Below are 287,067 nucleotides of genomic sequence, written 5' to 3'. Positions count from 1 at the left end.
AAAGAAGAAAAACATGGGGGAGATCTATTCACACCCAAGAAACTGAGGGACGTTTCCTTTTTCTTTAGCCAAACCCTCTCATTGCTGCCATCTTTTGGCTTAGTGTTGTGGAATAGGGAAAAATATGTTGGAAGGACCCAGGGAAGGGTTTTTTGTTTTCCTTCTTTTTCTTTTTCTTCTTCTTCTTCAAAAAAAGAAAGAAAGAAAGAAAGAAAGCACAAACAGGTTGCGGCCTGGTTTTGCCATTTTCAAGATGGCTGCATTTCCTGTTCTGGGTTCAAAATACATTCAGAGTAGGGTGACCATATTTGGGAAACCAAAAAAGAGGACACCTAGTGTGTGGGAGGGGAAGCAGCTTTCTGAGTCCTGCAGAAAGTACGTTATTCCCCCGCCACCTTAAAGAACCCGATTGGAGTGGAGGAGGGGAAAGGATTTCATTCTGCACCACCACCATCCACTCCAATTGGGGCCTTTTCTATAATGTCCACAAATGACCCACTTTCCCCTTTAAGACCTCAATTGGAGCTCGGGGTGGGGGAATGATGTGCCTCAAGAAAGCATGTCACTCCCTCCTGCCATGCTAATGGCAGCCTTAAAGGGGAAGGTGTGTCATTCCAGGACATTATTGAAAATTATAGAAAATCCCCCCTGACACCATGGAAAGAACAAAAACCAGGACAAATCTGAGGAAATCCTGACAGTTATCACCCTAATTCAGAGTGAAAGCCATTTCCTGGTCACAACTGATTATGACATTTTTATTTCTTGTAAACATGATCGCTCTCTATTTCCACTCCCACCCCTGATTCTCTCTCTCTCTCTCTCTCTCTCACACACACACACACACACAGACACACACCTCTGCAAGCTGGAAAAAAAACCTTCTGCTAGAAGGGAGAGCAGATATGCTTTCTTAGTATTTTATTATATGATTGATTGATTGATTATATTTATATCCTGCCTTTTTTCCTGCAAGGGACCCAACACAGCTTACATAATCATCATCCTCTCAATTTTTATTCCCAAAACAACCCTGTGAGGTAGGTTAGGCTGAGAGCCAGTGACTGGCCCAAAATCACCAAGTAAGCCTCCATAGCTGAATGGAGACATGAACCCAAATCTCTGAAGTTCCAGTCCAACACAGGGATGACCTTTTCAGGATCAGGCCCAGTCTCCCAGGTGTGCATCCCATATTAAACTCAGGCCGTAGCTAGACCTAAGGTTTATCCCAGGATCATCCTGGGTTCGTCCCTGCCTGAGCGCTGGATGCCCTGTGTGGCACTTAGAGGAACAGGTTTGACCCCAGGACAATCCTGGGATAAACTTTAGGTCTAGCTATGGCCTCAAAGCCAGAAGAAGAAGAAGAGCCAAGACAGAAGTAGGGGAGGAAATTATCCAAGACTCTCCAGGAGTCAAGGAGGAATCTTCCTATGAGCTTATTGGACAGGGAGTCCAGGCTCAGAGATCATCCTTCCCACCTCTGGGAACTCAGTCTTTGTTGGAGGGGGAGGGAACATTGGAATTGTCAGATCCCAGAGTCTGCCTCAGGATCAAGTGGGCAGAGTTTAGAAGAGGTAGAAAGCAATCTGCTAGGTTAGCCACTCGCCAGAAGTTACAACTTGAAGACCGTCCGGAAGGAGGGGTTCATTAAAAGCCTGTTGGGCACAGTGGGAAACCCTCCATTTAGTTGATAGGCAAACTGTCTTTCTTTTGTTAGTCTGATTAAGCTTAGAGGATAGCTCCTAGCATTCACACTCCCTTTCGGTGTGAGGAGATGTCTATTTTCTGAATAAAGCTTTGTGGATTGCACAGTAGACTTCTTTATTGTCTCACGTCTCAGTGGAAGGGCTTGGAATCATTACAGACCTATAGTGCAGGTAGAAATCTACATCTGAGTTATTTTCATTTTGGGTTGAAGTAACGTTTGCTTGATGTTTATTGTTGAACAATAGAGAAATGGAAATCCTTGGTGATCTACCACTAACCATTTGCAATCTGCAATACGATCCTGGACTAACTTCAGCACTGTAGGATGCTAGTTCTTAATAGGAAAGGAGTTGCATAGAGGGAACATTGTTAATCAACTTTATTAATTCCTTCAGCCAATTAATAAAATTGCAGTAAAAGATACAGTTTCAGAGCCATAACACTTTACATTTTAAAGAAACCATGATACCATACCACCATACAGCTTTGTACATACCATTTTACTAGTACATGTGATCCCTCTCCATAAATGGAACATCTTTAAACTACTATCAACCGGCAAATAAGCAACTGTTTTCCCCGCCCCTAATATAAGCAAAAAAGGATTCCTGTCTAATATAAAAGTCTCCTGTCTAAAAGCTAACATGTCATTTCTAAACTTTGCATTTAAAAAGGGGTGATTTTTTAATAATGAACCCAAATTATGGTGGGGGGCTCTACATAAAGAGTAGTTCCATGATACTAAAGAGTAGTTCCATAATTCTAAAGAGTAGTTCCATGAGGGCTTTGTTTATTTGGTTCTGGTTCCTCTCTATTCAGCCCTGGTTAGGCCTCATCTAGAGTATTGCGTCCAGTTCTGGGCTCCACAATTCAAGAAGGATGCAGACAAGCCGGAGCGTGTTCAGAGGAGGGCAACCAGGATGATCAGGGGTCTGGAAACAAAGCCCTATGAAGAGAGACTGAAACAACTGGGCATGTTTAGCCTGAAGAAGAGAAGATTGAGGGGAGACAGGATAGAACTCTTCAAGGGTCAGGATCTCTTCTTGATCATCCCAGAGTGCAGGACACGGAATAAAGGGCTCAAGTTACAGGAAGACAGATTCCGGCTGGACATCAGGAAAAACTTCCTGACTGTTAGAGCAGTATGACAATGGAAACAGTTACCTAGGGAGGTTGTGGGCTCTCTCACACTAGAGGCATTCAAGAGGCAGCTGGACAACCAACTGTCAGGGATGCTTTAGGGTGGATTCCTGCATTGAGGAGGGGGTTGGGCTCGATGGCCTTATAGGCCCCTTCCAACTCTACTATTCTATGATTCTCAAGCAGCTGAGGGCAGTTTCAAGTTGAGTAAAGCCCTGGGATGCAGCTAGGACATGTGAGGAGAGAGGCTCTTAACCAGCAGTTGGCAAATTGTGGCCCTCCGGTTACTTTGGCGTACAACTCCATCAGCCCTAGTCAGCATAGTCAATGGTGAGGGATGATGGGAGTTTTAGCCCCTCCCCCAATGTAGAGGGCCATAAGTTGCCCACCACTGCCCTTAACCCTTTCCTTCCCAGCACAAGCTATACCACTGAGCTATGGCCCCTCCTATGATCAGTAGAGCAAACACAGAAACAGTTTAAGATGTAAAACATTGCTAGTAATCCACTGTGTAGAACCACATAATGCACATAGTAGGTCTAATCCAGGGGCTTCAACTCCCAGGATTCCTGACCAATGGTCATATTGGCAAGGGCTTATGGTAGTTGAAGGCCAAAACATCTGGAGATCTACCATCTGCTCACCCCTGGTCTACTGTAGTCTTTATAGACCTTCACTTGTGATTCATCAAGCCAAAAACAGCCCGCATTGCACCTTGCTAATGCTGAGTAGGGAGCAGAAATGACAGGATCTCTATTGAGTTGTGGGGCCATCAGATTTTGGAGGTGGACATCCAGTGCCCCACTCACAAGGGCCCTGAAATGCAGCAGGGCTGCCTCATCACATTTTGAAGACAGTGAAATAATACACTGGTTAAAAACAGAAAAGTATTCATTATCTAAAGGGAGCATCATAGGATCATGAAGCCCAGAATCTAAAATAGCCTTCTCCGCACCTGGTGCCCTCCAGGTGTTTGAACTTCAACTCCCATCAGTCCCAGCCAGCATGGCCAATAGACAAGAATCCTGGGAGTTGTACTCCAAAACATCTGCAGGACACCAGATTGGGGAAAGCTGGTCTAAAATTACCTAACTGCACCACTGATCTTGAGCTCGCAATGGGCTGGTGGGCTGCAATTGACTTGAAAGAGTCCCTAAGGCCATGGCTAGACCAGGTGATATCCTGGGGATCACCCCAGGATCATCCCTGTGCATCCACATGACACACAGGGCATCCTGAGAGCAGGGAGAGATGATCCCTCCCTTACCTCAGGATATCGTCCTACACTTCTGTTGCGGTTGATCCTGAGACCGAGGGACGTGTGGCCGGGCGTCGCGGTTTATCACTGCTCCTTGTGAATAACTGCGAGAAGCCAGGACCTGGACAAAGGGTGCAGAGCGCCTCAGGAGCTCTGTGCCCAATGGGGGCGGAGGGAGCGGGCTTTTTTTTAAAAAAAAACACCTTACATTTTCATAGAAATGCTCCTGCACTCTTTCTCAATTAAAATAAAAAAACCAAAATGGCGGGCGTGACGTCCTCTTCCTTCCTGGACGTCGTGGGTAGACTGAGGGGAGGACCTCACAATCATAAAATCGCGAGATCATACCCCTCCGCCCCCCTCGTCTAGCCATGGCCTGAGTGTGCCAGTCTTTCGATTAGGCTGGCAGTGAGATTAGAAAACTTTGGAAGGGAAGGAGAAGCTGCCATCTTGAATTCCCCGGGGGGGGGGGGGGGCGGATGGGAGAAGAGGTGTATGGGTGGTCTCTTAGTGTGAAAGGAGTGTCATGGTCAGCTTTCATGATAAATGTGCCATCTACCACCATCCTCGTGCCAAGCAGAGCCCTGCTCAGAACAGGAGGCTGGGCCTGCTGACCAATTAAGCGATGCACAGGTCAGAGTTGCAGCAAGTGCGTTCGTATCTCCTGTTCATGAGGGTGTCCCTATCCTCCGTCCTGTTGCAGAGCTCTGCGTATTTGCCACAGCCATACTTTGTGTAGAGCTTCAGATTGCCTGGTGGGAGAGAAAGAAAGAAAAAGGCAAGGAAAAGAAAGAAAAGTGAGCTGTGGATGACTGTAACTTCTTTCCTGGTGCAGTGACAAGAGCCTTCTTCAGGTGTTCTCATGAGGCTTTAGCCTGGTGCGAAGCCCGGGCTTGTCCCTGTGCATCCAGGGTATCCCAGGCTCAGGCAGGGGTCAACCCTCCCTGGGCCCGGGGTAACCGGCACCTCTTTTAGCCTGGTTTTTCCTGCGGTCTCGGGCTGAGCCTGAGACTGCAGGCGTTTAGCCAGGTCTGCCACTTTTCCCAGCTACCGCATTTACTCTTGAGTAGCCAGGAAAAGCGGCGGACTGGCTCCAGCGCTCCACAGGAGCGCTGCGGCTATCAGGGCTAGGGTGGGGACATGAGGAGGGGGAATCCCGGCCCAAGGGACATGGGCGGGAATCACAACCTATGGGAGATCGGGGCGGGAAACGGAGGCCTTCGGGGTGGGCGGGAAACGGAGGGCTACAGGGTGGGTGGGAAGCGGAGGCCAGGGGAGATTCTTGCTAAATGACTATCAGACTTTGAAAAGATGATATCACTGGCTCAAGTTCATCAATTATGTTTAATTGAATAAACTAAAAAATGTAATTGGATTTTGAATAAATATTCAATTATTATCTTCCTTAGTGGGTCGTTGAAAACCGCTATTCTGAATAATGGTGTTTATAGTGTAGGGTAGGGAGCACTGGGCATGAGTTTGTGGAACCAAGGGGGCAGTGACCTGAAAATGTTTGGGAACCACTGGTCTAAAGGCTAATGCAATAAATATTATTCATTCACTGCTTATTAGCTTGCCCCCTTCCAACGTCACACACACACACACACACACACACACACACACACACACACACACACACCCCTCTCTCTCTCTAGGTCCTGCACCAGTCTGCACCACTGCCCAAGAGAGGGGATGGTGAATGGAGGCTGCTATGCCTCCTCCTTGCTTTTGTGACTGCTCACACACTTGGTGAAGGTAGAAGAATGGTAACAACACCAATAAGGTGACCCTATGGAAAGGAGGACCGGGCTCCTGTATCTTTAACAGTTGTATGGAAAAGGGAATTTCGGAAGGGGTCATTTGTTGGCATGCAGCACCTGGTGAAATTCCCTCTTCATCACAACAGTTAAAGCTGCAGCACTCCGGCCCTCTTTCATATAGCTATGCTAGAATGACCAGATACAACACAGGGCAGGGCTCCTGCAGCTTTAAATGTTGTGACTGCCTCTTTTTCATAGGGTCACCCTAAACAGCAAGGAGCAGGTAGAGCAGGGCCAGGAGCTGTGAGAGTCAGCAAGGGCCCCTCTACTGCAGTGTGGGCCTCAGCAAGGGCCCAACTCTGCCAACTCTTCACCTTGGCCCTAAGGGCGCTGGCTGTCACCCACAATGGATTGAAATTCTGTATCCTAGCAAGAGAGGATTTCCTGTATTGGGCCTTACCTGCGTAAACTGTGGTCGTCTCACAAAACTGGCCCTCAGCAGCTTGGCAGGCTTCCTCGGGAAACCAGCAGAAGGAAAAGGGTTTGAATTTGCAAACTCTGCATACAAGACCTTGAGCTGCAGGAGAGAAACAGGAAGACATGTTATTAGACCTTTTCGTTTCCTCAAGGAATTCAAGGCGATGGACATGGTTCGCCTCACAGGGTTGTTGCATTGTTAACCTCACAACAACCCTGTGAGATGAGAGAGAATGACTAAGGTCAGATCTCCACCCGCAGGACATGATGCTTTGAAAACAGTTTGAAAACTGTATATGGAGCCTCAACAGTTGTCACTACTGTTATAAACCGTTTTAAAGCAGTAGCGTAGATCCTGCCTGAGTCAAAGGCCACAACTAGACCTAAGGTTTATCCTGGGATCATCCAGGGTTCACCCTGCCTGAGCACTGGATCCCCTGTGTATCACCTAGATGAACAGGTTTGAGCCCTGGACGATCCAGGGATAAACCTTAGGTCTAGCTATGGCCAAAGCCAACCAGAGAGTTTTGGCCCAGTGGAGATTTGACCCTGGGTCTGTCTGGTTAAAAGTGAATGCTCTAATCATTACACCAGCACAGTGGCCTGCCTATATAGTGCCAGGTTGCTGACATGTTAAACAAAAAAACCCGCACATTCTCTGCTACGAGTTGGCAGCAGTAATCCCGATGCAGAGGGAGGGTGTGGGGTTTCTGATGGCCATAAAGCTAGCCAGCTGGCCCCAATTTCTGCCCAGGTGGATGGCAACCAATTGGGGTCACCTTCCGCCCAGGAACGCCTCCGCAGCCATGCTGGAGCGCGGTGAGATGGTGGAAGAGCCATGTTTGCCTCACTCCAGCCTAAAAAGTCAGGGTAAGTCCCTGTATTTTAAATGTGGAGCTTCACAGGAAAGCCCTGTGGTGGCTTCAAGACGGCTGCAGCATCATATAACCAATGCAGCCACTGTGCACCCTCCATCTAGGCAGCCTCTTTATGTAGGGTGACCATATGAAAAGGACAGAGCTCCTGTATCTTTAACAGTTTGCTTGCAACTTGGCGTGCATGTGGACACATGGATAAGCTATCATGGTGCCGAGTTTGAGGTTTCTAACATGCAAATTGACGGAGCTATCCCAAGGGGTGTGAATGGGGTGCCCGATTTTCATAAATTCCCCAAAAATCAGGGGATGATGGGATTGCCTTGAAACTTGGCGTCCATGTGGACACGTGGATAAGCTATCATGGTGCCGACTTTGGGGTTTCAAACATGCAAATTGACGTAGTTGTAGAATGGGACAATTTGGGGTGAGTTAAGCCATGCCAAAAATCAGGGGATGATGGGATTTGCTTGCAACTTGGCGTGCATGTGGACACATGGATAAGCTCTCATGGTGCCGAGTTTGAGGTTTCTAACATGCAAATTGACGGAGCTATCCCAAGGGGTGTGAATGGGGTGCCCAATTTTCATAAATTCCCCAAAAATCAGGGGATGATGGGATTGCCTTGCAACTTGGCGTGCATGTGGACACGTGGATAAGCTATCATGGTGCTGAGTTTGAGGTTTCTAACGTGCAAATTGACGGAGCTATCTAAAGGGGTGTGAATTAGGGTTATGGGTAGTGCGTTAGAGGGTAGAGCCGCGCCAAAAATCAGGGGATGATGGGATTTGCTTGCAACTTGGCGTGCATGTGGACACATGGATAAGCTGCCCTGTTGCCGAGTTTGAGGTTTCTAACATGCAAATTGACGGAGCTATCCCAAGGGGTGAATGGGGTGCCCGATTTTCAAAAATTCGCCAAAAATCAGGGGATGATGGGATTGCCTTGAAACTTGGCGTGTGTGTGTATACGCCCATGAGGTGTCATGGTGCCAAACGTGAGGTTTCCAACTTCAACGGAAAAAAAGTTGTTTACTTTTTTAGCTTTCAATGCAACCCTATGGGGGGGCAAAAACGGAGCTCCGGATCCGGATCCGGAGCTCCGAGCGGAGCGGAGCGGAAGTGGGCGGAGCGGGGGCGGAGCGGAGCGACCCGCTCCAGAAAATGGCGGATCTGCAAGTGAAGCGGAGCGGGGGGTCCGTGCACACCCCTAGTTACAAACACCTTTTTCCTCTAGCTTTTAAAGATATTTGATGGTGTTTGCTGTCTGAGGTTGTTGAGAGAGAGAGAGAAAGAGAGAGAGAGAGAGATTCATCACACCAGGGTTATACTGTGCAATCACTGCGAATTGCGTGCAAAGGACTCCAAAGTTTTCCAGCTTATCATCTGCTTTGACTGTGAAGTACTCCCATGCATCCTGCTTTAATTGTGCTTCAAAGCCAAAAGACCCGACCTATTTTGATACTACTTTTGGAGCAAATCTTTTGTTGTTTTCTGAGCGGCCACTAGGGGCGCAGGAGCAGGATTTCATATGTTTAAAGAACAAATTAAACAAATGCTTACATCTGCGTAAGTTTTAAAGATAAAAACATCAAAATTAGCACAGTAATGGATATTAGAGAGAGCTTTAAGCATACTGAATTTGAATTGGATTGGGTCATTTGTTGATTTTTTTAATGTTTTTTTACATCCCCCCCCCCCCAAACCCTTTTCCTGGTATGCAAAGGATCTTAGGAGCGTGGCCACCCGGGGTGTGATTTCGCTAGCAACAACAACAACAACAACAGTGATAGCTAAATGCTGTAGGGGATAATTCAAGGGAAACAGGTACATAGGATGAAGCAGAGAGAGAGAGAGAGAGAGAGAGAGAGAGAGAGAGAGAGAAGGATATTTTTATTGATTTTTTAAAAGTTGCTAGCCTTCACATATAACATTTCTTTAAACTGGAAATGTTTAAAGAAATGAATAAATAAAAGGAAATGAAAAGAAAAACTATTAATCCAGTTTGTATCTGGGCTGCTCACCAGGAAAGGAAGAAAGAATGAAATACGTCAGTTGCACAGAGCAAGAGATTTCTGTACCGTGTGTGATCATAGCACTATGATAATCTTTTTACATGCATGAAATTGGGGGAGGGGGTATTTTATTTTTGCAAATACAACAATAAAAAAGGGGTGAAGCACAAATCAGCCATTTTGAAGACAAGGCTTATGTGTGTGATCATAGGGGTGTGATAACCTTTTAACATGCATGAAATGTTTGGGGGGTTGTTGTTGTTTTGCAAATACAACAATTAAAAAGAAGTAGGGAACCGCAACTCATCACGCAAGAATTGTTTGTTTGCAAACTCTTGAAGGCAATTCCAAAACTGCTCTAGGCATTGGAATGGCATTATCCTGGACCCTAGCCAATCGAGATTATTACATCACTGTGCAGTGATGAAAATGGATAATACTATCTTTTGTTTTTCTCATATTGGAACTGTAAGTCTGGTGATGCATTGAGAATGGAATGTTGCACTCTCTCGGAACACCCAGAACAGTGTGCAAGGACTACCTGCCCATTCCTGCCCATTTTGAGTACCCTGTGCAGTAGTGGCACAAGTAGCTAGCAGCAAATAAATGTGAAACCACGGTAGCAAGTCTGAATGGTGGATTAAGGGGTGGGGGGTGAGTTGAAAAGCTATTAGGCAAATTGATCCAGTGGAAAAACACAGCACCCTTGCATATTTTTCCAGCCTCAGGTCCCCAGATGTTGGACTACAGCTCCCATTGTCCTTGACTATTGAGCATGCTGATGGTGGGAATTGTACTCCAACCACTTCTGAGGACCCAAGAATGGAAAAGGCTGTAGTTAAAGTATTTAGGAAAAATCAAAATGATAACTAGCAGCAATACCTAAGGTGGACTCACAAAGAAGTCTAAGAAAACACCCAATAGTAAACAACAACAAGAAGAGATTAAAGTAGAATATTAAAACCACGGAGATAAAAGCAGCACGCTGGAGACAGCCACAAAAACGTTCTCAGACATTATTGAAAGCATGAGAAAACCAGGCAAACTGCCTGCCGTCCAAAAGTTGGCACCAGGGAAACCAATCTGGGAAAGAGTGCCACGCTTTTGGAATGGCCACAGCAAAGACCCTCAGTTTCTGTGGTCACAGGCCTGCCCGACTCCTGAAGGAGACTCTGAAGCTCTTAATTGGTGGGCAGGTTCCTCTGGGAGTGTTATCTCAGCTTCTTTCGCCGGGCACAAACTTATTACAAAAGCTGAAAGGAGCCAAGGGTGGAGGGAATTCTTCTTTGCTGGATGCCAGCTAGGCCTCAGCTGGAAACAAGATAACTGTGCCAAGACGGAAGAGCCAGGACACCTGGGTTCTCTTGGCATTATCTCATTTCTAAAATTAGAGGTGATAGAGAGAATTCTAAGCTCAAACCTCCTGTCCTGGAAGCCCGATTCTGTTCTCAGATGTGTGGTTTGGGCTGTGGTTAATTGCAAGGAGGGAAGGCTTAAAAAGTAGGATGAAGGTGGAGATTTGGTAGGTTCACATTTTAATGCAAATTCACCTAATTCCACACTTTTGAACCACGACGCATTTCAGTTATCCTTCAGAATTTGCCCTTCTCCCAATTTTGCAGTGGAGTTTTCCAGTCAGAAAATGTGTACAAAAATGTATTTACTAGGGGAAAGAGCACACAAAAATTAATTTATTAAACGAAAGCAACATTGTATTGGGAAAATTGCTTCCAACAAATATGAACATTAGGCACAATCGTGTGCAATATGTATATTAGCAGAAACATTTCATAGAAACATTTTTAAAAAGAAAAAGAAAAAAGGAATTCTCAAAAGTTTGGGATGAACCAAGATTGGAAAAACAATAAACTAAAATTGAAAGGTTTAACCTTCCCTATTAAAATGTTGGCTGTGAAGGGAATAAATGGAGAGAAATGATTTTCTCTCTTGCAAAACATTGAAAATTCACCAAATAAAATCCATTGGTTGCTGAGTTCAGAGGTGGGTCAGTGGGTGGGGTCAGGGCCAGTGCTATCATACAGGCCACTCAGGCGGCCGCCTAGAGCGCCAAGGTAAGGGAGGGCGCCGAACACCACACCCAGAAACCGCTCTCCCACAGGGGCTCTGAGAGGGCGGCTTCCGGGTGTGCCATTCTGAAGCTGCCCCCCCCCCCCCAGCATCCTGGCTTTGTTTCGGCTGGGCGGGCAAGATGGCGCCCCACGCCCAGGTACGCTGGAGTGGGGGTGGGTGGGTGAAAGCAGCTCACCTGCCTAGGACGCAAAATAGTCTGGCACTATTTTGTGGGGTGGGGTGGGTGTCTTTCTTTGTGTCACACATGATTCATTTATGGAACTCACTGCCACAAAATATGAGTGATGGCCACTAGCTGAAATGGCTTTTAAAAACGACAAATTCATGGATGATAGTTCAACCATCGTCACTAAATATAAAGCCTCCATTTTGTGGAGCAGTATCCCTCTACTTACTACATGTTGGAATCAAAGAGCAGCTGATGGCTCCCTCTTTCCTGCCTTTATTTCTATTTACAAAGCAGCTTCCAGCTGGTTTCTACTGTGTTCTTTTTGTTCTGAACCTGCAAGGCAGGTCTGATCCTGCCTGGCTGCTCAGCATATGATCCTCTCTCTTCTTCCCTATTGCTAGATGTTGTGGTTAATCCTTTTTATTGTTATGAAATATGGCAAAGAGACGGGCGGTGGGAGTCAGATGACAAGTGATTACTGTGGCAAGCTAAGATCAGGAACAATAAATACACAGTCTCCACCCGTACATTGTTTGGCTGGATGTGGTAACCCGAGAAGCAGACACGGAAAAGGGTGATTCACCCCCTCGAAACCTCCCCTAAGCACTCGAGGTTTAGGACACAACTGAAGCAAAAAACAGCCCAAGGCAACGTTAGGGTGACCCTATGAAAAGGAGGACTGGGTAGCTTTATCAGTTGTGTAGAAAAGGGAATTTCAGCAGGCGTCATTTGTATGCCTGCAGCACCTGGTGAAATTCCCTCTTCATCACAACCGTGAAAGCTGCAGGACCGATACTAGAGTGACCCGATACAAAAGAGGGCAGGGCTCCTGCAGCTTTAACGGTTGTGATGAAGAGGGAATTTCGCCAGGTGCATACAAACGGCAGCAGCTGAAATTCCCTTTTCTCTACAACTGTTAAAGATACAGGAGCCCTGGTCAGCCTAGGGTAATTCTGTTTAAATCAGAGATTTCCTAGATACTTGCGGTGGTGGCTTTGAACATGGAGATAGGGCCACCCCCTGAATACAGGGTCCTTCAGGCTCTCCAGAGGTGGCCCTCCACATCTGGTACTGAAATATATGGTCTGTGGCAATATCAGAAAAAATAACTCATGATTTGCTTCTAATGCAAGGAAAAACAGAACCGCTATCTTTTTATGCTATATGGTGGAGATTAATTCAACATACGTCACAACCAGACTTACCACACTATATGCCCGCTTCAGCTTTGATCATTTTGACATTATAACAACGAATGAAGATCATACAGCACACTTATTGAAAGGTATATTTGTTTATTTAGTTATTTCCATTTTTTTTCTATTTTATTTATATTTTCTCTCCTTCTTTGTATTGTTTCCCCCCCCCACCTAAAATTGTATTAATTATTTTTCTTATTCTTATATAACAGCTGTTTAGACATCAATTGTTAGGGGACTGATCACTTTAAAAAAATCTCATGAAAAAGCCCCACAGCTCTAGCGAGAAACCTAGACAGTCCGTTATTTAGAACAACAGTGTGCAATTACATTTGATGAGGGTGCAAAAAGTCATGAGAGCAACATTGATGGGGTTTCTGGAACCTAGACATCTTTGTGGAGCTCCCCATTGACATCAATAGCAAAGCATCTTAAAGTCCTATAAAGGCTAACCTCTCCTTTCCAACTACTTTATGCATCTGTTGAAGTAGAATCTCCGCTACAAGGGTAGGGAACCTCCATGTCTTGGAACCAAATCTGGCCTTCCGAGAGTCCCCAGATGGACATGCCCCCTTCACTTTCTCCTACCCTCTTTGACCCTGCCATAGGGTGACCATATGAAAAGGAGGACAGGGCTCCTGTATCTTTAACAGTTGTATTGAAAAGGTAATTCCACCAGGTTCTCCATATATACAAATGACACCTGCTGAAATTCCCTTTTCAATACAACTGTTAAAGATACAGGAGCCCTGTCTTCCTTTTCATAGGGTCACCCTACCTACCACCAATCATTTGGTGGTCTCTCAGCTTTTCAGTATCCCCCCTCCCCATTCTAATCAGTTGAAATCTGCCTCCTAAGGCTTAGGCCATAGCTTATTTATTTATTACATTTCTATACCGCCCAATAGCCGGAGCTCTATTAATAGCTGGAGCTATACCGCCCAATAGCCGGGTAAAGTGTGTTGTCAGAGAGCACTGAAATGCAAAAAGTACTGACAGTGATAATTACCTTAATAGGTAAATACAAAAATGCCAGCAGTTTAAAGCTCTTACTGCCAGTAACTAAGGCCATAGCTAGACCTAAGGTTTATCCCTGGATCGTCCAGGAGTCAAATCTGTTCATCTAGGTGACACACAGGGGATCCAGTGCTCAGGCAGGGGCGAACCCTGGATGATCCCAGGATAAACCTTAGGTCTAGCTGTGCCTTAGTTACTGGCAGTAAGAGCTTTAAATTGCTGGCATTTTTGTATTTACCTGTTAAGGTAATTATCACTGTCAGTACTTTCTGCATTTCAGTGATCTCTGACAACACACTTTACCCCAACACCACCCCCAGCATGTGTAGATAGATATAATTTGAGTTTAACACTTCATGCATCTGATGACGTGGATGGTGTCCATAAAAGCTTATGCCAGAATATATGTGTGTGTGTATGTGTCTGTGTGTGTTTGAAGTGCCACAAGATGCTTTGTTGTTAATGCACCTTAATGCATCTCTGAAATACATTGAGATGTTTAGAGAGACTCTGAATGCACAGATCCAAGTATAATATTTATAGAAACATCCTTCCGAAGATGAAGACTTCAGTCTCCATGCATTCAAGGTATGCTCCGCAGGATTTCTATCATCTGCCCTGAGAACTCTGGACAAATGTGGAACCAAATATTGTTCTGTTCATTGAGCAACAGCGGTCATCAAATTCACTAACGTTGCTAATAAAACACACACCAAGTGTCACATTTTTAAAACCAAGCTTTATTTTTAAAATTAACTCAAATACCTAGTTAGTGTTATTATAAATAGTGGGTGTTATTGTTTTCCATCTCAAAACATCCTAATAACTATGAAGTTCCTTATATTAAAGTGGGAGCAGACTGCACTTAAAATTTTGAATATATTGGTTTGAGCCCTTCATTTTACCATCTCCAGAAGGTTACTGCAGTCTTTCCTAACCTGGTACCCTCCAGATGTGTTGCATTGCAAATTCCATCATCCACAGCTTAGCCATTGGTAGCCATTAGTCCAGCGTTCCCCAATCTTGTTCCCTCTGGATGTTTTAGACTACAGACCCCATAATCCCTGACCTTTGACCATGCGGATTTGGGATGATGGGAGTTATAATCCAACACATCTGGGTGGCACTAGTTTTGAGAAGGCTGGAACACTGGCTACCAACACCTTCTCTACAGACAATAATTCTAACAAAGGAAATTCACTTCAATTTTCACCTAAAAATGTGGTGGAGGGAGGAGAGAAGTCGCTGTTCTCTATAAATGATCAATCCAACAAAAGTTATGATCTGAATCATTTCAGATCCTGGAGACAGCATGGCTTGCAGCCTGGTTTCTTTACTTGTTCAAGTCCTAACGTCAGATTGCTGGTTCTGTAATTGGCCTTCAGTTGTCACCACTACATAAACACAATCCCCACAACTCACATATCAGCCACTGTTTTGAAAAAAAGGTGACATTTAAACTTGGCATGCTGGCTGCCACCTACATCTCAAAACATGTTGTCCCCATGCGTGGGTGTTGTGAGCATTCCCTTCTCTCGTCCCCATATCCCATGCAATTTAATGGAGCAAATAGATTCTCTTGAATTGCATAGGGGAAAAGAAAAGAATGTGTTGGCTGCATACACAACCTCTGATGGCCACATTTCAGAAGACATATATTAAATCTTCATTAATCTTCCTTGTGTAGACATATGTGGTCCTAGGCAAATTCAGTGTGGGTGTTTTTAATTGGAGTTCTCTAAATTAAAAGCAACAGTAGGGTGACCATATGAAAAGGAGGACAGGGCGCCTGTGTCTTTAACAGTTGTTTTGAAAAGGGAATTTCAGCAGGTGTCATTTGTATATATGGAGAACCTGATGAAATTCCCTCTTCATTACAACAGTTAAAGCTGCAGGAGCTATACTAGAGTGACCAGATTTAAAAGAGGGCAGGGCACCTGCAGCTTTAACTGGTGTGATGTAGAGGCAATTTCACCAGGTTATCCTTATATACAAATGACACCTGCTGAAATTCCCTTTTCAGTACAACTGTTAAAGATACAGGAGCCCTGTCCTCCTTTTCATATGGTCACCCTAAGCAACAGGTAAATTCAAGAGAAACTAATTCATCTGGAATTCAACAACTTCAACATCTTAGCATCTGGTAGACCCAAGTCTGCCTCTCCTTCCATCAATTAGGGTGACTATATGGAAAGGAGGACAGGGCTCCTGTATCTTTAATTGTCGTATAGAAAACGAAATTTCAGCAGGTGCCATTTGTATGCATGCAGCAGCTGGTGAAATTCCCTCTTCATCACAACAGATAAAGCTGCAGGAACCATACTAGAGTAACCAGACATAACAAAGGGCAGGATTCGTGCAGCTTTAATCATTACATTGAAGAGGGAATTTCACCAGGTGCTGCATGCACACAAATGACATCTATTGAAGTTCCCTTTTCTGTGCAATTGTTCAAGATTCAGGAGCCCTGTCCTCCTTTTCATATGGTCACCCTACATCAACAATCTTTTGGATATATATAAACCAGGAATTCATTACATTGGGGTGTTTAAGAAGTGGTTGCAATTTCACTTCCCTGCCACCACTGAAAGGATTGGAACTGTAAACCTGAGCCAGCTGTAGCCAGGCTTTTATCTTAAATTTGATGCTAGGAATAGGGGAGAAATAGGATCAGTTTGCATTATATTGCAGATTTACCCAATTTCATACTTCTGTACCTCTGTGCAAACCAGAACTCGATTATCCCTCAAACTCTGCACTTCCCCAAATTTTGCATTGGAGTTCTCCAATCAAACAGTGCAGCAAAAAATCACATATGAGCGGAAATAACATTACAATGCATTATATCAGGAAAATTCCTAGCCCAACAAATGTGTGTATTAGGCAAAACTGCACAAAACTGCATGGTTATTAACTTTCACGTCAACTTTTATAAAACAAATGATCAGTTTGCAATAGAAGATTGGAAAAAAGAAAAAGTGAGAGAAACTGAAATAGACAAGAGTGGTCCATGCCTATTTGAAACTAATGAGGTAGGAAATGTGGAGAAATGGAAAATACCAGGCTCCAACCCTCATAACATTTGAATATATAGTTTGAGAATTCCACCTGCTAACATTATCCTATTATTTTCTTAGATAGCTAAATTGTCATGCAAATGGACCCCTTTTCTTTTAAAAACTATTACTTACCTGCTGTGCAGAAGAGCAGAATAGACAAACCCAGGAGAAGGTATTTTGTCATCTTGATATATTTCGCAAGGGAGAGAAGGAAGGGAAGAATGTGTGTATGGCAATGACAACAAGCCTAGGAAGACAGAAGACTCCGATTCGACTCTTCCGAACAAAGTTTGAGACGGGAGTTATTGGGGTCAAGGATTTATTCCCATCAAGGCACTGGGAACAGCCAATGGGATGAAGGAGAATGGACAACAGACACACCTGCTCCTTGGAAGATGAAGCAGAGGTATGCAGATGATGGCATTGGAATGCAGTTGCAATCGAATTACTCCATAATCCCATTCTTGATGTTCAAGAATCTTCCCTACACATGGAATTCTGCCAAAAAGAGCCATGTGCAATCCTATTTTCCTGGTCTTTTCACAAATATAGAGGTTTAGAAAGACTGTTAGCTTGGAGTTATGCACTGGAAATCAGTGATGACTCATGGCTCCTTTCCAACCACTTGTAAGTACACCAAAATTACATTCACCTAATCTATGGTGACCATATGGAAAGGAGGTCAGGGCTCTTGTATCTTTAACATTTGCATAGAAAAGGGAATTTCAGCAGGTGCCATTTGTATGCATGCAGCACCTGGTGAAATTCTCTCTTCATTACCACAGTTAAAGCTGCAGGCGCCCTGCCCTTGTGACCACATACAAGAGACCGCAGGGCGCCTGCAGCTTTAATTGTGAGGAAGAGGGAATTTCCCCAGGTCCTGCATGCATACAAATGACACCTGCTGAAATTCTCTTTTCAATACAATGGTTAAAGATACAGTAGCCCTGTCCTCCTTTTCATATGGACACCCTACCTAATCATCCAACTAGACTATCTATAAATTGCACCTATAATGTTTCACAGCATACATAGAATAGAAGTGACTTCCATATAGGAATTTTGTAGCATAGCGTTCTCCAACTTCCGTCATTCCTGACCATTGACCATGCTAGCTGGGACTGATGGGAGTTGAAGTCCCAAAGAGCTGCTTGGGGGAGGCTTGTTGGAGCATGTGCCACAGCTTTCATTCCATGTAGAAGGATACATATCTGCATTTGACAATTTAGAGTAGGTGTCAGCTTTAAAAGGGGGTTGGATAAGTTCCTGGAGGAGAAGGCTATCAATGGCTACTAGCCCTGGTGGTTATGTGCTACCTCCAGTAGTAGAGGCAGTAAGCCTGTGTGTACCAGCTGCTGGGGAACATGGTTGGGAGGGTTTGTTGCACCATGTGCAACTTTGTTGGTTCCTATTTATTTATTTATTTATTTAAGCATTTTTATGCTGCCATTCAGCCAAAAAAGGCTCTCACGGCGGCTTACAAAAGTATTTCTTTGACAGCTGTTTGGCCACTGTGGGAACAGAGTGCTGGAATAGATGGACCCTTGGTCTAATCCAGCATGGTACTTCTTATGTTCTAACAGCTTGGAGTTAATGGTTTGGATCCCAACCTAGACTAGGGCCTTAGCTAGATGGGGCAAAATCCCAAGCTGATCTCCAGAATCATCCCTGTACGTTCACATGACGCACAGGGGATCCTGGGATCAGGGAGAGATGATCCCTCCCTTGCCCTGGAATCTTGCCCTACCCTTTGAGCCCATTTTTTCCGTGGTTCCGGGCTAAGCCCGAGACCGCGGACTGTGTGCCCGGGCAATGTAGTTTGTCCTGGTTCCTCGCAAGGAGCTGGGACCCATGCATGGGGTGCAGGGCTCCTCAGGAGCACTGCGCCCATTGGAGGTGGGGTGGGGGAGTGAGGAAAATACTTTTTTAAAAAAAACCTTACCTTTCGCATACAAACACTCGTGTGCATCTTCCCCTTTAAGAAAAAAACAAAATGGCGGGTGCAATGCCTCTCTCTGAGGTCGTCGTGTGCTGTGTGTAAACAGAGGGGGATCTCACGATAAAAACATCGCTAGATCTTTACCCCTCCATCGCGCAATAACAGGTAGGTCTAGCTAAGGCCTACAGCTAGCCCTAATCTACACTGGACAGGATATTCCACTATGAAAGCAGCATATAAAAGCTAGGAGCCACACTACTGCTTTATAGAAGTATTGAAGTGCACTGACAACTGTTGGGACCCATTGACACATACCATATACCGCTTTCATAGTGCAATATCCTGCTTGTTGTAGATTAGACCTTACACTACTGCTTTATAGCAGAATTTAAGTGAACTGATACCTGATGGGGTACATTACACATTCCATATACCACTTTCATAGTGTTACTTCCTGGTTTTTATTCAAAATACGTTATTCAAAATAGTGCAACAAATGCCATTGTGTGTCCTGCGAAGTATAAATTCTCAAGAGGGAAAGAGCGTTACCTTGCTGGGACCGTAGTGATTTGACACAAGGTGTCGACCTGGCCTTAGTCATACTTCAAATAGATCTGTTCTGTGGGTGTTGAAGCTCTTTCTACCTGAGGACGAAATCTCATTTCTGAGAAGTTCTTGGAGACCATATTCCAGAGGTGGCCAGGGTCAAAGGCAAAAGGGACAAGGGGGGAATGGGGAGGGGGGAATACCAGCCTATTGCAGCGGAATGTTCTTTCTGCCAATCACTAAGCTTTGTGAGAGGCATTTCAACTTTTTAGAATGATGAAAAGAAATGCATAAGAAGCCAGGAAACCACCAAATGATCAGTGGTTGAGTGGAAAGTGCTTGATTTGGCCCCCTGATCTACTATAATCACTCTTATGTATGAAAAATGCATCCTTTTTTTAAAGAAATGCACACACATGGCATTTAAACTATGTGCAGCTGCTGTAAAGAAGGCAAACTCCATGTTAGGCTTAATTAGAAAAAGAATTGAGAATGAAACTGCCAGTATCATCCTGCCTTTATACAAATCTATGATGCAACCACACTTAGAATACTGTGTACGGTTCTTGACAGCACACCTAAAAAAGGATATTATAGAGCTGGAAGAAATGCAGAAAAGGGCAGCTAAAATGATGAAGGGGCTGGATCATCTCCCCTACGAGGGAAGGTTACATCAACTGGGATTGTTTAGCTTGGAAAAAGGAGGCTAAGGGGAGACATGATAGAGGTGTACAAAATTATGCATGGTGTGGAAAACCTGGATAGGGAGATGTTCATAGAATCATAGAATAGCAGAGTTGGAAGGGGCCTACAAGGCCATCGAGTCCAACCCCCTGCTCAATGCAGGAATGGTTTTTCTCCTTCTCCCATGATTCTAGAACCGAGGGTCATCCCATGAAACTCATTGGCGGGAGATTCAGGACAGATAAAAGGAAATACTTATTCACACCATGCATAGTTAAACTATGGAATTCACTACGACAAAATGTAGTGATGGCCATAGGTTGGATGGCTTTAAAAGGGGGTTGGATAAATTCCTGAAGGAGAAGGCTATCAATGGCTACTAGTCCTGATGGCTATGTGCTACCTCCAGTCTCAAATGCAGTAGGCCTATATACACCAGTTGCTGGGGAACATGGGTGGGAGGGTGCTATTGCACTCATGTCCTGCTTGTTGGTTCTTGGTCAACAAGCTGGTTGGCCACTGTGGGAACAGAGTGCTGGATTAGATGGACCCTTGGTCTGATCCAGCATGGCTCTTCTTACGAATTTGCCCCTTTTGCTGAAAGAGTTCCCTGCCCCTGTCTTATAGCTTATAGTATCTTGGAAGTGGACATTGCTGGCTGGCAAACAGGGGTGCAGCTAAGGCTGGGCTTTGGACCCAAAGTCCAAGACACCCACAGTAGCCAGCAAATGTCCCCACAGAGAGGGTAAGTGGCAATCAGAGGCAGTAAGCCTAGGAACATCAGTTGCTGGGAACATGGGTAGGAGGGTGTTCTTGCACCCTGTGCTGCTTCTGGGTCTCTCGTGGGCAGCTGTTTGACCACTGTGTGAACAGAATGCTGGACTAGACGGACCTTTGGTCTGATCCATCAGTGCTGCTCTTATGTTCTTTTGAATGGGCACCCAGGTTTATAACCAAATTAGCAACAATGTACTTTGCAATTTTCACACAAAAAGAAAGAAAAGCTTGTAGTCGGATGGAAAAAATGAGTTGGAATGAGCTTTGAGATGGGACTCAGAGAAACTTGATGAGACCGAGTTTTGCTGATTTCCACAGCCCTAGATTTTCTCACCAGTCATGCACACACACACACACACACACACACACACACACACACACACCACCCCCAGATTTAATCTGCCCAAGACTCATACGTAGCCATTATTTTCCTATATGCAAAGGTTTGGTTGGTATTCCTTTATTTCCCCTTCACAATGGCATACAACACTGTAAGCCTGTGTAAACAGTATCTGTCCAAACATGCATAGTATCAGGTGTGCCTTCCTTCTCTGGCATTCTTTCCGTAGTGACATTCCTAACATAATTAATCCAAATTTACAGAAACTAAATGTCACACCCTACAGATACGTGACCCTCATGGTATTGCACATGCATATACTATATCTCATACACCCTGCACAAATATATTAGTTGATGTTTTCAGAGCTCACACTAGGAACTTCATGTGTTTATATGCATACATGTATGTGAGAGTGGGGAGGGAGAGGGAGGGAAAGTGAAAGAGAGAGAGAGAGAGAGAGAGAGAGAGAGAGAGAGAGAGAGAGAGGGAGGGAGGGAGGGAGATTTCCAAAGGGGCTATCTCATATCCATTGTAGGTTATGGGAAATCTAATACAGCACTAATACGTAATAATAATTTCCATATTCACAGAGAGCATTTGGTATCACAACGTTCGCTCTGTTAATTTCACAGTGGAAAATAACTACACTTGTTTTCTGTAATGGGTGTGACCAGAGTAGAAGAGCACACTCTGTTGCATTTCATGGGTGTATTCTTTCATGCTGACTTGTTTCCCAGGCCCGGGAGCCGTTAGTGCCATGCACACCAGATCCTGACGAGTGTCACAGCTCTGACAGTGCCCCAGTTTAGGGGGTGGGGGTTTGGTTTGTGAGAAAATGGTGTTCTTCACTCACTTTCTCTATGACGTTTTGTACGATGCCTGAATGAACATCCCAGGGCCACAGCCTCCTTGTTGAAAAGTAGGGGTGTGCACGGACCCCCCACTCCGCTTCACTTTCAGATCCGCCATTTTTGGATCGGGCCGCTTCGCCCCACCCCCACTCCGCCTGTGCCCACTCCGCTCCGCTCGGAGCTCCGGATCCAGATCGGAGCTCCGTTCCCCCCCCATAGGGGGGGTTACCGGGCCCTGCCGCCATCGCCGCCCATGCGGCGACGGCGGCAGAGCCCGGTAAGGGACCAAGGGACCTTTCCTGCCTCCGTCCGTGGTCCATCGCCATCTTCAATTGAGTCCGCAGTTCCACCAGGAAGTCTGGGCCGCAAGCGGCCCAGACTTCCTGCTGGAACCACGGGCTCAATTGAAGACGCTGACGGACCGCAGACGGAGGCAGGTAAGGGAGAGGAGGGCGGGGGGGGGATTACTGGGCCCTGCCGCCATCGCCGCATGGGCGACAGCGGCAGGGCCCGGTAAACCCCACTTACCTTTCCGGCGGAGCTCCGGATCGAGGCGAAGGATCCGCCTTCACCTCGATCCTCTTCGCCACGCTCCGCCGGCCCCCCAATCCTCTTCGCCTCCGCCTTAAGGGCAGGCGAAGCCCCCCGCTCCGCTCCTGCTTCTCCGGTCCGATTAGAAGCGGAGCACATCCCTATTGAAAAGGATCCCTCTTTAGAGCACAGATCTGCTGCAGGTTTGGTAAATATGCCAGTTGGGGAGGGTTCAATTTCATAAGAACATAAGAAGAGCCATTACGGATCAGACCAAGGGTCCATCTAATCCAGCACTTTGTTCACACAGCGGCCAACCAGCTGTCGACCAGGGACCAACAAAGCAGGACATGGTGCAACAGCACCCTCCCACCCATGTTCCCCAGCAACTGGTTTAAAGAGACAGAAGGAAGTCTTGACAATCAAAACAGAGCCATTGTCTCAATGCTAGTAAATCTTTTAAGGGGTGAGGATGCACTGCAAAATTTTATTGCAGACCCCATCTGTATTGATATGGTACCATCAGCCAGTGGAGGCTAGTGGCTTCGATGTCAGTGGGGCAGTGAATCTGCACCTTGGATGATAATAATAATAATAATAATAATAATAATAATAATAATAATAATAATATATTTCTTACCTGCCTTTCCGATTGGATTGAGGTGGGGAACAACAGCAAGCATAAAATACATAAAGGATAACACCTTTAGAGTTCTGACTGTTTTTGACTGAAACCCAGAGTGGATTCACCACCCTCTGGACATCAGAGCTACCAGCCACCAGTGCTATCAGCTTCTATGACACTTTACAGAGTACTGTAAGTGAGAACAGATCGGCTTCCAATCCAAAGGGACATATAAACTGAATTTCAACAGCAGTGAAATCGACGCAGACAAGCTGGACTCAGACAAGCTGGAGCGTGTTCAGAGGAGGGCAACCAGGATGATCAGGGGTCTGGAAACAAAGCCCTATGAAGAGAGACTGAAAGAACTGGGCATGTTTAGCCCGGAGAAGAGAAGATTGAGGGGAGATGTGATAGCACTCTTCAAATACTTAAAAAGTTGTCACACAGAGGAGGGCCAGGATCTCTTCTCGATCCTCCCAGAGTGCAGGACACGGAATAACGGGATCAAGTTAAAGGAAGCCAGATTCCGGCTGGACATCAGGAAAAACTTCCTGACTGTTAGAGCAGTGCGACAATGGAATCAGTTATCTAGGGAGGTTGTGGGCTCTCCCACACTAGAGGCCTTCAAGAGGCAGCTGGACAAGCATCTGTCAGGGATGCTTTAGGGTGGATTCCTGCATTGAGCAGGGGGTTGGACTCGATGGCCATGTAGGCCCCTTCCAACTCTGCTATTCTATGATAGGGCTAGCTCTCCTGCTAATACAAAGTTCCTTAGATCAGATTACTTAAGGGAGGTGATGGTTTCACATATATCCCAAATTTGTCAACAATTCAGAGCTTTTAAACTTTGAACTTACTTCATTTTGGAATTCTGAGTATGAGATATAAATCCTATCTCTCATTGAAGATGTTTAACATGTGTGGATTTGCCAACTGTGATCTTGCTAATTTGGTCACAATGCTTGCCTTTCCCAGGGCATATCACATGTTCCCAACTGGCTAACATGCACCACCTTCCTGCTTATGTACAGATACTAAGAATATAAGAACATAAGAATAGCCATCCTGGAACAGACCAAGTCCAGCACTATGTTCACATACTGGCCAACCAGCTGTCGAGCACAAACCCACAAGTAGGATACAGGTGCAACAGCACCCTCCCACCCATGTTCCCCAGTAACTGTTTTATATAGGCTTATTGCCTTTGTATTTCTGGGCGCAAAGATTACTGCAGACGCTGACTGCAGCCAGGAAATCAGAAGACGTTTACTTCTTGGGAGGAGAGCAATGACAAATCTTGATAAAATAGTTAAGAGCAGAGACACCACACTGACAACAAAACTCCGCATAGTTAAAGCAATGGTATTCCCCGTAGTAACCTATGGCTGCGAGAGCTGGACCATAAGGAGAGCTGAGCGAAGGAAGATAGATGCTTTTGAACTGTGGTGTTGGAGGAAAATTCTGAGAGTGCCTTGGACTGCAAGAAGATCAAACCAGTCCATACTCCGGGAAATCAAGCCAGACTGCGCACTTGAGGGAATGGTACTAAAGGCAAAACTGAAGTACTTTGGCCACATAATGAGAAGACAGGATACCCTGGAGAAGAGGCTGATGCTAGGGAAAGTGGAAGGCAAAAGGAAGAGGGGCCGACCAAGGGCAAGATGGATGGATGAAATTCTGGAGGTGACAGACTTGACCTTGGGGGAGTTAGGGGTGGCGACAGCCGACAGAAAGCTCTGGCATGGGCTGGTCCATGAAGTCACAAAGAGTCAGAAATGACTGAACGAATAAACAACAAAATTGCCTCTGATGCTGGACTACATAGCCACCAGGACTACTAGCCATTGATAGCCTTCTCCACCAGGAATTTATCCAACCTCCTTTTCAAGCCATCCAAATTGGTGGCCGATCAACACATCTTGTGGTAGTGAATTCCATAGTTTGACTATGCACTGTGTGAAGACTATGTACTGGGCTGTCCCAATCCAGTTCCCGAAATTGAACAGGGAGGGGTTGAGGAGGAATTACCTTGATCTCAGGACGCCACAGTCATCTTCCCCAATCCATGGCCCCGTTTTCCTCCCACTTGCATCCACGAACCTTCTAAGATTTTAGTCACAGTTCTACCCATGACAACAGGTTCAATACTGACTGGGATTATTTTTATTTATTTATTTATTTATTACATTTCTATACCGCCCAATAGCCGAAGCTGTCTGGGCGGTTCACAAAATTATGTTAATTATCCTTAATTATCCTTAATTAACATATGGCTAATTAATCATGCACCACGTTGCACAGGTTGCAAAAGCAGACGGGTTGCTCAGACCTACCAACTTTCCACTGAGGATAATGAAGGTGCTGTGTGTACGATTGCACCATTTCCCCCCACACATACAGATACTCCGAAATACCTGATGGAGCACCTCTCCCATTATAAAACTACCTGTACACTGCAATCATATCTGTGGCCATCTTCTAGAGAACTCCACCAAGGGAGGTTCCAATAGTGTCAACAAGGAGAGGGCCTTCTTGGAGGTGGCCCTTTGATTATGGAATGCTCTCCCCACTGAGGTTTGCCTGGCAGCAATATTGTCATCCCTTCACTGGGCATGTTTAGCCTTGAGAAGAGAAGACTGAGGGAAGACATGGTAGCCCTCTTCAAATACTTGAAAGGTTGTCACTCAGAATCTCTTCTCGATCCTCCCAGGGTGCAGGACACAGAATCATGGGCTCAAATTACAAGAAGCCAGATTCCGGCTGGCCATCAGGAAAAACTTCCTGACTGTTAGAGCAGTACAGCAATGGAACCAATGACCTAGGGAGGTGATGGGCTTGCCCACACTAGAGGCCTTCAAGAGGCAGCTGGACAGCCATCTGTCAGGTAGGCTTTAAGGTGGATTCCTGCTTTTATCAGGGGGTTGGACTCAACAGCCTTATAGGCCCCTTTCAACTCTACTATTCTATGATTCGTCTACTCCCAGGCTTTTAAGTGGTCCTAGGAATTTTACTGTTGCTTTTACGTAAATTGTTTTTTGTGTTATGTATTATATATTTCTTATTGTTTTAATCTTTTTTAAATAAAATCAATCTATCATATCATATCAACAACCCTGTAAAGTAGAATTAGGCTGAGAGAGTGTGACAGGTGATTCAGTGAACTTCATAGCAACATGGCCATTCGAACTCAGGTCTCTCCCCACTCTTAGTCCAATACTAAGTTAAAGCTGCAGGAGCCCTGCCTAAGTGACCAGATACAAAAGAGGACAGGGCTCCTGAAGCTTTAACTATTGTGAGGAAGAGGGAATTTCACCAGGTGCTGCATGCATACAAATGACCCCTGCTGAAATTCCCTTTTCTGTGCAACTGTTAAAGATACAGGAGCCCTGTCCTTCTTTCCAAATCATCACCCTAGGCAGGGTGAGACTGTCACCTCAGGCGACAGATGCTGGAAGGCAGCAGCAGCAATTATTATTATTATTAATTAATTAATTTCTTACCTGCCTCCCCCTCAGGACTGAGGTGGGTTACAACATCAGATACAAATACCATAAAATACATAAAACTGATTAAAACATATAAAACTAATGCAAGATTAAAATAACAGTAAAATATCTTAAAATTCGACTGGGTAGCCCTGCCGGAAGAGATCAGTCTTTATAACCTTCTTGAATTTGGAAAGACTATTAAGTTGACAAATCTCTCCCAGCAGGCCACTCCACAGTCTGGGAGTGATAGAATCATAGAATAGCAGAGTTGGAAGGGGCCTACAAGGCCGTTGAGTCCAAGCCCCTGCTCAATGCAGGAATCCACCCTAAAGCATCCCTGACAGATGGTTGACCAGCTGCCTCTTGAAGGCCTCTAGTGTGGGAGAGGCCACAACCTCCCTAGGTAACTGATTCCATTGTTGTACTGCTCTAACAGTCAGGAAGTTTTTCCTGATGTCCAGCTGCGTAACAGCTGGGTAACTATTACCCAGAGAAAGTCCTCTGGGTAACAGTTGTCAGCCTTGTTGTGGCTGACTGGAGTAAATTCTTCCCAAAGGACCTGAGTATGTGGGGCGGATTGTATGGGAGAAGGCGATCCCACAGGTAACCTGGACCCAAACGATGTAGGGCTTTAAAGGTAATAACCAACACTTTATACTTCGCCTGGAAACTAATTGGCAGCCAGTGAAGAAATTTTAGAGTTGTTGCAATATGGTCACCCCTAGGTATACCGGTGACCAACCTGGCTGCCATATTTTGAACTAGTTGAAGTTTCCAGACTAGGCACAAAGGTAGCCCTATGTACAGCGCATTGTAGAAGTCAAGCTTGAAAGTTACCAGCGCGTGCACTAGTGTCTTTAGGTCTTCCAACTCTAGGAAGGGGCGCAGCAAGGTGTTCAAGGAAAGAACTCTGGGACTTGCAGCCTACTCTGCACCCCCTAAGTTAGCCTGCTGCCTTCAAGTTCAGTGAAGAATGGTATCCCATCATTAGTGTGGAGGACAGGTTCTAGTCAGCTTTTGTACATAAAATGGGAAGTGATACTATCTTGTCCTTTGCCTCAAGCAGCAAAGTGTATTGAGCCAACCCTAGTTGGAGGCTTTTTTTAATTTGTGTGGGAGAGACATCAATAAAATGGACATGGAATAACGGGCTCAAGTTAAAGGAAGCCAGATTCCAGCTGGACATCAGGAAAAACTTCCTGACTGTTAGAGCAGTACGACAATGGAATCAGTTGCCTGGTGAGGTTGTGGCCTCTCTCACACTAGAGGCCTTCAAGAGGCAGCTGGACAACCATCTGTCAGGGATGTTTTAGGGTGGATTCCTGCATTGAGCAGGGGGGTGGACTCGATGGCCTTGTAGGCCCCTTCCAACTCTGCTATTCTATGATTCTATGAAAATATCCAAGGGGTGACCAAGGGAAAGAGGAGAAAACAATATTAACCAAAATGCAAAATTAAAGTAATTAAAATTAGATTATGACAGGAAAACTGTGGCTGGTTACTCAGAGAAGGCTTGTTTGAAGAAAAATACCTTCAGCAGGTGCCCCCAGCCCTACCTCCCCAAACCCCAGTATTGGTGTCTGACTGAGAAGCCACTACATTAAATGCTCAACTCCAAATGGACTCCAAACAAACTACCTGTGCAGGTGGGACCACCAGGAGAGCTGAATCAACTATGCTGGAGGAAGTGGACTTCCCTGCTCTTCCTTCCCCTAGCAGCCCCTTCATGACCCTGAAAACCATTGTTTATTTTTTTTAAATTTCATTTCTATCCCACCTTTCTTCCAACATGGGACCCAAGGTGGCTACCTGTGGTTCCCAGGTGTTCTCCCTTCCAAGCACTGACCAGACCCAGACCAGCTTAGCTTCAGCAAGGTGGCTGCTTCATGTGCCTTCAGATCAGGATTTGATTTGATCTGCACCCCATCTTTCGACCAAGAATGGCACTCAGAGTGGCCTACAATCGAATGAGATCCTGAGGTGGGGGGTGCACTGTTATGTTGAGTATGAATATGTTTAATAGTTTTAAGTTTGAATATATGATATTAAGGCAATTTTATGTTTATGTATTATGTTCTTTTTTTGTTGTTGTTGAAAAATAATTTTTTTAAATAATAATAATAAAAAAGAGTGGCCTACAATCACTAAGAAGAAGAACAATAAGCAAATACATAAAAGCACCATTAAAAACACAGTAATGCTACATAAAGGCCTTAGCTAGACCTAAGGTTTATCCAGGGATCATCCCTGTTCATGTAAATGACACACAGGATATCCCAGGAGCAGGCAGGGACGACCCCAGGACGATCCCGGGATAAACCTTGGGTCTAGCTAAGGCTAAAGAGTCAGGAGAATTTGCTGGATGGGGTAAGCTATGATCCCCCCCCCCAAACTGGACAGAGAAACTTTCCGTGAGTGGAATCCTTCCTCTCATGGAAGGTCCCTTCATTTCTCAGAAGACAAGACCTGAATCCAACCCATAAACAAGCCAGGGCCACAAAGAAGGGGGCTTCAAACAGAGTGTGTGGGTACTTTTGAGGGTGCACTGCAGGGTCCTGTCTCCCAATCATGGAATGTTGCTGCACCTTTATTTATGTGCATTCATCTATGTGCTGTTGCTTCACCGTCTTCTGAAGTTTAGGCGTGTCCTCTCCTCCGCCTACTCTTCCATTGGCTCTGTCCCAGTTGCCTTTATGAGAATAAATGCTTCATTGTAACACCTCCCATCTCCAAATCGGCTTGTTTCAGAGCTGAGTGGGACATTTTTGTCTTCCTAAGCTCCTTGCCATTTTCACAGGCACATTCCTCAGTGTCTCCTCCTCCTCCTCCTCCTCCTCTCTCTCGTGAAATTTATCAAGATGAACAAGTATCTTCTCCTGGGCTTTTCTGTTCTGATCTTCTGCACAGTTGGTAAGTGTTACATTTCTTTAAAAACGGGGGATCAGGGGAGAGGATATTTCCCTGGAAAAGTTTGCATGAATGTTTAGCTGGAAGGATTGTGTTAAACCATGGACAGGGTTTATTTTTTCTTTATATGCCAGACTAGGATGGATATCTAACTTGTTAGGGAAAAGGAAGGTGCTGGTGCCCACCACTTCATCCATACGTCTAAAGCTAATGTGAAGAGAGAGAGAGAGAGAGAGAGAGAGAGAGAGAGAGAGAGAGAGAGAGAGAGAGAGAGAGGCCCTAACTATAACAGGCTTCTGCTTCTTCTTCTGCTTCTTCTGATGATGATGATTATATTACCCTCATTATTATTACATTTATATTTTCCTACTGCAAGAAATCCAATGCTGCTACATATTCCTCCCCTTCTCCATATTATCCTCACAACAACCCTGTGAGGAAGTTAGGCTGGGAGTCAGTCGCTAGCCCAAAGGCACCTAGTGAGCTTCCATGGCCGAGGGGGGAGCAGAACCTGGATTCTCCCGAGTCCCAGTCCAATATTCTAACCGCTACACTACACTGGCTTGCTGCCTATATATCGAAGAATAGAAAGGGATTAACTTCAGGTCAGAGTTCAGGATTTTGAATTAGAAAGTGAGAAGGTTTTTTTAACTTATGAATTTACCTGGTAGTTTTAGTTTACAGGCAGTTCCAATGAAGCCTCACTTGAGTTTAAAAAAAGAAAGAAAGAAAACACAAATCTGATTTTATTTTTTATTTTTTTGCTGGGTCTACAGCAAGACCATATTAGGAATCAGTACCTGATTTCTGAAACACAGCTGTCAGGGGCTCTAGACACAGCCACCGAATCCATGTTTCCCCCCCCCCTCTTTCTTCCCATGCCATTCAATGGGGTGGATTAGCTCCATTCAATTGTATGAGACAAACAAAGGGGTTGGAATCAGGGAGAAAATATGACAAGAGAGAGGAAGAAGGGAACACCTGCATACACCCAACCCAACCCAACCCAACCCATGGAGACAACATGTTCTGAGATTTAGGTGGAGGCAAGTGAATTTATTCAGCACCACTAAAACTGCGGCCAGTATGCTAGTCCATATGTAGCAGCAATAGCTGCAGGTCAGTTGTTTGGAGAATCACTGATATAATACTAAATCTTGAGCAAATAAAGGAACCAGATGGTCAGGCCATGACAAATAGGTTCTAAAATAGTAACGCGAATTAATTTACCTTGGCTAAATTACACCTGCAGCTGAGATAATGGTAACCAACAGTATTTGTGGGAAGGTGATCAATGGGTCAGACTGATATATTTAACGTTGTGGGACCCTGCTTCATCTTTAGCAGGAACGCTGGTGTTTATATTGAGTCAGAAGGAGAGGAGGGAAGTTTTCAGTAGCAACTGTGTATTTAGAGTTGCACGAAGTTTAGCCCTTAGAAAATCTCTGGTATTTAGCTACAAATTTCCAGAAGAGTAGCCACAGGAGTTTGCAGGAAGAAGGAAAAAACCTAACTGTTTCCTCTTGCTTCTGAAAGGCCTAACATATTTGCAGCCTGATCCTCTGCACATTTACTCAGAAGTAAGTCCTGATGTGTTCAATAGGGCTTCTTCCCAGGTTGAATATACTTAGCCATGATGGGCATCCTACACAGGTTTACTCAGAAGCAAATCTCACAGATTTGAGTGAGTCTTACTTCCACACAAGTCAGTATGCCTAGGATTGCAGCTTTAGTGTACCAGAAGACTCCATAAACTGGCTCAAACTTCCCCAATCTGGAACCCTCGAGATGTGTTAGACTGCAACTCCCATCATTCCCAGGCTGCATAGCAAATGGTGAGAGATGATGGAAGTTGTAGTCCAAAACATCTGAAGGGCACCAGGTTCAGGAAAGCTGAGCTGAGGAGACCTTGGTTCATCAGATGTGATGTAACCTGAAACAATTGCTTTAAGAGTCTTTATTGTTTTTGAAGTAAATGGTGAATTGTGGGAAGCTGCCCAGGTTCCAGAGACCCCACACTCACCCTAGAGTCAAGGGCAGCCTTCCCTAACCTGGTGCCCTCCAGAAGTTTTGGACCACAGCTCCCAATGTCCTGGGATGATAGGACATGTAGTTCAAAACATCTGGAGAATACCAGGTTGGGAACAGCCAGCCTAGGGTGACCAGGTGAAAAAGGGGACTGGGCTTCTACACCTTTAATAATTGTGTAGAAGAAGGGATTTTAGCAGGTGTCACTTATTAAAGATGCAAGAGCCCTGCCCTATTTTGCATCTGAACAGCTTACTCACTGCCCTCATGGCTTTTTGCACCTGGATGAATTATCATTGCCCATTGCAGTTTTAAAGGACTACCTATCCTTGTGGTGAGAAGACTGGAGCTTGCAAAGGTGTGTCTATTCAGGGCGAGGTTCTGCCTCCATGTTCATAATGCAATGTAGCACTACTATTGCCAAAATCTTGGAGATCCCTCAACAAGAAAGTATTAATGTATTGCTCCAAGCTGCTTACATCTCCACATTTTCAAAAACACTCTGAGAAGGTTTTCAGAGAGTGAGTCACCTATTTTGCTACTCGCATCGCCTGTTTCTCAGCTCACTGCACCCAGCCTGTACTTTTGGGCTTGCGGTTTGGCAATGGTAGCATTTGAACTTCAGATGTGGAAAAAATTATCAGTCTTCACATCACACGCACCCACCTGTTTATCATATCTCATAATGTGGAATAAAAGCACTAACCACAATATCTAGCATTGTTTGATGGGGAATATTTATTTGGGTGTGGATGCCTGGGTGTACTGGAATACTTATTCAGAAGACCTTTGAAGATCCCACAGCAGTTCCTTTTATGAGGGGTGTCACAGCCATTTAAAAAGCTGAATCTTGTATGTGAGCAAGGGAGGTGTAAGTGAATCAATGTTACCCACGCAAGTCCTGCCTCATAGAAAGGTCTCTTGTGACTGCCATTGTAAACAAGGGTGGCTGGTCTGCAGACAAGAGAGGATGAGAAACTAAGAAGACCAGAGACAAGGGTGGCTGGCTCTGCCATTAGACCTTGTGAGGAAGCCACCTCAGTCGGCAGATACTGCAGGGAGGGCAAATAGTGGTGAGGTGTTGAAGGAGAGAGCTATGTGGGCCTTGCAGCCCTGCCCAGTGTCTCTCTTGCTAGCCTGCTTCCCTCAGAAGGACACTGTGCCATCACCAGTGTCAAAATAAGATTCAATTGTCAGTCCAATCAGTTTCTCTCTATATTGTTAGTTCTTCAGTTCAGGCAGCAAAATGTCTTGTTCTGAACCTGCAAGAACACCAGACTAACTGCTGCCCGGTGTCCTCATTGAAACAACAACAGTGTCAGTGGGCTCTACGTGACTCCTCCTTCATGAAGTAATAGGACTGGATACTTAGGTTGAGCATTGGAAGGTTCCTAATTATAAGAACAATTTGCCATTTGATAATTTGCTTAAGACAGTTTATTTCTTTATTTAAAACATTTATATCCCACCCTATATCATTAAGATCTCAGAGCGGAGTACAGATAAAAGCATACAATATAAAACAATAAATATGCACAGTTAAAAACAAATTAAACCATGAAAGTTAAAACAATATATAATTTAAAAGCAGTATTCTTTCCTAAGAATATAAAAGAATGTAAATGTTAGTGATAATTTAGTCACCAAGGATTCTAGTATTGAAATATACGGTCACAGGATGAGTGTCACATGGTATATGTAAAAACGATCTAGGGGATTATGTATATGTAAAAATGCAGTAGATATAAAAATGATCTGGGGAATTTAGTAGATTAGCTAAACATGAGTCAGCAGACCAATGCAGCATCTAAATAGGCTCACACAACCCTAGGCTTCATCAGCAGGTCCTGCTCAATCCTGCTTTGGTCAGACCTCACCTGTGTCCACTTCTCTGTCCTGTTCTGGGCACTACAGGTTAAGACAGGTATATCAACACTCTGGAATGTATCCAGGCAAAGATGGGGAGGGGTGTGAAAACACCCCTCCCCATCTTTGAGGAATGGGGAAATGCTTTCCTATGAGGAAAGCTTGAAGGAGCTGGATATACTTAGCCATCTTCAGATATTTACAGGGCTGTCACATAGACAAAATTGTTTTCTATGATCCAGAGGAGAGGCCTCTAACCAGAGGGTTCAAATTACAGGAAAGAGGATTTCAAGTGAATGTAAGGATGAATGTCCTGATGGTAGGAACAACTTTGAAAGTTGGACAGTTCCTCTCAGAAGGTGGATGGTTAGAGGTGATGGTCACCTATCAGGGATGCCAAACCAGTGGATTTTCTGCTAGGGTTGAGTGAGAAATTCACTGGATTTGCATTTTAACATGAACTTACCAAGTTTGCACTCCTCAAACCTAATAATGAACCAAAACCCAGTTTATTGTTAAAATCCATACTTTCCTGAAGTTTGCCATGTGGTTTTCAAAAACAACAGCACACCAATGTATACATTTCAAAAGCTGCATGCACATAAATGAGTACATTTCAACAAGTACGGACGAAAATGCAGACTTTTTAAGCACACGTACGTACAAATACACAATGCTTTATTTATTGGGAAACTAGTTGGGGTTTTTTTAAAGAAAAAGAAACAGAAAGGAAGGAAGGAAGAAAAGAAAATGCATACCAGAATGCACATTTTTCAAAGAATGTGCACAAAAAGTCATACACATTTTCTTGCAGTTGGAAAAAAAATTAAGATCCAAGGCGGAAATGAGTGAAAAACAAGAACCTGAGAAAAACTGAGTTCAGTAGATTTACCCATACCTACTTATTCTTCTTTTCAGTGTGGTAGAAAGTACCAACTCCCCAAAATTTCTGGGTGGAGAAACCCAACCTCTTATTTGTTTTGGTTTTTTAATTAATCAGTGGGGTTTGATGCTTCTGGGGAGTCCCACTTTGGGAGCAGACAGGAGTCATAACTTGGCAAAAATGCCTCTCCTGAGAATGTTCTGGGCTTCATGCCAGATCACTTTTGTTTCCACCATGACTTGATCCCACCCTGACTCATGAGTTGCTGTCCTGGAGTGTTCTCAATGGTTCTATTATCCAGGGTTTTTTAAAAAGCTCTCTCACAAATGTGTGAGCATTCTTTGAGATGGTGCTTGTCACTAATCTTAGATGCCATTAATCTCTGCTGTTCTAAGTGTAAAGTGATGCATGACAGGGCAGACCAAATAAATAAATCTAATTTCTCATATGCTTGGGTTGGATCCAGATTTAGGCTGGACCAACTGTGTGGGTAAAAGTGGATTTTCCTTCCCCCTCATTCTCAATGTGGTTGGAGCGGCTGGGTTCACACAACACGACAACCCATATTGAAGGTTGAGTATGTGTGAGTGTGGATTGTCATTGAATCATGGGTTGTTGTTGAAATGTGGGTTGTTGTGTTGTGTGAACCCAGACACATGAACAAACCATGGTGCGTTAACCACAGACAACCCCAAAAGAGAACACATGGTTTGCTGTTGGATTATGAACTGTGAGTTGTTCATGGTTTGTTAGCACATCCGGGTTCACAGTACACAAGAATCCACATTTCCACAAGAACCCACAGTTTCACAACCCACACTCAACAACCCACACAGTTTCACAACCCACACCCTTGAGTACAGTTCGTCGTGTTGTGTGAACCCAGAGTCAGAACACCCTGCTGAAGAGGGTGTTCTATTAATAGTATGTGGGGATCCCCAGAATTTATGCAGAGGGTCTTTCTATGAGAGAAGCCCTTCCCATGCAGAAGGTCCCTTCAACTTGTGGAGGGAAGATCCTAGATCCAACACACCGATGGGGCCTGAGCTAACCGTGACTATGCAGAAAAGCCACTTTGGGATTGTGATGCGTGTTTTTTCAGTTCACTAAAAATGTCAAGTCAGGGTCACATGTGTTGCACTGCAACTCCCATCATCCTGAGTGAGCAGTCTCCATAAAAATTGCACCCCCAAGCATGGCTACGAGCATTTTTAAGCTCCCATTAACAGCAGTGGTAGCTTCCCCTCCTCCACTCCAACCAAGCCTCGTAGCTGTGTGCAAGGGGTGATTTTTGTCAAACAAAAGAAACCATCCAGGCATCCATTCAGCATTGCAGGGGCTTACCTTTATATGTAGGGGCATCAGGGAGACAACATCGTGTGCTCATCTACACCTGCAGCCCTTTGGAGAATGGGGATGGATGATCATGGAGTTTTCCACTTCCGGGATTGTCCCTTAGGAGCCACACGCCACCGAGTTGTCTCGGAAGTAAAGAAGGACATTCTGGGGTGCCTTTTAATAATAATAATAATGCGGAGACATTTGCGCAATTGCACGATCCTGTGCAAAGGTGGATTTTTTTAAACAACAACAACAAATTTGGCACTGGAGGACACTGAGCGCCATCCCAAAGATGACGAAAATGCTCTCCCTCCTCACTCCTGATGCCCACGGACTCCATGCCCATTTTCTGAGCCCCACTACACATGGGGAAGGGATAGGACCCCGGGAGGGAGAGCCACACCTCCAGTGAAGATCAGCGTGGTCCCAAGACGGTGGGAAAAAACAGGAAAAAAGTAGTCCCAGCTATCCCAGGAGAACTGAGTGTTCTTCTCTGGTTCACCCAGGGATCACCTGTGCATTGGGATGTGCAGGGGCGACCTCATGACCACCCTGGGATAAATGGCAGGTGGAGATTAGGCCAGCGTGAACCACATTTGTGCTCTTGCTATTTTTCATTTGAGCCCACAAGATGGCAGTGCAGAGCCATCTTTTGTCACAGCACCACAACCAGGGGTGTGCCTCAGATTTGGTCAAAGTTCAAAGCCTGAGAAGAATCAGGCCGCTTCAGCTCGGTTCTGTTGGATCCTGAGGCAAACCAGGTGTCCCTCTGAAACCAAGAGAACCAAAGCTACCCCAGAAGGAGGCTTCATTTGTGATACATTTTTGGATAGGATACGCACCCACAGACCTTATAAGTTCCATCCAACGAGCGTTTTATTGCACGCTCGTTACTGGGCACTCACGGAGTTTGCGAAGCTCCCTCACATGATGTTGTCCGCCGCCCATGTGCCTTCCGCCCCTTCTGGGCTTCCTCGCGCAACAACAAAAAACTTGTTAAGTCCAATGTATTTTTAAACTCGGAACCGCTGCTCTCTCCTGCTGCATGCAGGAGAAGCAGCGCCATTAGAACAGCAGACTCAAAGAGCCTCGTGCTCGTTATGTACTTCCTCTTTTGAAAAAGGAAGTAAATGAAGAACGAAAACACAGGCAGAGAAGCGTGTTACAGGTAGGGAGTGTGTTAACCCCCAGTGTAATGGTGCTTTTTGTCTCTAAATAGCAGCTTTTTGTTGCATATCTCTAAACAGCAGGGTTGGATGGGGGGGGGGGAGAGGTGAGTGCAGTTGAGGGATTGACAGATCCATGTTCCAATCCTAAGGCATGTTTTACCAGGGGATCCAATCACTATGCTTCCAGAAAGGGCAAGGGTAGCATAGGACCCACCCCTTGTGCAACTGGCCGTTGGCACTTCCAAAACTAACCTGTAATGAGTGGAAATGCTCATTTCCGGAATAGGGGAGGTCATAGAATCATAGAATCATAGAATAGCAGAGTTGGAAGGGGCCTACAAGGCCATCGAGTCCAACCCACTGCTCAATGCAGGAATCCACCCTAAAGCATCCCTGACAGATGGTTGTCCAGCTGCCTCTTGAAGGCCTCTAGTGTGGGAGAGCCCACAACCCTCCCCCCGTTAGGTAACTGGCTCCATTGTCATACTGCTCTAACAGTCAGGAAGTTTTTCCTGATGTCCAGCCGGAATCTGGCTTCCTTTAACTTGAGCCCGTTATTCCGTGTCCTGCACTCTGGGAAGATCGAGAAGAGATCCTGGCCCTCCTCTGTGTGACAACCTTTTAAGTATTTGAAGAGTGCTATCATGTCTCCCCTCAATCTTCTCTTCTCCAGGCTAAACATGCCCAGTTCTTTCAGTCTCTCTTCATAGGGCTTTGTTTCCAGACCCCTGATCATCCTGGTTGCCCTCCTCTGAACACGCTGCAGCTTGTCTGCTTCCTTCTTGAATTGTGGAGCCCAGAACTGGACGCAATACTCTAGATGAGGCCTAACCAGGGCCGAATAGAGAGGAACCAGTACCTCACGTGATTTGGAAGCTATATCACGTGAGGTACTGGTTCCTCTCTATTTGAGAGGTCAGCGGACCTCTCAAAAGGGAGCTCTGTAGACCTGTCCCTATCTGGAAATTAGCCCTTTGGGGGTTATTTTTAGAAGCCCCAAAGCAGCATTGTGCACACAGTGGGTCCCACAGGCACAACGGAACTGCAGAGGTGGAGCAGACCCATTGGACGCTGCCTAATGGCACCACGCTACACTATGCAGAAACGTAAACTGATTTTCAAGCTTCATACCTTCCTCGCCCTTTCACTTATCCTTCTGTTGCCTCAGGAAACCTCTATGACATACAAATAGGTGCAGGGGGGACTGGTTGTGAGGGGGAGAGGGAAGGGAAAGCAAATCACTGCGCCACCCCCCCAAACTGGAGACCTCCTCTTCCACATGAACCGTTTCACATGCCCTTCTGAAACTGAAGTCAAAGCAGATTGACTCTGAATCAGTCTGAGGGACTTTTCTGCTGTGGCACCCATCTATGGAATGAGCTCCTCAGAGAGATTCACCCAGCACCTACATTGTACTATTTCCGGTGCCAAGTGAAGCCCTTTTTATTTTCCCAATATTTTATCAACTTACTGTCCTGGTCTTTTAACTTTGCTATTTAAAATCTGTATTTTAAATCTCTGCATTGCTGCGCAGTTTTATTCTGGTTGTACCTTTGTATTGTGGTTTTAAGCTTTCATACCACATTTTATGCTGCACTTATGGTTTTAATTTTTGTGAACTGCCCAGACAGCTTTGGGTATGGGGCAGCATAGAAATGAAATGAAATAAATAAATAAATAAATAACTTTCCTTTTTTTGCTTCTCTTTGGCAGCTCAAGGTCTCGTGTGCAAAGTTTGCAAATTCAAATTTGCCGGTGTCTGTTGGGACGCCAAAGACCCCTGTAAAGCAGAACAAGGCCAGTTCTGTGAGACAACCAAAGTGTACACAGGTAAGGCTAAAGAGAAAGAGGCCTCTACTTTTGGGATATAACATTTGTGGTAACTGACAAAGGAAGGGGGGCGCCATAGATCTGTCCCAAGCTCATGTGCAAAGGATATTCAGAGGCGTGCTGCCTTTGTTCCCATTGGTAACATATAGCCATTATGACCAAGTGTTAAGGATCTTGGCATTTCTTACACTTAACTGACGGGTAAGGATGGAGGAGAAATTCATAAGAACATAAGAAGAGCCCTGCTGGATCAGACTGAGGGTCCATCTAGTCCAGCACTCTGTTCACACAATGGCCAGCCAGCTGTTGAACCACAAAGCAGGACATGAGTGCAACAGCACCCTCCCACCCATGTTCCCCAGCAACAAGTGCATATAGGCTTACTGCCTCTGATACTGCAGGTAGCCATCAGGGCTAGTAGCCACTGAGAGCCTTCTCCTGCAGAAAGCATCATACATGAGAGAGGCTAATGATCTTGATTCTTTTCTCCAATGGAGGAAGGAGAAAATGGACTTAAAAGTTTAGTGGATACTTATATCACAGAGCTCATCAGAGAATGTTCCCGTCACTTGAATCAGCAGGATTAAAACAAGTGAGAGATGCCGCTGCATGTAAGATAGATAGATTAACAACAGAGCAATTTCAAGATATATTAGCGCTAAATGTTTTGGCTTCTGGCTTTGTTAGTAGGTGCTGCGTTAAATGGATACCAAGAGTGGCAATTTGGAACTGACACACGAAAATTCTTAAGAATTCATTTAAGGCACAATCCTATGCATGTTTGGACAGAAGCAATTCCTACAACTTTCAGCATGCCCTCGCCATACTGTATATTATGTATTTTATACTTCCTGTTGTTCCCTGCCTCGATCAAAATGGAGAGGCGGATAAGAAATAAATTTATTATTATTATTATTATTATTATTATTATTATTATTATTATTAAAGTGATGCAGTCCACTCTAATGAGCAAGCCACAGCATAGACCAGGAGTAAGCAGAAGGCAGATCTTTAGATATTTGGACTTCAACTCCCAGAAGCTCCTGCCAGCATGTACAATGGTTAGGAATCCTGGCAGTTGAAGTCCAAGGCCAGATCTACACTAAGCAGGATATAACACTTTGAAAACTGTTTGAAAATGGTATATATAATGTGTCCTGGGCCTGAACAGTTGTCAAAACTTTTATAAACCATTATAAAGCAGTAGTATAGATCCTGCCCAAAACGTTGGGAACAAATGATGTACGCGCATGAGCAAATCCTCACAGAAATCCCCAAGGGTGACCCAGGGGTTGCATTTATTCAAATCTCATTGTCTTCTCTCTTTTTTCTGCCTTTCCCCCCCTTTTTGCTCCCCCACCAAGGTAGCTTAAAGCTCTTCACAAAACATGGCTGTGGCAAATTTGTGGAGCTTTGCAACAAAACCGAGCAGAGGGACAGCGTCTTCGACATGACCTACAACCGCACTTGCTGTGAGTTTGACTTGTGCAATGTGGGGGTCGTCAGCATTCCCAGCCTCCCGGTCTTCGGCGGCCTCAGCATGGCACTGGGCTGGTGGCTGGCGCATTAAGACTGAAGGCCGAGAGTGATGCGTCTGAAGAGCAGCGGTGCAGTGGTCAATTTTGAAGTGAAAAAGCTCCTCACGACGATCCCCATAAGGAAGAGTCCCCAAACTGCAAGCAGCTGTGTGTTGATCCTTATCAACTAACCACCTCTAGCCGGAAGCAGGTCTTTGGTCAACTGAATGGGACTTCATTGCCCGGTCAAGTCCAGGCTACCCCCCAAAATACTTTGCATTGCAACAGGAAACAATATACTGCTGTTGAGAAAATCCACTTCCTCCCAGCTATTGTAGGGATTGTAGGTAAGCTCAAAGGGAACAGGGAAGCCTGAGAGGGGTGGCAGATGATATCATGGTCCCTGCAAATCAAAATGTCCCAGTGCTTCGACCCTGGGAACGCTGGCTCCACTACATCATTCCCTAAGAACCATCCCAGGAAACCTTTTCTTCTGTGCCTTGTTGTCCTCCCAGCAGGGTCAGGTTTTCAGTCCCTCATTTCCTCCCACACAAGAAGTTGAATGTCTTTTTCTCTCATCTCTCTCTCTCTCCTTCCTCCTGGCTTGTGCAACTTGTAGGCCCTCAAGCCAAACACAGCCCATCACCAGCCAGGTATAGTGGCCCACCAGGAGCTCCCAAGTTTCATGCCTGTTTGGGAAGGCTTGGCAAAATAATAATAATTATGCACAGATTTTAAAAAGTGAAATGTTTCAGCATAAGATGCCAGCTTCAGTCACAAATAGAATGTGCTCTCACTACCTGTCATCCACATACTAGCCCCTGGGTTGGATTTTAGATTGTACACTCTTCGGAGCAGGGACCTGCCCTTTTCTACTTTGTAAGGGGCCATGCCCACTGATTCTGTTCTAGAAATAATAATAATAAAAGTAATACATTTCTCATATTCCTAAATTATGCTTGTGTGGTGGTGGGTTTGTCTGTTTGTTTGTTTGTTTGTTTGTTTTGTTGTTTAAACAACTGTTGCGCCATAACATTGTGCCTTTTCCTCCCCACACAAAAAATTGAGGGTTCCCACCCCCAGCCTCTTGTGATGGGGCATATGTGGCCTGAGTGACAGCCAGCTCAGACATCTGTGGGACCTGTTCCAGCCAGCCATGCTCTCTTCCAGGATACTCCATTCCATTCTCCTGCCCATCCCAAACGGTACTCCTGCAAGTGATACATCCTTCCGTTACATCCTTCTTCTTTATGGGCTTTGTTACATTGCCTCCCAAACGCCGCTTTTATAAAGACGGAACAATGTTTTTGTTGACTTAATTCTTTACATGTATGTCAAAATTAATTGAAAAGCCCTTCCAGATAGGATGACTTTATGCTTACACATTGGGTTGCTAATCATTCTAGAAATGTACCAAATTTCTGTTCATATACTGTTCATGCGGATATACAACAGGGATGAGAAACTGCCAAACTGCCTGTACGTTTCCAAGCCCAACTCAAAGTACTGGTTTTAACCTATAATGCCTTACATGGCTTGGAACCACAATACCTGACGGAACGCCTCTTCCGGCATGAACTGCATGAGGAAGGGACCTTCTGTGAGAGGAAAGGTTCTGCTCACAAAAGGTCCCTCCACCTGATACTTGGGGATCCCCCTTCCCCACACATACAGACATAACTATACAGTTCACCCCATTCTGTCGTGTCTTGTTACGTGATGTGCTCTCTTAGACCCGTATACAAACTTGCACACGTTCTAACAAGCCCTACACCTACTTATCAGGAATCTTTTGACATTGGCAATAGAGCATCTGTGGCTAAGTAAGGCGATTCTTATTCATGAAATCTACACGATTGAAGAGGATAATGCCACAATGGCACATTTATTGAGGTTGAAACAGATACAAATGCACAAGCTAATTTTGGGGAAATTAGCTGAGCAAGTGGAGGCTTAGAAGTAGTTTCAAGACTGAAAAATAGACTTTCTGAGACTTAGGAGCATAAACACACACAGCAGGGGAAAGAATAGTGGGAATCTTTAAAGGCAATATACCTTTCCTGTAGACATGAACTGGGGAGTGTTGCAACTCCTGGTCTCAGGTGAAGAAGAAAAGAATACAGGGAGGTATAGCCCTGTGCTTCTAGTCAAAGAGAGAAAGGGAGCCAGCTTCCTTTTCTCTAAAACCTGAGGGTTTTTATATGATCTAAAGAAAAGCAGTGACATCACTGCTCATAAACACTGGAAGTGATGCTACTTGCTATGGGAGAGAGATATAACAAAAGATGGTGATTGGGGATGATGGCTGTACTTGCTGAAACCTTCTCTTTTCAAAAGATGACTTTAGACAATAATGATTGCTTTAAAGCCATGTGTTCAGGCTGGGTTCAGCAACAGCGCTGCATTAGCACGTGCATGACCAGATATCACTCTTGCCATCCAGCATTCATATTCTGCTTAATTTTACCCCACCTTTGTCTCTGGGGAATGCATTTGAAGAAGTCTATCAGGAAATGATTACTTGATCTATCTTTGTGTGAATGCACTTAGGGCCTTGCTAGACCTGCCGGCTTACGCCGGCAGGGAGGCGGGGCCGAGGCGCGCTGAAGTTAGCGCGCCTCCCCCAGGCTACCGCACGCACGACGCGCAGGGACGTCGCGTCCCTGCGGCGTCCGCCATTTTTTTTTAATTTTAAAGGGGCCGGGTGCGGCCCGAAGACTCCGGAGAGGTACGTGGGTTTTTTTTGGTTTTTTTTTTACCGGGGGGGGGGGGCGAAGGCTGGCAGGGTGGGTGCCAGGGTGGGTGGCACGGGGGGAGGGTGGGTGCGATCGCGCCGCGTGCCGCCCGAGCCCGAGCAATGCCCCATGCCAGGCATTGCCCGGGCTTGGGCGGCGCGCGGTGCAATCGCACCCGCCCTCCCCCTGTGCCACCCACCCTGGCACCCACCCTCCCAGCCTTCGGCCCCACCACCGATGGGCACAGCGCTCCTATGAGCGCTGTGCCAGGTCCGCGGCTTTTCGTGGCTCCTCACGAGTAAGCGAGGAGCCGCGAAAAGCTGCGGAAGTCCCTAGACGTTCCCCAGCTCCAGCCTGAGGCTGGAGCTGGGGAAAAGGCGCACCATAAGCGAATTCGCTTATGGCGTGTTGGAGGAGGCCTCAGCGCGGCCTGTCTCCGGATTCCCCTGTGCGTCATCTGGACGCACAGCAGGGAAGCCAGGACAGAAGGCGCGCTAAGGCCTCGTCTAGGAAGGCCCTCAGTCTCATTCCTGCTGCAGGTGGGGTTTTGGCTGCTTCAAAGTGGAGTCAGTGCTGCTCACAGAAGCTACTTTGTAACAGTCTCCTCACTCTCCACGTGGCATTTTTAGGGAGCTCAAGGAGATGTACTGAGAAGGAGGGAGCAGAAAAGTCCATCTTCCCCAGAACAGTTGCTCATGCTTACATCTGGATCCAACTCCAGGTCGTTTACTGTAAGACTGTGATCACGCAAAACACATGGATGTAGTGTTTTCACCGCTGATCATGTGAACGCAGCATAAGCCATTTTTTGAGCTCAGTATGTTTATAGTGGGTGGAGGTGGACATGGCTAGTCCATTTGGCAGTTAGGGAAAGGGATAAGGCAGACAACACCTTCTATAGTATATCCACTAAAAGTGACTTTGCATGTTCATGAAGCTTGAAAGATGTAGTTTTCAAAATGGCCTCCATGAAGCCAAGTGTGTTGGGCCATTCAAAAGCAAACAAGGAAGACTCCCAGGAATATGGAAAAATCCCCACCACCTCTGGTTTGAGTCCATGGGTTTAGCATCCCCAGATCTTACTGATGCAGCCTGCATATGTGTAACATTCCCCAAAGCTACTCTTGCGGTACCCTACTTCAGAAAAGCATTCCTTGGCATTTCCAGCATTGCAGACCTTACAAGTGAGACCTAAGGCTGAATGAGAACAGGACAGGTAAAAAGAAGAGGCCAATAGTAAGAAGAATAGAGGACGTGGGGAATTGCCTGAAATCAGACAGAGGAAATTGGTGTGTGCAGAGCTCCCAATGGCGCAAAGTTCCTCTGGCCAGCTTTGGGCAATTCCTGCCTCCCTGTATGAGCTTGTGGAATCATGGGAGGATCTACACAGCACTGTGAAGGTGCTTGCGTGCGCATCCAGTGCGCCCTGAAAGTCATTGTGTAGATCCTGCCTCGGACTATGCTGGGAAGGGCGCCTCTAGTCCGTCCGTCCGTCCGTCCGTCCGTCCGTCTGTCTGTCAGGCTGGCCCCGCCCCATCCCGGCCGTGGGCTTTATAATAGGAAATCCTCCCTCCCAATGGCCTGGGCTGAAGCATTTAACCTGTTGCTGCTGGAGGGGGCAGATGAACAGTTAGTTCAAGCATCCTTCTCCCCCGCCTCCCCCCCCACCGCCCCCAGAAACACCGAGGCAGCCAGGAGGTTGCACTCACCCTGGGCCCCGTAGCTCCGTGGGGATGAACCTGAGGGAGAGGCCGCCCCCTCCAGCAGCAACAGGTTAAATGCTTCAGCCCGTGCCATTGGGAGGAAGGATTTCCTATTATAAAGCCCACGGCCAGGATGGGGCGGGGCCAGCCTGATGGACGGATGGACTAGAGGCGCCCTTCCCAGCGCAGTCCGGGCAGGATCTACACAATGACTTTCGGGGCGCACTGGAGGCGCACGCAAGCGCCTTCACGGCGCTGTGTAGATCCCCCCATGTCTCCCCTTACCCTCCTTTTTTCTAAGCTAAACAGCTCCAGCTGTTGTAAACTTCTCTCATAAGGGAGATGCTCCAGACTCTTGATCGTTTTAGTTGCCCTTTCCTGTGCTTTTTCCAGTTCTACAATATCTTCTTCCTTTTTTAAGGTGTGGTGATCAGAAGTGTCCACAGTATTCTAAGCGTGGTCACACCATAGCTTTGTATAAAGGCAGTATGATACTAGCAGTTTTATTCTCAATTCTTTTTCTTATAATGCCTAACATGGAGTTTGCCTCAACAGCTCCTTTGAGCCAGCCCAAAACGGGGCAAGGCACAGGGCCCATGTCTGTCTTTAGATAGCCCGTTGGGCCTTGATCCGTGGCCTTGACATCATTGGCACCATTCTTTTAGCAGCTGAACTAAGTGGTCCAAAGGATAAGATCTGAACTGGTCTTCTTCCACCCATGAAGGAGGTGACAGCTCCAATCTCTTCTGCAATGAATGTGCCTTCATGTGTTTTTAAGAAGAAGTGTCTGCTAAAATACGTTTCCTGCTTTGGGACTAATGTTTGAACTAATGTTCAAACATTTGGGACTAGCGTTTGAACTAATTTCCCCTTTTTAGAAGAACCTAGTTTCCCTTTTAGTAAATCTTCATAGTGTATAAATCTGCTATGGGTGTGCCATAAGTCTGGTTAAAGACACGCCTGAACCTGAATTGGTCATTCCATGTACCTACATGGCATGTTTGTGTGCATGGGAATAAGGACACATGCCAAAAGGGGAATTAGCTCAAATGGTAGAGCGCTCGCTTAGCATGTGAGAGGTAGCGGGATCGATGCCCACATTCTCCAGTAATATTTCCTCTCTCTTCCTTTTGCTGTGCCTTTTCAGGTCATTCTATGCACAGTGTCCTGGGTCTGTCCCCTTCTTTGAATATTATGGCACTGCAAGGGAGTTGGGGAATTAGCTCAAATGGTAGAGCGCTCGCTTTGCATGTGAGAGGTAGTGGGATCGATGCCCACATTCTCCAGCCAAGATTCTAACCACTTATTTTTGCTGCAAACACATCAGACCTTTGTTGGGTCATTTTCTGCATGGCACCTTGGCTCTGCCCACATCTTGGGGCATTGTTGGGGCAACTGCGTATTTAAGCTTAAATGGCAGAGTGCTTAGTACGTGAGAGACAATGGGTTTGATGACCATATTCTACATCATGCTTTTTCGTTTGCTTGTTTCTTGGCCATGGCAAACTCCTGTGAGCCAACCAAAATGGGGCAAAGCATGGGGCCTTCTCCTGGCTTCAGATGGCCAGCATGAGACCTGAACCCATGGCCTTATATGCACCATGTCCTTGCCAGCTGAGCTAGCTAGCCAATGGGAAACAGCATGCACAGTGTCTTCTTCTATCAGGAAGAGTACTGGGAGGCTAGAGTGTGGCTTTTTCAGGTCACTTTCTGCACAGCATCCAAGGTTTGACCCCCAGTTGGCACATTGTGGGACAAGCAATGGTAGAGTGTTTGCTTAGCATGCAAGAGGTAGCAGGATTGATGCCTGCATTTTCCAGCCAAATATCTCTCTTTCTTTTCCATGTGTACCAATTGGGGGTCACTTCCTACATGGCATATTGGCTCTGCCTCCTTCGTGGGGTATTGCAGAGCAGTGCTTCCAGGCAACTGGGGAATTAGTTCAAGTGGTAGAGCGCTTGCTTCGCATGCGAGGGGTAACGGGATCGATGCCCGTATTCTCCATGGTGCATTTTGTGTTGCCTGGGATTTTTCCTTCTTGGCCATGGACAGCTCCTTACAGGCCACCAAACAGGGACGAAGCACAGCGCCCTTCCCTGTCTTCAGATAGCACAGTGGGCCTTGAATCCATGGCTTTGTTATCATTGGCACCACTCATCTACCTGAAATCGATAGGCCTTCTGTCTGATCCAGTACCATCATTTTTATATTCTTCTGTATTTTGATCTAGGAAAAAAGAGAGGAAGCACAAGGCGCTCGCTTTTTTCCAGGTGGGCAACACGAGGCTCCAACCCACAACCTTGGAGTTATAACCATGCTCTGACCAGCTGAGCTACCGGCCCAGCCTATAGGGCAATGACTAGACTGCTGCTGTTTCAAAAAACATATCACAAAGATTTGGTCCGGCAGCCCAAAATAAATATCTAGATCAGATGGGAATTCCCATCCTAAACATGTCACCTTTTCCCCAAAGTTGTAGGGCATTGTTTGGGAACATCATCATCATCATCATCATCATCATCATCATCATCATCATCATCACAACAACAACAACAACAACCCACCTCTCCATTCTGATCGAGGCAGGGAACAGCATCAAATATAAAATACATAAAACTGAATTAAAACATAATATACATTGTTAAAACATCCTAAAATTCCACTGGATAGGCCTGCCGGCAGAGATCAGTCTTACTGACTTCTTACATCCAAAATGAGAATCATATCACCAGTCCACAAGCCAGAGCTGAGAAGGGAAGGGGCTAGCCGTGCCTCATGAACCTCTTTGGCGGGGCCCTTGACAGCAGGTCACGTGTGGCTCTGAATGCTCAGGTGTTAGAGAGGAGCTTCAGACATGCTGGCTCTCTAACCCATGTCTTATGCACTATGGACTTAAATGGCATTATCCTGACACCTTGGCTTAAGCCTTCACTTATGCCTAGAATATACTTGCTTCCTCCATGATCAGATTTTAAAAGTCTTAGCCTCTGTGTGGTCTCCACATCATCACTTACCCCCAAACTCTTTCTTTTGGACGTCTGTGGACAATGTGGTGCAGCCTATTGTCAACAAAAGCCCAGGTTGCTTGAGGTTATGGTCACATTCATTAAAAGTACAACTAAAGCTGAGAAAGCCAAGGGTGGTGTGTAGCCCCAGCATTTTTCTAGATTTTCCCCAACCAACCAGGATGTCAAGTCCTTTGGATTCCCCTTTCCCATGAAATTAGTAGGGCTGTGCACCGCCTTGGGCCGAAGCCCTGAATCCAAGCCCAGGCTGTGAAATGGCCTCTGGGGCAAGTCCGGTAGGGACATGCTATGCACAGCCCTAGAAATTGGGTAATTTTAGTCACTATGGTGGGCTATTTGCGAGGAGTTAGGTATAATAAACAAGCCATTTTCATCTTCTGCAATGAATGTGCATGCCTGAGCTTTTAAGAACAAATATCTGTTAAAATGCTTTTCCTCTTTTGGGACTTTGTGCACATTTGGGAATGCATTTCGTACTTTTAGAAGGACCTAGTCCCTAGTTTAGTAAACATGTAGTACATACACCTGCTGTGTTGGGTGTGCAACAATTCTGTTTAAAGACACCTTTCAACCTGCATTGATCATTACATGTACATATGTGGATCTTATATGTGAATGGGAACAAGGGCATACGGCAAAAGGGGAATTAGCTCAAATGGTAGAGCGCTCGCTTAGCATGCGAGAGGTAGCGGGATCAATGCCCGCATTCTCCAATGACATATCTATTTTCTTCTTATTGCTCCTTCAGGTCACTTTCCGCATGACATCTTGGCTCTGCGTTTCTCTCAGGATATTGTGGGGCAGTGTTGCCAGGCAGGTGGGGAATTATCTCAAATGGTAGAGCGCTCACTTAGCATGGGAGAGGTAGCGGGATCTATGCCCACATTCGCCAGCTAAACTTGTATTCTCTTCCTTTTGCCATGAATTCAACAACATTTTCTCAGGTCATTTTATGCCCCCATCTTGGGATATTATAGAGCAATGCCACATGGTAGTTGGGGAATTAGCTGAAGTGGTAGAGCACTTGCTTTGCATGTGAGAGGTAGTGGGATCAATGCCCTCATTCTCCAGCCAAGCTTCAACCTGCTTCCTTTTGATATGGACCCAGCAAGGTCCGCTTGGGTCATTCTATGCATGGCATTTTGTGTCTGTCCCCATCTTGGGACATTGTGGGCATGGCTGCCAGTAATTAGCTTAAATGGTAGAGCACTTAATATGAGCTTGATGCCTGTATTCTCCATTGTGGTGGTGTTGCTTTTTGCTTCTTGATCATGCCCGGCTCCCATGAGCCAGCCAAAAAGGAGCAAAGAACAGGGCCTACCCCTGGCTTCAGATGGCCAGTGTGGGCTTGAACCCACTGCCTTGGCAATTTTAGCACAACGCTCTTACCAGCTGAGCTAGCTGGCCCAAGGGAAACATGATGCCCAGTGTCTTCTTCCACCAGGAAGAGTTCCAGGAGGCTAAGATGTGGCACAACAGCTCCAAATCCTCTTCTTGGAGAGGTTTTTCTGGAAGGGAAGAAGGAAAGCATTTTCCTCAAACATGTGATCCATTTTCCCTACAGTTACATTTGCTTTTCAAGGGAACTGAAAAACCAGGACATCTCTCACCCAAAGCAAGAATCATACCACTAGCCTAGGAGACTTTCTATACAATGCATCTTTGTGCACTCATGATTGCTCACTCATGGTAGTTTGTGGGTCCTTTCAATGATGTCATCGTCCAGGGTCCTCTCCCATGCTTCCAACCATTATCCTGTGTTTTTTTTTAACCCCGGAAACTTCGGCATATCCTGAATGGCGCCATAAAACTCTGTGTTATTGCGCAGATCCACTATATCACAGTGCCATCTAGTGGCTGTATAATGAAACATATAGAAAGGCAAAGAAAGAAAAATCTGGGGGGTGAGGGGAGAGCAAAGAATCCAGAAGCTGAAGCCCCAGTAAAGATGCTGGATAAGAGTTTCATGTAGAAATGCTCTAGGAGTGGTTCTATTTTCTGCCATGAAGGGTGACCAAACTTCAGGATTTTCCTGGATTTGTCCGGGTTTTTGTTCTATCCTGGGTGTCAGAGGAGACCATAGTGGTCTCAACTCCGTATCCTGCTCTAAAGCTGGTTTGAAATGGGTCTAGAAAAATCTGTCATCCAAAACTGCTTGGAATCATATCACTAGACCAAAAAGCCAGAGCTGAGAAGGGAAAGGAAGGGGCTAGCATGGGGCTAAAACCTACAACTCTGGCATTATTGGTACCACGCTCATACAGCTGAGCTAGCAGCCCATAGGAAACACCATGCACAGTGCCTTCATCCACCTAGAAGAGTTTCAGGAGGCTCATCTACACCAAGCAGGATATTGCACAATGAAAGTGATATATAAAAGGCAGGAGCCACACCAAGCAGGATATAGCGGTATGAAAGCAGTATACGGCATGTGTCAATGAACCCCAACAGTTGTCAGTACTCTTCAATACCGCTATAAAGCAGTAGTGTGGCTCCTGCCTTTTATATACTGCTTTCATAGTGCACTATCCTGTTTCGTATAGATTAGGCCTAAGTTGTGCCATAGCATAGGGTGGCCATATGAAAAGGAGGACAGGGCTCCTATATCTTTAACAGTTGCATAGAGAAGGGAATTTCAGCAGGTGTCATTTGTATATATGGAGAACCTGGTGAAACTCCCTCTTCATCACCACAGTTAAAGCTGCAGGAGCTATACTAGAGTGACCAGATTTAAAAGAGGGCAGGGCACCTGCAGCTTTAACTGTTGTGATGGAGAGGGAATTTCCCCAGCTTCTCCATACATACAACTGACACCTGCTGAAATTCCCTTTTCAATACAACTGTTAAAGATACAGGAGCCCTGTCCTCCTTTCCATATGGTCACCCTACCATACCATGGACAAGTCTTCTTTTTGGAGAGGTTTTTCTGTAAGGGAAGAAAGCAAGCAAAGCCCTTTCCGGTCACTTTCTGCACAGCATCCTGGGTTTGCCCCCCTTCCTTGGCATATTGGCCGTTTCTACACCAGTCCGAAAATCCGGGCCGGTCACGACCGAGTCCCTGTGCATTCAAATGATGCACAGGGACTCCCAGGAGGAAGGAGGAACAAGAACGGGTTTTCCCAGGGATAAGTACTCGCTTATCTTGAGATCGTCAGGAGACCGCAGGAGGTGCGGCCGCCCACCCTGGCTTCTTTCCTACTCCCTGCAAGTAGCGGGAATCAGTAGAGGGAAGGAACTGGGCAGGGAGGAATCAGGGGTGGGGGGAGTAGGGTAGGGGCTTTTTGAAAAAACTTACATTTCGCTGGAGCGCACATTCATTCATCTCCTTAAAAAAAAAAAGGCAGGCGCAACACCCTCCTTCTTCCCGGGATGTCACACCTGCATGTGAACTATGGGGAGGATCTCATGATCAGGATATCACGAGATCGTCCCCCCTCTTGTCCTCTACACCGGTATGGTGTAGAAAGGGCCATTGTTGGCCAGGCAACTGGGGAACTAGCTCAAATGGTAGAACCCACGCTTAGGATTCAAGCAGCAGCAGGATTGATGCCCACGTTTTCCAGCCCACAAACACTCTTCCTTTTCTATGCATACAGACAGGCACTTGGGGGCACTTTCTTCATGGCATCTTGGTTCTACCTCCTCCTTGGGATATTGCAGGGCAGTGTTTCCAGGCAACTGGGGAATTAGCTCAAGTGGTAGAGCGCTTGCTTCGCATGCGAGAGGTAACGGGATCGATGCCCGTATTCTCCATGATGCATTTTGTATTGCCTGGGGTGGGGGGTTGCTTCTTGACATTAATAGCATCTTTGAGCCAGCCAAACAGGGACACAGCACAGGGTCCTTGTCTGGCTTCAGAAAGCCCAACAGGCCTTGAATCCATGGCCTTGGCATCACTGGTACCATTCTTATTTTTTATTTTTTTATTTTTTTTAATTATTTAATACTTCAAACAATACATCAATACAAAATAAAACAATACTACATAATACACAATAATATAATATAAACATTTGATAAACATATATTCTAACTTAATTCTCTTAACGTAATCATACTTAACATAAAAGTGCTCCCCCCAACCACGGGATCTTATTCATGTTTCCAAAATCTCATTACTTCCTCTGGAGGTGTTTTCCCTCTCCCCTTTGATAATACAAAGTCTAGAATCTGTTTCCATATTCCCTCAAAATCATTCATTTTTATCATTCCTCTTCTAACTTTTATATTACATGTTAATTTATCGTTAATAGCAATATCCCATATTTCTTTATACCAATCTTCTATATGATAATCCCCTTGAACCTTCCAGTTCCTAGATATCATTAATCTTGCTGCTGTTAACAAATTCATTATCAATTCTTTTGTCTCTTTCTTACAATTCAATTCTCCATATAACGATAACAATGCCACTATAGGTGTCTCTTCAATCTCCATTCCTAAAATTTCTTTTATCTCATTAAACACCATTTTCCATAATTTTTGTACAAATTCGCATTCCCACCACATATGTAAATACGTTCCTTTCTTTTGACAACCTCTCCAGCAGCTTGCTGAATTCATCTTATTTATTTTATTTAATCTTACCGGGGTTAGGTCTGGTACCATTCTTGTAGCAGCTGAACTAGGTGGCCCAATAGATAAGGTGTGCACTGTGTCTTCTTCCATGCATGGAACAGCTCCAGGAGGCAAAGGTGTGGCATGGCAGCTCCAAACTCGATTCCTGGAGTTTATTCGCACAACAGAGGAATTCTTGTCTACACACACACACACACACACACACACACACAAATGGCATAGTCTTTCTTTCCAAAGTTGCAAGAATTTTCAGGAAAACTGAATGGGGGTGTCTCATACTCACACCAAGAAACATATCCCTAGATGAACAAGCCAGAGAAAAGGAAGAATAAGGATGCCCCTGTGGCATTACCCCACAATTGAGTATCGTGTATGTGTCTGACTTAGTATCTATGGTGAGTATGGAATGTTAGAAAGGAGTGGGTGTGGTTTGTGATGTAATAGGTAGGGCGGGGGAAGGAGTATATAAAGAGTGACTGAGGGGAGGAGGAGTTATGTTAGGTTTTTTAGGTTGTTGTTGGGAGTGGAGATTGGAATTGTTTGTGGAGTGAGAGGAGATTAATTGCTAGGCATTTAGGATTGGTGAGGAGAGAGAGAGGTGGTGGGTGATTGATGGGGAGTTTAGATTAGGCAGGATTGGAAGCATTATATTTTCATTTGAAGCTTTTAAAATTACAATAAACGTCTTATTATTATTTTGTTAGCCACCAATTACCACGTGTCATCTTGGCATTATTTACCTGCCTCACAGTTCTCAAACACCCTCACCAGACTATACCCACAGTACATTTCAATACAGATCCTATATTTAACCTGTTTCCCTCATAGCTAGGCGAAAGGTTTTATTTAACCCTCCCTCAGTTTTGGTGCTTGGCCTGAGAAGGGTTTATGAGGCAGGCCTAGTATAGGTGTAATGTCGCAGTCCCTGTATCAGGAAGTCCTCTGGCAGAGCCTTCATGTTTACAGGCCTCATAAGCAGGACTTGTGAGGCTCTGAATGTGAGGGGAATTAGCTCAAATGTCATAGAATCATAGTAGAGTGGAGTTGGAAGGGGCCTATCAGGCCATCGAGTCTGACCCCCTGCTCAGTGAAGGAATTCCACCTTAAAGCATCCTTGATGGCCGTCCAGCTGCCTCTTGAAGGCCTCTAGTGTGGGAGAGCCCACAACCTCCCTAGGCAACTGGTTCCATTAGTGTGCTCATTTAACAGACAAGATGTAGCAGGTCTGATGCCCACATTCTCCAACTGAACTTCTATTCCCTTCCATTTGCTGTACATTAAACAGCAACATCTTTCCTGATCACTTTCTGCATAGCATCTTGGGTCTGACTTTGTCTCAGAATATTGCAGGACAGTGTTACTGAGCTGGTGGGGAATTAGCTCAAGTGGTAGAGCGCTCGCTTAGCATGCAAGAGGTAGCGGGATCGATGCCCACATTCTCCAGTGACATTTCTACTCTCTTGCTTTTGACATGCCTTCAACAAAGCTTTCTCAGGTCATTGTAAACCTGCTTCTTGGGATATTATAGAACAATATAGTTGGGGCATTAGCTCAAGTGGTAGAGTGCTTGCTTTGTACGTGAGAGGTAGTGGGATTGATGCCCGCATTCTTCATATGAACGTCTACTTTTTTACTTTTCCATGCATACAGGGAGGCATTTCAGGGGTCACTTCCTACATGGCATCTTGGCTCTGACCCCTAGTATGTGAGAGGTAATAGGTTTGATGTCCATATTCTACATTGTGTAGGGTTTGTTTGTTTGTTTGTTTTTTGCTACTTGGCCACGGACAGCTCCTTTGAGCCAGCCATCAATCCCATCACATTTTGTATATAAAGCGAGTGCAAAGGGGGGGGGTGTAATTCCCATTTGATGCAGAGATATTTTTGTGGGGGCTGTTGAACTAAACCTTTGGATTATGTAGCCCCCTGGGTTTGTGAAAGAAACAGTCCAGGTCTGGCTAGCTCAGTTGGTCAGAGCATGGTGCTAATAGCTAGGGCTGTGCTCCGCTTCTCTTCAGATCGGAGAAGCAGAAGCGGATCAGGGTGCTTTACCTCCCCTTAAGGCAGAGGCAAAGAGGGTCAGGGGGCAGCAGAGCATCACTGAGCGGATCGAGATGAAGGCAGATCCTTCGCCTCGATCCAGAGCTCTGAAAAAAAGTTAAGGGGGTCTTACCTGGCGCCGCTGCCGCCCGTGCAGTGATGGCGGCAGAGCCATGTAAGGGGGCAGGGGGGAGGGGGGGTCTTACCTGGTCCATCGCAGCCTGTCGTTGGCTTCACTAGAGCCCTCAGCTCAACCCAGAAGTGTAGGCCCCAAACAGGGCCTACAGTTCCGGGTTGAGCTGCAGGGTCTAGTGAAGCTGGCGGCAGGCCATGACAGACCAGGTAAGTCGTGTGCACGAGGGGCGGTTTACCTGGGCCTGCCGCCACCGCCCGTGTGGCAACAGCTGCAGAGCCAGGTAAGGGGGCAGGGCGGAGAGGGGGGTTCTTACCTGGTCCATTGTGGCCTGTCGCCGGCTTCACTAGAGCCCACGGCTCAACCCGGAAGTGTAGGCCCCAAGCAGGGACTACAGTTCCAGGTTGAGCCACGGGCTCTAGTGAAGCTGGCGATAGGCTGTGATGGACCAGGTAAGTGGTGTGCGTGAGGGGGGGTTTACCTGGCCCTGCTGCCACCGCTGCCACCCGTGCGGCGATGGCAGCAGAGCCTGGTAAGGGGGCAGGGGGGAAGGGTCTTACCTGCGTCCCTCCGTGGTCCAGCAGTGGCTTCAACTGAGCCTGAGGACTCAAACCGGAAGACCAGGCTGCAGCTGTGGCCTGGTCTTCCTGTTCAAGTCCTCAGGCTCAGTTGAAGCAGCTGCTGGACCACGGCCGGATGCAGTTAAGGGGGGAGGAGGGAGGGGCCTTACCTGGCGGCGGCGCTGCAGAGCTCCGATTCGGATCCGGAGTTCCGCAGCGAAGCGAAGTGGACCACTGGCGGATCAGCGCGGAGCAGAGCAAACCCAATCCGGAAGTTGCAGATCAGGATCCGAAGCAGATTGGGGGGTCCGTGCACAGCCCTGCTAATAGCACCAAGATCATGGGTTCAGGCCCCATGCTGGCCATCCAGAAATAGAAAAGGGTGCTTTCTCCCTTTTTGCTGGATCAAAATACATAAGAATATAAAAAATGACTGTGCTGGATCTGACAGAAGGCCTATGCAGTTCAGCATTCTGTTCCCAGAGTAGCCAAGCAGATGTAAATGGGGCATGAATGGATCCGCACCCTCCCTCTCAGGTTCAATAGGCAAGGATACTGCCTCTGATCCTGGAGGTAGGATATAGCCATCATGACTCATGGCCATTAATGTCCTTATCCTACATGAATTGTTCCAATCTGCTTTTAAAACCATCCAAACTGGTAGCCATCTCTACATCTCATGGCTGTGAATTCCATGGTTTAATGCTGTGTGCAGAAGCTCTTCCTTTTATCTGTCCTGAGAGAAAGGGATAAAATAGCTGGGGCTACCCAAAGAGTCGCGGGGAAAACCCACAAGGAGAATCTGGTCATTGAACCTGTTTAAGTGTCAGAGGATTCAATTCCCAGACATTTTTATCCCTTCCTTGGAAACCCTCCAGGCAGAATATTTGGAGCTGTGGGGTGTTTCTGTGGGAGTCCTAATGCAATGAAGAGCTCATTTAAGCCTCATGCTGGGTGGGGAAGTGCCTTACATCTCCTCCCTTTTTGGCTGGCTCCAAACAGCTGAAGCTGGCAAAAGAAGCAACTCCCAGGCCCCATGGACCATTGGGGGAGGGTGGTGTCAATCCACAAATCAAAGGGCACTGGCCTGAGATGCAACTTTGAAAGTGATCTGATGAGGCTTTCCTGTATGCATGGAGAGGAGGAGGATTATGTACGCTGCCTTGGGTTCCTTGGAGGAAAAAAGGCGGGATATAAATGTAATAAATAAAAAGAGGAAATGAACTACAATCTTATCTGGAGAATGCAGGCATCGATCCTGCTACCTCTCGCATGCAAAGCGAGCGCTCTACCACTTGAGCTAATTCCCCACCTGCCTTTCAGCATTAACCCACAATTTTCTGAGAATGAGGCAGGCCCAAGATGCCATGCAGAAAGTGACCTGAGAAAATGTTATTGTTGAATTTACAGCAAAAGGAAGAAAGTAGAGGTTTCACTGGAGAATGCGGGCATCGATCCCGCTACCTCTCGCATGCTAAGCGAGCGCTCTACCACTTGAGCTAATTCCCCACCTGCCTCATAACCCTTTTCCAATTTATCTCAAGGAAGGGAATAATCCAAGATGTTCTGCAGAAAGTGACTCAAAAACGCTTTGCATTTAGCCTAGCAAAAAAGAAGAGAGTTGAAGTTTGTATTGTGAGAGGTCTTTAGTGCAGAGTTCATTGGTCAAGACCTGTTACTAGTTTGTAGATGACGGAGGGCTACCTGATTAACCACACATATAGGAATTCCTCTTAAAACCAGATACCCTCTTAAAGCAAGCTTAATACTTCACTCTCGACATGGCTGATACAGAATTCTATTTCTTAAGGAACACTAAGACAAGATTTGTCTTTTAGAAGTATCAGCGTAATAATATTAATTACAACAACTTATGTAGGCATAAATTCAAACACATGAAACACCCAGCATCACTCTAAGCAAGACTTCTAAGAAGAGTCAATTGCTGGTTCTCAATGACAATGACAATCAATATCAAGTTTACCAGGCTTATTCTATAGGCAACATGTTTTGAGGAAACTGATCCCAGAAGACCGCTCCCACTGTTGCATTTTCTGTGTCTCATTTATATGCTTTTTGGATGCTATGAAACACATTCAGACTATTTTTACTACTATTTACATTGCTCAACAAAGAATTCTGAAGATATCATTTCTATCTTAAATCTTCCTATGCCTAAATAAGATTATTGAATTATTAAATTTCTTATCAGGATAAATGAGCATAACAACATACTTCTACAATCATTTTAGCTTTGTTTGACATGAAACAGGTGTATTTGTAATATAAAATGATTACCTTGATATCATTCTGTTGTGTGAACTTGTTTTCTTATTTCATATCTGTTGTTGTATTTAGGAACTGGAATAGGCTTAATGGTTATTTCTCTGTTGGCCCATCTGGGAGTTGTTATGTAGCTGATCATTTTATGGTACCCACTTTAACAATGAGAAGCAGAAGACATAAGTATACATTTAACATTGGCACCTCCTTATCGGGATTCTTTTATTATCAGTAAAGGGAGCTAAACGAGCAATCTCTGCTGGCAGGGAATGCTGCTGGCTCCAACTTCAATGGGGTGGAGATTAGGGGTGTGCACGGACCCCCCCTGCTCCGCTTCACTTGCAGATCTGCCATTTTCGGAGCGGGCCGCTTCGCCCCGCCCCCGCTCTGCCCACTTCCGCTCCGCTTCGCTCGGAGCTCCGGATCCAGATCGGAGCTCCGTTTTTTCCCCCATAGGGTTGCATTGAAAGCTAAAAAATTATACAACTTTTTTTCTGTTCAAGTTAGAAACCTCAAACTCAGCACCATGAAAGCTTATCCATGTGTCCACAGGCACGCCAAGTTTCAAGCAAATCCCATCATCCCCTGATTTTTGGCGAATTTTTGAAAATCGGGCACCCCATTCAGACCCCTTGGGATAGCTCCGTCAATTTGCACGTTAGAAACCTCAAACTCGGCACCAGGACAGCTTATCCATGTGTCCACATGGACGCCCAGACTCAAGGCAGTCCCATAATCCCCTGATTTTTGGCGCGGCTCTAACCTCTAACGCACCACCCATAACCCTAATTCACTCCCCTTTCGATAGCTCCGTCAATTTGCACGTTAGAAACCTCAAACTCGGCACCATGATAGCTTATTCATGTGTCCATGTATAAGAATATAATAATATGTTTAAGAATATTACTAAATGTAGGGAAATGGGACAAGAAGTGTGTGTATGCTTTCCCCAAAATGCTCAATCTGTGGCTGTTGCACTACACAAAAGCAGTGCACACAATCAGGCTTTAAGAGAGGGGAGGGGGGAAACCAACCAACCAACCAAACACACACTCCAAAATTTAAAAATAAAGTTTATATTAAATCAAAGTAAGGGAAAAACACAGAGCAAACTAAGCAAAAAGTCAGAAAGAAGCAAACAAACACACGCGCCAAGCTAAAATCCTAATCTATCTCCAAAGTACACAGCAGCAGCTAGCTAAGTAGACCCTCTCCCAACGAACGCTAAACCCACAAGACGCTGAGAGCTCAAAGATCTCAGGATGACTCTGCCTTAGTCCCCCCCCCTCGAACGCTGGGATTGGAGGATGCTTCATGAGGAGATCAATTCTCATCAGGATTGGGAGTTGAATGTGCCTGTCATCGCTTCAAAAAAAAACAAAAAAAACCCAAACCGTTTGTTGACCCGATTTTTAAAAAATTCTAGCACGCGACCCACACGACGTAGAGAGGTGAGAGTAGTCTCAAAATGACCCCCATCCACGACTCTCTGTGCACAAGAATTTTCAGAATGATAGCTTAAAAAACAACCCAGTTATCCCCGATTATTTCCCGCAATGCAATCCTATGGGCGAAAAGCCGAAAGCCGCCGTTTGAGCCGCGCTGTCCCTGTTTGTTGACCCGATTTTTAAAAAAATATAGCACGTGACCCGCACGACGCAGAGAGGTGAGAGTAGTCTCAAAATGACCCCCATCCACGACTCTCTGTGCACAAGAATTTCCAGAACGATAGCTTCAAAAACAACCCAGGTATCTGCGATTATTTCCCGCAATGCAATCCTATGGCGAAATGTTTTCAAGATGGCGATCGGATGAAATAGGAGCTCCGAAAAATGGCCGCTTCTCTTCGCCTTGCTTCTAGGGGTCTGCGGTCCGCTTCTACTCCGCCTCTGGGTAAGGCGGAGCAGGCCAATCCACTACTGCTTCTCCGCTCCTAATCGGAGCGGAGCACATGCCTAGTGGAGATTCCATTCTGGACTTGCACCCAGAAGTCTAAAGGAGATATTAAAGGTGTTGGACCCATTTTGGGGATAGGGGTCAGCACCATGAATAGCTCCTTTAGACTTCTGACTGGTTGCAACTGAAAACCAGGATGGAATCTCCACCCTACCAAAATTATAGCCACTGGCTTCCCTGTCTGTTGGCCTGGCATTGAGGCTTCCAGCAAACCTGAGAGATGAGAGACACCTTTATTACTCGCAGGTTAGGAGGCCAAGCTGTGTTGCATTAGCCATTGGAAACTCTCTCTCTCTCTCTTGGAAGCCGATTGGAGAATTCTCTTGGAGGTATTTGAGTACAGAATTTCTTAATCAGACAGCAAGGGCGAGATGATGCAAATATGAAAAATATGGGGAATGTGGGCATTAATCTCACAACCTCTTGCTTGCAAAGCAAACACACCACCACTTAATTCCTGCCTGCCTAGCAGCATGGCCCCACAATATCATCAGAAGGAGGCAGTCCCAAGATGCCATGCAGAAAGTGAGCTGAGAAAACATTGTTGAATTCATGACAAAAGGAAGAGAACGGGAATCTGTCTGGAGAATGCTGGCATCGATCCCGCTATCTCTCACATGCTAAGCAACTGCTCTACCGTTTGCGCTAATTCCCCATTGTAGGGAATTAGGCAAGAAAGACCACACCTTTAGGGGGGGATATTCACCATCTCCCCATTTCATCTGGTCTCTGGTCTACCAGAGACCAGATGAAGTGAAGGAATTTCTTTGTTCCCTACACTGGCCTGTCAAGGATCTAGCACCTCCTCCCTTTTTGGCTGGCTCAAAACAACTAATCCCAGCCAAGGAGGAGAAAAAAACCAAGAAAAGCTGGGGGTGGGCGTTAATCCACTTGCCCATTGCATGCAAATTTGAGCAAATTTCCTGCCTACCCCACAGCCTTGTCCTGTGAGATCCAGAGAAGAGTTCAGAGCCCACATCAAAAGTGACATGATGAGGCTATGCTGTAGATATGCCAAAAAGTGAGAGAGGAGTACTTAGCTGGAGAATGCAGGCATCAATCCTGCTACCTCTCGCATGCAAAGCGAGCACTCTACCACTTGAGCTAATTCCCCATCTTCCTGGTAGCATTGAACTACAATATTCTGAGAAGAAGGCAGGCCCAAGATGCCATAGAATCATAGAATAGCAGAGTTGGAAGGGGCCTACAAGGCCATCGATCATTGTTGCTGAAAGAAAATAGAAGTTTAACTGGAGAATGCAGGCATCGATCCAGCTACCTCTCGCATGCAAAGCGAGCGCTCTACCACTTGAGCTAATTCCCCACCTGCTTTTCAGCACTACACCACAATTTTCTCAGAAGGAGGCAAACCCAAGATGTCATGCAGAAAATAACCTGAGCAGGGTGACCATAGGAAAAGGAGGACAGGGCTCCTGTATCTTTAACAGTTGTATTGAAAAGGCAATTTCAGCAGCTGTCATTTGTATATATGAAGAACCTGGTGAAATTTCCTCTTCATCCCACCAGTTAAAGGTGCAGGAGCTATACTAGAGTGACCAGATTTAAAAGAGGGCAGGGCACCTGCAGCTTTAACTGGTGTGATGAAGAGGGAATTTCACCAGGTTCCCCATGTATACCAATGACACCTGCTGAAATTGCCTTTTCAATACAACTGTTAAAGATACAGGAGCCCTGTCCTCCTTTTCATATGGTCACCCTAAATCTGAGAAAATGTTATTATTCAACTTATAGCAAAAGGAAGAAAATATAGGTTTAGCTGGAGAATGCAGGCATCGATCCTGCTACCTCTCGCATGCTAAGCGAGCACTCTACCATTTGAGCTAATTCCCCATCTTCCTGGTAGCATTGCACCACAATATTCTGAGAAGGCGCTAATTCCCCAGTATTCCAACCTTCAGCAACACTGCTGACAAGGGCTATGAATACAGAAGCTTTGTGAAAGGGCTTTGCAAGGCCTGGTCAACCTGTTCCCTACTCAGCTCAAGTCTCTTAACCTAGTGGGATGTTTCTCACTTTAGGTGTGTGTGGTTCCATACCAAACAAACCCATGCAACTGTGGGAAGATGCCTACACCATTTGATCAACAGCATCATCATTAACAACAATATTTCTTTATCTTTTCCTTTGGAATTAGCAGGACACTGAAGATCATCGAAACTGTCTTCTTGGCAAAATATGCATTCAGTCCAATCCATTTCAGTTCTGTCGGGTTGCATGCCTGGTGTGGATGTATCTTGTAAAAGTAACCTTTTTTTAAAAAACGTATGCTTTTCCCAGTGAAAATGTGCACTTTTCCCATTCAAATGTAATGGGAGGGGGTGCAATCAAACGTTGCAAACGAGGTGCCCCAAGCGTCAAGATGGTGTTCAGAGAGTCTCAACGATTGCAAATCTCACTTGTTCTCCCATCCCAATTCCAATCATTAACGCCAGCTGTTTGTTCAAAACACTTACCAGAATAAGATGGAATACGCCTACCTGCTTAGAATAGGATTGTTGATTCTTTAAAGATTTCTGTGCATAACGTCAAGTCTGCATATATTGTTCAAGTCAGAACAGAACAGACTCCATCAAAATGCCCGTCAATGCTATTCTTCTGAGGAAAACCCAAGTCTCATCAGTTTACCTTTTCCAAGTAAGAGTGGGAGAGCAGGCTGGGATAGTGGATTTATTCTCAGTACAGAAGTGTTTGGGGTTTTGGCTGCATTTCAGGAATGTGTCACACTTTGCAGCACAATATTATACATGTTTACCCGGAAGTAAATCCTACTGTGTTCAAATATGCTTACTCACAGGTAAGTGTAGATAGGATTGCTGTTTTGTTTTAGGGGAGGTATCTGATGTTTGTTTTGTTTTTTAAACCACTTAGAATGGCTGTATTTATTGATTTATAAAGAAATACTTTGACTGTAGGTAAGATATTATTTGATTATTTCTATATATGTTGGGTGACCATATGGAAAGGAGGACAGGGCTCCTGCATCTTTAACAGTTGCATAGAAAAGGGAATTTCAGCAGGTGTCATTTGTATGCATGCAGTACCTGGTGAAATGCCCTCTTTATCACAACAGTTAAAGTTGCAGGAGCCCTGCCCTCTTGACCAGATGCTCTTCCAGAACACTTGAGAACTACAAACTCAATCACAGCTTTTAAAACTCAGCTAAAAACTTTTCTGTTCCCTATAGCTTTTAAATATTGAGTTTGTTCTGACTCTATACTGTTTAGCTTCACCCTACCCAGTGCCTGTTTACACTTCCCTGTGCCTGTTTGCATTCTCTTTCCCTCCTTATTGTTTACTACAACTTTATTAGATTGTAAGCCTATGCGGCAGGGTCTTGCTATTTACTGTGTAATCTGTACAGCACCATGTACATTGATGGTGCTATATAAATAAATAAATAATAATAATAATAATAATAATAATAATAATAATAATACAGATACAAAAGTCCTCCTTTCCATATGGTCACCCTCTATGGAGATGGATTAATATAAAGAGAAGGGGATACAGACAGATAGAGAGATGAGATGAGATAGAGATAAAGATAAAGATATGACATATAAAGGTAGAGATAAAGAGATAAAAGCAGGATCTACACTACTGCTTTATAGCAGTATTAAAGTGTGCTGACAACTGTTGGGGCCCATGTCACATTCCATACACTGTTTTCAAACTGCTTTCATAATGTTATATTCTGCTTGGTGTACAGCTGGCCAAAGATAGATTTTGAGATAGAAATAGAGATACTGGTCTGGTTCTGACAACACAATAAACCATGCTGCTTAAGCAGCAAGGTTTAGCGTGTTGTCTGAACGAGGCCAGAGAGAATGGTTTGCAGGAGAAAGAGGGAGACAGAAAGGTGAAGAAGACCTGAGGCCCTGCTCCTACTGGATTCTCTCTCTCATTCTCTCTCTCTCTCTCTCTCACACACACACACACACACACACACATTTGCAGCAGAATCAAATGAATTTGGATTTTTATGAATCGAAGGCGTGGATTCTGCAATGGGCCATTTTCCCCCAGTCAGGTGGAGTCTGCAGACTTGTGGGCCATTTTCTAACTTTCCCAAATGCTGTGCAAATTTAGTACTAGAAAAGTATACAAAAGTTTTTAAATGTGGATTTTAAAAACATCAGCCAAAATTTGCATTTCCCACATAGGCCAAAATGTGAAAATGCACATTTTGGACAGATTTGCCTATTTGGAAGGATATGCACATTTTTGCAAATTTGCAAAAAAAAATCGGAAAATAACAATTCGCACAAATTCGGAAACGAACAAAAATCTGATTCTGTTGATGAACAGACGATGGAATGAAAGGTGTCTGACAATCAGTAAAACACAAACAGAATAGGTTTTACACAATCCATACATTCCAAGTGATGGCAGAATAAAATTTTCATCTGGAAGCATCTTTGGTGTCTACAAATTCTACCTGTGTAACATGTTATTCTGCGATACAAGCATCTCATTACTGGGAAGGATTTTTAGCCTGGGATTCCCCCCCAACCCCTTTACTTCTGTGGGTAATTCTGAATGGGACTAAAAATAAAATGACTGGTATAACAACGATGTATACATGGGAAGGGAACATTCAGAAATATATGTGCTGTTCCAATCACTTTGTGATGGCAGGATTCCCAACTTCCATGCTATTATGCAATATTAGAATCGTATTACTAGAAAGGAGCATTAGGCTGTAATTGGTTTTTCATTCTGTTGATAAGAAAAGCAGCAATTATCATAACCATCACCCTGTTCCCAGAAGATTACCACATCCTGGCATACTACTGTAACTTAGAAGCAACACATTCGCACATGTCTTTCCACAAGAAGGTATTTCCACACTTACATCCTTCATCCCCATTGGCTATTCCTGAGATCTTAGTAAGAATATCATTGGAAGCACACATTTGTCTAGAGGTACCGGAACAATTCCAAAGGTCTGAGGTTTTCTGCAATCCCTTTCAGACTCACTGTCCTCAATGACCACAAAAATCGACAAAGAATGAGTAAGATCCTTCTCTTCGGCTTTTCTGCTCTGCTTTTCTCCACCATTGGTAAGAGTGTAGGAGGTCAACAGATATACAGGGTAGAGCAGCTTGTAGCACTGTGCCATATGTAGGCTGACCATGTGAAAAGAAGGACAGGGCTCCTGTATCTTTAACAATTGTATTGAAAAGGAAATTTCAGCAGGTGTCATTTGTATATATGGGGAACCTGGTGAAATTTCCTCTTCTTCACAAAAGTAAAAGCTGCAGGTTCCCTGCCCTCTTTTAAATCTGGTCACTCTAGTATAGCTCCTGCAGCTTTAACTGTTGTGATGAAGAGGAAATTTCATCAGGTTCCCCATATATACAAATGACACCTGCTGAAATTTCCTTTTCAATACAACTGTTAAAGATACAGGAGCCCTGTCCTCCTTTTCATATGGTCACCCTGCTCAGGTTATTTTCTGCATGACATCTTGCCTTTGCCTCCTTCTGAGAAAATTGTGGTGTAGTGCTGGAAAGCAGGTGGGGAATTAGCTCAAGTGGAAGAGCGCTCGCTTTGCATGCGAGAGGTAGCTGGATCGATGCCTGCATTCTCCACTTAAACTTCTATTTTCTTTCAGCAACAATGTTTTCTCAGGTCACTGTCCGCCTGGCATCTTGGACCTGCCTACTTCTCAGAATATTGTAGTTCAATGCTATGAGGAAGATGGGGAATTAGCTCAAGTGGTAGAGTGCTCGCTTTGCATGCGAGAGGTAGCTGGATTGATGCCTGCATTCTCCAGCAAAGTACTCCTCTCTCACTTTTTGGCATATCTACAGCATTGCCTCATCATGTCACTTTTGATGTGAGCTCTGCACCCTTCTCTGGATCTCGCAGAACAAGGCCTAAGATAGAAATAAATAAGTTTAATAGAGGACATGATTCCACTTCTCTCTTTTTTTTTAATCCCTCTTTAAAAAAACAGTATTCTGTGTCCTAGATGTGGAATACTAAGAAGTAAATAAACTTTAAATGGTGATTCGTAACGCGCCAATCAATATTATTTTAAAAGAAATAATGAAAGGAAAGGTTTGATTTTCCTTTGCCTCTTAGCAAGGGCACCTCAAGTCTGTGATCTCCTATTCCGTGTCCTGTAATTAGTTCATCTCATCAGCGCTTAACTATGACTCTGCCTGCAAACCGAACAACGTAGGTGTGCATGCCCAGTAATGCTCAACACTTATTTCAGGCCACAGCTAGACCTAAGGTTTATCCTAGGATCATCCAGGGTTCGCCCCTGCCTGAGCACTGGATCCCGTGTGTGTCACCTAGATGAACAGCTTTGACCCCTGGATGATCCAGGGATAAACCTTAGGTCTAGCTATGGCCCCAATAGTACTACTAGGGTGACCATATGCAAAGGAGGACAGGGCTCCTGTATCTTTAACCGTTACATAGAAAAGGGACTTTCAGCAGGTGTCATTTGTATGCATGCAGCACCTGGTGAAATTCCCTCTTCATCACAACAGTTAAAGTTGCAGGAGCCCTGCCTTCTTTTGTATCTGGTCACTCTAGTATAGCTCCTAACTTTAGCAATAGTATAGCTGGGGCATGCTGGGAATTTTAGGACTTTTTTGTCTAAACATGCATGGTACTGCACCCTTAACCACTGTGTTACCAACCTACCTCCTCGATCACCCCCTGAAACAACTGCCAGATTTAAAGGTAAGACGGGGACTCACTCTTTTTCATAGAGCTATGGTTGCAAACTACGGATATGGGCCTTGACAGCTACCATAGTTTGTGGCCATAGGTCTATGAAAAAGAGAGAGACCGCATCTTACCTTTAAATCTAAGGGAAGAGGGTGCATGACAAAGGTAAGCCCTGGTGGCACCACCAGCAGTACCAGGTATGGGGGGCAGGGAGGAGGGAAACAAGGAGGGAGTCCAATGGACTCCCAGTCAGCCTTGAGGCCAGTTTACCTGGCTGCCCACCATGCCTAGGAACCCCCAAAGGCTGAGCCACTTCAGGAAGGGGGGCGAACCTTGCTTCAACTTTGATACCAAAGCAAGGCAGCAAAGCCAAGAAGCACCCCGAGTTGAATTGGGGCTGTTTTGGAGGCTCCGAAATGGTCTCCGGGATGAATTGGGTGGGGAGGGTTGTGTGCAGCCCGAATAATAAATTTCATTTCATTTCATTTACAATATTTATATTCCGCTCCCCGTTCAGAATTTCAGAGCAGTGAACAAATACAACAAAAGAATAAAAACTGAATAAAAACACATTAAAAATACATTTTGAAAAGAAAAAAAATGCAAATAAAACTGTGGCTGGTCAATAAGGGAAGGTTTCCTGGAACGACGGTGTTTTATTTATTTATTTATTTATTGCATTTCTATACCGCCCAATAGCCAAAGCTCTCTTGGCGGTTCAGGAGGTGCCTGAAGGAATGCAAAGTTGGTGACTGCCTGACCTCCAGAGGCTAGGAGTTCCAGGCGAAATGAAACAGGCATGGTCTATTGTACTTGGGGGACAATGAGCTTTGGAGGAAAGATAAGGCAGAGGCTGGTCCACATGATCAGTAGCCAACAGCGTGCATGCCATCCACCATTGTGTATATAATTCAAGCCATGGTGGGCAGCCATGCAAACCTGTTCTTAACAAGCCATCCAGAATCCATAGGCTCTTCTGTGGAGCTCTTGGGAGACTTCCCAGTTAGAAATCTGGTTGTTGGGGCAGAAATATTACCCACCCCTGGTGGGTGTGTGTGTGTGTGTGTGTGTGTGTGTTAGCAAAAGGCAGTATCAAAATGTTGAAATAAAATTTTAAAATGCTTCCAGACAAAATGGAAATAATCAAATGATTAAAAATTCAAACTGCAAAATGTCATAGGAAAAAATGCAAATTTGATTGTGAAATCTCACACTTGAAGTTCTTAAAAAAAAAAAAAAGGAAGTGGCATGTTTATCGCAGTGTGCACATTCTATCCATTCTGCTTTTCTCTCTCTCTCTCCCCTAGCCCAAGGGATTCTGTGCGATTTTTGTGTAGCAATAGAATCTTCACGCTGTCTCCATCTGGGACTCACATGTACAGCAACATCTGGGAGCTGTTTCACCAGAGCAGTCTATGATGCAGGTAAGTGCCAGGCAGGCACACACAAAGTAAGGTTTCAGTGGCCTTGATCCATAATCCAGACTGACTGAGAGATTCGTGGTAGTCTTCCCTTGCTGCTGTTGTCTCCTTCCAGATCGGCATTTCATTAGGGTGACCATATGGAAAGGAGGGCAGGGATCCTGTATCTTTAACAGTTGTAAAGTAAAGGGAATTCCAGCAGGTGTCACTGTAGGCAAGCAGCACCTGGTGAAATTCCCTCTTTCTCACAACAGTTAAAGCTGCAGGAGTCCTGTCCTCCTTTGTCTCTGGTCAAGAGGGCAAGGCTCCTGCAGCTTTTACCTGTTGTGCTGAAGAGGGAATTTCACCAGGTGCTGCATGCATACAAATGACACCTGCTGAAATTCCTTTTTCAATACAACAAAGATAAAGGAGCTGTCCTCCTTTCCATACAGTCATACAGCAATTCTGGATCTCAAACTGCAGTGTTACAAAGATACATAGTGCAAACTACAATTAACGAAGTAATCCTACTGGATGGGAACGGAAGTTCCCAAGAGGATGAACTGCCTCACCCAAAGCCCTACACTGAGGGAGGAGCAGCGTTTTTAATGCAAAGGAATTAACCTACCTCAGCTCCAGGGCTGGAACACATCTGCGGATAGTGCGATAGTTGATCTTGTCGGCCTCCTGTTCCCCCTTTCTGACGTTAGATCAGAAATGGCATTGGAGGTTTCTGAGCCACTGGGAGGGGGTTTCCAAGGTTTAGGGTGACCTATGAAAAGGAGAACAGGGCTCCCGTATCTTTAACAGTTGTATAGAAAAGGGAATTTCAGCAGGTGTCATTTGTATGCATGCAGCACCTGATAAAATTCCCTCTTCATCACAACAGTTAAAGCTGCAGGAGCTATACTAGAGTGACCAGATTTAAAAGAGGTCAGGGCGCATGCAGCTTTAACTGTTGTGATGAAGAGGGAATTTCACCAGGTTCTCCATATATACAAATGACATCTGCTGAAATCCCCTTTGCTATGCAACTTTTAAAGATACAGGAGCCCTGTCCTCCTTTTCATATGGTCATACTACCAAGGTTGGACCTCCAGAAGTTAGCAGGCATAATAACTAGCATTTATTAAGTGACCCCGGCTGTGCACTGTTTGAAAACACAACAAGCACCTTGTTCTTTCAGACAGAGATCCACTTTGGTGCTCCCTCACAGCAGTGTAGTCCAAGGGTTCCCTCTACCCAACGGAGCAGAGACAGTGTGGCTGCCATCCTAAGTCTGCTGGCTTGGGACCACGTCCCATGGAACTCAGGCTTTTGGTTAAACATCCACGAGGCTTGGGAGCCACTCTGGCCTCTGAGTTTGGCTACCCAAGTCCTTGATGTGAATCTCTAGGTCCTATAGGGTGACCATATGAAAAGGAGGACAGAGCTCTTGTATCTTTAACAGTTGTATTGAAAATGGAATTTCAGCAAGTGTCATTTGTATATATGGAGAACCTGGTGAATTTCCCTCTTCATCACAACAGTTAAAGCTGCAGGTGCCCTGCCCTCTTTTAAATCTGGTCACAGTATAGCTGCAGTATAGCTCCTGCGGCTTTAACTGTTGTGATGAAGAGGAAATTTCACCAGGTGTGACATGCCTACAAATGACACCTGCTGAAATTCTCTTTTCTATGCAACTGTTAAAGATACAGGAGCCCTGTCCTCCTCTTCATATGGTCACCCTACTCTAGGTGCTTACACAGCTCTTGCTTCATCTACTGTCCCAAAGCCTCTCTGCATTTCTGCGAGATCACTCTCTCTTCCAGGGAAAAAGAAGAAGGAAGAGCATCCAATACTCACACTGCTGTCCTTCCCTTAGCAAATGGACACTTCATTCGACTGGACTATGGATGTGTCAACCATCTGAGCAGTTCACAAGAATGTAACGCCACTAGAAAGACCGCAGGGGAGGTACACGTTACAATATTTATTTATTTATTTATTTATTTATTTATTTATTTATTACATTTTCATACCGCCCAATAGCCGAAGCTCTCTGGGCGGTTCACAAAAATTAAAACCATCATAAAACAACCAACAAGTTAAAAACACAAATACAAAATACAATATAAAAAGCAGAACTGACAGATGTAATGGGAAACTTGCACCTTTCCCTCCTGCTGCGTGTATCAGACCACCCTTCAGCATGTGAATGAGCAGAAGATCCTCAAGAAGTCTGCACTTTACTCTCTTCTATGACTCTCTACTTCATTCATCTTGTCAGAAGACCTGGAGGGTTGCGCAACTATCCTCTCTGACCATACCTTATTTTCAAATGTCTTCTTCAGGCAACTTAATCCATTGAGAAAGGTCAAAAAAGAATAAACGTGCATCCCAGTACACGCAGTGTCATTTCTCTTCTTTACTTGCATAAATAAGTAAGCAAATATCTATAGGTAGATTACTTAGTGGTGTGGAAACTAGAGCTGTGCATTGCCTTGGGCCAAGGTAGGCCAATTCGGTCCGCCTCTGCCCAAATACGAGGTAGTATCGGGTGAGCCTAAGGCACTCTGAGGAGAAACTGGTTGAGTCCAAAGTGCCTCAGGGTGCCTCGGTCCAATTCGGGATGCTGGTGGGCTGTTCCCCCCACCCACCTGCCTATGCAGGAAAGCTGGCACAAGGCCAACCATGACTCCATTGGACTCCCCTCACTCATTCCCTACCCCTCCCTTCCCCTGCTCACCCCCGCAAACCTGGATCTGCTAACAGTGCCACCTGCAGGACTTACCTTTGCCATCTGTCCTCCTCCATTAGAACCAAGATTTCAAAAATAAGATGATTCTAAATCTATGGCTGCAAACTACAACCGCTGTAAACGGCCATTTCCATACTTTACAGCCATAAATCTATGAAAATTACAGAACCCGCATCTTACTTTCAAATCTAATGGAGGAGGACAGATGGCAAAAGTATGTCCTGCAGGCAGTGCGGGCGGTGGCTCCTGGTTTGGGAGGAGGAGGGAGGGTGAGTCCAATGGAGTCTTGGTTGGCCTTGTGCCTGACTTTCCTGGTCACCAGCCATGTAGCCATGTGGTGGGCACCTACAAACCCACAAGGCCTCATGGGAGGGGAGGGGGCAAACCTCACTTTGCATTTTGTTCCATAAAGAGGCGGTCCAGCTTCAAAGCACCCCGAGTGGAATCAGGTGGATGTGATAAATCCCAGAAGAAGTTATAAATAAGTTACCAGACCTCATTGTGGAGAATACCTTCCTTCCTGTCCTTTCCCTAAATTAAATAAATGGCTTGCACATCTCCCTTGTCGCCACCAGATGTCAGATGAAGTAGTTCCACCTTTAAAGGCAGACTAGAATTTTTTTTTAGATAGATTGTGATATATGGATGGATGGATGGGGAATTCCTTGCTAAATGCCACTAGTTATTTAGCCTTCCCTGTCTCTTAGGTAGGACTACTACTACACTCCTCCATTGCTTTGTAACTGAAATCTCCTCTCCTCTCTCCTCCCTTTACCTCTGCCAAATTACCCTGGCCAGAGGATCCAGCTTTTGGGCTGTCAAAATTATCCAACAAGGATTAAGGTTTCTTTCTTAGCATTTTCTCTGATGTGTATGGTAGGGTGACCATAAGAAAAGGAGGACAGGGCTCCTGTATCTTTAACAGTTGCACAGAAAAGAGAATTTCAGCAGGTGTCATTTGTATATATGGAGAACCTGGTGAAACTCCCTCTTCATCAGCACAGTTAAAGCTGCAGGAGCTATACTAGAGTGACCAGATTTAAAAGAGGGCAGGGCACCTGCAGCTTTAACTATTGTGATAAAGAGGAGATTTCACCAGGTTCCCCATATATACAAATGACACCTGCTGAAATTCCCTTTCATACAACTGTTAAAGATACAGGAGCCCTGTCCTCCTTTTCATATGGTCACCCTAGTGTATTTTTTATTTATATTTATTTATTTATTACACTTATATACCGCTCCCATAGCCAGGGCTCTCTGGGCGGATTGTTTGTTTGGTTTTCTTTCCTGGTTGGCTAAAGTCCACAAGCCTGTCAGACAATATTAAAGGTGCTTGGCCTCGAAAGCCTAAATGTTCAAGAGAACCAGTGTGGTGTTAGAGTGGTTAGAGTGTTGCCGGGATTCAGGAGACCCAAGTTCTAATCCCCATTTGGCCATGAAGCTCACTGGGTGACTTTGGGCCAGTCACTTGGGTTCCTTTGAGGAAAGGCAGATATAAATGTAACAAAGAAAGGAAGGAAAAAATCCCTGGGTGGACACCCTAACTTCTTAACCACACAGCTTCATGGAAAAGCCCTGCCGTGGCTACAAATCTCTAGCTGCATCATATTATTTCTTTATTATTTATTTATTTAGAATATTTATATACCGCTCCCCATTGAAAAATTTCGGAGCAGTGTACAAGGTAAAATGAAAATAAAAACAGAATAAAACAGTTAAAACAAAATTTTAAAAGAAGCAAAAATCAGAAATCCAAGGCTGCATGTTAAAGAAAGGCTTCTTGGAATAAAGATGTTAACAGGAGGCGCCGAAAGGAGTACAAGGTCGGCGCCTGCCTGACCTCCAGAGGCAGGGAATTCCACAGGAGGGGGGGCCACCATGCTGAAGGCTCTTCCCCTGGTGGATTCCAATCGGAGGATGGATCTAGGTGGAACCGCCAGGAGCAGGCCCTCGGATGACCTCAGTGACCGGGCAGGCTGGTAAGGGAGAAGGCGCTCTCTCAGGTATCCTGGTCCCAAGTTGTATAACCAATATAATCATATAACCAATGCAGTGCATATTCATAGCCACTGTGGGGCTTTGAACACATTTAGACAGCCCACAGGGCAATTAAGGGCAATTAAGTTCAACCCCTAAACTGGCTCTCTGAAGTTCAACCCCTAAACTGGCGATCTGCTTTGTTCCCTTTTGTCTGGCTCAAACACTAGCAAAGGAGCAACAAACAAACAAACCCCAAAACCCCCATGGAGAAATGGGGAGGGGGCAGGTTTCAATCCACAAATCAAAGGCCACAGACCTGAGATGCCACATAGAAAGTGACATGATGAGGCTTTGCTGTATGTATGCAAAAGGGCAGCGTTTGCTGGAGAATGCAGGCATCAATCCTACTACAGGCATCGATCCCGCTACCTCTCGCTTGCAAAGCGAGCACTCCACCACTTGAGCTAATTCCCCATCTTCCTGGTAGCACTGAACTACAATATTCTGAGAAGAAGGCAGGCCCAAGATGCCATGCGGACAGTGACCTGAGAAAACATTGTTGTTGAAAGAAAATAGAAGTTTAACTGGAGAATGCGGGCATCGATCCAGCTACCTCTCGCATGCAAAGCGAGCGCTCTACCACTTGAGCTAATTCCCCACCTGCCTTTCAGCACTACCCCACAATTTTCTCAGATGCCATGCAGAAAGTGACCTGAGAAAAAGTTGTTGCTGAACTTATGGAAAAAAGAACAGAGCAGAAACCTTGGCTGGAGAATGCGGGCATCGATCCCGCTACCTCTCGCATGCTAAGCGAGCGCTCTACCATTTGAGCTAATTCCCCAGGTGCCTGGTAGCAGTGCCAACACAATATTCTGAGAAGAAGGCAGGATTAAGATGTCCTACAGAAAGTGACCCAAGGAGGCATTGTTGAACGCACAGCAAAAGGAAGCGAGTAGAATTGTCTCCGGAGAATGTGAGCATCAAACGTTGCCGGAGAATGTGCACGACATGCTAAATGAGAGCTCTACCCTTTGAGCTTATTCCCCACTTGTCTTGCACCACTTCCCCTATTTATCCCCAGACAGGGGAATATCCAAGTTGGTCTGCAGAAAGTTAACCAAACAGGCTTTGCAGTTAGCCCAAGAAAAAGAAGAGAAGAGAAGTTCGGCTGGAGAATGCAGGTATCGATCCTGCTACCTCTCGCATGCTAAGCAAGCGCTCTACCATTTGAGCTAATTCCCCAGGTGCCTGGTATCACTTCCCTGCGTAATCCCAAGAAAAAGATCTATGGGAAATCGCCAGTACATCTGGCTTTACTGGAGCAGTTTCACTCAGTACACAGTTACACAGTAATGCCGTTGAGCATTGACAGGGCGCATTAAAAGGAAAGCCTGTCACTCCGTGATAGAGCACACGCTTTACATACGAAAGTTTCCATGTTCAGTCCCCAGTTACGACAGGGAAAGTCTCCTGTCTGGAACCCCAGAGAGCCAGGCATGTTGAGGCAACATTGAGCTAGGTAGACCAAGGGTCTGACACACTATAGGGCTTTGTGCTATGTACAATTGTCCATAGCTATATATGATGGCTATGTCACAGGAACAGCCTTAGTATGCCACTGGATTCCAGTTGCCAGGGGAAAACAGCAAGAGAGAGCTCTCGCTCTCATGTCTTGCTTGTGGTCTTCTCGGGAGTATCTGATTGGCCACTGGGGGAGACAGAGTGCTGGACTAGAGAAGTGCTTGGTCTGATCCTACAGGACTCTTCTTATGTTTTTCTGATGTACCAGCTGAAATGACAATGTGCATACCAGCACATGGAATGCTAGCTGAGCTGTCAGTCTCACCCCTCCCTTTTGTGTCAGGCATGTGGTTCACCTTTTTTTATTTTTAGAAGTGCCCCGTGTACCGGTAATTTATCATCCAGAAAAGGGTGGAAGGTGTCTTGACGACAGCACAGGCATCAGACAATCAGGGCTGTGCACAGCTGACTTTTGTAGTGAATTTGCAGAACCAGGTTTCTATTTCAGGGCTCTGAGGAGGAAAAGCAAGTAAGCAGTCTGGGGCACCTTAGGCAGCAATCCTATAGCCCCTAGACAGCTTTTGCAGGGCCGTAGAATACATCTGAATCCTGGATCTGAGGTCGGAGACAGCACTCTGACCTGGGGGGGGGGGATCTGCACTTGGACACACACACACACACACACACACACACACACACACACACACATTCCCCTCACAGCTGGTATGGAAAGAACTATGCTGGCTGCCTCTCCAAGGTCATGAACCCAACCTTTGAGAGGGGAGAAAGGGAGCATTTCAGTAGGTGGGGAGGGGAGGAGTCCAGAGAAGCCAGGATACAAGCTATCCCGAGGACCCTTCTTATTCCTTCCCTTCCCCTCCAAAATGCCCCAGCTAAACAGGAAAAAAAAAGGTTACCTACCAAAAATTCCAAGCAAGAGGATGGGGAGATGAAGATCCTCTCCGGCGTGCCTTCTGCTCCGCATTGGATGATTGTACACCTCCAATTACGGAGGCTTACGATCATCAAGGGCGGAAACATTAGGGTTGTGTTGCACATTTATTACAAGGATTAACACATTTATTAGGTCTCATGCTACAAAAGCTTGTGCCATAATAAATGTGTTCATCTTTAAAGCACCACTGGATTCTTGCTAATTTTACTGCAGCAGACTAACATTGGGCTCCGCTCAGGAAATGGTTCAAGAGAGAAAAGAGACATATAGATTGAATGTTGTGAGGACTGTGCCAAAGTAGCTTTGCTACTCTAACCATGTTCTTATCTTTTGGTTCTCCGATGCTGCTCGGCCTCAACTTGCCTGCAGTTCTGTTCTCGAAGTGGATTAGCCGAGTTTACATTGAGGACATTTCTCATTCTCAGTCAAGGCATGGCCCCAAATGCTTTCATTCCCATGAGGACTTGTCAGCAGTTGGGAGGAGAAGCCCAGCGAGTCATCGCTTAAGCTATTGTAAAAACTCTCCATTCTTTACAAAGGGATAGGCCATACTCCCCAACCGAGAACAAAAGGCATTCTAAGGAAAGGCAGGGCCATGAGAGAGATTCCTACAGTTGCGTCAGCGAGAGCAGTTGAGACAACTTGGCCTTGGATTATATAATGGTGACGAAAAGAATCAGGCTGAGATACTCATGTGATGACCTCCAAAACTGCAGGTTAATAGTGGTGGATTCCTCCATTTGAATTCCCATTGTCTGTCTTCAACTAGATTTAAATGTGATGCGTTCATCAGTTTGCCATTGTAAATAAAAACATATTCTTGAAAATTCCGCTGGGAACGTTGCAGTGGTGCAAAATGAGTTTGCTGCCACTATTCGCTGATTCTTCCAACGGAAATGCAATGGACCTCTTTCAGAATAAAAGCTTCCAGAAGAGCTGCTCAGAATTCATCTGGGACCTAAGAATTCATCTTGGACCAGCTCAGACTACATCTAGCCCAGAACTGTAGCCTTCCTCCACTTGGGGCCCTCCAGATGTGTTGGATTATAATTCCCATCATCTCCATTCAGCATGGCTGGAAGATTATAGGAGTTGTAATCCAACACATCTGGAGGGCACCAGGTTGGGGAAGGCTGGTCTATACTGACTGGTGGTGATTCTTAAGGGCTACCTGATTCTTTCAGAGAGAGAGAGGTGGGGGCAAGAATTGGACCTGGGACATTTGGCATGCAAAACTGGTGTTCTGCAGGAGCACCAGATAAAAAAGAGGGAAGAGCCCCTGCACCTTTAACTGTTGTGATGAAGAGGGACTTTCACCAGGTGCAGCATGCATAGAAATGACACCTGCTGAAATTCCCTTTTCTATGCAACTGTTAAAGATACAGGAGCCCTGTCCTCCTTTCCATAGGGTCACCCTACTTTATAAATTTGAAGCACATCAGTGGATCATAGAGACTAAAAATAAATAAATGTAGACCACACAAGATTTAAGTCAGCTTATCACTGCTGTAGACCATGAATACCCACAGCATGTAACTGCGGAATGTGTACCCCGTTCAAAGAAGAGCAGTTCTGTCCCGGATGGATTATGAGAGCCGTGGAAATACTCCATTATCTTGTCCTTCCACATTGCTAAATTGTTTCAATAGAGGGAGAGGCATGTAGAAACTCGCCAGAATGAGACAACGGTGTGTTTTTCCATCTTCCTTTTTTCTTTCTGACTACCTCTGCGAAGGTTCCACATTAGTAGCTTTCCAAATTACTTCTCATCAGCTTTGATTAGAAACCAAAGAGGATCAACGTTATATTGCACAAATGCTGTTCGAAAATGTCTTTGCCAACATTACAGCGAGTGGGGCTGTGATGCATCTGGGATCCCTCAGAGATTCCTTACCCGTCTCCATACCCTGGTAACCACCACACACACACACATACACACACACACACACACACACACACACACACACACGGGGTCACAAGGGAAGCCAGTCTTCCCAGGACATCTATAGGCCTCACCTTTGTCACTAAGAGCTTCATCATACCAGCGTTATACTGTGCATTCACTGCGAATTACATGCAAAAGGCTCCGATGTTTTCTGCTTTATAATCTGCTTTTATTGTGAAATACTCCGATGCGTCCGGCTATGATTGGGCTGCTTCCCTAAAAGAAGCGCCGAAAATAGAATCGCGGAAAGAGCGACTCTTCTTACTCCCCCACAATCCCGAGGCTAATTTTGACATACTTCCTTGTCCTTCTTTGAGCAGAAGGTGTTGCTTGGACTTTATACTGTTAGTTCTACCCTACCCTGTGCCTGTTTACTAGGGATGTGCTCCGCTTCTAATCAGACCGGAGAAGCAGTAGCGGAGCGGGGGGCTTCGCCTGCCCTTAAGGCGGAGGCGAAGAGGATTGGGGGGCCGGCGAAGGGTGGCGAAGAGGATCGAGGTGAAGGCGGATCCTTCACCTCGATCCGGAGCTCCGCCGGAAAGGTAAGTGGGGTTTACCGGGCCCTGCCGCTGTCGCTGTCGCCCATGCGGCGACAGCAGCAGGCCCCGGTAACGCCCCCCGCCCTCCTCTCCCTTACCTGTCTCCGTCCGCGGTCCGTCAGCGTCTCCAATTGAGCCCGTGGTTCCAGCAGGAAGTCTGGGCCACACTTGCGGCCCAGACTTCCTGGTGGAACCACGGGCTCAATTGAAGACGGCGACGGACCACGGACGGAAGCAGGTAAGGCCCTCCTCCTCCTTACTGGGCTCTGCCGCCGTCGCCGCATGGGCGGCGATGGCGGCAGGGCCCGGTAACCCCCCCTATGGGTCGGACTGGAGCTCCGATCCGGATCCGGAGCTCCGAGCGGAGCGGAGTGGGCACAGGCGGAGTGGGGGTGGGGCGGAGCGGGCCGATCCGAAAATGGCGGATCTTAAAGTGAAGCGGAGTGGGGGGTCCGTGCACACCCCTACTGTTTACCCTACCCAGTGCTTGTTTGCATTCTCTTCCCCTCCTCATTGCTTTACTATGATTTTTTTAGATTGTAAGCCTATGCGGCAGGGTCTTGCGATTTACTGTTTTACTCTGTATAGCACCATGTACATTGATGGTGCTATATAAATAAATAATAATAATAATAATAATAATAATAATAATAAAGAAGGACGATTTTTAAACTTCAAATTAAACAAATACTTACATCTGCGTAAGTTTTAAAGATAAAGACATCAAAATCGGCACAGTAATAGATATTAAGGAGGAGTTTCAATATACCAACTTTGAACCAGACTGGGTCATCTGTTGATTTTTTATGATTTTTTACATTTCCCCCCTCTTAAACCCTTTTCCTGGTATGCAAAGGATCTTAGGAGCGCCGCCACCCGGGGTGTGATTTAGCTAACAGCAGCAGCTGCTGCTTTACACTATGGAGATAATTTGAGGGAAACGGGTATGCGGGATGAAGTTCTTAATCAAACCTGCCATAGTAAACACAGGGGTGGGCGAAATTGCCTACGTCCGCCTTGGCAGACACTCAGCCTTTGCCACAACTGTCCTCCCCCCACCTCCCTAGCTGGGCTACGAGTGTCCCTTCTGAGGCTCAGCTTGGCCTGGCAAGCACTCAGCAGCCACCTGCCCCGGCTACCGAACCAGTGCACTTTTCCCCACTGTATTAACGGTGGCCGCCATTGACACCGGGGTGGGGGGGGGAGTGTGTGATGGCAGCAGCCGGGGCGGGCAGCTTCAGAGCACTTGCAGGGGCCTCAAGAGCGCTCGGGCACAGGTTTGCAAGTGTGCCAAGTGTGCCCCACTGGGTCTGAGGGCAGGCATGGGGTGGGTGGGGCGTTGCTTGCTGGGGATTATGGGAGTTGTCATTCACTACATCTCACGAGTTCTGGCTTGGGGAAGGTCACATACAGAGCTGCTATGGTGAAGTGGTCGATATATGTCAGACTGTGTGGAGTGAGACCTGAGTTCAAATCCTCACTCGGCTGTAAAGCTCACTGGAGAGCCTTGGACCTTCACTCAGTTTTGAACTATCACATCACTTGTGAGGAGGAGAAAAGATTTACCAGGAGCTCCTTAGATGACTATAAGTTCATAAGGGCACAACCAGATGTTGCAAGAGAGAAGGAGCTGCTGCAATTCCGGGTCTCTTTCCTCCTTCTCCTCATAACACTAAGCATGACATGACATCATTGCATTGTGCATTACTTAACCCCAAAGGCTGACACACCATGGGGTGTAGGGTGACCATATGGAAAACAGGACAGGGCTCCTGTATCTTTAACCATTGTGTTGAAAAGGGAATTTCAGCAGGTGTTGTTTGTATGCATGCAGCACCAATCCCCTCTTCATCACAACCAGATCCAAAACAGGGCAGGTCTCCTGCTGCTTTAACGGTTGTGATGGAGAGGGAATTTCACCAGGTTCTCCATATATACAAATGACACCTGCTGAAATTCACTTTCCTATGCAACTGTGAAAGATACAGGAGCCCTGTCCTCTTTTTCATATGGTCACCCTAATGGCATGAGAGAGGGTGGTACTGGACACCTTGAAGGAGGCTGTTGTCAAGGAGGCCACCTTCCATGCCTAGACTTGAAAGGATGTCTTTAACTATTGGGTAGTTGAAAATCTTCCCATTTGTGATGGTTGTCCAAAACCAGACATTCCTGGATGGCAAATTATCTAGATGTATTTCGACAATCTGGCTTCTGGCCACCCTGGTGGACAATCTTCACCAGGAGGAAGACAAGCTGAATGCAGCTTGTTTATATTTATTTATTTATTTATTTATTTATTTATTTATTTATTTATTTCATTTATATACTGCCCCACAGCCAAAGCTCTCTGGAACTCTCAGCAACCCTTAATACCCTCAACCATGTATTTTGGGACAGGAACTGAGAGGACTGCACTCCAGTTGTCCCATTCATACCTGGTGGATGAATTCCACAAGGTTGCAATGAAAGACTTCTCATTATCGCATGGCATTTATGCTACAGGGTGCTGAGGTCTTGCATTTTGTATAACCCCTTGTTATTAAACATCAACATGAAACTATTGAACGAGGTAGTTTTTTGAGGAACCAGCATTAAGCTGATGACACCAGGTCTATTTCTCCTTTCATCTGCTCCAGGTGTGGAAGTAGAAGTTCTGGACAAGTGCCTCAACACAGTAATGGATTCAATCAAGAGTAGACAACCTGGTTCCCTCCAGAGGTTTTGGACTACAACTCAACTACATGTTTCTGATGAGATCTGTATTCCAAAACATCTGGAGGGCACCATGTTGCCGTCACTGGGCTAGATGATAGTCTATAAATTGAATCTTAATCCCAACAAGATGGAGGTAATGGTTGGTTGGTTGGTTGTAAAATTGCTGAGGGAGGTTTTGATCAGGTTGACAACCCTTACATTTAGCCTTGCATATGGATTTCCATGTAGGATCTGTGGCTCAAGGCACCTTTTACCAACTTCAGCTGGGGTGCCAGCAGTAGTCCTTCCTGAGGACACCTGATCTTGCCACAGGCTGCAGTCCTATGCATGCTTCCTTGAACACAGTGGGTCTTACTTCTGAGTAAACATACATAGAATTGTAATGGCCAAGATATTTTGCTGCCAGAGGCAACGGACAAAATGGTGCCCTCTACAAAAGCCAACTGGGCTGATAGTTGAATCCTATTTCAACACTGGCAATGAGGCAGCATCCTCCACCATTCCCGAGGGCAGCAGACTAGCTTAGGGCATGGAGGGCAGGCCCCACGGCACACAAAGCTCTGTCTGCTCCCCATCCCTCAGCATCTGCTGCCTGAGGCAGCTGCCTCAATCTGCCTGAGGGAAGGGCCGGCCCTGGTAATGACCAAGTTAAACTACTCCATGGTAAGGAGTACCTATGACCAGCTGCCATTGGCACACCAACTGCGCCCTTTCCTAGGCAGAGATAGCACTCCTCATGGACTATAGAAGTCTCAGGTTACTAAGTCATACACAACATGGCAAGGTTTCCAGGGAAGGATGCAGCTCATGTAATCTGCTGATAGAACATACTCCTGATCGCTGCTTCCAGAGCCGGGTGCACTATGATCCTGTGCTTTTTGTGGGACGGGTGGGGAGGCAGGACACCCTGGCAGATCTTGGGCTACAGGACTCTCCCTGCAGTTGCTACAATTGGCCCAGCAACACCAGTCAGTTCAAACAGCCAGAGTCTCGGGGCTGTCGGTCCCCTCTGTGATCCGGGAGGCAGCTGCCATGCTACATGACTCACTTGTGCAGGAAGGTGTCACGACAAGGTCATGGTTCTTTAAAATCCAAAATAACGAGAGGGGTGGAAACTGGTGAATTAGCCCTGCCCAGAAACATAAACTGGGCAGTAGTCACTCATCGGATGAACGAACAATTGTCCTCAATCTATATGCACAGTTCTCTTTTTTTCTCTTTCCGCCTTCCCTTCTTCTTTATCTTCAAACTGGGCTCCCCCATATCCTTGGGGAAGCCCCTGGTTCCTGATTCCAAGGACTCCTCAAAATCCCTCCCCGATCCCAAGCCCTGAGCTCTCCCTGCCCTGACTTGAACCTTCCTAAATTCCAGCTCATGCAGGTGTGTTTGAAACAACAACCTGACCTCCACCCACTGTCTGCTGGATGGCACCAGAGGTTGACACCTGACTGCTGACTACAGCAACAGTATATAGGGAGGGGGGAGCACCATTCCGCCCCAGCTGCTGTTCAAACAGATCCACTGCCATTCCTCCTGTCTCCCTCCGAGGTGTCATTTCTGCCTGCTGTTGCCTCTGCACTGGTATTTTAGAAGGCAAAAGATGGCCCAAAGAGCTGTGGCATCCCTGTTCTTCATGGTGTCTTTCTTTTCAATGGGTAAGAAGAGGATTTTGGGGGTGGAGTTGATTGGGGTTGGGCTATTGCAAACCCACCATAGCTGTGACTTGTATTACTTACGCTGGTGTTTGTGGATTGCAAAGTCTGTAGCCCTGATCCTTTTGGCTGCAGTCCTATATGCACCTGCTCAGGAGTAAGTGCTGTTTAACTCAATGGGGCTCACATCTGGATAGATATAGAATGGCACCATTATGCAGTGTTGTAGTAGGATGGGGGCTTGCAGGGTTGAAGTGCCAGGACTTCATTAGCAGGGATGATTACCTCATCTGCCACCCCCTCAGGATCCCCTGTTCCTGCTGAGCTTAGCTGCCATCCTCACGGTAACTGCAGCGTTGATTTTGTTGTGAGCTCTCCCTGTTTAGGATGACCATATGGAAACGAGGGCAGGTTTCCTGCATCTTTAACTGTTGTATTGAAAAGGGGATTTCAGTAGGTGTCATTTGTATGCATGCAGCACCTGGTGGAATTCCCTCTTCATCACAACAGGAGCCCTTCACAGCTTACTTTATTTAATAATGTGCTGCTTTTTAATAATGTATTAGTTTTATATGTTTTAAGTAATTATATGGATTTTATGGTGTTTTGCATTTGTGTTGTACCCCGCCACAATCCAGAGGGAGAGGAGGGTAATAAATAGAATTATTATTATTATTATTATTATTATTATTATTATTATTATTATTTAATTAAAACATTTATATTCTGCCCTATATCACAAGGATCTCAGGGCGGCGTACAATAGACATATATAGGATCGTGCTGCTAATGTTTTCGTCTTCTTCTTTTCCTCATGGGCCCAGTGTGAGCAGCTAAGGACTGGACTATGAGGCACAGGTTCAGGGCTCTTCAGTCCAGGAGGATCCCAAAATGGTTACCTGCCCAAAGGCAGTAGTAGCTGGTGATGGCTCCTCCTCGCCAATGCAGTGTATCTTACTGTATTTTATTGTTTGCACCCGACTTTGGGTTTATTTTATAATGAAAAGTGGATAAGAAAATAAATAAAAGGAAGTGGCATAGCAGCCGGCCAGTAGAAGACTGCAGCTCTGCAATGGATCATTCAGTGGAGGATGGTGGCACCGAATTTGGTGGGGCAGTGAATCTGCTCTGGGTTTCACCCAGAACTCTAAAGGAGCTGTCCAAGATGCTGGATCTATTTTAGAACTAGGGTTCCATCAACACCTTGGATAATCCCTTAGAGTTCTGGCTGGTTCCGACTGAAACCCATAATGGAATCATATTCCCACTGAAATCAGAGCCACCAGACTCTACTGTCACCATTTTTATTTATTTCTTAGCTTTGAGTAGCAGCAAGCTGAACCAATCAAACACCACCTTTGGCAAAACGCAACCAACAAGAGCAAAGGAACAGTGTAAAGGCCGCCCCTTCACTGCTCTCTGCATGATTTGCAGTAGAACAGCAAGAGTTCCTGACCCCCAATGGTCTTAACAATTGCAACTACTAAAAAAACCCTTACACTGGGATGGGGACGCAGGAAACCAGGAGTAGAGTTTTGTGTGAAAGGACTTGTGAGCTTGGTTCTCATTCTGATCACAAATTCCTGAGCTCAGAGGCACCCCCATCCAGGAATATTTCACTTCAAAAGATAGATTAGCTCTTACAAGCCTGAACACTGTCTGCTTCTGACCTCTAGTAATGTTAGGAAAACTGCACAGGATTTATTTAAAATAAACAGCTTTTCCTCCATTTACTTGTCACATTTGGCACAGAGATGATGAAAGATTCATCTATTAAATGAATACCAGTCAGGTAGCTTTGATCTGGCTGTGCACATGCGCACACCAATTCACCTCACCAATTCACTTCAGAGCTTCCAAATTGGCCCTGATTTGACTTAGGGTAACTTGGTACTGCCCCGGCCGGCTCTTGCTGTTTCCAGGGTGCCTGCAAGCGCCCGGGAAAGCCAGGCACGAGACTGACTGGGAGTCCATAGGAACTTGCCCCCCGAAACCTGGCAAGCTGCTGCCCTCTGCCCAAGGGACTAACCTGAAGCCTCCACATTGGCAAGGGCTGCTTCTCTTCCTGTTTTTTCCTAGGGGACTTTTATTTATTTTTGCACTGTTGATAAAAGTGGCAACAGCCTCAACTGTGTTGGCAGCCTAGCCCCCGTTTTACATCCTCCACAGCGCAGCTGCAATGGGGACAATATTGTGTTCAACTCCAGGGAAGAGCTGAAGTTAACACTGTGCCAAAATCTGCCCTCCAATTTCCCGAAAGTTTTCTTCCCCCATGACAGAGGCTTCTATTTTTCCAAGACCACCCCCTTCTCAGGGCATTTTGTAATTTATTTTGAGGGGTTTCAGAGGGGTTTCAGAGTGTGTGTGTGTGTGTGTGTGTGTGTGTGTGTGTGTGTGTGTTCCTTCCTTCCTATTACACATCTCTCCATTACTCTGCCTTCTCCCAGGCTGCCTGCATTTCCTCCCGTGAAAAAGCGCTATGGGAGTTTATTTATTTATTTATTTATTTATTTATTACATTTTTATACCGCCCAATAGCGGTTCACAAAAATTAAAACCACAAAAAACATCCAACAGGTTAAAAACACAATTACGAAATACAGTATAAAAAGCGCAACCAGGATAAAACCACACAGCAAAGTTGATTATAAGATTAAAATACAGAATTAAAACAGTAAAATTTAAATTTAAGTTAAAATTAAGTGTTAAAATACTGAGTGAATAAAAAGGTCTTCAGCTGGCGACGAAAGCAGTACAGTGTAGGTGCCAGGCGGACCTCTCTGGGGAGCTCGTTCCACAACCGGGGTGCCACAGCGGAGAATTCCCTCACGATGCCTCCAGCTGGGCTTTAATTGAAGTGCAGGAAGCTGAGGGTGCTACAGGCTGCCACAGACATGTTTGTACGACAGACAGAACATTTGTGCACACCTCTCATAAGTGAGGTAAGCACAAGAAAACTTCCTGACTGTTAGAGCAGTGCGACAATGGAATCAGTTACCTAGGGAGGTTGTGGGCTCTCCCACCCTAGAGGCCTTCAAGAGGCAGCTGGACAAGCATCTGTTGGGGATGCTTTAGGGTGGATTCCTGCACTGAGCAGGGGGTAGGACTAAATGGCCTTGTAGGCCCCTTCCAACTCTGCTATTCTATGATTCTATGAACCCAAGCCACAAGGATTTCTCCAAATATTTCTTCCCCTTTGAATGTCTTTTTGAAAGCCATTTCATTTCTAGCAAAACGTCAACAAAAAGAAAACAAACAAACCAAAACGGTGAGAGAACGTTTTGGCATGGTGCTGTTTTAAAGACACCTGCCAGAAAATTAATGGGCACTCCTATGAAGAAGTATAAGGCAGGGTGACCATATGGAAAGGGGGACAGAGCTCCTGTATCTTTAACAGTTGTAGAGAAAAGGGAATTTCAGCAGGTGTCGTTTGTATGCATGCAGCACCTGGTGAAGTTCCCTCTTCATCACAACAGTTAAAGCTGCAGGAGCCCTGCCCTCTTTTGTATCTGGTCGCTGTAGTATATATCCTGTAGTATTTACTGTTGTGATGAAGAGAGAATTTCACCAGGTGCTGCATGCATACAAATGACACCAGCTGAAATTGCCTTTTCAATACAATGGTTAAAGATACAGGAGCCGGGTCCTCCTTTCCATATGGTTACCCTATATAAGCAAGGGGTCCTTTTACCTTATATCTGGGATTTGACTCTTTCCTGGCCCTTCAATGGCCAGTCTAGCTTGGGTAGGCAGACGGGCTGCACCCGTGGTCTTATTAAATGCTTCTGTTTCTTTCTTAATCTCAGCCCTGTGCCAAGATGAGAGAAAGCTCCAATGTTACAACTGCACTTTCGGCCAGCCTTGCTTGGAGAAATCCTCAATGACCTGTAATGAAGGGGAGAGATGCACCACCACGAAAGGCCTTTCAGGTCTGTTCCACTGCCCTAGGGTTGGTCCCCTCAGGGACATTCTAGGACCCTTTCCGAATGTTCAGCTGGCTTTCCTCTGTTTTCTAAAGCTTCCCTTGCCCTTTTACTTGTGTGAAGGCTTAAGGAAAAGCATGCAGGATATTTTCCACCCAGTTGTTGCTAAAGAAAGTGTTTAATTTGAATAAGGCCCAAACTAGATGAAACAGCAGTGATACCAACTGCATTTTTGGCTTTTTTTCAAAGTAAATTGCAGGTGGGAAGGGATGGATCCAGATCAGGTCCCATGTGTCGGGCACAGGAGGGAAGCCGATACAGCAGTCCTGCCCTAAACTGGGCCACCTGCGCCTGCTATCTGCATTGAAAAATAAAAAAACCCAGCTCCCATTTGCTTCAATGGGAGCTTTCCTCCACCCCTACAAATAGAAGGCATGGGGCAATCTGGATCAGGATCACAGCAGGGAGAAATGTGTTAAGGTCCCCTTGACCCCCCACCAGGCCTCAATCCCAATCTCAATTCCCCCTTTCTACAATATTACCTTGAAAGAACCAGTCCTGCTATTGCCAATTCCACAAATAGTGTTGCTTACATCTTCAGCCCCACTTCACCATAAACCTTCTGGGTATTTATTTCTTTTAACATATTTTAGGTTCTCCTTAAGGGTAGAACCTCCATCGACCATGGGCACATGTCTTCACTAGTTTACATCACTCCGTTCCCAGGGCCAGCTCCAGGTTTTAGAAGGTGCTTGGGATAGACACTCTCAATGGCCCCCTCCCTTAGGGAGTCTACCAGCTGCTCCTCCTCCTCCTCCTCCTCCTCCTCCTCTTCCTCGTGATTGCTGGACAGGCAGAGAGCCAGTGAGCAAATAAGGAGGGGCATCTGCTACTACTCCTTCTCACCATTACCATTGTCTAGCCACAGCGAGAGGCAAGTAAACAAGCAGGTCGAAGTGGGGAAGAGAACGAGCGATACTAGCGGGGCCCACTGCTTGGTGGCCCCTTGGCATCTGCCTGACTGTGCCTACCCTTGACACTGCCCATCCCTCAGCACCTCTTTGCCATCTCAGCCCTAAATGTGTGCACTCTTGTTCCTTCCAGATTATAAAGTACACGAGTCCATCGTCGAAAAGGGCTGCGTCTCGGCCCGGAAATGCTCCATTCAGGAGAGGATCACTCACTCAAGCAGCCCATTCCGGGTCACCCACTTCTGCTGCAGCACTGATTACTGCAACGAGGGCATCCCTGGGGCATCCCATGCCTCTGTCATCCACCTCCCCATGCTCTTTGGGGCCACTGTCCTGGCCATCCTGTTGGCCTCCCTTTCCTGAGACCCAGAAACTGTTGGCTCACCACCCACCCCGGACATGACTCAATCCTCACACATAGACACATAGCTTAAAAAACAACAACAGAGGAGGAGACCCTGTTGCCACACTGCAGAGGTGGGAAGAAGGCAGATCTGGGCCTACCGGTAGGTCTCCGGCTGATTTCCAGTAGACGGGCACAATCATCTGACTCCCTGCTTAACCACAGCAGCAACACAATGACTCTCCTCTTGCCAATGGTGCCCCTAGGGCTGGATCTTGGGGCTGAAGCGCAGGGCCCTGCAATTCAGGGGGACTCTCCCACAGGACTGCCCAGAGAACAGCAGGTATGAAGGTATCAGTGCAGTAGAGGCAAACTCCATGTTCTATCCCTGTGATCTCGATGGTGTTATGAATGACGTGAGTTTGAAATATGAAGCTGCACATATTCAGAGTCTCTCTCTTTTTTAAAATCAGAGCTAACGAACTGTGCTCTAATTGCTGTTTGTTTGTTGCTCTAATGTATCAGCAGTGGAGGCTGGTGGCTCCGAAGTTGGTGGGGTGGTGAATCTGCTCTGGGTTTCAGTCAGAACTCTAAAGGAGCTCTCCAGGTTGTTTCTGACTGAAACCCAGAACAGATTCATCACCCTTCTGACATCGGAGCCACCAGCCTCCACTGTGTATCAGGAACAAGTTGTAAGCAGGAAAGAGTGGAGTTGTGGAGAAGAGAAATGATGGTTTTGTGCTTTGCAACTGAAGTAATACACACAGACATCTACAGGGGGAGCCAGAGCACCATTAAAGGCGCAATCCTCTGCGTGTTTAGACAGAAAAAAAGTCCTACAACTCCCAGAGACTCCTACAGTTCCCCATGCTGACTGGGGCATGCTGGGAGTTCTGGATGTTTTTCTGTCTAAACGTGCAGAGAATTGTGCCCTAAGCCCAAGTTCTAAAATTACCCAAACGCAGCACCTCTGCCCTAAATTGTCTTGCAGAAATTAAGAACTCTTGCGGTAACCAGGAGCGTGAGCTCTGTTCAGTACTGGAATTCAGAATTCCGTGATTCTACTGGGGTTTTTTAATTTATTACTGAAATTAACGGTGCAATCATATGCAGTAGTGCCAGCACTACTCAGAGTGACTTCCAATGCTTTAAAATCATAACATTCTAAAACGCAATAAAAATACAATACAGTATTTTTAAAATATGCACTAAAAGCAGGGACAACGGATAGAACATAGCCTTTACACCAGGCAGGGCTGGCTCTACCATGAAGTGAGAGGATGCTGTTGTAGCAGGCAGCGGACTATAAGTAGAGCGGCATTTCCGCCTTCCAAAGGTTCTGCTACAAAGGGTGGGTAATTTGTGGTCCTCCAGATGTTTTGGCCCATAACACCTATCTGCCCTGGTCAGTGGTGAAGGATGATGGGAGTTGTAGGTCAAAATCTCTGGAAAGCTACAAGCCACCCACCCATGTTTTAGAGAAAACGGAAGATATTTAGAAGGCAAATACCTGCCGGTATTAATTAGTTAAGCATACCTTCTGTGCCATACTCTGGTTGGTGGATCTCTGGATTCTAGTAAAAATGAAAACAGATCCTAGAAGCCTGAAATCTGTGCAAAACCTGCTTTCCCCAAGCTGGTGCCTTCCAGATATGTGGTGCTACAATGCCGGCGCTACCATTAGGCCAACTAGGGCGCACACCTCAGAGGGGTGCAGTACTGACCTTTAAGGGTCACAGTTTTATACAGATTAGCTGTTTTAAGAAAAAACATAAGTTCAAGTTTTGTGCTTGAAGTTGACAAATTTTTGTGGGGGGTGTGTGTGTGTGTGCAAGTAGCTTGCCTTGCCTAGGGTGCAAAATAGTCTGGCACCGGCCCTGAATGTCTGTCATTCCAAGCCAGCATGCCATTGGTCAGGGAAGTTGAGATCTGGGGATCCGATGTTGGTAATGGCTTCCTGTCTGGAGATAATACTCACACTGACCTACCTCAGAGGGCTGTTATAAGGATTAATGAGATAATGTTGTAAGCAAACGGCACTTAGAGCTTGAAATGTGCTTTAGAAATGCTAAGTATTTTTCAAGCTAAATCCTATGACCCTGGGCAAGTGTCCCAGGGAATATAGGACAGTTCAGAAAACACTGCCAAGGTCAGACACGGTCCTCCGACCTCAGAAGGGAGAGTCGGAGATCTGACCCTGCAAGAGGGAGTTGGAGATCTGACCGTGCTGAGAGAATCATACTGGCTTCCTCTCCAAGGTTGAAAAGTGACCTCCGAGGAAGAAACGGGGGCATTCCAGTGGACAGGGAGGTGAGGAGCCCAGAGAGGCCAGGATATGATCTATCCTGAGCCTCCTTCACCCCACCCCCTCCAGAGTGCCTTCTGTCCTGAGGAAGCGGCTTTGCAACCAGCCACTTTTTAACTTATCTACATGGGCTGTGTGCCCAGACTGGGAAGACCACCAGGTACCAACAAACACACCAAATGAAGAGATAACACTTAATTTGTATTTCTCACACAGTTCAAAACATAAAGAAACAGAACAGTCTTTCTGTGCTTACGCCGAAGTCAAAGCCAGTCCATAAATCAATCCAGTTGTCATAAAGGGTCCGGGAGAGAGGGTCACAAAAGTCCACAAAGCCAGTCCGAGTTCCAAAGGGCAGGAGAGAGTCACAGAATCCAAGAAGTCCGTAGTCCAACCGGTATAGCAGAAACACAACAAGGCCAAGGTTTCAAGGTCCAGAGCTTTCTCAGGCAAACCAGATTAAGTCTGACAAGATCCTGGCCTGCGCACTGTTACTTAAATACCCAAGCCCAGAATCACAGCTGTTCTCTGTTTATCTGGCGTTTAGTAGCAATACGCTTGGATCTGCGTAACGCCTCCTTCGCCGCCCTTTGTTGTTTGAACGATGGCACCGGTAAGATGTTTGTTTGCTCTTCCTCTAACGCTGAGCTGGAGGAAGCCTCTGCTGGCTGCTGCCCAGCCATGCTGGTACTGGGTCCAGCCTGCAGCTCTTCATCCCCAGACTCCTCATCGTCAGATACCTCACAGTTCCTAACACCTTCACTGGATGGGCTGGAAAGCCCATCTAGCAAAAATAAAGGATATCCTTGCACAGGGAGGCAAAGATCACCTTCGCCATTCCTCCCGCCCTACCAGCTTCAGCCCAGCAGGGCCTAGGAATCTCAGAAGCCTCAGAGGTTAGGACTTGCTGAGCAGCAAGGGTGTCGTCCATGGGACTGCCCCTTTAGGACGGTACCCAAATGACACTGCACTAGCTGAAACTAGGTTCTGAGCTATGTGCAAGTGGAGAATCCAACTAAAGTTACATTTGCACAAGGGTGGTTCACCAAACAGTTTTGGCTTATACTTGTGTTTTATATTCGCTGTTCTTCCCCACCTCGATCCAAATGGAGAGGCGGGTAAGAAATAAATTATTATTATTATTATTATTATTATTATTATTATTCACATGCTTCAATCTAAAGCATTTGTACAACCTATTCCACAATGGGTTGCACAATGCATTGCACCCATTCGGTGGAGTAAATGCTTTGCACCCTTTGTGCAACCTATTGCACTTTTTGCTTGGGTCGTACAACTGCATGCAACCACTTACGCAACTACTTTGCAGCCATCGTGCCACCGGCTGCACAACTAGTTACACAAGAGTAATGGGCAACTGCTTGTGTAACGGAAAGTTTCTGCGGAGCTCTGCTAGGGCTATTTGAGTTTGCGGAGTGTCTCTGCTGTCTTTCTGTAGGAATTTATTGCGGCTCCACTCTGAGCAACAAGTCACACAATGTAGTTTATGAACCTCTCTCTGGGTGACGTCTACATACACCATACATTTACTCAGGGCAAAGTTGTTTCAATAGTGCTTTCCCCATATGCTTGCGGGGGGAGGATTATTCAAGTATTTGTTTCAGTAAACATAACTCCTCTTTCCTCTATATTCTGCAATTGAAACAGAGGAAGCTGCATGGGGCTAATCCAGCCTTCCCTATCCTTGTGCCTCATTTTGGACTTCAGCTCCCATCAGCCACAGCCAGTCCAAAATGATGTGGATGGCACCTGGTTGGAGGAAGGCTAATCTGTACCACAGAGTCTCAGGTCCCCACAACCCTGTGAGGGAAATCAGGCTGAGATAGTGACTGACCCACAGTGCCCAGTTGAACTTCGTGACTGTGTGGGAATTTGAACCCAGGACCCCCTGGACAAGGCCAACACTCTCCCCAATTCATGTTCGGAATTGGGGTCTCTTCCCATGAAAAAGCTTGGGAGTGCTCTTGGATCTAGGTCTCCTTCTGGACTCCCAGGTCAGGTGCCCTCACCTTAGGATAACACTTCCAGCATCTGAAGAAGTGGACTAAATTTAGGGAAGGGACCGAAATGTGCTAAGCTTGCATTTTAATGCAACTCGCCTAATTTTGCACTTTTGCACCATTACGCGGACAGAAACCCCATTCCCCTTCAAAATTCGCACGTCTCTGAATTTTGCAAAGGAATTCTCTATTCAAAAAATCCATACAAAGGAGCCTATATTGGGGGGAAGCATATTTAAAAATGCATTATATTGGAAAACATACTTGCAACAAAGATGTATATTAGGCAAGAATGGGTGTATTAGGAGAAATGTGCACAAAAATGCTCATTGATGTTCATGCGAAGTTCTTTTTTTAAAAAATTGCAAGGTTTGGGACGAACCGAATTTAAGATTGGAAAAATGTGGCGAATTTGTCCATTTTTGTCCATCATAGATCCAAATGTGATCTATGAAAGCTTATGGCATAAGAATTCTGTTAGGGCCCTTCCATCAGAAGAGCTCCTAGTGTTGCTAATACTTAAAAAGCCTTCCATCTTTTCCTCCTTACTGGATTATTTCTAGCAAGGCAAGACGACATTGTCTGGAAACCTCACAACATTTCACAAAATAGGCAGGCCAACTGCACAATAAAGCAGAAGCACACTCACTCCTTTCTCAAGACTCTTTGCTACATATGACAGAGTTTCCATGGGCAAAGGTATCACACTCCCTGCCATGAAGCAATGTTGCTGAGGCAGTTTGTAAGTTTTCCTAGTTGTTTTAATGCTGCCTTGCTGTTTGTTCTTCTTCTTCTCCTGGCTGAAAAATCATTTGAGCTGAAAAGTGGATGATGTAACTCTTCAAATAAACAAAGAAACAAACAAACAAACAGGATGTGTCACATTTCATTTGTATTATTGCAGGAAAACCAGTTTGTGCTGTCATGCTCACAACATACTATCCGTCCCCTTAAACTTGGGGGGGGGGCTTTCTCCATGCCTGGGTTAATTTCTTAATACTCTTGTAATTGCATTCACGTGCACAACTTTGTTTCGTAGTTTTTCATCCACTTAGGTAAGTTCCAACTCTGTCCCCATGGCTACTCTTGCAACATTATGACAGGACCTAATAATGTCATTTGCAACACCAAGCGTTCATACCCTCATCTTTCAGTGTGATATATGCCATCATTTGCCAACAATGCCCTATTGTGCTGGAGGCCGGCAGCTCCAATGTCAATGAGGCTGTGAATCCACCCTGGGCTTCAGTCAGAACCAGTCAGAGCTCCAAAGGAGCTATCCAAGCTGATGAACCCTATCCCCAAAGTGGGTTCACAGTGCCACTAACAACAGAGCTGCCCGCCTCCAGTGCACTTCTACATTCTGTATATAACCAACAGCCAAGTCCCTACACAAAAGAACAAGCGGATACGTTTATTTATTAGCAATATTATAGACTGCTTCTCATTCAAACAAATCCAGAGTGGTTTTATTGGCATGAATTGCTTTTAAGCACACTACATGTGTTAGCTCAGCAGTGCTGGGGTGTCTGTGTTATCATCCAACAACGGTTTTGTGAATGGCCACTGTTAAGGTGATACTAATTATCACTACCTATACTTCCTGCATTTCAATTCCCTCTGACCTAACAGTTCACCACCATTGCGTGTAAACGTATTTGTAACTAAACATAGGACTCCATGCATCTCATACAGTGGACTGTATTCCACGAAAGCTTATGCCTTAATGAATGCATAAGTCTTTAAGGTGCCACGAGACTCTTTGTTAGTTTAATGTAACATAAATGTTTCCCACAACTCTTAGAATAACGTTTCTATGACTACCCCATTCCAGCCATCAGTCAACTTAAGAACTTAGATGAAGGCGCAGCAGTTGGAGGCTCCAGGGTTAAAGCTACACACACACACACACACACACACACACACTTAAATGGTAGCACTTGGCTATGTAGCACCAGTGTGGTCTAGTGGAAAGACTTGGACGGAGAAGACTCTGGGCTCATCTACACCAAGCAGGATATTGCACTATGAAAGTGGTATATAAAAGGCAGAATCTTCACTACTGCTTTGTAGCAGTATTGAAGTGCACTGACAGCTGTTGGGGCCCATGACGCATACCATATACTGCTTTCATACCACTTTCATACTGTTATATCCTGCTTGGTGTAGATGTGTCCACAGATTCAAATCACCACTAAGCCATGAAACTCCCTGATGACTGGCACCAGTCACCAACTTTTAGTCTAATCTACCTCACAGGGTTGTTGTAAAGATAAAATGAGGGGGAACACTATGTATGCTATCTTGAACCTCTTGGAGAACATAGCGGTATGAATGTAATAATTACATACATTCAGGAGGCAACCAAGAGGGAGAAGTGCAAGCACTGGCACTGGCCAGTGTGAAGCAGGGACAGGCTACTGCTATCTGTTGAGGGCCTCATCCTCTTATGGGTAGTTTGTCAGGGGCTGCTCATTGATGGTGAGTCAGACCAAAGCCAGACCTACAAGACCCAAACCACAACAGGGCATATAATTACCAAATGATGGTGGCTCACTGAAGACTAACTCAGCATCTTTTACAAAGAGTATAGCCAGTCCTCTGACCTTTGGGTCAAAGGGAGTCCTGGACCTTTTCTGGTCAGTTGAAGGCAAAGTTTTGATGATGCAACAGGTAGGCCCACCCTCAACATCTTAAATGAGTACTTCTGGGGCTCAATTGCGTTAGAGAGTTCTTGCTCACTTAACTCTCCCCTTTGCCTACCCCAAGTTTTATACTATTTTCACTAAAGCCAGTGTACAAAGATGCAAGCCACTCGCCATGCTATCAGAACAGGAGCTAGAGCTCCCAGAGACCAAGAGCATCCCAGATTAGCCATTGTCAGAAGACCAGGAGGAACCTGGGCCCTCAAGGAAGATAGGCCGAGGTCCATTCCTTCAAGGAGCAGGGAACTCTGAGGCAGAGGCTAACCAACTCACTGGCCCCCAGGAGTGTCATCACCTCAATGCAAGCCAATAGGGCCCACTTGAGAAGGAATGCTCAATTATAAAGGAGGACTCCTCAAGAGGAAACAAGTCTTCATGAGTAGGACTCTTGCCAGAGGGCTATAATGAACTACAACTGAGCCCTGGGTGGGGCTCGGGAGGTTCTGACAATATAAGCCTTCAGTTTCAGCCTAGCCAGTGCTTGAAACAATGTTGTTTCTTCAGGTTCTTGTGTTTGATATCCTGTTTCTCTGACCTTGACTTATGTTTAGACTTCTGTGTTATTGACTTCAGGCTTCTGTCTGATGTTGCCTCTGGCTTCTAATTAGGGATGCCAGAGGAATCCATTAGCGGGTGGAGCTGAATGGTTTTTTGTTGGCTTGACCCCTGGACTTTGGTCCACTTTCTGCTAAATGGCCTAACTGGGGCCACAGCTAGACCTAAGGTTTATCCTGGGATCATCCAGGGTTCACCCCTTCCTGAGCACTGGATCCCCTGTGTGTCACCTATATGAACAGGTTTGACCCCTGGATGATCCAGGGATAAATCTTAGGTCTAGCTATGGCCTGGGTCTGCAGCTGGTAGGATCATATAATAGCTCATTTGAAGGGTAGGCATCACGAGGCATTGGCCAAGGCCCACAACCCCTCAGGGGGACCATTGTCAACTACTGGAAAACCCTGGCCCTGCTGCTCTTGCTCCTCGCTGTCACTGCCTTTCACCTGCTCTTGCTGAACATGACAAGATGATACTATTCTTGAAGGTGCTTGTGAGAGATTGATGGTAGTGGCGATGGAATTCTAAGGAGCTGAACGTAAGAGCATAATAAGAGCCCTGCTGGATCAGACCGAGGGTCCATCTAGTCCAGCACTCTGTTCACACAGTGGCCAACCAGCTGTTGACCAGGGACCAACAAAGCAGGACATGGTGCAACAGCACCCTCCCGCCCATGTTCCCCAGCAACTGGTACACACAGGCTTACTGCCTCAGATACTGGAGGTAGTCCATAACCAGCACTCCCAATTCCCCCATTTTGGCTTGGAAGCTTCTAGCATTTTCATAGAAACACCGATACGCGGTGTCCCTCCCTAGATGTCTCTGGCATGTCCCTTTTTCACTGTTGCACTTTAGCCTCTTCAGCAAAAAGGCATACTAACTCAAACCGGTCAAAGTTAATCTCAGCGGTTTCGGTTTTTTAAGGGCCTTGACAAGCCATACACACACCCCTTAGTATTGTATTGTTCTACTTCCTCATGGGAGTAGTATCTTCTTCAGGCCCTCGCTACCTGCTTGTATTCATGCCCCACCCCTGCTAGGAACAACAATACAGAAGGCAGCAGTTGGAATGGACAAAATAGAATAATGCTAACCAGCACACAACTGCTAAAATATTAAATGATATCCAAAGAACTGGGGTGGTAAACAGACATTTTATATAACTTATAGGTGAACAAACATTTTATATAACTTATCATATATTAAACGTAAGAATACAATGATAATTTACAAAGACCAAACAAATTGCTTTGCAATAATCAAGCGTTTACGAAACTAAACAAATTGTTAACAATAACCAAACACAAATGGTTTCCAAAAACAGTGATAACTGAATAACTCCGGCTTCTTACACCTGCTTTGCAACTGCTTTGTCAGAGTCAGAATATCACGAACTGGTCGAGAACTCACCACTCCTGAAGATTTTAATTTTCTGGCTGGAGATCTAAGTCAATCCTTTTTTTGGAGGACTAAAAAGGCTTTTTGAAAACTGAGGAATAAATTCAAGAAACCCTCCTCTCCCTCCTAAACAGTGTCAAGTTGGAAGGGGCCTATAAGGCCATTGAGTCCAAACCCCTGCTCAATGCAGAAATCCACCCTAAAGCATCCCTGACAAGATGGTTGTCCTGCTGCCTCTTGAATGCCTCTAGTGTGGCAGAGCCCACAACCTCCCTAGGTAACTGGTTCCACTGTCATACTGCTCTAACAGTCAGGAAGTTTTACCTGATGTCCAGCTGGAATCTGGCTTCCTGTAACTTCAGCTTCAGCCCATTATTGCATGTCCTGCACTCTGGGATGATCAAGAAGGGATCCTGGCCCTCCACATTTCATCCCTGCTTTCTTCAGGGGTCAATGTTTCTACAAATGCCTGCAGAGATCTCTGAAAAAGAGACAACTGATTCCTGCAACTGTCTTTTTTCAAAGAACAGAGAGACCTATCTTATTCAGGGATCTCTGCAGGCATTTTTAGACATATTAATTCCTGAAGAAGACTCATATACAATATATTATACAGAGCTTAAACATGTTAGGCTACTCCAAGGAACGAAACTCACCCCCCCCTTTTTTTTTTTTTTTTTTTTGTAGTCCTGTGCCAATATTTTTGATCTATTTCCCACCACCACCACCATTTGAACGGAGGAGGAAAGGAAATCATGCATGAAAATTGTGGGAAAGGTATCAGAATTTTCAGGGAAACTCTTGGCGTGTGGGACTTTGACTCTTCCATGACTATTAGGAGCTGGCCGAGAGCTTTGTGCACGTTTTTCTTCGGTTGCCGAGTATTTTGCAAGCGCAAGACATGCTGGCTATCGGCCACGCCCGAGGACTTGCACCGCTCATCTCTCTCTCTCAGCCTGGGAGGAAAGCGGCTGCAGCCACCTCACTGCTTAGCTGCGGAAAGCATTTTACAAGCTTGGGTCATGTGGGCTGCCTCCAGTTTTCCTGGCTTTGTTCTCCCTGCTCAGCCATGGAGGTCACTGCAGCAGCAGCAGCTTCCTTCCTGAGCAGAGAGAGGGCTTTGCAAGTGCAGATCCCACTGGCTAGGGTGACCATGTGGAAAGGAGGACTGGGCTCCTGTGTCTTTAACAGTTGTATTGAATATATACAAATGACACTTGCTGAAATTCCCTTTTCTATGCAACTGTTAAAGATACAGGAGCCCTGTCCTCCTTTTCATATGGTCGCCCTACCACTGGCTGACAGCTGTTTTGCTGTGTGCTTGCAAAAAAAAAAAGCAAAAACTGGAGGAGAGAAGCATCCAAAAAAAGGTGCAAAAAGGGGAGAAGCAAGTTCTCAAGATGTTGAACTTTTTATTTTATATATATATATATTAGGTTGAGAAGCCCAAAGTGTTTTGGCCTGTATTTTTGCTAGGCCTCCTTCAGGGGGCTGTAAGCAATTAAAATACATATTGTAAATATGTATAGTAAAATGTGAAAGGAACAGCACATAGTAAAAATATATTCTTATTGTAAAATTAACATATGGCCACAGGGCTTTGAATATATGAAAAACGTTTAAAACATTTTTTTAAAATTTAATATAATATATGAGGACAAAGTACTATGTATACTATTATTTCAATACATACACAACATATGTTAACAAAATAATATATGGCATGTTAATTTTACAATAAGAATATATTTTTACTATGTGTTGTGCCTTTCATGTTTTACAATATGTATTTACAATATGTATTTTAATTGCTTACAGCCCCCTGAAGAAGGCTTAGCAAAAATACAGGCCGAAACACTTTGGGCTTCTCAACCTAATATAAAAAAATAAAAAGTTCAGCATCTTGAGAATTCGTTTCTCCCCTTTTTGCTGCTTGCAAAAAACAACAACAACCCTCTCCTATTTTCACTTGGGCAGGAAGGTGGTTGTCGAAATGCGGGGGTGTAATTTGAGACCAGTGGAGCGTTTACTCAACATTTGTTGGGAAGAGGTGTTGTAACTTTAAAAAAAAAAAAAAAAAACCTCTTTAGAAAGAAGTTTACATTTCCCCCCCATCTTTCAACACAGTCCAATTTATTTGAATCTTCCTTAAAGTATGAAAAGACTTGTAACTTTTTAGAAATAAATAAATGTAAACTTCTTTCTAAAGAGATTAAAAAAAAAAAGAAAAAAAGAAAGTTACAACACTTTTCATACTTTAAGAAGGATTCAGATAAATTGGACTGTGCACAAAGATGATCAGGGGACTAGAAACCAAGCCCTACAAGGAAAGATTGAAGGAACTGGGTATGTGTAGCCTTGAGAAGGGCAGACTAAGAGCATCATCACATGGGGGGAAATCGTGTTTCCTTCCTGTCACTTCTCCGCCCTTGCTTTTGTCCCTCATTGCTTCCTCTTTCTGCCCGGAGGGCCCATTCAGGGGCTGTAGTTATCTTTTTATTTATTTATTTATTTATTTATTTATTACATCTCTATACCGCCCAATAGCCGGAGCTCTCTGGGCGGTTCACAAAAATTAAAAACATTCCAAGTATAAAACAACAGTATAAAACCATAGTACAAAATACAATATAAAAGCTCAACCAGATAAAAACAGCAGCAATGCAAAATTACAAATTTAAAACACCAAGTTAAAATTTATTTATAGACTGTTAAAATGCTGGGAGAATAAAAAGGTCTTCACCTGGCGTCTAAAAGCATATAATGTAGGTGCCAAGCGAACCTCTTTAGGGAGCTCATTCCACAGCCGGGGTGCCACAGCAGAGAAGGCCCTCCTCCTGGTAGCCACCTGCCTCACTTCCTTTGGCAGGGGCTCAGCTGAACCAATAGCCTGACTGAGTATAAGGCAACATCCTGTGGCAGGGGCCACAGGCAGCTTTCCCTGCAGACAGCAGGAGATTGTGGCACATTCTGTTTTTTAAAAAAGTCAGATTAAAAGGGGTCTATTTTGCAAAGGAAAAACGAGTGGAAGGAGAGGGAGGTGTGTGGGAGGCAGACGATGCCGTGGGCAGTACCGAGTGTGCGATAAAACACTCATCAGATAAACCTCTAAGGGAGGATGCAATATCACTGTTCAAGTATCTAAAGGATTATCGCACAGAAGAGGGCTGCAACCTGTTACCTATCATCCAAGACTGTAAGACAGGAAATAATGGGCTTAAATTCCAGGAAGGCAGACTTTGACTGGACAACAGGAAAAACTTCTTAAGGGTCAGAGCAGTCAGACGATGGAACTGCCCAGAGAGGTGGTGGGCTCTCCATCGCCGGAAGTATTCAGTGCTTTAAATGGATTCTTGGACTGAGCAGGGAGTTGGATTTGATGGCCTAAAAGGCCCCATCCAATTCTATAATAAGAATAGAATATTCTTGTTGTAGCTTCTTCTGGATTTTCTCCTCATGGGTTATTCTTGATTTATGCATTTATTTATTTATTTTGCCTTTTTTTTTAATTGGTGGCAAGAGGTTGAAGTTGCTTAGTGAATTTTTTTGAATGTACATAAATTGCAGTGCGGTTGCAAAAATAAGGGCTGAATAACAATAATTTAAAATGCTGTTTTAAAAAGGCCTGGAGACCATATAAACTGCCCCCCACACCCACACTTTGGGGTGCAACCCCCCTCCCTAAAATTTTAGGCTGGCTATGGGCCTGGAGGAACCTCCTCTGGCTACAACTCTGTGCGTTCCTGAGTCGCACAAAGGCTAGGAAATTCTGTTTCCGCACAGGATGTTCCCTTATACTCAGTCAGGCTATTGGTTCAGCTGGGCCAGTATTGTCTATTCTGATTGGCAGGAGCTCCCTGGAGACTCAGGCAGGCATTCTTTGAGCCCTACACGGAGATGCCAGGGATCGAACCTGAAATGTCTGGCATGCAGATCAGGGGTTCCACCATGGAACTACAGTCCCTTTCTACCAGCAAATGTCATTCAGTTACAATTGAATGATCCCATTGAATGATCCAATCATTTCCGATGCAGAGATGGGGCAGAATTACTCAACCTGCAGCAAGTGATTGGAAGAGGGCAGGATTATTAGAGTACAGGGGTGAGCGACATCACCCGAGCCTGCCTTAACAGATGTTCGCCCTCTGCCGCCATCCACCCCCCGCTCGCCAGGCCAGGCCAGCCTTTTCTAAGGGCACCATTAACACAACAGGAGGAAATGCACATTTTCCAGAAGCTCAGGAAATCACATATTTCACACACACACTCCAATAGGGGCTTTAGAGGCCCCACTGACACAAGGGTAAAAGCGCAAATGGCAACCACCATTAATGTTGCGATCTGAAGATACAGATAGGACAGCAGAGTTGGGAAGGACTATGGAGACAGAGAGTGTTGAGAAATATGTCAGTGAGAATAAAGGAGAATTATTATAAAATTTTATGGAGGTGGTACCTAACCCCGGTTAGATTAAACAAGATTAATAATCAGCATTCAGCAGGTTGTTGGAGGGGCTGTGGTGAAAAAGGAACGTATCTTCATATCTGGTGGGAATGTAAATATGTACAAAAGTTGTGGAAGATGGTGTTTTCAGAGATTGAAGAAATTGTTGGAATGAAAATAGAAGAAACACCAAGAGTTGCATTACTCTCACTGCAAGACGACTTTTAATGTACTAAAGAAATTAAGGAATTGATAACGAATTTGTTGACAGCAGCAAGGTTAATCTTAGCTAGGAACTGGAAGACTCAAGGTGATTATTGTATTGAAGAATGGTATAAAGAAGTGTGGGATATTGCTATTAATGATAAATTGACATGTAATATTAAAGTGAGAAGAGGTATAGTAAAAACGAATGATTTTGAGGGAATGTGGAAAACGTTCCTAGTATTTGTGTTTTCTAAGGGAAGCGGGAAACCACCAGCAGAAGAAACTATGAGTTTTTGGAAACAGGAATGAGATCCCGTGGGGGGGGGGGTGCACTTTTATGTTGAGTATGATTATGTTAAATAGATTAAGCATGAATATATGATATAAATGTTACTTTGAGTTTATGTATTATGTTTTTTTCCCTGTTAATTGTATTGATGTAGGTAAAAAGTCAATAATTTTTTTTTTAAAAAAAATGTTGCGTTTCCCCCCAAAAAACTCCTGCCTTCTTAGGAGACAAAAACGAGGCCTGCTAAGTAATCCACAACGCTTTATTTTAGCAATAAACCTCTCTTCCAACCTGAAGAGGGTCTAATCTCTTGGAAACTTCCTCCTAGGCAAAACTATGCAAACTAAGCGAGACAATTGTCCTTTCAAGGAGAACCGAAAGCCTTTTCCCAAAACACGTTAACTTCAGAAAGGCTAGTTTTGAGGCAGCTTCTGACACGATGCGAGCCAGGCCGACTTTCTCTCACCTTCCTTCCGCTCCGCCCATTTTAGCCTGTGGCGCACTCTAGGATCAGCTAGCCTGTCGGTGCTCTCTCCTTCGGAAGAATGTTGGCTTCCCGCTGACTGTGTAGGATTCGCCCATGACGAAGTAAGCTCTGGAGAGAGTTCACCACCAGCTTGAAAAGAAAGCATGAGAGCCGTCTCCCCCACTGGTACAGGCTGGCCTGTATCTGGCGCCGACTCCTCTACTTCAGAGTCTGATTCTGATTGATTACTTGAAACACCTTCTTCCAAAACAGGGGGAGCAGAGCTAGACATGACAATTAACACTAAAGGGGGGAAATGCGCAGTTTCCAGAGGCTCCAGAAATGGTGCGTTTCTCCATTTCGCACCAATGGCAGCCGCCATTAACGCGGAAGAGGGAAGCATGCAATTTTGCGGGTGACTGCAGCCGTTGCCAAGCGCTTGCCGAGACTTCGCCAGCGCTTGGCAGCGATCCATGCTGGCAGCTGGGTGTGCCCAACTGAGTCCGGGGGGCTGGACACAGAGTGGGGCTGCCAGCCTCCCAGACCCAGTCGGACGCTCACCCCTACCGGAGCAGGGAATCGTACAGAGACACAGTGTGCCAGCCCTTCTCTGAGTGGATCTTTTGAGGTTCACAGGACCCATTTAAAAATGACTGGTTGGTTTTCTCCCAATGTCCTCGCTTTTCTTTCTCATCTGGGAATAAGGTAGCAACATCAGCAGCTACGGTGTTTGTACGTGGCTGGCCACTTCCTTTGCTGCCCTGAATTCTCCCCCCCCCCCCCCGTCTCTCTCTCTCTCTCTGACTCACTCAGCCCCTGTTATATATTCTCCTCAAGAGCATCATATGCTATTGCAAGTCTGGCTGTTTACTCCTATGAGACCCACCCAGCCAGCCAACTTTGCCTCAAGTAGGTGGGGCATGTATATATATAGACCAGATGAAATGAACTCCTTCACTGACTCATAGTCACTGGGATTGCTTCTCTTGGAATATCATTCCCCTGGTTCTCGCCTGCTTTGTGAATACAACAACTACATTATGGGCAAACTCCTGGTCCTGTGTGCTGCGATTCTTGCTTGCATCAGTATCGGTAAGATTTAAGTTTAAATGTTTAACCTCTCTTTGTATGTGTGTCTGTGAATTTATTTATTTATCTATTTATTTAAAACACTTGTATCCCACCCTATATCATTAAGATATCAGGTGGGATCTGCACTACTGCTTTTAAAGCATTTGAAAACGTTTTGAAAACTGCATATGCAGTGTGTCCTGGGCCCCAACAGTTGTCAAAACTGTTATAAAGCGCTTTAAAGCGCTTTAAAGCAGTAGTGTAGATCCCCCCCAGGGCGGCATACAGATAAAAGCATACAGTATAAAACCATAAATATACACATCTAAAAACAAATTAAACCATGAACCAAGTTAAAACAATATATAATTTAAAAGCAGTAAAATAATTAAAACAGTTAAAAAATTGTCTCTAGATATCATTTTCTCCTTCCTGGAAAATATTCCTACACTTTGATCCTCCTTGCCAGAGCTTCTTTTCTTTTGATTAAGCAAATTATAGAAGATACAGAAGAGAAAAACTCATATTCATGTAATACTTGAACCAAAATGTTACCCTCAAAAGAAAAAATGTGCAAGCTTGCATGATCTTCAGATCTCTTCATCAGGCAAGATGTTACAAAAAGCAGGTTTGGGGGATAAGGGAGGGGGAAATCTGATATCATGATGACCTTTGCGGGGGAAGGAGAAAAGTTTTCCATAAGCGGTGCAAAGAATATGTGCCCTTTTAGATATGGAATGGAGAGAAAGTAATTCTTTTTCCAAAAGAATTTCCCCCTACTTGTGCAACAACATAGATTTCTAAAACTCTATTGCAAACCCAAAACTGTCTCACTACCATTCAGTTCCAACTTGCTATGCTTTGACCACTAAGCTGCACTTCTCTTTCCTTTTTGGTCTAATTAACCCATGACATGCCAGGTGGCCTGTCTCCTCCTACACCCATCTCATTTCCTATAAACACCCCAGGAGATCCAACTGCAGCTTATGTATCCCTTTCAGGGTAATTGCTTCCCAAACTTTTCTAGTGGATAAAATAGGGGGGTGCACTTATATAGAGTATTATCCCTAAAAGATACTTCAAGATACCATTTTTGATGGTTTTAAATTTTGTATACTTTTTTACTGTTTACTGTTTTTAACTTTTGTAAACCGCCCAGAGAGCTTCAGCTATGGGACGGTATATAAATGTAATAAATAAATAAATCATAGAATAGCAGAGTTGGAAGTGGCCTACAAGGCCATCGAGTCCAACCCCCTGCTCAATGCAGGAATCCACCCTAAAGCATCCCTGACAGATGGTTGTCCAAATACATCCATGGCCATTCAGAAGGGCAATTCATATATCTCTGGCCATTTGAGAATGGTCCCTCAAGACTGTATCAAGCAGCCAGTCAACTCCCATTAGGTAAGGCGACGATATGAAAGTGAGGGCTGGGCTCCTCTATCTAACAGTTGTGTTAAAAAGGGAACTTCAGCAGGTGCCATTTGTATGCATTCAGCACCTGGTGAAATTCCCTCTTCATCACACCAGTTAAAGCTGCAGGAGCCCTGCCCTCTCTTGCATCTGGTCATAGATTGTAAGCCTATGCGGCAGGGTCTTGCTATTTACTGTGTAATCTGTACAGCACCATGTACATTGATGGTGCTATATAAATAAATAAATAAATAAATAATAATAATAATAATGACCAGATACAAGAAAGGGCAGGGCTCCTGCAGCATTAACTATTGTGATGAAGAGGGAATTTCACCAGGTGCTGCATGCAAAAACAAGGATACTTGCTTTCCCTTTTCAATACAACTGTTAAAGACACAGGAGCCCGGTCCTCCTTTCCATATGGTCACTCTACATTGGGGGGGGGGAACCCAAAAAAAGTCTACCCATGCAAAGTAATTTCCCCTCTTTTGCCTCCCTGATGCTGCCATACCCCACCACACACTTTCAAGCTATGCTTTAAAAAACCTTTTGAATTGTTGAAGGGAAAGAGGACCAAAAAAATGTGAAGGAGCTTAGGGGAATGTTTGAAGTGAGGAAAGTTTGAAAGCACTGGACTTGTTTGCCTTAAGAGAAGACGGAATGGGGTGGGGGGTGGGGCATGAATAGACACAGTGCTATTATGTCAAGAGTTTGGCTGTAAATGATTGACCAACCAAAACGGAGACAATGCAGAGTTTGGAAATCTTTAAAACCAAACAGGCTCAACCTCAGTTAGGGATGGGCTGAGATAGCTAGCCTTAGGGTGTAGAAGCTAGATTAGAAAATCTCTATCCAAACTTGTTGTAGTGCTTTCATTTCTCTTAAGACATCCACTTTCACCACCTTGATGTAAGCCTATCACTTTCTCTCCGACGCAAGCGTCGTGATCGCTGTGTGCGAGAGGAACAGTCCAAACACCTGGGTGTGTTTTGGCCTGGAAAAGAGAAGGTTAAGGAGAAACACGGTAACAGTCTTCAAATATCTGGAAGGCTGCCGTGTGAAAGGACGGAGCAGAGAGTTGTTCTTGGTTTCTCTAAATGACAGAACTAGAACCAAAGGCTGGAATGTGCAGGGAAGTCGATCTGAGCTAAACATTAAAAGAAACTTAATGTTTAGAGAAACTGTCTCTGATGCATCAGGACTAGTAACCACTGATAGCCTGTAGGAGAAGGCTATAGATGGCTACTAGTCCTAGTGGCTATGTAACACCTCCAGTATCAGAGGAAGTAAGCCTAGGTATACCCGTTGCTGGGGAACATGGGCAGGAGGGTGCTGTTGAACTGATGACCTGCTTGTGCGTTTCCTATGGGCAGCTGGTTGGCCACTGTGTGAACAAAATCGTGGACGAGGTGGACTCTTGGTCTGATCCAGCAGGGCTCTTCTGATTTTCTAAACTTTCTAATAGTGAGGGCTGCTTGGTAGTAGAACATTGAGCAGGGGGTTGGACTCGATGGCCTTACAGGCCCTTTCCAACTCTACTATTCTATGATTCTATGAAATTGCCTCGGGAGATCATGGTTGCTCCTCACTCTATGATTCTGTGATCAACTACCTTGGATTTCTGTGGAGCTCATACAAATCAAGGTTTTTAAAGGGATGTATGGGGTGTGGGTTTTTTTTGCTTTGAATGATCTTATGACAAATTGTCCTGTGACACCTTAAAGATGACAAAATCTGCCTCCTTCCAGACATGAGCATTTTGGCTCATTTCAGGGTTTTCCCCAGGAAGCACTAAATCTCTCTTGTGTAAGCAGTGGGTCCTGCTTGGATAACACAGTCGGAGGGACCCACCACTTGGGCAACAGAATCAGCTGGGTGGAAAAGAATTGGCCCGTTGCTGCGCATGGTTGGCTATCTATATCTATATCTATATCTATATATCTACATATATATTTATATAGGGCCCTTTTCACTACATCTTGACTGAAAATTGGTAAAGCAGTGATGGAAGGTGACTTCATGAACCACATCTAGAGCATGCACCACCTACTGCTGGCCATGCTTGATCTAGAGTAGACTTCCCAACTGTTGACCAACACATCTGGTGGATGAAAACTCCCGTAATCAGCAGCAGTACAGCCAGTGGAAAATGCTGATCTTGAGGTAGTCTTGCCAAGTCACAAGGCTCAAGTTTCAGGAGGACTTCAGGAGAAATAAAAATCCTCAGTAGATCTCAAGACTTTTTTACCAAAAGAAACCCCCCCCCAAAAAAAATTTTTTTGAAAGGCCTCCTAATGTTAGGGTGACCAAATAGAAAGGAGGACAGGGCTCTTGTATCTTGTAAAGAAAAGGGCATTTCAGCAGGTGTCATTTGTATGCATGCAGCACCTGGTGGGATTCCCGCTTCATCACAGCAGTTAAAGCTGAAGCAGCCCTGCCCTCTTTTGTATCTGGTCAAGAGGGCAAGGCTCCTGCAGCTTGAACTGTTGTGATGAAGAGGGAATTTCACCAGGTGCTACATGCATACAAATAACATCTGATGAAATGCCCTTTTCTACACAAGTGTTAAAGATACAGAAGCCCTGTCCTCCTTTTCATATGGTCACCCAATCTAACTTCCTATCCTGGGCAGTTGGCATTTATAAATATTAGCCTTCATAAATGCAGCTAGCTTGATTTCTTCACACGACGCGTAGTTCAACTCTGGAATTCACTTCCACAAGATATAGTGATGGCCTCTACTTTGGATGCCTCTCAATGAGGATTGGACAAATTCCTGGAGGATGAAGCTATCAATGGCTACTAGTCCTGAGGGCTATACGCTATGTCCAGTAGAGTGACCATCTGAAAAGGAGGACAAGGCTCCTGTATCTTTAGGAGTTGTATTGAAAGGGGAATTTCAGCCATGTATCTGGTCACTCTAGTATGGCTCCTGCAGCTTTAACTGTTGCAATGAAGAGGGAATTTTACCAGGTGCTGCATGCTTACAAATAGCACGGGCTGAAATTCCCCTTTCAATATAACTGTGAAAGATACAAGAGCTCTGTCCTCCTTTCCGTATCGTCATCCTAATCTCAAGTATCAGAGGCACCATGATTATGTACACCAGTTGCTAGCGAACATGGGCGGGAAGGTGTTGTTACACTCATGTCATGCTTGAGCGTTTCCTATGCCCAGCTGGTTGGCCATGGTGTAAAGAGAATGCTGGACTAGATTGGCCCTTGGCTCTTCTTACATTCTTACGACTCCTCTTCCCTTTGCGTGTCCCTCAACTACAGAACATCCAGTCACTTGAGCCTTATGTAACAAAGTTTGGCTGCTAGATCATTTGAGCTATATTTTGAATTACACACACACACACACACACACACACACACATACACACACTTGCTCATAGTTTGCTGTGACAACTATCAGCGGAACCAGTTGCCAGTTCATGAGTCACGAGCTTCACAGGCAGGATCTTCACTACTGCTTTAAAACGGTTTATAACAATAGTGACCACTGTTGGGGCCCAGGACACACTCCAGATACAGTTTTCAAGCCATTTTCAAAGTGACATATCCCTGCTTGGTGTAGATCAGGCCACAGTTGGCAAAACAGACGGCCTTGTTCTTTTTTTAAAAAGGACCCACATTTCCCCCCTTCCCTTTATGCTTCTACATATATTTAGCCTTCCCCTGCCCCATTTCTTGGAGATGTGCTATGCATACAGAGGCAGAAGGAGGGGAAGCAAAAGAACTGATTCTCATGGTCCAACTACTAGCAGTAAAGGTGTATTTCTCCCATTTCCTTCAGGCATTTCTCCTGCCAATTCTGACACACAAACACACAGTTCTTCATGGGATGTTTTACCTCCCCAGGATACATTGGGAAAAGGCTTGCGGTAGTAATTTTTAAATGAGTTCTGCATGAAGTTAAGGAAGAAAAGACAGAATAGCTCCATGAGTTTTGTAAACCGCCCAAAGAGCTTCAGCTATGGGTCGGTATATAAATGAAATAAAATAAATAAATAAATAAATAAATAAATAAATAAATAAAGTGCTTTGGATTATTATCACTAGGAGTCCTCTGTCTGGAAGCACCTCAGGTCTAATGCATGTAGCTGCATATGGTGGAATCCTGAGGTGGTAGAGTGGATTGTACTAGATGGACCCTTGGTCTGATCCAGCAGGGCTCTTCTGATGTTCTAAACTTTCTCGTAGCGAGGGCTGCTTGGCAGTAGAACAAATTGCCTCGGGAGATCAGGGTTGCCTCTCACTCTATGATTCTGTGATCAACTACCTTGGATTTCTGTGGAGCTCATACAAATGAGGTGTTTTTGTATGGTGTTGTTTTTGCTTTAAATTATCTTATGACAAAGAGTCCTGTGACATCTTAAAGATGACCAAATCTGCCTCCTTCCAGACACGAAGGATGGCTGGACATCAGGAAAAACTTCCTGACTGTTAGAGCAGTACGACAATGGAATCAGTTACCTAGGGAGGTTGTGGGCTCTCCCACACTAGAGGCCTTCAAGAGGCAGCTGGACAAGCATCTGTCAGGGATGCTTTAGGGTGGATTCCTGCATTGAGCAGGGGGTTGGACATGATGGCCTTGTAGGCCCCTTCCAACTCTGCTATTCTATGATTCTATGAGCATCTTGGCTCATTTCAGGGTTTTCCCCAGGAAGCGCTAAATCTCCCTTGTGGAAGCAGTGGGTCTTGCTTGCGTAACGCAGTCAGCAGGACCCACCACTTGCACAACGGAATCAGCTGGGTGGAAAAGAATTGGTGGGGGCAGAAGCTTCCTGTTGCTTGCTCCCCATGGTTGGCTATATATATCACACTACAAAAATATTGTATTACATCACACAATAGGTGGGCGATACCATTTTTGAATACTCCCTGGAAATAAACAAAAACAAAAACCAAGCCTAGTGTATCATTGATAAAGGCCCTAGCCCTGCTTCTCTCCTGCCATTCAAGAATCTCATTTCCCCCCTCCATTGGTAAAATGAAGTGGTACAGGCTGTTCCAGTGGAGGGTGGTGGCTCCGATGTCATCAGAGTAGTGAATCCTCTCCGAGTTTCAGTCAGAACCAGTCAGAACTCTGACAGAGCTATTCGACACCTTGGAGAGTTCATTTAGAGTTCTGACTGGTTCTGACTGAAACCCAGGGTGGATTCAGCCCCACTGACATTGGAGCCACCAGCCTCCACAAGGCCATTCTACTCCCTCAGAACTAGGGTGACCTTATGACAGGGAAAACCCGGATTTGTCAGGATTTTTGGTGACAAATCCGGGAAAGGGGAAATTACAAAATTTGAAGAAAAATCCGGATTTTTTCCCATCTTCCCCAGCCAAAGGGCAGCTCTACTTTAATGGGAATGAACAAAAATGCTTATAATGCCATCATATTTAAAGATAAAGTCATGAAACTTGGTATAATGGTAGCTCTTAGGTAGGGCTTTACTTGTCCCAAATTTAAAACAGATCCGTTCATCCACTGATTTTTAGGGATTTTTTAAAAATTTGAGGTTTTAAATTTATTATTTTTAAAACTATCATTTTTAAAGATAAAGAGATGAAACTTGGCACCATGATAGCTTCTAGGTAGGGCTTTAGCCATACCAAATGTGAAACAGATCTGTTCATCCATTGATTTTTAGATTTTTTTTAAAAATTGAGGTTTTAAAAATATTTTTTTTAAAAAAAAATGCTATTTTAAAAGATAAAGAGCTGAAACTTGGCACCATGATTGCTCTGCCAAGTTTGAATCAGATCTGTTCATCCATTTATTTTTTACATTTTTTTTTAAAGTTCAAAGTTTTAAAATTATTGTTTTTAAAAACCACTGGAGCCATATACTTCAAACTCAGGTTGTTAAACCTCCTCTTTGGGGTCTTGCAAACTGAGCAGTTTCAGCCCTTGGCATCAAGGGGATCTCCAGTCTTTAGGTAAGAAGTCCTGGGCAAGCAGGGCACCTTTCCTGTTGCAGATTTGGTGGGCAGTCGGGTACCTGGAGCTCAGCAGAGGCAAGGCGTCCACAAATCAAAATGTGGGAAAAGAGAGGTCAGTCAAAGCAGCCCACAGGGCAAAACAGAATGGGCCAGAGGCCTTTTTCTCAAAGTTCCACATCATGGGCGATGAAGGGTCATCTTTAGAGAAAAACTCTCACAACCAACAGTGAGGAGCTAGTCGAGAGAGAGGCTCTCTTCTTTGCAGATGCCCTGTTGCTGCAAATGTTGGAACCTGGCATATCATTGCTTCGCTTCGCTACCACTTCCTTCCACTTCACTTTGTACACTTGTGAGTTAGGCTTTGTCTGCACATCTGGGATGCAATGCAGAACATTTGAAGTGCATATCAGAGAAAAATAGATAGATTTGCAGCTTTGGCTGGCTGGCATATCTCTTAGAGACAGAGTTAGACTGAAGACACAACTCAGAGATGGTTGTAGCTGAGCCCTGAGAGACTGCTGTACCACACAGAGCCTTTTTAAGAGTGTCTCAGAGTCCAGTGTTGGTGCAGGCAGAGGCGGCTGGCAGTGGAGTTTTTCTTAAAACAAGAGTCACTGGATGCGACCAAGCTATAAGCTGTCGCCCTACCCCCAGCCACAGGGTACAAGTGCACAGCCTGGCTGGACTGTTGGGAGACTTTGGCAGAGTGAGAGGGGGTGGGGGATTATTTGAGGCTGGAGATGTTGGCTGGCTGGCATAAGGTAGAGAGAGGCTGAAGGCAACCCAGATGCACCTGTAGCTTGGCCCTGAGGCTGGCTTGCCACGCAGAGTGTTTTAAGAGTGCATCAAAGTTGTGCAGGAGGAGAGGAGGTGGAGGCAGCTGGTGGCAGAGGTTTTTAAAGTATTGGGCAAAAGGCGGAATATTATGATGATGATGATAATGATGATGATGATGTAAAAGTCACCAGACATGACCAAGCAATAACCTGCAATAAGCAATAGCCCAAGCCACAAGTGTGCAGCCTAGCTGGACTATTGGGAGACTTTGGCAGAGAGAGAGAGATTGTTTGAGGCTGGAGGCTTTAGTTTGTCTGCAATGACTTAGCGTGAAAGACAACAGAGGCTGCACAGACAGCCCAGAGACACCTATTGCAACTTAGCCCCATGGTGCTGGCATGCAACGCAGGGCATTAGGAAGGGGGTCTCAGAGTCAAGTGTTTGTGCAGGAAGTAGACAGGAGTTCAAAGTCTGGATGTGCGAAGTGGTTCCAACACACAAGCCTTGAGAAGCTAATGTCTATAAGTGAGAAGTGTGAATGGGCAAAGTAGTGTTCACTGCCACAACACCCACCCTAATGTTATAGTAGAGAAACTTGTGACAATCATACACAAGTTTTTTTTAAAAAAATGAAATTTAAAAATAAAAAAGCCAGCCATCCAGCCGGCCAGTAGCAAACCCTGTAACAACAGCAGCAGCTTGCAACGAGTGATGATACAGTCAGAAAAGATATTTGAGGGAAGGGGAGAGTGTATCCCGCAGAGTATAGCAAAAGCTTCAAAGTACAGTAAAAGCTACAAAAGTAGGAATGAGTGAAGTTAGTTTGATACATTGAATGTCTCACTTGTTCTTTATTCCAGTGATTTTAACGTTAAGATGTTATGTAGAACAGATTTGTCTTAAATGTGTGCTGTAAAATCAGACATGTGACCAAGGCTATGTTTGGGTGGGCACGCCCCCTTGGTGCTGGACACGCCCCCTTGGAGGCCGACCATGTTGTCCTCCTTTTCGGTTTCCAAAATATGGAACTCAGAACTCTATGATCTCACTCCACCTCATTCTGCTACACGTATGTAGACTGGAGTTTGATGTTGTCTCTCAGTGTGATCAACAACCCTGAGTCCACTGTTATTCCTGTCTGCTGGGTGGAGCCGCTTCATGATATGACGACTCTATGGGTCCTGCCCATAGAAGAAACCACAGCTGAAAAAACACCCTAAGTTGAAAAATAGGAATCATCTTATCGTTTTTTCAAAGGGGAACAATGTCTAGTCAGTTTGAAAACAAGGAAGAAAGCTAGGACTTGTGAGTTTATTAATCTGAAGATCGAAGGCTCACTTTTTAAACCAAATTCATCTATGAATGTGAGATGGAAAAAGCTGGGAAACCACCAAATGATTGGGGGGGGGGCGGTCAGGGGAAAGTGGTGTGGCCCTCGGCGGAACCCCAGAGGGTTGGATTGGGATTTCAGCCAGGCCAGATCAGGTTCTGCACTCCTGGAATGAGGGCTTTATTGAACCCAGACCATGAGTGAGGAGTGTGCTCCTTTCCAAATGTTTCTTAAGACTCCAACTCCCATCAGCCACGGCCAGCACAGCTGATGGTCAGGGGTGATGGGAGTTGTAGTACAACAGCATCTGGAGGAGTACATACTCCCCCACTGTGGTCTACTCCAGACCAAGAGTTTTCGAACTGTTCCTCTGAACCTTTGAATTCCTTGAAAACTTACCACAATTTCCTCCATGAGAAGATCAAATAAGGGCAGCTAGTTTTCCTCCCATGACCAACTTTTCCCCTGCAATATGTGTCCACAGGGGAGGGTTTATGAGGGGCAGGAGCTAGGAATGCCTGCTCAGGAATTGTGTAAACAGATGCTGCCACACCTTAGAAGAACTCAGCCCCAGTGTCTTTTGCAGTGCTTAGGAACTCTGCAGCCAACGCCCAGGAGTTCCCCGGCAGACAATTACATCCTGGAAGGTTTCCTTAAGGTTGGGACATTAGAAATCTAATGGTCCAGAGATTTTTTTAAAAAATCCTTTCCCTCATCTGGAACCTTGCTCCAAAATGTCTCCTCCTCACTTTCTTTGTGCGGTCAACCCTACTCCTTCCAGTGGCGGCTGGTGGTTCCAGCGTCATGGGGCGGTGGATCCTCTCTGAGTTCCAGTTAGAACTCTCAAGGAGCAATCCAAGGTGCCTTGGGTGGCTCCTTTAGAGTTCTGACTGGTTCTGGCTGAAACTCAGAGCGGATTCGACAGCCCGTGATACTGGAACCACCAGCCTCCACTGACTCTTCCTGAGTCATCTTCCATCCCCACCCTTAGGGCAGGAATTCCAACCATGTGCCTGTAAATCTCCTACATGGACACAAGCACCTTGACAAATGGTTTCAGGACTTGTGGAGTTTCCCTCCCCACCCACCCCCAAAAATGCAATCCTTGCTTCTGCTTTTTCTTTACAGCCCAAACCAAACATGTTTTAACCAGTTTTCTGCCTTGCGTCCCTGGATCACGAGGGGCTGAACCAGGGACTGGTGGTTGATTGGATGTTGGTACCACTGAAAACCTGAAAATCACTCTCCCACCCCCCCGCCCCAAAGCTAGCTGAAATGTTCTGGTTATTTTCCCTTCCATCAACTCTGGCAAGTCAGCATCTTTGAGCTACGATGACTCAGCTGCCAGGAACTCACCCACCCTCCACTCCTTCCCTCTCATCCCTGAGTGGAGTTCTTTTACTCTGTGAATTCCCTTGTTAAAATCTTCCCTCTTCTACACTGCCATGCCCTGCTATTCAACATGAAACATTTTTCAAGTGTTTTCTCACCCCTATGGTGGACACAGGGTCAAGGGTAGGCATCACTGGGCATTGGCCAAGGCCCACAACCCTTCAGGGGGACCATTGTCAACGGCTGGAACCCCCTGGACCTGCTGCTCTTGCTCCTTGCTGTCACTGCCTTTTCACCTGCCCTTGCTGAACTTGACAAGATGATGCCATTCTTGAAGGTGCTTGGGAGAGATTGATGGTGGTGGTGGTGGAATTCTAAGGAGCTGAACGTAAGAACATCAGAAGAGCCCTGCTGGATCAGACCAAGGATCCATATAGCCCAGCATTCTTTTCACACAGTGGCCAACCAGCTGTCAACCAGGGACCCACAAGCAGGACATGGTGCAACAGCACCTTCCCACCCACGTTCCTCAGCAACTGGGGTATATAGGCTTACTGCCATTTATAATGGAGGGAGCACCGAGCCAGCAGCTTCCTACGCTTGCCTTGTGCTTTCCCAGAGGGAGAAGGCAAGTGAATGTGCAAAGGGGACCGAAGTGGGATGAGGACCACTTAAGGCATCTTGGCCAACTCCCCTTCTCCTCCCCCAACCCCCAAAATCCATGCCTGAATAGAAGTAAAAGGTGAAAAGTGGGCCTTCATCAGAAATGATCACATGAACAACAAGGTAACAACCATAACACTGCAAATGCATCTCCCCGCCCATGTTCCCCAGCAGCTGGTGTAGATAGGCAGCACACCTATATACACAGTTGCTAGGGAACATGGGTGGGAGGGTCCTGTTGCCCCCGTGTCCTGCTTGTGGGTCCCTGGTCAACAGCTAGTTGGCTACTGTGTGAACAGAGCGCTGTTGGTCTGATCCAGCAGGGCTCTTCTTATGTTCTTAAATGGCAGTGTTAAATAGCTATGCGTTCTCCTAAAGAAACCCTGGGAACAGTAGTCCTGTTGTGACAGGCGGCAGCCGAGGGATCACTCTTCTCTCCACTCTTCCCAAACTGCAATGCCCAGGATTAACAATGACAGTTAAACTTGCATGAAATCCAGTATCTTATTTCATACTGGGCTCCTGGCCATGAAGCCTGGCCACAAATAGCACCTATATAAGACAGGGCATATATGAAAGAGAGAGGTGTGACATATTTTGGGTTGTTAAGCCAAAATATGCACTGAGCATGTGTTGATAGTGGTGCTGCTGGGTAATTTTAGGCACTGGACTTAAGGGTCTTATGCTGGATGGGGAGAGGAGCTTTATATGGGCCTTGTGTATAACTTCAGTTATGAATCGGAAAACTAATGTTTCCTTCCCCAGCATATCATTCTATGCTTTACAAGTGCTTCGACATCCCTTGTGTTAGAATATTTGCCAACCCTAATATTTAAAAACAAATAAACCCGGAGCATGCACACTTTTGCATTTTCAGCTCACTCAAATCACACTACCGACATGACTACAGGGATAAAATGGAGCTTGCATCTGTTATCCTGATGCCCTCATCAACTGCTGGTCATGAAAGGGGCTTGATGTTGGCCCCCAAGTTCAGGCCTAGCTAGGAGTGCCACTGTTGCTGTGCTCCATTCTTGCTCTGCCTCTTCCCTCCTCTGCACCCTGGGCTTGAAGACTTCCTGGGATAAGCATGTTGGCCAAAAGAAAAAATGCCAAACTGAAAATGCCAGAATCCACATTACGTTAATATGGATTCTGGCATTCTTCTTTTTTCATTTTTCTTAGGACAACTCAATTAATGTTGATAAGGATTCTGACATTTTGCTTAGGACAACTTTTATTAGGACAACTCAAAGGTCTCAAAATTCTTCAGAACATTTCAACAAATAAAGTGGTAAACAAAGCAAGCAAGAAAGGGGAAGATTTCTGCACTTTTCTTTTTCTTTCTTTCATGCATTCTACCTTTTTTATATATTTACCATCAGAGGCTCTTCTCCTTTAACAGATGAACAGTGTTCATGCATTCAACATCTGAAGCATTCTCCCTTATGGAAATGCAGAGAGTGAGAGAGCTACACCAGTTGAATGTATGCCTGTCACACAATTGTTATAAATACACATGATCAAAATCAAGCAGGAAATGAAACCACCCATATCAAGAGGGTTGTAGAGGTAATGGAAGTGAGTGGAGTGGAGGAAACTTTAAAATGGCACAGATGTTTAATGACATGTTTTCAACTGAATTTTTGGGTCTGGTGGGTTGGAAATTTCCCTGATTACTGCTATTATTAGTGGGATCTCTAACAGCTAGCTACGTACAAGAAATGGGGGAGGGGGTAGACACACGCACACAAACATCTGTACACAAATGGCCACACCAGCTCACAGATGGTCTTCTGTTCCTGTCTAACCAACAGCAGAGAGAGGAAATTACTGTACACTGTGGATTACTTCTTTTATTTGTTTGGGTGGCTGACGTGCATCCTTTGGCCTGCCAGATTTGAATGGGGCATTGTTGATGCTTTTAAGTGATACTTTTTATAACTGTGTTTTTGTCATTTTGCACACACACACTGGTGGTGTCAGTAGTGTACTGAGTGGTACACTACTGGGTGGTGTCAGTAGTGTACAATACCATCAAAACAAAAAGGTGTGATGTGGTTTTTTTTAAATGAACATATTTAGGGAACAATCCTAAAGTCCTGGGGAGAGCCATCAAGGAACTGTCAAACGGTGAAGATGCTCCCTCCTACAGGCAGAAATAGCGATCCACAAATGGAGGAGGAGGAGGACCACCCTGGATACCTCCTTGTTTCAGTGGTAGAAAATTCAGGTGCTATTCCTGCTTCACTATCACTGCGCTGGTGGTGGTGGTAAAGGCAAGGAAGTGGTGTGCCATGAGCAGGTGGGAGGTGGGGGGGTTCTTTAACTATCGCTGTTTAGGGAGGTATGGATTTTAGGAAATCCATTCCATCTGTGGCCTTAGCTAGACCAGGCCTTATCATGGGGCCAACCCCGGGATCGTCCCTGTGCGTCCACATGACACACAGGGGATCCCGGGATCAGGGAGGGATCATCCCTCCCTTGCCCTGGGATAGAGCCCTCCCCTTTGGGCCCACTTTTTCTGAAGTCTTGGGCTGAGCCCGAGACCGCAGAACATCTGGCCCGTTGCTGTGGTTTGACCCGGCTCCGCATGATTACTCGCACAGAGCCGGGAGCCGCGCACAGGGCACAGTGCTCTTCAGGAGTGCTGCGGCCATCAGGTTTAGGGTGGGGGGAGCAGGGAAACTAACTTAAATTTTAAAAGAAACCCTTCCTTTCAGCGCACAAGCGTTCGTGCACTCCGTCTTCTTAAAAAATAAAAAAATGGTGGGCCTCAGGATCTCTTCCTGAGGTCGTCGCGCCTCACGTGTAAACGGAAGAGGGATCTTGCATTAATCGCAACGCAAGATCTTCCCTCCTCCATCCTGGATTATCAGGTAGGTCTAGCTAAGGCCTGTGTGGTTCATGGATTGCCAGCCATCTGTCATCGGCCCCATTCAGACAACGTGCTAAACCATGTTGCTTAACCATAAAATGGTTAATGGAACGAATTAACCTTAATGCATTCCATAAACCATTTTGTGGTTAAGCAGCATGGTTTAGTGTGTTGTCTGAACGGGGCCATACTGTCATCCGCTCATGGACGGAACCAGATTTTTTTTCTTAGCAGAATTTTATGTTACTTCCCATTAGCACTAATTTGTGCAACTCCACCCCAAATCTCCATTAGCCCATCAGCGCCCCCCCAGTGAAAAGCCAGATTTGAATCTGTTCCAGATTTCTCCAGCGTCCCTATTGCTGCTCCAAATCCACACCTACCCACACTCTGTGCTTCACAATTCGAAGCAGAAAAGCCCTACCCCACCCCCACCCCAGCCCTGGAAGCACATACTGCACCAAAACGCATCGCCAAAAAAAGAGAGGGCACAGATCTCCACGACATTTGCATATGCTAAGTCACATGTATGTGGACATAATTTGGAAATAATTATAACTCCTTCTGCAGCGTGTTTGGAAATCACGGCTGTACTTGAAACAGAAATGCATTACTTCAGGGCGTGCCTGCTCAGTCAGCTGCTTAGGTGTCTAACTGTGCATGAGAAACTTAAAGGCCATTTCTCTCCCTCCGTTAAACCAGACCTGGGCAGGACAGTCCTTCAATTAAGGGCCTGTATAATAGGACACCCGGCCATCCCAACCGACCTGTTATTTCTCCTGTAGTCTGAATCAGGAAAAGTAGACCCAGCCCAGGAATCCTCCCTAACGACGCTACCGCCAGCGCCCACTTCAAAGAAACACACAAACACAGCATGGCGTTCCAGCGTTCAGGGAACACACATTCTGTGAGGCCTTGAGAAGGTTCTGTTTTCCATGAAGGGATGTGGCTTGGAGCGGAGTTATTTTTTCCAGCCCAGGCATCCGCCTCGTTCCTGTTTTCCAAAATTTGCTCTTGCAAACCTCTGGCCACTTTTCACCCTGGCTCCATAAGAAACCTCTGTCTTGTTTTGCACTGGGAGGACAAACTTCACTCATTGGCTTTTTTTGCAGCAAGCGCACCTCCGGTCGCCTCTCTTCCCACAAGGGCGTGCTTGAGCTTCTGGCGTCTTATTTGCATGTCCCTTTTTATGCACACCCTTGCGGGGGATTGCTTGCTTATTCAAACAACGTGTGTCTGTGAAGCTGTGAAGCAAAGCACAGGGCGAGTGGATTCAATTGCACTCTGCAGAACAAAGTGGGGTAGTTCTCTCACATACACACTGGTTCTAAAACTATGAAATGCCTTTCCTGAGGCATTGGCCATGGCTAGACCTGCCGATATCCCGGGAATCGCCCCAGGATCATCCCTGTGTGTCTACATGATGTATAGGGGATCCTAGGAGCAGAGAGGGATGATTCCGCCCTTGCCCTGGGATATCAACATAGCCTTTAATCCCACTTTTTCCTGCGGTTTTGGGATTATCCCGAGATGTGTGGCTGGGCGTCGCGGTTTCGTCCCAGCTCCTCGTGAGTAACTGCAAGGAGCCAGGAACCATGCATGGGGCACAGAGCTCCTCAGGAGCTCTGTGCCCATCGGGGGTGGGAGGGGGGAGCGGGAGGGGGGATTGTAAAAAAACAAAAACTTTTCCCCTCAACTGCTCCAGAGCTCCTTCCCCTTTAATAAAACAAAACAAAATGGTGGCTGTGACGTCCTCCTCCTCCCAGGACGTCACAGGCCACATGTAGATAGAGGGGGAGATCTTGCGATTATAAAATTGTGAGATCCTTCCCCCTCTGCCACGCTAGATTGCTAGGTCTAGCCATAGCCTTAGTTACTGGCAGTAAAGAGCATTATGATATAATACACTGGTATTTTGGGGCCCACCGCTTTTGATTTTGGCACACACACACACAAACCCTTTGCCTTCAGCTCAGAATGCAACACACCCAAATCACAATTCAGCCTTAGGTCTGTAAAATGTTTCCCACCCCTGTTCTCTACCAATGTGTACTCAAACAGTATAAAATGCAGAAAGACAGAAACATCTAGCGAACCATTAAAACTAGGTCTGTGCACACACACATCCCCCAATCTGTAGGTTCCAAATCAGCCCCGATTCGACTAGCGACACCTCGGTCCCGGGCTGCCTCATGAAAGCCAGGCATGAGGCTGACCAGGGTCAGATCTACTCTAAGCAGGGTATGATACTTTGAAAACAGTTTGAAAACTGCATGGAATGTGTCCTGGGCCCCAACAGTTGTCACTACTGTTATAAAACGTTTTAAAGCAGTAGTGTAGATGCTGCCCAGGACTCTGTTGGACACTCCCCACCGCTCCCAGCCACTAACCACCCACCCCCACTCACCCACCTGCCGACCCACAGGACTTACCGAGGCCTCCACATGCCGGTGAGTCACCCAGCCTCCTCTCTGGGCAGCCATAGATTTAGTGTTGTAAGCTATGGCAACTGGAATTGGCCATAGTTTACAACACTAAGGGCTCATCTACACCAAGCTGGATATTCCACTATGGAAGCAGTATGAAAGCGGTATATAAAAGGCAGGAGCCACACCACTGCTTTATAGCAGCATTGAAGTGCACTGCAGGATCTACACTACTGCTTTAGTAGGGTGACCATATGAAAAGGAGGACGGGGCTCCTGTATCTTTAACAGTTGCATAGAAAAGGGAATTTCAGCAGGTGTCATTTGTTTATATGGAGAACCTGGTGAAATTCCCTCTTCATCACAACAGTTAAAGTGCAGGAGCTGTACTAGAGTGACCAGATTTAAAAGAGGGCAGGGCACCTGCAGCTTTAACTGTGGTGATGAAGAGGGAATTTCCCCAGGTTCTCCATATATACAAATGACACCTGCAGAAATTCCCTTTTCTATGCAACTGTTAAAGATACAGGAGTCCCGTCCTCCTTTTCATATGGTCACCCTAGCTTTAGAGTGGTACTGAAGTGCACTGACAGCTGTTTGCATCTGTTATCCTGATACCCTCATCAACTGCTGGTCATGAAGGGGGCTTGATGTTGGCCCCCAAGTTCAGCCCTAGCTAGGAGTGCCACTGTTGCTGTGCTCCATTCTTGCTCTGCCTCTTCCCTCCTCTGCACCCTGGGCTTGAAGACTTCCTGGGATAAGCATGTTGGCCAAAAGAAAAAATGCCAAACTGAAAATTGACACATCTACACCAAGCAGGATATAAAACTATAAAAATGGTATGAAAGCAGTATATGGTATGTGTCATGGGCCCCATCAGTTGTTAGTGCACTTCAATACAGCTCTATAAAGCAGTAGTGTGGCTCCTGCCTTTTATACAACGCTTTCATACCACTTTCATAGTGGAATATCTGCTTGGTGTAAATGAGTCCTACATCTACAGCTACTATATTTACAGCACTAAATCTGTGGTAGCTGAGAAAGAAGGCCAGGTGGCTCACCTCATGCAGAGGCCTCAGGTAATTCCCACAGGTGGAGGGCAGTGGCTTGGAGCTGAAGGGGAGGGGACTTACCTGAGCCTCTGTGTACTGACCATTTCCAACTGCTGTAGTTCATAGAATCATAGAATAGCAGAGTTGGAAGGGGCCTACAAGGCCATCGAGTCCAACCCCCTGCTCAATGCAGGAATCCACCCTAAAGCATCACCAGCAGATGCTTGTCCAGCTGCCTCTTGAAGGCCTCTAGTGTGGGAGAGCCCACAACCTCCCTAGGTAACTGGTTTACAATACAGGAAAAAGGAAAGGAACCTCTCGTGCAGGCAGAGTCATTACTGACTCTTGGAGGGACGCCAGCTTTCGCTGACGTTTTCTTGGCGGGGTGGTTTGCCATTGCCTTCCCCGGCCGTTATTCCCTTTCCCCCAGCTAACTGGGTACTCATTTTACCGACCTCGGGAGGATGGCAGGCTGAGTCGACCCAAGCCGGCTGCCTGAAACCAGCTTCCACTGGGATTGAACTCAGGCCGTGGGGAGAGTTTCAGCTGCAGAAACTGCTGCTTTACCGCTCTGCACCACACGAGGCTGAATACAATACAATACTAAATCTACAGCAGCCCAGAGAGAAGGCCGGGTGGCTCACCAACACACACAGGAGCTCAGATAAGTCCCACAGGTAGGCAAGCAGGCATGGGGCAGCAGCTGGCCATTGGGTTGAATCAGCCTGAAGCTGTTTGGCTGCTTCAGGCAGAGGTGGTCCAATCGACTCAGATTTGGGCTTCAGGACTGAGGCAAAGCACAGTCCTAATTAAAAGAGTAACCTTTCCCAGCCCCCCAGGCTGGCTGTGTGATGCTGGGAGTTGTAGTCTAACACATGTGGATGTTGGGAGTTGTAATCCAACAGATTATTTTAACTCCATAGCGTTGCTGATGGTTGCAATATTGTAACTTACTGTGGGTGCCTTCAAGGTGGTAAAACACAGGAAAACACCAACATGCATCATAATACTGCAACTATCAGCAACGCTGTGGAGTTAAACTAAAAGACCAAAAACAGGAGAACATTAAAATCTTGCTTAATTAGTGTGTGGGTTTTCGAGGCTACTAGAAATGCTCTGTGTGAATTCTTTGGTGCTGATCTAATATATAGCGAGAAGCCACAAAAACCAGCAGGATGGGACAGGGACTGCTGATTAGAGGCCTTTAAAGGGAATTAGGCACATTGATGATGAATAGGGCTATTAGCCATGATGACTATGTGGAAGCCCCATGTTGGGAGGCAATATTCCCCTATTTGTGGCAGAGTCCACCCTTAAACAACACCAAAAAAGGGGACAAAAGAGGGGACAGATCTGCATAAAAGGCACATATGCAAACTTTTTGTGTGTGTGTATATAGCTGCAAATTTAGATCTGATGTTGGATCCAGGATCTTCCTTCCATGAGAGGAAGGGACCTCTTGCGAGAGGACAAGCTGGAGCATATTCAGAGGAGGGCAACGAGGTTGACCAGGGGTCTGGAAACAAAGCCCTATGAGGAGAAACTGAAAGAACTGGGCATGTTTAGCCTGGAGAAGAGAAGATTGAGGGGAGACATGATAGCACTTTTCAAATACTTAAAAGGTTGTCACACAGAGGAGGGCCAGGATCTCTTCTCAATCATCCCAGAGTGCAGGACACGGAATAATGGGCCCAAGTTACAAGAAGACAGATTCCAGCTGGACATCAGGAAAAACTTCCTGACTGTTAGAGCAGTACGACAATGGAACCAGTTACCTAGGGAGGTTGTGGCCTCTCCCACACTAGAGGCATTCAAGAGGCAGCTGGACAACCATCTGTCAGGGATGCTTTAGGGTGGATTCCTGCAATGAGCATGGGTTTGGACTCAATGGCCTTATAGGCCCCTTCCAACTCTACTATTCTATGACTCTATGAGGAAAGATTCCACTCACGGAAACTCCTCTGGCTGATTTTGGGGGCTCTCCCTCATAGAATCATAGAATAGCAGAGTTGGAAGGGGCCTACAAGGCCATCGAGTCCAACCCCCTCCTCAAACACCCTACAACCCACCCCATTCAATAGGACCTCCTGTCTCTTTGTGAAGAATTTTCAGGGGGCAGGAAGGGCTGCCTTGGGAAAGAGGGGACAGGGAAGTCCACTTCTGCCAGCAGAAGTTGATCCATTGTAAATCTGAATTCAACCCATTATCAGGGCCAGCCCAAGACATTTTGCTGCCTGAGGCAAGGGATGAGATGACGCCTCTTCCCATTCCACATTCAGAAGCCAACCAGATGGGCGATTGAATCTTACTTCAATACTGGAGATGGGTCAGCATTCTCCACCACACCTGAGGGCAGCAGGCGAACCTCTGAGGCCCACCAGACTGTGTGGCACACAGAGCTCTGTCCATTAACACCATGCCACTGCTCCATATCCCTCAGCATCTGCCTCCTGTGGCAGCTGCCTCACTATGACTAATGGTAGGGCCGGCCTGCCCATAATGACGATAATAGAAATAGAAATACAATTCAGCTCACCATAGTGGCAAAGGCAGTGACCAGGGCCCTTTCTACACCTAAGGATTATCCCAAGCAAATGGAGGGATCGTCCCTGCCTGCTCCCAGGATCCCCTGTGTCATTTGGATGCACAGGGATGATCCCGGGTGGGGGGGGGGAAGGCAGGTGTAGAAATGGCCCAGGTGAGCTGTGTGGCTACTCAATCTATTGTCCAGGGCAGGATCTACACTACTGCTTTATAACGGTTTGTAACAGTAGTGACTACTGTTTAGGCCCAGGACACACTACATGTGCAGTTGTCAAACCATTTTCAAAGTGTTATATCCTGCTTGGTGTAGGTCTGGCCCAGGTGCTAAGCATTGATGGGCCACCTCAAGGTCCCTGCCCTACTCTCTCTTTTTACGGTTATCTTTTAAATGGCCTTCACATGGACAACCTTTTGAAAGAGGACGCTTTCAAACAGAGGACCGTCCTCTGTGAAGTAAGACACCTGGGCCACCCTAGTTTGTGGATTTCCTAGAGGCAGCTGGTTGGACACCATGGGAAGCAGGATGCTGACCTAGTTGAGTCTGATCCGATGGCACTTTTCTTAGGCTCTTGAACGAAAGCGTTCCTTTACGTAGTAATTGGATGGCCTGTTCCTCCTGCGTACCATCAAAGGAAATTGTTTGAGAAATGAAGTTACCCACAGATGCAATTACCGTACTCGAGGGCAGACCCACCTTGGTTCTGGAAGTACTTACTCAGCGGTCACTACTCTACGGCAGACGCACCACCATTTCTCCATTCCTCTCTTCCTATTCCTTCCCCATATTGCATTGTTATGAAGAAAGAAGTTTTCCCTTGCAGGCAAACCGTGTTGCAATGTAATCATTTGTCTGCAAGCAACACTTTTCGCGGCTTGCCGTTCGACCAAAGCAGACAAGCCCAGACAGCAGAAGCAATTGCTTCTAAAGGCCGTGGCGTCTTCCTAGCTCTTGGCGCGTCACCTTCTAATCCCGTTGATACCCACAGCCGAATTAAGTGGCACGTTCTTCGAGGGCGCGTGTACGCATTTAGCTGAGCTATCAGATGCTACCACAAAATCCAGTGGCAACAGTCAAAACAGCTGAACTTTTTACTGTGGACTAAAAATTGGTTTAATATTAATTGCCTGGTTCCAGGATACTCTGGGAACTGTAGGAGGGCGTTTGTTTGTTTGTTTGTTTGTTTGTGGGATGGGGGCTAAACATTTCTAATGGAGAGTCCCCTGAAGGGACTACAGTTCCCAGGATTCTTTGGGGAGGAAGCAATGACTGTTAAAGTAGTACTTCACATGTAGGTTTGTGACCATGAACCTAGGAAGCTGCCTTCCACAGAATGCATCGGTCCATCAACCTCCATCTTGTCTACACCAGTGATGGGGAACTTCAAGTGTTGTTTGACTCCAACTCCCATCAGCCCCAGCTACCATGGCCAGTGGTCGGGAATGATGGGAGGTGTTGTCCAATGCCATCTGGAATGCTGCAGGATGACATCTGGTACTGATTGTAAATGCAAGGTTGCCAATCACACAGAGGCTTCTAACCTTGCTCAGTCAAATGCAACAAAAAGCCTTTCTTAGACTTTCAGTGCCAAATGGACAGAGGTCTGTCGAGGAGCCCATGTGCCCAGGGAGACTGGGGGCAGGTCGGGCTGCTACACACTTTTAGCCCACCCATGCTCAGCTGGACAACTGCACAGGGCTAGAGTCAATCCTATCATCTGCCCTGTTAAGGCAAAATATTGACAAAGGCTCTTGCATAACTGCATCTTTACATGTGTGTACATATCTCGTGATGGGTGGAACTTGAATGAGTGTGGAGCTACCTTCAGGATTTGGGAGGTTCCATTTTAATTGGCCCCATTTTGGAGTCTGCAAAAGGCCATTCAGTTCCCAGGTTGGATTCATGTGGCAGGACGTAAGCAAGGCCCTGCCCTTGTTCCAATACCCCTGGGACCCAAAGCACATATTACTGTAAAGATGTAGTTAGCAGTTACATCTTTTTTCTTTTCATGCAGTGACTCCAATCCTAACTTTGGGAGGGGGCGTTAAAGGGCCTTTCGCTCTTCTGCCTGCTGCAATTCCAATCTGGATCGGGTGGGTCGCGCCTGCAATTTATATTGCTAAATACTAATAGTGATCTGTTAAAGTAATTGGCTCACCATTTGGCAATACACATTGCAGGGGGGTAATTGGGTTAAAGGCCCCCACCCCTCAAGGCAGGGCCCTGATCCAGATCAGGACTACTGTACTTGCTTTGAGCGGTGGGGGGGAGGGAGGAAGACATAGCTGCTAGCTAGATCATCAAGGTTATGTGTGTTTTGGGATGAGGTGTCCATGGAATTATTACAGTTCCAAAGGCCTGGAGTAAGTCATCTGTGAGTCAAGTTGTCTTCAAATTTTTCCTGAAGTGAAATTCAGTTAGGAGGGCCCTTCTGCTAAGGGGGGAAAAATAGGAAGAGAAAAATTAAAAGGGATGTAGTAAGGCTAGTGGAATTTCACAGTGAAGAGCTATGGTATTTTCTAGAGTTTCGCCACCAACAATGGTGCAGCTAATGCTGAACTTTGGGGCTGAAGTCCAAGACCCCAGAGCCTAAGTGGGCCCCAAAGAACCAACAAGAAGTGATAAGTGATTGAAGCAGGAGGCAAACAGACCTAGTATACGCACCTGGGAAACGGTTGGGAAACAGCTCACTATGGACATCGAAACCCACACACATACTTTCAGCTTTATAGGTAGAGATTGTAGACATTTTTATTTGCTCAGGCATTTGTAAAGTTGTTTGGGCGCAGTAAAGTTGTTTAGGTGCAGTCCTAGTGAGAAGTATCACTGCTGTTTTATTCAAAGGAGAAATTGGTTTGGTACCTAATTTTGCAGTTTTGAACCACTGTGCAAACCAAAATGCAACTATCCTTCAAAATTCGTACTTCTCCAAATTTTGCAATGGAATTCTGCAATCCAAAAACTGCATACAAAAGTGCATATATTAGGAAAATGTGCTCACAATATCCCATCTTTTGGTGAAAATAATTGTCACAAATGTGTTCTATTAGTAAAATTACTTGAAAAAATGTGTACGTTTGGCAAAACTGCATTCGAAAATGCATGCATTAGGAGAAATGTGCTCAAAAATGCATATAAATTCTTGTTTTTAAAATTTATTTATTTATTTATTTATTACATTTTTATACCGTCCAATAGCCAAAGCTCTCTGGGCAGTTCACAAAAGTTAAAACAATAATAAAACAACCAACATGTTAAAAGCACAATTACAAAATACAGTATAAAAGCACAACCAGGATAAAACCATGCAACAAAATTGATATAAGATTAAAGTATAGGGTTAGAACAGTAAAATTTAAATTTAAGTTAAAATTAAGTGTTAAAATACTGAGAGAATAAAAAGGTCTTCAGCTGGCGACGAAAGCAGTACAGTGTAGGCGCCAGGGGGACCTCTCTGGGGAGCTCATTCCACAACCGGGGTGCCACAGCGGAGAAGGCCCTCCTCCTAGTAGCCACCTGCCTCACTTCCTTTGGCAGGGGCTCACGGGGAAGGGCCCCTGTAGATGATCTTAAGGTCCGGGCAGGTACATATGGGAGGAGGCGTTCCTTCAGATAACCTGGCCCCAAACCGTTTAGGGCTTTAAATGTCAATACCAGCACTTTGAATCGGGCCCGGACCTGGACTGGCAGCCAATGAAGCTGGAAAAGGACTGGCGTAATGTGGTCTCGTTGGCCAGTCCCTGTTAGTAAACGGGCTGCCCTGTTTTGTACCAGCTGAAGCTTCCGGACCGTTTTCAAAGGCAGCCCCACGTATAACGCATTGCAGTAATCCAAATGAGACGTTATCAAACTTAAGCTTCCATCTTACCTGAGATGTACCAAAGTTAAGATTGGGGAAAAATGAAAAACTGAGAAAAACCAAATGTGTCAGATTCATCCATCCCCGGTTTTTATTACATTTTAAGGTATTGCAACTTTAAGGATGTTATATTTAACTCCTAAAGGCCTGTGGCCAAAACAGATCACAAATTCCCCATCCAGAAGAGAGCGGCATCTCCCTTGCACCAATGCAAAGGCTGGCACAGCAGAGCCTTTTCAAAGGATTATTGCAAAATAGTCCTTGACAGCAGGCTTTTTTAGGTGTGATGTAATTTCACCTGCTGTAAAGAGGTGTTCACCACTTCCTTTTCCCAGTCAGTTTGTCCCCCAACCCCACCCTGCTGCTTTTATAAGCTAGGGAGAGCAAAGGTCCAGCATGCACAGTCGGGAAGGTTTGTGGCTCACCAGCAGAGCACCTGCTTTGGATGCAGAAGGTCCCAGGTTCAATTCCCAGCATCTCCAGGTAGCGCTGGGAAAACCCCTGTCTCAAACCCTGGAGAACTAACGCTAGTGAATGTTGACAATATTGGTGTAGATGGACCTGTGGTCTGACTCAGGATAAGGCAGCCCTCTGTTCCTAAGGATCCAGAGACATCAAGCTGTAAAGATAAGATTATACCTCTCTCCATCCTTTCAAGACAGACCCCGCTGTTCTATTCAGACTTCCTCTATGTCCTCCCCGCTGATCCACTGAAGCTGTAATCGATTACATCTGTCACCATTTTAAAAAAATTCTTTTTCTGTGCTCTAGGATCGGCTCTGCAATGCTTGAAATGCTCCTTCACATTTTTTGACCTCCCCTGCCACACTACAACCGTCATCTGTGAAGATGGGCAGGTCTGTGCTATCATCCGGGGGAAAACAGGTAAGATGGAAGCTTTGTTTGGTGCATCCCTTCATTCCCTCCACCTCTCTGAGGGAAAGAAAAGTTCCTGCTCCTTGCCTTTCTTCTCTGTCCTTCTATTTTCCTCGTGAGCCTCTCCTGGCATACAATATTTCCTCCATGAGAAGGCATTTAAAACAGTCCCTGTGGAGTCATACATGTGGAAGAAATTACAGTGGAATGCAAAGTCTACATTGTAAGCGTGGCAAAACTCCTCCACCGTGTGAAACTGTTCATCCATTTTGTTTCTGGAGGCTGAAGATCAGTTAAAACGCCACAGATTTTGGGGAGAAAGATCCATCCGTATGAGCCAGCTAGTAACTTGGGTGGGCTATGGTGAAAATGTATTCTGTGTTAAAACTCCAGCATCTTCTGAGGCAAAATTTGATCCTACTCTTTTGAGACTCTCTTTATTCCTATAAGCTGCTGTTTGTTTTGTACTGTGATGACAATTTTGTTTGTTTGTGACACTTTATACCTCAAGGCATCTTACAATAAAACTGAAAACAATACAGATACCGCCCCCCCCAAAAAAACATAAAAAGATAAAATACCTCAAAAGCAGTAGTTTGGCCCTTTAAATGGTTGAATAGTCATTTCCTTCCCCCTGGGAACTGGGAATCCGGGGAACTGGCAACCATGAATGTAAGCTAAGGATATCTTAGAGAAAATTCACCTCAGCAAACACACACTCCACCCAATCATTACAAGCTACAAGTTGCTATTTACAGTAATAACTTAAGCACTGGTAACCATATTTTGGTGCTATTCAGAATGGATTACTGCAACTAGGGAGAGTGGAGAAATTCATTTCATTTACATTGAATTCACCTAATTTTGCCCTTTCGATGCAATACATGAACCAAAACTCAGATATCCGTCAAAATCTGTACTTCTCCAAATTTTGTGATGGAGTTGTCCAATCAAAAATGTGTACAAATATACATATATTAGGGGTGAATAGACAAAAATGTGTATATGAGTGAAAATAATGTTAAAAATGCATCATATTAGGAAAATTACTTGCAATAAAAGCCAGCCCCTTTGCAGAGACTGATAACTGGTCTGTCCAATACTGTGATAGCCTCCATTTATCCAGCAAATAAAAATACTTAGGGGGAAATGGGGGTGAAACCAGGAAAGGCAACAATGACACACATACACAGGATTCTAAATAAAAACAAAAAAGCCAGTCTAACTTATCTAACCACATTACCTACTTGAGTAGAGGCCTACTTGAAAATCGGCCCATATGCTGATTTTATTGCAGAGAAGATTGTCGGTGGGGGGTGGGTATCTGGTTTCCAGTTAGATGATATGTAGGAAAGCTTTAGTAGGACAGAGAGCTGTACATGTAGAAATAGTTGACAGAAATTGCTCCCAATGAAAAAGCAACTTAAGATCCAAGTATTTATGGCTTCTGTGACAAACCCCTACTTCTGATATAGCTCCACAGTGCCCTGTAAAGCATCCGGTCAGATGGCACCCTGCTGGGCACCCTGAATACTTTTATCTAGTCTTACCTTGCTTTTTTGTCTTCCAAAATGCAGACAAAACCTTAATTCCTTCCTTTGAATAGGCTGGCTGGTTCCAACCACTTTGGGCTTTTGAGAGATAAGTTACAGTCATTAAGAAGGTGGAGCTTCTGAAAGACTTGAATTGGCCAGCCTACTTAAGGCCTCAGTTGCTACCAGTCCCTTGCTGGAACAACAGCTCCTTCTGTGAAGAACAACCTCAGGCTAGCAACACCTGCAGAGCGCTGTCCAAGGTGCTAGTATTCTCTGCCTTGCTGTGCTCATATTTACCCAGCATAACTGTTGACCAAATGTGACTCTTGCCTTGCTAATCATTGCTACCTTCTACCAGAGCCTCCTCAAGTGCCCAGTTGCTGGCTGTGCCTCCCAAGGCCCAATCCTAGCCAGCCTCCAATTCACATGGGGCACTCACCATCACCATACATGGTTTTTGACCCAAGTAGCTGAGCATATGGAGCTATTTTATACTGAGTCAAACCTGTAGTTCATTCAGTTCAGTACTGTTTATATGGTCTGACTGCAGCTCTCCAGGTTTCAGACACAGGTCTTTCCCCATTCTGCCTGAGATAGTGAGGACTGAAGCTGTTCAGCCATTTTGTATCTCTTCCACTGAACAATGGCCACTTCCTGAGGGATCTCTTAGTCCAACATGAACCTGCCCATATGTGGAGCACATCTTCAACTCCACAGTTCCTCCCACGCTGTAAGCTTCAGCCCATCAGGGCATGGAAAATTCAAAAGCCTCAGAGTTCAGGGGCTTCCAAGTGGCAAGGGTGCAATTGATAGGATTGGGCTCTAACTCTGTAATTTCTTTTTCTCTTCCCCTCCCCTTCCCAATTTCCTGATGGCTTTCAATAAATTCACCTTTCTCATGGTCTTTGTCTTCTTTTCTGTAGCTGGCCACAAGTTTATCAAGAAGAAGAACTGTGTTGACGAGGACAAGTGCAGCAAGAATGACACGGCCTCCTATTTAGGCATCACCTACACCACCACGTATGAATGCTGCAAAGGCGAATTCTGCAACTCGGGTGCCACGCTGCCTTCTGCTCATCTCTCCCTGCCGGTGGCCCTGGCTATGCTGGGTGCTTGGCTCTCCCGCCTTCTCTAATTCCTCTCCTCAGGAAGTGAATTTCTACGCGATGGCAAAAAAAAAAAAAGCATTAAACCTAGCAAACACTGTATCATATAGGTCTTCCGCTCCCCCTCCCCACTGCCACCGTGCCTTTTTTTACTTTAAAAAGTACTTGTTAATATACTTGTATTTCTTTCCATATCTCTGCTATCTTAAATCATATGAATCAAGTATGGATGGAAAAGGTTACTGGGATGGGATGGGATAGGGAAACAAATGCATTTGGAGAAGAACATCTTCCTTCCCTTTCTTTTCCTGTGGACTTTTTTTTTAACCTTCAGCTTTTGGGGTGGGAGGAGACAGGCAGCCATTTTACCACACGTTTCACTATACAGCTCCACCAGACATGTGGTAAAGTTCTCCATACCATTTGAGATGATGATAATATGGATAACGAAGCTACCTCAGAGTGTGAGAGAGTTCAGCCTGAGTTGGTTACTTTTTGCCATCTGGATAAGCTCTGACAACTAGCTTTCCAAGTGGTTTGTGATAATAATAATTAAAAAAAAATTCAGAGGGGCAGCCATGCTAGTCTGAGGAAGCAAAAACTACAGAGTTTTGGGGTGCCTTCAAGACAAAAGACATTTATTCTGGCATAAGCTTTGTGACAGAATAAATGTGTTGGCCTTTAAGGTGCCACAAGTTTCTTCTTCGTTTTTACTGTGATAAAAGTCACCAGCTGGTAAAAGGGTTACCTTCATCCATGTTTGGTCCAAACTCCTTCTGGAGCTGAGGTCAGCAACCAGCACATCCAGGGCACTTGCCAATCCACAAACCCTTTTAGCAGCTACTGGGTGAGAAAATACCCCAGAGTTCCTGCATGGGATTCTGGGACACTTGGCATGAGGCCTGGCCAGGTCACACAGCAGGGGCCCTCCAGATCATACTCCACATGGGGCTCCTAAAAAAAACCTGGAGCTGAACCTGGCTTTATCGTTCTCCCTTTTCATCTGCTTCGTCTTTTCTTTCATGCTTTATTTCTTTTTTTATTTACTGTTCCTTTTTCACTTATTTCTCTTCATTGCAAGTTCTTAGTCTATTTGACCATTTACCCTTCTTTCTGATTTCTTCCACCCCTACCTTACTTGTTCTGCCTTCCTTTCATTAAGAGACTCTTTCCGAGTTCTTGCACTTACGGCAGCAACAGCATATTGTGTGCGCATCCAGACTGTGGCTGCGGTTTCCTTTTCATATGAGTCACCCCACATATGGTAACCACTTCTTTCCTCAGCATATTTTGGGATTTGTCACGTTTTGACCCTCCCTGCCTTCTCCTGAGGACAACAGTGTGTCAATGAGGGAGATGGCCCCAAAGGAGGAAGATTACAGAGCATAGGCATCCCAGAACAAAGTGATTCCCCCCCCACCCGCCATTGGCTGTATGACAATGTCCACATATAGCAGGAATGGGCCACTTGGGATCCCTCTTTGGCCTACAATACCCATCAGCCTTGGCAGAATAGTGAGGAATTATGGGAGCTGGAGGCTACTACATCTAGAGAGCCGCAAGTTGCCCACCCTTGATATAGAGAATTAATGTCGCCCAAAACCAGAGAACTGTCAAAAGTCATGTGTAGCATGTCATTCACACGGCTAGCGCATTGATGAAAATATGCCAACAGCTCCACATTTTTGTCTGCCCATGAGGCTAACACATACAAACAGATACACGTTTGATTTATATATATATATATATATATTTAAAGGTGCCCACATAGCCATTCCACAAACATTTCGCTGTGCCTTCCAGGTGCATAGATGCACAGGATACATCTGGAAAGTGAACAGGATGCTAGATTAGGTAAACCCTTGACTTGATTCAGCAGTGCTTTTTCCCCCTTGTTGTTCTCCTGCCTTTTGTTTCTCTGAGGCAACGTTGCCAACATACATTTCGAATTAGGCACACAATCAAAGACCTGGAGACATCTGTTCACAAAATACAGAGGTTGGAAAATTGGTTTGAGATGCTTGCTCGCAGTAAAACAAAACTCTCTTCTCTGGGTTTTTCTTTTCTTTTAATTCAAAATTTGGATCCAAGAACATTAATTCATTTAGGGCACATTTCGATGCATGTTTAGACAGAAGAGAAAAACAACAAAAGATGCTGGCTGGGAAATGCTGGGCTGTTGTTGTTGTGTCTAAACATGTATGGGATTATGTAGAAGATGTAGATTTACTTTTAACCTTCTAAAACATGTGTTTAGCCATCATGAAAGTATCTTAAAATGTATCTTTCTATCTCCGCCATTAGAAGAAAAGTCCAAATTATTATCCAGAAAATATTTTCTTTTAAGAGTAGAGAACCTGGATACTGGAGGTTCAAAATCTACTTGGGAGAGGTAAAGGAGAGACTGAAACCCAAAGCCACACGTGCCCCAGCCCCAAAATAGGGGAAGCTGGAGACCCCACACATGAAAAACAGAAAATGTTATAATCCAGGTATGGTACTTATCTCACCCCCTTTCTTCCTTCAATTCATTGTGGCTCTAAAAAGCATCATTAGGATATAACCCTGTAGCCTCTTATCTTGGTGGAAGCCCCATTGAACTCAAGAGATGTTACGTGTATATTCTAGCTCGGTTCATTTATATCTGTATCTGTATGTATAAATGATTCCTCCACAATCAGGTTTCATTCCTTTGTCCTCTTTCTCACTCGAACGTTACTGTATTTTGCAACCCGCTTAAAATATGGAGGAAGCTGTTCCCCACAGAATGGGCAAATCCTCTGATCTCTGTTTCTGTGTTTCCGCATTTCAAGTTGCGGCTTGCATCCCAAACACCTGGAGGAATGCTGTTCTTTGCGGCCTTAAGTTTACCAAATAGCTGGGTGCATGCTGTTTGTTGTTGTTTATTCGTTCAGTCGCTTCCGACTCTTCGGGACTTCATGGACCAGCCCACGCCAGAGCTTTCTGTCGGCTGTCGCCACCCCTAGCTCCCCCAAGGTCAAGTCTGTCACCTCCAGAATATTAGCATTTTGACCATCTTCCGACCTGGGGGTCCCATCTTCCGATGGTATACCGACATATCTCTGGTTGTACTGATCCATTTAGTTTTCACAGCAAGAATACTGGGGTGGGTTGCCATTACCTTCCCCAGGGATCGTATTTAGTCTGACCTCTCTACCATGACCTTCCCATCTTGGGTGTCCCTTCATGGTTTAGCTCATGGCATCCTTGAGGTGCTCAAGCAACAGCACCATGACAAGGTAACGATCTCCCGCAAATACACGGAAGCTTTGCAGTACCTGATGCTTCCCTTTGCTGGCATCTCCTGAGACTGGCACGCCTCCAGTTGCTGTTCCGTTATTTCTGAACCGAGTGCAAAACGCCGCAGGGCCAAATAAAGTCTGCCTTGATGCGAGCTTTGAAGCCTGAGCGTCTCTCTCATTACTCTCACGTTACACTCTCAAATTGCAACCTTCCTCCATCAGCCAATCCTGCTGTATGGGCGGACTGGGGCTGCACTAAAGGATTTTCCATGCTCTGGAATGGTAGGAAGGAGGCAAAGGAGCGTATGCCAGGCTGGTGGCTCCGATTTTGGTGGGGCTGCAAATCTATTCCAAGTTTCAGTCAGAACCAGCCAGAACTCTAAAGGAGCTATCCAAGGTGCTGAACCAAATGGGTCAGTATCTGCTTTAGAGTAGCGGCTTTTGGGTTGTCTGGTCACTTAGCAGGGTACAGAGCTAGTTCCTGAGCTGACGCTTATGACGGGGGTGTTGCTTTCTTTGTTTATAAGCTTTTTCAGCACAGGAGCAGAACAGGCTCCAAACAAATCTGTCAGGGGGCACACTCCAAGTGGGCGGACCCACTGCACTATGTTGCCCCCAATGTGATTTCCCAGTCTCCATTCACACACACATACATACATACACACACCAGGAGACCACAGGAACATGGCTAACCTCTTTAGGAAAGCTAAAGAGGTTTCTCAAAACCGCTCTCTGGGCGGTTTTGTGAACCGCCCAGAGAGCTCCGGCTATTGGGCGGTATAGAAATGAAATGAAATGAAATGAAATGAAATAAGTAAATAAATAAATAAGCTGTTTCATAACTGGGATGCCAGTACCAAAACCATCCTCTTCCTAGTAGTCACCTGCATCGCTTCGCTCAGCCTGGGGCCCTCGAGGTAGGGTCTCTGAGGAAGATATTAAGGTTTGGGTAGGTCCATGTGGAAGAAGCTGGTCTTCCAGATAGCCTGCTTATAAGCCATTTAGGATTTCTACCTTCGAGGAGGGTGTCAGTGGTTGGGGCCGGGGAGAAGCAAGGGGTGGAATCAGAAAACGAGTTTGGTAACTATCAAAGTGTAAACTTAGTTATATTATTATAGTACCATCTGTGTAAATGGGACTTAATTATGATAGGATGAGTCTCTGCCCCCCCCCCCAAGAACTTACCATCTAGAAAATCAACACAAGGGAGATAACAGAAGAAGAGGAGAGAAATGGAAACAAGGGTAAATGAGGGAAGAAGTTAATACACCAGAGGCGTTACTGGTAGAGCTCTGGCTGATTTGCAGTAGATGGGCAAAAATGTCTTGCTTTCATTTGTTTAACCATAATGAGAAAACTATTCCCCCCCCTTACCACTCCCATCCCAAATTATACTGCTGAAATGAAGGAAGTTTAGGGTGAAAATCGGGAGTGGGTTTTTGTGTAGATGGACTGTGAGCTCCATTCAATTCTGATACTCAAAACAAATTCCTAAGCTCAGAACTCTTTAATTTGAAGTGTATTTATTTTGCATCAGGCTCCCAATGGTGGGATGCTAGTAAAAAGCAAAGTAGGTCCTGCATGCCTGAAGTCTGCCCACACTCACCATACACAAACCGTAGAAGAAATAGTAAAATAGAAATAAACCGATTGGATGGAAGACATTATAAAGCTCAATCAAGGTAGATCATGTCAGACTACACTGCTGGTTTTCTGGATGAGGGAAATGCAGCAGATCAAATCTGCCAAACTTTCGGTACTAGGTATTTATCTACACTACAAACATATATTTGTTTGCTATCAGTTCAACTATCATTGCTTCGTCCCAATGATCCTAGAAATTATTGCTTGGTGAGGTGTTTAAAAAAAATCAATGCTTGGGATCCTTTTGCCTTCCCTCTCAGAATGACCACTCCCAGGAGAGAGGGAATATCTGCAAAGCCTAGTCTAAGGTCGCTCCCTAAACCAGCTTAAAATTGCTTCCTGTGCCTGCGGTCGTTGTACAGATACGGGAATGTTGTCAGAGCAGATTTTCAACACCAACACCCCCTGCGACACTTTGCCAGGACAGACTGCCACTATAAAATGTCCACTTCTACACAATTGTCCTTAGGGATGTCCATTTTTTGCCGGCTCCTGTGCTTTTAACTGCAACATTGGTGGTTATATTAGCAGGTGACCTTGCTCATCTCCATGCCTTGAACAGCATCAGTTGCTGGTTTCTGCCAATCAAGTTGCAATTAAAGACACAAGGCAGGCTTTTGAGGGGAGGTCAGTTGGCAACCCTAACTGTGAAAGGTGCGTGGTGAAAGGACAGCTGTCCCAAATAGTAGGCATGGTAGGACGTAAAACATTATTGTTGTTGTTTACAGTTGGAAAATAAGGCAGACACTTGAATTCCCGGTGGAAGGATTACTTTCTGTGCAGTGTTCATCCATCTTAGGGCAGTCTGTAGAGATTTATGCAAAGGTTGGCACGATGGGAACTCCTCACTGGAAAAACACACAATACAAGAGGCCTGGAAAACGTTAACACTGGAAAAACATCACGCCGCTGGCTCCTGCCTAGGATTGACTGACTCAGTGAGAAACAGGGAGTTTCCAGGGTCCCAGAAGCATCTCTGATCAGGTCTTAACATTCTCATATAGTTGTGGTGTGTATTCTGACTTGGAAACATCTGTAATAGGCAAACACAGCAGTATGAGTAAGACTGTTTTTCCTCTCGGTACACTACGGGCTACAGTGTCAAATATTTTGCACTGAGCTCATCCAAATCTGCATCAAACGAGTTCTATCCTTCAAGACAGCCTAAAAAAACCAGCTGAAATAAAATAGCAAAAACTAAATTTAAATTTAAAAAATGGGGATCCTGTGACTGAGATGGGCTGTGACTCTGTGGCAGAGCATGCAGAAGGTCCTGGGTTCGATCCCCAGCATCTCCAGGTAGGGCTAGGAAAGCAATCCTGCCTGAAACCCTGGAGAGCCACTGCTGCAAGTCAGTGTTGACAATACTGGGCTAGATGGGCAAATGGTCCGACACCATATAAGGCAGCTGCCTCTTTTCCTATGAATGCTCCCCTATAACATAATTAAATTAAATTGAAAGCTCCCTCATTGTAGAAGAAGTCCTTATCATAGAGAAGGATTTTAGCATAGCTTTCTCAAAAAGGCTAATTTTATATGTGTTGTGGATTTTTTCCCCTTGGGAAAGCATTTCACCGTGTAAGGCCCCACCTGACGTCTGATATGTTACAGGCCAGGAGCACTTTTACCATCTCATCACTTATTTGTGTGTATCGCCAGCGTTTCTTCACCAAATCCTCTGACCAAAAGAATCCAGGAACTCAGGCATCCCCCTCGCCTTCAGCTCTTCCGATCCCATCCTACTGCTGAAAACACAGAGGAGGCCCCCAGATTTAACCTTACCTGCTCTAACTTGCCGGACTTCTCTCCTAGAGAATCTAGACTGCCTTGCTCCCAGCTGCACCCAGATGCTACTTTCCCCTCAGAGACCCGAATACAATGGTACCATTACATCATTTGAGGCCCTGAACTCCGTTAGATCATTCGAGGCCCTGAACACCGCACCCTCTCTTTAGATGGCAATGTGTGTCACTTTACAATGCGGTAAGCTAGCCCTGCTGCCTATGGGGGCCCACCTGCTCATTCTGCTGAGTGGGCCCTGGACGCCTTCCCACAACTCCTACCCTAATGGCAACACTGCCCAGGCCACACTTGCCTGAGAATCAGTAGGGACTGATGGCTCTGATGTCAGTGGAGTGGTGAATCCAGTCCAGGTTTCAGTCAGAACCACTCAGAACTCTAAAGGAGCTCCCCAAGGTACTCCTTTAGAGTTCTGGCTGAAACCCGGAATAGATTCACCACCCCACTAACATCGGAGGCAGAGACAATCCTCACCCAGAGAACCCTAAGCAGGTGAATGCAGGTAAATAAGCCAATGAACATCTGCACACCTTACCTTTGCTGAGCTGTTTAACACAGTGTTCATGTTTCTGGCTGCAAGGAGAGTTGATAAAAATCAGTCCAAAGCACAAGAGAAATGCAAATCTTATAACTGGTGCCCTCCACTTGCCAAGAGGGAAAATGTGTAAGGTGTGGTTGTCGGGAAGTGGTTCCTGCTGCCATCTGCTGGTTGTGCTGGTTAATTGGATAATTAGTTCCACATCGGAAACTGAATCCCATGGAAGGTATAACGCAGCGCTCCCCAGACTTTTTGAACCCATTTGGGAATTTGAGAAACTGCTGTGGGCACCATCACAAAATGGCTCCCATGGAGGATGTGGCTAGTCACATAATGGCTGCCATGGGGGCCAGGCTAGTCAAGAGGTGGTAGTGGTGAGAGAAATTGCGAGTCTAGAGACTGGGAGAGAGGGGGGAAATGGAAAGAGTTGCTTCCTGGCCTGCCCAATCTTCTTCTGTCCACCCAGACCTTTCCCCCTGGTGTGCTCTCTGTGCAGCCATCACGGGATATGCAGGGTGTATAGGCAGCCCCCTAGAGTATCAGTTCCACTTCACAACATGGCTTAGAATCATAGAATCATAGAATAGCAAAGTTGGAAGGGCCCTACAAGGCCATCAAGTCCAACCCCCTGCTCAGTGCAGGGGGTTGGACTCCACATGTACATTAGAACACATGTACATTAGCTTCCACATGTACTTTAGAAGAGCCCTGCTGGATCAGACCAGAGGCCTTTCCATGCCCACATCCTGTTCCCCGGAGTGGCCAAACAAATGCCCACAGAACGCCCATAAGCAGGACATGAATGCCACAGTCCCCTCCTGCTCGTATTCCCCAGCAACTATTATTCAGAGACATACTGCCTCTATTGCCGGAGGCAATATTTAGCATCATGATGACTAGTACACACTGACAGCCTTACCCTCCATGAATTTGTCGAATTTCCCTTAAAGCAGCCTAAGTTGGTCTCCATCACTACATTTTGTGGTAGCGAATAACATAGTTTAACAGTGCTCTGTGTGAAGAAGGACTTGCTTTTATCTGTCCTGAATTTCCCATCAATCAGCTTCATAGGATGACCCCATGGGGTCCTAGTATTATGCGAAATGGAGAAAAATGTCTCCCCTATCCACTTTCTCCACACCATGCATAATTTTGTACACCTCTATCACGTCCCGCTTACTTTTTTCTAGGTTAAAAAGCCCCAAACATTGTAGCCTTTCCTCAGAAGGATGTTGCTCTAGCCCTTTTATCATTTTGCCCTTTGCTGTAACTTTTCGAGCTCTGTAATATCCATTTTGGAGATACAGCAATCAGAACTGTAGACAGTATTCCAGGTTTGGTCGCACTATAGATTTATACAAAAGCATTAGAATAGAAGCAGTTTTGCTGGCGATCCATTTTCCTACATTCTGTGCAATTTGCCTGGATCAGCTTTTAGTCTTGCTCCTCCCTTTATGCTTCAGGCCGCCTGTCCCCTTTGTTCTTCCTTTTTTTATCAACTCACGTAGACTTATTTGTTTCTACGAGGGAATCTACACGTCGTACTGAAGATGCTTCCATGCGCCCCCAGTATGCCCCCCAAACGATGGTGTATTCCTGCCTACCTGCAGCCCAGAAGAGACGGAGGAGGAGGAGGCTGGGGATTCCGGACGCGTCCTTGCCGCTGCCGCCTCCCCGCCGGCCTCCTGCTGCCAGGGTAAGAGCGACCCGGGTCGGAGAGCTCGGCGGAAGTGGAAGCCGAGCTCTCCGACTTGGGTTGCTCTTACCCCGGCAGCAGGAGGCTGGCGGGGAGGCGGCGGCGGCAAGGACGCGTCCGGAATCCCCAGCCTCCTCCTCCTCCGTCTCTTCTGGGCTGCAGGTAGGCAGGAATAAACCATCATTTTGGGTGCGTACTGGGGGCGCATGCAAGCGCCTTCAGTACGACGTGTAGATTCCCTCTACATCTGTTCTTCAGCTTCACACAACATTTAGTGAAGCTCTGTTGATAATGTCCCAGAGGCAAGTCAATAGGTATGTTCCGCCACTGGTTTTTCCTGGTTCAAGCTGATCAAACTGAGAATTTTCAAGCCAGCCTATACAATGCAGGTCAGAAAACGATGTATGAAGGCAATGAAGGCGCTTTCATATAGAAACACAAGAAGCGGCCTTATACTGAGTCAGACCACTGGTCCATCTAGCCCAGTATTATCAACACTGGCCCCATTCAGAAGACACACGGCTTTAACCATGGTGGTTAAGCCAGAAAGCCAGGCCGTGTTCAGAAAACACCTTAAACCATGGCTTTAACTATGGTGAATAAGGCTTTCTAGCTTAACCACCATGGTTAAAGCCGTGGTTTGAAGTGTCTTCTGAATGGGGCCACTGACAGGAAGGGCCTCTCCAGGGTTTCAGGCACGGATTAGGCCATTGGTCTCATTCAAATGGCCTTCTATGTCCTTACGCTCATACGTCTGGTAATTGCTAACCCTTTCCCAGCCCCAGTTCATATCATCATGGCTTACCGATGCCTCTTTCTCAACAGTGCTGCAACCAGAGCGAAAATGATTAGAAACTGCAGTATGATGCAAACCGCCATTGGTACCCAGGGCCCACTATTTCTTCCGCTTTCTGGACACTGGGAGGATGGGCAATCTTCCACCGTCCCTAGAGATCAAGGGAAAGCCACAAGCAGAGAACAAAATCATGATATCTTAGGTCCAGCTTCACCACAAATCACCAGACTAGTTCGGATGCCAGGGCAGAGCCTGAGGCATGGAAGGTTGTAGTATTCCCCCTTCTGCAAACCTAACAGTTCTCCCAAGCCCGCTAATATCTAATTAATCTTGTATAGGAATGCTGCTGATTTGACTTCCTAAGCAACAGCACTCACAGCCTGAGCATTGGAACTAGAAGTGATCATCCCACTGTATTCAAGAGATATTGGAGAGACTATGAAAAAACACAGTATGCTGGAAGTTGAGTTTGATGCCTGCACGGAGTGCACCACTCTAGCATGTACACTTAAATGCTTGTGACTGATTTAGCTCAAAAGCATTCAGACAACCCATCCAGATATCCAGCTTTTACCCCAAAGCATCTGGCAACTAGCTGAGAGATTGTAATTTTTTAATGGAGTAGAGGAGTTGCAAACCTACACTACACATCTAAAGAAATTAGCATTTCCACTGCCTCCTCTCCCAATACCCACACAGTACATTCCCTAAAATAGCCTTCCCTGGCATGGTGCCCTCCAGATGTTTTGGACTACAATCCCCATCATCCTTAGCAAGCACTGGCCAAGGATGGTGGGAAAACTATTCCAAAACCTCTCGAGGGCGCCATGCCCTCGCAGGCTTTTAAGAAGGCCTTGAAAACATATTATTTTACCACAGCCTTCTAATGATATCTGCTGCCGCTGCTATTGCCATTATTGTTGCTGGCTTTGTCGTTGACTTTTACTGTTTTTAATTGCTATTTTATTGTGTTTATGTTTTTATTGCTTTTAATACTTTAATGGTTTTTATGTACTTTACTGTTATAAGCCACCTTGCGGGGCTTTTGTCCTGAAAGGCGGCCAAGAAATGTTTTAAACAAATAAATAATATTGGGGAAGGTTTACCTTAAAAAAAAAAATAGGCCAAATACGTGGAAAATATCTTACCATGAGGAAAGGGCAGTAAACTGCCACCAATACAGAATTCCTGCTCTTTCCCAGTCAAATTGAAGGTGATCTCCATCTGACCAAAGCGACACTTCATGGTCCTTTCCCTGGCCTCTCTCTCTGAGGCCTCCTTTTGCAGACAAATGTGGAGTTGGGACGCCCTGTGCCCAATGAAGGTGGTGTATCCTGCCCGCTCGTTTTCCTTCTGGAGCTGGTCTTTGCCCTCCCACCAGCTTGCCACGTTCTGGTTCAACTCCTTGACAGAGACAGAACAGCTTAGGACGTAACACACAGTACCCGCTCGACGACTCTCCAGCATTCGCTTGATGCCTGAAAGAGAGAGAAAGGTCACTAAGGTGCCATGTTGAATTCAAGAAGCAATTGGGAATAGGATTGGGTTGGGGGAGTGTTCAGGCCTCTCTTTTTCGGGGGCTACTGCTGCCAGGACTCTAGGACTGCCTGGTTCATAGGCAGGAGGCTGCATTACTGTAAAACCGGCCTAGACAATTCATTTGCAAATGAACTGAGGCCTAATATAGTTGGGGAAAGAAGAAAAAGAAGAAATAATTGTGTTTTTAAATGCTGTGGAAAACTTTTACCTTTATCCCGCGAACCTGTTTCCCTCGAATTATCCCCTACAGCGCTAAGTTGTCACCATTGTTGTTGCTAGCTAAATCACACCCCGGGCGGCAGCGCTCCTAAGATCCTTTGCAAGCCAGGAAATGGGTTTAAGGGGGGAAATGTAAAAAATCATTAAAAAAAAATCAACAGATGACCCAATCCGATTCAAATTTGGTATGCTTAAAGCTATCCTTAATATCTATTACTGTGCCAATTTTGATGTCTTTATCTTTAAAACTTACACAGATGTAAGCATTTGTTTAATTTGAAGCTTAAAAGTATCAAATCCTGCTCCTGTACCCCCAGTGGTCGCTCGGAAAACAACAAATGATTCGCTCCAAAACTAGTAGCAAAATAGGTCGGGTCTTTTGGCTAAGAAGCACAATTAAAGTAGGATGAAAATGAGAACAGGGCTCCTGTATCTTTAACAGTTGTATTGTAAGAAGAAATTCAGCTGGTGTCATTTGCAGGTTGTTTTATTATGGTTTTAATTTTTGTGAACCGCCCAGAGAGCTTCGGCTATTGGGCGGTATAAAAATGTAATAAATAAATAAACAAACAAATACATTTGCATGCATGCAGCACCTGGTGAAATTCCCTCTTCATTACATCACATTACAACATTATCTTGACATTAAAAGTATATGTCAAGAATTCCACCTTCTTTTTGTGCTCTAACTGTATACCTAACTCCTTTTGACCAGGTTGCAGTGTGGCATGAAGGGTTGCAAACACCTGCATGCCTGTTACCTCCTGAGGTCTCAGCCTTCAAGGCCAGAGTGAGATTCAGACTGAGTTCGGACAACACAGTAATCAACAGGGATTGGGGGGGGGGGGGTAATAGGAACAGAATGTGAAACAACCGTTGATTAGAGTGTCGTCCGAACTCAGCCAGCCACTGTTAACTGAACTAAATGGTCTCAACTGCATTCTTGTGGGAACCTTCACCATCCCTTCTGGGGTTGGCAATGCTGCTTCAGCTGACTTGTGGTTGGCTAATTAGGATCTTCCATGAGTTGGCTGGGGAATGCTGGGAGTTGTAGGATTCTTTTTCTGCCTACACATGCACAGGATTCCAGCCTTCGTTGCAATCCAACTTTCAATATCCTTCAAATGCTACTACACTCACCTGTGACAACCACCAGGTCATAATAATTGTTCACGTCACACCAATATCTACCAGTATCGTTGTCTGTCACATTATTAAAGTGAAGGGAGTAATTTGGAAGCATACTGAGGTGGTCCCAGCCGGCTGAGAGGCGGTTTATGCGGTTGTTCTTCAGTTTGCTGAAGAGGTCGATTGTCTTGCCTCGGTGGACAGAGTGCCAGGACACTGTCCTGGGCTCCCCAGAGCAGGATGGGCATGGACACGGAAGCTCGTGCGATGAGCCTTTCTCTGCATATACGACTTTGAGGGAGAGAAGGCAGAATTAAGCTCCGAAAGCTTAGAAGGCATAGGATATTAACAACTGGCAGACAGACGAGGACAGTGTACCCAAAGGTACCTCCAATCCCTCCCACCCAAACCCAGACAAGTTATTCTGGCGCACAAGTCAGAAAATTTCATCCAGCACCTCTCCCCATCCTTGACTCTAAAAATACCATAACAGAAAATTAAATAACTGGCCACTTGCTGTTATTATTATTATTATTTATTTATTTATTTATATAGCACCATCAATGTACATGGTGCTGTACAGAGTAAAACAGTAAATAGCAAGGCCCTGCCGCATAGGCTTACAATCTTAGAGTACGCTGAAAATCTGCTGCTTGAGGCAGCTGCTTCCCTCTGCCTCATGGTAGGGCTGGCCCTGAGACAGAGGCAGATAAGCTATTGTCCAGTGTCGGAGCTGAAACTAACAATAGGAGCATATTTGGTTTTTTTCATTTATCTCCTTCCTTTCCACCAAAAAGGGCACGCAAGCCAGCTAGCCATAACAAAACATAGATTAAAAACACAACCCCGATTAAAACATAAAAACAAATCAACTGAAAACACCGAGATAAAAAGAAACCAACAGCAAATCAACATGGGATGCTGCCATGTACTAAGTCATACCTTTGGTCCATATAGCTCTGTATTCTCTACACTGACTGGCAGCAGCTGTCTTGGGATTTCTGACAGCGCCTTCCCTAGTCCTGTCTGAAGATACTAGGGATTGAAACTGGGTGGGAATCTACACTGTTATTCTAACGTTTTGAATGGGTTACTGTGACGCACAGTGTCACGTGACCCTGGGTCTCCAACATTGTAAATGAGTTCTACTTACCGGTTCTATTTCTTAGTTGCAGCGCGGCTACAGATTCATGTGCCTCCTTCTACCTGTAATTTTCCTCTTCCTCTTCTCTGAGAGTAGCAGAGCTGCTGGGTTTGCTCCGCCCACTTCCTGTTCTCCTTCCTTCGCCCCGTTTGCTATCTTATCTGCTACAGCAGATAAATCACACCAGCGTTATACTGTGCAATCACTGACAATTGCATGCAAAGGACTCAGAAGTTTTCCACCTTAGAACCTGCTTTGATTGTGAAGTACTCCCATGCATCCTGCCTTAATTGTGCTCCTTTTGCAAAAGATTCGCCCGAGCCACTGCTGTGGGCGCAGGAGCAGGATTTTAAACAAATGCATACATCTGCGTAAGCTTTATAGATAAAGACACCAAAATTGGCACAATAATTCAAATACCAAATTTTAATCGAATTGGGTCATCGGTTGATTTTTTATGATTTTTTTTTAACATTTCCCCCCTCTTTGCAAAGGGGCTGAGGAGCGCTCAAAGGAGCGCTGTAGCTCCGTGCAGGAAAATTAACAAGGGTCCCTGCTCCCTGTCCAAAACTCATGACCAGCGGGGCTTAAATGGTGTGTTTGAAATAATCTCAAGCGCTGGGGCTGCTGCTAAAACTTTTCAACTTGGTCACCCATCCAAACCCTGACCAGACCCAGCCCATCTTAGCTTCAGCAAAGTGCCTGGCTCCTATGCATTCAGGCTATTCCCGAGGACTTTTATTAAGTTTGTGTGTGCTTGTGAGTTTGTGTGTGCTTGTGACTATCACTGGCTAGGAACGAGGCAGGAAGTGGGCAGAGCAAACTGAGCAGCTCTGCTTACTCTCAGAGAAGAGGAAGAACGGAAAGGATTGAGCAATGTGCCCTGAAGTACCATTGCAGCTAAACGTAAGTAACGCTAGTGTGCCCCGTGATACAGAGAACCACGTTAGAAACGGACACTAGCAACATTATAAGACTAGTGTAGATCCGGCCTGGGACCGTTGGCATACAAAGCAGGTGCTCTACCACCGAGCCAAGGTTTTTCCCTACTACAGCCTATCCCAGCCTTCCCCAACCTGGAGCCCTTCCAGTATCAGAGGCAGCAAGCCTATATTTAAGGACGCACGGTAGTGCGTTCTTTGTTAAGGTTTGACAGGAGGGAAAGCATTCTACCATTATAAAGGGGTAATTGGGGGCGGGGGTCGTCATTCTAACATTGAGATTTTTTTCCACCAATCTTCGTGAAATTTACATGTGCCAGAAAGAAATGCCTATTTTACACAACCTGAAAATTTCAGGAACATTGGTTAAAGATTGAGGGAGAAAGACTAGTTAACAGAAAAAAGAAAAGAAAAAACCCTCAGTCACGCAAAAGTGTTTCTGAAAAAGTATTGGCAACTATTTGTGCTTGCCTCTGGCCGGGCCAAGATGGCCACCATGTGTTAACCGTTGCCGTTTCCGGACTCCCTTTCTATTCTACTAGGTGGAATGGATTTTCTTTCGTTTTAATTCAATTTAGGGTATTTTTTTAAAAAAAAAATGAATGAAAGCCTATGGAAGCTCATAATGCAGCATTCAGAATGTTGAGGAAACTTTAGTTCATAAGCAGGCCCTGGCTTTCCTTGAAGGCAGAGAGTTTTGCGGCCTGAAGTCTGAGAAGTAGACTTGGCCTGGTTCTTGCCTCCCTTCTGAGAGAAGAAGAGTTCTCGTCTCGTTTGGAACATGTTTTTGGCTTTGAGACTATTCTGAGCTATCTTTTACCAATTTATTTCATATTCATTTCATTTATTGCAGTTTTATACCACCCAATAGCCGAAGCTCTCTGGGCGGTTTACAAAAATTAAAACTGCAACAATATTTAACAATATACAATATTTAACAATATAAAACTACAACAACATCACAATAATATTCAAAAAATATACTAAATACAAGTGTACAGCAAAACAAACCAGATAAGATTTAAAAAAAAAACTTCGTTAGAACAGCAGCACCTCCCAAGCTCCAGTGTTGCTTTTAAAGTCTCCAGGTGTGGGGAAGGTGGAGTAGCTCACCCTTGATGGTCCAGCATTTCTCCCCGAGAAGAAATGCCAGTTTCTCTGACCCAGGCAACCCCACAGTCACCTCTGCCTATCATATTCTCCATCCTGTCATGATTTATCTGCTTTGGGAGAATGAGAATTTCACTGGCACTTTTTGCCTCCTTGGAGAGGGTGTGGGGTTTAGACTTGTGAGACTTAACTCCCAATTTCCGTGTTTTTGGGTGCTTTGTTGAAGACGGTACAGCCTTAACGTTGTTTTGCAAACCGTAGGTTTTTTGTTTAATGAATACACCAGTTGCTAGGGAACATCGGTGGGATCATGTCCTGCTTGTGGTTCCCTGGTTGACAGCTGGTTGGCCGCTGTGTGAACAGAGTGCTGGACTAGATGGACCCTTGGTCTGATCCAGCGGGGCTCTTCTGATGTTCTTCTGTTCACACAGCACATAGTTAAACTATGGAATTCACTACCTCACGATGTAGTGATGGCCACCAATTAAAAGAGGTTGGATAAATTCCTGGAGGAGAAGGCTATCATTGGCTACTAGTCCTGATGGCTCTACGCTACCTCCAGAATCTGTGGCTGTAAGCCTTTATATACCAGTTGCTGTGGAACATGGGCGGGAGGGTGCTATTGCACCCATGTCCTGCTTGTGAGTTCCTGGTCAACAGCTGGTCGGCCACTGCGTGAACAGAATGCTGAATTAGATGGACCCTTGGTCTAATCCAGCATGGCTCTTATGTTCTTTGATGTGTTGAATTATTACTCCCATCACCCCCTGACCACTTGGCCATGCTGGCTGGGGCTGATGGGAGTTGAAATCCAACCGATCTGGAGGGCAGGAGAAGGCTGGTCTATCCAGTAGCATAATTAGAGTGGGTAAGAGAGACACAGAAATGGTCAGATAGAGAACATGTATCCGTTGTCTCTTCTCCAGGCTAAAGGTACCTCTTCCAAGCCCCACCTCTATCAAATCCCAAATGCCAGGCCGGCTCCAGGTTTTTGAGGGCCTGTGGGCATGAAACCCTCAATGAGCCCCTTCTCCCTGTCATTGCCACCAGCTGCTATTGCTCCTTGTCCTCTTTCTCATCATTGCTACCACTTGCTTGCTTAATAGGTAGGGAGCCAGAGAGGAAGTAGGCAGTGGAAACTACTGCACTTCCATCACCATTGTCTGGGCTGGAGCAAGAAGCAGGTTGCACTGAGGAATAACAGGTGATGGGGCCTCTTGTCAATTGGCCCCTTCTGGGGTGTGTGCCCTCAGCAGGTGTCCCACACCATGCCTACCCTTGATGCCAGCCCTGCCCAAACGCATGGAACTTTGAAAACAAAAAGCAATCCATGAGTACTGCCCCACCTTTTACATATCTGTATTTACAGGTTCTCGTCAACATTTTCGCCAACCCTCAAGACAAATGAAATTCAAACAGGAAGAGCTTAGTTCTTACTTTCAGCTCCACAGAGTCGCAAACATAGAAAGACTGTAGCCAGAGCACCAACAGCAGCCATGAAGCTTTGAGGAACACCACCCATTCTTGGAGGGGAGATTTTGTTGGCTGGTCAATCACTGATGGAAATTGGACTAGATGGAGCCTTCCTCTGATCCAGCAGGACTCGCCTTATGTGCCCCATATGACTGTTTCGTCTACTCGGTTAATTTCGTTTCCTTAAAACACCACAGTACTGAGGCGTCAAAGGAAGGCAAAGAAGACAAACATGAAGCCATATCTGCTTCCGTCACACCCTGAGGGTGCTGGATGTGATGACTTATCAAAAGGAACATGAACTGAAATATTAAGAAGAGGAAATGGCAGGCAGGGGGAGAACTACAATACTCATCTTCCCCTGTGGTGTTGGACTACAGCTCCCTGGAGACAGTGGGAGTTGGTGTCCAACACAATTTGGAGTGTACCAGGTCCAGGAAGGCTGGTATAGATCAGCCTTCCCCAACCTGGTGCCCTCCAAATGTGCTATACTATGTCTCCACCCAGTGCTTGAGGATGATGGGGGTTGTACTCTTATTCATCTGGAGGGCACCAAGTTGAGGAGAGGCAATACTACATCGTGTACATGCAGGGCCGGTGCTACCATAGAGGCCGCTCAGGCGGCCGCCTAGCGCACCAAGCTAAGAGGGGCGCCGGGCGCAGCACTCACGTGAGTTGGCTGTGATCCAGCCCGGCCTGAGGATTCAGCTGGGCCTGGGCGGGCGAGATGGCGCCCCGCGCCCGCCCAGCCGAAGCGTGGGTTGGCTCCATGTTCGGACTTCCGGAATGCGCCCGGAAGAGAGAGAGGGAGAATGTATGGGTGAATGGGGTGCATGGGGTCTTTGAGTGAATGCATGTGTTCATGCATGTGTTTGTCTGGAGTGAGTGATGATGCTGAGTGTGTGCGCGCGCACGTGTGCATTGGGGGGGATGATTTGGAGGTGATATTCCTTTTAAATAATGCCCATAGACGTTCCTTTTGCTATAATTGGCATGACGTATTTCTTGCACTTTAAAATAAATGTAGCAGTTTCAAGTTTTGTGCTTATTTTTTCCAGGAAACATATGTTCTTAAAAATCAAAGATGGCATTTTTGGGGGGAGGGTGAAAGTAGCTCACCTTGCCTAGGGCGCAAAATAGTCTGGCACCAGCCCTGTGTAAATGTTCACCCCACCCCACTGCCAGGAGGGGAAGCAGTGGGATCTGGATCGTGTCCTCTGCTTTCCCCTTCCCTGTTAAAGAGTTTCCATGGAGGGCCTCAGCTTTTAAAAAGAGCTCCAGGGAATTACGTCGTATATGCGTTAGTTAATACCTATCTTAGCAGCTATTTTGTTATATGGTGTGTTTTTGTTTTTAATGCTGTATTCCAGATTTCCCCAACCTGGTGCCCTTCAGATGTTTGGGATTACAACTCCCAGTATCCCCCAGCCACCCCTACCCAATACAAGCCAAGCCAGTACTACACAATACAATAAGGGCACAATCGGATTGCACTTTAAGGTTGTTACATCTGCTGGTTGATTATTCCTTTTTGTTAAGCAAAACCTCCAGGATTGGTGGTTAATGTTTCATCAGCTGGAGCTAGTGATGGCTAATTTCTGTATTCCTCAAAACAAACTCAAATTGCAGTTAGCTATGGTTAGTCCAAAAATACGAAATGCTAACTATAGGCCTTCGTAAAAGAAAGAACCTACAACTGGTCTGAATATATGGGAAGCAAATGAAACACACTTGTCAGGATTTTGAAATAAAGGACACGGGGATATTTCTAAGGCTACGTTGCCTTTAAGGGTGGTTTCATATTGCCCGCCGGGATTGCGTTCTGGAAAAACCACACCACTTTCGGCCCCTTTGTCTCCCTGTAGGAAACCCGGAAATGTAGCTCCGCCTGGTTTGCCCACCCCTTTTCCCGCCGCTGCTGCTGCTGCCGCCGCCCGGCTTCGGGTCCGTCCTAAGATGGCGAAACTGCTGAGTTGCGTTCTGGGCCCGCGGTTGTACCGGGTCTATCGGGAGCGAGGCCCTGCCAGACCCCGTCGCATTAGGGCTGAAGAAGAAGACTCGTCCCAAGCCGCCCTAGAACCTTCTTGGGTGAGTCCGTCACTTTTTAACCCCCTCTTTGGAGACTTGGTATTTCCTACGTCCCCCTCTATCTGTAGAGGCTGGGGCGAAACCATTATTCTAAGAGGGGGGTAGCCCTGATTTTCTTGATGTCAGCATGCTGTGGTCCGTGTCCCATGGCTAATGGATACCGATGGGTGATACCATCAAGATTCGGGGGGGGTAGTGCTGGAAAATTGAAGAAGTGAGACCTTTCACCTTTATCTGACGTAGAACACACCCACCTCGAAGAATGCTATTACCGAGGGCCTGGTCAATTTTTCTAGGATGAGACTGTCTATTGTGGGATATGCGGAAGATTTATTTTGACTTTTTGGATATTGGCAGAACAGTGGGAGGTGAGCGATATTGTAGGAGGAGAACAGGAATGACAGAGAGAGGATAAATAAGCCTATTAGAAGAAGCAGCTGGAGTTTGGCATCTCCTTTTTTTTCTTCCTCTGCTGTGTAAGACGTCCTCTTTTCCACCCCATTTTCCTCAAAATTAGGGTTGCCCCTCTTTCCTGAAAGGACCTGGTGGTCTAATATTTCAGACAAAGATCCAACAGATGGGGAGGGGGGAGTGGCAATGCTGTAAGGGGGAAAGCTGCCCCTGTTGAATGTCTGCCTCCTACTGAATCTATTATTATTATTATTATTATTATTATTATTATTATTATTATTATTATTTTAATATCTGTCCCACCTTTCTGCTTAAAAACATCCAAGTGGTTCACAATTTCAAAAACAAATTGAAACAATATTAAAAATGAATAATCCAGTAGAGAATGAAAGCAGCATTTAAAACAGTCAGCAAAATGACTATCCTGAGCCAAATGCTTGGGCTAATGAAAATGTATTTACTTGGCATCTACAACCTGATAAAGTTGATGGTTTTCCAGTATCTTTGCCACCTGCTCAAGGAGGTGGGTACTAGGAGCCAGGCCATGAAGGAAAATTTCAAAGATCAGGTATTGAGGAACATAGAAAGCTGTGTTATACGGAGTCTGACCCCTGGTCCATTTCGCTGAGTATTGTCTGCACCGTACTGACAGGTAACAGCTCTCCAGGATTTCAGCAAGAGTCTTTCCAAGCCCTGTCTGAGAATACTAAGGATTCAACTTGGGATCTATTCAAAGCAAGTATTCTATCACTGAGCTAGAGCTGTTCCTTAAATTAGCAGATTTAAGCAGATGTTTAGGACTCTTAACAATCAAATCCAGCATTTTGCTACTATCTTAGGGTGATGATGTGGAAAGGAGGACTGAGCTCCTGTATCTTTAGCAGCTGTATAGAAAAGGGAATTTCAGCAGGAGTCTTTGTAGGCATGCAGCACCTGGTGAAATTCCCTCTTCATCACAACAGTTAAAGTTGCAGGAGCCCTGCCCTCATTTGTACTTGGTCATTTGTACTTGGTGATGAAGAAGGAATTTCACCAAGTGCTGCATGCATACAAAGAGTCCTGCTGAAATTCCATTTTCTACACAAAGATACAGGAGCCCTGTCCTCCTTTCCATATGGTCCAGTAGCAAATTGGAAGCCAGTGAGGACACAGCATCCAGTTTGGCAAGTCCCAAGAAACAGCCTGGCTGCCAAGTTCTGAATCAATGGAAGCTTCTGAACAGCCTTCAAGAGCAGCCTCACGTACTATACATCACATCAATCTGATCTGCATTGCATTGCATTGCATGGACAATAGATAACTGTGACAAAGCTATCTCTATTCAGGAGGGAACTGCAGCAGGTATACCAGCCTAAGCCGCTACAAATCACCTCATGCCATAGAGGCTGCCCCTGGGCCTTCAAAGTAAAAGTCAGATCTAACAGCACCTGTAAGCTGTGAACTTAATTCTTAAGGGAAGGTGTAACACAATCCAAAGCAGGTTGAACATCACCTATTTTAATAACTTGTGAAAAATACAGAAAACACTTTCTCCATTGACTTGGCTGCAGAAGAACCCTTGAACTCATACCATGGAACCACTGTGTATTGCAAAGGATTCTGGAGACATTGAATTGACACAGGGACTATTAGCTCAGATCAGTGTTGCCATACATGAGCTAACAGTGCATCCCACAATACCCCCCCATCTTCCCCTTCAGCTGAGGATTGCAGGGGAAGATTGATCGTGTTGGGTAAACTGCTTTTGGGGGGGTGGGGTGGGGGCTTATTTACTATTATTAATCTTTGCATTGAAGTACCCTTGATAAGTTTCCAAGAAACCCCAAGTTCCCTTGAACACAGTTTGAAAATCACAGTATGAATTCATTACGGATACCATTTTAGACAATCCTGTTATGAGGAAAAGGCAGTATCAGTTTCATGCCAGCAACATGAGAAATGGGAAGATCAGGTTGCTCTGTCTCTTGTATCGGTGGCATCTCTGTGTACATCTCCACTACCCTGACTAGAGCTAACATAGTGGGATAAAAATATATATGCGCACACACACGGGCTAACTTAACTCTCACCAATAATTCACATACTCCTCCACAAAACTATACCTTCCAAACATTGGGTTGAATCCAGACTTAGTCATACATGGAGGAGACCCATCGAGATCAATTGGACTTGTCAATCACCATTTCAGTAGGTGCTCTTATTTATTTATTTTATTTATTTATATACCGCCCCATAGCCAGAGCTCTCTTAGGTATGGCTAAGTCTGGATCCTGCCTCTGATGTATTCATGACCAGCTGGCTTTGCAGGGAATAGGTACAGAGGCTTTTGATAAGTCCCACCTAATGCCTCACATAGTAAGGCAGGGCCCAGAGCTCAATGGTTAGGGCACTTTCAGATTCAGTCTCTGGGATCCCGGGGAGCAGTGTAACTCAGATCACAAATCTCTCCCCATGGCTGGGAAACTCCTCTGCCTGGGACCCTGGAGAGAGCTGAGACAGTCAGGAGTAGACACATCTGCGCCTCGACTGACTAGAAGAAGGTATCTTGGTAGGTTTATATCTTGTAGCTACTGTGTTAAAAGAAACAGGATGAACAAGTAACAATGGCTGCCAACTCAATTACTTGGGCGGGTGACAATTCTTAGAAGGAATAGCCTTTCTAACCAACGGCTGACTAATTTGGTACCAACGTAGCATGGCATTCATAAAACAACCACCTCATACTGTCCAGCAGTATCTATTTTCCTACTGCTTGACGTTTGCTCACATATACAGAATTGGCCCTTTCTATTTTATCTGTCAGCTTTGTAACCTACAGCTATGCTGCCTGCCTCAGAGAATGAGTCTACAGTGTGCTGAATGCTGAAACACTGAATGCTACAGTCTTGTGCAACTTGGGAGTTGTGAAGTGGCAAAGATAAATAACCTCACAATATGTCTACATGAGAATGAGCTTTGTAAGAGAAATGTACATCACTACGTTTTACAGCTCACCCTTCCTCCAGGGAGCAAAGGGTAGCGTGCACGGGGTTATCTTGTATCATTTAGAAGATAATTCTTCACACATTCTTTGAGGTGCGCTGGCAGGTGATGCAAAAACTATCTCACTCAACTTCCTTGATTGCTATCGCTGCATGCCATCACAGCCCACGTGGCTGGTAGTTCTATGTGGCGCTGGTAACAGCTGTGCCGTGTCGGTGGCCAGCTTTTGCTATGGCTTTCTGGAGAGGTTTATCAGTCTTCCACCTTAGGAAAGGCAGGATGGAGAAATTCCCCAATGGCTGCTGTGTCGCTAAGGCAGGGGTCAGCAACTTATAGCCTGCAGCTCCCATGATCCCTCATCAGTGGCTATGCTGGCTGGGGCTGTTGGGAGTTGTAAGCCAAAACATCTGGAGGGCCACAAGTGACGCACCTCTGCCCTAGGGCTTGGTTTTGAGGTAGGCTAGAGGTTCACCAGGGGGTCTGCCCTGGATCATACAAAATAGAAATAGGAAGAGAGTGTAGTATTCAATTGCACAGTAACCCCAACCCAGGGGTAGGCAGAAGGTTCATCAGGATCTACTGGTAGCTGTCTGGGATATTTTCCGTAGGAGAGGGGCTGAGCACCTGCTTTGCATGCAGAAGATCCCAGGTTCAATCACTGGCATCTCCAGGTAGAGCTAGGAAAGAATCCTGCCTGAAACCCTGCCGGTCAATGTTGTCAACACAGGACTAGATGGACCAGTGGCCTGACTCAGTGTAAAGCAGCCCTTTGCATTCCTAAGTAAAGTGATGGCTTTACTTAGTGATGGCCACCAACCTGGATGACTTTAAAAGGTGATTAGACAAATTTATGGAGGATAAGACTATCAGTGGCGACGAATCAAGATGGCTAAATTTTTCTTCCTGTATTGGAGGCAGCATGACTATGTGCTGGGGGACTATGAGTGGGTGCTATTGCACTTACGAGCTACTTGTGAGTTTCCCACAGGCAGCTGGTTGGGCACTGTGTGAACAAGATGTGGGACTAGATAGGCCTTTGATTTGACCCAGCAAGGCTCTTATGTTCTTAGATCAGCAAAAGTCTCCAACTCATAGGCCTGGTTCAGACAACACGCTAAACCATGCTGCTTAATCACAAAATGGTTAACAGAATTAACCATTTTGTGGTTAAGCAGCATGGTTTAGCATGTTGTCTGAACCAGGCCACAGTTGTTTCACAAGAACATTCTTTTAGTCTTCGTTAGACTCTTAGAACCCCAGATCTGAAATAATTCAGGTGTAGGGTTCGTATATGTGTATTCAGGTCATCCCACTCCGTGGCTCATGAGGTTCAATGGGGACCAGCCTCCTCCCCCTGAGCCACCATTTTGGATCAGGCTCAAGCTGGTGGACTTTGGGTTCTGGTTAAAAAAGGCGGCAAAGATCCCACAAGCCTAAAGTCTGCCTGCTCCTGCCCCAGCTCATCATGAATCTGTGACTGAGGGCAAGCCTTTCCTGGTCAAGTGGCTTTCAGAGAGGTGCCCCCTTTTAAAGTGGTCTCTTTCCTTCATTTGCCTTTCTTTTAAAGCTAGTAGCAAGTCACCAGGCACAAGGCTGTAGTTCAGACAGAAAGTTTTTAACCCAAGGAGAACCACCAAAATGGCTGCTTCAGTGCAAACGTCTGCGGCAGCCTTCTCCAACTAGGTGCCCTCCGGATGTGTTGGACTGCAACACCCATCATTCCCAGCCATCCTGCAAGTTGGAGAAGGATGCTCGGAAGTGTGTTTCATCTGCATAATTACCAATATGCTGCAGCTCGGCTGTCGTCTGGAGCTGCCCCTTTCCAGCATGTAAATCCTCTGCTGCGGGAACTGCACTGGCTGCCTATTCGCTGCCGGGCCAGGTTTACGGTTCTTTTACTTGTGTACAAAGCCCTAAGCAACTTGGGACCAGGATACCTGAGAGAGCGCCTTCTCCCCTACCAACCTGCCCGGCTACTGAGGTCATCCAAGGGCATGCTCCTGGTGGTTCCACATAGACCCACCCTCTAATTGGAATGCACTAGGGGAAGAGCCTTCAGCGTGGTGGCCCCCCTCCTATGGAATTCCCTGCCTCTGGACGTCAGGCAGGCACCCTTTGTATTCCTTTCGGCATCTCCTGAAAGTGTCATCATTCCAGGAAGCCTTTCCTTAATGACCAGTGTTCACTGTGTATTTTGCTTCTTTTAGAATCTATTTTAAAGTGTTTTATTCTGTTTTTATTTTATTTTATCTTGTACACTGCTCCGAAATTTTCAATGGGGAGTGGTATATAAATATTGTAAGTAAATAAATAATATAGCATCAGAAAAGATTTCTGTCTTTAGGGAGATGGGATTTTGTTGCCATTGCCTAATAGATACAAACATTGGATTAACCGGTTAAATTCTTTTCAGCGCAAAGACTCCCCAGAGTCAGAGGAAGAACATGTGCCAGCTCTTCCAAAGGGGACTGCCGTTCTCCCCAATCCCATTGTAATGCTATTTCCCTCACCCTGCTTAAAGGCTTGAAACCCAAGCTCAGCAAATGTCTTATTTCTTCTCTACAGGAATCATATTATCAGCCACGGACCCTCGAAAAACATGCTGATAGTATCCTCGCACTGGTGAGTATCTCCTCCACCCCATGCGCTATGTCTCGCAGCTGTTCTACAAGGTCTAATGATGTGCTTCTTCAGACAGCGCATAGTCAAAACTATGGAATTCGCTGCCACGAGGCGTAGTGATGGCCATCAACTTGGATGGCTCTAAAAGGGGATTATACAAATTCCTGGAGGAGGTTTTCCATGGCTACTCGTCCTGAGGGCTGTATGCTATCTCCGGTATCAGAGGCAGTGTGCCCATGTACACCAGTTGCTGGAGAACATGGGCAGGAGGGTGCTGTTGCACTCATGTCCTGCTTGTGGGTTTTCTGTGGGCAGCTGGCTAGTCACTGTGTGAACAGAATGCTGGACTAGATGGACCCTTGGTCTGAGCTAGTTTGGCTCTTCCTATGTTCTTATGGTGTGTGCCCATGCAGCAGTATAAGGTGTTGGAGTAGGCTGTACCATTTACGCCACAGATGGGGATGCTATTGTTGAATAGTGCCATGCTGAAAACAAAAAAGCGTACAAATAGAAATTCACCGCAACAGAGAAAGGAAGCCCAGCTAGGTAGCACATCAGGTAGAATGATCATGTTGGCCTGTTCAGAAGACACCTTAAACCACGGTGGTTAAGGCTCTTTTGTTTACAAAAAAGCCTTAACCACCATGGTTTTAGGTGTCTTCTGAACAGGGTCATAGTCATGTCCACTCCCCTGCTGTGCTAAGTTTCTATAAGATGGGAGATTTTTTTTATTTTTACACAGGGTAGGGATAATCAGACACGTGATTACCTACAGCCTGAAGTGGTGGTGTTCATACTATCACCTCATTGTCATTGCGTTCTGCTGCATATGCAGATCTGGTACAAGTTTCACAGAGAGAAGTGGTAGAAAGAAGTGATCACATTTGGGTGGTTGCACTTCAGATTGGGAGGGGGCGTGTTTGTTTAATGCTCCCCATCTTTCAAACTCCTCTTCCTTGCATGTAACAATCCAGCACGTTGGGGAGAGGATGCATTAAACCTTTCCCTCTGGTGTGCTAGTTTTTTACAGGCACTGAGTTCTTCACTTTCGAATAGGACACTCAGACACACACCTTCATTCTGAAATGGTAGAGTCCAGAATGCTGCCATTTGATACTGCATAGTGATGTGTAGGACAGCTGACGCCCCTCGCAGGGAACTCAACTTTTGTCGTTTCCTTCTCCTGGAACATCGCCTGTTTCTAAGAGGCTGTTGAGAGACGCGAGGGCTCATTAGGAGCATAATGAAAGCATGTTTACTTGCAACGTAGTCCCCCATGGTTTTTGCTAGTAGCCATGGATACACCCTCTCTATGATAGGGTGTTGCACTTTCTAAGCTCAATTCCCTGTTTGCGCTAACCATTAACCTTCCCCTAGTACCCTTCACTGCCTCCTGTCTGCTTTTAACCCCGTGCATTTACCATAGCTGCTCCCACCACCCCGCAAGAGTCTTGGAAACGTTGGTTCTCTGTGTAACTTATGCCCTTCCTTTGCTCTGTCCTTGCAGGCTTCCGTACTGTGGTCCATTTCCTATTACTCCTCCCCACTCGCTGTGTTTTACCTGTACAGAAAAGGTATGGGCTGCTGCTCTGTGTGGATCCCTTTGGTGGGATGTGCTGGCTCCAGGGTAGCACTAGAGAGGTTCTGTCATTTGGGGGAACTATGTGGGGAGGGGCTGTAGCTCGGCGGCAAGAGCACTTGCTTTGCATGCAGAAGGTCCCAGGTTCAATTCCCGGCATCTCCGGATACAGGCTACAAAAGAGCCCCCATGTGGAATCATAGAAAGCCGTGGTCTGTCAATGATGACTGTTCTGGACTAGACGGACTGATGGTATGATGCAGCTTCCTATGTATGACAGTGGCCCCATTCAGAAGACACCTTAAACCACGGCATTAACCATGATGAATAAAGCAAAAAGCCTTATTCACCGTGGTTAAAGCTGTGGTTTAAGGTGTCTTCTGAATGGGCCCAGAGAATCCCAGGCTCTGTGCTCGAACCACTGCTGTGCAGTGAGGAATAAATTGATGTTTCTTGGGGGTCCAGCATATGTATCTATTGATTACTTTCATTTGAATTCCACCTTTCTGCCCCCCCAGCAAAAAAATGGCACTCAAGGCAGCCAACAACAAAAGCCAAATTAAAAATAAAATCTTAATTAAAATGTCACAGAAAAACAAACACATTAAAAACACAACAATAAAAGAAATAACACCAAACCAAAAAAAACCTTCAGCAAGAGGCCAGCTTTGTAAACCGCCCAGAGAGCTTCGGCTATTGGGCGGTATAAAAATGCAATAAATAAATAAATTTGCCAAAGGCCTGCCTTTGCCTCCCGGTGGAAGGCAACAGAGGAGCCATCCTAGCCTCTCTTCACAGCGATTTCCAAGCCTGGGAGCAGCCCCTCAGAAGGCCCTCTCTTGCACCCCACCAAACGTGCCTCTGAAATTTGGCAGAACCGAGAACTTAAAAACCAGGCAGGCTCATATGGGAGAAGCCAGCCTTTGAGGTAGCCTGGTTGTATGGGACTTTATAGGTCATTAGGGTGACCATATGAAAAGTACCCTATTTCTTCGATTCTAAGACACACTTTTTTCCACATATAAACATCTCTAAAAACGGGGTGCGTCTTAGAATCGCGGGTGCATTTATTATTTCTTAGAATCATAGCATTTTTTCTGTTGGTAGTACTGAAATGTGTGTGCGTCTTACAATCGATGAAATACAGTAGGACAAGGCTCCTGTATCTTTAGTTGTGTAAAAAAGGGGATTTCAGCAGGTGTCATTTGTATGCATGCAGTATCTGGTGAAATTCCTTCATCATCATAACAGTTACAAGTGCAGGAGCCCTGCCCTCTTTTGTATCTGGAGACGTTAGGCAGAGCTCCTGCAGTTTTAAGTGTTGTGGTGAAGAGGGAATTTCACCAGGTGCTGCATGCACATAAATGACACCTGCTGAAATTCCTTTTTGTACACAACTGTTAAAGATACAGGAGCCCTGTCCTCCTTTTCATATGATCACCCTATAGGTCATAAACAGCATTTTATTTTATTTATTTATCTTATTACATTTATATCCCACCTTTCTTCCATCATGGAACTCAGGGTGGCTTCCTGTGGTTCCCAGGTGTTCTCCCTTCCAAGCACTGACCAGACTCAGACCTGCTTAGCTTCAGCCAGGTGGCTCCCTCACATGCCTTCAGACCATGCCCTGGGAGCTTTGAATCGTGCTTGGATATAGACTGGTACTCAGTGAAGTTGTTGTACTAAGGGAGTCACTTGCTCCCTGTAACGGGCCCCAGAATGCTGTCTGGCTGCAGCATTCCGGGCCTACCTACAAAAGAGGCTGCCCACCACTTCTGTGGGATGAATTGCTCTAGCCTTGCCTTCTTCCAATCAACTCCTGCTCTGTCTTTGATTTGGGCAGTATTGGATTATTTAAGCTATCCCAATACAGAGAAGCCCTCCCACAAAGGCAGCCACACACCCATCATATCTCTGTGTGAGACCCTCCTCTGGGCTTCCCTTCTTCCTCTCAGGAGGCATGCTCAGCACAGCGACTCATACAGACACCCACCAAAGGCAGCTGATACTTACTCCCCAAGAGAGGGAGGTCTCCCTCCAGTTTTAACCGCTCTGAGGCATTTGAGCAGGACTGTCTGTTTATATCCCATTATAAGGGTTTCTGCTTATAGAAGAGTGTCATCCCTTTGCCGGAGGAGGAGACGGAGAACTGCCCTGCACCGTGAAGTAGCTGCCATGCTAGACAAAGGATCCCTTGTAGAGATGGAGTGAAGAATGTCACGGAGCATTCTATGCGCTCGCTTGGGCTCAAAAGTTCCCATTGTTTGACAAAGCATAATAGCCAACTTGCTGAGGGGAGTGACGAGGTTGAGAGCGAGAGAAGGCCCAAGGCCTACTAGTGAATTCATGACTGAAGGCCCAAGGCTTTCTAGGGAATTCATGACTGAAAGCCCAAGGCCTGCTAGTGAATTCGTGACTGAAGACCCAAGGCTTTCTAGGGAATTCATGACTGAAGGCCCAAGGCTTTCTAGGGAATTCATGACTGAAAGCCCAAGGCTTTCTAGGAAATTCATGACTGAAAGCCCAAGGCCTACTAGTGAATTCGTGACTGAAGACCCAAGGCTTTCTAGGGAATTCATGACTGAAAGCCCAAGGCCTGCTAGTGAATTCGTGACTGAAGGCCCAAGGCTTTCTAGGGAATTCATGACTGAAGGCCCAAGACCTGCTAGTGAATTCATGACTGAAGGCCCAAGGCTTTCTAGGGAATTCATGACTGAAGGCCCAAGGCCTGCTAGTGAATTCATGACTGAAGGCCCAAGGCTTTCTAGGGAATTCATGACTGAAGGCCCAAGACCTGCTAGTGAATTCATGACTGAAGACCCAAGGCTTTCTAGGGAATTCATGACTGAAAGCCCAAGGCCTGCTAGTGAATTCGTGACTGAAGGCCCAAGGCTTTCTAGGGAATTCATGACTGAAGGCCCAAGACCTGCTAGTGAATTCATGACTGAAGGCCCAAGGCTTTCTAGGGAATTCATGACTGAAGGCCCAATGCCTACTAGTGAATTCGTGACTGAAGGCCCAAGGCTTTCTAGGGAATTCATTACTGAAGGCCCAAGGCCTACTAGTGAATCCATGACTAAGGGGAGATTCGAACTGTGGTGGTGAGGGACTTCCTTGTTCTCAGCTTAGCCTCTTAGGATGCAATCTTGCGCAGGTTTAGACAGAAAAAAAGCTATGCTGGCTAGGGAATTCTGGGAGTTATAGGACTTTTTTCTGTCTAAACATGAATAGGATTGCACCCTTGGAGACTTAGCAAATGTTTTATTATACCATATATATTTATGAATAATACTTCTATGCCGCTTCATATAGTAAAATCTCTATGTATGTGATATGTACGTGAACTCTGTACATAATATTGTTAGAAGTATGTTGTACTTTCCCTTTGGAAAGCTTGGCCTGTGGCCATATCACCCTGAACACACCCAATCTCGTCTGATTGTGGAGGTGAAGCAGGGTCACTGCTAGTTAGTACTTGGATGGAAGAAGGCTCAGAGCAGCTTACAAGGGGCTCAGAGTTGCCTCCCATCCAAGCACTGACCATGTCCCCCACCCCACTTTCAAAACATTTAGCTTTTGTATATACAGATAGTTTAATGGTGAGCTGTCTTAACTACATTTTTTTCCTGCAGAAATCAAATTCAGTAAGCAATAACAATGCTACGTATAGGTGTCCCAGGACTGCCCACTGTGCTAAGTGAGAGCCTTGTTTTCCTTTAGCTTGAATTACATATTTTTAAATGTCTCTCCCACAGTGGGTGTGTTCACACAACACGCTAATCCACCCACTGTGGGTTGTTGTTGAGCTATGGGTTATTTTGTTGTCTGAACATAGTGCATTTTCCTCTGGGTTGCTCGTTAACCATGCAGTGTGGCTTGTTAAACACTCTGATCAATCCAGCAACAAGCCATGGGTTCACAACGTGGCTTGTTTAGGGGTAAAATAAACCACAGTGCATGGTTAATGAGGTGAGTTAATATGTTGTGTGAACTCTGGGGTGCAGCTTAGGGAGGGGCCCACAGAGGGAACCCAAGTTTAAATGGGCCAGACGGAGAAACTCCGCAGGCTGAATTAGGCCTGCAGACTGAAGGTTTTCTACCCCTCCTCTATCAACCTCTTAAAAGAATTTGATGCTTGCCCCTGCCCCTCCATCACCACTTCCCCCATGGTCCTGTGCTGCCTACAAGCTCTTGATTTATTTGTTTTTTTAAACTGTTTCAGGGGGATAGAGGCAGGCACAGGTCTGAGGCCCTCTGTGTTTCGAATGCTGATGTTTCAATAACATTTTCCCATTGAGAATCTCATTTGTGAGACTGGTATAGAATTCCTCTGAGAGATTCTCGGTGTCTTGATCCTGGTCAACTCAAGGTCGCTTGACATGTGATATTTTTGTTCTACATTGTTAACGCAAGGAAGAAGGAGGAGTAATCTGTGGAAAGGCTTTATATTGGGAAGCCGTCTTCTTCTCCAAATGAGCTATTTCGGGATAGGGTAGCAACGCGTTTCCCTGTCACATGTGTAGAATGTGTGTCCATTTTATGCATCACTCCATCCATTAGTGAAGTCGAGTAGCGAGGGCTGATAGGATTGTTGCCAAAGCAAGGCCACACTGAAGGAGGTATCTGCATGTGTGGTTGGCTGGAACCCTGAACACGAGCCTTCCTGCTAGGAAGTGAGGATATACTGCAACGTTTAGTTGCAGGTCCCACATCCTGCAGCATTCCATTGACTCTGAGGCTCAGTTCAGACAACACATTTCTCAACAGTGGTTTTAGAACTCCACCGTGGAGTTTTTATACCACTGTAGAGAGATGTGTGGCCTGGAAGGAAGACTCCACCCCATGGTGGATTTTTTTTTAGAAAACACTCCACACTGAATATCCACGCTGTGTGGAGGAGAGTTCCTGCACAACCGTTGTGTTGTGTTGCGTGTTCTGTGAAGTTTCCTGTTGCATTGAGTGGACTTTTCCCCCTGGCTACAGAGTTTCCTGACTAGAGAGGTGAAAGGAGAGATTGCCGCTCTAGAAGAGCTGGCAGGATTTTTTTTTTTTTGCCACAATGGCTGATGGGATACCATTGGGAGGATTGGGGGAGGAGAGAGGGCGGAGGAACTGCCGATCTAACACCACGTTGACTTTTACTCAACTCCATGGGAGCCCACATTCACACAATAGTGGAGTTGGAACATGTTGTGTGATCAGTAACCCACTACAAACTCTGCTGAGTGGAATTTTCACACTGCGTAGAGAAACGTGTCGTGTGAGCTGATCCAAAGTAGCTAACATGATCAGACTGTCCCAGAGCCTGGCCTGAAGGTACGATGAGGCAGCCACTTCGTTGAAGCTAAACAGGTCTGATTCTGGTCCATACCCGGATGGGAGACCGCTTGGGAATCCCATGTAGCCACAATGGAAGAAGAAAGGGATATAAGTATAACGAATAAACAAATCAAAATGGCAAATGGCACAAATCAAAAGGATCCCTGCATGGGTATCAGCATATGAATCTTGTAATGAGACGTGCACATTTCAGTGTAGAAGTTAAGAGGTCTTTGCAAGGTAGGAACCAGAGTGCTGGTTTTCTTGCAGCAAGTATTCATGTTGAGGAGCTGCTGTGGCAACTGACCTCCCTCCACATGTATTTGTGGTAAAATAGATACTTTCTTCCCACAGGGGAGCATAAATCAGCCTCCCCCAACCTGCTTCCCTCCAGATTTTTTTTTTTTACTACAACTGCCATTAGCCCTAGCCAGGGTGACCGGTGGTGATGGGAGTTGTAGTCCAAAACATCTGGCAGGATCCGGGCTGGAAAAAGCTAATATCAATATCTCAAGTACAATTTCCTCTATAAGGAAAACCAGATTTGAGCTTCTAAATAATTGTTCTGATCACCTCCCCTGTTTCTGTCTGTCTGTCTCTGTCCAGGCTATTTAACGATGTCCAAAGTTGTTGCTTTTTCTCACTACGCCGGGACCATGCTGCTCCTGTTGGCCGGGATTGCCTGCCTCAGAGGTGAGCGCTCCCTGGGATCCGAAGAGTAGGGTGTAAGTGCAATGAGTCCAGGACCTGTGGCTTCTTTGGAGATTGGAAGTAAGGGTATCTACCAGATGGTTTTGTGTTTATTGTTTACATAGTGCCATCACTTTACCACGTAAAACAGCAAAAAGGTGGGGCCCTGCCCTGAGGAAGTTCCCATCTAAACCTCAACGGTGCAGGCAGGGGGGGGGGGGGGAGAAGCAAAGACCCAACATGGGAAAAGAAAAGACGACGGGGGCAAGAGTAAAAGGATGCTGCCGGGACTGAGCCAAAGGCTTTGGAAAAGAGATTCTCAGGGGCATCTGGTTGGCTACTGCATGAACGGAATGTTGGTCTACATCCTTTGTCTGATCCAGCATGGTTCTTAGGTGATGGGTTTTGAGGAGGGCTGTGAGGGAAGGCAGAGGAGAGGTGGCACCATGTAGGCCAGGGATTCATAATGCCTGGGAGTCAGGGGACCAATTTCCCACATATACCCCTCCCTCCTCCCAAACCAAATTTGGCAGCATGCAGCAGCAAAAGAGCCTGTTTTCTTTAAAACTGGCCCTTTTCTGCTGCCCTGCAAATTGGCAAATAATAAAAAAAATGTGACGGGGCATAGGGGGCCACAAATCAAGCCCAGGCAGGGGCCCATGTCGGCCATCCCTGGTGTAGTGGTTCTGCAAGGGTGCTCCAAGCCAAAGGGATGGCGAGGCGTCAGTCACTGCAAGTGCCAACTCTTCTTCTCAGGCATCGGTCGTTGGACAAACCCTCAGTACATCCAGTTCATCACCATCCTTGAGGATGCACACCGGTATGGCACACCTGAGCACAAGGTAAGAGCAGCCATGACTCACAGGCACTGTCTTGGTTGGCTGCTTTGCAGGGATACAGTTGCCTAATCAGAAAGCCCTTGGGCCTCTGTCTGAATATTATAGCCAGCCTCCTTGCGTGGGGGTGGCTGCCATTCAGTAGCAGAGGAGATTCCCCGTGTCTACAGTTGAAGCATGCAGCATATCTGGGCCAGGAAAGAACTCCCAAAAGCTGTTGTCTGCCTGGGCAGGAAGTATAAGGCTAGAAGGACCATTGATATGACTCCATAAAAAGAGTGGGCAACTTGTGGTTCTCTGGGTGTTATTGGACTGCGATTCCCATCTTTCCTAGCCAGCATGGCCAGTGGTGAGGGATGATGGGAACTGTAAACCAATAACATCTGGAAAACCACATATTGCCGACCCTGCTATAAAATGGTGGCTCTTCTATACTCGTGTGATGCTTATATGTGGACAGGCAATGAGTCCCTTATGTCTGCCGCTCCTCAGCCTCCACTCCCGTTACCAGCAATGTATTTAGACACCCTCTTTGCCCTTTCCAATAGCTTTTGTGTGACTTACAGTTTTAAGGAAGCGTCGCTTTGTGCTGTGTTTTCTGTTTGTCTGCAAGTTCTTTCATCATGGGAAAGAATACTGTGTGTGAGCTTAAAACCTCATGCTCAATCTTCATCTGAAAGAGATTGTATTGATTCATGGATGTATATTTTTTTCTCTCTTCCTGATTTTTGCCTTGCAGAAGAAACTTGCCAGCTACAACTTTGACTTCAGGAGTTGGCCTGTGGACTTTCGGTGGGACGAGGCAACAAGCCGGTGAGTTGGGAGCAGGGTTGAAACAACAAGCGTCCCATCTTCCCATAGTTCCTGTCTCCTCTTCTGTCTCCATCCCATTCTCCCTTTCCAGTAGTGTAGTTAATAGTTCTTCCTTGGAAAAGCACTTGGCTGCTGTAATTATATTATATTATATTGTGGTTGATGTGAGATGAATGGAGAATGTGTATAACAGCCAGTCATTGTACCGATACATCGGGCATCTTGATGAATGGCACAGGTGGGGGATTTGCATATTAGCCTGCCAACATGCAGAAAGTCTGACCGTCAGTGAGGTATTTTGCACATTGCCCAATCATTATGCGTATTCTTCCCTTGGAGACTTTGCACATTCACTGGCCAATGTATGTAAATGTCACATCGCCCAGCATGACATGGAGGTTATTCATACTGGCCGGACAATGTACACAAATTCCCTATTCTAACGTGTACATTCTCTGTAATCTCTGGGGATTGATCACAATATTCGGCTTTTATGCACTTTCTCCATTCATCTTGCACTAGCCATAATACATGCTCTCCCCTCTGAGAGAAGTCAGTGTGAAAGCTTCCAACTTTTGCCTGGTCTGTAACCCCTACAGGTCAGATTCACGAAATGTTCCCTTGTTACGTCCAGAACCAAAGCACCGAAGCGCCGTCAACGGCTTCCTGCATGCCATTAAGAAGCTTCCCTGCCAGATTGCCAGGTATGCCTCATCCTCATGCTTTGCCCTTTGTGTGATGGGGGAGGAGGGGCGTGTGTTAAGACTGTGGTTGGGAGAACAGAGAGTTTGTGCAGACTGGGAGTGGCTTGGAAATAGGAGAGTGCATCAGCAGGCAGGGAGTCAGTCCCCACGTCAACAGTGTTGGGGCATGTTAGGAGAACAACTTAAGTACTGAAAGACCAGGTGTCTCCTGAACAGTTTCACTTGTTGATTGGCCAATGGATAAAGAAGGCAGAATATTGAGAAGAAAGAAGACTGAATGGCTGGCCCTAGGGGCAAGATATTTGGAATCTTCCGGCAGAAAGGTGCTGATTGGCTAACCCAAAGGAAAGATGTTTGGAATCTTGGGACAGAAAGGTACTGATTGGCTAACCCAAAGGAAAGACATTTGGAATCTTCGGGCAGAAAGGTGCTGATTGGCTAACCCAAAGGAAAGACATTTGGAATCTTGGGACAGAAAGGTGCTGATTGGCTAACCCAAAGGAAAGACATTTGGAATCTTCGGGCAGAAAGGTGCTGATTGGCTAACCCAAAGGAAAGACATTTGGAATCTTTGGGCAGAAAGGTGCTGATTGGCTAACCCAAAGGAAAGACATTTGGAATCTTGGGACAGAAAAGTGCTGATTGGCTGGCAGCTGATACAGTGGCCAGCCTCCTCCTATTTCTGAATGGTAAATTTAAAGATACGGCATATTGCTATCATGTCTAAGGTTGTTTGAGAAATCAGAAAGGGATTTATTATTATCATTATTATTATTTGTATCCCACCTTTTGCCCAATACTGGGCCTCAAGGCGGTCTTACAAAGTTTAAAACATACATTTTAAAACATAGGAAAAGAAAAGAAATGTAAAAAAAAGTTTAAAATACACAACAAAATTATAAGTCATTAACATAGATGGATGACCAAATTACTCTCCAAAACTTAGGGATTTATGAGCAAGTGAATTTTGTTTGTAGTACATTGCAATAATTTTCAGGACGCTATTCATCCTTTCATTTAATTTGTTTTTCCTTATTATGAATAATTAAGGGTAGAGTTCATACAGTGAAGACTTTTAGGAATTCTGTATATTAAAGTTGTATGGTTTGTATCAGCCTTCCTCAACCTGGGGCGCTCCAGATGTGTTGGACTGCATCTCCCAGAATGCCCCAGCCAGCTGGCTGGGGCATTCTGGGAGTTGTAGTCCAACACATCTGGAGCGCCCCAGGTTGAGGAAGGCTGGTTTATATTGTATATACAGTGGCAGGGGAAAGTGATGCTTTTTAGTTAGCCGTGGCCCTGAAACATAAATCTTAGGAAGCATTTGTGACAATCTTTGGCGTATTCGGCAGAGGTTCCAGGAGCTGTCTAGTGATGATAGAGAATTCTTAATGAGAGAATGGGACGTTAGGAGGATGCCTTCTAGCTGGTGATTGGCCAAGGCTATAGAATGGGGAACAGAAGGGCTGCTGGTTGGCTGGAGCAGCTGGAATGCAGCTCTTCATTGGCACATGGGAGACGTGATGGGATTGGAAAAGCCCGGCCCAGTGTTGGTTATTCGTTGGCCATGGTGGGCAACTGGAGGTGTCTGTTTTGAGACCCTTGCTTGGCTGATGGCTGGGAGTTATGAGAGCCAAATAACTTTCCATTAGCCGGCTTTTCCATCCATAGTTGCAGAGTCCCCAGTGCAGAGCTAGGTAGGGCGGTTTCGTCTTGCAGAGACTCCAATCTCTGATTTTCTCCTCCTTTCTCGGTAGCTTTATAGTGGCTCACACTTTCGGGCGGCGCATGCTGTACCCAGGCTCTGTGTATCTGCTGCAAAAGGCCCTTATGCCCATGTTGCTTCAAGGACAAGCTCGACTGGTGGAGGAAGTGAGTAAATGCTTGCTGAGGACCTCAGAACCCTCCCGGCCCCCAGCCCCCCACCCTCACAACTCCCAGATCGCTCTGTGAGCCATTTCTCCATTCCCAGTTAATACAGAAGGTCTAGTTCTTTGCTCCATCCTATCTCCCTGAGAAGTCAGGCATTTGTGGAGCTTAAATCCCCAGATGCCTGACTTAAATCCCAACCACCTTCTCTCCTCCTCTTTGCAGTGCAACGGAAAACGAGCAAAGCTGTCCGCTTGTGATGGAAATGAAATTGACACCATGTTTATGGACCGGAGAGAGACGTCAGAGCCACAAGGCCAGAAACTGGTGAGTTGTCACCGAATAACAATTTCTAATTCCCAAGACCACGTCACCAAATCACCCTTGGCTTCCGTGCCGTTGTTCCTTTATGACAGCAGCTTTGCACAAAGTGCTTCGGAAGCTGCTGCTTTACTTAAGAGGCTCGTAACTTAACGTTGTCGTGGTGGTCGCGGAGGAAAGCGCTCTCCTTCATCTGCAGCTAGAACCAAAACCACGTGAGGCGACAGAGCAGGGTCAGAGCGATCCCTCCCTCCTCCGGCAGCCTGCTTGCTTGCCTGTAAGAAGTTTCTGGTTGCCTGTGGCTGTCAAGCGAGTTGTTCAATCCCAGCTGCTTTACAAAGAAGCTGGCCCTGGCCCTTAAGTGGAGATGGATGATACTCAGGAGCTCTGCCCAAGGTGTAGATCGGTCTTCTTCATTTACAAGCCCTTCAGTGCTCCTCCTCTGGAAATGATCTCTCACTCCCCTGTCCTCCCCGGTCAGTTTACCAGCCAAAACAGCAGAGCTGGTAGGTCTGCGCATGCACGGTGTGCTGCACGTAGGCAGGAAAAAAGGGAAATTCTCAGGACTCTGCATTGTTGCGCAGTAGGGTTCCTGCTGGCTTTCAGTGTGACAACTTCCCTTCTTTTGTCGCCGTAGGTGATTTGCTGTGAAGGAAATGCAGGCTTCTATGAAGTTGGTTGCCTTTCCACCCCCCTGGATGGTATGGTCCATCTCTTTATGTCATTTGTTTTAAGTGTTTGCGTAACGGAAGCTTCTCGGTTGCACCGTTTTTAGAGAGGAAAGCGCCTCTTTGAACGTTCTGGTTCCTTTTATGCAGCTTGGCTTTGGAGGGGGAGTAACTTATGCCCTGTAGCTGTGCTGAACCGGGGTTCTGCAAATGTGATGCAAGGAAGCTTTGACTGCATTGCTGGGGGCCAAGGAGTTCTTTCCTGCTCCCTCCAAGGATATATCTGGGATTGAGCCAGGAAACAGAGCGCTTTACCAGTCATCCGTTCTGTAGTTTCAACAAATTGCTCTTTAGTCTGTTAAGGTGAAAAGGTGTCCTTGTCTAGTATTCTTTAGAACAGGCCTGCTGGACCGCAGGCTCATGTGGCCTTCTGGGGTTCCTAGGTGGCTCCATCCCCTTCCTGCGGCTCCGCCCCCTTCCCCAATTGCTGCTTGTTCGGCAGTTTCCCAAACAAGTTTTTCCTCTGTTCTGAAAGGTTAAAATGCCGCTCCTAAGGCTTAGTTATTCCTGGTACGAACTTTAAACTAAAATATGCTGGTATTCTTAGTATGTTGACTCTGCCCCATTTTTTAATCTTTGGCCCACCTCTTTACCTTTGGTTCCACCCACCCCCGGAATGCAACCTCCAAGAGCTTCTCCAAACCTGAATCCGCCCACCCCCCACCCCAGTTCAACGCCCCTCCATTAGACGCAGCACTGCAAGTATAGGCTGCTGTGAGAAGTCCTCCTTCAGCCACAGAGGAAGCACTGCAGGGCAGCAAAGACCCACTGCAGCAGACTGCCTCTGGCAGAGTTCATGGCAAAGTCATTCATTCCTCGCGTTTCCAGGACTTGAAGCCCTCGGAGGCGCCCTCGTGCTTGCCCTGCTGTGTTACAGGAGAGGGGGAAGCCCCATAGCCCGCTCCCCCAAGTCTTACTATGAGACCGAAAACAGCAAGGCATCTTCAGGGAGGGAAGGGATTCATGTCAACCCTGCTTTTCTACAAAACCCATTTCCCTTTTCTTTCTAAATTGGGAAAGGAAGGGCACACTTCGCCGAACCCTTTCTGAGCCTGGGGTACTGCGCATTATCCTGACCCTTCTTTTCCTGTCCTGTAGCTGGATATTCCGTGCTGGGATGGAATCACCCTGGATTTGCAGGCAGCACGGTAAGTTATGCCAAGTTCTTAAATCCGATTATTTTTTGACATCTGGTAGTTGGCATCTAAATAGATCCAATAAGGCCATTGAGTCCAACCCCCTGCTCAATGCAGGAATCCACCTTAAAGCATCCCTGACAGATGGCTGTCCAGCTGCCTCTGGTATGGGAGAGCCCACCACCTCCCTACGTCATTGGTTCCATTGTCGTACTGCTCTAACAGTCAGGACGTTTTCCCTGATATCCAGCCGGAATCTGGCTTCCTGTAACTTGAGCCCGTTATCCCTGTCCTATATTCTGGGATGGTCGAGAAGAGATCCTGACCCTAGAACAGCAGGACCCTTGGTTCTTCCACAACAAGGCTGTATCTTTATCCTCTAATTCCTGGGGATGGAACGCCATGCCGTTAGCACTGGATTGGGGCTTGAGAGTGTTGTTCAACGAATAAAAAGTGGTTGGGGTGTACTTTGAACATGTGGAAAGTGCATCCATTAGGCAAAATTGGCCCTAATAGTTGTCTTTCTGAACAGAATTGTGATTTAAAAATCCTATCTTATTTCTAACTAGCGAATGGACTTTGCACAGGTTGGAATAGCCCTTAGTTGGATATCGCTACGCCTTCAAGCAAGCTTACATGGATGTCGGGGGGGCACAATGTGCCTTTCCTATCAGAGTGAAGCAACATTTGCTGGCTACCCTAGGAATGGACCTTGACGTGGTACTGGGTCTTTCTCCCCACCATTCCCTTGGGGGAATTGGGGAGTGGGCAGGCATATAACTCTGGCCATTAGCCAGCTGATTTCTTGTGGCTTCAAACTGTGCTGACTGCAAAGCTATCTGCTGGGTAGGGAAGTCTGCAAGCTAGTGATTGAAGATGTTACTGAAGGCTGCAACCACACAGAAAAATTTAAATTAATCAAAATTAATCAATGCACTTTAAAAACTAAATAACTCCTAGGGTCCCCCTTAGTATGCATGTCAAGTTTCAGGTATCTAGGTTTTATGGTCTTGGCACTGTGGTGCTGAAAGATGCCCATCATCTTTTATTGTTATTCCGGTGAGCGTGTCAGCTCCCTCACCTAGAACGTAACTCCTCTAAAAGATTTCTTTCCTAATGCTGAAATTGTTTCTTCTGCCCTGAAGGTCCCTTATTCCCCATGTGGCACATATTTATAACCACGAGAGCAAAATAAATCATTGTTCTGTGTTTGGCATACCAAGGATATTTCCTTTCTAAGGAGTTCTCGTGTACTTACAGAGAGCAGGCAGTAGACTTCAAAGTCTTAAAATTCCCAAACCCTAAATCTGGTAAAATGAAACCAGGCGTTTCCTAATAATTGCATTAATTCATATTCTATATTCAACCCAAAGTTTGACAAAGAGACCTGGTTCGCATGACATGGCAGGTTATTGTAGGTTAATTAACCCACAATTAGCTGCAGGGCACGTGTGGCAATTGTTTTGAATATGCAGCCTCTGATCAGGTGATCAGGGGTTACAGCATGTCATACAAACCCAGGCATCATGGGTGAGTTGAGGGTTAAACGACCCATGCTTAACCCTCGATTAGTGGTTGGATTAAGTGTTGGTTGGTTAAACCTTGATTAACCCACGAAGGCCGGGTTCACACAACATGCTGCAACCCCCAATCAACTGATCAGAAGTCACATACTCAAAATGGCACCCGAACGTGCTGCTTCGGCTAATGATGGCTTAATTTACTCACAGTAACTTGCTGTGTTGTGCAAGCCAGGCCGGAGCTATTATGAGACTCTGTACTGCAGCAGCAGTGGGACAATTGATTTAGGTCTAGTCTGTTCTGCATTGAAGAAAATCCATCTGTATTATGCTTGCAGGTAAGGGCACTGCTCTCTGTTATTTTAAACATGTGTACACGCTATGGGAAATGCTATTGTTTCCTGCAACAGTTGTAATATGTAGCACTGCTGTGCACCGTCTCACCAAGAGATCCCAAAGTGTTAGGACTGTCACTCAGCCTGAGGACTGAGACAATGACATGCCCATACTTTTCCAGTGACAATAATGGCAGGTCTGTCTTCGGAGTGAGGCCTGTTTTCAAGAGGCAAGTTAAGACATTGAGAACACTTAATTGGAAGGGATCTTGTGTAGAAATGCGGAGAGAAAGGCAAGGATCTCCCTGTGCAGGCTTATATTCCCTGCCCTTCTCCCTAGAGTTCTCCCTCCTGAGTCCTCTGTGCACTGACCTCTGTCCCCGCCCTGCCTCAGGGAGTGCCGCTGCCACAGAATGAAGCCAATGCCATGGACGTGGTCATCCAGTACGCCATCCACCACTTGGGCTTCCTTCCCGAGGACATCATTCTCTATGCCTGGTCCATCGGGGGCTTTACAGGTACCAACCAAAGCTAGTGGGAGCTGCCGGGTGGGGCTGGTTAGGTGGGAGGGGTTGTCCAGAGATGGACTGGAGCAGGCGGCAGCGTGACGGCCATGTGAGAATTGCCATTTATAATTGGGCGATAGGCAGAGCAGGGCAGCTCCGTTTCGAGGGGAGCCCTTTTTAAAGGATGCAGGACCTCATCCCCCAAAATCACCAATCTGGAAACACAGGTAGCCCAGGGGAGAGAGGTTGATATTAATATTAATGCCCATGATGGAATATCCAGATATTATTATTCTTGCACTCGTTAATACCTTGCATGCTCAGTTGGTAAGTTCTCCTGCTCAAGCAGATGCAAACAAGACGCTCCAGTCCAGGAGTTCCTGCCCCATTCCAAAACCTGTACAATTACCATAATGGCTGGGGTTCAGAGCTTGGGATGATATTTTGGGGGTGAGGAAGCCCTCTTTAGGAGGGGAATGATTCAAGCCTTTGAATCAGGGTGTGGGGAGCGGGTGGGAGGGGGGCTTAAGCCTTCTCGATATGCCCCTACTTCATCTATTCCACGCTCAAACACATGCTATTTACTGTGTTATCTGTACAGCACCATGTACACTGATGGTGCTATATAAATAAATAATAATAATAATAATAATAATACATGGTAACTTCTCTTTTCTTCCTTCCTTTTGTTTCCTCTCCACAACAGCCACCTGGGCCGCCATGTCATACCCCGACATCAGCGGCCTCATTCTGGATGCCTCCTTCGACGATCTCGTTCCTCTGGCCCTCAAGGTCATGCCGGAAAGCTGGAGTAAGGGGAAGGAGGAAAAAAATGCACATCCCTTTATAAATTAAATGGTTTAGACCCTCTGTTTTAAAATGTCCTGCATCCTATCAGATGGTTCAGCCCATGAGAGTTAATAATTGATATAAAGCACATCTTTTTCCTTAAGTGCTCAAAACACTTTGGACATACAGCATCAGAACACGGCCTTCCTCAATCTGCTGCCCTGCAGATGTGTTGGTCTGTTTATCTTATTTATTTGTTTATTTATTACATTCTTATACTGCCCATTAGCCAAGGCACTCTGGGCAGCGCACAGTTAAAACCATAGAATGCAACAAGTATAAGATCAATTTAAAACGCTCCTGGTTAACCACGACTGTAGTTCCCTTTTCCGCTAGCCGGCCGTCCTGGGGATGTACTGCTTCTCCCTCCTGTGGTTCAGAAGGCCAGACCTCATACAGAGGTTTTGCTGTCACATGGTCTTAGTTCTCGTTCTTCATTTTAACCAGTGCTGTGCCAAATATTTCGATTCTTCCATTTGGGGCATATCGTAGTGAAAACTCCGGTGAAAGAGGCTGGGAGAGGTGAGAATTTTGAATAACTTTCTCCTTAGGGAGGAAGACCGGATTTCTGTTTTTAAGTGTAGGTGGTGGCTGAGGGGTCTTTCTATTTACTTCTTGTTGTTTAACACCCCTGCACTTGTAGCAGCCCAGGACTTTTTATCAAGAGGTTTCTCCATCCCGGCAGGTCTTCTTGAACACCCAGGAGATCACATGGCCTCATCCTCTCCTATAAGCATTCAGGAAGTGCTTCCGGGCTGCAGAAGCTTCTTTGCAAAAGAAAAACAAACAGGGCTTGTAGAGCTTTAGAAATACTCTGTTCTTGCAACAACACAGAGCAAGCAAGATGAGAGTTTTTCTCAAGCTCCAAAAGTCCTATTTGTTCCTTGTTTGCAGAAGCCCAGGACTCTTTGCAAGTCTTTGATCAAGAAGTGCTCCCAGGCTGGAGCAGCCTGTCTGTAAAGAATCTGCTAGTGCAGGGGGAGTTTTTCAAGTAAAAATTTAAAAATAGAAGATCCTTCAGCCACCTCCCAAACTTAAAAATGTATGTAGAACCCCAGTCCCTCTCCCCAAGGCAAAAATTATTCAAAATTCTCTCCTTCCCTGTGAAAGAAGCAGAAAAAAAATGCATCCTTTCAGAGAGAGAGAAAAATCCTGAGAACAGAGGAAAGGGTTCAGCACAGCACCAGTTTTAACCACATCCTGCAGCCTGTAGCCATAGCTTTCTTCCCACGTCTTTCACTGGAGGGTGGGAGACCTAATATTACTCCTTCTGCCGTGTCAACCCCTGTTTTGCAGTTTTGCCATAAAAGTATGCAACATGGGGAGGTTGTGGGCTGTCCCACACTAGAGGCCTTCAAGAGGCAGCTGGACAACCATCTGTCAGGGATGCTTTAGGGTGGATTCCTGCATTGAGCAGGGGGTTGGACTCAATGGCCTTGTAGGCCCCTTCCAACTCTGCTATTCTATGATTCTATGTCCTGGATATCCCCATGCCACTACATCCCCAATCCCTCATATCTTACTTTGTTATCTAAATGGTCTCACTGGGACTCTTCTTTCCATCTCCTTTTAGTTTTAGCCACAATGGTACATGGGTGTGTAGTATCCATGGTTCCTGTTGAGGGCTTGGTTTTGCACTTTTCCAAGTGGGCGGTGTTGAATTGCCACAGGATTTCCCCTTTGGAGGGGGGCGGGCACTTGAAGACGTGTGGTGTACTTGTAATTGCTTGTTTACAAATGTACAGGATGAGCAGATATTTCAGGGATACACAAAATGTGTTCAGGCAGTGAACATCAGCCCAGACTCCTGAAATCCAAAGCTTAAGGCTGCAGCCTTCATGCGCACAGGGTAAGCCCCATTGAATTCAAAGGGGCTTGCTTGAACACAGAGACACAGTTGCCCTATATAGAGTCAGACGACTGCTCTGTCTACCTCAGCATTGTATGTTCCAGGGGTAGGCAAACTGGCATCTTCCGGATGGCTTGGACTCCAACTCCTGTATGTAACAGTCAGCATGGGGCAAAGGTCAGGGATTATAGGAGTTGTAGTCCAAAACGTCTATGGGGCATTACGTTGCCTCCCTCCCCCGGTCTATTCTGCAAGTCTTCCCAGCCCTCCGCCTGAAACTTGGGCTGTCCACACAACACGTTAACTCACACTCATGGTTGAGTATGGGTTCTTTTGAACCACGGGTTGTTTGTTGAACCATGAGTTAGTGTATTGTCTGAATGCAGCATGTTTTCCGCAGGATGGGTCAGCGTATTGCCTGAATGCAGCCAGGGTGGCTTGTTAACCATGTAGTGTGGCGTCTTAACCACCCGGAACAACCCAACAACATGCCATGGGTTCTCAAGGTGGCTTGTTCAAGAAAATCAGCCACACGGTATGGTTAACCAGCCACCCGGGCTGCGTTCAGACATCACGTTAACCCACGGTTCAACAAACATTGAATTGAGCTGGGGGGTGGACTCAATGGCCTTATAGGCCCCTTCCAACTCTACTATTCTTTGATTCTATGAAACAAGCCAGTGTTCAAAACAACCCATGCTCAGTGGGTAAGTTTGTTATGTGAACAACCTCACTATTTTAACTCACGATGCCAAGGATTGAACTTGGAACCACCTACATACAAAGCTTGTGGTCTTATCACTGAGCTACAACCCCTTTCCTTTCCTTGCCAGAATCAGGCTGCAGAGTCTTCACAGCTCGTATCATACAAGTCTTTCCAAACTAGGGCTGGGTAATGCCAGTTAGATACCACCTATTGCTCTTTATGAGGATCCAACCCAAAAGTAGATTCCAGGTAGTTGATCATCTAAACAAGCCAAGGTGATCTGCTGTGACGACTGGCCACTGGCATCTGTTGCCTGCTGTCACCGTTCAGGCCTCTCTCCATCTCCATTACCCAACATGCAATTTGAAAACAGTTCAGCAGTTTATTACGGAAACTGGCAGTTGCTAGTTATGAAAGATCCGCGAGGTGGGCTTGGATTAGGGATGTACTTGCTGGAGGACGAAGCTGACGTAACTCCTTTCCTTTGTCCCGCAGGGGGCCTGGTCACCCGGACAGTGAGGCAGCATCTGAACCTGAACAACGGGGAGCAGCTTTGCTGGTAGGCAGCCAAGGAGAGTTGCAGAGGGAAAGGCTGAGCAGTGAAGGACATTTGGCAAAAAATGAGAAGGCAGTAGCAAACGTTACAATAGCTAATCTTCAGAATAGTAAGGTTTGTAATCCGCCCAGAAGACTCTTGTTATTGGGCGGATTAAAAATGTAATCACATAAATAGACAAGGTTGGGCTTTGTTGGTATTTTTACGCACGTCAGTGATCATTAGCTGAGGCAGTGTCACTTAGGATTGTCTGCAGGGGAGTCCTTCTGCCTGTGGAACAGGCACTACTGTGGACTGAATTTTCCCTTTCTCCTGCAGCCCACCAAACCTGCTCTGTTTCTCCCAGAACCACCCAAATCCCTTTTTACCATGCCAACAGGGACATGGAGCTCCATACTTGTTTCAACACAGAGAAAGAGGCCTTCAAGAGGCAGCTGGACAGCCATCTGTCAAGGATGCTTTAGGGTGGATTCCTGCATTGAGCAGGGGGTTGGACTTGATGGCCTTGTAGGCCCCTTCCAACTCTGCTATTCTATGATTCTTTGATTCTATGACAAAATGGGGGAGGTGGGTATAATGTCATCCAGCCCCCACCGAATTCCAGTTCTGCACTCCTGGTGTACTGGGTTCTGTATGGAATGAGGAAAGCTAGACACCCGTGTGGAGTTTGCCCGTACATCCAGCTGTGAGCCATAATTAAACCAGCAAATCTCTAACAATGGTTGAGGGGAAATGGAAACTGTGATGATCGGTTTTGTAACAAGTCAGTTAGAACTTCTTTTAAGATCCTGACCTGGTTCGCACAAGAAGCCACTGTGGATGAATTTCCCTGTGAGGATTCTCGCTGTGGCAGCAGCCACCATTTTTAATATTTGGGGTGCGGCAGGGACACAACGACACGTCTTGTTACATGCGAACCCCAGCAAGGGTGGGTTGTTGGGGTGCTTGACAAGCCACCCAGGACCCATGTGTTGTTTTAGGGTTGTGGTGGCTTACCAGCCACCTCTACGGCACCCAGAATATTCAAAATGGCATGCCCACCCACCCACCCGCAGGAAATTCACCCATAGTTGCTTCTTGTTACATGTGAATTGGGCCTCTGTCTTGCTCCAAAGGTGGTAACCATTGTTTCCTGGGTTGGATGAATGGGAAATGGTGGTTCATTAGAGACTTCCTGGTTTAATTGTGGCTCATGCAAAAAAAACTTTGTACATGAACAAAAGGCTCATATGTATCTTGGCTTAATAAGCAGAGACATGATCATCTGAACTGGGCCAGCGTCGACCTGTGTGGAATATTTTATTTATCTATTTATTTTATTATTGCATTTATATCCCACCTTACTTCAATCATGGAACTCAAGGCGGCAACATGTGATTCTCCGGTGTTCTCCCGTCTAAGCACTGACCTGGCCCAGACCTGTTTAGCTTCAGCAAGGTGGCTGCCTCGTGTGCCTTGAGGCCATGTCCTGAATGGTTACTGTTTTCTCATGTGCCTCCAGACAAAGCACATGCCTTAATATTGTCTCCTCTTCAGGTACCAGGGACCCGTCTTGCTGGTGCGCAGAACCAAAGATGAGATTATCACCACAACGTGAGTAAAATGGCAATTTAAAAAAATCCCAAGATACCCAGCCATCATTGCTAAGCTGTATCAGGCCTGGCTGAGACAGTAAAGATGAGATAGTTAAAATATAGATTGTATATAATTTTCATCCTTCAGTTCAGGGGCAACATGCACAATCCAGGGGGACTCTTGTCTCTGTGGTAGAAATCACCCTAGTAATACAGTTTTTAACTCTGTCTTCTCCTGGATTTCCAGGGTCCCTGAAGATATAATGTCCAACAGAGGGAATAATTTGCTTCTGAAATTACTGCAGCACAGGTGAGTGGATGTTATTATTACCATTTATTTCATTTATTTTTAATTCTCCCTTTGCTCAATCATCGATTTGCTCAAAACAATGTACAAATAAAATAAAAACTGATAAAAAGTCTAAAAAGTCAGAAGCCCCAAAAAGAGAGCGAGAACATAAAACCAGAGAGCAACAGCAAAATCAGAGTGACATTAACCATTAAAGTCTCAATGGAACAAAGTCGTATTCACATAAGGAGCTTATATATATGCTCCTTATGTGAATACAACTGTGTGTGTGTGTGTGTGTGTGTGTGTGTGTGTGTGTGTGTGGAGAGAGAGAGAGAGAGAGAGAGAGAGAGAGCACCCAGCTCAAAAGAGCCCATTTTGGATGCTGACTAGTTACTTTGAAGAAAGGGTAAATGGATGGAGAATCTTAGCATAGATCAATACCAAATCGGTCATCTAGGTCACCCATGAAAACACTAATCTCAAACAGTATAAGTTGTGAAGTAGCAAGCAGAAGCAGACCAGAATCTATTTCAATAAGCCTTTCTCTTCTCCAGGTATCCCAAAGTCATGGGTGAAGAGGGTGTGAGAGTCGTACGGGAATGGCTGGAAGCTTCCACACCTATGGAGGAAGGTAATGTTGGTAAACGTTGGGCCTTGCCTCTCTCTCTCTCAAGGGTGATAGTGAACGAGCATGGCCAGTTACACTGTACCAACATAAAGTGGATCAAAGTCATGGACATAAGCTTTAAGTCTTTTTTTCCCCCAGTTGTGATTCTACTGTACTACCGAAGGAGGTGGTTCAGCACTTGATTTCTGTGATGAATGCCAGGGCTTACAGGTGGGGTGGGGTGAGAGCTCCCATCTGTCCAGGGAAGATGTCATTCTCCTTGATTTTGTGTTTGGTGGAGACACGTTGCAGTTACTCAGTAGAAGAAAAAAGGTGTGGGGGAGACACTCTGGCCCCATTCAGAAGACATCTTAAACCATGGCTTTAAGCACGGTGAATTCTGAACACGGCCTGGCTTTCTGGCTTAACCACCGTGGTTAAAGACGTGGTTTAAGGTGTCTTCTGAACCAGGCCTCTGTATCTCACTCTGACTCTCTGCCTAGCCTTTGGCCATCCCTAACATCAGAGATGCCTGAATCCAATTTGGAGAAATTCTAGTGGGGATAGGCAGGGCCAAACACAAAAGTGGGAATGCCCCAAATACCAGTCTGTTTTAGCCTAGAGCTCTTATTGCTAGTAGCTAAGTGTTAGAAGAGGCTTTTAAACCTTTTAGAATGGGGAAGAAAACTGCACAAATGGCAGGAAGGGAAGGGGGCAGGACCATCGGTGGAACAGCAGTGGCCCCTAGTTGGTTCATGGTTCTGAGGTTCAGACTCCCTGCTGTACATGCTCAGAGGTCCTTTGCATGGCTAAAGATGGGAGGTGGGGCTAAAGTTGGAATGTTGGGGCTACTGGACCAAAGGTAACGTTGCACATTATGAAATTGTAACAGTTCTTCCAAACTAAACCAGAATTTCCAGGTACACTGTACCGGTGCTGTGTTTGAGGCAATTGCTGGGTGGCTACCAGGGAAGCACATCACATCTGCAACCCGCTGACATGCAGACGGCAGGGCGCATGCTCACACTTAACTACTTGTCGTCACAGCCTCCATTTATAGCCGCTACGAAGTGGAAGACGACTGGTGCCTGTCCGTATTGAAGTCATATAAAGCTGAAGATAGAGACGAATTTCCCTGGAGTGTCGGTGAGCCCTGTGCTACTAGAAAAAGGAGCAAGTGCGAGGAGGTGGGGGGTGGGAATTGGGATTGGAGTGTAAACAGGTTGTAGAATTATGACAAGTCAAGTTCAAAGCGACTGGTGGAAATTTTAGAGAACTGTTGCCTACACCGTCCACTGAAACTGTAGGATGGGGAATGGTTACCCAGTAGTGTTGTGCGGGTTGTTACTGGCACAGGAATTAGCCAGTGGCAGGTTGTAATTCCCTGACTCCCTCTTAATGTAATGGACCAATGATGGGGCTGGAGTTACGGAATAGACCAACCAATGGAAAAATGGAAGAGGTGGAGTCTGAGATCTAATTAGTGTGGAAGAGGGTGTATGAGAGTCGCCTATAAATGAGGATTGTTTGAATGAGAATACTGAAAATGGTAATTAGGTTGTTAAGAGGCTTGGGGAATGAGTCTAGATAATAGGCTCCTCAAGAGAAAGGTGTAATGCAGGAGATTTGTCAGTAGATGATATTTAACGGCTTGAAGGGAGGGTTCAGGGCAACAGCTATTAATAATATGGGTATGCACAGGAAACTAAATCAGCCAGAAGTATTGATCTCATTCACACATCATAGCTACCCAGGGTTTGTTTAAAACCTGACTAGTCACGAACAAGCAGGAAAAGGCATGCTGGCTCCCGGATGACCACCCACTCCCTCTGAGCTAAACAATCCAGTGACACTCCATCCCTGGGTTGTTTATCGTGACGTCTGCACTCGGACTTGTGGGTTGTTGGGAGAGGAACCATGCAGGCTTGTAACCCGCTTGGAAATATCCCTGGATCGTTTAGCTCAGCAAGAGCAGCCAGGCAGGCAGGAGGCAGCACTCTCACTTCCGCTTCAGTCACAACACTGCGAACCAAGTCAAGGAAGTATCTTCGGTAAGGACAGACTGGCTAAAGAGACCGTAGGGCAGCCTTCCCAGATATTTTGGACTACAACTCACAGTATTCCTGACCATTGGCCGTGCTGGCTGAGGCCTATGGGAGTTGGAAGTCAAAAACATCTGGAGGGCACCAATTAAGGGAAAGGCGAGCATTAGGCAATGGGTCAATAAAATTAGAAATTATTTAGGTTGGAGAAGGGGACATGGGCCTTAGCCACAATTCTTTTACCAAATACCAGAGAGGACACAGATTAAGGCTCCGTGCAGGGGCTGGGCGGAGATAACCAGGGCCCCACCCCTTTCAACTTGCCTACCTGTTTTGACTCCCTAACCCAGCCTCTTTATTTATTTATTTTTTCAAACCAGGTGAAGACATGACTCTTGAAGGGAGACGGCAGCTTGCACTATTCCTGGTTAGTTCCGCTTACCTGTTGGAAGCCAAATGTTCTGCTTCCCTTCATAAATTCCACCTCACATATGTGTCAGTGCTACACGCGTCTAGTGAACCGCTACAGCCGGGTGGCTTCATATCCCCTCCAACGTAGCATGAGTGCATCATATCGTGTTTTATTCTTTTAAGTATTGTTTTGCATTTTGTATCTTTAAACGTTCATGCCGCACTTTCGTATTTTAACTCCTTGTAATTTGCACAGAGAACATTGGTTAATGGGCGGATTAGAAACATAACAAAATAATAATAAACAGTGCTGTTCTCTACAGAGCCAAACCATTGGTCTGCTTAGCCGAGTGCTGTCTCCTGTCTCTAGTAACTGCTCTTCAGGGTACCATTTTCCCAGCCCTGCCATTTCAGGTCCCTTTAAGCCAGCCTTCCTCAACCTGGGGCGCTCCAGATGTGTTGGACTACAACTCCCAGAATGCCCCAGCCAGCTCGGCTGGCTGGGGCATTCTGGGAGGTGCAGTCCAACACATCTGGAGCACCCCAGGTTGAGGAAGGCTGCTTTAAGCAGAGATGTCACCAATGGGATGTCAGACCGCCTGCATGCAAAACATGTTCTCTTAACACTGGGCTAGGGTCCCATCCCTGAACTGTTTAGTGAAGGGAGTGAGTCTCATTGAGAGATCCTGCAATGCCCCTGTGGAGCAGCCCTTAACATCTGATGGTTGTCACAGGCGATGCTACACAAGCCCCATCGTCTCCACGACCACTGCTTGGCTGTGATTTGCTCTTTTTTTGCTTTGGGATAAAGCCCCTTTCAATAGAGAGATGGCTGCTCATCCATTGGCATGATAAGGATGTGCTACTTCCAGTATCCAAGGCAGTGAGTCTTTGTGCACCAGTTACTGGGGAACATGGGTGGGAGAGTGCTGTTGCACCATGTCCTGCTTGTAAGTCCTTGGTCGACAGCTGGTTGGCCACTGTGTGAACAGAGCGCTGGGCTAGATGGGCCCTCGGTCTGATCCAGCAGGGCTCTTCTGATGTTCTTAAGGAGTGGCCAGCAAGGCTTCTTGCCTAGGGCGCACCGAACATGGCACTGTCCCAAAAGAAAAACACTATGGATAATAAGTCCATGTACACACCAATTGTGAACAAAAACAGCCCTGATCTTTTGTGTGGGGTGGGGGAGGGAGCCAGCCACCTGTAATAGCCTCTCCTCAATTCATTCCCCTTGACATCAAATATTTAGAAAGAGGAAAAGAGGGAGGTCGTCTTTCCGTCACCCAAATTAAATCATGCAGGCTTTGCACCATCCTTCCTCAACTTGGGGCCTTTCAGCCATGTTGGACTCCAATTCCCATCATTCTTGTCTGGGAATGATGGGAGTTGCAGTCCAGCACGCCTGGAATTCACCAGGTTGGGGAAGGCTGTTCTACACTGTGTCCAAAATCCTTCCATGCCCCATTTTTTAAAAATCCGTTTTCACCCTTGAGCACTCCGTCCGGCTTCTAACTTTTTATTTTATTTTTCTTCTCACCCCACAGGCCCGGAAGCACCTTCAAAACTTTGAAGCGACACACTGCACTCCACTCCCTGCTCAAGAATTTAACCTCCCGTGGAGCTTATAGCACCCACCCCACCCCTCAGCCCTTCCCTTGCAGAATTCATGGCTTTTACTGTATTGGCATTTTCCCAGCCTCCTGCATCGTGCATTTGCTTTTCTTGTGTGAATTTGTACGTCTGACCATCACCGTTACCCTCCCCGCTGCACGCTGTAAATCTGCATCCACTCCCCTGTAATATTTATCCTCTAACCCCCCCCCCCAAAACCCCCAACTAGTTGTTGGGGCTCACAATAAAGATGGTATTTTTTCTACATGCTGACTCTTTTTTTCCCCTGTCCCATAATATATTGGAAAGGAGATGACCGGTGTTTTGTGCTGCTGCCAGAAAGATACCTAATATTCATCTTTATGAATATTCAGGCTTTTAAAAATCTTATCATCTGACTGTGAAGCTCTCCTGGCATTGGATTGCGTGCTGGGTCGTCCTGGAATGTTCACAAATATTCTTGCTGCTCAGGACAAGGGAACCTTCTGTGTTGGAAGGCAAGATGTCGCAGATAGCGGTAACATCCTTCAGCCACCCTACCTGCTGGGAAAATGAATAAGAAGAGCGCGCAAGATGGCTGCAGTACAAGCAGTGCGCCTATAGAACAGCTACAGGAGCTACAGGAAACAAAGATGAGGAAATCCAACCCTTGGAACAGGAGGTCTATGATTGTTTTTTAATCATTTTCTTGGGCAGTTTAGGAGAAGCAATCTCTTCAGTGAGTGGAAGAGAGAATGAGGAGGAGGAAGAAGCCAATTGCACACAATGTTATAGAAAGAGGCAAGAGGTTTGGGTGGGATGAGGCTGGAAGAATTCAGGGTAGGCTTTTACATGCTATATGCAACTCTCAGAAAGGGTATGAGGAAGGGAGATTTAGAGAATGAGAGAGCTTGGCGGAATACAGGTTGTGGGATGTGTGTGTGCGCTGACTTTCCCAATGGGCTTGCATTAACAAGCTCTATGACCTCTCAGCTCAGAAGGTGTCATTCAAATACAGGTGTGGCAAACCTGTAATCTTCCAGATGTTGTGCTAGCTGGGACTGATGGGAGTTGGAGTCCAACAACAACTGGGGGACTCTGGTTCCCCACCCTTGCTCTAGAGTCAGTTTTAAGGGAGGCTCAAGGTTCTCTTCCCGCGCCCCCTGCTCTTGGAATATAGCATCCTCCACACGCTTCCCTTGTCTCTAGATTGTCAATAGGGGTGTGGAGAGAGACAAGGTGGCAACCAGTATTCCTCAGGAAGCAAGAGTGGCCAATAGGGCCTCCCAACTGGTGATCCCTAGACTACGTGTACTCCTCTAGCACTATTTCATTTTGCCTGCAGTCTGTTCCATTTAACTGGGATCAAGGGTATTATCTATTAGGTAGTATCTAGCAGTGTCATTCCCTGAACAGAAGTAGGACTACAGGAGCTCCGCTGACTTTTCCCACTGTGCAAGTGCTAGTGGGCTATATCGCTTGACTAGCTGGTATGGTAACACTTACGTAAACCCAAGCTCTGCAATTGGCACCACGTCTGGTGTAAATATAACTTTAGTTGAATTCCTAAACCACCACCACCCAATCTCTTGCGCACAGTTCAGAACTTGGTTTCCACTAGCTCAATGTCATTAGCGCTCACAGATGACACTGTTGGATACTACCCATTACCCCTAATCCAGATTTTCCTCACATGTTTTGTATTTAGCCTGCACTTCTGAATGTTCTGATACTCCCTGATCCATCATGAGCCATCTCTTTGGTGAATGCAGAAATATCTCGAATGGAGGCAGACCAGTGCAACGTGAACAAGGCCCTGTGGAATGCACTAAATTGAACACGAGCGTTCGAAAACTAGAACCTGGCCTCTTGGACTTGACTCGTGAAAGCCGCGAGCCACCAGGGAAGGAGGCTAAAGGGAAAGCCAATTTGAAATCTGCCATGCTAAACCTCTGGCTCCTGCAGGAGTCGCCATACCATGGAATGTCTTCCTATTATGGAGGAAGGATGCTCCCAGAGTTTGGGGACCACCACCCTAGCAAATAGTCTGTAGCGGTGCTAAACTGGTGTCTGTCGGCAGTGCTGGACTCAAATTGAAGTTTAATCCAGACAAGACAGAGGTGCTCCAGGTCAGTCTAAAGGCAAATCAGGGAATAGGGATTCAGCTTGTGCTGGATGGGGTACATTCCCCATGAAGACACACGTCCACAGTTTGGGTGTATTTCTGGATTCAGCCCTGAGCCTGGATGCCCAGGTTTCAGTGGCGGCCAGGGGTACATTTGTACAGTTAAAGCCAGTGTCCCAGCTATGCCCGTTCCTAGAGATGTCTGACCAGGCCACGCTGATACATGCCTTAGTTACATTCCGTTTGAATTACTGTAATGTGCTTTACATGCCTTTGAAGACTGTTCATAAACTTCAGCTGGTTCAAGGAGCTGCAACCAGATTGCTGACTGGTGCTGGTTTAACAGGGAGCATACAACTCCCCTGTTAAAACAGCTTCACTGGCTTCCGGTCTATTTCTGGGCACAATGCAAAGTGCTGGTTATGACCTATAAAGGCGCAGATTGAGAGACTAGCTGTGGTGCCGATAAAAGTGATTAAAATCTTTAATAATTCTCATCTGTGTCCAGAATGCTCGACGTTTCGGATTAAAAATAATCCTTCCTCAGGAGCTACAATCAATCAAATTAACAGAGTTTTAAAACTTATTTACAAAACCAAACTCACATGGGATACAACACCTATTGTATTCTCAACATTTCAATAGCAGTTTATTGCCTAATCAAATTTTTATATTAGATAGATAGATAGATAGAGAGATAGATAGAGAGATATAGTATAGTAATTTGATTCATAGTTTTATAAGATATATATATATAACGTTTTTAGAAAACATTCTCACAAAGAGCAGCAAATAATTTTTACTAGAACATTAAACATGAACCCCAGTCATTATCACACTAAAATTCTTGCAAAGCCTGTGTTGTAAAACCTTTTAATTTCAAAACTTTTTACAGTTTTAAATGTCCTGGGCTGGCAATAGTATAGTAAACTATATGCATAACACACATTGTACAATTCTTAAACACTGACCTGACTCTGGAAACCTTATTCTTATATGTTAAATATTTTCTGGAGCCTTTTTCCTTTTTGAGCGTTCGGCTGAACTGCCTCTAATCAAAGAGTTCTGGCTCGTAGCTGCAAGTCTGAATCGTATTGCTCTCAGATAAGGGTGATTAAATGGACGTTCTAGTCTTTCAAATAAATAAATAAATAAATAAATAAATTTTTTTAAAAAAACCGTTGGGCCAAAGGCAAAACTATAGGGCCAAAATTCCAACCTATTTTAGCTTAATGTCCTTATTGCCAGGAGATTTATTTCCACTTCTTAAAATGGAAGGAAAACTGCACAAAAGCTATGAAATCATCAAATCTCTGGTGGTCAGCGGAAAGCAGGTGGGAGCAAGAGAAGGGGGAATGGCCATCTCTGGGTAACCCTGGAGGGCCGGATTTGCCCGTCCCCCAGCCCCGCGCCACCCCATCCTCAGCTTCTGCACACAGGCATTAAATTATAGCCCTCTTGAATATACTATACATTTGAGCAAAACTCATGTCAAGAATACGTGGTGCAGATTTAAATAGCCGTGCTTCTTTTTAAGCTAAAAGGAAATAGAGTCTGCTCTATTCCTATTTGCCACTGCATATATTTTACAAACCAAATTATATTTATACCACCTAAATTTGGAGTGTGCCATTATCTTCAGAGTCCTATTCCCTTCTTCTTCCTGTTCTTTTGTGTCGTTTTTTATTTTTAATTGGAAGCTGCTTGTAGCAGGGATGTCTTTTGCCCAGTTATTATTACTACGAAAGCATCTAAAATGTTCTATAATAACAGCTCTTACAACTACAAATAATGATCTGGGTGGGTTGGAGCAGGGATGTCAGTTGCTGTTTTATTTTTAAATTTACTTTACATTTGTTTCATTAACTGGTTTAAAATATTACCACCAAACCTGATTGTTTAGGGGAAACAAATTCAGAATGAAGATGATGATGTTGTTATTATTATTATGAGAGGTTCTTATTATGAGAGTTTGTTCTATAAATTTATATTTGTAATAAAAGGAAATGGACCAAGTGTTCACAGAGGCAATAAACTTTGCAAAAGTGATTTTAATTGTTGGCGTTTTATATTCTGATTTGTTTTGTTGAAAGTTCTTGATTTATTGTAGCTGAGCAGGTTCTACCTTTAATGGCAGCCTAACAATTGCCCCTTACGCCTGGAACGCTCTTCCAGAACACTTGAGAACTACAAACTCAATCACTGCTTTTAAAACTCAGCTAAAAACTTTTCTTTTCCCTATAGCCTTCAAATATTGAGTTTGTTCTGACTCTATACTGTTAGCTTCTCCCTACCCGGTGCCTGTTTACACTTCCCTGTGCCTGTTTGCATTCTCTTTCCCTCCTTATTGTTTACTACAACTTATTAGATTGTAAGCCTATGCGGCAGGGTCTTGCTATTTACTATGTAATCTGTACAGCACCATGTACATTGATGGTGCTATATAAATAAATAAATAAATAAATAATAATAATAATAATAATAATAAATAAATAAATGTGATAGTTTTGTATGTAATGTGCTGCCCGCAACCCTTTTGGTGCGGAGGGAGTGACAAGGGTGACCTAGATAGTCTGAAATAAATAAATGTACAAACTTAAAAAAGAAAGATTCACTGGTGAAATCCTCAGGCCAGTTTTGGACATCCAGGCCTCATGAATTTTGGAAGATGAGATGCTTTAGATGAGACCATGAACAGGGTGATTTGTGTGCTCACTCAGACAGCTGCCCTAATGCTGTCGATGGATTACTTCAGAGCCCCTACTCTCTCCCCACCACATTTTTTTTAATATTTAAAGCAGACTAGGGGCATGTCTATGTGTGGGGAAAGCCCCAGGGTGGCTCTGCAATGGTGCTCCACCGGACAGGGTGGAGGGGGCGGGCCAGCGAGCCGAATAGCCGCTGGAATACCGCTGTGTTTCTCCCGCGTGGGGTGAAGGAAATGCTTGGCAGGGAAAGCCCCTCAAGGGAAGGTGGAAAAAAACCGGGGAGGGACGCGTGATAAACATCTGTAATTTGATGTTTACTAAAGACAGATTTTGTTCAAGTTAAATATATTTTTGCAAGTTGATTCTAATTCAGCCCCATAGGACCCACACAAGTAGAAGTTATACTCTCTGAGAATTTCCAGAAGGGTGCCCTCCACGTGAGGGGCCCTCAAATGAGAATCCTGCCCTGAGCCTTTTAGGGCTCATCTACATCAAGCAGGATATTCCACTATGAAAGCAGTGTATAAAAGGCAGGAGCCACACTGCTGCTTAATAGCGGTATTGAAGTGCATTGACAACTGTTGGGGCCCGTTGAGACGTACTACCCTATTTCTGTGATTCTAAGATGCACTTTTCCCCCCATATAAACATCTCTAAAAATGGGGTGCGTCTTAGAATCGTGGGTGTGTCTTAGGGTTTTATTTTCTGTTGGTGGTACTGAAATTAGTGTGCGTCTTACAATCGATGGCATCTTACAATCGAACAAATATGGTATATACCGCTTTCATACTGCTACATCCTGCTTGGTGTGGCTCCTGCCTTTTATATATTGCTTTCATAGTGGAACATCCTGCTTAGTGTAAGCTGACCACATGAAAAAGAGGACAGGGCTCCTGTATCTTTAACAGTTGTATTGAAAAGGAAATTTCTGGAGGTGTCATTTGTATATATGGAGAACCTGGTGAAATTCCCTCTTCATCACAGCAGTTAAAGCTGCAGGTGCCCTCCCCTCTTTTAAATCTGGTCACTCTGGTATAGCTCCTGCACCTTTAACTGTGGTGATGAAGAGGGAATTTCACCAGGAGTGACATGCATACAAATGACACCTGCTGAAATCCCCTTTTCTATGCACCTGTTAAAGGTACAGGAGCCCTGTCCTCCTTTTCATATGGTCACCCTAGTGCAGATGAGCCCTCAGAGTCATAAAAAAAGGCCCTGTAAGGGCTCCGTGTGATGGGTATTTGGGGCAAGATTCCTGTTTCTTTGATCTTCTTAATCAGGAAGGGAGCCTTGTTTTTTAACATCTCTTTGGTGGGGAGGGGAGTGGAATAAACAAAACAATTTGTATGTCTGAGGAAGCCCTGTACACTACTCCCTCCCCCAGGGATGAAATCCCACATGCAATTCCTCGATGTCTGGCTGGAAACGATTAAAAAGTAGCTCTTTCCTCTAACTCAGTGCGAGAAACCCAAACTGCCACAGCGAGAGATAACCTTTTCCGGATGAATGATGTCTTCGTGTTCAAAAGGCTTCGCACTCGCCGAGGGATTATCATTGCTGTCAAAGAAATTGCAAAGCAGCGAAAAAGAGGAGGAGGAAATATGGAGCTTTGTCTGCTGGGCGTACTGCTAGAATTGCTAATCCTGAGGAAAGGGCATGGTAATGGAGCTGTTTGGGGGGCAACGAAGAGTTGGACGATCCGGGATGTTTTCAGACAGAGGCCTCCTGGGGTTACCAATTTTTTTTAAAAAAAAATTAAATTGTGGAATTATTCTATCTTCTCCTTAACAGATATTATGTAGTAAAAAAAAAAGACAGAAGAAGCAATGGAAAAACATGGGAATGTTGCGAGTGGAAGATGATATCATCTGGACACTCCATGAAATTCGATGAATGAGGCAGGGTGATGGCAGAGTAAAAACCTTGTTTGGAAGCACACACATTAGTGTGTCTCACCATCAGGACTATTTTCTATGTCTGTGTGAATTCAAGATTTGCGTAAGGGAAAGACTGGACCAATGGCAGCCGGCCCTGCAATTAGGCAGAGTGAGGCAGTCACCTCAGGCTACAGCTGCTTGGGTGTCGTGGAGGGGGTGCCAGGGGCCGCCCTCTAGCTGTGTATGTTCCAGGCCACCTGTCCTGCACTCCCTAAGCTAGCCTGTTGCCCTCAGGTGAGGTGGAGCATGCTGTTCCCATCACCAGTGGTGAAGAAAGACCCAGATGCCAGTCCAGTCAGTTCCGTACATGGAATGGGGAGGTGACATTTTGTTCTTCACCTCAGGCAGCAAAAAGTGTTGAGCCAGCCCTGATGGCTGGGAAGAGAGACAAGAACACATATACTGTTGAGTAATTAAAAGTGGGCCCCATGTTGATGCCCATAAATAAAAGTGGAACCTCAGCCTGAAGAATACTAGCATGGAAGAGTCTGTTACTACGGAAGCAATGGCTGAGAGGTGGGTGGGTGGGTGAGGAACATGAGGCACAAGAAGATGGCCACTAGAAGCTCTAAGGCAGAGTCAAGATGGCGGAACGTTTGAGAGTTGGGAACCTTGTAAGTGTGGGGTGGTTGGTGGGGCTCAGGCTGAGAGGATGTTAATGTCTATTTCTCTTCTCCATCAGCGGTCATCACACACCGACTCATTCTTGCTTCTGGGGAGCAGGCTTCACTTCCCTGTGAAACAGTGAACCCTCATATCCGTGTATTCTGGTTCCCTCTGAATTCCAGATGTGCCAACATCAGTCAAGGTAGTGTGGAAATAACCTGGAACCCTACTAAATATGAGGTGAATCCTCTTCGGTTCAACCAACGCCTGATATATCAGACTCCAAAATCTTTACTCCTCAAGAATCTGGTCATGAGTGATGCGGGTACCTATATCTGTATTCTCCCCAATCGGTCAGAAACTCACACCATCCTGCAGGTGACTCCAGGTATGTATCCAAGAGATCACCTTCTACCTAATAACCCATTTATAATCTCTCAGGTGCCCCTTAAAAATGCCATCTATTACATCAGGGGTGGGCAGAAGGAGATCTTCAGATGTTTTGGACTTCAACTCCCAGAAGCCTCTGCCAGCATGGCCAAAGGTAAAAAAAAATGCTTAGACTTGAAGTCCAAAACATCTGGATATCTACTGTCTGCCCACCCCTGTATTACAAGTTACAAAATCAAGACCAAATTTAATTCCAGTCCTCTCAGACCATACTAGCTTAAGTTTCATGTGGGAAGCTGTTTATTTGAAAGTATCCCATATCAATAATTTACCCTGTGCAAATGGGAAGACTAGATCAAGTCCTTTCCCTCAAGTCCTCTTTTTTTCTTTTGGTAGTAAACTTTTGATAGGGGGGTGGTTTCTGTGTCACGCGGGAGGGACACTTTAAACAAAAGTCTCTTTGTGAAATTTGAGCCCTTCAAGTCCTCTTTTTTTCTTTTGGTAGTAAACTTTTGATAGGGGGGTGGTTTCTGTGTCACGTGGGAGGGACACTTTAAACAAAAGTCTCTGTGTGAAATTTGAGTTGATTCAGCCCTCATGAAAGGACTGTGAGCCCCACAATGATATAAGTCTGACTTTATCCCAGGTTAAAACAACCAAGGATACAATCCTATGCACGTTTAGACAGAAAAATGGACTGCAACTCCCAGCAGGCCTTTTTCCTGTCCAAACATGCATAGGATTGCATTCTAATACACTTAGGTAAGAGTTCTCAGGGTCAAACTACATGTGATTATAATGCGCAGCAAGCAGTTACTTTGTTTGTTTTTTGCTAATTATAGGAGTGTGAGAAGAGTCCGAATTTTTATCAGGATTGCATTGTGCATGGAGAGGAGGGGTGGTTGATCTTTATCCTTCCCAAATGCAAGCTGGACAAAAATCCTAACCCCCATCCCCCGAAAATGCTTTGTTATGAGTCTTAGAAAAAAGATCATGTGGGTCAACATGTGAACTTTTTCTCTAAGCCCCATAGCTAGGTGCATATAGTGGTGCAGCCAGGTGGGAGATGAATTTTGTACATATCGTGACTGTATGGAAGGAACACTGGAGGCTGGAGGGAGGTTGTGGGCTCTCCCACACTAGAGGCCTTCAAGAGGCAGCTGGACAACCATCTGTCAGGGATGCTTTAGGGTGGATTCCTGCATTGAGCAGGGGATTGGACTCGATGGCCTTGTAGGCCCCTTCCAACTCTGCCATTCTATGATTCTATGATTTCAGGGGGGCTGTAAATCCATTCTGGGGTTTATTCAGAACCAGCCAGAACCCTAAAGGATCTATCCAAAGTGCTGAACCCTATCCACAAAATGGGTTCAGTACCTTGGATTGATCCTTTAGAGTTCTGGCTGGTTCTGACTGACACCCAGAATGGATTCACAGCCCCACCTAAATCGGAGCCACCAGCCTCCACTGGGAAGGGATTGACCTCCCCTCCCTATGCTCTGTGACCCCAATAGCAATGTGGGTGCATGCACACCCCTGTAATTCATTAAAGAGAAACTAAAGACATCGCTGCAAGCGATTCACTGAACGTCACATGTAGTTTGTCCTTCAGCGTTTGTCTCAACACCCTGGAACTCCTTTTGTTTGGATTCAGAATCATCCAAGCCCCATGTTTTAACAAATCGTTTTCTGAAGCTTTGAGCACCATCAGACGGGGGGGAAATCGCGTTTTCCTACCGTTGTTTTTCTGTCTCACAATAGGGATGAGCAGCTTCCTTTTTCTTCACATGGGGAGCAAAGAGGGAGCAAGCCACCACCATGTGGCCCATTCAGGGGGTGTTTTTATTGCGTTATTTTTCCTGCACATAGCAGGAAATGGTGGCAAGTTTTGCTTCAATTAAAAAAAAAATATGCCTCGCAATTGAAAGGACAGATGTGCCTTGCAAGCTGTCAGTTCTTGTTATGGGGGTGAGAGAGAACATGCTTTACATGCAGAAAGCCTCGTGTTCAATTCCTGACATCTCTCTTTAGGGGGGAAAACAATCAGATAGGAAAGACATCCACCTGAGGTCGTGGAATTCAGCTGCCAATCAGAGTAGAGCAATACTGGATCAGATGGACACATAGTCTGACCTGATGTGCCTTCCAAATGGGGGGGGGGGAATGTACAAAGTGGCCAGCAGCCAAAGATCTGAGATTAGAATCTTCCTATCTCAAGGACTCAGCTTTGCCGTTTTCCCCAGATGGAGCAGCAGAAGGAGAAGGCGTCAGCAAGTGGGAAGGTGGCGGGGGAGAACTGGCAGTTTCAACCAGCATTTGCCTTTGCAGATAGACTTGTCTGCTGATTCAGCTCCAAAGATGGGCTGACATAAGAAGAACCGTGCTGGATCAGGCCAAGGGTCCATCTAGTCTAGCACTCTATTCACACAGTGGCCTGTAGGAAGCCCACAAGCAGGACACGTGTGCAACAGCACCCTCCAACCCATGTTCTTCAGCAACTTGGGCTTACTGCCTCTGCTAGTGGAGGTAGCCATTAGGACTAGTAGCCACTAATAACCTTCTCCTCCAGGAATTTATTCTACCCCCTTTCAAAGCCATCCATATTGGTGGCCTTCGCTACATATTGTAATGTAAAAGCAAAAGAAAATGCTTTTTGCACTTGCATGCTATTTCACTATGCCACGGTGCCACCTAGAGGTTATGAAGCTGAAGCGCAGGAAAGGAAACAATCTTCATGTACTGCTCGGATCTCAATTCTGCGACAAAACCAAAAATAGATACAGCAGATTAAACTCTTAAAAATAAAAGCTCTTAAATATAAAACCCAAAAACTAAAAAATTGGGGAAATGAAAAGTTGAAAACGCTGTCCCGTGACGCCTACACTGTGGTCTTTTCAGCACCAGGACAGCTTCACTGGGAAGGGCTTTTCACAGCCAGGGTGCCACCCACTGAAATAGGTCTCTCCTTTAGTAGCCACCCAGTTCACCTCATTCATCAGGGGCACATGAAGAAGGATCTCTGAAAATGACTTTAGGGTCCAGGTGGTATATATGGGAGGAGATGATCCTTCGGGCAACATGTCCCCAAGCCATTTGGAACATTAAAAGTTAATGACAACCATTTAAACTGGGCCGAGAAACAGACTAGAAGTCAGTGCAGATCACAAAGTGTCAAATGATCATACTGACCAAACGGTGCCTCATAACTGTCGCCACTGCTACCAGGTACACACCCAGAGCAGAGGGACCATCAAAGGAGGGGGCTCACCACAGGGTACTTTACTGAGACCCCCCTCAAGCCTGGAGCTGGCAAGCAAGACCACATTACACCCGTACTTTTTCAGCTGCACTGGCTGCTAGTCCACATCCAGGCCTGATTCAAAGTGCTGGTATTAACATTCAAAGCCTTAAACAGCTTATCTAAAGGAACAGCTTATCTAAAGGAACTCCCATATGTATCTGCCCAGACCCAAAGATCATCCTCAGGGGTCCTTCTCCGTGAGCCCCTGCCAGAGAAAGTGAGGCAGGTGGCTACCAGGAGGAGGGCCTTCTCTGCTGTGGCACCCCGGCTGTAGAATGAGCTCCCTAGACAGGGTTGCCTGGCACCTTCATTATACTCTTTTTGACACCAGACCTTTTTATTTTTAAATCTCTGCATTGCGGCTTGGATTTATTCTGGTTGTACTTTTATCCTGTGTTTTATATTGTGGTTTAAGTTTTGCACTTTAAATGGTACTTTATGGTTTTAATTTTTGTGAACCGCCTGGAGAGCTTTGGCTATTGGGTGGTGTAGAAAGGCAATAAATAAATGAATAAATCCCCTTTCCTCTTCTCTCTTCAGGCTGCCACAACCATCTTTTTGTCTCCTACCGGCAGCTCAATCTGTTCTCTTTGCAGCTGAGCTGCCACCACTGTGGCTTGCCAGGCAAGACAGATGCTTTTCGTTGGACGCTGAATTCAAGGCGACTGGGCACCCCCCGTTGGGCTAACAAGAACAATTCTGGCTCTTCCGTGACATTGTATCCCATCCGGCCAGTGGTTTGGGGACGCTGGGAGTGCCATTCTGTTGCCAATCCTGCTTGGGTCTCCGAAATTTGCTTGACTCCACCTACAGGACAAAAGGACGCAGGTAAATTTAAATTACATCATAGGCGACTGCCTACGCCTGGACTCTAAGATGGCTGCTATGGTTTAAAGAGTTGCACTGATAGGGATAGACAAATCCATTAAATCCAGCTTCACATTTTTCCAACATTTGTTCCATCGCATTTCCAAATCAGTTTACAAATTAGGGGCCAGGCTTTATTCAACAAGTGTGCCCCCTCTGCTTTTTCCCAAAATTGAACTGGAGGGTTCTCAACATTAGGGTGACCATATGAAAAGGAGGACAAGGTTCCTGTATCTTCAACAGTTGTATTGAAAAGGGAATTTCATAGGTGTCATTTGTATATATGGAGAACCTGGTGAAATCCCCTCTTTATCACAACAGTTAAAGGTGCAGGAGCTATACTAGAGTGACCAGATTTAAAAGAGGGCAGGGCACCTGCAGCTTTAACTGTTGTGATGAAGAGGAAATTTCCCCAGATTCTCCATATATACAAATGACACCTGCTGAAATCCCCTTTTCAAATACAACTGTTGAAGATACAGGAGCCCTGTCCTCCTTTTCATATGGTCACCCTACTCAACATTAGGGGTGGGGGGAAACGGCCTCTGATCTTTTTGTGTTCAAAACAGGCTTTCTCAGGTAGCAACAAACAGCGACCTTGTGATTTTTAATTGAAAAGGGAATGTCATTGAAAAGAATAGGTTGCAATAAAACTGTACTATCTAGCGGCAGAATGAAAAGAAACCCCGTCATAACTAGATACTGGATTACCTTTGTGTTATAAAAACACAAGATTGATGGGGAAAGGGCGGGAGACATCTTGTTTGTTTACGATGTCATGAAATCGAACCAGGAGTGGCCAATCATGAGCATGCTATAAATTGCTCATTTTGAGATCCCCAAAGTTTCTTGGCCCTGAAAAGGAGGTAAGTCCTCCAGCAACTCCTCTTACCCTAGCCAGAATTTGCATACAGAAGTGTGTGTGTGGGGGGGGGGGGGAATAGAGCCTCCTCATTTCCTGCACCCAGTTCCTTGAGAGGAATTTTGGATGGCCACTTCTGCATCCCCCTAAAAGAGGAAGTCATAGAATCATAGAATAGTAGAGTTGGAAGGGGCCTACAAGGCCATCAAGTCCAACCGCCTGCTCAGTGCAGGAATCCACCCTAAAGCATACCACCACCCCAAAAGAGGTCAGAAGAGGATACAGCTTTGTATAAAATGTGCACATGCAAATCAGCCCCAGCCAGACTGGCTAATGGTGAGGAATGATGGGAGTAGTGGTTCATCAACAGCTGTAGGGCCGCACATTCCCCACCCCGATCTGTGACGTCACCAAGACACCTCTGACTAGGGTGACCATATTTTGGAAACCAAAAAGGAGGACAAAATGGCCGCCCTCAGGAGGCGTGGCCACCCCAACATGCCCACCCCCAAGGCGGAGCCAACTCAACATGTCCGGCCCCCAAGGGGGTGTGGCCTCAGTCACATTTATTTATTTATTACATTTTTATACTGCCCAATAGCCGAAGCTCTCTGGGTGGTTCACAAAAAGTAAATGATAGCAACTAATGAGGTTATATTAGGGCGTGGAAAAGTAAAGGATAACTGGCATTATTAATATCATATTATCAGCATCAACAGCAAGAGACGGAGCCTTATTAATATTAAAATCACCATGCATTACAACACCGGCAAGAGACGCAGCCTTATTAATATTAAAATCACCATGCAAGAGACGGAGCCTTATTATAGCATCACCACCCATTATCAACAGCAAGATTATTATTATTATTATTATTGTTTATTTATATAGCACCATCAATGTGGTGCTGTACAGAGTAAACAGTAAATAGCAAGACTCTGCCGCATAGGCTTACAATCTAATGATTGTAAGGAGCATTTTTAACATTATCACCACCCATTATCACATCACCAGCAGAAGGAGTTTTATTAGCATCACCACCCATTATCTGGACACGTAGATACTGGGAAATAAGTTTGCATGGTCTTGCAACCCGGGCTAGTTTCCCTGGACCCCAAGCCTTGGTCAAATGTACCTGTTTCCCCACACATCCAGCATGGGAGCCCAGCCATCTAGCATGGGGAAAAGTCCTGCAATAATAATAATAATAATGGAAACACACTCTGTGTACACTCAGAGGAGCTTTAATATACTTCATTATATTTAGCACTTTAAAAATATGGACAAATGGAAGAGAAGGAGCATTTACATCACCATTTCCATTTTTCAGGGACAAAACTTGTAAAAAATAGCCATTTTAAAGTGGTTAAAGCAATGAAGCCCCTCTCTCAAGCTCTAGTCTCCCCCCCCCGCCTTTCCCTAGCCCTGCATCCCAGCCTCTCCCCCCTCCACCTCACCATTATTATTATTATTATTATTATTATTATTATTATTATTATTATTATTATATTTTATTATTATTATTATTATATTATTATTATTATCACCACCCCCATGCCAAATTAGGGAGGATGGTGGCCTTGCCTTGTCCTACCTTTTCCCACGTTGTCGTTGCAGAGTTGCCTCCTCCCTCCTCACCTCGTGTCCTGCTGCTGCCTGGTGCGTGGCTGGTGGATGTCCTCCACCTTCCTTCCGCTTCCGCTTGACCGGCCCACGCCTTGCTCTGCCAGGTTGTCCCCGGCTTCCCTTGTCCTCCTGATGACCACCTTGGTCCGCCACCAGGCTGCTTCCCCCCCCCACTGCTTGTTCTGCCCCCCCCCCCCGTTGCCTTGCCACAAGCGGCGGCGGGCGGGCGGCACAAGCGGCGGCACTTGCACCGTACCAGGCCGCACCGGGTCGGGCCGCGCCAGGCCATGCCGGGCCGCCCGCCTCGCTGCTGCTTCTCCTCGCCGCCTGCGGCCGCGCCAAAACGGGCCGCGCCAGGCCGCGCCGGGACGGGCCGCGCCGCCCGCCTCGATGCCTGCTTGCTGTGGCCGCGCCAGGACGGGCCGCGCCGGCGCCGCCCGCCTGGTTCCGGCGCTGGCTTGCTGCTGCGGCCGCCTGCGGCCGGGCCGCACCATGCCGCGCCGCCCGCGCCCTCGATGGCTGCTGCGGCCGCCTACGAGGCCGCGCCGGGCCGCGCTGGCCGCCTCAATGCCTGCTTGCTGCGGTCGCGCCGGGCCGGGCCGCGCCAGGCCACGCCGGCGCCGCCCGCCTCGATGGTTCCGGCGCTGGCTTGCTGCTGCGGCCGGGCCGCGCCAGGCCACGCCGGGCCCGCGCCGCCCGCGCCCTCGATGGCTGCTGTGGCCGCCTGCGACCAGGCCGCGTCGGGCCGCGCCAGGCCGCGCCGCGCCGGCCGCCTCGATGCCTGCTTGCTGCGGCCGCGCCGGTACCGCCCGCCTCGATGGTTCCGGCGCTGGCTTGCTGCTGCGGCCGGGCCGCGCCGCCTGCGCCCTTGATGGTTCCGCTGCTGCGGCCGCCTGCGACCAGGCCGCGCCGGGCCGCTCGCCGCCTCCGCCCACCTCTGCCTTGCTTGCCTTGGATTAAGAAGACGGCCACCGAAAATGCTGCAGGCAGGTAAGGGCGGCCGCGGCCGAGTCTCCCCCCACCCCGGTGTTTCAGCGGCCCACTCCGGATCCTCCGGATCGTGTGGTTTCCCCGGTGGTTACCGGAGTAATCCGGTGCCTATAGTCACCCTACCTCTGACAGCCCTTGAAATAGAGGATTCTCCTCTCTGTGAAGTAGGACACTGTTACGTGATGTGCTCTCATTAGACGCATTTACAAACTTGCACACATTCTAATGAGATTTACACCCGCTTATATTATAAGGAATCTTTTGACATTGGCAATAGAGCGTCTGTGGCGAAGTAAGGCGATTCTTACTCAAGAAACTTACAGAACTGAAGAGGATAACTCCACAATGGCACATTTATTGAGGTTGAAACAAATACAAAGGCACAAGCTAGTTTTGGGGAAATTAGCTGAGCAAGTAGAGGCTTAGAAGCAGTTTCAAGACTGAAAAATAGACTTTTTGAGACTTAAGAGCATACACAAACAGACAGCAGGGGAAAGGGTAGAGGGAATCCTTAAAGGCAGTATACCTTTCCTTGGGCTGGAGCCCTTTCCTGTAGACCAGAACTGGGGAGCATTGCAACTTCTGGTCTTAGGTGAAGAGGAAAAGAATACAGCGAGGCAAAGCACTCACCCATGGCAGCTTGAATGTGTAGTATGCTTTGTGTTTCTGGTTTGAGAGAGAGAGAGGGAGCTAGGGTGACCATATGACCGGGTTTTTGATGGCAAATCCGGGTGGGGAGGGGAAATCCGGATTTTTTTTCAAAGAACAGCTCTAATGGGAATTAACAAAAATGCTTATAACTCCTTCATTTTTTAAGATAAAGACATGAAACTTGGCACAATGGTAGCTCTTAGGAAGCGCTTTAGTCATACCAAATTTGAAACAGATCCGTTCATCCATTGATTTTTTAGGAATTTTTTTAAAATTGAGGTTTTAAAATTATTTTTTTAAATCGTCATTTTTAAAGATAAAGAGATGAAACTTTGCATCATGAAAGGATTTAGGTAGAGCTTTAGCCACTCCAAATTTGAAACAGATCCGTTCATCCATTGATTTTTTAGGAATTTTTTAAAAAATTTAGGTTTTAAAATTATTATTTTTAAAATCGTCATTTTTAAAGATAAAGAGATGAAACCTTGTACCATGATAGGATTTAGGTAGAGCTTTAGCCACACCAAATTTGAAACAGATCTGTTCATCCATTGATTGTTTAGGATTTTTTTAAAAAATGAGGTTTTAAAATTATTATTTTTAAGCTGTCATTTTTAAAGATAAAGAGCTGAAAGTTGGCACCATGATAGCTTTTAGGTAGAGCTTTAGCCATACCAAATTTGAAACAGATCTGGGGCCAGTAGCAAACCCTGTTAACAACAACAGCAGTATGCAATGAGTGAAGATACAGTCAGAAAAGATATTTGAGGGAAGGGGAGAATGTAACACACAGAGTATAGCAAAAGCTTCAAAGTACAGCAAAACCTACAAAAGTAGGAGTGAGTGAAGTTAATTTCAGATACATTGAATCTCTCACTTGTTGTTTTTTTCAGTGATTTTAACATTAAGATGTTATGTAGAACAGATTTGTCTTAAATGTGTGCTGTAAAATCAGACATGTGACCAAGGCTATGTTCAGGTGGGCATGCCCCCTTGGTACTGGACACGCCCCCTTGGGGGTGACCATGTTGTCCTCCTTTTTGGTTTCCAAAATATGGTCACCCTAAGCTAGCTTCTCCCCCCTCCCCCAAACCTGAGGGTCTCTGTATGATTTTATCTAAAGATCTACTTGCTATGGGAACAAAAGAGAGTTCAGCAACAGGGCTGCATTAGCATGTGTATGACCAGGTATGACTCTTGCCATCCAGCATTCATATTCTGCTTAGTTTTACCCCTACCTTTGTCTCTGGGGAATGCATTTGAAGAAGTCTGTCAGGAAATGGTTACTTGACCCAGGCCTTTTGTGAATGCTCTCAGTCTGTAGGTGGGGTTTTGGGTTGTTTCAAAATGGAGTCAGTGCTGCTCACAGAAGCTACCTTGTAACAACACTCTAGTGGGGTTGGTGGGAGAAGCAGGTTTGACAACATATTTCTCTTTCAACTTCAGAAGAAGGGAGGGCAATGGGGTATTTTGACACAACAAGGTGAACATTGCCGTGTATTGATTTCTAATTTCAAAGGCACTCCCCGAATCCTTCAGGAAGAATTTCCGTCTGCTAAGCCCGCCTCTTTGACATCATCCCACTGGGCAGTTCCTACCATCACGACGACTACAGAAGCTGCACCTGCCTGGAGTGACGTGAATGGGTTTCCATTGGGCTGGGCATCGCTATTGGTTGGGCTGGTTCTGGTACTAGCAATGGCCATGTGGCTGTGGAAGAGAAATGTGATAGGCAGGTGAGTCCAGGTGTTTTTAATGGAGAGGCTGGGTGGAGGAAATGGTTTTAGGAATTCCCCCTTCCCCTACTTTGGCGGGATTACCCTATTTCCCTCCCAGATGGGTGGAGGTAGACCTTGGTTATTTAGTGGTGTGGGGAAAATACACTGTGCATGCTTAGAGACTTCTCTCCTTTATAATTGTCTCATATTGTATTGAAGCTTCATCCCACGTACCTGTTTCCCTCAAATTATCCCCATAGCGTAAAGCTGTTGTCATCGTTGTTGTTGTTAGCTACCGTATTTCTTCGATTGTAAGACGCCATCGATTGTAAGACGCACACTAATTTCAGTACCACCAACAGAAAAAAAACCCTAAGACACACCCACGATTCTAAGACTCACCCCATTTTTAGAGATGTTTATATGGGGAAAAAAGTGTGTCTTAGAATTGAAGAAATAGGGTAAATCACACCCTAGGCAGCAATGCTCCTAAGTTCCTTTGAATACCAGGAAAGGGTTTAAGGGGAAGAAATGTAAAAAATCATTAAAAAAATCAACGGATGACCCAATCCAATTCAAATGTATTATGCTTAAAGCTCTATTACTATGCCAGTTTTGATGTCTTTATCTTTAAGCATTTGTTTAATTTGTACTTTAAACTTATCAAATCATCCTCTTGCGCCCCCAGTGGTCGCTCGGGAAACAACAAATGATTCGCTCCTAAAAAGATAGTAAAATAGGTCGGGTCTTTTGGCTTTAAAGCACAATTAAAGCAGGATGCATTGGGGACCTTCACAGTTAAAGCAGATTATAAGCTGGAAAACTTCAGAGTCCTTTGCATGCAATTCGCAGTGATTGCACAGTATAACCCTGGTGTGCTGAAGCTATTGGACTGAGCTTTAGCACTGGACACTGGTTCTGTGCCTCAGCCCTGTTTTTAGGGAGCTCAGAGATAAAGTGTGTGACCCCAACATTGACAGTTGCAGAGCTGGGGGGAAATTGCTGCCTCAGACTCTGGGGAGCCAGGGCTCTTTACAGTCCAAAGTACTGGCCTAGCTGGACTAATAAGGGACTGAATCAGTAGAAGTCAGCTTCTTCTGTTCCTTCCTGGTAGCCCGATAGAATTTAAGGCCAAAACCGACGTGTTATTATGGTCAGCCCAGAAATGCCACTGAATTGGCACTCGCATATGATGTCATCACATTGTGCCTTTCTTGGCTCCCTAGGATTGGCTTTCACCGGTCAGGTGGGAAAATATACAATATAAAAACAGGCTCAGTTCTGCTGCCCCTTTCACATCCCTGATGCCATCTATGTGTTGGGTCCGGTCACATTTCACAATTGCATCGAGTGGGGGAACTATATCATGTACAGCGGGCTTCCTCCTTCAGACCCCCCCACCCCACCCATGTATGGATGGCAGTGGGTGGAGCCAGCAAAGTCACTGGGGCGGGGCCAGTAAGCACAGTCGCTGTCTCCCCTTCATGCTGCTATAATTGTATAGCAAAAGGTTGTATAGCAAAAGGTTGAACACCGAATAAGGCTCATGATACCTTTCTAAATGCTCAGAGGAGAGGGAAGAACTCAGTACTGCTGCCCTCCTCAACCTGGTGCCCTCCAGAAGTTCTGGACATCAAGTCCCAACATTCCTGAACATTAGCCATGCTGGCTGGGGCTGATGGGAGTTGAAGTCCAAAAGCATCTAGAGTGCACCAGGCTGGGGAAAGGTTGCAATACAGGGTGCCATTTTCGCTGGTGTCCTTGCATCCATCATAATATGTAGCAATTGTAATTTCTTTCTAGGAAACGCAGAGGAAGGAAGGAATGGACAGGTGAGGAATGAGAAATTCTTCCTTTGTGTCATTTGTTTATAATTTAAAAAAAATGTTAGTCCACCTTATACCCACTAAAGTGGGTACAGAGATTAAAACAAACAAAGATCAACAATATACCCACCTGCCTGGTCACTGAAGTCATAGTAGGGCCTGCTCCTGGTGGTTCCACATGGACCTTTGGCCCAATTGGAGTCCACCAGGAGAAGAGCCTTTAGTGTGGTGCCCCACTTCTCTTTGGAACCCCCTGCCCCTGGAGGTCAGGCAGGCACCAACACTAGGCTGCTTCTGGCACCTCCTAAAAAAAATCATTTCCAGGAAGCTTTCCTCAACTGACCATCCACTGTATTTTATTGGTACTTTGTTTTAAATTGAACAATTATAATTTGCTGTTTTTAAACTTCTTTCTTTTTACTGTTTCACCCCTATGTTCACTGCTCTGGAATCTATTTTAGATATTGAGTGGTTTATAAATATAATAAATAAAGAAATGGCAATATATCAAGCAAAACAATACAAATAGCATTAAACTTTAAACAAATTAAAATGCCCAGACAGACATGGAATACTGGGCTCAAGTTACAGGGAGCAAGATTCTGGCTGGACATCAGGAAAAACATCCTGACTGTTAGAGCAGCACGACAATGGAACCAATGTCCTAGGGAGGTTGTGGGCTCTCCCACACTAGAGGTCTTCAAGAGGCAGCTGGACAGCCACCTGTCAGGGATGCTTTAAGGTGGATTCCTGCATTGAGCAGGGGGTTGGACTCAATGGCCTTATAGGCACCTTCCAACTCTACTAATCTATGATTGTACCAAAAGTTCTCTGAGAAGGGCCTCATCTGATGTGCAGGCAGGTTGATGTGGGAGAAGGTGCCCCTTCAGGTATTCGAATCCCAAATTGTTTAGAGCTTTAAAGGCAAGCACCACTTAAGAGCTTCACAGTCCAACAAACAAATGCGTCTTTTCTTGTTCAATTCATGTGACTGGGAGTTCCAAACATAGACAAAAACTTACTCAGTACATTCTTGCATGTGTATGAATTTAATTCAGGATATCTACGTGTATTTTCTCCCTCCCAAAAATAAGGACACAAGGTAGTTCATAATATCTAAAACCCTAAAAGCAGAATCAATAAATCCAAATATTTGATGAACATTAGAGTGCCACATTAACTTTTATATGGAGCCACCTGTAAACCCTTTTTTAAAACTCTTGCAAAACTGTTTCCAGGGAAACTGGGGAGAGAGCTTGGTAATGTCACAGGTATTAGCTAATCGGTACCAATCAGTGGCACCATTAGGGCAGGACTTTGGGGGCAGAAGTCCAATGCCCCAGGCAGCAGAGTGAGCAAGAGAGCCCTCAAATACACATTGAAGCAAATTAAATTCAAACATTACCATCTAAATTGGGGAGGGGAGGCTTAAAGGACCATTAAGCCCAGAATCTAAAATTACCAAACTGCACCACTGGATACCATCCATTGGCTGCTTGACCCTGGAGAAGAAAAGGTAGTTTGCATGGAACACTGAGAGGTTAATTCCAGACTGGCCCCACTGCCTATCTATCAGCCTCCAAAGCTCTGACCCTCCGGTTCTGCACTACCATCTCTTGGGCTGGATCAACTGTGGTGGTGGAAGCGGACTCCCCACCACCACACACTTCTTAGGGCAGCACCTCTAGCCTCCTGGTAAAGCTACACAAAGCGTCAGGGGTGAGCTGTGGTGTGGAGGAAGGGAGGATCCCCCCAAAATTGAGCAGAGCCCTTCCCCTCACAGAAAGCAGGTCCTGGATCTAAAGCGTTGTGTTCCTTTATTCCCCATTTCCTCCAACAACCTCTCAAATCTTAATCGCTATTTTTATTTGTACTTTGTTCATCATGACTTCGCAACCCCAAGATCGGGCTTCTCTGAGAAATTCAATCAGAACGAACAAGGAAATATGCGAAACCGAGAGTCTGGATAAGGTAAATTCTGGCTGGGCATCCCTGCAGCGGATCATAGATGGCAGGTTCAAGTAGTCCGTGTTGTGCTTTTTACTCATATCATGTGTTTTTCCCCATCCAGATATCTGTTTCCCTTCATTACGCCCAATTGCAACATCCCCGGAGGAAATCCAGCGCTGTTCGGACTCCAGACAGCACTACGGTGTATGCCGTGATTGTCTGAAATGGCTTCTGTCATTTCCCGCATACGTGCTGAGATCCAGCCACCATTTCCTGATTTACACAATTCTTCTTCCTTTTGCTGCGTCCCCTGAAGTTCTCCAGAAACATGCGACGCGACCCATCCATGACCTTTGCTCCTCAAACTCAACCACCTTTTGCCACCAAACTTGACTAACAATCTCCTGCTCCCTTAAACAGATCTTCCTTGTTGGGTGCTTCCAGAGGAGGCTTTTACCATACAATCGCACTGCCTCATTCACGGAATTTTATAGGAGGGCCAGATGACAATGTCTTCAGTTTGTAGCCTTATCAGAGACAAATTTCATAAAGCCCATAGTCCTCAATCACAACTAAGCTTATGCACCTGTAACTACATTTGTACATTTACATGTAAAGTTCCATGTAGCATTGTGGTGCTATAGATATAATAAAGAACATGCGAAGAGCCCTGCTGGATCAGACCAAGGGTCCATCTAGTCCAGCACTCTGTTCACACAGTAGCCAACCAGCCATTGGCCAGGGATGAACAAGCAGGACATGGTGCAACAGCACCCTCCCACCCATGTTCCCCAGCAACTGGTGCACTCAGGCTTATCACCTCGAATACTGGAGGTAGCACTTAGCCATCAGGGCTAGTAGCCATTGATAGCCTTTGCCTCCAGGGATTTATCCAACCCCCTTTTGAAGCCATCCAGATTGGTGGCCATCACTACATCTTGTGGTAGTGAGTTCCATAATTTAACTATGCGCTGTGTGAAGAAGTCCTTCCTTTTATTTGTCCTGGATCTCCCACCAAGGAGCTTCATGGGATGACCCCACTGGGTTCTAGTATTTTGAGAGAGGGAGAAAAATGTCTCCGTATCCACATTCTCCATACCATGCAGCAGAGGGGCCAGGGTATGGGCAGATCTTTCCTTTAAATATTTACCTGCCTTTTCCTTTTAATAATTAAAGAAAAAACGCACAACGCATAAGCGAGGAAGGAAAGGTTTAACCATTAAGAATGGAACGTATGCATGTTTATTCATAAGTACGTCCTACTGTATTCAGTGGGACTTCCTCCGAGGCACGTGTATGTAGGATTTTTCAGCCTGTACCTGTAACCCTAAACATATTTACGAGGGATATGCGCCATTGAACACAATATGACTTCTGCGCAAACAGGCATAAGATGCACTATAATGCATGCACATAACCTCTGTTTAGATAAATTCAAGTATTGTAGGTATATGAAGGAATACAAGAAATGTTACGATAATACATCTTGTTTCTGTATTTTGAATTCGAAAGAGAGGACATTTCTTTTCAGATGTTTCTGCCACTTGTCTGCCTTCTCTGACCGCAGTAAAGTTCACTGCTGTCAAGTCATCCTTCCTGCTGTATACCATTCATAGGCTAACATTTCTTTTGATTGTAGTAATATCAGGTTTCCTGACATCGTAAGCAATTAATGGCGCAATCCTATGCCTGCTTAGACAGAAAAAGTCCTACAACTCTCAGCAGTCCCCAACCAGCTCTGTGCTGTAAAATGCTTGTAGAAATCCATGATAAGTTCATCAGAGGAATTGTTCTGCTTGATTTATTCACCTCCCGGAATAAATTAAGATGACCAGTACTGTTGATCAAGTGTTAGCAGGCATTTCAGCATAAATGACCATTTCCTTATCCATCTGGTTCTGGTGTCCACCAGTCTCTCTGAATTGTAACATTGAGTACTGGATTCCTGCTGCTTCGTGCTAGATGGCATTGAAAGGGGGGAAAGAAAATGCAGAAGATGAGAGCAAAGAGGTGTGGAGACAGCTTTATCCCAGGTCCCCACATTCACCACCAAAATTATTGAATTTTACACTCTATGAAGACCCTGCCCAGTTTTAAGAGAGATCAATTAACATACTTAGGGCGCAATGCAATGCATGTTTAGACAGGAAAAAGTCCTATAAAAATTGTAGGATTTATTTTTTCTGTCTACACATGCACAGGACTGAACCCTTAGAAGCTTTAACACAAGATGAAGGTAGAGTTGGGTAAGAATTTTGTTCAGTTGGCAAGTTTTGCTTTATTTTATAAGAAGTTACCAAAATTCTCGAATTTCTTCCTAACTGGGACAGAAAGAACTTGATATTTTAAGAAATAAAATGTGGGGGAAACTGGAATAGACACCATTCATCCAGACCAGAGTTTTGAGTCCTTAGCTCTTAAAAAAAATGGGTTTGAATTCCTGTATATTCAACCATGCTTGAGTTGCTAAGTTAGTGTTGCCTTATTTTTCTTTTGGCGGGCTCCTCAACTTTAGCAGCTACACAGCAGGCATTCTCTTCAAGCTATAAATAGCCGTATCTATTGAATCTGACCAGTGGAGAATGATGAGAATTTCATTTGGTTCATTCTTTGATTAAATTGTACCAAAATTCACAAACCTATTCACATACAGGGTAAAAAGCATCTGAGTTTTTAAGATTGCAAAGGTGGGAGAAAGCAGCACTGACAGATCTGTCGGTTCCTACACTGAGGCATCTGCCCCTTGTGTCAAATCATTACAAATGTGGAATAAAGAGCATAACACTAGGAAAGTGGTCTATGGAATGTGGATTGCGCCCCGACAGCTATCGGTGCACTTCAAGCAGTAGTGTAGATCTAGCCTGAGTTCAAATTTTGACGCCACATTTTTCTACACATATTTCAAAAAAGGCATGTAGAAAAGTGGGAATCAAATCATTGGCCTGAGTTCTGCCTTTTGGTACAACCAAAATAGTTGGGTGCAAATATCAGGATGGAGCTGTACATTTCAAAGGACACCACGGGGCCAACACCCCAAAATGGTAGCTGAACCTTGAGTTCTCCCCCGGCCTTTCCATAATGTCTCCTTCAGTTTACCTCACGTCGTGACATTCTGGTGTGTCATTCTCTGACCCCACTCCACATCATTAGCTGTCTGTAAGACAGCCTCACCTCACAGTCTCAGGTCTCTCGTGGAGGAGGAAGCGTCAGGATTCCACAGAGTTGCACAATATACAAGGAAGGGCATGGAAAATTAACTTCCATAATGCATTCTGATCAAAATATTTTGCATTTCCTTGCTTGAAAAATTGGGTGGGAATGGGCAGCGGGGGTGAGGGTGGAGATAAATATGAACATGCTCCAGGTTTATCCTCATTTGTCTGTCAGTCCTTAGGGTTAAAATGTGCTTTATTCACATTCTCCTTCCCTTAAGAGAAACATTTGGCTCCTTCCCTGATTGGTTGTTGTTGGTTTTTTAGGCAAACTTGAAAGACGTTTTATTTCAACCCCCCTTTGGGTAAAATGGGTGGGTCAGCTTTCAAAAGGATACTGTTCTTTTTGTGAACCGCCCAGAGAGCTTTGGCTATTGGGCGGTATAAAAATGTAATTAAAAATGGTTTTAAAAATATGGCAATGTATTTGATTATATATTGTTTTGCTGGTTTGATATGCTTTTGCTGAGCTTTTAGTTTTTAGATATTGGTGTTATTTTAAATACATTTTTTAATTTGGTTGTAAACTGCCTTGGGAAAATCTATGGCTTGAAAAGTGGCACAGAAATTCTTAAAACGAAGAAAGAAATTTAATAAAATCAGGGAGAGTAGAAATGATGCAATTACATATTACCTCTGTGGAGGTAGGGTTAGCAGTTCCAGAGTCCTCCTTGTTTCTTCTCTTTGGAGATCCTTCTGTTACTCAGATTAAAAGAGGGAATAAGAAATGTGATGAAACAAGCCATGCCAAGGTTTTTTATTACACCGGTTACAGCCATAGTCAGCAACTATATTTACTGGAGGACCACTCTGAGGTGATGCCCAGGGTTCTCCCCCAAAGTCTCCGAAGTGAATTGCCTTCAAGTTCCTTCTAACACACCTCTTTGCCTAAGAGCTTCCACATGGAACACAAAATGGTACCCTTTGGTGGGCTGGGCTTAACCCTCGGGCTGCCGGTTACTGATCCCTACCCTACAAACAAGATATTCATTGGTATATCATTTCCAAAAACCAAGGGCCTACATAAAGCATACTTGTCAATTCTCACTTCAAGTGGGAGACAGTTTAGGCCAATTTTCCTTCCTGCTAACAATCTGATGTCCTGACATTGTGTTAAATTTCACCTTAATCAAGGTTTCCTAACCGGCAATTAAAATAAACACGCCCATGATTTGATCAAAGCGAAGCCTTTGCAAGGCAGTTTGGCCAAAATTAAACAAATTATGGTTTAATTTGTTTTTAGCTGTGTATATTTATTGTTTTATACTGTATGCTTTTATCTGTATGCTGCCCTGAGATCTTAATGATATAGGACGGGATAGAAATAAATAAATAAATAAATTGCAGAACTTGAGCTATTAGGTCAAATTAGAGCCTCATGCAAATAAACCTCAGCCCATTTCCATGCTCATTAGTATCAATTTTGCAAAACCTGAGCTGCCAGACGGCTCAGATCCTTGCCCTTTGCAAGACCTGAGCCCATTTGCCATAAGCTAAGCGGGAGATGCCTCCGTTAGAATTTGGAAATGGAGTAAAGTATAACAAAAAGACTACGCAGCCTTAACAATAATTTTATTGCAAACTGCCCTGACAAGTTGATTGAAGAGCAGTGTGTAAGTACCCCAACTAAACAAAATAATGTTCAGTTTTTTATTTAGTTGAGCATATAGAACAAGAGCCGAGGGAACATAAAAATCAACATATATCGCCCTGTTGAAATGACTTTATTTTTATGGTGTCCATGGGCAATCTACTCAAGGACCATTATCAGGCGGGGAAATCGTGTTTCCCTACTGTTCCTTTGCCTCCTGCTCCTGACCCACAATAGGGATGAACAGCTACCTCTTTCTTCACACAGGGAAGAAAGAGGTAGCAAGCAACGACCACGTGGCCCATTCAGTGGGCGTTTTTATCGCGCGGCTTCTCCTGCACACAGCAGGAAATGGTGGCAAGTTTCGTCACAGCCCAAAGAATTGGATTTTCCAGGTCTTTTTGTGTGTGTGTGTGTGTGATGGGAAAAGGAGCAGGAGGTGTACGACATCGTGAAAAGGACCCACGAAAATCTGGGTGCAATAAAACACTCGCCTGATCATGCTCACAGAAAGGATGGGGACATCATGACTACTGGATCTTCAGAAGGCAAAAAAGGCCTAAATACTCACCAGTTGAGGGCTTGCTACCTTGCGCTTCCTGCTCTTTTGTCGTGTCACTGGGGCTTAAAAGGATGAAAGAGAAACGATGTCTGTGAATTTGCTTTTCGCAAAGTTCTTTCAGACAAGAGAAATTCGGTCTCACGTTTGAGCAGGTATTTATTATGGGTGCGAGGAAACTTCAGCAACTCCCTTGCACCTCCTTCAAGCAAGAGTGACCTGCTTTTGCCATCACAGAAGCACAGAGGTGGAGACAGCTTGGTAAGTTGGGTTAAGGAAGACTGGCTTGCCCAAGGTCATCCACTGAGCTTTGTGGCTGAGTTGAGACATTTAAGGCTTCTACACACAGGGTGGGTGGGTGTGTTTTCTTTTTAGTGCAGTCGTCATTCTAATTTCTACAGTCACAGTATTTTCTGCGTGCTTTACACAACATTGTTGTCCTGCAGCTGCCCTTTCTCTCCCCCTTTCCCCGTGCTATTTCGGAATGGGGAAAATACAGTATTTCCTGCAGTTGCGCATTGACAGTGCCCATGTACTTCTACCATTGCGCTTAAATCTGCTAGGTGTGATGTCAGCAACGATGAAGTAGTGCGGGAGTGTCCCCCCACCTTCTCTTCCCCCATCCAGCACTTTGGCTGCAGCTGCCACTTCCTCCTCCTCCTCCATTTCTCCTTGCCTGCTCCCACCTCCACCACAATTTACCCACCTATGCCCACTGCCTCCTCCCCAAAAACTTTCCCTGGGGCGCCCAGCAGCACTTTACAGTGGGATCTGAGCTGGTGTTTCGATCCGCCCTGCAGTTGCTGCATCTAGGAGAATCGGCCGTGGAGGAGGAAGGCAAGCAGGCAGGGACAAGTGAGGGAATTAGTAGTGTGTGAGGGACAGGAGTGAAATGGAACTGAGACGTGCTCAGCTCCACATCTCAGGGATGCCTAAGCAGATGGGCAGCAACAGGAGAGGGGGGGGTGCAGCGGCCCCTACATGATACAGGCAAATGTGTGCCTACGCAACCCCTTTCGATCCAATTCCCTCTCCAGGTGTATAATCAAACAAGAAAAGTGTTACAGCTGGCTTTTACAAGGACAATGCTGACTTGTGCACATGGGGCAAGGGGAGAGCATACTTCTGAAGTTGTGAAAGTACTGTGAATTGTATATAGAAGTTGCCGAGGTATGGGTCTGAGGCAGTGGAAATGAAAAGGAGGGATAGGTCAATGAGGGATAGGGCCTTTTCGGTGGTGACCCCCAGACTATGGAATGATCTCCCTGACGAGGCTCACCTGGCACCAACGCTGCTATCTTTCCAGCGCCAGGTTAAGACTTTCCTCTTTGCCCAGGCATGTGGCGGCACATCCTAATCACCCACATGTTTAGTTTTTAATTGGTTTTTAATGCTTTATGTGTGTATGTTCTGTGTTTTAGAGTTTTAAACTTTGTATACTTGTTTTTATCTCAATTTTAGAATTTCTGTAAACCGCCCAGAAAGCCCTGGCTATGGGAGCGGTATATAAGTGTAATAAATAAATAAATAAATAAAAGGGGAGGCAAGGAAGTTGAAATGGAAAAGTTCGTGCTGAGAGGGGGTAGGGTCTCCCACAGAGGGGGAGGATAGTGGGTGTACAATGCTCTGGACATCCGGTAACATCCCACCATGCTCCACCCACCCGTGTAAACGGCAGAGAGTATTATACAGTAAAAGAGGAAAAAAACAGCTGTGTAAAGAACCAATTTAAAACCCACAAAGAATCCGGAAGAAGAAGCTGTGGGATAAAAGCCTTGTGTAGAAAAGCCCTTAGAACCCTTCCCCAAACAGGGTTTATTGCATACATACACCCCTCATTTCACAGCCTGGAATCCCCACCCCCAGCTCAGTACCTGGTGTTGTGTGACGAGCGCCTCCTGCAGGTGACAAAAACAACTACACCCACCAAGAGAAGAGCAAGGAGTCCAGCAACACAGCCGCCAATCACACGTGGGTCAACCTCTCCCTTCTTTGTACCTTCATAGAGAGGGGAAGTGAAGAAATTTTTTTACTGCCAATATAGAAACCCAAACACCCCACCAGGCAAGAGAGAAAGGAGAGTGGCAGCTTTATAAACAGGGAACCCCCAATTGCTGTCTGTTGAGAAAAGAGCCAGATATTTGAGCTGAATGGGAAGGGTGGTTCCATTGTGTGCTCTATAGGAATCCCAGACCTAACTGGAATAGCTTGTGCTCAGCTAGGCCTGATGACTTTCTTTTCTTCTAAAAGTTGTATGACTGGTGGAAATGCAACTGCAGCTTCCCCCCTCCTTACTGCATCTAGCTGAGCCAAAACCAATACCCCAGTTTTGTGCCCCCCTTCGCACTGACCAATGAAAGTTGCCGTCTTCCTCCCCCCGCCTCCAAATCAATGCCTCTAGAATGACACTATGACCCTGTTCAGGCGACCATTATGGCTTCACTTGTCATGTGAACCATGATTTAGCGTGTCATGTGAACCATTCCTAAGAATGGTGACTACATAACCACGGTTTAACAGTGCTCACGAACCACTTCCCGCAAAAGGGTTAGTGGCCTAACCATGGCTTAACGTGTCATTTCAACAGGACCTTTGGCTCATTGTAGTGACATTCAAACAGAAATATATTGTAGAAGAGTATGTCAGTTTTCTGAGCAACCAATTGCAGCTCTGTCAGGAGGCGGAGAAATGAGTTAAGGAACAACGTCCCACAAAAGGCACTGCTACGCTACCACCACTTCACCATGTACATTGATGGTGCTATATAAATAAATAAATAAATAAATAAATAAATAAATAATAATAATAATACCCCTTGCCCATAGATTTAACATTTTTAGATTTTCTCCTGACCTCTGGAAATATTTCTTTCCCCCTTTCTGTCCCTTTCTGTCCAACTTAATCAGGTAGTGACTTGCTTATGTGAATGAGCCACTGCAACTCAATTAGCACCAGTCGATCTTTCAGATCACATAAGCTCTTAAAGATCAAGTGATTCAGTGGAGTCAGCTCAGCCATTCAGCTTCCAGTCTTCAAGGGTTGAATCATCAAGTTGTAAACTGTCATGGGATGTACCTAGAGTTGTGAAGGCCTGGAAAAAACCAGAAAAATTTGGGGGCAAAACAATTTTTTTCCATTTTTTTCTGAAGCTTCTTTTGGGTTTTTTCCGAAAAATTGAAAAAATGAAGAAAAAACGGATTATGGGATGTTTTATTTTAGCATGATGAATAAAATGTTTAAGACAAGGTGTTCAGATATTTACTTCTCCAAATGATTTCTAAAAACTGTACAGTATCAGACTATTACAATGTCTGTGCACCAAGGATAAGCAAGTCCTAGGTTGCAAACTGAGACTACAACTCTCAAACGCAAGAGCAAGATGCATTTCTGCCTCTAGGGGGCAGCACTGCCATTGAAGTAGAAACTGAAACTAATAGTGATAGCTATAGGTCAGAAAATGAGTCTGATTAAATTTCAGGTATATTCATTGAATCTTGGTTCCCCCTTTTTTCTCAGTTCTCTTTATGGGAATGGGGGCTTTATGTCTTGACACTGGAGGACTAGCGGAAACATAAATAATTTTCTTTGTTACTAATGTTGGTGGTTTCTTCTTCTGTTGTTGTTTTTAATTGATTTTTTGCCTGCTCATAAACTGGCAGAACCAAAGAGGTTCCTTGCAGTTCAAGTGTTCCTAACAGTTCAGGAGCTTGTAAAAAGTAAAGTAAAAAAAAAAAAAAGTAAAAAAGGGTTAAAAAAGTAAATTAAATTTGTAATAATTGTTTAAATACACTGTACTTTTAATATACCAAATGTAATAATTTTATGCCAAACCAACTTGGACATAATTACATTTTATGTTACTAAAGTAACAAAGTGACTTTCAATCTGTAAAAAGTGCTAATATTGCTTTATTACAATTTTTCTGAAAATTTCCATTTTTTTCTGAAAAAAACTACTAAAAAAATCCAGTTTTTTTCCATGGCTTCAACATTTCCAGAAATGTTACATCTCTAGCATGTGCCTGCATATACAAATTGGGCCAATATCTACTCAGATGGTAGCTTGGATGTGTATGGGGCTCTGCAACACATACTCACCTGGTGACTTTGTGGAAAAGAAGTAAGTCTCCTTATTCCCAAATTCCTCTGAAGTTCCTGGAACACTTTCCAAACAGTAACCATCAGATTGTCCTGGGCATGCTTGATCACTGCATTCCCAGAGACCATGAGAGTGTCTAGGATTATTTGTTATTTGAATGATATTCTTCAATTTCTGGATAATTATTCTCTTGGGAACATCCTTGCCATTTAACTTCCATGTAATGGTGTCATTTCCATCAGTTTTGACAAGTGTCTTGTTCGCACAGGAGTTACAGGTAAGGTTTACTCTCCAATGCCTCCCCTGGGGCTTCTTGGAATATTCAGCAACAATCTCATTTTGATAACCTGTCAGAAATAGCAATTTTTTAAATCTGAGCTGTGGAGCCTACCCAAATTCTACCCATGGCTGATTTCCCAAGATTTCCCTTGAACAGGAAAACGTACCTTGGAGGTAATATAGTCCAACCTCTTGCAGGATGCAACTACAGCACCCTGGGCAGATGGCTACTTACCTTCTCCTTAAATACCTTCATCAAAGGAAAGCCCACCACCATCTGAGGCAGTCTGGTCCACCATTGAAGAGGACTTAGCCAAAATCTCTTTCCCTGCAATTTCCAGACACTTAGGCCTAATCTACACCTACAGCCCTTTCTCAGGGGAGGAGGGATGATCGCGCAGTTCCCCTGGTTCCGCGATAAGCGCTCACGGAGCACATACAAGGGAAGTTTCCCGCAAGTAAAGTAGAGCCGTTGCGGGAGGATGTGTGCCCCGTGATGGTGCTTCCGATATGTATCAGCAGAAGTGGGCGAGACTAGACAGATGGGCATGGGATTTTTATTTTAATAACTCCTCCAAGATGTGTACAACCGCAGACACACAGCAACACGGGGGTGGGGTGGGGGTCGGAATAGGTACTTTGTCAAAAATGTGCTCCTGTGCAGCAATATGTTTGTATAAAAAAAAGGGGGGACACTCGGCGATAAAACACGGCAATGCCTGTGCATGCTCCTCTGACAGCGGGTTGGCTGTTCGCTGACCCAGGACCTCACGATGAGCACCAACAACTTTGCAGAGGGGAGGGGCACACCAGCCGGGGACTTCAGGATTGTAGCGAGAGATGGGGGAAAGCCGCTACAAACGCTATTCCAGAAAAACTGAGCGGTGGACTCGAGATCCCCGTGGGAGTAGGTGAACATTATGTGGCTCGATAGGGGACGACTGATATAAAACCTGAATAGAAACCTCGTATATATCTGCCCCTAGTATTGTCTTCTGGAACATCAGAAATCAACTCTGTATGACAGCCTTTCAGATGTTTGAAGGCCTTTGTCTTGCTGCTTCTCCAGGTTAAACACAACCAGCTCTTTCAACTGTTCCTCAAAGGACATAGTTTTCCAGATACTTCACCATCCCGGTTTCCCTCCTCTAAACATTCTCCAATCTGTCTGATGGTGCTATATAAATAAATAAATAATAATAATAAAATGTGGCACCCAGAACTGGATACAGTAGTCCTAAACAGCACAGAATGGAGTGCAACTATTGACCCTGTTCAGATGACATGCTAAGCCATGATGATTAAGTATTTTGAGCTAAACATTATAGCTTAGTGTGTCGTATGAACCATGACAGTGTATCGTATGAATCAATCTTAACCTTGGTGACTACATAACCACAATTTAAACATATTCACTAACCATTTACTGCAATAGGGTTAGTTAGGGTGTCCATATGGAAAGGAGGACGGGGCTCCTGTATCGTTATTTTTTGTCAACCACCCAGAGAGCTTTGGCTATTGGGCGGTATAAAAATGTAATAAATAAATGAATAAATAACAGTTGTATAGAAAAGGGAATTTCAGCAGGTGTCATTGGTATGCATGCAGCACCTGGTGAAATTCCCTCTTCATCACAACAGTTAAAGCTGCAGGAACCCTGACCTCTTCTGTATCTTGTCAAGAGGACAGGGCTCCTGCAGCTTTAACTGTTGTGATGTAGAGGGAATTTCACCAGGTGCTGCCCACATACAAATGACACCTGCTGAAATTCTCTTTCTACAGTACTGTTAAAGATGCAGGAGCCCTGTCCTCCTTTTCATATGGTCACCCTAGCTTAGTGGCTTAACGTGTGGTCTGAACAGGCCCAGTAGGAAGCTGCTTTACACTGAGTCAGACCATTGGTCCATCTAGCCCAGTACTCTTGATACTGACTGGCAGCAGCGGCTCCCCAGGGTTTCAGGCAGGATTTTTTCCAGACCTTCCTGAAGATGCCAGGAATTGAACCTGGACCTTCTACTTGCAAAACACATTAATAATAATAATAATAATAATAATAATAATAATAATAATAATAATTTCTTACCCACCTCTCCACTTGGATCGAGGCGGGGAACAACAGTGAATATAAAACACATTAAAAACTGATTAAAAACATAGCATACATGATTAAAACATCTTAAAATTCCACTGGATAGACCTGTCGGAATAGATCAGTCTTTATTGCTTTTTTAAATGCTAAAAGACTGTCAAGTTGACAAATCTCCTCCAGCAGGCCATTCCACAGTCTGGGAGCAGCAGAAGAGAAGGTCCTCTGGGTAATACCCATCAGCCCAGTTTTGGTTGACTGAAGTAGATTATTCCCAAAGGACCTGAGTGTGTGGGGCGGATTGTACGGGAAAAGGCAATCCCCAGGTAGGCTGGACCCAAACCATGTAGGGCTTTACCAATGAGCTACAGGTTATATATGTTACCTCTCATGATTTGGGTATTCAGTAGTGAGGTGGACTCTTGCATTGGTTACATTTAAAATACTGTACATGATTAGGGTGACCATATGGAAAGGAGGACAGGACTCCTGTATCTTTAACAGATGCATAGAAAAGGGTATTTCAGCAAGTGTCATTTGTAGGTAAGCAGCACCTGGTGAAATTCCCTATTCATCACAACAGTTAAAGATGCAGGAGCCCTGCCTCTTTTGTATCTAGTTGCTCTAGTCTAGTATAGCTCCTGCAGCTTTAACTGCTGGGATGAAGAGGGAATTTAACTGGGTACTGCATGTTGGTGGGTACGCCTTAGAATTCTGTGCATCGAGCATATCCAAGTGACCCTAAGAACCAACCCTACAACCGCCTTTATTTTTACCAGGTTTCACAGAGACTTTGATTTTTGGTGAATCCAGCCTGCCATCGGAACAGTAGAAAATACCGGAGTCATTCATGTAGAGGTCTTCAAGGGTGAGGATGATGCTGTCATTTTCTTCTTTTTTCATGCTTGAGCGCCATTCAAATCTGTTCATCGGATGTACTACAGTAGTAGAAGTCACTCTAAAAATGGACTTCTTCTCAGGCCTCTTGATGTCAGCACAGATACGGTAAGATGGAATCCAGTACCATGTCCGTCTGGGTCCTTTCAGATTGCATGGAATACTGAACTTCGATCCAGCATCTATGTCCTTCACTGGAATGAGGAGTACAAAGTTATGTCTGATGGTTCTTATGGCTTCTTACCTCACAGAGGCAGTACAGGATGCTGGATGCACAATAATAGTTTGTGAAAGTTTTGAGAGGCCTCAGCTCCTGGATGTGCCCCCACCCCACCCCCACTTATAGCTGGATGCAAAGATTTAGTAAAATTGACATTTTGAATGCAAACCTGAAACCTTGGGTGTGACATTTTTCCTCAAAATTTGTTTGGTTTGGTTTTCCAAGGTATCACATATGAAACCTTACAAGGGGCTAGCTGTCCAATTTTTATTATTATTATTATTATTTATTGCATTTTTATACCGCCCAAAAGCTGAAGCTCCCTGGACGGTTTACAAAATTAAAACCATTCAATGTATAAAACAAACAGTACAAAAACATGATATAAAATACAATATAAAAGCACAACCAGGATAAAATCAGCAGCAGTGCAGAAACACAAATTTAAAATACTAATTTAAAACAGCAAAGTTAAAATTGAATTTATAGACTCTTAAAATGCTGAGAGAATAAAAAGGTCTTCACCTGGCATCTGAAAGAATATAGTGTAGATGCCAGGCGAACCTCCTTAGGGAGCTCATTCCACAGCTGGGGTGCCACAGCAGAGAAGGCCCTCCTCCTGGTAGCCACCTGCCTCACTTCCTTTGGCAGGGGCTCATGGAGGACCCCTGAGGATGACCTTAGTGTCCGGGCAGGTACATATGGGAGGAGGCGTTCCTTCAGATAGCCTGGCCCCAAGCCGTTTAGGGCTTTAAATGCTAACACCCACACTTTGAAAAGGGCCTGGACCTGGACTGGCAGCCAGTGAAGTTAGAAAAGGACTGGAGTGATGTCGTCTCGTTAGCCAGTCCCTTTAATACCACTGCATGTCATCCATTAAACCCTAATGCCTTTTCATTCTCAGCTTTTACACAGAAATATTGAACAATATTTCATGCCCACTGTTGAATATTGCCAAATGCCAAATATTGAAAACAAATATAATAGCACACATTTTATCAATAGCCATCAAATATCCCAGGGATATTCAGCGTCAAAAATTTGCAAAAGAGAAGTTGAGAGAAGCAAATTAAAGCATCTTAACAACAGGAGCACTTGTCACTTGTGGAAGCACATGCCACAATAAATGCATAAGCCATTAAAGTGCCACTGAACTCTTAAATATTTCGGAGACAAGATTCATTTCAGGTCTATCTGTATTGTATTGAGTTGGTAGTGGTGAAACCTCTAGTGCTGCTGAGTAGACACAGGATGTTCATGAATATTCCAACTTAGCCAGGGAACAAAGTTGTCAGAATGTTTTCGGGGAACGTCTACTGGCTGGGATTAAAATATCACATAAAAATAGCAGCGAGGTAGTGGAGATTTCAAAGGCTGGGGAGTGTGGGGACAGGAATCCATCCATGGCGACTTATGATTGCTTGCTATAGATCACAACAGGGCTGCCACACCTCTGCAAATTGCTGCCGTTTGAGAGGAGGAGCATTCCATCACCTGAAAGCGCAGATCATTCTGCCTTCTGGGCAGAGCAAATCAGACTCAGGAGTTTTAGCTCTGCTCCTTATCCAGCATACCCCCATTCTGCAGCACCTTTACAAATGGTCGCTCTGGGCAGTTGGGGCTGGTGGTGGAGGAGGAGCATTGCAGGACCTGGGAAGGAAGATCCACCAACCTCCTTCCTGGTCAGACCTCCAGACAAACAGTCATCAGTTCCCACAACTCTGCAGCATCCTCTTTAGCAGGTGGGCTGCCTGCAATAAGCAGTATCCTTTGGGTGGTTTGGGGGGACTGGTTATTATTGCCGGTATCATTGTGGGCATTTTGGCTTGCTTTTTGTTTGTTTTTAAAGAAATGCAGGAAATCTTGCCTCTTTGATTCCCCAAACCAAGAGGGAGCAATCCTATGGTCCCTAGAAAGAGTCAGAGGTTAGTTCAGATATAGGATAGTTCAGATTCCTAGATCCAAGGTCGGAAACAGTGCTCTAACCTTAGAGCCAGGAATCAGAGCTCCCTGTGACTTTGGAGAAAACAGGCATGACGGTGGATGATGAGAGAAGAGGGCTGGGGAGGCCATCTTATACTGTATCCCCCAGACCTTCCCACTCTTCTTCCCACTCTGTAGAGCCACAGCGAGATGGGCGAAAAAGCCCATCTAGCCAAAATGCAGAGTGGCAGGAACATGGAAGCAATCATTTCAGCCATTCCCACCCTTCATTGAATGGCTGTAAGCCTCTGTGTTCGGAAGCTTATGGCCATCCTGATAGGGTTGTGTCATTAATTGCCTTAGGTTATGTGTCCCTAGGCCAGGGCTGAGCAATGCGGCCCACATTGCCCGCCAAAATTGTAGAGGGGGATATCTGGCATCTGGAGGGGCTATTTTGAAAACTTGTTAACTCTTTTAGAGCATCATCAGACAGAGAGAAATCGCGTTTCCCTACCATTGCTTTGGCCTCCTCCTACTCTCCCACAATAGCAACGAACAGCTTCCTCTTTCTTCACACGGCGAAGAAAGAGGAAGCAGCAAAGATCGCATGTCCCATTCAGTGGGCACTTTTAGCATGCTGCTTTTCCAGGAAATGGCAGCAAGTTTCATTTTAAAATAAATAAATCAGATTTAGTGATTAACTGATTTTGTTATAGAAAGGGAAGCGGACTGTGTCATCGAAACGACCCGCGAAAGACTGTGAGTGCCCAGTAACGAGTGTATGATAAAACACTTGTCTGATGATGCTCTTGGTGTTCCATAGCTTCTACAGATGCCATTTTATCATAATTATTGGTGCTATGTGTGTAGGAGGTACAGGCCCATGGGGTAGTGGAAAATGGGCCCTGAAATTTACTACCCCATGCCGTAGGTGATCCTTCCTCAACCTGAGTCCCTGATGGGTATTTCAGACTACAACACCCATCAGTCCCAGACAGCAAGGCCAATAGTCAGGGATGATGGGGTTGTAGTCAAAAACATCTGGAGGGATCCAAGTTGAGGGGCCAGGACTATTAAAATGTAGGGAAATTGCTGTAAACCACTCTGAGCCCATGGGATAGCTCACAATACAAGTAAACAAAATAGATACATAGATAAATAGATAGTTCTGCCAGTTTTAATTTGTATCCACCTAGTCAGACTTCTTTGTGGTTTATCAACCCTGAATATATTCTGAAGGCAATTCGAAACCTGGTTCAAGGTATTTTGATATAGCAGTCTCCTTATGGTGCAATCCCAGGAGGAAGCACTATTTGCCCTGCACATTAGCTAACACATCAAAGGCTTTTCTTTAATTCGCCAAATTGGCTCCTTGCAGATGTCCTGCGATGATGCAGTGATATTGGAAACAGATGCCAGGCTTGAGCCGTGCAGAGTCCTGACTCGGATCACCCAGTAACCAGAAACAAGCTGGTTTGGCCTGGCTTTGGGCTTTTAGCAGCATCTTGAGGTTCACAAATCAACAGGTGAAGTTTTCCGCAGCAAAGGAACCCTGCCGGGAAGTTGTACAGACCTCCTTAGTGAACTAGTTAAGATTCTAATACCTGTTTGGAGCCTGAATCTAGGAAGCAAGGCTCAACAGATAATACAGACCTCCTTGCCTGCTCATGCCTGCACATCGAGCGACTGCTAAAGGAACAGCTAACCTAAGCTAAGAGAGAGTGGGTGACTGGCCCAAGGTCATCCAGTGGGCTTTGTGGCTGAATGAAGACTTGAACCTGGGTCTCTCCAGTCCCTATCTACCTCAGCCTTCTCCAACCTGGTGCCTTCCTGACTTCAGCTCCCATCAGCTCCAGCCAGCAGGGCCAATGGTCAGGAATCCTGGAAGTTATAGTCCAAAATATATGGAGGGCACCAGGTGGGGGAAGCCTGCTCACACCATTCGATCTAGCCCTGACTAAATATATTAAAAGCCCTTTCCTTGTATCCGCCACGTTCCCCTATCTCAAAGCTTCCCTGCAAAGCATGTGGGCGCTCGTCTGTTCTAGGGGAGGGTTTGTGGCTTACCTTCTGGCATGTCAGTTTTCACAAAAGCCAAAGCTGCCAAGGTCAGAATGAAGGGAAGGAAGGACTTCATGGGCGATGAGAAGTCCGTTGGAATAGGGGACAAGAGGGATCTCACACAGGGCAGCTTGTAGTTCTGAAGAGGAACTGTGACAACAATAGATGAAGAGGAAAACCACAGAGCCTTGCAGCATTGCACGGAGAAAGAGGAGGAGCAGGATGGAACTCTGCAAGGGAGATCTCTGTGGGCAACACACAGCAGGGCAACCCGACTCCAAGGTGCCAGCTTGAGGTGTAATTCTTGTTCCTTACATTTTGTTTTTAATTGTTATGTAACTGCAAACAAGAGCCTCGTGTGGCGCGGAGCGGTAAAGCAGCAGTTTCTGCAGCTGAAACTCTTCCCCACGGCCTGAGTTCGATCCCAGTGGAAGCTGGTTTCAGGCAGCCGGCTCGGGTCGACTCGGCCTTCCATCCTCCCATGGTCGGTAAAATAAGTACCCAGTTAGCTGAGGGAAAGGTAATAATGGCCGGGGAAGGCAATGGCAAACCACCCCGCTGTAAGGCCTGCCAAGAAAACGTCAGCGAAAGCTGGCGTCCCTCCAAGAATCAGTAATGACTCAGTGCTTGCACGAGAGGTTCCTTTCCTTCCAACTGCAAACAATGTAATAAATACATATAACAAGGGAACCCGTATTATTATTATTATTATTAATAATAATAATAATAATAATAATAATAATAATAATATTTATAAAGCACCTTCAGTTTTCATGGCGTTGTACAGAACAAAACAAGACAATCTGCCATATGGCTTACAATCTAAAATCACAATAACAGAGAGGGGAGGGAGGGGGAAAACCACCTGTACACAGAGGAAGAGGAAGAAGAGGAGGAAGAAGAGGAAGAAATAATCAATGGCTCTAACACAATATTACCTTCAGTATCAGAGGCAGATTATTATTATTATTATTATTATTATTATTATTATTATTATTATTATTTACATTTATATACCGCCCCATAGCCGAAGCTCTCTGGGTGGTTTACAAAAGCATACTTCTCAATACCAGTTGCTAGAGAACATGAGTGTACACAGTTATGCCTGGTGTGGGGAATGTGGAGAGGGAGACATTTTTCTCCAAGAAAACTACAACCCAGTGGGGTCATCCCATGAAGCTGATTGGTGGGAGATTCAGGACAGATAAAAGGAAGCACTTCTTCACACAGCGCATAGTTAAACGATAGAATTTGCTACTACAAGGTGTAGTGATGACCACCAATTTGGATGGCTTTAAAAGGGGGTTAGATAAATTCCTGGAGAAGGCTCTCGATGGCTACTGGTCCTGGTAGCTATGTGCTACCTCCAATAGCATAGGCAGTAAGCCTATGTACGCCAGTTGCTGAGGAACATGGGCAGGAGGGTGCTGTTGCACCCATGTCCTGCTTGTGGGTCCCTGGTCAAGAACTGGTTGGCCACTGTGTGAACTGAGTAATGGACTAGAATCACTAGATGAACCCTTGGGGCCTGTCTATATGTGGGGAAAGCCCCAGGCTGGCTCCGTGGTGGTGCTGTGTCATTTTTATGATGCATTCAAGAGGCAGCTGGACAACCATCTGTCAGGGATGCTTTAGGGTGGATTCCTGCATTGAGCAGGGGGTTGGACTCGATGGCCTTGTAGGCCCCTTCCAACTCTGCTATTCTATGATTCTATGTAGCAGCCACTGCGGAGCCATCCTGGGGCTTTCACGCGAACCTCTGAAGTAAAACAGTGGGGGATTTACCCCAACTTTTTTCTCCGGAGTGAGGCAAGGACGGCACATCTACCAACTATTGCCGCTACAGAGTGGCGGTGGAGGCATGGCCAGGTAGACGGCGACCACTGATTGGTCACCACCTGCCAGTCAGGGGTGGTCCGGCAAGCCGAATGGCTGCCGAAACACTCCTGTGCTGCCTTCGGAGAAGAGTCTCTCTCTTCATAGGGAGAAGAGCCTCTGTTTTGCTGGGAAGTTCTCTGTTTCCCTTATGAGCTGGCTGTCAATACGCGGGAAAAGCCCCGCGAGGTAAGGGGGGAAATGCCAGGGTGGGACAGTTGGCAGCGGCTCCGATGATCAATGTAAATCTCGCTCTCGCTCCTTGGCATGGGGATTACCTGGCGAAACCCCGCAGGAGTGAAACTGTGGGGCTTGGGGGGTTCGCGGAGTCATTGCATCATCGTTAAGACAGGCTCTCGGTCTGATCCAGCATGGCTCTTCTTATGTTTGCATGTTTTTATGAGTGGGAAGGTACTATTACACTCATGTCCTTCTTGTGAGTTTCCCATTGCTGCATCCGGTTGACCACTGTAGGAACAGAATGCTGGACTAGATAGGCCCTTGGTCTGATCCAGGACAGTGGTTATAGCTTTTAATAATGTATTATTTTTACATGTTTTAATTAGTTATATGTATTTTATGGTGTTTGTATTTGTGTTGTACCCCGCCTCGATCCAGAGGGAGAGGCGGGTAACAAACAAACAAACAAATTATTATTATTATTATTAATAATAATAATCATAAACCCAGCACCATTATAATGGTGCAATTCTACAGGAAGCAGTCATGAGCAGTCCGTGGCCTAGAATGGAATGGGTGTGGTGAATTGGGTTTATGAAGTGTTCTATGGGAGCCAAAAGGCAGGATTTATTTGTTTATTTATTTATTTATAACTTTTGTTGGCCACCTTTCAGGGCAGAAGCCCTCCCTGGGCGGCTTACAACAATACATAAAAACAGGACAATGTGTTTAATAAATCAAACTCAATAAATAAAAAGAATTGACATTTACTTAACACAAAATTAGCTTTAGTTACGAATGTCTTCAACTTGAGGATGACTGGTTTCGCTCAGTGGCTCTTGCAATATGCATATATAATCTGGTACACCCTGAAATACCTTCTTCCCACAATTCCCTGCTCCAAATGTCTCTAATGAACAACACTGCAGCATTGTGGATTTCTTTTTTCCCCATGTGATTGAGAATTTCCCCTCAGCTCCTCACAGAAAACAGGGGTGTGTGTGTGTGTGTGTGTGTGTGTGTGTGTGTGTGTGTGTGTGTGTGTGTGTTAGTGGTGCCTGGAAATTTGCAGTGGGCCAGGGTGGGGAATCCCATTGATTGACAAGTAAGTAGTATGACACTAAACAGAGACGGATGAGGTAGCTTTCGAAATGCAATCACTATAATTTCCGTTTCTCACTTCCTTTTTTGTGCTTTTTCTCTTCCCACTGGCTTTCCTCCCCCTCCCCTTCTTAATCCTTGAGGTGACTTTTTACTTACATTTATCCAGGGTCACAACTAGGCCAGGAGGCCTGCAATATATGAAACCATCGCATCTACTTTCCCCCACTGGTTTGTCTCGCGATTTCTAGTTCTGTTTCATTAGTGCATCAAGCTAATGGCCCCTTTCACATGGGTTTGTGGTACCATGCTATACTGATGAAACCTCCCTTTCGCTTGTTTGCTCTTCCACTCCGCCCCACCCCGACACACTTTGGTAAAGAAAGTAGAGCGGTGTGCAAGCGGCTTCTTAAAATTCCTCACCCTATTTGTGGGTAGAGAAATTGGGGGGACAATTTCACCGAATTTCTCCAAGGGGAGGAGAAATTCTCCAACAATTTGTCACAAATAGGCATCACCATTGGCAAGGGTTGTAGAACAGATTCTCCCCCCACAAGGGTTTTGGGAGGTCTTGCACTGCCACAGCAAGTGGCAACAGCACCAACTGTATTGGCAGCCTGCCCCCGCCCCCCATTTTGCATCCTCCACAATGTACTGAGGAGAGGGAATGCAGCCACCATAAAACACAATGGTGAAGAAAACATGGAGAAAATTCTGAAAAGTGTCCTTTTATTTCTAGTAGGTAAGAAAAGAAAAATCCCAGGAATTTCCTGAAAGTTTTCTTTCCCCATTAAAGGGGCCTCCATTTTTCTGCCTCATTCTCAGGGCAGTTTATAATTTATTTTGAATGTGTGTTGGTGGTGTTTGTGATCTTAACTAATCACTGTGAGGTTGTTAGCTCTCAAACCTGAGGGCTGGACAGGCCGCTCCCTCAGTGTATACTTTGCCAATGAACACACCGGGTTGGAGAATGCAAGTTAAAGTTTATTCGTAAATTAATGTTGCAACATGGAACTCCAGCGCAAAATGCAAATTCAGAGTTCCCCGAACAAAGGGATCCTCTAGAATATATAGACTCTGATTACATCACTTGTTAGAAGACATAATTGGTCAGGTTGCTTATCTCTAATGGTCTTTACTGGCCCATGCTCTGTTAATCAAACTATACATTGCTAATACAAGGTAAGGTGAATACACTTCATACGTCACAGCTTACATTCGACACTGATTGGTTGAAAGTTTTTCCCTTGTCTAAGATGCACTTAGAATCCGCCGTGAAGGAATGTTGGGGGGGGGCAGTTCTTAACCTTTCACCTGGAGCATAGGCTTATTTCACAGAATGAGATTCCCTTTTACACACATCAAGGTGGCTGAGGGTCCTGTCTACATTTTTCTTTCTATTGCGCATCTCACCTTTGCTCTGTAGTCTCCCAGGCTGCCTGCACTTCCTGCTCTGAAAAGGCCCTATGGGAGGAATAAATTTGTGATGCCTTCTCCTGGGCAGGAAGTGTGGGAAGCCAAGGAGGCTACAGGCTGTCAGAGAGATGATTGTACAATGAAAGGCAAGATACTCACCCACACTCCTCAGCTATCTCATAAGTAAGGTAAGCACAAGAACCCTGAAATCAACAAATGAGAATTTCTCCAAAATTTATTCTCCTTTGAATTTATTTTCGAAAGCAATTTCTTTTCTATCAAATTGAATGAGAATGGTCGAATTTTGGGCTCAGCACTAAAAGAAAGTACTGGAAGGCAGATTAAAGAGACAAAGACAACCTGTTTATGAGGGACTGGAAATAGAACAAGCCTAGCTCCAAGTTCAGAGCTAGGCCAGGGCGGGGTGGAGGGGAGAGAACCCAAAAGAATGGAACATAGGAAGCTGCCTTATAGTGGGCCTGTTCAGAAGACACCTTAAACCACGTGTTTAACCATGTTAGTGAAGCCAGAAAGCCAGGCTGTGTTCAGAAGACACCTTAAACCATGGCTTTAACCATGGCTAAAGCCATTTTGCTTTATTCACCATGGTTAAAGCCGTGGTTTAAGGTGTCTTCTGAATGGGGCCACTGAGTCTGGCCCCTGGTCCATCTATCCCAGTATTGTCGACACTGACTGGCAGCAATAGCTCTGTAGCGTTTGAGGCGGGAGTTTTTCCAGCCTTACCTGGAAGTTCTGGGGATTGAACCTGGGACCTTCTGCATGCAAAGCAGATGCTCAACCACAGAGCCACTGCCTCTCCCACAGTGAGGTTGCCAACTGACTAGAAAAAACACACCACCCAACATGTACTGCTATTATATGTTTTAATGACAGCCCGATACTCAGGAAATAGCCAGTAGAGGTTTTCATAGCATGCAGATAAACAATTAATCACTGCTAGCCATCATTACTGGCTGTCAAAAGCACATTTGCATGGTGGGTCTAAAAAGTTGGCAACTGTTGAGTCAAGCGATTAGAAAGTGGGAGATTTCCCTTTTCCGTTTCCAAGATCTTGAGCTTACAGAGACTTAAACACAAAACAAAAATGAGGATTATTATTTTTTATATTTATATATTGGCTTTCCTTTCTATCTCTGTCCATATTTGATACAATTTGTCACCAGCACATTATTGGAATGATAGTTCTGGCAGAAGGTTGCTGACAGGTAACCCTATTCCGTCTCCCCAATTGTGGCCTAATTAAAAAACAAACAAACAAACATAAATTGCTGCCTTGAAGCAAGGGAGACACGGCAGTCAAGCAAACCAGAGGCCCTTTCCCTCTTTAGCTATTTCCCCCCTCTTTCTTGTGTGCACACATCTCTTTCACCCCCTTCCCCTGGAATGAGATTAATTTGTAAAAGATACCCCAAATCTCACACCTCGCTAGAAATTACACCAGCTTCTGTGGAAGCCCTTTCCCTAATTCCAGGTTGTGAGGGACAATTGTGGTTACTTACTGTCAGATTACTGCAACTCACTCTACCTGGGGCAGCCCTTGAAGACAGTGCGGACTACGTCTACCACAGAATGCAGCGGCCAGAGTAATAACAGCCATGTCTGTAAGGGCCCAAATTACACCACTCCTTACAGATCTGCACTGGCTGCCTATTAATCACCAGGCCCAATTCAAAATGATAGTACTAAGGTAGAAAGCCCTAAAACAGCTTGAGACCTGGATACCTAAAGGAACACCTTTGACTTGAGGTCACCTGGGGAGGCCATTCTGAGGATGTCATCACTGACAGAGGTGGGGAAAAAAATCTGTAACTTGTCGGAGGGCCTTTTTGGCAGCCGTAGTTTCCTCACCCTTCCATGCTTCGGTTGGCGCCTACGTTATATCCCGTTCAGCAGCCAAGCAGCAGGATGATGAAAGTTGTAGTCCAACACTTCTGGAGGGTGCCAGGATAGAAAAGGTTGTTCTTAGCCAACAGCCAGAATTGGAGGGTGCGACAGAGAAGGAAAAAAATCCATTGGGCCTTCTAATTTTGAGTGTGCTGACGTTTGCAGTCATAGGACACAGATGTGTACTAAGGTGTCACATGGGACAAAATGGCACCATTCACACACAAATGGGAGGTATCAGTAGGCTTGGGGAATCCCAAAGTTTGCAGAAGTAAACACACACACACACTTTTAGATGAAAATTTTCCAGAGGGTAGGCAAAACTGGCCACTGAGGACTGAGCTTGCTCAGTGGCCAGTGTGGTATAGTGGCTAAGGCGTTAGACTGGGAGTTGGGAGATCCAGATTCTAGTCCCCACTCGGCCATGGAAACCCACTGGGTGACTTTGGGCCAGTCACAGACTCTCAGCCCAACATACTTCACAGGGTTGTTGTAGTGAGGATAACATGGAGAGGAGGAGGATTATGTATTGGGTTCCTTGGAGGAAAAAAGGTGGGATATAAATGTAATAAATAAATAAAACACTAAGTGTCGAAATGGATGGGTGGAATGGAGTATCCTGCAAAAGGCTGGTTAGCAGGAACAGAGAACAGAAGCACTGCACGTTGCAACATTTTGTTGCAGTGAGGTGCCACTTGTGTACACAAAGGTAGTCATTCCCTGCCACCTCTCCGGTGTGCACAGAAGAACACAGGGCTGCTCTTGTATAGTTGTAACGCAGGGCTGGGAAGCCTCAGGCCTGGGGCCAGATTTAGCCAGGGGGGGGGGGCTGGTTTGACCCTCCGAGGTTCCCCAGATGGATATTATTATTCATTTAGATCCTACCTTTTTTCTCTTGCAAGGATCCCAAGGCATCTCCTCCTCCTGTCCGTTTTATCATCACAACAACCCTGTGAGGTAGATTAGGCTGAGAATTAGTGATTGGCCCAAAGTTACACCGTGAACCATGGGCTGAGTGAGTGAGAACTAGAACCCAGATCTCGAGAGTCCCATTCAAAAGCTCTAACACGGGTGGTTTCCCGGCTGTTGTGCAGGTTTTTCCCCCCAATCTAGAAGGTTGAACCGCCTCTCCTGTAGCTTAGTTACTGCCAGTAGGAGCTTTAAGCTAAAATATGCTGGTATTTTGGGAGGGGGTTGCTTTTTTAAAAGTGGTATGGTTTTGGTGTCACTCCATTTTCCCTTGGGCCCTGCTGACCACTGGAATGAGGCTTCCAAGAGCTTCTCCGGAATTGTATCCTGTCCTTGGGCTGAAAGATGTCCAACATCCCTGTTGCAACATCATACTCTTAGGATGTTAAACTGGGGTGTGGGTGTGGGGGGAATCCTACAATTCCAAGCATGCCCCAGCCAGCATTTCATGGCGGGAGGGTTATTGGGGCAGGATCTACACTACTGCTTTAAAACAGTTTATAACAGTATTGACTAGGGTGACCAACTGTCAGGATTTCCCCGGATTTGTCCTGGTTTTTGTTCTTTCCATGGTGTCAGGGGGGATTTTCTATCATTTTCAATAATGTCCTGGAATGACACACCTTCCCCTTTAAGGCTGCCATTAGCATGGCAGGAGGGAGTGACATGCTTTCTTGAGGCACATCATTCCCCCACCCCGAGCTCCAACTGAGGTCTTAAAGGGGAAAGTGGGTCATTCGTGGACATTATAGAAAAGGCCCCAATTGGAGAGGATGGTGGTGGTGCAGAAGGAAATCCTTTCCCCTCCTCCACTCCAATTGGGTTCTTTAAGGTGGCGGGGGAATAACGTACTTTCTGCAGGACTCAGAAAGCTGCTTCCCCCCACACACACACTAGGTGTCCTCTTTTTTGGTTTCCCAAATATGGTCACCCTAGTATTGAGAACTGCTGGAGCCCAGAACACACTCCAGATACAGTTTTCAAACCGTTATCAAAGTGTTATCTCCTGCTTGGTGTAGATCTGGAGATGTAGGACGTTTCTTCCCATCTAAACATGCATAGGATTGTGCCTTTCCTTCCTAAATCCTCTTCCCTCACTATTATACATGTTGTGGAAGCTTTTTTTAGCCTGCTGGGCTGGGATTACTTCAAGGAGTAGAGAGAGAGAGAGCGGGCTCTCTGTTACCCCTTCTAACTAGGGTGACCATATGCAAAGGAGGACAAGGTTCCTATATCTTTAACAGTTGTATTGAAAAGGGAATTTCAGCAGGTGCTATTTGTATGCATGCAGCACCTGGTGAAATTCCCTCTTCATCACAACAAAGCTGCAGAAGCCCTGCCAAGCATGACCAGAGGCAAAAGAGGACAGGGCTCCTGCAGCTTTAACTGTTGTTAAAGCAAATTCGGTACAGATATTTTACTACAGAAGTGCCCCAAATTATGGATTGTTGTTTATAAATAGGGAAGCAGGGCTAGGCCTACTTTAGGCAGGGGCTTCCATCGGGCAGCTGATTTTGGGTGCCATCAAAGGGCAGCAACGTGTTCGTTATTTAATGAGAATCAAAGCGAAATCAAACTTGAGAGATACACCATTCCTAGACAGAGTCTAAGGATTGGTGGATTCATCCCACACTGACACTAGATGAGGTCTCTCTGACTCCTCCATAAAGCCGTGCATTGGGGCAGGGGGAGAGAACAAAGGGGCAGTCTTTTATTTTATTTATTTTATTTATTTTATTTTATTGCATTTACATACTGCCTTTTCCCCTCCAAGGCACCCAGGGTGACATACATAATCCTCCTCCTCTCCATTTTATCCTCACAACAACAACCCTGCGAGGTAGGTTGGACTGAGAGTCAGTGGCTGACCCAAAGTCACCCAGTGGGCTCCCATGGCCGATTGGGGACTAGAACCCAGATCTCCCGACTCCCAGTCCAGCTCATCACACTGCCTCATCATTTGTGGATGATGGGCTTGTCACCCCACGAATTTAATGTGGATCAATAAGTGGGCAGGTCTACGGGTTTTGACTGGTGTAACAAGGAAGCCTCACCTCTCTCCCTGGAACTTTATGCCCTATTCTCCTTGTGACCTGTCCCCTGCCCCTATGGTGGGGATGGCATCCACAGTGTGACTTACAAGTGTACTAATTCATTCAAAATAAAAGCTTGTGACCTCATGGCGGAAATTTGTGAGGCATAGGAAGCCTTGTTACCTATATTAAAAACGTGGCAATTCTTTCCAAATAATTGTCCCGGTTTGAAAAGTGTACTCTCCTGTGAATGCTGGGCAGTATGAAATTCAATGGGCAAAACATTACAGTGAAATGAGTTTTTGTTTTCAGTTTGACACTGATCACTCACTTCCTCCTCAGGCTTGGGATTCCCCCGCCCAGAACTCACCACAACCTTGCCAGCCAACCCAGAGGCCTTCCTGCCCACTCTTCACTTTGGTTGAGTGCATGAAGGAGGGGGAAAAGTTAGTGCTGGTTTTGTGTGGAAAAACTCATAAAGCTTCAAAAAGAGAGGCAGATGCTGGCCAGTTGAAGGATCCGGGCAGGCCATGAGGTAGGTGGATGGAAGGGAAGGCGATGGAATGGGGCATTGATTTGAGGGGGGAGCGAGTCAAAAGAGAGTGGAAGGTGGCATATAAGTGCTGTATTTGGTGATGAAAGGCAGGAAGTCCTAGGCACGTTAGGGTCTTAGCCCCAGAACCTATTTTCAATGCTGGGGCTCAACCCTGAAGCAGATCAGTGATAATAAAGAAGGGTGTCTGAGCATTTACAGAGTGCTTTTGTTCTCTCTCTTCCCTCCCCCATAACTAATAGAGAAGGGTGTCTGAGCATCTATAGAGTTCTTTAGTTCTCGTGTTCTCTCTCTCTCTCCATAACTAACTGGGAAGGATGTCTGAGCATCTACAGAGTTCTTTAGTTCTCTCTCTCTCTGGCAGGATCTACACTACTGCTTATAACAGTTTATAATGGTTATGACAACTGTTCAGGCCCAGGACACATTACATATACTGTTTTCAAAATGTTTTTAAAGTGTTATATCCTTCTTGGTGTAGATTGGGCCTCTCTCTCTCTCCAAAACTAACTGGGAAGGGTGTCTGAGCATCTACAGAGTTCTTTAGTTCTCGTTCTCTCTCTCTCTCTCTCTCTCTCCATAACTAACTGGGAAGGGTATCTGAGCATATACAGAGTTCTTTAGTTCAATCTCTCTCTCTCTCTCTCTCTCTCTCTCTCTCTCTCTCTCTCTCTCTCTCTCTAATTGGGATTTGAGGACACAGCTCTGAGGACACCAGATGTGTATTTCAAGGCTTGAAGGCCAGCCATGCCCCTTCTTTTGTTCTCGGAAATTAACTTTTGGGATGGATTGGAATCAATATGAACTGGTACAATGTAGTGGCTAAGATCCCCCCGCCCCCCGTGCACAACGCTCGGGGTGGTTCTTGTTGCGTCAGTTGCTTTTTGAGCTGCAGATGTAAAACCCACATTGGTCAGTGTGCTCATTCGCATTACAAATGCCTCTCTTCCTTTCTTTTTTCTTTCTTTTCGGGCATGAAGGACAGATCAGGGGTTGACATGAAAAGCAGTCTAGACGGCTAGTGAAAATGCTGTGTGACATCCCTGCTCCATATCTTTTATAGCCTCTTATCCAGTTTCTATAACCACCAGGGTTCTGGGACCGAGCTGTGGGTTGAATTAAGTGTGGGAGGAAGGGGGCGGAAGAAGAAAAAGGTGAAAGTGTTTTTCGAAATATATGACAGAAGACAGGTCAGGTTCTCAGTGAAACAGAACAAGTGAGCAAAAACGTCTGCTCTCCTTTCACTTGTTCACAATTCACTGAGAACTCGGCTTCTCCAGGTAGGACTGCAAAAGATGCCAGCCTGAAAACCAGGGGAGTCAGAGGTTCTCAAACTGTGGTCTGCATAAATTTGGCAGAACAGTTGAGAATATTTGGCCTTGCGCTTGGTTGTTTTTTTGGTTTTTTGGTGACAGAGATTGAGCCCAAATAATCCCATCCCCCTCACCCTACTTTTAAGCAAAGGGATATATGCCTTTGGCATTCATAGCTTGCCCCATATTTAATGGTTTATAAACCCTACCGCTTACGTGCGCTGAACCAATGATCCAAATGCTTCTGGATTGCATGTTAAACTTGAGGGATTCCAAGCCTATTAGTTGGGAAGCAAAATGGTGCCATCTCAAAATTAGGCAATGATTTCTGTGTAGAAAATCTACACAGAGTCGTCAGGGCGCCCTGAAGGCGTTTGCGTGCGGCTCCAGGGCGCCCCAAAACTCCTAGTGTAGATCCTGAGTTTTTCTCGCTCTGGTCGGCGGCAGCGAGAGCGAGAGGGGAGAGGGGGGGAGAGAGAGAGAGAGACGCACACACACACACGCGCGCGCGCACACCCGCCGAGAGCGAGAGTGACGCGTGCCCCCAGCACGCAGCGACAGCGCGGCGCCCAAGCGCCCTTGAGTCCCGCAGCCTGGCATGGCTTCAGGGGACCTTTACGAGGTAACCCCGCCCCGCTGGAGCTCGGCCGGGCTTCGCTCGAGGGCAGCCGGGCAAAAGGAGGTGGGGAGGGAGGGAGAGGGTGAGGGAGGGGAGGCAGAGCCCCGGGAGCGCCCGGAGAAGGCTGCGGGGACTTGTTTGGCCAGCGCGGCGGGGTGGGGACGGGGGGGCGTTGGGGAAGGCGAAAGAAAGGATCAGGATCTACACTAGGAGTTTCGGGGCACCCTGGAGCCGCACGCAAGCGCCTTCAGGGCGCCCTGACGACTCTGTGTAGATCAGGTATGCAAAAGCATGTACATTTGTACAATAAAAGCAACATACATGAATAAATGATTAATGAAACAAAAACAGTCAAACTTGTTGAGGGTGTCAGTTGGAAAGAAGGAAGGAAGGAAAGCGGGTAGGAAATAGATCTGCTTAAACCCTTAATAATTTAAGGAATCCTGGGGAGGTGATTAGAGCACAATGTAAATTTAAAAACTACCCCTTCTTGCATTGTATGTATGGGGAGGTTTCAGGAAAGGTGAAAGGACCCCATTTCTCTTTCTGACTTTCCAGAAACCTCCTTCATGCAACCATTTACCACCAATAGCAATGTAGTTATTTTCAGCGCCAAGTTAAGACTTTCCTCTTCTCTCAGGCAGTTAACAACACGTGCTGAATTTTTAATTGACCCCAGAATAGATATTGTTTTTTATGGTTTTATAATTTTTGTATATTTTTAATGTTCATCGTTTTTAACTTTTGTAAACCACCCAGAGAGCTTCAGCTATGGGGCGGTATATAAATGTAATAAAATAAATAAATAAATAATAGTTAAGTAATTTTAAGTTCTAGACTTAATGGGCCCCTACAGCCTCTGAAAAAACAAGCCGAAGAATTGTTGCCTTAAGCTTGTTTTTTCACTCCCTCACGAAGTTTCCCTTTTCTTCCTGCACCTGCAGTCTCTGGCCCACTCTTAGATGGTCCCATGTATTAATTCACTTACTTCAACATGTTGTAAGCCAGCCCTGCTGTATTTGGGAACTCTCCTGCACATTCTGCTGAGTGGAGCCACGGACTTCTACCCATAGGTGTACACAGCACATTTCATTAGGGTGTGCACCCAGGCAATTTTATGTTTTTAAAGGTGAACATGTTTGAATGTCATAAAGGACTTTTTTTATTCATTTATTTATTAAACACTGTAGACACTGATGCCCTACTCCACAGTCAGCTTGCCTGACTGTAGAAGGGCCATTGCAATGAGGGGAGGATTGAGGAGATGCTTATTGCTTGAGACATTAGGGTGTGCCTGGGCACACCTGGCACACCCCTTGCGCACACCTATGCTTCTACCCCAAAGTCCTGCTCTTGCAGCACCACTGCCTGCCCATCTATAGCAACAAAGGATTTGGGTTTGGAGCAAGAGCCAAACTGAACCCCTTTAGCTTCATAAAGCACAGTGGGGAACAGGTTCAGGAACATGAAAAGGAAAGAAGAGGTTCTTTCTTTCCCCCCCTTTTGTGTGAACCTCAAATAGAACTGTAAGACTTGGCTGTTCTTGGCTAGCTTGAGCCCTGAACAGGAGAAATTCTGTGTGGATTGGGGATACGTTGCGACATTTTGTTGTAGCTCCCCACTTGTCACAAATCATCTGAAAATCGGTGGAGCAGAGTTGCCAGTGACACATTACACACACAAAAGAGGAAAAAGAAGGCACAGGGGTTGCACAAGAATTGCTGCTGTATATGTATAGGTGCAAATTTAGAAATAATTACTATCTTTTAAATAGAAATACAATACATCCTGCCAAAGTGAGGAAGACAGTAACCAGGTGACCTGTGTGCTGTGCCTGCTCAGTCTGCTGACTGGTGCTAAGCGCTGATGGGCAACTTCAAGACTGCTGCCCTGTTTCCACTTCTTAGAACAGTAGTGTTGGAAGGGGCCTATAAAGCCATCGAATCCAACCCCCTGCTCAGTGCAGGAATCCACCGCATACCTGACAGACGGCTGTCCAGCTGCCTCTTGAAGGCCTCTAGTGTGGGAGAGTCCACGACCTCCCTGGGCAATTGGTTCCATTGTCATACTGCTCTAACAGTCAGGATGTTTTTCCTGAGGTCCAGCCAGAATCTGGCTTCCTGTCACTTGAGCCTATTATTCCGTGTCCTGCACTCTGGGAGGATCGAGAAGAGATCCTGGCCCTCCTCTGTGTGACAACCTTTCCAGTATTTGAACAGGGCTATCATGTCTCCCCTCAGCCTTCTCTTCTCAAGGCTAAACATGCCCAGTTTCTTACGGCTCTTTACCTTTGAACCCGACAAACAGAGGATGCTTCAAATACGACTGTAAAGAAGGCCACCTGGCCACCCTATGGGCACCCTGAAAATACCACTTTTCCAACCACAGAGTGCATCAGATCCTTCCGCCTTTCCAAAACTTAGAATTACATCCTTACTTCCACCTTACCACATATCTCAGATGCGGGGTTCCCCTGGGAATCTCTCTCTCTCTCTTTCCCTAACTGCAGTGTAGGGGGCGTGGGGGAAAGTCCCTTACTGTTGGTGTGATCTGGTGATAAAATGAGTGGAATAAATCCCTGCACTGTCTGGGGAGGGAAAGGCTGATTGATCTCTCTGCGTGACTGTCAGAAGCACAGGGGGAAATCCAACATGCTTGGTGTGTGCTTCGAGTAACTAAAAGGAAGGGGGATCCCAGCATGGGGATGGGTGGGGGGAGATTGTGCTGTACAATATTAATAATAATAATTTATTTCTTACCCGCCTCTCCACTTGGATCGAGGCGGGGAACAACAGCGAATATAAAACACATAAAAGTTGATTAAAAACATAGTATACATGATTAAAACTTCCTAAAAACATTCTGCATATTGATGTAGTGATCATTTAGAAAGCATCTGTAAGCCCGTACTCCCATGAAGGGGCAATACTGACACAAACAGGGCTGTGTGTTTACCCCTGCCCCTGAGGTCATGTGGGTCCTCATGGATTCTGGTATAACTTCTACAGGAGAAGCTCCCCCTCACACAGTCTAGAACAGGGCGCCCCCAACCTTTTTGGGAGGACCTGTGGGCACATTTGGGAATTTGAAAAATGGCTGTGGGCACCACCACAAAATGGTTCCCACAGAGGATGTGGCGAGTCACTTAATGGCTGCCGTAGGGGCCTGGCTAGTTAAAAGTGAAGGGAAAGACAGAAAAAAAGTGAAGTTAGATAGGGTGACCCTATGAAAAGGAGGACAGCGCTCCTGTATCTTTAACAGTTGCATAGAAAAGGGAATTTCAGCAGGTGTCATTTGTATATATGGAGAACCTGGTGAAATTCCCTCTTCATCACCACAGTTAAAGCTGCAGGAGCTATACTAGAGTGACCAGATTTAAAAGAGGGCAGGGCACCTGCAGCTTTAACTGTGGTGATGAAGAGGGAATTTCACCAGGTTCTCCATATATACAAATGACAACTGCTGAAATTCCCTTTTCTATGCAACTGTTAAAGATACAGGAGCCCTGTCCTCCTTTCCATATGGTCACCCTAGGTTAGAAGCTGGGAGGGAGGTGGAAATAGCAAGGCGAAGAAGGGGGAGGGGAGAAAAACAGCAGGGCTGTAGGCTGGGACAGGGGAGAACCAGTGAGGTAAAGAGATGGGGAGAGAAATAGCAATGCTAGAGGCTGGAAGGGAGGGAGGGGGAAATGGCAAGGCAAAAGGCTAGCAAAAGAGCAAGGCTAGAGACTAAGGGGGTGTCTATACAGCTTATTTATCCTGTTGTAGCTGTGCAGTGGCGCTGCGTTGTTTATAAGATGCAGCTGCCACCTCGAAGCCACATCGGGCTTTTATCCCTGAAACTGCACTTTTTCACGATGTGGTTTGACCGCGATGTTTTTAGTTCCTCTGAGGTCGCCACGTTGTTTCTCCATCTGGCAGTGATGACGTTGGTTTGGGTTGGGCCAGTGGGCGCTGCTGGGGGTGGATCCAAGTAGCGCAGGAACGCAGGGCAGGGGGCAGGCTTGAACAGCGCTGCGATTTTGGGCTGGATTGCTTGTGCTTTCTCCTGCGGTCTACATTGAGCGTTTCCGCCTTGCAGCAACAATGCCGTGGGGTTTTGAGAGAAACGGCTACAACGCGCCATCGTATAAACACCCCCTAAGTGGGGGAGAAACAGTGAGCAAGATTGTGTGTGTGTGTGTGTTGGAGAGGAATAGAAATAGCAAGACTAGAAAGGAAGAGAAAGAAGACTGCCCTAATGTTTTCCAAGGATCTTATTTATTTTATTTTAAAAAAAGTTAAGGGGGCAGGGAGCGGAAAGCATCGGGGGCATCCTTGGATTTCTCCTTGAGCGTTGCGTTGGGGACCACTGATCTAGAACTTGATCTTCCAGGATTCTAAGTTGCACAAGAAGCGTTCACAGATAGAAAAGGTTCCCAGCTGCAGAAGTTATACCTGAACGCATGAGAGGCCAGGAGGAGCAGTATGCAATCTTGGGGATGGGGCTACATATGCAGACCTTTTGTGTCCATGTCGCCCCTTGATGCAAGTAATGTGTGAAGAGGGCTACTGTGTATTCTGATTGTAGAAGGCAAGCCTCTGATACTGCTAGCGTAATGGCAGGGAGGACACAAGCAAGGCTGTCAGAATGTCTGCAGTCCAACTTCAATGAGGGAAGGGAAAGTTGACAATTCAGCAAGGACGAAAACCACACACAGGCTTAGAGGTAGGAGTAGCTTTGTAAAGCAGGCTGAAGGCTGAGAAGATATTGTAAGCGGCAGGAAAGCTAAGGGTCAGGAGGCAACTGACAACCCTAAAATATTAACAACAGCCAAGAAGCAGTTGGGAGGGGGGTAGACTTTGGCATAATCTTTTGAAATAACCAGCCAGTTCTTTGGCTAGACGTCTAGTAGCATACTTGGTGTGCCATGGGATTTCCACTCAACTGACCTCAAACCAAACTCCAGTGGGGTTGTTATTGTTCTTATTTTGGAATGAGGAACTGTGCCTGAGACGGGGAGAGGGAAAATCCTGACTAGCACAAGACTGAGGTGCCAGGTGGGATTTGAAGCCAGATCTTATACAAGCAAGCTCAACCCAGGCACTTCGCAGTATATTACGAGTCTTTTTGAGCAGGTCCTGGATTGTCTCTGGTTGCTGGTTTAAATCATTTTAGATTTATGTTGTGTGTGCTGTTTTTTCCTTATGTGAATGGTTTTATACTTTATATCATGTATATAATCACAGTTTTGGGGGGAAAGCCCATTGTAACTGGGAGTTAGCAGTTGCATCAAATAAACAATGCAGAGCCACTGTGCGGCCATGAGGGGTAAATAGGGCAGCCCCAACTTTCAGTGTGAAAGTTGCCCATGACTTTTTTATGGGCAAATAAAAGGACACAGTGCTAAAGCAACAATCTTCTATTGGTTCATAAAGGATCATGGCCAATGTTGGTTTTTAACCTAAAACTGGAAGCTGTCCTCTCATCTTTTCACGTCTCTATGCCTCTAAGCAGTGCCTCTAACCCAGGGGTGGGCAACGTGTGGCCATCCAGCTGTTGTTGGGCTGCAATTCCCATCAGCCCTAGCCACATAACCGATAGTGAGGGATGCTGGGAGTTGCAGTCCAACATCGTGTGGAGGGTCCTAGGTTGCCCACCCTACTTTAACATTTCAAATAGATGGTTGACTCTGAATAGTTCAAAGAGGGGTTAGACAAACCTGTGAAGCCGAGTCTACCAATTGCTATGGGTCATGATGGCTCCATGGCACCTGCAGGTACTTCGGAATACCAAGGGCTGTCTATATGCCCTGTATACCCCATAGTGCCTGCACAGTGGGGCTGCGTCATTTATACGATGTGGACACCGACTCGCAGCCACCAAGGGCTTTTCTTCCCAAAACGGCGAACTTTAAAAGTTGCCAACTTACTGCAGCTTTTTCCTTTGCTGCGAGGTCACCACCTTCTTTCTGCTGCCTGTCAGTGGTGACCTTGCTTCAGGCTCAAGCTGGGGCGAATCAAGGCTCAAGGCAGGTTGCGGTAAGCCAAGAAGGCCGGGCAGAGGGCAGGCTCAACGAGCCAATGCAGCTTTTTTGGCCGGAAAGCTCGCCCTCCCACCTGCAATCAAGACTTCGTGTTCCCACCCCACAGCTGCAATGCTGCAGGGTTTTGAGGGAATGAGCAGCAAAGGCGCTGTCGTCAAGACGCAGCGCCAGTCACTAGGAGGCAACAGTGGAAGAGGGCTATTGCCTTCACGCTCTCCTTGTGGTCTTCTGGGGCATCTGGTTGGCCACTGGGTGGAAGTAGCTTACTAGCCTGAGCCATCAGGAATCATCTTAATGCTTCATCTAGTCCCCCACCTCTGTCTTGCAGCTGCAGTGAAATGTCCTCTCACGAATGCCTAAAGGAGAAGGGAATTGAGCCCCTCATCCATTTTGACCAGGTGAGTTTCGAGCAGTAGATCGTATTTATCCACCTCCCCCCGCATTTCTGGGAGCACTAAAGATCTCATACTGGGGCAGGCGAATGGGATGGAGCAGCTGCCCCCAGATCTGGTGACCTTCAGATGTTTTAGACTACAACTCCCATCATCCCTGGTGTTGATGGGAGTTTTCATTCCTCCAGAGGACAGCAGGTTGGGAAGGCTGGGCTAGAGAGACTACAACTCCCATTATCCCTGGCTGTAGACCATGCCGGCTACAGTGGATTACAGTTGTAATCCAAAGCATCTGAAGGGTGCCAGATTGTGGGAGGCTGGTAGGGTGACCATATGCGAAGGAGGACAGGGCTCCTGTATCTTTAACTGTTGTATAGAAAAGGGAATTTCAGCAGGTGTCATTGGTATGCATGCAGCACCTGGTGAAATTCCCTTCTCATCACAACAGTTAAAGTTGCAGGAGCCCTGCCCTCTTTTGTATCTGGTCACTCTAGTATAGCTCCTGCAGCTTGAACTGTTGTGATGGAGAGGGAATTTCACCAGGCGCTGCATGCGTACAAATGATGCCTGCTGAAATTCTCTTTTCTATGCAACTGCTAAAGATACAGGAGCCCCATCCTCCTTTTCATATGGTCACCTAGAGTCTGGGACAGGGCGCTTTTTCCCGAGCAGGGCAGGGGAAGACTTTTTTTGATATCACTTCACCGACTTGGAAGAACTAGTACTTGCATGGCTTGTGACCCTAATGCTAGAAAAGACGAGCCGTCTTAATTCTCCAAGATGACAATCGAGGGTGCTGTACTGCAGGTGAGTCTTCACTACCAGCAGATGGCTGGTGGACACCTGGAAGGAAACCTGGCGGCTCTGCACCCCCATCTCCTGGAAACTTTGCACCAGCTAGCAGGCCTGGGCAAGCTGGACAGGCTGTGGGAGAGGCTGAAGTCCGATTTCCCACCCAAGCAGAAGGTGGCCGAGCTGGAAAGCCGGCAGAAGACCTTAGAAAACATCGTCTCGGTCCTGAGTCGGGAGCTGGACAGGAGAGAGGAGCCCCCTGGAGTCACTCTCGGAGAAGCCATGGCCAGGATCCTCTACCTGGAGGAGAAGGTAAGAGGTGGTCTTGCAAGCTTGGAAAGACCAACTGTCCACCCTCCTGAAACAATATAATAGGCCACTGCAGTGCTGAGGCACATTTAGAGCAGGGTGGGCAACTTGTGGCCAGTCAGATGTTGCTAGACTGCAGCTCCCATTGTCCCTTACCATTGGTTATGCTGGCTAGGTAGGGTGGCCATATGGAAAGGAGGACTGGGCTCCTGTATCTTTAACTGTTGTATAGAAAAGGCAATTTCAGCAGGTGTCATTGTTATTATTATTATTTATTTATTTATTTATTTATTTATATAGCACCATCTATGTGCATGGTGCTGTACAGCGTAAAACAGTAAATAGCAAGACCCTGATGCATAGGCTTACATTCTATTAAAATCATAGTAGAGCGATAAGGAGGGGAAGAGAATGCAAACAGGCGCTGGGTAGGGTAAAACTAACAGTATAACAATATAAAGTCCAAACAGCATCAAGTTGTAAAAGCTTTAGGAAAAAGAAAAGTTTTTAGCTGAGCTTTAAAAGCTGCGATTGAACTTGTGGATCTCAGATGTTCTAGAAGAGCGTTCCAGGCGTAAGGGGCAGCAGAAGAAAATGGGCGAAGCTGAGCAAGGGAAGTAGAGACCCTTGGGCAGGCTGCAATGCTGAAATTCCCTCATTATCACAACAGTTAAAGCTGCAGGAGCCCTGCCCTCTTTTGTATCTGGTCACTGTAATACAGCTCCTGCAGATTTAACTGTTGTGATGAAGAGGAATTTTCACCAGGTGCTGCATGCATACAAATGGCACTTGCTGAAATGCCCTTTTCAATACTACAGTTAAAGATACAGAAGCCCGGTCCTCCTTTCCATATGGTCACCCTATGGCTAGGGCTGATGGAGATGCAGCCCAACAACATCTAAGGGCGGCATGTTGCCCACCCTGGTCCACACTGACTGGCAGTGGTGTTCCAGGGTTTGGGAAGGGCTCTTCCCCAGCCCCACACAAAGAATCTCAGGGACCTTCTGCCCACAGAGCATGTGCTATGCCAGTGCAGCCACGGCAGAGACAGTCATTCATTTTTATCAATGACCCTCTTCAGACGACACTCTGAGCCAGTGGTTCTCAACCTTCCTGATGCCGCGACCCTTTAATACAGTTCCTCATGTTGTGGTGACCCCCAACCATAAAATTATTTTCGTTCTTCTCTACACGATCCATTGTCATGGGATGGTTTGCTAATGAAAATAATACATAACAGTAGCTTTAATAATACAAAAGATGATACATGACATAGTTCAGTCAATACAGTTTCCTAAGACCATCGGAAATATGTGTTTTCCGATGGTCTTAGGTGACCCCTGTGAAAGGGTCATTCGACCCCCAAAGGGGTCCCGACCCACAGGTTGAGAACCGCTGCTAAGCCCTGTGGTTGAGCGTATTGAGCTAAGCATTATGGCTTAGCGTGTCATATCAACCATTCTTAACCACGGTGGCTACATAACCATGGTTTAAACACGCTCACTAACCATTTGCTGCAAAAGGGTTAGCAGCCTACCCATGGCTTAGCGTGTTGTCTGAATAGGCCCTTTGTATTTTAAGTGTTTGGGTTTTTTTTTTTTAATAAATTGTGTGCACGACCCTGTGATTGGATAACAAGGGGCGGCATAGCATTGGGACAAATAAATAATCAAATCCAGGATTTCTTAATCTCTAGCTAAAAGTGCTTCCTGCTTTTGGTGATTTTTAAGGCAGTTTCCCGGAATATGTTTGCTAGGGTGACCAACTGTCAGGATTTCCCTGGATTTATCCTGGTTTTTGTTCTTTCCATGGTGTCAGGGGGGATTTTCTATCATTTTCAATAATGTCCTGGAATGACACACCTTCCCCTTTAAGGCTGCCATTAGCATGGCAGGAGGGAATGGCATGCTTTCTTGAGGCACATCTTTCCCCCACCCCGAGCTCCAATTGAGGTCTTAAAGGGGAAAGTGGGTCATTCGTGGACATTATAGAAAAGGCCCCAACTGGAGTGGATGGTGGTGGTGCAGAATGAAATCCTTTCCCCTCCTCCACTCCAATCGGGTTCATAAGGTGGCGGGGGAATAACGTACTTTCTGCAGGACTCAGAAAGCTGCTTCCCCACACACACACTAGGTGTCCTCTTTTTTGGTTTCCCAAATATGGTCACCCTAATGTTTGCAGACTGTTGATGTTGTTCTTTGCCAGGGCCGGCCCTAGTATTAGGCGAAGAGAGGCAATCGCCTCAGGCAGAAGATGCTGGGGGACAGCAGCCATGGTTGCTCCTCCCAAGGACAAAGTGGTGTATGCCACATGGCCTGTTCTGGATCTCCTAAGGTAGCCTGGTACCTCAGGTTCAGTGAAAGATGCCATCCCGTAACCAGTGTTAAAGTAAGATTCTGCTGTCAGTCCAGGTAGATGCTGTACATTATCTTGTCCTTTGCTTCAAGCGGCAAAATGTCTTGGCCCAGCCCTGTTCATGGCCATCGATCCTTCTTCCCTTTTGCCCTCCGAGGCCTTGTTCCCACTTGGCTGGACTAGTGGTTATGCTTATTGGCTGTGACGAGTCCTTGTGGTTCTAGAAATAACCGTGCACCACCTCAGCCGGTATCGTAGACGCTTGGGAACGAAAAGATCACAAAGCCATCTTCAATGGCTGTGAAGGAAGCAAATGAAGCCAAGGACTGAGAGGGCAAAAGGAGTAGAAGGGGAAATGACACAGGGAAGCAGCCGCCGCCACTGCTGAGGGAACAAAACAGCTCTGAAAACAGCTCAAGATATTATTTTAAAAAAATGTTTGGCAGTGTATTTTCCCTCCACCCACCCCCTAGTCATTTTTGGCCTCATCACATGTGCTACTTTCAAAATGAATATCATATCCGGGGAACTTTTGCCACAGTCCTCATCTCAACCCATGTTTTAAAATAATATCTTGTACCAAGAGACAGAAAGACGCTATTCTGACCCGGCCCTGGGTTTACCAAGAGGCCTTGAAGTTGCTGCAGCTTCTTTTCTTCCCAAGGGAATTGCTAGGCTTGGGCCCATGAGGGGCCAGGCCCAGAGACTTATTTCCCACAACCCCAGAACTATTTCCCAGAGACCTGAGTGTCCATTGGTGCCAATGGAAGGTTTTTTCTCAGCTTAATTGCCGTGTGAGGGGAGGTTAATTTTCAAGGGGGGGTTGCAGCTGAGAAGAGAAGAGTTAACCCCTCTCCCCACATGCCCCAAACCCTTCTCCCTGCAAGGCAATTAAAGTTAGGGGAAAATCCCTTTGGTGCCAATGTGAAGGGTATCCTAAGCTTAGCTGTGTGTGTGTGTGTGTGTGTGTGTGTGTGTGTGTGTGTAGGGGGTGATTTTCCTTGGTGATCACTGCCACAACACAGGCTCTGAACACCAAGCCCGGCCGTGGCTACTCCCTGCTCAAGCCAAGCACCACCGCTTGATACGCCTGAGGCAAGGGATAAAAACCACCTTCCTCCAAACTATGTGGAGAAAGGGGTTAAATGGAGAAGGATTTCAATATATAAAATAATACACTGTGAGTTATATGTTCTGAGGTGAATTATTGTCAGAGTGGGTGCTAAATTTGTAAACTTCAGATGAAAAATGCCAAACAGACACGTGGGATTTTTGTGGTAGTTAAAAACAAATAATTAAAATTTATTTTAAAAGTTCACAAGCTTTGTTTCAAAATAAAACCTTTAAAAACCTTTTTGAAACCTTTCATCCAATCCTTTCACCCATTCACATACACACTTTCCTTTCTCTCACACAATCACTCTTGAGCTTTTTTTATTATCTGTATTGTTTAATATACATCAACTATGTGCACACCACACTCCAAAGACACCACTCTCTACACTGAACCTCAAATTCTCCAGACCCAAGTACTCTAAACACCAAGAGCTCACACACAGAGAGCCCTGAGAGTACCTAAAAAGTCTCTCCCAATCCCCTCAGTCCTTCCCTTATATATCACTCCTCCCCCTCCCGAGACATTCTAACTCCGCCCACTCAGGCCAACCTTCTAAAAACCACAGACTTACAAACCTCAGACATACATTAGGGAACTGACTTGTGGGGTGCAACGCCACAATCACCGTTATTTATTTATTTATTTATTTATTTATAACATTTGTATCCCACCCTATATCATTAGGATCTCAGGGCGGCGTACGGTTAGGGTTAACCCTCCCCAAATCGCCCCTCTGCATGGCAATTAGGGTTAGAATAAAACTTCTATTAATGCAAGTGGAAAGATTTGCTAGTACAGTGGGAACTCCAAGTAGACAAACCAAGGAAAACATTTCACCTTGCATTAATTCATTACTGCAAAAGATAACAAAAGAGAGTTATAGAGTTAATCAAACTCAAATCAGTTAAATTGTCCCTAACAGTAAATAAGGTTGTATTGAATCCTGTATTTTATCATTCCAATCTAAAATCAAGAGACTCCATTTTTCTATTCAGAGTTTATTTGCTAATCGCCCCCTCTCTGACTCTTCATTGTTAAGTTTCATCATTGAGGCCATATCCCAAACCCTCATACAGCACTCATAGGATCTCTCGAATCCAATATGTGCCTAGAAACATCTCCACTTCTTCTTATGGAACTATAGGATTGCTTTCTCTCAACATCCTGTTCACCTCTGGTTCCATCTCATGCCTGTTTTTCCCTAACCCCTCTGCCCCATTTCTATCCATACTTTCCAGGTGGAGCAGCAAGACTCGCTCTTGGCCCTGAAGGATGTGATGATCAGCAGCTTAGCTTCCCGGATCCACACCCTGGAGCAATCCACGTACGATGGCTGTTTCCTTTGGAAGGTCCCCGAGGTGGGCGTTAGGACTCGGGAGGCGCAAACCAGCAACCGGCCTGCCATTTATTCCCCTCGTGAGTGATCCAAAATGTGGGGTGGAGAGAAACGGGCAGGTGGTTTTGGTTTTGTAAAAAACATCACCCATCAGAACAGACTCGTCTGTACCAAGGGGCTAGTTTAGCAGTGGTCACATTCCTTGGAGAGGTTCAGATTCTGCAATCCAAAAATCCCAAAGCTTGTGACCAACAAAACTGAAATCAGAACAAATGATATACCAACGGCAAATCTGCAGACTTTTAAAGGAGTAAACTTATGATCCCTACAGGCAGTCTGGCGGGGAGGGGGGCATAGGATATTTCGGAATCCTGGATTTGAGGTTGGACTCACCGCTCCAACCTTGGATTCAGAAGTCCGAGCTCCCCACCCCGCCTTCCCATCACAGCCAAGGAGAGAATCGCCCCGGCTGCCTCTCTGAGATCACAAAGGCGACCTTGGAGGGAAGAGAAAGGGGGCATGCTGGTGGGTGGGGTGAGGAGGGCATGGCTTACACGGTATCCCTACGCCTCCCCAGCCTCCTTACCTCCCCATCCCCTTCACTAGACGGGTGAAAAAGCCCATCTAGTTAAACCGCAGAGCAGGAAGATCGCCTCCGCTGCACTTCCTGGTCTGCACTGGAGACTCGTAACATGGTGTCATGTTTTTAAATGGGGTCTACAGGGAAAAGAACAGGTGCTTCAGGATCAGTGCACAAGAAGCCTTACACAGATCCACTGTGCATACGTCAACGATGTAGCCCACAAAAAAACACCACAATTGGGTTTGTGCAATACGTTCCTGAACATGCTGCAAGGCAGTTCAATACAGGCTGCATCTTATACCAGGCCCCATCTTTCATTACCACTCTAGCCCTCTGCGTGTCTCACGGGAGAAGTCAGTATCTTCTTAAAGGTTGTGTTAATTTCCCCCACAATGTCCCTTTATAGCAAGGCTGGGCAGCTTGCGGCCCTCAGATGTTTTGGCCTACAACTCCCATCAGTCCTAACCTGGTAAGGGTTGATGGGAAATGTAGGCCAAAACATTTGGAAGGCCACAGGTTGCTTAGACCCACTTTATAGTGTGAGAGTAAACATTTTAAAAACTTCGCTCACTCTTCAAGTGCAACCACCTTGAACATACCTGGGCCTCCTTGAGTAAATAGGTTCAAGAGGAGACATGGCAAAGTGCCATTTTGTAGCCTTCAAGGGGCCCCAGCTGCACCCACCTTCAATTAAACTTACTCATGGGAAGTGGAAGTAACTGCAAGAGATAGGACATCTTCTTCCCTGCTTCCTCTTCACCTTTTTTTAACATGGGCTTTATACCTTGGTGGGTAGGAGAAGAAAGTATTCAGTATAGGCAGCTAGATAGAATCTCTACCTATAAAGCGGAAAGTATGTGTGTGTCATGTATGCCCTGAAATGTGTACTCACTTCCACATATGGTACTGCCTTAATACTGTTCACCCAGACAGGTCTTCATGTACATGGATAAAAAAAAAAACACTAAAAACTTGAAATTTGGGACTTTAAGGATTTTTAAAGAATTTAATAAAAACTTAGGTTTATGCCTACAACTCCCAGCATTGCTTGGGTGGAACTCCCAGCATGCCTTTGGCGGCCATTGTGATTCCTAAAGTCAGTCAACACAATTCCACATAAAAGGAAACAACCCACATAAATGGGCTGCATCCATTTGCGGTGCCTCCTCCCACCTGCCATCTGTGGTTTTAAAATTGTAACTAGATGCAACAGCGTGTCTTTGAGAGGCCGAACTCTGGACATGCTCAAAGGCATCACTGTTTTATCAGAAACTGAGGGAAGCACATGCACAGCCTTCACCCTTAAGAGGGAAGAAAGGGAAGCACTCTGCAAACAAGCTTGACAAAGTGGGGCAAGTGCCTGGCCCAGTCCCGGCCCTTCAGTACAGGCTCCTGATGGAGCACTTTGTGGGTGAGAAGTGCAGGCTGAGGCAATCCCAGCAGGACTTTGCCAGAATTGTGGGCATCTACTAAGAGCTGAGGACATGGGCACCTGAGGGCTGCCAAAGGCATGCTGGGAGGTGTAGTTCTGGCATATCACTATCCACCCAGAGAGCTTCGGCTGTGGGGCGGTATATAAATGTAATAAAATAAAATAAACAAATAAATAAATCTCTCAGTCCTAACTCAGCCCCCACTTCCCTAACCTTTCGCTGTCTTTGTTCTCCTTCTGACTTTCCCCAACTGCCACTAAACCTTCCACCATTCCATTCTAGCCTCAGCTATCAGTCACTCCTCCATTCACTCTTCTGTTTCAATGGTATAGTCAGGCTTTTACATAAAAATCATGAACTTTATTCAGTAATTCCTGCATCTGTCTTGGAATGTTGTGGTTTAGTTATAACAGGGGAAGGGGGTAACCACAGCATAAAAATTTCTTCAGCAGGAGGTACTGAAAACTGCTTTATGTTATAAACACTATTCATGGACCCATGCAACACCGAGCGTATCAGCTAGTCTACCTATATTCCCAAGAGGCAAGCATTGACAGAAATAAAGAAAGTTGGTTCGGAAGCTACAGCTAACGCAGAATGCAGCAGTCCGGCTGTTGTCAGGAGTTGCCCCTTTTCAGTGTGTAATACCTTTGCTGAAGAAACTGCATCGGCAGCCAATGCACTACCAGGCCTGGTTTAAGATTGTTATTGGTGTATAAATCCCTAAACAACTTGGGATCTGGATAGTTGAGAGCACGCCTTCCCCCATATCAACGTGCCCAATTACTGAGGTCACTGGCTGAGACAGTCCTGGTGGTTCCACATGGACCTGTGATCCCTTTGGAGTCCCTTCAGAGTAGAGATTTTAGCTTAGCGGCTCCCTTTCTGCAGAATTCCCTGCCAGTTGATGTCAGGCAGATGCCAACGTTGTTTTGTTTTCGGTGTCTGCTAGAGACATTTTTTATTTAAACAAGCCTTCCCTGATTGAACAGTCGCACTGTTATTGTATAACTTGATGTAAAACATTGTTATTCTTTTGTATTTTGATCTTTTTGTTTTGTTTTACTGTTCAGTGCTTGGGAATTATTTTTAAATATAGTCATTTATAAATTTTGTAAACAGATAAATAAGCAAGGAAGCATCTACATAACCCTTTAGGATGTTGAAAGCATAGGATGTTCACATAGATTATCTCAGTCATTACGCAGGCTGCAATTTGTACTGGGCTAATCAGTTAGATTATCCATTAAAAAGTTGCAGCCAGTTAATTGGACCCCCAAATTTGCCCACCTCTGTATTAAGGCATGCTTAGTCCTACATTACCTGCCACCAACCTGCATCCCCCTGGTTAACACTTAGTACTAAAACTCACCCCCCTCTACTTCACTTACAAAGGGCAGAAAGGCAGAGAAATGTATGATGTGACATCACTACTCTTGGGCCCTTTTTCACTTAAATGTTACCATGGAGACGCAGGGGGTGGAGATGGGAGTCTGCAGCAGCCATGCATCCCCTTCAGTGCTCAGTTTGGACCTGTCACTGTCCCACTCAAGATAGGATATTAACGAAGTCTGTCCGCCAGAGGGCTCCTTTACGCACCATTCTTACGCCATGTGTTCCCTTCTCTCCTTCATCCCCAAAGCGTTCTACACCTGCCGCTACGGTTACAAACTCTGCCTCAAGCTGTTCCTGAACGGAGACGGGATGGGAGCAGGAACTCATCTCTCTGTCTTCCTGGTTCTGATGAAAGGGGAATATGATTTTCAGCTGAAATGGCCTTTCCGGCATAAGGTAAGGGTGTGTGTGTGTGTGTGTGTGTGTGTGATTTTGTATTGGGTTTATAGGAAAGTCAAATCTGAAGAAGTCCTTCTCCATTTCTGAGGAACATCAGGACAGAATCACATAGAGTTGGAAGGGGGCATTTAGGCCATCAAATGTGGGTAGGGAGACATTTTTCTCCCTCTCCTATAATACTAGAACTCAATAGGGTCATCCCATGAAGCTGATGGGTGGGAGTTTCCGGGCAGTTAAAAGGAAGGACTTCTTCACTCAGTGCATAGTTAAACTATGGAATTCGCTGCCACAAGATGTAGTGATGGCCACCAATTATGATGGCTTTAAAAGGGGGGTGGATAAAGCACTCCTGCTGCTCACACTTTAAACTTCAATCACAGCATCAACTTTTGGGGGCAGACAAATGCTTGAGTCAGGCCTTCTTGAATACAAGCTTCAGAAATGTGCCCCAGACATGACATTATGTGCATGCATAGGTGTGCACAAGGGGGTGCAGGGGGTGCCTGGGCACCCCCTAATGTCTCAAGAAATAAGTGCCGAATTGAGGGGGGCATTGAGTAGGGATCCAGACCTAGTGGGAATGGTCCTCTGGCTGCTCCACTTCACTGGTGAATAACCGCTGCCTCTGAGAAAGCGCCGTTGCTCCTGACAGCAGGAGCAAAAAGGAATTGTTCTGCTGGGAGCCACACTTCAAAGAAGCCAGGAGGGCCCCCGAAGGCTAATATTGCCTCATAAACCCCTCCTCCTTGTAAGCCCCTCCTTCCATGATCAGACAAGCCAAACGCAGAGTAGGGCATCAGTGTCTACAATGCTTAATAAATAAATGAATAAAAATAATGTCCTTTATGATTGAGTATTCAATAAATGTTCCTGGGTGCACACCCTAATGAAATGCGCTGCGCACGCCTATGTGTGCATGGTAGAGGCAACACGTCCGTTGCTTCCATAGATGAAAGGCTCCAGTAAATGTGTGAACCAAGCCTCTTTCTCCTGGGACACTTACGTTCAGCTATCAGGGTTCCTTAATATAGTTACTATTTATTTGACAGCTGTAGTGAATAAATGCCTTCAGTCGTCGTTTTTTTTAAAAAAAAACCAGGTCACCTTCACTCTCCTGGACCAAGTCAATAAGCAACACATCTCCACTTCATTTCGCCCCTTGGAGTCCTCGTCCTCATTTCAGCGCCCCGTGAGTGAAACCAACGTGGCCAGCGGCCTCCCTGAATTCTGCCCCTTGAACGTTCTCCATGCCCCCAGGAATACCTTTATCTGCAATGACACATTAGTCATTCAAGCTGTGGTAGACACAAAGACTTAGACGTATGGTGACTTTCATCCAACTGAACTGGAGGCCATATTGCCCAAAAAACTGTTATTCAGATATACTGATATGGTGTTTTCAAAATGGCTGCCACGAGAGACACTACTGCATTCTTCATGGTCTCGTCTCAAGATAGGCACAACTGAAGAAGACTTCTGGACCCTTTTTCGCCTCTCAAGATGGCTACCCTGAAACAATAGGGATTACTCTGTGATAGCAGAAAAAAATAAACCTAGGGTTTGATCCAGGCATAGTCATGCTTAGAGTAGACCCGTTGATACCTATCAGACCTGTTAGTATGACTGTCTTAAGGCCTTGATTATAATGCACCTACTCTAAGCATGGCTAAGTCTGGATCTAACCCTAAAGTCTGCACTCCAAATATGGCAAGTTTGCATAAACTTACTAATTTATTCAAATAGGTATGTGTAAGAGTTGTATGTGTGTGCAAAATTCAGAATATTCTGTCAAGGACGACAAGGGGGTGTGAATTTACGTTTGCTACCATGTTTCTAGCATTTCAACAGGTAAATTTTTCTCCTCACTGCCTTGCCATGCAAAGAACTGCACCTGTAGGATTTTCTGTCTGTTAAAGATATTGGGAGTGATATTGGGAGATATTGGGAGGAAAGGTGGCAACGTTACTAAATTGGAAAGAGGAGGAGGAGGACAGGACCAGAAGGACACAGAGGTCCAGTTTCCCACTCTCCGAATTGGATGTGAAGAGGCGTACGTCTATATAAGAAGTCATCGTGTATCAATTTGGATGGTTTTAAAAGGGGATTGGGCAAATTCATTGAGGGTAATGATATCAATGGCTACTAGTCCTAATGGCTATATGCTACCTCCACAATCAGAGGCAGTATGCCTACGGACACCAGTTGCTGGGGTACATGAGCGGGAGGGTGGTGTGGCTCTCATGTCCTACTGCAGTTGGTTGGCCACTGTGTGAACGGAGTGCTGGACTAGATGGTGTTTTCACCATCTAGTCCTGATCCAGCAGGGCTCTTCTTACGTTCTTATGAGTTAGACCATTGGCCCTTCTAGCCCATGCTGGATGGGGATGATGGGAGTTCTTGATGAACCCAACTGGAGGGCACCAGGTTGGGGAAGGCCGATCTGGTCTAACACTTTGGGGGCCCTCCTTTTGAGACCAGTGACTGCCCCCAAATTACATTACCAGTCATCAGCCATGAAAATCGAAAAGACTAGCATGGGCTGAAGCATCCTACATGCTTGGACTACAAGGAATGACTGCACCAAAAATGCACAACCCATCCCCACAATTGCGGGAACAACGAATTGCATTTCCATTATACTACTACAATAGGCTCATTGATAGCACCCCTCCCACCAGAGCGGCTGTAGATGGAACCTTTGATTTCCTTGCCCCAGTAATTTTTAGAATTCCTCTGAAGTCAGGGAGGCTAGAACCTTCCTCTTCCCCTCCTACCCCCAGCCACAAGTTCTTAGGAAGCCCAAATTCTGCCAGATTGGTTATGTTAGATATTGGAAGGATCTGGCTGGTGCCTTGCTAATAAATTGGTATAATAAGGTTTGGCAGATAGCCTTAATGGAGAAACTGACCAATAAACTGAGATTGGTAAGAAGAACAAGATCTAAAGACACATTTAATATAGACTGGCATTGCTTCGTGGTATATACAACCTTGTTGGAACAGGAGAATAAAATCCCAAAAGTATTTAAATCCTTTTGGTTGGCATAATGAAAGGTCTCTCTCCCGTGGTGGGTTAATTTATTTTTTTCCTCACGTACAAAGAAAGGAAATGTTTAAGATCTAAGTTATAATAGCATCGCCGATTTCCTGTGATGGGGGAGGGGAGATATATTTATTTTTAACAGTTGTTTAATCTCCATTTCTTTTTTTCTGTATGAAATGTAAAATTTAAAAAAACGGAAGGGAAAAAGAGGAAGCCAAATTCGGCACTACAGTCCTTTCCCCCTTATCCAGAGCACGTACACACATAATATAAACAAAATCTGCTTATAGGCCGTTTAACATAGTGTCTCATTGGGTTGTATTTTATGGTTTTAATTATTGTGAACCGCCCAGAGCGCTTCAGCTATGGGGTGGTACAGAAATATAAATAAATAAATAAATACATTCCACACACACATCCACACGCTCTCTTCATATCACTCTCTCAAATTATCTTTTCCAAACACACATCGAACAAAAGTTTCAGCGGACATTTTGCACCAAGCCTTTTCATAAGGAAGGCCCTCCGATTTCTCACTTTGGAATAGCTTTCAAAATGGGAGGGTGCAGGGGGAGAAATCCAGCAATTTCTACCCAGAGCTAGGCCTGTACAATGCAGGAACATGGGGAAATGCCTTCTACTGAGTCAGTCCGTGGGTCCCTCTAGCCCAGTATTGTCGATACTGACTGGCAGCAATGGGTTTCAGGCAGGAGATTTTCCTGCTCCACCGGGAGATGCCGAGAATCGAACCTGGGACCCTCTGCATGCAAAGCAGGAGCTCTGCCACTGCACTACGGCCCCTCCCCAACTTGTGACCTACCAAGCCGAATAAAGCTCAGCAGCCCATATGCCACAGCCGATAAGATCTCAACAGACATTGGGTTTTTTTCTGGCTACCTGAGATTGCAAGAACCAGGGCAGGGGTGGTAGGTTTAAATACCTGGCGGGTTTCACATACACTCACAGCTCAATCCAACAACACATCCACGTGACTTAAGAATTACCATCTTTTATTTGCTACTTTCAATGGTTAAGGAACCCACAATTCAACACCGTGCATTTCCTAGGGGCAAAAATAATTCCATCCAATTCTAGGCATGATGTTGTGAGTCTGCACATGGTGTTACAACTTCACACCTAGAATCGGATACAATTATTTTTTCCTTTAAAGAAATGAGAGGATAATTGCATTAAAACAGAGGACTAGCTGGCAGGGACCACTGAGTCCACAGGTCTGAAAACTCAGGAACCAAACCAAAGAAGAAGAAGAAACAAAAAGAAGACTCATCAAGATCCGGAGTTGGTTCAGTCCTTTTTTATTGTTATCTTTTAATTGATTCCACAAGGGGTTAAAGAGGCAGTGAGTGAATCTAAAGTCCTACGTCTGTCAGTACGCCTACTCCCCAACAGAGGGCGCTCTACAGCTTTCAAGAACATTCCTACAAACGGCCCCCTAACTACGTTACACAAACACATACATTGGGCCACCGGAGAGGAACCAGTGTCCCTTAAGAATGCATTGTCTTCATCTAGCCGCTCCTCCATGACTGCTCCATCCTTGCGTAGATGCAGAGAGGTTATCTGTTGTGGTGGCAGTGGGAAGCAATTGTATCAAGTCTGGGGTAGGAGAGGAAGCATGGATCTAACTCAACTTCCTGTCCCAAAACTGCAGCACCATAGAGATGGATGTAGCAGACCAAGGGTTGGAGCCAACAGTTGAACGAGCGAGACGTCTCTGTCCCATCCTCCCCACTGCTCCTGAGTGTCCCTCAACCTTCCAGAGAAGATTTAAGGGACACACAGGAGGAAGTGGAAATCCTTTCCATCGGTGATCTCCCTTCCATTGGTGGAGTGACACCACTGGATCCAACCCATATCATACCAGATCACCTTTAAAGGTTCTTCTAGAACCAGTTATTAAGGAAGGGGGAAAGTCTCACGATAAAACGAGTGTAGTACACTAGTGAAGCCTTCCTACATCTGACACGAATGATCAGGTGTTGGGGCTTGCAACTGCACAAACAAGGTTGCCTCCCAAACTCCCATATCCAGAGTAATGCAACTGTCCAGTTCTGTAGCAATGCAATATTAGCCGGCCTGCCAAACCAGTTGAAAACTATGTGTGATACCACACACAGTGGGGTCTCCAACAATATCTTCTGCTCTCCAGTTCAAAGATGCTACTATGAAAAAGTGAGTGAGAGAGAGAGAGAGAGAGAGAGAGAGAGAGAGAGAGAGAGAGAGAGAGAGAGAGAGAAAGAGAAATAGTAGAGCAGGCTTCTTGGGTCAGGCTTCATGATAGACATCCCTTCCGTGTCTTCCAAGATTGCTGCCTACAAATATTTCTCCATACCTGTTTTGATAACCTATCCCAAGAAAACCCATCAACAACAAAGAGAAAGCATGGCCACTCTTTAAATTGCTCATAATGGGCAACAATCAAGAGAGAACCTTGCTAAAACCAAACAATCAAAACAGCAATAGCTGGCTGAAGAGACAGGAGTGTCTGTTTTCCTACTAAGGGGTTTCCTTCAGCATTGGGAACGAGGTAAAAGCCCCTATCTACTCTGGGATAAAAGTCTTTTTGAAAGGATAAAAAGTAGCAAGCAGAGGCAGGAAATAAAGAGATTGGTGGGAAGCCATGGAAGTGAAGACCCAATTTAAAAAAAGAAGAAGAAAAGAATGAGAGAAACGAGAAAGAACAGTATACTTTAAGGCTGACCACCAAATGCACATATTTGGGAGGGAGGGTGGTGTTCTTGCCTCGCGAGACAGCTAAAAAATAAAAAATAAAATAGGGACATCACTCTGCACATAGGAACTGAGAGACAGGGATTCCCCTTCAGGGATTGTGAGAACCTGTATTTTGTGGGGGTTCAAATAGGCACTAGATCTCCAGCTTCTTGTTGATGAGAAGAGAGCAGGAACTGAGAGTCCCACCAAGTTTGGCTACCTCAGTGCAAGCAGCGGGGATAAGGGTGTAGTCCGGAAGTTTCTGGAAGGGCTAAGAGAGGGAAGCAGACAGAAATTTGTTAGTCCTCTTTCCAAACATAAACTCCCTGAAATTTGTCCCTACAGGGACCAAACCACAGCCAGAGATCATGAAAAGTCAGGAAGGATCTCCGTGTTTGCCTCTTGGCAGGGTGAGGCAGACATATAACTCAAGTATAAGCTTTCAGCTAGTACGGACTTTTCTTCCTCCCTCCATGGTGGTTCAGTAAAGGAGATAATTGGGTATAGCGAACAGGGTCCCAAGAAGCCGTGAAGTGGGCAGGGGTTCCCTGTTCTCCCCTCTGTACAGTGAGGTGGAGGAATGAGGCAGTGTCACCTCAACAGTTCCCTTAAGGGGCCTGGCCAGACCTCACGGAAACCGTAAACAGAATCAAAACCTGCCCCCAAAATAGCGCAAAGTGCCAGAACCCCTCTGACGCCCAAACCGATAGCCAAATCTGAGCAAGAGTCGTAAGTCCTGAAAACGAGCAGGGCCGATGAATGATCCCCCAGGGCATTTCTGAGGTGTCATTTCATTCTTCCCATCTTTCCTTCTCTACCATTCTTGAGGATTAATCCCCCACTATTACCTGCACTATTACTCATGGTCTGCAGTGGGCCGACCAGGCGCCCAGAACTCAGGCTTTAAAGCAGCCCCCACCAAATGGCCCGACCGTTTGTGAAGGTCAATGACCAATTGAAAGCATGGGCCAAAAGGTCAAGGCACGAGCCATCGCCCCCCACACAACTGACGGCTTGTGGAGGCCTTTGAATTGGCCTTACGGTGGAATCAGTTACCTAGGGAGGTTGTGGCCTCTCCCACACTACAGGCATTCAAGAGGCAGCTGGACAACCATCTCTCATGGATGCTTTAGGGTGGATTCCTGCAATGAGCAGGGGGTTGGACTCGATGGCCTTGTAGGCCCCTTCCAGCTCTGCTATTCTATGATTCTATGATTCAAGTCGTGCCCTGCACTGAACCCACACGTGTTCCTAGAAACCACAATGCCACCCAAGTACAGACAGTGGTGCCGCTAAGGCTGGACCTTGGGGCCAAAGTCAAGGGCCCCAGGGCCCCCCAAATGACGGCCCAGAGAGCAGCAGCCTGATGAAAGCAGCAGAAGCAAATTCCATTTCATTCCTGAAGTCATGCTGCTGCTACAAATTAAATGAGTTTAAACGATGAAGATGCACGTGCAGAGAGCATCCCTTTCCCCCCCCTTTTTTTTTAAAATCAGGGTCGACAAACAGTGTTTAATTGCTGCTTTTTTTGGTTTTGTTCTAACATATTGAGAATGTAGAAACAGTTGTAAAGCCTGGAATGGCGGGGAAGAGTGGTTGGTCTCACTATGAGGAGACACTGAATGAACTGGGCATGTTTAGCCTTGAGAAGACTGAAGGGAGACATGATAGCACTCTTCAAATACTGGAAAGGTTGTCACGCAGAGGAGGGCCAGGATCTCTTATCCCAGAGTGCAGGACACAGAATAACAGGCTCAAGTTACAGGAAGCCAGATTCTGGCAGGACATCAGGAAAAACCTCCTGACTGTTAGAGCAGTATGACAATGGAACCAATGACCTAGGGAGGTGGTGGGCTCTCCCACACTAGAGGCCTTCAAGAGGCAGCTGGATAAACATGTGTCAGGGATGCTTGAAGGTGGATTCCTGCATTGAGCAGGGAGTTGGACTCGATGGCCTTATACGCCCCTTCCAACTCCACTATTCTATGATTCTATGAAGCAATACACATGATCGTCTAAAAAGGAAAGGAAAGGAACCTCTCATGCAAGCACTGAGTCATTACTGAATCTTGGAGGGATGCCAGCTTTCGCTGACGTTTTCTTGGCAGGCCTTATAGCGGGGTGGTTTGCCGTTGCCTTCCCCGGCCGTTATTCCCTTTCCCCCAGCTAGCTGGGTACTCATTTTACCGACCTCCGGAGGATGGAAGGCTGAGTCAACCCGAGCCAGCTGCCTGAAACCAGCTTCCGCTGGGATCGAACTCAGGCCGTGGGGAGAGTTTCAGCTGCAGAAACTGCTGCTTTACCGCTCTGCACCACACAAGGCTCTTGATCGTCTAAAGGGCACCCCAATAAGACCAGGATCTAAAACTGGGACAAGCAACCTGGCGCCCTCCAGATGTTTTTGACTACAACTCCCATTTGCCCCAGTCAGCATGGCCAATAGTCAGGGAGTATGGGAGTTGTATTCCAAAACATCAGGCGACATTGGGTTGCCTACCCCTGTTCTAAAGTTACCTGGCTGCCCCTCAGAGGGCACCAGCCCCAAAGCCCTCCCGTCCCTACAAGGCCACCTTCCATCTTACTTGCAGGCTGTTCGGATACTCCTCGGCACTGCGATGCAGAAGGACGCTGCTCTTCTGGCCGAGCCGGGCATAGATGCAATTAGCGGCCGGGTCATCAGGCACCGTCAGTGTTTCATAGTGGTGATCGGTTAACTGCTCCATGGTCTTCAGGGAAAGGAGAGGGAGAAATGGGAGTTATTGGAGGGAGAAATGGGAGGCACTGGGAGCTCTACACTCTGGCACGCCATCCTGGGCCAAACTAGTCCCTCTGGTCAATGCTGTGTAGTGACCCTGGACAGAGATTGATGGGTGAAGGGTGCTTCTTTGGGCTGGAGAGGGGATGGACCTAAGAACCTTATGGCTCCTTTCACCAGGGGATCCCTTAGGTGATTCTAGGTGTTACCTTCATGGCTTTCTTGGCAACATCGCTGCTGCCTATAACGACTGTGTCAGATCCAGCCATGCTGCAGAAGCTGCGGAGGTGCAACGTGCCCGTTACGGGAACGGTAGACACAGCAAAATCCTGCACAGAGAGACGACATTGAGGATCATCTGCAGAAGTCCAAGCAGTTACAACCAAGAGTTCCCCCCCTTCCTTTCCTTCCATCCAGTACAGCATTCTGACGATGACCTCCAGCCTTCCCCAGTTGCATTCCCTCCAGATGTGCTGGACTTCAGCTCACATCATTCCCAGCCAGGAGTTATAGTTCAACACATCTGATCTAAAGTATCATCTCCTAGAAGAGGAATGGTCTTTGGTACAGGAACCAAAGGAGAAGGGCAGCAGGTAGGGGTGAGAAAGAAGCTGGAGTTTCTAAAAAAAAAAAAGCTTTTTACAGGGAAATGCCACCATGAGGTGATCCTGCTCTGCAATTTTATTTTTGGAAGCTATCTTTTTATACCTTGACTCCACACCGGGCGAAACTGATATACAAGCTCAAGGATGTCTACCGCCAGAAAAAACAACAACAACATTTTGATGGCTTCAATCTATGTCACATTGTGTGGGTGTATTTGATAGGAACACTCAACCTAAGAAGAATTAGAGGGAAATATAGCTTTATGGTTTCCCTACTGGGCGGGGGGGGGGGGGGGGCGGGGGGGGAAGCAGTCGCCCTTAGAAGAAGAGTCAACAGGCAGTTCATTTCCCCACCCCACCTCCAGTAGGGAAGTTCTTAACCCACTGGAAGAACTTTGTGATGAGAAGATGGATTTGGATAGGGAACACGGGCCCTTAGAACCAGGATTTCTGAGCTCTCTGCAAGCAGGTTACCTGGATTTCCTCTCTCCCCTGCAGTTCCTCCTCCCCAGATGTACTCTGCAGGGTTGGGCGACACTGTGGGACCTAGTTACTTGAAGGACTGCCTTCACCCATATCAGCCCTCCCTCACTTTAAAATCAGAAAGAGAGGCCTTTCTCATTTGCCCACCTGCGAAGAGAATTAGATGGGTGACCACACGGGAGAGGGCCTTCTCTGCGGTGGCCCCAAACCTCTGGAACAAATTATTATTATTATTATTATTATTATTATTATTTATTTATTTATTTATTTATATAGCACCATCGATGTACATGGTGCTGTACAGATTACACAGTAAATAGCAAGACCCTGCCGCATAGGCTTACAATCCCATTGGAGGTCTGCCATGCACCATCCTTGCCATTTACCATCCTTGCCATGGTAAAATATTTTACCATGGCCTTCCCATGATGGGTATTGTTATTGTTGTTTTTGCTGCTATTGTTGTTTCTGCTGGTTTTATTGTTAGTTTTGTTGTTTTAATTGCTGTTTCATTGCAATCATGCTTTTATTGCTTTTAATAGTTTTAACATTTTATTGCTGTTAATGTTTTGTGTATTTTATTGTTGTAAGCTGCCTTGTGAGGGCCCCTGCCCTGAAAGGAGGCCAAGAAATGTTTTAAATAAATAAAATAAAAATAAATGTGGAGCCCTATTAAGCCAGGGTTCCCAGTCACATGGCGCAATGGATGATGATGATTTTATTTATTACATTTCTATATTGCTCCACAGCAGAAGCTCTCTAAGCGATTTACAAAGATTAAAACTTTAAAAACCGCATGCAGAATTTAAAAACACACCACATTACACACAGAGACAACATACATCTAAAAACAACTTTCAGCAATCAGCCAAACCATATAAACAAATCTGCGATAGCTTAAAAACTCATCACATGCTGCTAAATGCCAGGGAAAAGAGAAAAGTCTTGACCTGGTACCAAAAAGATAGCAATGTTGGTGCCAGGCGGGCCTCGTTGGGGAGATCATTCCATAATTGGTGGGGAGGGGTGACCACCCAGAAGGCCCTCCTCCTTGTTGCCATCTTCAGCCAAATGCACTTACATCCAGACCTTCCCGATCAATGTGCTAAGGTCAGGAATGGAGTGGGCAGGGCGGAGCACATGTCCCTTCCTTCCTCCATGGTTATACTGAAATCCTCTGTGGTGAATGCCTGAAGTAGGCCAGTGTTGCACATGAAATGAGTGCCCACCAAAGGACATCCACACCCATCCTGGGGTCCTCCAGATGCTTTGGGCTATAATTCCTATCATCCCTGATCATGGCCCAACTTGGCTGGGTCTGATAGGAGTTGGATTCCAAAGCATCTGGAGAATACCAGGTTGGAGGAGGCTGCCTTAAAGAGCGCCCCAGAATCTACTGCCTTGGCCCCAGGCATGCAGGTGGACACCCTTGGTGGACCAGTCAAAGAGTTCCCCAAAGGCAGAAAGCCTGGGAAGGGCTGCGTTAATATACTGCTGTGTAAGAACAATTTTAAAAGTTGACTTGATTCTTAGTATGGAGGATGAGCAAAGGGGAAGAAGAATAAGAGGACAATAGTAGTGCTGGGCCGAAAATTTCAACTATTCCATTTTGGACATTTTGTGGAGGGTGAAGGGAATGTGAAAATTGGGGCGAAAGAGGCTGGGAGTGGTGAGAACTTCAGAGAATTTTTCTCTTTGGGGAGGGGGACAGGATTTCCACATATCTTTTTAAATGTATCCAGTGGTTGAAGGGTCTTCTTCCTTTCTAATTTTTTTTTTAAAACAACCCCAGCATTTTCAGGAGCCCAGGAGTTCTTCCTGAATGCTTACTAGTGAGGGCGAGGTCACGTGACCCCCAACAGGCATTCACTATGAACTGCAGGGCTCCTCCAAATGCTGGAGGAAGGGGGTGTTTTTATGAAAAAATAAAAAGTAGGAAGAAGTCCCCTCAGTAACCAGCTACATTTAAAAAAGGTATGTGGAAACTCTGTCCCCCTCCCAACAGAGAAAATTCTCAGAATTCCCCCCCCCCCCCCGCAAAAGAGGCAGAAAAAATAATGCCTCTTTCGCAGGGAGAGAGAAAGTTCCCAAAAACAGGGGGCAGGATTCGGCCCAGCACTAGACAATACACACAACACCAGATGGGTAGGAGCCTTCAGAGGAGAGGAGTGTGCACTTCTAAGATGCCAGCTCACCCTGAATGTATCAGCAACCATCTCTGCTCCTCGGTGATTAGTCCACTTGGAAATGCCCACGAAGAATTCCCGACCTGTCAAAGGCATTAAGAAGATGAAGCAGAACAGAGCCCTCAACCCTTTAAGACATCAAGGCGCAAACTCTCCCCAGGCCTAGCCAATAAGCCTGCATAAACAAAGTGGAATCTCATTACAACAGGACATAAGGATTTCTTGCTCAGCAGCTGGCTGACATCAGGAGATGGACCCTCCATCTGCAAGCCCCTCCCCTCCTCTAGAAGCCCCGCCCCCTGAGAGCATTTTTGTCTCTGTGCAGAGAGAGGCAGGGGTTTCGCCGGTCCTGTGCCTTCCCCCATTGGAGAGGGCAGAGAGTGGGGCAAAGCACTTGGTGGGAGCAGCATATTAAGTAAGCAGCATCCCTGTTATCTCCGATTGGGAATCCCCGTTATCTCCAATTGGAGATAGCAGCAAGGATTCGTCACCCTGCCCGCTTCCCATGCCCCTGGTAGCCTCCAAGGGGTGGGGCTTTAGGGAGGGGGGCAGACCTCGCCTGAGATCTTGTGGGGTGGATGGGTCACCCTGGATGAGCCAAACCAGCCTGCGGGCTGGACGTTTGCTATCCCTGCCCCGGAATGAGGACTATCCCTCCAGTGAAGTGGTCACTTACCTGTGAAAAGTACATCACTTCCATCCAGGGTGGCTCCCTCATCTGTCACTTCTACCACACGTAGTTTTAGCTCCTCCAAGACCTTCTTGACACTGCTGATCTGGGAGAAAGAGATGGACATTTTGCCATTGGAAGGGGGGGCGCTCTTATATCACTTATTGTCATGTATCCCCTTTCCTTCGTTTCTCTTCAGGTAACTCTCAAACTCAGCTTCCAAGAATCAGCTTCCCACCGAAGCACTACCAGATAGGCTTCAGAGGCCTACGCTTAGGGGCAGTGCACAAAATAGTCACCGCATGGAACCCTCTATAACCAGCACTCTATGGTGGCTGCCTCAAGAGTCAAGTTTTTCGCATTCAGGGGCTCACCAAGCTGGTTTACTGCATATCACCACAAAACACAAACAGTTTATGGCACATAGAAATAACTGCCACAGCGAGCAAACTGAAGTGACTTCCACTTAGCAGGCATTTCATACACACTGGCATATAGGGCCCACAGTCAAAGGAACTTACCGTATTACTTCGATTGTAAGACACCATCAATTGTAAGATGCACACTAATTTCAGTACCACCAACAGGAAAAAAAAAACCTAAGACACACCCGCGATTCTAAGACGCACCCCGTTTTTAGAGATGTTTATATGGGGGGAAAAGTGCGTCTTAGAATCAAAGAAATAGGGTAATCTGAATTATCAAGGTGACCCAAACAGGACTATCCTCATGGTTCATCATTATTATGAAGATGCAAAACCTCTGGATGTCACTAATCACTACCATTCTTTTTTATATGGTAAGATCAATGTACACAGTTCTTTGCAAAAGAACATAAGCTAAGAAGGAGAGATCACTGCTCCAAGGAGCTTACATATTCATATTTTCACAGGGGGTGTGTTTTATGTGCGACAACAGAGGGGTTGCGAGAGACCAGAGTTAATGAAGGATGGAGGTGTGAACTACTCCCGTTACACCTACCCTGCCTTCATTTTGGCTGTGGAGAAGAGGAATAAAAGGGTTAGGCCAAGAATGAAGAAGGCAGCAAAGGAAACAGAGAGCAGCACATCAACCTCAGCAGAAGGCTTTTAAAAAGCCTTCATTGGTCCGTTTACATCAGTTGCCACTGCCTTACTAGGTCAAGGCAGCAGCAGCAGCTACAGCAGGGGGGGCAGTTGGGGGGGCGCACTGATCTCCCCCCACCCCGCCACAAACCTACCAAAGGCTGCACCACGGTTCCACCGTCAAATTTTCCATCGTCAACAAGGAAAATCATGGTGGTAAATGCGAGTGCGAGAGTGGGATGTTGCCCACCTCTGAGCTATGCTAAATGGCTTCTTTATAAACTGGTGGAGAGGATGAATCATAGAATCATAGAACAGTAGAGTTGGAAGGGGCCTACAAGGCCATCGAGTCCAACCCCCTGCTCAATGCAGGAATCCACCCTACAGCATCCCTGACAGATGGTTGTCCAGCTGCCTCTTGACTGCCTCTAGTGTGGGAGAGCCCACAACCTCCCTAGGTAACTGATTCCATTGTCGCACTGCTCTAACAGTCAGGAAGTTTTTCCTGATGTCCAGCCAGAATCTGGCTTCCTGTAACTTGAGCCCATTATTCCGTGTCCTGCACTCTGGGATGATGAGTTGTGCTGTGAACAAGGGGGGCGGGGAGCTTCTTCTACTTCTCCTTTCCTTTTCTGACAGAGGGCAGGACAGAAAGCCAGTCAATGTGTGAAGCCACTTCCTGCCCTACCGCCTGTTCAGAAAATAGATAGTAGGGAGCCCCCACCTCCCTCTCTCTCTCTCTCTCTCTCTCTCTCTCTCTCTCTCACACACACACACACACACACACACACACACACACACACACACACACACAGAGAGAGAGAGAGAGAGAGAGAGAGAGAGAGAGAGAGAGAGAGAGAGAGAGAGAGAGAGAGAGAGAGAGAGAGAATTCCAGACAGGCAAAGATTCTCATCCGTGGGCTGGGTGAGAATGCCAGGCTGTGATCTCGTACACTGGCTTTAAAATGTGTTTACTGCTTGGGCTCAGAGAAATCCAAACAGCCTCCAGGGGAAAAAAACCTGAGTGATATGTATGAACTTTAAATTGATCCATACTTTTGTTTCATCTACGTTCCACAGAGATTCCTGGACTGCTCTTATTTTATTGATGACTCAGAAACCTCTGTCCCTGCCCCCCCCACACACACACACATGAAAATTTTAATTTGATTTATATAGATTTGCTGTACTGTTTGGCTAGCAATATCAAAGCTGCCCTTTGCATTCAATTTGGGCTCTTGCTTGTGGCTACTCCTCTTTCAGCTGTTATCCTTTTTTGTCGTATCTTCAGGTTGGTTTTGTGTTTCAGGTTTTAGCTTGACAGTCTGTTGTATTTTTTTCTTCTTGCATTCGATAGTTGACGTATTATAATTTGTACCATATAAAGAGAGAACGAGAGCTCTTCTATTAAGAAATTATGGGATTCAGATAAAGAGAACTAATCATCACAACCTGGACTGAAGGATACTACACACAAGATTACATTTCGTACACAGATATCACTTCTGTGTAGGGAATTTAATGGATTAGAACTAGATTTAGTTATACTTTAGAGATCCACTGATATAAATGGGATTTAGGATAGCAACGACTTTGAGTAATTGATTTTTTTTAAAGTTACTCATGACTAGGGTGACCATATGAAAAGGAGGACAGGACTCCTGTATCCTTAACAGTTGCATAGAAAGGGAATTTCAGCAGGAGTCATTTGTATATATAGAGAACCTGGTGAAATTCTCTCTTCATCACAACAGTTAAAGTTGCAGGAGCTATACTAGAGTGACCAGATTTAAAAGAGGGCAGGGTACCTGCAACTTTAACTGTTGTGATGAAGAGGAAATTCCACCAGGTTCCCCATATATACAAATGACACCTGCTGAAATTTCCTTTTCCCATTGATTTCAGTGGGTCTGACCTCCTGTATTCTATATACACAGTCATGATACATGCAATGACTGCATGTGTGCCTATTTCGCCCTGCGTACTCACCAAAGGAGCCCATCACCAATCCCTCTGTGTGTACAAAAGGCGAAATACACAGGTACACCCAATGAACATGATTATGTACACACATAGTTTCCAGTCATCTAGAATTCCACCCTTTTGGTTAGCTGCCACAACAGGAGGATGCAGCATATAGGGGATATATTCTACTTCCTATAAAATATCTCTTTTAAGTGCACTCTGCACTGATTATAAGGCACTCAGTATTTGTATGATATTCTGCACCCGCTCCAAAGCATTTTGCCCCTAGATCCTTTTTCAAAAGGTAACTCCGTTCTGTTAAAGGAAAAGGCATTCTGTACATGCTCAGAGACATTGAGCTAGAATTGCTAGAACATTTTAGGAACAAAAAGAGCGGCCGCCTTACCGGCACAGAATTTATCACATGGCAGCAATTCTTAACTAAAAGAACAAGGAGAAATGCATGGGGGAGCTACGTCCTCCTTCACACACGCTCCTATATCCTGTAACGGAGACTGGAGCAGGGAGAAGGCCCACAAGGAGCAGGCAAGGCATGATTCCAATTGCCGTGGCAACCAGTCAGGCGGCCACCTCAGCGCTGCAGAGACAAGGGTGGGATTAATCCCAGAGGCTCCTACAGAGGAACAGATGGGACCAGCTATTGATAGGGTTTAACAAACAGCTAGACATTGCTGCTTGCCTCCCTTTGAAAGCAGGAATCTATTAATTAAGACCAGCGCCTTAATAGCGGGATCCTATACATGTTTACTCAGAAGTAAATCCCACGGTGATCAGTGGGGCGTACTCCCTAGTAAATGTGCCTAGAGTTACATCCTTAGATAATTCAACGAGACGTCTCAGGAGAGCACGCTGCGACAAACTTTGAGAAACTGCTCCCTCCCCCCTCCCGACATAATCCATTAATCTGTCCCAACCTCAATAAAAGCCCGTCAACAAAAGCAAAGTCTAGCCCTCCAGCACAAATGCTACTACTACTGCTACGGGCAAGCTTCAGAGGTGTAAACAATGGGTGATGTGCACAGCCAGGCTTGTCAAGAACCACTTTTTTGGTCACCTATGGTGCTTCAGAATTTGCCTCCAGGCGACCAGACAAAGGTATTTTTGGAAAGTGACAGAGAAGTATCTCCTCAGTTATCGTTCGCAAGACGACTGGTAACTTTGGCAGACTGGTTTTGCAAGGGAGCTCAAGGCACTCTTAAAAACAGTAAACCTTTTAGCCATGCACACAGGTTACCTCATCCCGCCGTGAGGGCACCCACGGCCGTGTGAGAAGCGCCGTGTCGCCCTGTATCACCGCCAGATCCCCCACCAGCGTGGAGCAGGGAAGGCCCTCATCTGCAGCCAGCTCAATCACTTGCAGCCCTAGCTTCTGACGCAGGATGCCCGTGTACACGCCGTACTGTCGGTGAGCCTTGGCCAGGTCCACAGGTTCAGAGCCACCCTCAGACCCTTCCGCCGTAGTCTCTGCCGTGCCAAACGAGGAAGGGATGCAGCGGACGATGGCGTGAGTGTACTTGCCAAAAGAGGAGATGCTGGCCATGGTCTGGAAGGAGAAAGAAAGGAATGTACCATTTAGCAGGCAAACGGGGGCCTTCCTCTCGATCAAGTTTGAGTCACACATCTCAGAATTTCCTAATTCTGTACCTAGAGAAGCAGGAAGGACCACTTCTGGCTCAACAGACATATAATTTGTAGTCAAGCACTGTACTAATTGAGAGCCAGTAAGCGCGCTGAATGGGGACCACTGAGTTCTGGTTTCAAATCCCTGCTCAGCTATAAAGCTCACTGCGACCCTAAGACAGCCATGCCCTCTTAACCTATCCTACCTCACAGGGTTGTTGTGAGGATTAAAGAGGGCAGATCCATCATTAGAGGAAGGGTGGGATATAAATGCAACACAAACATACAAAGCAGCCTTACGCAGGCCACTGATCCATCCAGCCCGCTATTATCTAGTCTGACCAGGAATGGCGCTTCATGCTCTCAAGGCTCAGGTCTTTCCCAGCCCTCTATACCTGGCATCGAACCTGGGGCCTTAAGCATAATGAAACTGCTTTGGCTACTCTGAACCCATGGAATAATTAAATATAAATATAACGTATGCACACACACTTTCTTGGCTTGCACCTATGGAAGTGGATGGCAACTCGCACGAAGGGGATGGGGGATTCTCTCCCTATGAGTGTTGAACTTTAATCCTGTAGGCCAAATCTGGCCTGCCCATGGTTCCAATTTGGGCCCATGGTGTTCCCAAGATGGCCACACCTCCTCCCTTGGCCACGCCCCCTTTCCCCCAACGTACGTGTGTGTGTGTGTGTGTGTGTGTGTGTGTGTGTGTCTCTCTCTCACACACGCACACACATTCTAAAAAGTTGAAATGCCTCTCCAAAGGCCTACTCAGAGCTTCAAGCTAAAATATGCTGGTATTTGGGGCATTTTAGCACCCCCTACACTGCAATGCGCGCCCCCGAGAGCTTCTCCGAAGTGGAATTGGCCTGAAAGAGGTCAAACATCTATACCATCTCCACACCCAGGGATTCCTCAAAAGCTGGGCAAAGGCAAACCTATCTCTCCTTTTTCAGATTGTACAGATAATTAAGCTGGGCTTATAGTTGTGGGTCACTCTCTCTTCCTCCTTTCCTTCAGCGAGAGTGTACTTGTCTTGTGTTGTGGGTGCTAAGTGACATGTCTGGATTCAGGCCTGCGTAGGCCCCTGGCGCAATAGTTCCACCCCTTCCCGACTTCCTGAGAAGCTACTTTCCATCAGCCGAAGGCCAATCAATCACACCAGAGGGAAAGAATGGATTTCTCTTTAGCACCAAACTGATTAGATAATGGTTTCCAAAATGAAGCCAATCAACGGATCGATGCCCTACGCAGGGCGACGAACCACTTCTGCCTGGCACAATCATGCTGGGCGCTGAGCATTCAGCATCTGGAGAGCCTCGCTTTCTTTAGAACGGGCACAAAAGAAACACCGCCGCATGCATTTTTAAACATGTCAGGCTTGCGAAAATAAGTCTCCGGGTACAGCAGGCACGCAAGGCTAGAGAACGTCTCGGAGAAGAGGAGGCTGAGCTGAAATATCCACAGGTCAAGGGGGCAGGACTTCTGCGGCTTGCAGAACTCTTTGCCATTCTCCGTGGCAGCAGGATCAGGATACTTTATGCAAACTATTCAGATCTGCTCTCAGGGCATCTTTTATGCAGACCATAGAAAATCAGCTCTCTTTGGCCCTAGGGTTGGCTACACTTTGCTTCAGAATGCTAATTTGGATGGCTGCAACTCCTTTTGTGGAGTGCAGGGTACACATCACAGGTCCGTTGGAATTTCTCGCCAGTTTTCAGGACTTCTGAATTTCCTGCCCTCGCTTCTGAAGGGAAACCGAGCCCTTCGGAATCTCCCATTGTTCAGTTTTTATTATTCCCAAATTTTGGACAGAGCACCGTGGCTTGGTTTGACAGACTTCCCCAAGCTGGAGCCCTCCACTACAGCTCCCACGACCCCTAGCCATTGACCATGCTGGCTGGGGCTGATGGGAGTAGTAGTCCAAATATTTGGAGGGTGCCAACCTGGGAAAGGGTGCCATGCCTTTCTACGGTCTGTACAAAATTTGCAAATACAAAAATTGGTGCATAGCACCACAGCTTTTAGTTCCATTCCTTCCCATAACAGATCTGCACATGAGCATTAATAAAGACACTGCAAAAACAGAATCTTGATGGGATCATATGCATGATTGCCTTAACATTCCTTGCGAGTGCATTGTTTTCATAGTGCATTCGTGCATATGGGTGTATTGATAGAAAGCTGCAAAAAAAAAAACAATGATAGGAACATCGAAAGTGCCTTATACATCCAGGGTCAATTTCCCTCCAGCACCAGCACCAAATTTGATGCTGACATTTGGCAGCACAGCAGGGGAAGATGCCGATTTCCTTTAAAACGAGACACACAGAGAAAGCATGCCTTCTTTTAAAGCGAAATCATGCTCCCTATTAGATGCTTCTGGGAGTGCGAATTTGCTTTAAAACCAGGGGGTGCTCTCTGCACATGCCTTGCTTTAAAGGGAAATAGGGGTGGGTGGGCAATCCAGGTCAAGAATGTCTGCACGCTGACTGGCAGCGCTCTCCAGAGTTTCAGTCTCCGGGATTGAACCTGGGACCTTCTTGCATGCAAAGCATGTGCTCTATTACTGAGTTACAGCCCTACTCCAGAGCTGATACAACTGTACATATGGTTGCCTCAAGATACTTTTTGTGTAGCGCTTTATGTGCAAGAAGTCAGGTTTGCAGCAGTAAAATCTTTTACAAACACACACACACACACAGAATCTTGATGCAGTCATACATCAAGATTTTTTGCATAATTTTACCAATGCACACGTGCACACCACCAGTATCTTAGGGGAGTGGGGAGAGAAGATGCAAATGAACTGAAATCTGTGATGAACTGCACATGCTCCATTTCTGAAACTAATTTTAGAACTAATCCTCATTAAACTGGGATTCCAGAGGAGCAGAATGCAAGGCAAAACAAACCAGAGGAACAATAAAGGGATAGGAGGAATGTACATTTGTATATCTGGGGACAGAGTCTCTGAATAATAGACCTGCAAATAAATTCAGGCAAGTTACTAGCTCACAATATCGATTCATCTTAAGCACCTGTGGCGTAAAATTCTTTTCCCCATTTTTTCTTTGGGGGGGCGGGGCGGTTTGGGTGAAATTTCCCTGCCTGGTCTTCTAGAGGCGATTCTTATTTGCCACAGGTGAGCAGACAAGAGACCATTACTTGAGTAGGCTAAAAGTTTTGGCTCAAGCTTTCTGCAACTGAATTTATGTTGGTCTGTTGGAGCAAGAGAGCAAAAACTTCTGGGGCTCAGACCAACGGCCTCTACATACACTAAGCTTCTCCTGCTAAGGAGTGCACATCCAGGACTGGGACAGGGTTCCTACAAACACCTCCCATTGTCAGAGGTGGGGACAGCCCACAATAGGGGGTAAAATGATGCCGGAAACCATGGTGGCAAGACCACCATTCATAATTTAACGATGGAAGACCTTTATAGCCTTGCTTGGCTTTAATCCAGGGATACAGAACCTCAGGCCCAGGGTTCCAATCTGCCCCCCCCGGGTCCCCAGAAGGCTCCACCCTTCCCTAAACCCCACCCCTTTCTCTCAAACAGATATTTTTGTAGTTTCCCAACTTTTGTGCAGTTTTTTCCCCATTCTAAATGGTCGAAATGCCTTTCCTAGGGCTTAGTTACTAGCAGTAAGAGCTTTAAGCTATAATATACTGGTGGTATTATTATTATTATTATTATTATTATTATTATTATTAGCTTTTTGGCCCTGATCATTTTGCCCTTAGTCTCTGGCCCCCGAGAGGTTCTGCACTTCTACTTTAGCAGGAGGATAAGAAAAGGCCAACAAAATGACATTGCTGCTGAGCCAGAGACAGAGAAGGGCCGTGGGTGCTGCTGGCCCACTGCTTTTTCCTCCGAAACGGAGACCCCTGGGGAAGAGGGTGACCAACCCTTCCTGCTCACCCCACAAACATTGGTGTGCAGACAACCACTATTTGCAATGGTTGCAGGTATTTATTACAGATTTTCACCACACATTTCCTCCAAGGAGATGAAGGCCCCGTTTCCCCCGTCCCTGTGTATCATGCTCACAACAACTCTGTAAAGTAAGCCAGACTGGGAGGAGAGAGAGACAGCCTTGCATAATATTTTATGTGTACATTATACATATATGTTGTACTATGTGGGTATTTTTAATGGCAATTTTTAATGTTTTTGTATGTAAACTGCTTAGAGATTTTACTTAGGGTGACCATATGGAAAGGAGGACAGGGCTACTGTATCTTTAACAGTTGTATTATTATTATTATTATTATTATTATTATTATTATTATTATTATTTATTTATATAGCACCATCAATGTACATGGTGCTGTACTTGAAAAGGGAAATTCAGCAAGTGTCATATGTATGCATGCAGCACCTGGTGAAAATCCTTCTTCATCATGACAGTTAAAGCTGCAGGAGCCTTGTCCTTAGGGACTAGATACAAAAGAGGGCAGGGCTCCTGCAGCTCTAACTGTTGTGATGAAGAGGTAATTTCACCAGGTGCTGCATGCATACAAATGACACCTGCTGAATTTCCCTTTTCAATACAACTATTAAAGATACAAGAGACCTGGTCACCCTATTTTACTATATTAAGCAATATGCAAGTGTTTATTACAGATTTTCATCACACATTTCCTCCAAGGAGCGGAAGGCACCATTTCCCACTCCCCAAGTCTTCCTCACAACAACCCTGCGAAGTAGGCCGGACTGGGAGGAGAGACAGCCTTGCGTAATATTTTATGCATATATTATACATACATATTGTATTGGTATGTTTAACTGTGATTTTTAATATTTTTTGTCTGCAAACCACTTAGAGATTTTACTCTATTAAGCAGGATACAAGAACGACCAAAAGTATTGTTTTGTTTTATATTACCCTTTTTTGAGGGAGTCTATTCAGAGCCCGCTCATCATCTTCAGCACTCAAATGCACCCCTCCTGGTTGTTGTTCTAAGATTGTCCTCTGGCAGACATGCCCACCCAGCCTTCTTTTCGATGGTTATGGGGGAACAGGGGTATAGCTGTGGACCAGCACAAACAACTATCCCAGAGGAAAAGGAGTCCTCATATGGCAGGACCGTAATTGGCTCATTCAAGGATGAGCTTTCCTCAGCAAATTGCCTGGTCAGGTGCACCTGATGAGGTTAGCCACAATAAACCAATTAGACAAGGTGTCGCAGAATTTTATTCATTAAAAGACACAAAGAGAGCAGGTCAGTTCCCTTCCCTTACAGAACTCTGCAAAAAAAACAACCACCAGCCATGTTCATTCTTGCTCAATGTCATGGCGCATTCACGCCTGCTTTTCAAAACACCCATACCACGTTAGCTTCAGCAACAAGGAAATTTAATTTATGGACTGTTTCTGTGGCCGCTTCAGCAGTGACCATGGCAAGGCAGTGACCTTCTATAATATGAAGAGGATGTATAAGTCTGTCTTTCCGCATCATAGTGCCAAGACTGTAAACCTAGACACCTGAAACTTGGCACACATGCTATGGGGAACCCTGGGGGGGGTGTCTGTGGTTATTTTGTTTTGAAAATGCCTTAATTAATTTAACGACTTTAAATGTGTCCATGTGGTTGAAACCTGCAGTAACATCTTCAATCCATAGAGGCAGACTTCCCTAACCAGTGCATAGCTTTGCAATCTATACAGTTCGAAGCCACAGGAGGCCAAGGGGCTGAGGGATAGAGTTAGACGCCTGCCTCCTCTCTGCTGCTGTGAGGCAGACCCCCCACCCCACCCCCAGGGGAATGGAAAGGACAGACCCCTTATTATTATTATTATTATTATTATTTATTTATTTATATAGCACCATCAATGTACATGGTGCTGTACAGAGTAAAACAGTAAATAGCAAGACCCTGCCGCATAGGCTTACATTCTAATAAAATCATAATAAAACAATAAGGAGGGAAAGAGAATGCAAACAGGCACAGGGTAGGGTAAACAGGCACTGGGTAGGGTAAAACTAACAGTATAAAGTCAGAACAAAATCAAGTTTTAAAAGCTTTAGGAAAAAGAAAAGTTTTTAGCTGAGCTTTAAAAGCTGTGGTTGAACTTGTAGTTCTCAAATGTTCTGGAAGAGCGTTTCAGGCATAAGGGGCAGCAGAAGAAAATGGACGAAGCCGAGCAAGGGAAGTAGAGACCCTTGGGCAGGCAAGAAACATGGCATCAGAGGAGCGAAGAGCACGAGCGGGGCAATAGTGTGAGATGAGAGAGGAGAGATAGGAAGGGTTATAGGGATGCATCATGGCAGGGGCTGTGCCAAGGGATGGTAGCGGCTCTACCTTCACTCAGACAGGCAGGGCACAACATGTCCAACTCAGAAGCTACGTAAGTTTGCTTGAAAGTTTCGCCATATTAAACTAAAGGCTATTCAAACCCATACTAAACCACGTCTCCTTCATTACTGCAGATATTTCTTCAAGGTCTGTGGGAGGCGGGGGGAAATGTCCCCTTCCTCCATTTACCTGAATTCTACTCCTGTCCATTTATAAAACTGCATCATAAGTGGATAGACTGAGGCCTGCAATCCTATACACACTTCCCTGGGAGTGAAGCCCCGTTGAACGTAGCGGGACTTGTTTCTGAGTAGATATGCGTAGGATCTTTATTTATTCAAGTGTTTATCTCTCGCCTTAAAATGAAACCTCAAGGCAGCTTACATGTTGTGTTATCATAAATAAGCATCACTCCCTCTGTGCCTGCTGTTCAGAGGCACGTGCTGTTGTTTATATAGCAACGCCCAAGATGGAGGTAACAGCATGCTCAAAGGAACCCCACCCTTTGCAGAAATATAAAAAACATTTTTAAAGAAACTTGATGGGGGATGAGGACGTGACACCCCTCCCGCTGAAAACTGACGGGTGGGTGACGGAGGGAATTAAAAGACAGAAGGGAGGGAAGGAGTACACAATAGAATGTCTTGAACAGGAGCACTTCCACACTGCAACAATTGCTGCTGCTGCTATTAATAGACAGATCTCTGCCCTCAAGAAGCTTACAATCTAACACAATGTGGAAGAGGGAGAAAAAGGGAGGAAGAGATAAGAACAAGCCTCAATTTCCCCTTAAAAATCTACTCTCATCAGCTAAACGATTCAGCTTTATACCGTTCTTAGCTCAGCTGGAGAAAATGTATCTTTGCAACCAAATTCTCTTTCATTCGTGGGTCAATTCAATGCCTGTTACATTCAAATACTCCTACAGATCAAGTAAAGAGGTTCCTTTGAACCATGGACAAAACAAACAAACAAACCCACATACCTATGTTTTCCCAAATCTCTGAATTAATTTTCTTCCTGAGAGCAGAATTGAAAGCTCAATTCATTTTTTTTCAGCAAACTGCAGAAGAATCAAAAGTTCATCAACCGAATACACTTTTCTCCAGTTCGTTAAATTCCATCCTGGTTTCTGCATTCTAATTGGTGATCAATTTAATGGTTTCACAGTGTCTGCTGCTGAGCTGATGGATCTGTTCTCCGATGGAGTCTTTTTAGTCTTAAACTCCAAAGTTAATGAAAAATCCCTCTCAAACAGGATATAAAGTGAGAGGAAGCACTTATTGCATCGATATAGAGACTCCTAGGATTTGCCTGGGTTAAAATGTCAACAGCAACTTTTACCTTCCCCCACAAGGAAAGACAGGCAGAGTTAAGACCTATTCCTTCTCAGGTTCTCTAGGACAAGGGTAGGCAACCTGTGGCCCTCCAGATGTTTTGGCCTAGCACTCCCATCATCCTTCATCTTTGGCTATGCTGGCTGGGGCAGATGGGAGTTGTAGGCTCAAACATTTGGAGGGCCTCAAGTGGCCCATCCCTGCTCTTCGACAAGTAATCTTCACCATTTTCAAACTGGACTTCCAGCCAAGATGAAACAAAGGACTGATTTTTAGAATTTCCCACCCTATGGCTGCATTCACATATAACGCTGGGCTAGCCTTCCCAGCCTTCACACTGGCTGGGAATGATGGAGTTGTAATCCAAAACATCCAGAAGGTACCAGGTTCTGGAGGTCTGTGCTAAACCAGCCTTCCCCAACCTATTTATTTATTTATTACATTTATATACCACCCCACAGCCAAAGCTCTCTGGGCGGTTTACAACAGTTAAAAATAGTAAGCATTAAAAAGTATACAAGTTTTCAAATGTGGACTACAACAAGAGATGTATGGATTTTGTTAAAAACGAGGATGATCAGGGGTCTGGAAACAAAGCCCTATGAAGGGAGACTGAAACAACTGGGCATGTTTAGCCTTGAGAAGAGAAAGCTGAGGGGAGACATGATAGCACTCTTCAAATACTTGAAAGGTTGTCACACAGAGGACGGACAGGATCTCTTCTCGATCCTCCCAAAGTGCAGGACACAGAATAACGGGCTCAGGTTACAGGAAGCCAGATTCCAGCTGGACATCAGGAAAACCTTGCTGACTGTTAGAGCAGTAGGACAATGGAATCAGTTGCCTGGAGAGGTTGTGGGCTCTCCCACACTAGAGGCCTTCAAGAGGCAGCTGGACAACCATCTGTCAGGGATGCTTTAGGGTGGATTCCTGCATTGAGCAGGGGTTGGACTCAATGGCCTTACAGGCCCCTTCCAACTCTACTATTCTATGATTCTATGTTCAATCTGCATTTTGCAGTTTGACAGATTCAGAAGATTTTTTTTTTAAAACAAAATTCTTCTAGGTGTGCTACTGTGCATTAGCACTGACGTGCCCTTGTGTAAGTGTGCATTAACTAATGAACCAATTAACTAATGCACATTGGTGCCAATGCACATTAATGGAAATCCTCCCCAAAACTAACAGAAAAAAGAAAAGAAAAGAAAAAGGTCCACAACTGTGCAGAATCCGCATAACATGAAAAAGCTGGTCCACCCACAGATGGGATTCATAGACATCCAAATTCATCTGAATCCTTTGCAGATCTCTCCGACTTCGCTAACTATACCCCTCAGCATCCCCCAGCCATGGATTCAGCCACAAGTGGGAGAAGTGGCAACTCTTCCCAGCACCACTGGAGTCCCTTTCCCCGCAATGGGTACGAAACCCTGAGCCTCTCTCAGCACGGAGGGGTGAGGGACTGATGACATCACTGAGTGCAGCCACACCCACTATCCTCATGTAGCCTGTGGAAGGCCTAGTGGGGAGCAATTTGGCCTCCCACCCCATTCTGGTCCAACACCCCTGCCCTCAAGACTAACAAGTTAATGCATATGAAGCGCTTTGAATGGGCTAGTATTATTTTTCTGTATTTTTCTCATACTGTATTAAGAAAGAGCCTCTGTGAGATGTTCAATCTGCATTTTGCAGTTTGACAGATTCAGAAGATATTTTTATTTTAAAAAAAATCTTCTAGGTGTGCTACTGTGCATTAGCACTGACGTGCCCTTGTGTAAGTGTGCATTGTGTAAGTGTGCATTGTGTAAGTGTGCATTGTGTAAGTGTGCATTAACTAATGAACCAATTAACTAATGCAGATTGGTGCCAATGCACATTCATGGAAATCTTCCCCAAAACTAACAGAAGAAAAAAAGAAAAGAATATGATCCACACTGCTGCCATCCAGTGGTCCCAATTTTTTAATACTAAGGAAGGACTGGGTAGGCTTGCCCATAACGGCCCCAGCAAAGACACAGTGCAATGCCATTGGCTGGTGGCCACATTGGTTGCCTGGATTACCCGGCCACTCCATCCCATGTAGCCTCACTCCAGCAGGCACGATCTTTTCCAGTCCCCTTTTGACAACAGGAGCCTGGCAAATGTGCCAAGGACAGCAAATGGCACAGCCGCCCTACAAGGGAGAGGGGCAGCATAATGCCCTGTGTTGTCATTTTCTAAAGTACATACAGACACGTAAGTGGAGCTGCAGCGCTGCTCCATGTTTTCTTCAAAATGCAGAACCTTCAGGTTCCTATTCAGTCAAAACCAGTTATGTGCATAGTCAGCAGAAGCTGGTCATGCGCAGCGCTGACTGGGCAGTGCCTGTCACTCCATGAACCTACTTCTCTTTATCCCCCGAGAAAAACCAGAGACAAAGTAAAAACTGTGGCTTATCTGGAACAGGTACCAGAAAATATAGACTGTCCTTAACATGGCAGGCTGAAGAGAGGGTAAAAAGAAAACAAGCCTAGAGTTAGCACACAGTATCCTCAGAAAACAAGAGCCAGAGCACCCTGGTAAGGCTCACTGCTGATGCCTACCCTCATATACAAACACACCTTAAACAATTTTGGCTGAGTCTGGGAGACACCACTGCAATTTTCTACAATGTCCCTGACATAGTGTCAGTCCAGGGCACTGCTGGAAATTTAAGTGACGGCTCCCCACAGGGGCCTCCAAGACTCATCAGAGTACTACTGCTGCAACCCACTGTCACCAGGGAGTGGGAAGGCACCAACACAGGCCAGAGCTCACCACTAGACACTTTGACCTAAGGACAGCCCTGATTAAGGGCAAAAACAACCCCCCAAAAAACCCAGCCTGTAGTAAGAAAGACCAACAGGGGTTGGGGTGGCAGAATTGTGCACCCAACACCAACTCCCATCATTCCCAGCCAGCATAGCTATTGGGAGTTGCACTTCAACACTGCGGTGTAGTGGTTAGAGTGCTAGACTGGGTGATATAGTGGTTGTTGGACTTGGGAGATCTGGGTTCTAGTCCCTACCTGGCCATGAAGTTCACTGGCTGAGAGTCAGTGACTGGCCCAAACTTACCTCACAGATATAAATATAATAAATTATTATTGATGATGATGATGATAAATAATAATAATGATGATGCCAACACACATCTTGAGGAGCACCAGGTTACAAAACGCAGCTATACTGTATTCTTGTTTCTTATTCCACAGCACCATTTGGTTCTCCAGCTTTCTTAATTCCCCACCCAGTTCATCTCAGATGTGGACCTGGTGCACAGATGGTTATGGTCAAGAGGCCGTTTTCAGATAATCTTAAGAGATTGGGAGGAAACACAGAGGAAGAGGAGGACGCAGCCTCTGATATGGTCTCCCGTTGCAACGAGGCCCTTATCTCAGTCAGGAGACGAGCTTGTTCCAGACAAAATACAGCAACAAACATCACTTCCTTTGTAACTGAGGTTGTTTTGGCAAAGAACCGGTTTATAGCAGGGGGGAATCCTTTTTTCACCCAAAAATCCTGATTCTCTCTCTCTCTCTCTCTCTCACACACACACACACACAGAGAGAGAGAGAGAGAGAGAGAGAGACCCTATTTCCCTCAGGGGCTGGGTCATGGAAGTCGCCAATCGAGGTCAACAAAGGTCACTGATGGAGGCCGTTTTGCAGCTGGGGGTGTTTAGCAAAAGGAAACCAGGACCCCGCGGAGGAAGGAATTCCAGCCAAGGGGAGCAGCCAGGATGCGCTAAGGCGGAAAAAATGTAACACATGTTTCCGTTTAAATTTATGTTGGAGAGAGGGAGAGAAAGACAGAGACACAGAGGAGAAGAAAAACCAATGATATACACAAACACAGCTACACAGAAAGCCACCTATGTAGAATGCCAGCCCCCACCGCGACAACCACCCTCCAATACCACGAAGGCACATTAAATAAAACTCTCCAAGCCCTTTTGGCACATCTGTCATATATACTGTGAAATGAGAATGGGGTACAGTTCTGAGCAGTGTTAATCTGTATGTAGAGCGGATAAAGTGGAAGTGGTGTTTAGTTGTGTTGTGTTGTGCTGTTTATTTGTTCAGGACTACCTGTTTGACAAGGGCTCTATAGAGAGCAGATTGCAGAAGGCCCCAGATTCAATTCCTGGCATCTCAAGGAATGGCCCTGAGACCTCAAAAAGCCGCCAACTGACACTGTAGACCTGGGATGGGCAGAAGGCAGCTCTCCAGATGTTTTGGACTTCATTTCCCATAAATCTTTGCCAGCATAGCCAACAGTCAGGAATGCTGGGAGTTGTATTTATTTTATTTATTTATGCATTTTATTTATTTATTTCACTTCTATATCACCCAATAGCCCTACTCTCTCTCCACCCCTACTGTAGACAACATTTCCACTCTGTAGCTGCGTTCAGACAATACAATAACCAACAGTGGTTTAAGTACCGTATTTCTTCGATTGTAAGACGCCATCGATTGTAAGACGCACACTAATTTCAGTACCACCAACAGAAAAAAGCTTTGATTCTAAGAAATAATAAACGCACCCGCGATTCTAAGACGCATCCCATTTTTAGAGATGTTTATATGGGGGGGGAAGTGCGTCTTAGAATCGAAGAAATACGGTAGTTGGTTATTGTGTTGTCTGTAACGCAAAAAACACCCCACGGTTGACTATTTCCCCAAAATAACCAATGGAGAAAAACAAAACTCTGCAGAGTTGACTAGCTGCACAACCGTTGGTTAGCGTGTTGTCTGTCGGGCTCCGTGGACAATTTTGCCCCGTTGCGTTGACTATTTCAGCTGCCTACAGAGTCCTCCGGCAAGAGTGACAAAAGAAGTAGCTGCTACTCTAGTCCAGCCGGTAGATGTTGCAATGGCTGATGGGATTCCAGCGGGAGGACTGAGATGGAGAGAGGGCAGGGGATGTATCAGTCAAACACACAGTTGACTAACAGTCAACTCAATGCTGCCCTTAATCCCCACCACAGTTGATTATAATAATGTTGTGTGGGGAGTACCCCCTTGATAATCAACCCTGGAGTTGACTATTAACCCACCATTAACTATTGTGTTGTCCGAACGCAGACTGTGGGTCCGTAGTGTTAGGAGGTCCTCCAGATGTTGTTGGGGGCATCATCCCTAACCACTGGTCATGCTGGCTGGGGATGACAAGACATTGGAAGAGCACAGTTTCCCTGCCCCTGGGTTAGAGGAACACTATCTGAATATTAGTCTAGATTGTTCAAAAAAGGTTACAAAACATCCCACTGGTCTTAACTGTACAGAACACCCACATGGTGGGTTCAGACAACCATCTTCCCCACACTAGTCTGCCCAGAAACGCAACAGACCTACTACTGAACCCCCTTCCATTGCAGGGCTTTTAAGGCCCAATGTTTACAAACGTTTGTTCTCCGAGCCCACGTAGATACCTGCCAATTGAGGGCATCACTTTATGCACCGGACAAAGTAGGTTCTCGTCCACAAAAGTTTATGCCACAATAAATCTGTTCTTCTTGATGGTGCCACAGGACTCTTTTGTGTTATTCCGGTGACAGCTGCAATTTATCACACTGACAGACTGAAGGTTTAATGTTTTCCTTGTGCGAGAGCTCGCCCTGAGACAGTCAATGGGCCATAGCTCAGTGGCAGAGCACCTGCTTTGCATGCAGAAGGTCCGAAGTTCAATCCCCAACATCTCCAAACAGGGCTGGGGAAAACACCTGCCTAAAACTCTGGAGACCCACTGTCAGCCAGTGCAGGCAATCCGGAACTAGATGGACCACTGGTTCAACATGATATAACACAGTTTCCTGTGTTCAAAACAAAGCTGCCACAAAACAATATTAACACCATGTGATTACAAAACAATATTAACACTGGGGCTGTTCACACAGCACACTAACCCAAACTCAGTAGTTCAGTGTAGGTTGTTGTTGAACCATGAGTTAGTGTATTGTCTGAACCCAGGACATCTTCCACAGGATGGTTCATTAACCATGCAGTGTGGCTTGTTAACCACCCCGAACAACCCAACAACAAGCCATGGGTTCTCAAGGCAGTTTGTTCAAGAAAAATAAGCCACACTGCATGGTTAACAAGCCACCCTGCGGAAAATGTTCTGGGTTAAGACAACGTGCTAACCCATGGTTCAACATTAAGTCACACTCAACCACTGAGTGTTGTGAGAACCCAGTCATAGGCTGCATTTGGACAACACAATAGTCAATGGTGGGGGAATAGTCAACTCACAGTTGGTTATTTTGGGGAAATAGTCAACAGTGGGGTGTTTTTTGCCCAACAGACGACACAATAACCAACAGTTGACAGCTCAACTAATGGTTGACTACTAAAACCACCATTGACTATCGTGTTGTCTAAACTGAGCCATAGTCTCAATTCACCCTTACTTAGAGCTGATCATCTTTCTGACCTGCTCAGAGAGCTTATATTATAGTGAATCAGGACAAATGGTTCACACTTCAGCCTCACTGGATTGCAGTAGTGCTGTCAAGAATATTCCCCTGCCTCCCCATTTAGGGTTTTGTTGATAAGGTGGGGGGGGGGTTTGTTTGGAGAGAGAGAGAGAGAGAGAGAGAGAGAGAGAGAGAGAGAGAGAGAGAGAGAGAGGTTTACCACCTGCAAAAAAAGCCAGACCTGCTGTGGTTTTAAGAATTATATAGAAGAGAGCATTTCTGGAAAGAGACCAAAACAGCAAGATGGACATTAAAAAATTAATAAATAATTAGGTCTCATGTTACAGGCTGTAGTTCAGAAAATAATACAATAGAAAGCCAGTACCATAATGGTACAAGTGTCAACCTAGGGCTGTGGAAACTCAGGGTCAAACCTGTGCTCAGTCATGATTCTCTCATCCTATCCTGCCTCACAGGGATGTTGTGAGGATAAAATAGGAGCCCCATGGAGAAAAAGTGGCATAAAAACGTCATCATTATTTGTGAATTAAGAGCTGATATATTATAAAGAGACATGCTGATAGCTGCAGAAGAGTCATAAATGGACAGCACATCAAATCCACATCTACCTCAAAATATCACAGAATTATAAAGTTGGAAAGAACCTCAAAGGTCATCTAATCCATCCCTTGCCGATGCATGAAATTTCCCATAACGGCATCCCTCTTAGCTGGCCATCTAGCCTCTGCTTATTAACCTCCAAGGCAGGAGAGCCCATCACCTCACGCTCATACTATCTGAAAAATTCTAATGTTGAGTCGAACTCTAGATGAGCTGGACAACAACCCCCATCATTCCATGGCTGGAGGTGATAAAAGTTGTAGTCTAACACATCTGGAGGACACCAGGCTGAGTAAAACTGTATCAGAGCAACAGGAAGTAGATTTGTTCCATCAACTAAGAGAAAACCCTTTCAAATATTTGAGGGTGGTTCTCGTATCGCCTTCTCCTCATCTCTTCTCCAGGCTAAACACACCCAACTCCTTCACTTTCCCCCATAGGACTTGGTCTCTAGAGCCCTCCCCAACTTTCTTGGCCTTCTGTGGACACACTGCGGTTTGTTAAATGGGACTAACTCCCAAAGTACCCATAGGCAGATATTGGATTGCTGGAGGCCTAGCTATCAGGAGTCCTACCAGCTCAACACCAACACTTCCTCCAGCCTTGTGAGAAAACACTGGCCATGTTCAAGGCAAAGTGTCAGCCCAACAGATTCCTAGCAGGTCTTCCCTCCTCTCTACTTCCTCTTGATGGGAGAAGATGGAAAGCAGGGTAGCAACCAATGGCCAAACTGCACAAGCTGAATATGAGCCAACAATGCGATACTGCAAGAAAGGCAAATGCAATTTTGGGCTGCATTAATAGAAGTATAGCCTCCAAATCGTGTGAGGTACTGGTTCCTCTCTATTCGGCCCTGGTTAGGCCTCATCTTGAGTATTGTGTCCAATTCTGGGCACCACACTTCAAGAAGGATGCAGACAAGCTGGAGCGTGTTCAGAGGGGGGCAACCAGGATGAACAGGGGTCTGGAAACAAAGCCCTATGAAGAGAGACTGAAACAACTGGGCATGTTTAGCCTGGAGAGTGGAGAAGACTGAGGGGAGACATGATAGCACTCTTCAAATACTTAAAAGGTTGTCACACAGAGGAGGGCCAGGATCTCTTCTTGATCATCCCAAAGTGCAGGACATGGAATAATGGGATCAAGTGACAGGAAGTCAGATTCTGGCTGGACATCAGGAAAACTTCCTGACTGTTAGAGCAGTACGACAATGGAACCAGTTACCTAGGGAGGTTGTGGGCTCTCCCACACTAGAGGCATTCAAGAGGCAGCTGGACAACCATCTGCCAGGTAGGCTTGAGGATGAATTTCTGCATTGAGCAGGGGGGTTGGACTCAATGGCCTTTTAGGACCCCTTCCAACTCTACTATTCTATGATTCTATGATTTCGTTAATTGTGATGCATATAGTTGTGCCTGATAGTTTACGTTAGTATAATTGTGCATAACCCTAATTCGGATTGGGACCAGCACAGACTAGGAGGGGAAGGTTAAATCTTGCCCTCACCCCATTTCCTCCCTGAAATTTCCTCCCCCACTGGGCAAAGAATGAGGGTGGGGTGTGGGAGGAATCCATTGGAGTCAATTTAGGCTTTGTTTTGTGTGTGTTTTAACAAACACATGGGGTGAGGTTGACTTTGAGAAAAACTGGTGGGTGGGGAAAATGTAATCCTCCCCTCTTGGTGCATGGTGGTCCCAATCAATTGCTTTTATGGCTTTTGTTGTTGTAAGCTGCCTTGTGAGGGCTTCTGCCCTGAAAGGAAGCCAAGAAATGTTTTAAATAAATAATTCAGGGTTGTGCGCTTTTACACTAAAATAAAGAAACTATCAGGCTCAGTTACACAATTAATGCAACCTGTAGTTTGGCCCCAAGACCCCAGCGAGAGTTTGGAGGGGGTTAAACCTAATCGAACTCTGGCACAAAAGAGCGTACGCGGGAGCCACCATAGAGCTCACTCACACTTCCCACCTGTTTAACCTTCATACCTCAGAGACTCCTGCACTGGTTGGCATTATTTCCTCTGGTGTCAAATCTGGATTCTTTGTCACAGAGGGCGAACGCCCACCTAAGTTTAGCGAGAAGTAGTTTTGCTAATCAACTGCAATCTGACTCAAAGCCAGCCTCCCTGGACAAACAAATCAACACACACTTACCCTTACAGGAGTCATAAAACTCAGAAGCAATCAAGAGCAGCAAAAAAGCAACACCCACACAAATAAACATAAAATGAGGGAAAGGCCTCCAGGCAGAACATGAGCCTTGTCATAAAAAGAAATATATACATTGGCTACTTCCTTGATCCAAAAATCTCAGCCACAGTTCCTTCACCCGCCTTTCACCTCTGGATAGGTTAATCCATTATTTTGTTTCCTGTCCAAGGCCAGGAAGGTGTCCATGACATCCCCACACCCCAATTCCTTCCTCTCCCCAAAAAGAAAAGGATATCTGATCCATCAACTTGTGGATTCTTGTTTGTTTTGCTTTTGGCTATGAGAAGGGAAGGGAACTGGTCATGCGGGATCAGAAATAATAAACTTTTGATACCGCAGTCCTGTTCTGCATCCTGAACTCCAAGTGCTGTCAACTTCCCAGCTGGCCTAAAAGAAACCGTCACGCCCATTGCCAAGGAACTGTTTAAGATCACAGAGGTTTGGGGAAGTTTCAAAAGAAAAGTTAAGAGACTTGAACACACGCAAGGCCTGTCTATTCAGGAATCCTATCTGTCCTAATCCAATAGACAGGGCTTAATTTGAACCCAGGCTCATCTCAAGAAGCCGGTTTTAAAGATAAAATCAAGCCCAAACCAAAGCACTTATGTAATTAATTGCACTTTTATCCTGTCCTTTCTTTAAGATACTCAGGGTTCTTCCTACCCCCCATTTTAATCTCACCACAACCCTGTGAGGTATGTTAGACTGAGAGAGAGAGAGAAAGAAAGAGAGAGAGAGAGAGAGAGAGATTCACAGTTGAGTGAGGATTTGAATCCGGGTCTCCCTGATCTTAGTCCAACACTCTAACTGTGATTACACTCACATTGACATGCAAAGCAATAGTTATTCTAAATAGTCAATTGCCATTAACTTTTTCATGTTCATGTTTGTACCTTCCTTATCTTCCCAACCGGGGACACCAAAGCGGCAAATATAGTCATATCAGAGTAACAACCCAAAGACAATGAGAAAGAATTATCTAACAATAAAAATGCTATCATAACCCATCAGCAACGTGACAAATACCTAACAATATTATAAGAATTCAATTGGCAAGTGGAATACAAACAAAACATAAGCACGATTTCCATATATTCTTTTTTTAAAAAATCAATCTGCTATGATACAAAATTCATAAATATTAAAAAAACAATAAAATCCCACAGAGCAAACCTTTCAAAAAATAAGACAGAGATAATAACACACATGGTGCATACTGTAATCAAAAAATACACAGTCTTAATACCTCCCCACACACGCAGTCCAGCAGGCAGCCTCTACGATAAAATGTTGGGACACACCATTAAAGGGAATATGTTCACCCTAGAGCCAACAAGAGCCAAAAGAGAAAATCACGGAAGGAACCTAGGAAGCTGTTTAATTTAGAGTCAACCCATTTGGTCCATCCAACTCAGCACTGTCTGCACCAGCATTCCCCAACTTGGTTCCTTCCAGATGGCTCATGGTCAGGAATGCTGAAAACATTTTGGATTACACCAGGTTGGACAAAGGTGGTGTACACTAGCAGGAAGCAGTACTCTGGGGTTTCAGTGAGGGTTATTTTCCCGTTCTATCTGCAGGTACCGGGGGCTGCATGCAAAGTGTGAGCTCTACCCAAGAACTACAGCCTGGGCCCTCCTATCAACCTAGCCCAGGACCCTTGCTCAGAGTGCACATTCACTTCGCCACTGAATAACCACAACCTGTCCCAAGCGCCTGTCCTTTTAGAAATCACACACTGTCCACAGAGCACCGCCCTCCCTACTCCCTGGAATCCTGGCCCTCGGTCCACACCTCCTTCCTTCTCTCCCGCCCAACAAACGCAGGAATTTCAGCACCACCTCTGCAACTTTCAAAAAGCCCTGGCTTCCAGCAAAACTTCGACTGCATCACGCTAGATTTCACTCCTCCCTTAAAAGGACCCAGAAGTCCTGGTTGAGATGACACAACCACCTTGCACTGGGAAGGCTGAAGTGTCATAAGATCTCCTGCACATGGTTAGAAAGTATTCCAAGAGTTGAAGGGAGGGAGCTGGAAGGACTACGTGAGCAAGAGGCCAAACGCCAGGACTCCTGGGTTCTATTGCCACCACTTAAGTTCCTCTGGATTTCTTCCAATGCATTTCTAATTAAAGAGATATGCTCAAGATGCTTTGCCTTATACATCTAGACCACTGAAACCCATACCTACGACTTCCTGAAGGATCTGGGAATTCAGGCTCCTCCAACACATTAGATGCCACCTTCCCAATAGAACCCAGGCCACCTGTCATCCCAAACCAGGAGTCCTCTTGGCTGCAGTCCACCCCCCCTCAAAAGCCACACCCCCTAGAGACTGTCCATTCAAAGAACCCAGGAGTCCTAGCTTCCTTGGCTTGGCTAGACTCCTCATCCCCTCCCCAGGTGGGAATAACAACGCCACTCTTCGCCTAAGCTATGATCACACTCATCGTCAAAAGTACCCGGGGAGTCCTCTCACACCCCACGGAACTCCACTCCCCGAGGACCCAGGCGTCCTGGTTCCCATCCCCTTCCCCCGGCCTTGCCTTAGGCCCAAGATACCACTCGTTCTACCAGAATGGGGATAACTCCCCCCCCCGGCCCTCCATTCGGACTTATTATCCCACTCCCCACCGCAAAGAGAGAGCCCAAGACTACCGCACCCTCCCTCCCTCCCTTAGGAACACGACCCTGATCGTCCGTCGCCCCAACCAACCAACCAGCCCCCGCGCTCCTCCTGGAGAACCCAGGGGTCCTAGCTGAGTAGACGTCTCCCTTCCTAGGGACCCCCGCCCCGCGCGCCCAAGAGCCCCTGCCCCCTCCGCCTCGCCCCCCTCTTACCTCTCCCAGGGTGATTCCATCCACTAGATTCTAAGTGACTCGAAGTCTCCCCCTTTCTTGCCGCCCAAGAATCCGAAGACGGGGAAAGGAGTGGAGGGGGGGGGCGACACTTGAGCGTTAGGGCTCCCCTCGCTCTCCACCAAAGCCCCTCCTCGCCTCGGGATGGGAGCTGCTCCTCCCTTGCAGGCAAGATCCCAGGCTCCCCCCCTCCCCTCCTGTCAAGGGAAAGGGCCGCCGGAGGGTGGGATCGCCCAGCCGCTCACCCCCAAAAGCAGCCGCTGGTGGGCGGGGGGCGCGCCGACTTCGCCATTGCTCGCTCAACGCGGGGTTGGGAGCGCATTGTCTCTCGGCTGGGGCTGGGAGGAGGCGGGGCTCCCTCAAGCCACGCCCCTCCTCCCGGGGATGGTTCGGAAGCAAATCCTCTCTTTCGCCCCCCACTCCCGCCCGGGGGATGCTCCTGGAATGAATGCCCCCAACCCCCCCAAAAGTGAGGATAAGGGCGTTTATATGGGTATGAATAAAGACAATCTGGAGTGGAACTCAATAGAGCAGACCGGGATGGATTATTCTGTTGTTTTATTGGAGTCCTTGTGAACGGTATGTGCAGTGGTGAATTTCTTATAAAGCTCCCTAGCTAGGAATCACGCCCACTTTCACCTGAAACAAGGTTACTGGTTTATTTTACATTTTCTAGCCTGCATGTCTGCCCAGAAGTACCGTTCGAGACGATGGGGAGCTGCTCCTCCCTTGCAGGCAAGATCCCGGACTTCCCCTCCCTCCTATATGCCAGGCCTTCTTTAATACGTGGGACCAAATAACAATTTGCCAAACAACGAGCTAGCTTTCGGGTTCCACAAAGCTCTTCTGCGGTCTGGAATTGAAACAAACAAAAAGATTGGGGCGGGAGCAGGAGCGAGCACTTGCACTTTGCATTCCCATCAGTTATAACCCTGCGAGGTAATCCCAAATTATGGGGCACTAGCGGTGGTTTGCTGGAAAACACTCAATATTTCGGGGAAATGCACTCTGTACATGCTTGGGGCTATTGTCTTTATTATGCATGTCACATATTTTGGCGGTTGGTCCTGAAAACTAATGGCAATGGTAGGCTGTGTGTATCTGTCTGGAAAAGTTTGGTGTCACTTAGAATAAGGATTCTATGCCATATAGGAGATAGAATGGGTGCTTTACTGAGAGATTCTGGATGCTGGTGCTTTTTCAGGGTGTTAAAATTAGAGCTTACTGGAAGCTCTAACACTGTTTTTTAATGCTCCCAATTTTTACCTATAAAGTCATGCAGAATAAACGAAGTAGCTGGGATGGAGTTGATCCTGAAAGGAAAAGACATGTGCCAAGTTGCCTGCTGGTCACCCCAGCAAGGTTCCTGTGCCTTGGACAGCAATTCTATAGGCCAGGGGTGTCAAATCTCAGCCTGAAGGCCAAATTCAGTTTTGAAGAAGCTCCCAGGGGCCACGATTCATTGGTGAGTAGGGCTCAAAATACCAAAAATAGCAGCGTATTTTAACTTAAGGCTCTGACTGCCACCAACTAAGCCTGAGGAGAGGCATTTTAGCTTCTTAAAATTCTAGGGTGACCCTATGGAAAGGAGGACAGGGCTTCTGTATCTTTAACAGTTGCATAGAAAAGGGAATTTC

The 287,067-nt window shown here is 45.7% G+C and overlaps 7 protein-coding genes, 2 long non-coding RNA genes and 4 other non-coding genes across 19 annotated transcripts; 7 read left to right on the top strand and 6 right to left on the bottom strand.

The window, feature by feature from the left end:
• The first annotated feature begins 48,195 nt into the window (after positions 1-48,195).
• TRNAA-AGC (transfer RNA alanine (anticodon AGC)) lies at positions 48,196-48,268 on the top strand. The gene has a single exon. It is a non-coding gene; the product is annotated as a tRNA-Ala (tRNA).
• An 8,034-nt stretch (positions 48,269-56,302) lies between these two features.
• Positions 56,303-56,375, bottom strand: TRNAA-AGC (transfer RNA alanine (anticodon AGC)). Its single transcript has one exon. It is a non-coding gene; the product is annotated as a tRNA-Ala (tRNA).
• A 7,689-nt stretch (positions 56,376-64,064) lies between these two features.
• Positions 64,065-69,185, top strand: LOC134396906 (uncharacterized). Its single transcript, XR_010025302.1, has 3 exons — positions 64,065-64,189; positions 67,124-67,240; positions 69,084-69,185. It is a non-coding gene; the product is annotated as an uncharacterized LOC134396906 (long non-coding RNA).
• A 3,525-nt stretch (positions 69,186-72,710) lies between these two features.
• TRNAA-AGC (transfer RNA alanine (anticodon AGC)) lies at positions 72,711-72,783 on the bottom strand. Its single transcript has one exon. It is a non-coding gene; the product is annotated as a tRNA-Ala (tRNA).
• A 328-nt stretch (positions 72,784-73,111) lies between these two features.
• On the bottom strand, positions 73,112-73,184 carry TRNAA-AGC (transfer RNA alanine (anticodon AGC)). Its single transcript has one exon. It is a non-coding gene; the product is annotated as a tRNA-Ala (tRNA).
• A 28,639-nt stretch (positions 73,185-101,823) lies between these two features.
• On the top strand, positions 101,824-130,033 carry LOC134396029 (sperm acrosome membrane-associated protein 4-like). The gene is made up of 3 exons (XM_063122355.1): positions 101,824-101,987; positions 126,956-127,069; positions 129,519-130,033. The coding sequence occupies exons 1-3, from the start codon at positions 101,936-101,938 to the stop codon at positions 129,728-129,730; spliced, it is 378 nt and encodes a 125-aa protein (XP_062978425.1). The 5' UTR covers positions 101,824-101,935; the 3' UTR covers positions 129,731-130,033.
• A 4,437-nt stretch (positions 130,034-134,470) lies between these two features.
• LY6G6F (lymphocyte antigen 6 family member G6F) lies at positions 134,471-147,159 on the bottom strand. The gene is made up of 6 exons (XM_063123511.1): positions 146,957-147,159; positions 142,337-142,615; positions 140,587-140,916; positions 139,448-139,589; positions 136,944-136,981; positions 134,471-135,641 (listed from the first exon to the last, which is right to left on the bottom strand). The coding sequence occupies exons 1-6, from the start codon at positions 147,039-147,041 to the stop codon at positions 135,589-135,591; spliced, it is 927 nt and encodes a 308-aa protein (XP_062979581.1). The 5' UTR covers positions 147,042-147,159; the 3' UTR covers positions 134,471-135,588.
• Positions 147,160-148,895: 1,736 nt separating this feature from the next.
• Positions 148,896-182,216, top strand: ABHD16A (abhydrolase domain containing 16A, phospholipase). The gene is made up of 20 exons (XM_063122338.1): positions 148,896-149,080; positions 155,039-155,095; positions 156,603-156,669; positions 162,603-162,689; positions 163,443-163,528; positions 164,262-164,335; positions 164,935-165,039; positions 166,797-166,911; positions 167,134-167,235; positions 167,867-167,930; positions 169,056-169,105; positions 171,343-171,466; positions 172,161-172,265; positions 175,354-175,417; positions 176,951-177,007; positions 177,236-177,298; positions 177,835-177,911; positions 178,935-179,033; positions 180,310-180,356; positions 181,885-182,216. The coding sequence occupies exons 1-20, from the start codon at positions 148,949-148,951 to the stop codon at positions 181,966-181,968; spliced, it is 1,659 nt and encodes a 552-aa protein (XP_062978408.1). The 5' UTR covers positions 148,896-148,948; the 3' UTR covers positions 181,969-182,216.
• Positions 182,217-188,338: 6,122 nt separating this feature from the next.
• LOC134396904 (uncharacterized) lies at positions 188,339-204,378 on the top strand. 2 transcript variants are annotated; one of them, XM_063123509.1, is made up of 7 exons: positions 188,339-188,422; positions 189,383-189,694; positions 193,538-193,825; positions 199,513-199,729; positions 201,515-201,543; positions 203,441-203,508; positions 203,609-204,378. In XM_063123509.1, exons 1-7 carry the CDS (start codon positions 188,365-188,367, stop codon positions 203,708-203,710), a joined length of 1,074 nt encoding a protein of 357 aa, XP_062979579.1. In that variant the 5' UTR covers positions 188,339-188,364; the 3' UTR covers positions 203,711-204,378. The 2 variants fall into 2 exon arrangements, with proteins under 2 accessions (XP_062979579.1, XP_062979580.1); XM_063123510.1 differs by having other exon boundaries at positions 188,362-188,422; positions 189,489-189,694.
• Positions 204,379-204,909: 531 nt separating this feature from the next.
• LOC134396901 (uncharacterized) lies at positions 204,910-216,353 on the bottom strand. Of its 3 annotated transcripts, none has more exons than XM_063123506.1 (6): positions 216,089-216,353; positions 212,947-213,294; positions 210,724-210,847; positions 208,862-208,914; positions 207,334-207,401; positions 204,910-205,445 (listed from the first exon to the last, which is right to left on the bottom strand). In XM_063123506.1, exons 1-6 carry the CDS (start codon positions 216,240-216,242, stop codon positions 205,332-205,334), a joined length of 861 nt encoding a protein of 286 aa, XP_062979576.1. In that variant the 5' UTR covers positions 216,243-216,353; the 3' UTR covers positions 204,910-205,331. The 3 variants fall into 3 exon arrangements, with proteins under 3 accessions (XP_062979576.1, XP_062979577.1, XP_062979578.1); XM_063123507.1 differs by having other exon boundaries at positions 207,334-207,395; XM_063123508.1 differs by having other exon boundaries at positions 216,152-216,353.
• A 14,004-nt stretch (positions 216,354-230,357) lies between these two features.
• LOC134396900 (uncharacterized) lies at positions 230,358-239,668 on the top strand. Its single transcript, XR_010025301.1, has 3 exons — positions 230,358-230,427; positions 238,731-238,800; positions 239,602-239,668. It is a non-coding gene; the product is annotated as an uncharacterized LOC134396900 (long non-coding RNA).
• A 4-nt stretch (positions 239,669-239,672) lies between these two features.
• On the top strand, positions 239,673-250,094 carry LOC134396899 (TNF receptor-associated factor 1-like). The gene is made up of 4 exons (XM_063123505.1): positions 239,673-239,898; positions 244,606-244,783; positions 248,362-248,510; positions 249,613-250,094. Exons 1-4 carry the CDS (start codon positions 239,869-239,871, stop codon positions 249,829-249,831), a joined length of 576 nt encoding a protein of 191 aa, XP_062979575.1. The 5' UTR covers positions 239,673-239,868; the 3' UTR covers positions 249,832-250,094.
• A 3,036-nt stretch (positions 250,095-253,130) lies between these two features.
• Positions 253,131-285,770, bottom strand: DDAH2 (DDAH family member 2, ADMA-independent). 4 transcript variants are annotated; one of them, XM_063122322.1, is made up of 8 exons: positions 285,413-285,770; positions 265,271-265,579; positions 260,994-261,093; positions 260,327-260,400; positions 257,253-257,372; positions 256,871-257,014; positions 254,415-254,559; positions 253,131-253,172 (listed from the first exon to the last, which is right to left on the bottom strand). In XM_063122322.1, the coding sequence occupies exons 2-7, from the start codon at positions 265,574-265,576 to the stop codon at positions 254,443-254,445; spliced, it is 861 nt and encodes a 286-aa protein (XP_062978392.1). In that variant the 5' UTR covers positions 265,577-265,579; positions 285,413-285,770; the 3' UTR covers positions 253,131-253,172; positions 254,415-254,442. The 4 variants fall into 4 exon arrangements, with proteins under 4 accessions (XP_062978392.1, XP_062978389.1, XP_062978390.1 ...); XM_063122319.1 differs by having other exon boundaries at positions 253,131-254,559; XM_063122320.1 differs by lacking the exon at positions 285,413-285,770 and adding an exon at positions 284,414-284,450 and having other exon boundaries at positions 253,131-254,559.
• Positions 285,771-287,067: the final 1,297 nt, after the last annotated feature.

The sequence above is a fragment of the Elgaria multicarinata genome, chromosome 3 (genome assembly GCF_023053635.1).
Source record: "Elgaria multicarinata webbii isolate HBS135686 ecotype San Diego chromosome 3, rElgMul1.1.pri, whole genome shotgun sequence".
Lineage (NCBI taxonomy): Eukaryota > Metazoa > Chordata > Lepidosauria > Squamata > Anguidae > Elgaria > Elgaria multicarinata.
The sequence above is the reverse complement of the archived record's forward strand: the minus strand, read 5'-3'. Positions and strand labels throughout refer to the sequence as shown.

Coding starts and splice junctions, on each gene's coding strand:
- LOC134396029 (XM_063122355.1), top strand. CDS start 101,936: ATGGGCAAACTCCTGGTCCTGTGTGCTGCGATTCTTGCTTGCATCAGT. Junction 101,988..126,955: donor TCTTGCTTGCATCAGTATCG/GTAAGATTTAAG, acceptor TCTGTGCTCTAG/GATCGGCTCTGCAATGCTTG. Junction 127,070..129,518: donor TATCATCCGGGGGAAAACAG/GTAAGATGGAAG, acceptor TCTTTTCTGTAG/CTGGCCACAAGTTTATCAAG.
- LOC134396899 (XM_063123505.1), top strand. CDS start 239,869: ATGGCCAGGATCCTCTACCTGGAGGAGAAG. Junction 244,784..248,361: donor GCCTGCCATTTATTCCCCTC/GTGAGTGATCCA, acceptor TCATCCCCAAAG/CGTTCTACACCTGCCGCTAC. Junction 248,511..249,612: donor AATGGCCTTTCCGGCATAAG/GTAAGGGTGTGT, acceptor AAAAAAAACCAG/GTCACCTTCACTCTCCTGGA.
- LOC134396904 (XM_063123509.1), top strand. CDS start 188,365: ATGGAGCTTTGTCTGCTGGGCGTACTGCTAGAATTGCTAATCCTGAGG. Junction 188,423..189,382: donor AATCCTGAGGAAAGGGCATG/GTAATGGAGCTG, acceptor CTTCTCCATCAG/CGGTCATCACACACCGACTC. Junction 199,730..201,514: donor AAGAGAAATGTGATAGGCAG/GTGAGTCCAGGT, acceptor ATTTCTTTCTAG/GAAACGCAGAGGAAGGAAGG.
- LY6G6F (XM_063123511.1), bottom strand. CDS start 147,041: ATGGGTGGTGTTCCTCAAAGCTTCATGGCTGCTGTTGGTGCTCTGGCT. Junction 142,616..146,956: donor GCGACTCTGTGGAGCTGAAA/GTAAGAACTAAG, acceptor TCTCCCTCAAAG/TCGTATATGCAGAGAAAGGC. Junction 140,917..142,336: donor TGACCTGGTGGTTGTCACAG/GTGAGTGTAGTA, acceptor TCTCTCTTTCAG/GCATCAAGCGAATGCTGGAG.
- ABHD16A (XM_063122338.1), top strand. CDS start 148,949: ATGGCGAAACTGCTGAGTTGCGTTCTGGGCCCGCGGTTGTACCGGGTC. Junction 164,336..164,934: donor TGGGACGAGGCAACAAGCCG/GTGAGTTGGGAG, acceptor TAACCCCTACAG/GTCAGATTCACGAAATGTTC. Junction 172,266..175,353: donor GGTCATGCCGGAAAGCTGGA/GTAAGGGGAAGG, acceptor TTTGTCCCGCAG/GGGGCCTGGTCACCCGGACA.
- DDAH2 (XM_063122319.1), bottom strand. CDS start 265,576: ATGGCCAGCATCTCCTCTTTTGGCAAGTACACTCACGCCATCGTCCGC. Junction 260,401..260,993: donor AAGTGATGTACTTTTCACAG/GTAAGTGACCAC, acceptor TGCCTTTGACAG/GTCGGGAATTCTTCGTGGGC. Junction 257,015..257,252: donor TTGCCAAGAAAGCCATGAAG/GTAACACCTAGA, acceptor CTTTCCCTGAAG/ACCATGGAGCAGTTAACCGA.
- LOC134396901 (XM_063123506.1), bottom strand. CDS start 216,242: ATGAACAGATTTGAATGGCGCTCAAGCATGAAAAAAGAAGAAAATGAC. Junction 207,402..208,861: donor AGGTAGCAAGCCCTCAACTG/GTGAGTATTTAG, acceptor TTTTAATCTGAG/TAACAGAAGGATCTCCAAAG. Junction 205,446..207,333: donor CTAACCCTACCTCCACAGAG/GTAATATGTAAT, acceptor AATGCCATCTAG/CACGAAGCAGCAGGAATCCA.